This window comes from Oncorhynchus mykiss, chromosome 7, assembly GCF_057628025.1.
Source record: "Oncorhynchus mykiss isolate SJ-2025 chromosome 7, ASM5762802v1, whole genome shotgun sequence".
Classification (NCBI taxonomy): Eukaryota; Metazoa; Chordata; class Actinopteri; order Salmoniformes; family Salmonidae; genus Oncorhynchus; species Oncorhynchus mykiss.
In genome coordinates, this window is record NC_143028.1 from 14,399,156 (window position 1) to 14,687,513 (window position 288,358).

Genomic DNA, 288,358 nt, shown 5'->3' on the forward strand with positions numbered 1-288,358 from the left:
CCTCCTGACAGAGCTGGTGTAACCCAGTCAGGTTTGTGGGCCTCCTTGCTCGCACACATTTTTTCAGTTCTGCCCACAAATGTTCTATAGGATTGAGGTCAGGGCTTTGTGATGGCAACTCCAATAATTTGACTTTGTTGTCCTTAAGCCATTTTGCCACAACTTTGGAAGTATGCTTGTCCATTTGGAAGACCCATTTGCGACCAATCTTTAACTTCCTGACTGATCTTTTGAGATGTTGCTTCAATATATCCACATACATTTTCTCCCTCATGATACCATCTATTTTGTGAAGTGCACCAGTCCCTCCTGCAGCAAAACACACCCACAAACGGTTGGGAGGGTGTTCTTTGGCTTGCAAGAATCCCCCTTTTTCCTCCAAACATAACGATGGTCAACAGTTCTATTTTTGTTTCATCCGACTAGAGGACATTTCTCCAAAAAGTACGATCTTTGTCCCCATGTGCTTTTGTACCTGTTTCCTTCAGCATCTTTACAATGTCATTTGCTGTTGTTCTGGGATTGATTGGCACTATACGCTCCAAAGTACGTTCATCTCTTGCAGACAGAACGCGTCTCCTTCCTGAGTGGTATGACGGCTGTGTGGTCCCATGGTGTTTATACTTGCGTACTATTGTGTGTACAGATGAAGGTGGTACCTTCAGGCATTTGGAAATTGCTCCCAGGGATGAACCAGACTTGTGGAGGTCCACAATTGCTTTTCTGAGGTCTTGGCTGATTTCTTTTGATTTCCCCATGATGTCAAGCAAAGAGGCACTGAGTTTGAAGGTAGACCTTGAAATACATCCACAGGTACACCTCCAATTGACTCAAATTATGTCAATTATCCTATCAGAAGCTTCTAAAGCCATGACATTATTTTCTGGAATTTTCCAAGCTGTTTAAAGGCACAGTCAACTTAGTGTATGTAAACTTCTGACCCACTGGAATTGTGATACAGTGAATGATTGGGAAATAATGAAGAAATTATGAAGTGAAATAATCTGTCTTTAAACAATTGTTGGGCAAATAACTTGTGTCATGAACAAAGTAGATGTCCTAACCGACCAAAACTATAGTTTGTTAACAAGAAATTTGTGGAGTGGTTGAAAAACAAGTTTTAATGATTCCAACCTAAGTGTATGTAAACTTCCGACTTCAGCTGTAGCTTGGAGTGAAATTATTTGCAAGAAGGGAATGGATATAGACAGTTTTTGTAATAGTTGATAATGGCTTTTCTGTTAATAATAGGACTAGTAAGTTATTCTGGTATAATGGAAAAGTACATTTCCAACAAGTAACATATCTAAGAAATAGTACTACTATACTACCCAAACCGCAGTATAGCCCTTTAAATTAAAATCATCATCATCATCATCTGTATCAGTATTTACATAAGCTTTCTATTTTAACAATTTCCTAAGGTACGTTATTTAACATAAAGCCCCACAGCAGAAATGACACTCCAGTCTAATTGTAGACACAGTCCAAATCCAGACAGACAGACAGTCAGTCTCTCTCTCTCTCTCTCTCTCACTCTCTCTCTCTCTCCCTCTCTCTCTCTCTCTCACTCTCACTCTCTCTCACTCTCTCTCACACACTCACACTGTTTAATTACCCCCCCCCCCCCCCCCCCCACTGAGCGATGGCACCATTCACAGGGAGCTTAGCCACGGCTCATCTTAGAATTTATCTCCTCTATATACAGCACGCTGCAGCCTGGGAATGGAGAGGAGCTCAGTGGTAGGACCTCTCTCTCAGCACCAACCAAGCCAAGTAAGCCCACACATCCCCAAGAGCCCCCCACAGCTGGGTGTGCTGTTGTCAGCAGTGCTCACATTCATTCTCGTTGTTAGAATGTTCCCTGCAGTCATGTTTTTGTTGTGTATTCACATTTTTTTAAATCACGTTCCAAAGACCAAGATGATCGGTTTCATAGTTTCCATCTTATTTTGATGCTCAGGTAACTTTCCAGAATAGCCACTAGGTAAATCAGATTACATGTGGCACCAGGTTACAAATAAATAGCTGAAAGTTGTTTCTTTGTTGGCTAGTTCGTACCAGCCGGTACATAATGTGCTCAGTCTACACTTTAATAAGAACTTACTGTGGAGAAAGCTGGCGTGACGACTCCCAATTCAGGGATCCTCTAATGCTGTCTGTATTCTCTTCATAAGCTGTGGTTTCATCTGTGAAATAGAAATGCAAATGATGTTTAGTGAGTGGGAACTGGCAAGGCAGAACATTCAATTCGGTTCATTCTTACCAAACTGGAAAGGAATGGAGTAAAGGGGAAGGAGAGAGGAGAATACAGTATACAGTGCCTTCAGAAAGTAATCATACCCGTTGACTTATTCCAAATTTACAAGCAATACCCTATAATGACAAAGTGAATACATGTTTTAGAAATTTTAGCAAATGTATTGAATTTACAGAAATATCTCATTTACCTGTACATAAGCACTCACACTAAAGAGTCAAAACATGTTAGAATTAACTTTGGAAGCAATTACAGCTGTGAATCTTTCTGGGTAGACCTGGGTTGTACAATATTAGCAAATAATATATTTTTCTTATTCTTCAAGCTCTGTCAGGTTGGCTGTTCATAATTTCTAGACGGCCATTTTCATGTCTTGCCATAGATTTTCAAGACGATTTAAGTCGAAACTGTAACTAGGCCACTCATTCAATATCATCTTGGTAAGCAACTAGTGTATTTAGGTTATTACACAGGCCTTGTGTTTTAGGTTATTGCCCTGCTGAACGGTGAATTTGTCTCTCAGTGTCTGTTGGAAAGCAGACTGAACCAGGTTTTCCTCTAGGAATTTGCCTGTACTATGCTCTATTCTGTATATTTTTTTCTTAAACTCCCTAGTCCGTGCCACTGGCAAGCAGACCCATAACATGATGCAGCCACCACCATGCTTAAGAATATGAATAGTGGTACTCAACGTTGTTTTGTGTTGGATTTGTCTCAAACAAATTCAGGACATAAAGGACAATTTTCAGTGCGTTATAACTCCGTAATTTAGATTAGTATTGTGGAGTACCTACAATCTTGTTGCTCCGTCCTTCAGATTTCTCATATTACAGCCATGAAAGAGCGACTGCCTTTAAAAAGCAAGAAATCCCTTTGAAAACGGCTTATGTGGCATCGATATAAGTCACAAACAGTTATTTTGGTGTCAAAATTGACTGCAAAGTGTAAACATGATCATTTTGGTCATAAAGTCAGTCTCGTCTAAAACTGAGTTTCGAATATCCGTGCGTCACACCGGGTAAATTAAAGTTATGTTTTGATTTGAAAATGTCTATTTACCTGCTAACATGGGGTGAACAGCTGCGGTGATTGTTGTCTATCCAGTAACATAGACAGTGAGGCAGACCTGCCCAACAGCTCCGACTGTTTACATAAGACAACATGTAACACATTTTGACTTGAGAAATACTTATTGCAAACTGCGTGCATGTTTTGGAATATTTTTAGTCTGTACAGGTTTCCTTCTTTTCACTCTGTCATTTAGGTTAGTATTGTGCAGTAGCTATAATGTTGTTGATCCATCCTCAGTTTTCTCCTATCACAGCCATTCAACTCTGTAACTGTTTTAAAGTCACCATTGGCGTGGAGTGGGGAAGGATGCCTGTATCCACGTAGTTACTGGTTGTATTAAAACACCATCCAAAGTGTAATTTAAAAAATATACCCACTTCGATGGGGTATTGTGTGTAGGCCATTGACAAAAAAAAATCAAAGTGTAATATATTTTAAATTCAGGCTGTAACACAAGAAAATGTGGAAAAAAATCAAGGGGTGTGAATATTTTCTGAAGGCAATACGTGTACAAAACATTAAGAATGCCTTCCTAATATTGAGTTGCAACCCCCACTTTTGTCCCCCTTTTGCCCTCAGAACAGCCTCTGGGTATGGAATCTTCAAGGTGTCAAAAGGCATGCTGGCCCATGTTGACTCCAATTCTTCCCACAGTAGTGACAAGTTGACAAGTTGGCTAGAAGTCCTTTGGGTGATCATTGTTGATACACACGGGAAACTGTTGAGCGTGAAAAACCGTTGCAGTTCTTGACACATACTGCTGCCCCTGGCACCTACTACCATACCCCTTTCAAAGCCACTTAAATATTTTGTCTGGCCCATTCACCCTCTGAATGGCACACATACACAATACATCCATGCCTCAATGGTCTCAAGGCTTAAAAATCCTTCTTTAACTTGTCTCCTCCCCTTCATCTACACTGATTGTAGTGGATTTAACGAGTGACATCGACAAGGGATCATAGCTTTCACGTGGATTTACGTGGAAGGTGTCCTTCATGTTTTGTTCAGGAAATCAACTAAGCGTGTTGAACTTATTAGAACATGTATTAATCTTCCAAAGATTATCGTAAGACAAATGCATCAGTGATTCATATTTTCCTTCAACTTTCTGAAGTGGTAACGCTGGAATGCCCCTGTCTGGGTGTGCACGTTTTGTCTACCACTTTGTGTAGTCGTCAGCGATGCTGCTAATAACGATATGAGTCTCCTGGGAGATGGAAAGGCTTTCCCAAAGACTTTCTCAATTAAATGTTAACTACTAAGCAGCCTATGCCTACCTGCCAGAATGAAATCATAACTATTTGCACCAATCCAGTGGCAATTTATTTGACAAACTCTGCAATCACGTGTGCTACAGAAACACCTCTTACCAAACAAGTTTCTTGCTGGTGCTCTCTTGAATGAAAGGGTATTTACACCTAAAAATGAAATGTTTTTAGATTTTTCTGAGACCTCAAACGTGCTCCGGACGTGTTTTAAGCATCGTTGTAGACTGAGAATGTTGTTGTTTTTCTCTTTAAAAAAGTATGATTTTGAGAGAAACAAGACAAAGAATAAAACAATATCTGTGTTTTATGGTTCGCCATTTCATAATTACACCACAGGCAGAAAAGGGGCCTCTGCCTGTATCCAGATTCACACAGAGTTGTGTTTGGATGAGCCCAGTGGGGTATAGTTCTGAGACTCCGCTTGCTACTGGAGTTCCGATAGACCACCCCAAGTGCGAGCCCGGTGAAGCCATAGACTTTGTAAAGGTAATTGGCACTTACCGACGACTCTTAGCATTGACAAACTGTTGTGCTTTTTGATTCACAGAACAAATGAGTGCAACAACTGCTTTGTGGGAGTATTAGGATTGCCATTCATTTCAGACGAGTGTTTTCTGCCGCCTTGACCTGTGCTTGTTATACTTAGTTCAGTGCATTGTTTTCCTCCTCTCAGAGTCAGAGGCCAATATGGATTAAAGCCTTTGCATTATTCAAGCAACATTTGGCTCACTACCTCATTATGTGATCATCCTGATGAGCAAAATGACAAACTTAACCTGAGATCTGTAACGAGGACAAAATTACTGAAAGGCAAGTCAGACTCTAATGACACTGATATGCAACACTCTAATTCCCAGGAATAACATTCAAATGGATTACATGTTTATCTTTGGTTTAGCTACCCCACTTGTAAAATCAAGAACATGCTATGTAATGTCTATCGTGCACTCTGTCAATTCACGGGAACTCTCCAAAGGAAACAATAGTGATGCAGTTTGCTGACAGAGCTCCAATGGTGGTAGCTGAGTCAAGATTTTGCGGTGCTGGTCCAATTCCAAACACAGTTATCCTAGTTGGTTTGAGCCCATTTGTAAACAAGTCATTTGACCGTACTGTGACATACATATTGCACACAGGTCGGTAATGATGTTATAGGTTTCAATCAATAAATTCATATGAATATATAGTTGATAGATGAGGTGTGTTGTGTTTAATAAACAACAAACAAACACAATAAACACTTATGTTTATATGTTTTTACTATATCCTATACCACTGCTTCCTCTTGAGATATCGCTCTAGAACAGGAGTATTCAACTCGAACACTGTGAGATCCGGAGCCTGCTGGTTTTCTGTTCTACCTCCTAATTAATTGCACACACCTGGTGTCCCAGGCCTAAATCATCCCTGATTAGAGGGGAACAATTAAAAAACGCAGTGGAACTGGCTTCAAGGTCCAAAGTTAAGTTGGAGGGCTCTAAAGAAAATAGCCATTGAGTAAACTCAATAATTCTAACATGTCAGATGTATAAAATGACAAATGGGACAGAACTATCATCATCATAGGCAATAGCCAGAACAAATTCAGCACAGTACAGAAGTATAACTTGGATTGATCAAATATTTCCTTGTGTATCATCCTCGATCCCTGTAGGAAAAAAGCAGTCGGCTTTTCAATTTGATCCTGTCTTTGTCTCTGGATTGCTTCGGCAGTCGCGGCTGTGGTTGACACCCGGTGCTAATCTGCAGTGTCTGGGTGGCCCATTCTCTGACCTATTTTCCTGTGTGAAGTGAATCACATAGCTAGGTGATGGATGACATCGGCTGAAGGTGAAATTGACCCACCTAGAGGTAAGAGGTGAAATTACCCCCTCCTAATAAAATCCTCAGAGAAGAAGGTGAAAAGAAAATGTAATCAATTGTATACGGGTACAGAGTGTTTCTGAGAATCATGAATGAAGACAGAAGATTAAATCCTCACCTGTTGCCTTATGCATTTGTGACGCTGGTTCGTAAAATGCTGTGGTGCTGTATTTTCCAAATTCTGATATAACAGGGTGCAACAGATATAACAGGTTGCATTAACTCAGACCCCAGGTTGCAAAAATGCATCAGGTCCTAACTCATGTCACATGACCCAGATGTTTTTCTTAGAATTAATTGCCGTGTGTCCTGTCGTCTCTATGTAGTAATTATGTTGAAAAAAGGAAACAGAGAAACCAACATTCTGAGCCAGAGCTAGAAGTATTTTTCTAAGTGTTGCAAATACACATTTTCAAAAAATGCTTGGGTCTCATTGATTGCCAGGCAGCAATTTGGAGTGAGTCAATTCTAGGAGATGAACTTTAACTAATGAACACAGAATTACTTATCCAAGTTATTCTACAGGAAAATACACTAATGCAGGGGTGTCAAACTTATTTTCCCCGTGGGCCATATTCAGTCTTCACCGAGAGCCAAAGAGCTGCACTTAAAATGTATTCTATTTCCTTGTGATGGATAGTCTTCTAACCATCACTTTTAGAATTTCTGATGGTCCCTGACTGTCTAGCTTTCATTTTCAATGACTATTAGCTAGCTGGACGGAATGAAGGGTCTATAAAATGTAGGTCTATTATCATTTCTACACAGTTTCGATGTGCTTTTAGTCATTTCAATGTCGATTGCGATCGTTACCCCCCCCCCCCCCCCCACCCCAAAAAAATGGCTAATGCATGGATGAGCAGATGATCAAATCTACAGATGAAATACAAAAAACAAAACTAGCTGCCTCGAGACTGCTCTCCCAGTTCCCTCCTTCTCTCCACACTCCTCTAGTTAAATATGTTCCCACCACCTTCATATTCATAAAAAAATCCTATGCTTGGGCGAGGGACCTGTTTCTAGTCCCTTGTCAACGCAGATATGTAATTACTGAATTGGTTATCAACGATCAGAAGGTATCCAACGTTGAGACTCAACCAGCCGTTCGTTCCTCCCGTCTAGCCCTTTGGGACTCTGGGCTCCGCTCTGCATAATCTAGTGCTTTAACAGAGGTGCTGACGCTGCATTCCTGCACAAAAGAAGACACTGTTGTAGTGTTGTGCCTCTGCCACGTTGAATTGGATATTATCTGAACGTGCCAGGAGTTTAACGGCCCTGCCAGTCAAGTGTATCGGACATTGTGCAAAATTATACCTGATACTTGTAGGAAAATCGGACACTTTATCTTTGTCTTAGACTAGCGTAGGCTCTAATGCCATGCTTGAGATTGTCTATTCAGATTTGTGCATTAGATGCTACTGAAGGTGTCAGTATTTGTGGATGTGATGAGTGTCTTGTAAAATGCTATACTTGGTAGTCAGACATTTAATAACACAATCTCTATTTGTACGGTATATGGTTCATATGATTTTGTACCATATGCATTCCATGAAGTCATACCACATGAGGTTGGTGGCACCTTAACTGGGGAGGATGGGCTCATGGTAATGAATGTAGCGGAATTAGTGGAATCAGTTGCATCTAACACATGGTTTGATGCCATTCAATTTACTCCGATTCAGCCATTATTATGAGCCGTCCTCCCCTTAGCAGCCTCCACTGATTTATACAGTACGCAAAGCCATAACTGAGTATTCCAGTAATAAAAAGGAAGGATAGGAGAAAGGGAAGCTCCTGCTGGTTGTATTGGATATTTTGAAAGCATCAAAGCTAACAATGTAGAATTATATATTTCAGTCCCGACTAGACCAATGCTACTAGGTGAATTGAATTGGGAGCTTTCATGGAAGGTGAATTGAAAGGTGATGGTGCCTTGTTGCTGGTAGGAAAGAAATTGCACTGCTGACTGCTTCGCTTAGCCTCACTCAACACACACACACACACGCCATGTCACACACGCATAAACACGCACACACACACACACCCTTCATCAACCCTGCTTGTCACATGGGTAATTCAGGTATTTTTATACATTATCAGTCTAAAGTTTGGACATTCCTACTAATTCAAGGGTTTTTCTTTATTTTTACTATTTTCTACATTGTAGAATAAGTTTCAACGTTTATGATCACTATGTTTGATGTACATTTACAAGATGACATGGCATCATACCTTGGGTTGTTAGGAAGAAAATGACCCTATGTTTTTCTATTGTGAAGAAAATTCACAGCAGAACACACACCTGAATGCACGCATGATAACTTTCTATGTGCACCAAAAATTACAATCTGTTTCTCTGAATTAACATGTGAAAGCATAACATTGTAAGTAGTCAAAAGTTTGGACACACCTACTCATTCAAAGTTTTTTCTTTAGTTTGACTATTTTCTAAATTGTAGAATAATAGTAAAGACATCAAAACTATGAAATAACACAAATGGAATCATGAAGTAACCAAAAAAAGTGCTAAACAAATCAAAACATATTTCAGATTTCAGATTCTTCAAAGTATCCACCCTTTGCATTGATGACAGATTTGCACACTCTTCGCATTCTCTCAACCAGCTTCACCTGGAATTATTTTCCAACAGTGAAGGAGTTCCCACATATGCTGACCACTTGTCAGGTGATTGTGGAGGCCAGATCTTCTGATGCAGCACTCTATCACTCCCCTTCTTGGTCAAATAGCCCTTACACCGCCCGGAGGTGTGTTTTGGGTCATTGTCCTGCTGAAAATCAAATGATAGTCCCAATAAGCGAAAACCAGATGGGAGGGCGTATCACTGCAGGATGCTGTGGTAGCCATGAATGGTTAAGTGTGCCTTGAATTCTAATAAATCACTGACAGTGTCACCAGCAATGCACCGCCACACCATCACACCTCCTCCTCCATTCTTCACAGAGGGAAATTCACATGCAGAGATCATCCATTCACCTACTCTGCGTCTCACAAAGACACAGTGGTTGGAACCAAAAATCTCAAATTTGGACTCATCAGATTTCCACTGGTCTAATGTCCATTCCTTGAGTTTCTTGGCCCAAGCAAGTCTCTTCTTCTCATTGGTGTCCTTTAGTAGTGGTTTCATTACAGTAATTTGACCATAAAGGCCTGAATCATGCAGTCTCCTCTATCAGGTATGAAGGTAAGACCCAGATGCAGACAACATAGAATTAACAATGGTTTAATAATCCAACTGACGCAGGCAATAAACAGGTCAAGGCGGCCAGGGGTCAGTAAAACAGAGGTGGGGCAACGGCACCGGATAGCAAGTAGGGTCAGGGTAGGCAGAGGTAAATAATCCAGAGGTGGGGAAAAGGTACAGGACGGCAGTCAGGGTCAGGGGCAGACTGAGTGGTCAAGCAGGTGTGCTCAGAGTCAGGACAGGCAAAGGTCAAAACCAGGAGGGCGAGAAAAACAGAGACTGGGAAAAGCAGGAGCTGAGACACAAAAACGCTGCTTGACTTGACAGACAAGACGAACTGGCAACAGACCAACAGAGAACACAGGTATAAATACACAGGGGATAATGGGCATGATGGGCGACACCTGGAGGGGGTGGAGACAATCACAAAGACAGTTGAAACAGACGAGGGTGTGACACTCCTCTGAACAGTTGATGTTGAGATGTGTCTGTTACTTGAACTATGTGAAGCATTTTTTGGGGCTGCAATCTGAGGTGCAGTTAACTCTAATGAACGTATCCTCTGCAGCAGAGGTAACTCTGGGTCTTCCTTTCCTGTGGCGGTCCTCGTGAGAGCCAGTTTCATCATAGCGCTTGAGGTTTTTTGCGACTGCACTTGAAGAAACTTTCAAAGTTCTTGAAATTTTCCGGATTTACTGACCTTCGTGTCTTAAAGTAATGATGGACCTTTGTTTCTATTTGCTTATTTGAGGTATTTCTGCCAAAAAATGGACTTTGTCTTTAACAAAATAAGGCTATCTTCTGTATACCACCCCTACATTGTCACAACGCAACTGCTTGTCTCAATCGTATTAACTTTTAACAAGGCACACCTGTTAATTGAAATGCATTCCAGGTGACTACCTCATTAATCTGGTTGAGAGATTGCCAAGAGTGTGCAAAGCTGTCATCAAGGCAAAGGGTGGCGACTTTGAAGAATATAAAATCTAAAATACATTTTGATTTGTTTAACACTTTTTTTGGTTACTACATGATTCCAAATGTGTGTCTTCATTATTATTCTACAATGTAGAAAAAAGTTTTAAAAAAATAAAAAATCTCTTGAATGAGTTTTAAAACTTTTGACTGGTACTGTATGTGGGTGCCTACACACATTCACACACTCCCCTCTACCCACACTCCCCTCTAATTTGATTTGATTTGACCCCTCTCTCTACCTCTATCTCTTCCTATCTCTACCCCTCTCTCTACCTCTCCCTCTTTTGACCACTACCCCTCTCTACCTCAACCCCTCTCTACCCCAACCCCCCCTCTCTCTCCCCCCTCTCTCCCCTTCTCTACCTCTACCTCTCTCTACCTCTACCCCTCTCTCTACCTTTACATGTCTCTCAGTACCTCTACCGCTCCCTCTCCCTACCTCCCTCTACCTCTCTCTACCTCTCCCTCTCTCTATCTCTAACCATCTCTCTCTCTCTACCTCTCTCTACCTCTACCTAACTCCCCCTCTCTCTAACTCTCTAACTCTCTACCTCTACATCTCCCATTCTCTACCTCTACCCCTCTCTCTACCTCTACCCCTCTCTCTACCTCTCTACCTCTACCTCTCCCTCTCTCTACCTCTCCCTCTCTCTACCTCTCCCTCTCTCTCTACCTCTACCCATCTCTCTACCTTTACATGTCTCTCTGTACCTCTACCTCTCCCTACCTCCCTCTACCTCTCTCTACCGCTCCCTCTTGCTACCTCTACACATCTATCTCTCTCTCTCTCTCTCTCTCTCTCTACCTCTACCGAACTCTCCCTCTCTCAACCTCTCTACCTCTCCCTCTCTCTACTCTACCTCGCCTTACCTCTCTCTACCTCTCTCTCGCTCTACCTCTACCTCTCTCTACCTCTCTCAACCTCTCCCCTTCTCTACATCTACCCCTCTCTCTACCTCTCTCTGCCTCTACCCCTCTCTCTACCACTGTACCTCTCGCTACCTATCTACCTCTCCCTTTCTCTACCTTTCCCTTTCTCTACCTCAACCCTTCTCTCTGCCTCTACCTCTCTCTCTACCCCTCTCTCTACCTCTCCATCTCTTTCTACCTCTCCCTCTCTACCTCTCTCTACCTCTCCCTCTCTCTACCTCAACCCCTCTCGCTACCTCTATCCCTCTCGCTACATCTACCCCTCTCTCTACCTCTCCTTCTCTCTACCTCTCGCTCTCTCTCGCTACCTCTCTCTCCACCTCTACCTCTCTCTCCACATCTCCCGCTCGCTACCTCTACCTCTCTCTCTCTACGTCTACCTCTCCCTCCACGTCTCCCTCTCTCTACCTCTACCTCTACCTCTACCCTCTCTCTACAACTCCCTCTCAATTCAATTCAATGGGCTTTATTTGGCATGGGAAACATGTGATAACATTTCCAAAGCAAGTGAGGTAGATAATAAACAAAAGTGAAAGAAACAATAAAAATGAACAGTAACATTACACTCACAGAAGTTCCAAAAGAATATGTATATGCAGTGTTGTAACAATGTGCAAATGGTTAGTGTGCAAAAGGGAATATAAATACACATAAATATGGGTTGTATTTACAATGGTGTTTGTTCTTCACTGGTTGCCCTTTTCTTGTGGCAACAGGTCACACATCTTGCTGCTGTGATGGCACACTGTGGCATTGCACCCAGTAGATATGGGAGTTTATCAAAATTGGGTTTGCTTTTGAATTCTTTGTGAATCTGTGTAATTTTAGGGAAATATGTGTCTCTAATATGGTCAAACACTTGGCAGGAGGTTAGGAAATGTAAGCTCAGTTTCTACCTCATTTTGTGGCAGTTTGCATATAGCCTGTCTTCTCTTGAGAGCCAGGTCTGCCTACAGCGGCCTCTCTCAATAGCAAGGCTATGCTCACTGAGTCTGTACATAGTCAAAGCTTTCCTTAAATTTGGGTCAGTAACAGTGGTCAGGTATTCTGCCGCTGTGTACTCTCTGTTTAGGGCCAAATACCATTCTAGTTTGCTCTGTTTTTTGTGAATTCTTTCCAATGTGTCAAGTAATTATTTTTTGTTTTCTCATGATTTGGTTGGGTCTAATTGTGTTGCTGTCCTGGGGCTCTGTGGGGTCTGTCTCTCTACCTCTCCATCTCTCTCTTGCTAACTCTCCCTCTCTACCTCTACCTCTACCCCTCTCTCTACCACTCCCTCTCTTTAATGTACCTCTCCCTCTCTTTTCCTCTACCCCTCTCTCTACCTCTACTCGCTACCTCTCCCTCTCTCCACCTCTCCCTCTCTCTACCTCTCCCTCTCTCTACCTCTCCCTCTCTAAGGCAGTGATGCACATGTCACCAGGGTAATTAATAGCCAAGGCCCCTCCCTCTCTCTCAACCAAACACATGCTCTCCACACACACAGTGATTCCTGTCTTCTCCTGCAACTCAAGTGCAGGCAGTAACATCCTCATGATGAATGTGTCACACAGGTAACACTTAAGTCCCCCCACACACACCAACCCCATTCTCTGCACCAGGTTACCATGACGTCCTGAAAGATGACGTCTGGTGCCAGTGCCTTTTCATTAATCCCACCTCTGTGGTGTCCATATTAGGACAGCCTCAGAGTCACAATGAGTTGGTGCAGTCCGAAAATGGATGCCATACACTTCTGACTTCCTTTATGTCCTCCATGGCTTGCCATACGAAGCAAAACATTTATCTTTTTGATAAAGACTATTTTTTATTTTAGGTGACGAGAAGTTTCCAATTACCATTTTGTATTCCTTTTTCTCAAATGCTTTGGAATTATTGATGTATTCTGAATGTTTTTGACGCCCCTCACACGCATCTACTGAGTAAAGGGATTTTTTTTAAAGCAGATAAGGCCAGCAACATAAATCTTGCTTCCTTTCAAATATCCTCTTGCTTAATTAATCGGAAGCTGCCTTCCAGTCTTCCATTACAACTCACCCTGAGCCCAGATAAATGATAAAGCCTTATCCTCCATAAAAGGTACTACTGGATGAGTTATCAACATTGGTAGAAGAAATGTGTTTTTCTAAATACAAACTATATACTCTCTTGAAATACTAAGCCAAGTTAAAAATGCTTTACCAAACATTGCTTCAAATGCATACATACTGTCGTAACAACATGCTCTAATGGGTGTTTACTATGGGTAGTGTAACATTAAAGGAACTATAGCTAATTAGGTGTACAAAAGACGACACCAACCAGCCACTTCACAAGAGAGCAAACATTACTTCTGGAAATGAAATGTGATCACGTGCAGGACTAGTGAGAGGAGCAACCCTTTGAAGTTGAAAATGTTGATGACAAGTCTGTGGGACAATCATGGGATAAAGGATTACACAAAGCTCGCTTGGCAACTATAATTATGACAACGGTAGCTTAGCTGACATTTGGCACGTCCATGTTCGCATGCTAATGATGCCTGTTTATCGCACGGACAATCAACACCATCACAAACAACTCTTATGAAATGGCGGCGATGCGACACAGCGAGCAAGAAAGAGAACTTCACATGTTCAGATGAAAAAGTATTTGTGATGAAATATCAGTTGGAGTCACACTGAATTCCCTTGCTCTAAAGAGGGGCCACACTGAAAACGTATCAACTCAGTAATGGAAAGTATAGCTTTACTACTGGCAATAAGAGCTAGCTGTACTACTGTCAATAACTGTCAATGCTGTAGTTTACCTTTAATCCTAAGTCTTTCAATGACAACATGTACTACAACATCCCCAAGGACAGGATGTGGTTTGTTGTCTGTTGATGTTTATAACGGCAAGATATAGACAAAACATAATTCTAAAGCAATATTGTTACATGCTACACCTCTAAAACATTTGAGAGAGTTTAAATGCTACTGACGTTTAAGCAAGAGAGGATTTGAATCCAGAATGCAATCAACCTCTGAAGCAAGCTTTTGAAACTAACTCCTCGCGTCATCTCTCATCTCATCTTACAGTACTGGTATAGTCCCTTGACTACTCCTGGTTCAAGGCAGAATCATAGGACAAGACTGAGAAGTACTACAGTCAATATCATGCAGATGCCTCAGTTGGATTCAATTGTTTAAATGTGTTCACATTTTATTTAACCGCAATTCCCCAAAATATATGAAGTATTTCATTTTGTGTAATGTTTCATTTGAATGTCAAACTTCAATCGTTATTCCGTCTTAGTTGGACGAAGCACATCAACCTGCAATTTGACACTCGCGTCTCACTGGAAATGAGCAGCAGCATTCACTTTAAAGATCCTCCCCTCTTCCACTCCTCTCTTTTTCTTTTACATCTTGGGCTTTGTGGGAGGTTCGATTCAACACCTTGTTTTTCCTTCGTAAATGGGCAGGCACCCACTCCAAGTACAAGGCCACTGATGAGAAGATAAACGGTGGTGTCTGGATGAGAAATTAAGGGACAGACGTTGCTGTCCACCTTTCCGAGTTGACATTTATAATCGAATGGTGACATCTGTCATGGGTCCCCGGGGGCCCTTGTCTGTTGTGATTATCATTCAAATTCATACCCAGTGTAAATTCAAATCCGTTGTTGATTACAGCTTTGGTATTGTCTTCACAAGTACTGTACATGGTACATTTACAAAAAAATCTGAGTACAAAACCCCAAACTGGTAACACTTGTAACGCAGCCAGTCTTACATTCAAAACCTGTAATTATATTTCATTGTAGACATCTTTCACCACGCAACCATTGATCCAAAATATAAGTTTACTGTGAAATATAATGAATACATTGGTTTAATCACCAAAACCCAAAGATATCTTCTCAAATGTAGTTATTTTAACAGCCAGTTAATGCAATAGCAACAAAAATGAAGATACATGTTTCAGTACTGTAAATTACAGTACATTAGGTAATACACTTGCTGTCGTGACTGCTCCCGCTCTCCCTCCCTGGCGCCCGAAGGTGCCAGGCTGCCCAGCACTACGCACTCCTGCCGCCATCATTTTGCACACCTGTTTCCCTCGTCACGTGCATCAGTGATTCATTGGACTCACCTGGACTCAATCACCTGCTTTCATTACCTCCCTTTCATATGTCTGTTCCCGGTGTTGTTCCCTGCGTTGTTCCCCGCGTCAGCATTATTGTCGTCGTGTGCTTTGTTTCCCCTTGTTCTGACGCTGCTCCATGTCCGTTCTTGATTAAATGTTCAACTCCCTGCACCTGCTTCTCATCTCCAGTGTCGGTGATTACACGTTCACTACTAATTCAAATGTACTTAACATCATATGTCCATCATTTTTATCCCATGTGCGATCAAAGGTGTGGTCATCTTTCGTAACGCAATCAAATTTAAGAAATGAAAAAAAAAAAAAATGTTCAGCAGGCACTAGTTTGCATCAAGCCTGTCTTGAGCATTTGGCCTTAGGTTCTCCTCAAAATTACATTGCATATTGTCATTGTTCATGCACCTGGGGAAAAGCCTTAAAGCATGGCACATCCAAGCCTGACAAACAGTAGGTCTGGATTGATGTCATTGCAAGCCTCATCCATGACCTGCAGGAATGTGGTACAATCAAGGGGATGGCAATTATACAACTTCCACCTGTATTTTATTTGTGTATTGTATTTCACAGTATTGCATTGTACTTATCTATTGTAGTGGCACTGTACGTGGCTCAGTTCATAGGAGCATGGAGTTAGCAACACCAGAGTTGTGGGTTCGATTTCCACTGGGGTCACCTACCAAAATGTGTGGACTGTTGTCACTTTGGATAAAAGTGTCTGCTATGTAAATTGCATATATTACAGTATTACTGTATTGGCCAATGCAATTTGAGTAAATGAGTGTGAACCCCTCCCCCATCAAAAAGACCCCAGCAACTTCATTTTGGATACATGTTTCCTGAATTGGGGATGCATATCTATTTTCTTTTGGACTTTATGGACTATTTGTGTACTTGGTATTGTATTGGTGTTGTATTACTGTACTACTGTACTACCGGAGCTGCTGTAACATCTGCTAATCTGTGTACTCGACCAATACACTTTGATTTGCTACATACAGTACATCTCTGATCTTGTCAATATCAGCTTTTTTTTTTACTTACTCATGACAGTCATCATCATAGCAGTACATTTGAGTACACAGTATATCATACTTTACATGTTTCTACTTTACAGACATACATTTCCCAGAATCTGTAGTAAAGAAACATTGGAGTCAACATGGGCCAGCATCCCTGTGGAACATTTCGACACCTTGCAGAATCCATGCCTTGACAAATCGAGGCTGTTCTGAAGGCAAATATTGAGAGAAGTGTTAGTACACTCAGTGTATATCTCTGTGTGTGTAGGTACAATCAAAGCTTAAGGTGTTTGGTATTTTAGCTGTGTATATCAACACTGATTCATCCACTTGAGATGCGAGTTACTCATCTATTTCACACTGACTGAATCATTCCCCTCATGGGCGACTGAGAGCAATGATGTCTACACAGCCGTGATCATAGGTAGAGTAACTGGTATCAATAATGTCTACACAGCCATGATCATAGGTAGAGTAACTAATATCAATAATGTCTACACAGTCATGATCATAGGTAGAGTAACTGATAGCTGACACATATGAACCAACCGGCCCTCTGGATACAGAGGCGTTCTTCCTGCCGAGGGCCTGCTGGGTTCCCCCATGAAATATATTACCACTGCATTCCCTCCTCTGTAGCGCCACACTGCGCTAGGGTCTATTTATAGGACAAACATATTGATCACTCCCTGCAGCACATTCTATCACTTTGGCCGGGCCCTGCCTCTCACAGAAATCTCTTTATGGTGTGTGTGTGTGTGTGCGTGTGCCTGTGTGTGTGTGCAGTGGAGAGGGATTGCCCTCATTCTTTTCCCAGACGGAGTTAAATCTGATTAAACATTCTCGAGGGACAATAAAAGGGCCGGAGTATAAATAACCAACAGACTACGCCACTGGAGCCTAACAGCTCTGGTAGGTGGAGTCATAAGAGGGGGCAGCAGACCTCCACATCACTCTCATCACTCTATATGAAGAACTAGGATTTGAGTTAGGCTATTGATTTTTTTTATTTAGAAATAGCAGTTATTGTAAAGGATCCCAAACACTCTTTGTGATTGGTAATAGTTTATTTTGTTGTCGTATGGCAGTCACTGTTAAAGACATTATTGGAGTTTTTCATAACGAACAAAGCCAATATTGTGAAGTGTCCCTAATTCAAAAAGGAGCAATTAAATTGGACCACAGTTAAAGCCGGAACAACATAATCAAAGTCCTGATTTCTATGTTGCTAACTATGAACTTTCCTCCCTCTCAGGTTAAACAAATTAGAGTGGGTGACTCATTGTCCTTTACACTACATTTTCTCATTGAGAATATGTTACCTCAGCCATAGAGCTGGTAGTCTGTGCTAGCAGACAGACTTGAAAACTACACATGGTACAAGCCAAGATGTCAGAGTAAAGTTTTCTGTTGTGGGTGTTAATCATTCTGTCCAGAGCTACGGTGCAGAGAGTTTGCCAGCGAATCCACATGGCTGATTTGAGTGGGTCTGCCAGATGGTTGTTGTCCAACAGCGAGTATTTTTCATCCTTAAATAGCTGACATGCTGAATGGAAGACAATCACGATGTGAATGTTGTTGAGGCAGTGTTCGATTCTGTACAATCTGCCATGGCATTGTTTAAAGAGTAAATATGCAAGTACTTTCTATGTACACCCATGTCTACCTAAGTGTTGAGTCATGCCTAGACTATTGTTTAGTGTACCTGCTATTTTCACACAACGCAACCTTCTCCAGAATAACGACACCTCATTTTGAACTTCTAAACGGCAACATTTGGGGTGGCAGGTAGCCTAGTGGTTGGAGCGTAAAAACCTGTCGTTCTGCCCCTGACCAAGGCAGTTAACCCAGTGTTCCCTGGTAGACCGTCATTGTAAATAAGAATTTGTTCCTGACTGACTTGCCAGGTTAAATATAAAAATATATGAATTCCCATGTCAAACCAAAAATTACATCAGTTACACTGTGCAACTTAAGTGCTGTCATTCACTTGGGAAGTAGAACTAACCTCAAGGGTTAAATTAAGGCCGCAGCTCATGGTTAAGCTCTTCCTCAAACCCCATCCACAACACGTTAGATGTTTAGGCACTCGCATTGCCCTCGGTGGACGGGTAATTGTCATGTAAATACCTCGACATCACATAAATTCACCATTGTAAAAATGTGTGGATAGCACATCATCTACTGGATCTTGGCCTGTTTTTACAATATCCCAAACCATTCGATGACTATCTGACTGTGGGGAGAAACGGTATGTTCCTATACATTTCTACATAAATGCTGCACTGTACAGACTAATTGAATTGAGCTCAAGGCAACATCATACTTCATATGAGGCCTTATCTGAACTGGGTAAAAACACAATGCTAGAAGAGTAACCTGAGTTATACTTTGTTGTAATGGAACCAATTTCCAGACAAATTAGAGGGGTTCTTGATCCAGTAAAGTTCTGATCTTCTGGCACAACAAGCTTGTCCAGCTATGGTCTGTGATCTTTCCTTCAAAAACAAATCCAGATTAAAAGCTTCCTAGATAATACAGTTATATTGTCCTGTCTCAGTCGTCCTCTATGTTGCTGTATGTCCTACATTAATTACTCATTCATTTTTTTCAACAAATAATTTGCCTTAAATAATCCAGAAATCCACTTTGACTTAATGTTGTCTGACGTTTGATAAGCACTAATAATTGCCGGATGAAGCAAACGAATTTGCCCAGCTGAAGACAGGCTGCAGTAAAAAGAAAACGGATTAGAAGTCATGAAAAATACATTAAATAAAAACCATTTGGGAGCAAAGCAAAACCCCTCATTTCAAAATGACTTTGGAACGAGTATTAAGTCAAATTTACCGTTGCGAGAAAAAAAAAGATTTCCCTCTTTTTAATGACATTCCAATCTGATGTCTCTATGATAAACATATGGCATTAAAGGCTGAAGTAATCAACGACAGTTTAATGTTCTCACTAATAGCTAGTCACAATTTAGCCAAATAAGTATGTGAGCGTACTGTTTCATAACTAATAGCTAGTCATGATTTAGCCACCACAGAATACTGCCACCAAAGTCTTTAATGGTATAGAAAATTACCTCAAAAGATGAAGTGGGGGAATTTAACATTAAGGCTTCAGATATTCAAATGCCTACTAAGATAGCATCACACACACACACACACACACAATCAACCAATTAATCATAGTCCCTGCGTCTCACAGAACAAAATAATTTAGCACGACTTGAAACAACTTCTCCGGCTTCGGCTGGCTGTGCTAAATATACCGGTCTCATCTTCCCGCCACTGTGTCCATTAACATGCTCCTCATCAAAGTGCAAATAATATATACCTCACCTACCGTGATCCAGCACCAGCCATGCACCGGCAAGGGAGTACATGAGAGTGTTTACTGAAGAACTTGGCCGCTATAGGTGGCACGTAATTGATCAAGGTTGGCAAAGCGAGTCCAAAATGCACTGAATCAAGACACTGGCAAAGAGTAAATTACAGCTGCAAAGCGATCATTAGTTTGGTTACTCAAAAGGTGGTGAACTTTTGTACACAACACAGGCTTGGCCTTCCGATTAGTAGTGTGACTTATCCTCACTATTATTATGAAGTCCATCCCCAGGCCAACTTGCACCAGGCGCTCCATAGCCAATCCAGGGAGAATATAAAATTGATTACACCTGTTTTGAGTTGGTTGTAATTAGCTGGGCTTTATTAGTCAGCCGGCCCACCCGTTTCTTTGTGCGGGATTGATTATTGTAACCCTGGTGTTTGTTACAGACGAACGTGTTGGTGTATGTTCGTATATAGTGCTGGACTGTTTTCGTTCCCCGTGTCTGGGGCATTTTGGTTTTGACACCCAGTATTTTGTGGGGTGGCCGTGGTTCACCGTGTGTGCATTAAAAAGAGCACTATATTGAACTCTCTGTTTTCCCTGCGCCTGACTTCATACTCACGACACCCAGTATGTTACAAATACATTTAAACTCAGTTTTTCACAATTCCTGACATTTAATCCTATTAAAAATTCCCTGTCATTAGTCAGTTAGAATCACCAATTTTTTTTAAGAATGTGAAATGTCAGAATGATAGTAGAGAATTATTTATTTTGCTTTTATTTCTTTCATCACATTCCCAGTGGGTCAGAAGTTTACATACATTCAATTAGCATTTGTTAGCATTGCCGTTAAATTGTTTAACTTGGGTAAAACATTTCAGGTAGCCTTCCACAAGCTTCCCACAATAAGTTGGGTGAATTTTGGCCCATTCCTCCTGACAGAGCTGGTGTAACTGAGTCAGGTTTGTAGACCTCCTTGTTCGCACAAGCTTTTTCAGTTCTGCCCACACATTTTCTATAGGATTGAGGTCAGGGCTTTGTGATGGCCACTCGCACACGCTTTCTCAGTTCTGCCCACACATTTTCTATAGGACTGAGGTCAGGGCTTTGTTGTCCATAAGCCATTTTGCCACAACTTTGGAAGTATGCTTGGGGTCATTGTCCATTTGGAAGACCCATTTGCGACCAAGCTTTAACTTCCTGACTGATGTCTTGAGATGTTACTTCAATATATCCCCACAATTGTCCTTCTTCATGACGATATCTATTTTATGAAGTGCAGCAGTCCCTCCTGCAGCAAAGCACCCCCACAAGATGATGCTGCCACCCCCGTGCTTCACGGTTGGGATGGTGTTCTTCGGCTTGCAAGCCTCCCCCTTTTTCTTCCAAACATAACCATGGTCATTATGGCCAAACAGTTCTATTTTTGCTTCATCACACCAGAGGACATTTCTCCAAAAAGTACAATCTTTGTCCCCATGTGCAGTTGCAAACTGTAGTCTGGCTTTTTTATGGCAGTTGTGGAGCAGTGGCTTCTTCCTTGCTGAGTGGCCTTTCAGATTATGTCGATATAGGAGGACTCGTTTTGCTGTGGATATAGATACTTTTATACCTGTTTCCTCCAGCATCTGTTGTTCTAGGATTGATTTACACCTTTCGCACCAAAGTACATTCATCTCCAGGAGACAGAACTCATCTCCTTCCTGAGCAGTATGACAGCTGTGTGGTCCCATGGTGTTTATACTCGCATGCTATTGTTTGTACAGATGAACATGGTACCTTCAGACGTTTGGAAATTGCTCCCAAGGATGAACCAGATTTGTGGAGGTCTACAATTTATTTTCTGAGGTCTTGGCTGATTTCTTTTGATTTTCCCATGATGTCACGCAAAGAGGTACTGAGTTTGAAGGTAGGCCTTGAAATACATCCACAGGTACTCAAATTATGTCAATTAGCCTATCAGAAGCTTCTAAAGCCATGACGTAATTTCCTGGAATTTTCCAAGCTGTTTAAAGGCTCAGTCAACTTAGTGTATGTAAACTTCTGACCCACTGGAATTGTGATACAGTGAATTATAAGTGAAATAATCTCTCTGTAAACAATTGTTGGAAAAAATTACTTGTGTCCTGCACGACGTAGATGTCCTAACCGACTTACCAAAACTATAGTTTGATAATAAAAAATGTGTGGAGTGGTTGAAAAACAATTTTAATGCCTCCAACCTAAGTGAATGTACACTTTTTACTTCAACTGCACATACACAAACAGCAGACAATTTGTTTCTGATATTTATTCAACACATTTTGAATTAGTGATGTACGATTGACTTTCGGAATTTTCTGGTTTTCATCATAAGTAAATTAATAATTTGAGCTAGTTCTTGATTGCAGACCTAAACATATTGAATAAATGATGATATGGGTTACGTTCCCATGAGGGCGTTTCTAGTGCAATATGATATCATTCATCACCAATGGGTCAAAACTGACTATCAAGGTGGTAGTGTTGGTTATGGTCTAGTAGTTTAATAACCATAATGATTCATTTAAAACAGCAAAAAAGGCTGCAACTGTGGTCAAGCAAGCCATCCGCTCTGTATGATTATGCCATAACTCTGAGTGAATGTGATTGTATGTGATTTATTATTGAGCACTATCAGTGCACATGACACATTTCAAGTGATGGATGCTGTTAGATCATGCACACCTAGTCTCTATCACTCCTTTCATTTTACATACGCAGCGGGAGGCATTGCACAGCTCCAAAGAGAGTCCACTCTTAATTATTTCCTTGAGGCGTCAGGAACACACCTTTCAAGAATGATATGGAATTTTCATTGTTCTTATTCGCCTAGTGCTTCAGCTTGGAGAGGGATACTTCATTAAAAACAGGTGGGCAGGTGGTCAAATAAATACTTCAGATCTCAGTTTTCTATGAGAAGCAAATTAAGGAACATATAGTAATGGCAGCCAACAAAGAGTATTTGAAATGACAGTGTTATATTGTACTGTGATGCGCTTGCTTTGCACGTAATGTTCCTATGTGTAGGATTACTTTACATTTGGGTAGCTTGCTGTTAAAATACTCAACAAAACTTGCTCTTGAAATGATTGATGGACAATGATGAAGAGCCCATTCTCTTCTGCATGGAAGAACATAAATTGCTCTTCCAAAATATTCTGTAAAGTCTGCATTAAAAATGGTTAAAATCCTATTTACTCATCTAAGGTCAAATGCCTTGCTCAAGGGCACATCGACATATTTATTATCTTGCTGGCTTCGGGGATTCAAACCAGCAAACTTTCAGTTCCTGGCCCAATGTTCTTAACCACTAGGTTACCTGCCACCCCAAAATGATAAAATGAGTTGCTTGATTAAATGGATGATTAACTATTAGCTTTCAGGGAATTGGTTATTTCTCTTGATTTGAGTGTGATTGTGTGTACTGTACACCAGCAATTATTTCAATTTGAATACAATGGATGTTATTCATTGCAGAGAAAAGCTCTTGGAAGTTCAGTCTGGTGATTGCACGCGTTATCTGTGACATTCTCAGACAGGGCCCTGTGTTGCGAGTTGAAGGTCATTCTTTGTTGGCATGTACACCCATTGTATGGGTTCCCAGGTGGAGGCTCTTTTGTTCCCCTCCCTCGGGAATCCTGTCTTGTACCTCTTCGTATCTCTTCCTCATCCAGCTAACGTCTGTCTGGCAAATGTAGCTCTGTGCATGCCCTTTTCTGGTGATCTTGCATCAGACCTGCCAGTGATTTGCATACTGCTACTCCCGCTTGTGGAGCTTCAAACAACGATTATCTGTCGGTAAGTCACACAATCATTTTCTGAAGATGGTGAATCCTCACTTAAGAAAAAAATGGTGGGAAGAGCACGTCATTCTTATCCAAGCTAAAAAAAAAACAGATGTATTTGGACGTGCATATCACGCTCTGACATAATGTTAGAATACGTTTTGGGCTTTACATTAGAGAGGAGCATTTCTTCGTGGTTCTACGGCAATTTTTTTTAAAGCATTTTGAATGAAGAGCCCTTTGGGAGCCAAATGATGCAGTTATTTTACGTGAACAGGGCAAAATGATGCGGCTCACTGAAAAGATTTGGAATGCCCATTACTGAAAAAAGGTCGCTTGATTGTACTATAAGGGTAGTGTTTTCAGTCCAGCCTCAACTGAATGTTTGCGGAAATATCAAGCAAGACTACATTTTAAATTCTAACTTCAGATTCATGCTCAAACTCAGATATTCCGCACAAATCATGTGCTGATGTCAACGGAAGATTGGTCTAATATTGTTCGTTCCATTTGCAGTTTTCGGGTTCAAATTCAGTACTGTATGCATCCGTATAAGGTTACGAGAACATTATTCAAAAATGCTCTTCAATGACCCAGAAATAATTCCTCTGGGCAAGTATTCCCTTTTTTGTTCCTCTGAAAGGAAGGACCGTGCCGGAGGTCAGAGCTGCACTGCCTGAGTCTCACTCTGACTGACAGACAGCCCTGCCCCCCTTCCCCTTGTGGTGTGAGAAGTCCCGTAAAGGTTTTATACCCTCAGGGGTAGAGTACAATACACTGACTTGTACCAATACCACCACAAATGACCAGGAAATTTTTGATGACTAACACATTTTTGGAATGTTATCTTGAACAGTCAGAGAATTTACTATTGGCTAAATAATCTTCAATCCAAAACATATCTGGGAGGAAATAAATGGCCGAATAGAAGTGTACAGTAGGTTGGGTTTGAATCGATTTAGCTAACAAGTGCTGCAAATAAAAGGCAGAAGTTCTAGTTTCACTTTTTAGAGGCCGGTTCATCCCATAATGCTTAGCATGTACCTGCAGTATGTTAGACTATATCCCTGTAACACATGTTTGGCATGCTTTCAAAGTCAGAACCCCTACAAGGCAATCTGTAGGGGATTGATACACATCCAGCCAGTATGAAAGTCCCTTTAGTTGCACTAGTGAGATTGGAATTGGAAATACATTCTTATAGCTGAATACAAGTGTGGTCTATGTCAAGAATACCACAGATCCATGTCCTGGGAGGATGAGTCTGAATAGGTCAAATCAGCTTTGCAATAAATAACTTCAACCAAACCCCCTCTCACCAGAAGAGGGGGGAGGAGAGAAAGGAACTGGTGGGAGGTTGACAGCTCACGCCCTGTTGTAATTCAAGGACAGAACATTCAGCTATCACCCTCTCCCTCTTCACTGAAAGAATGTCTTTGTCTACACAGACATTTTCCCGCCTAAACTCTAACACATTCTAAAGCGAATACTGGAACAATATTTCTAACATAGAACGTGAGGAATGGGCAGAGGTGACCTAAAACGCTGATGTCAGTTTGGTTGTTATTTTGTGATGTCATACACACTATATATGTGAAGTGTCCATCTGATGTGCTGTGCATGAAACATTAAAAATGGTGAAAGTGTTTTTGTTAAGACAGGGATGTGATTATAGAATTGTTTCTAGAACTTTTTAATTGTTACCCGATTAAATTAATCATGTAACAATTAACTCATTAGGAATTGGGGCACCACAAGAGCGGTTCTTTAAAGAGTTACCATCTCCTGAATTAAACTCTTAACCTATCCCATCAAGAAACAGTTAACTTATTAATCATAATCAACTTATTAATCATCATTCTGAACAGTCGTAGCCTCCTGCATCTACTAAAACCCGAGCCTTACTTATGACTCAATACTACACAAATGGTTGAATGACTTATTTACTAGCTAATTAAATGGTAACACATGATAAACATACACACCTAATATAGTAAAAACAGGTCTCTAGAGGACTGACACCATATGGAGGCTTGTTACAAAAGAGATGGGTAGGCAGAGAGGGACAGAGACATAATACTTTGGTAGATTAAGAAACTACTCTCACAATTATCATATACTTCGCACACGAACCGCCAACTGTTTGGACTAAGAAATCATGAATGTATTTACGTGTAAATGTCTTGGTACTTCGTGTATTTCTGTCGGAACCAGGCATTCTTGGAAAGGGAGTTAGGCATTTTCGTGGCATGCTTGTAAGTCTCTGATTGTCCAAAAGGGGTCCCCACCCGTCTCCTACTGTTGTTGTCCTCTGCCGTCATCCGGTATGACTTATCGTGTAGTCCAGAACAGAGCTACTGAGTTTATTCTACTTCCATTCATTCAGCCGTATCAATGGTTCCCAGTTTGGTGATGAGAGTAGTAGAACACAATGGTTTGAAGGGAGTAATAGAATGGTCCCACTTAAATTTGGTTTTCTAGATACTTTACTTAGGACAGCTAATCAGCTGTACCAGCAATTGTCCGGGAGGTAATTTTATCGTCTCTACCTCGTGTTGAGAATCAAAGTGTAAACCACATTAAACGTGAGCTGCAGCTTGATGTCTATCTGGTCTGATATGTTCATTCTTAACCCGTAATTGTATACAGCTCCAGCAGGCTGACATGCTCTCTGACCTCACTCAAAGGGGCGGTGACTAGTTACTTTTAACCTCTAAGGGATCTCTGTCCCCCCCATGGGACGGTTGAGCTGACGTGCGCTAATGTGAATAGCATGATGTTGTAAATAACAAGAACATTTCCCAGGACATAGACATGTCTTATATGGGTAGAAAGCTTAACGTCTTGTTAATCGAACTGCACTGTTCAATTTACAGTAGCTACTACAGTGAGAAAATACCATGCTATTGTTTGAGGAGACTGCACAAGAACAAAACACTTTTATCACGGCAACTGGTTTGATACATTCACCTCTGAAGGTAAATAATGTACTTACATTCAATAATCTAGCAATGATTTGTCATCCAGAGGGTCCCAGAGATAAAATGTAGCATAGTTTTGTTCAAATGTAGGAACTGGGTTCTAGAGTTTGAACCCCTGCTGTGTCTGGCTTACTCCTGAATGACATTGGAATCGATCAAAATCATTTGAATTGCAACATGTTCGTGGTCTAGGTAAGTCACAGATTTAGGCGGCATCCCAAATGGCACCCTATTCCCTGTATGGTGCACTACTTTCTACAAGGGCTACTACTTTCTACAAGGGCTCTGGTCAAAAGTAGTGGACTCTGTAGGGAGTAGGCGGCCATTTGGTACACAGGCTAAGACTCCTCACTCAATCATTTTCCTAGATCCATATTCCTAGAAGTTCTTATTTATTTTACCTGTATTTAACTAGGCAAGTCAGTTAAGAACAAATTCTTATTTTCAATGACAGCCTAGGAACAGTGGGTTAACTGCCTGTTCAGGGGCAGAACGACAGATTTGTACTTTGTCAGCTCGGGGGTTTGAACTTGCAACCTTCCAGTTACTAGTCCAACGCTCTAACCACTAGGCTACCCTGCCGCCCCAAGTGAGATTGGTATTGATCCTGTGTTGACGTTTGATATCCAAGCCCATTTTTCTATCTTCCCTCTTCAAAATACATTTACATGCGATACCTGAACCATTAATGAAGTGCCTGATCCATTAATTGTCAATTTATGACCTGCAGTTAATATATTAAATATTGTTTCACAGAGAATAAAAATCATTTTCCTACAAGGCTGTTGTTGAATGTTGAATAGGGAGGACGTATCGCTGACGGTACTGAGCACGACGGACACATACACTCCGAAGGCTCCCTGTGGAGACTCAATATTCTCAGCCAATATACGGTAAGTCTTGTAGGCAGAAGACACGCCATATGGTCTTCAGAGATCAATTTAAGAACAGAGAATGTTTCTCTGTCGCTGGTAGAGACGCCTTACAAACCTCCCGTTACTGCTCACTGTGGAAGAAATGTGCCATAAAACATAACAATGATTTACAGGTCTGGTGCCGGCTAAATGGAGAGTGGTGGAAACTGTACCTAGCCCGTATAAGGGCCACTTAATATTTTTAAGTGTTGTCCCAGCACGACGAGTTAAAGTGATAGTTTGGGATTTTGAGGCCCTTTATCTACGTCAGGTGAACTCGTGGATACCGTTTCTATGCATCTGCGTCCAGTATGAAGGAAGTTAGTGGTAGTTTTATGAGCCAATGGTAACTAGCATTAGCGCAAAGACCGAAAGTTTTCGGGTACAGCTCACCTGGCTCTGGGGAAGTAGTTTTATTTAATAGTTTTTTCCCCCTATATTTTTCCAGGTTAGTCTCATTGAGGTCAAATCTATTTTTGAAGAGTGACCTGTTCCAACTGTGACAACAGCAGTGGGGAACTATGAGACAAATATCAGACATATCAGACATACTGTAACAGCTTACGTACACACACCATACAATAACATGTCTTGAGGTGGACACACATACATTTAAATCTATCATACAGTATGTACCACTGCATCAAGTCCTAATGACAATCAAATTCCTCAGTAACGTGAGTGAACCAAACTTTTAATAACGGCTTCATATCAAAATACCAAACTATCCCTTTAAAGAAGAATCACTGTCTCGTAAACAAAGCTATTTGGAACGCATTTTGGTGTCAGCAGTGAGATTTACAGTTTTGCGTGTTTCCGCAGTCATCCTCATCATGACTGAAACAGTTTTGCAGAATGGATGCGATGTGGAATCAGAGGCAGATGTCATGTATTTCCAGAATGCCCCTAGTCAGCTCATGCATGTTTGAAGAGACAGCATGAAGTTAGCGTTAGCCCTTTAGCTCGTCACATAGAAGACATCAACTATTGGTCGTCACACTGGTGTAATACACATTTTTGGCTTGATGGGGTTTTAGCAAAGCACAGCATATCTGCTGTAATATTCCGAAGTGTTCCATGTGTCAAAGCCGGATGCGTGTTGAGCTCTCCGTGTCGAGCTCCTCTGAAACACTATTTCTTTCTTATGATGAAATGTCAGCTGGGTCTCAGGAGTATGCCTCCGAATCCCATTCTTCTACAGATGAGAGCTTTTTTTCTGTCTGGTTTCAAAAGGCAGTGTTGAGATTCTCAATTGGGGAGTGAGAGCAAATAGCCCTCAGATAAAGTTGAAAACGGTGAAGTGCCAATGTGTTAATCTGTGGTTTGTTACTGGGTCATTGTTCTCACCAGCTGTGATAAAAGTAGTTCCTGGTGTTATCACGCCTCTTGATGACACATTCATTTACAGTGTTTGTTCTAAATCAGCTCTTCCATTGCGACTTTCCGTGTTACTATGGCTACTCAATAGAACCAAAACCATAGGGACCAGTGTTAGGGAGTGAGTGGGGGAGCTGTAGGTAGTCCCAGAAACTGTGAGCTAGTTCCTTTGCATGAGGTGGATGAGAGGTGCAGGGGTCCCACTTACTCACTATCTCTCAAACACACTATTTCTCACACCTACATATGCGCACACAAACACACATACAAACACATTCATCTCTCTCACACGCATGCACACACACTCAATCTCGCTCCCACATGTACACACACACGCCCAAATGGGTGCTAATGTGAACCCTGAGTGTTCTCACGGCTTAAATGGTGTGAGCAACGGCTCCCACCGTGAGACATCAATCGGGTGATGCCCGTCATCTGGCCTTTCCATCTGTCAGTCTCCAAGGCCCTAGAACAGGGATCATCTAGATTCAGCCCCGGTCTGATTTTTTTTGTGATAATTACAAACCATTTGTAGACTGCAATTTGACCGGAAGAATCACGAACAGATATCATATTTGACAAAAACTTGATCATTTCAAACCTTGCTTACATTTGTATACAATCAAGTGTCTGTATTCGGTCTCTGTTATCTATTATGCATGAGCATACTTGGGAACAGGTTACCTAAATAGAAATAACTGGTGTTTTTACAGTCATGTACAACAATGAAAATGTAAATACATATAAATATATGATTTTGCTCAGATTTCTTTTTGGGGGGGGGGGGGGGGGGGGGGTGTATAAAACCACCCGTGGGTCAAATTCAGTTGGGGAACCCTGCCCTATAGCCTTCTCCTCTGCTGCCGCCCCAGCTCAATCACCCTTCAGTCAAACCAGTACCGCAGCCAAATCAATCTACATGTTTACATAACCTGGAGTGCCCTGGTTTTGATCTCATCGTAGATTCCCTAGATTTTGGTTTTCTCCCTTTACTTATTCATTTGCATGTTTATTGTACCGTAAGTAAGGTGATTACGGTGAAGTAGGGCATTGTTGTGAGTTGTTCTGGAGAGTTGTCTGCATGGAGGATACAGTGTCCAGGATGAGTATGCAGAGGCGGGTAGCACTGTCTCAGGAAGATAAATCAGAAGACAGTCACAACAATTATATCACAACAGCCCACCACGGCCCATGTTTCATGACACAGAACATTTGATGTGGAAATAAATCACAGGAGACCATCTATCAGTGGGACACAGCAATCAAGTGGGCCAACATTGACATCCCCAGGGCCTAATCCACATATGAGTCTAATCTACACCTCTCAAAGCGTTGGGACTCATTTTTTATTCAACAGGGGTATGGCCTGCCAGCATGTTGATCACTTGAAACTACTTTAAACATTCCTTGCCTATTAATGAGGGTCCGCGGGGCAGACGGTGTTTGATCTACATGCGAGCCAAGCAAACGTCTTGCATCTTCATTGACAATACCTGGCGGGCAGGAAAACAATTTGTACCTTGCAAACGTAATGAACTCACTAAATGGGTGGGTTTTGGAGGGAAGGCTTCACAGTAGCTCACTCTCCCTTTTAACAGCTTTGGATATGTTGAAACTAGTATTTATAATGCAGTCCTAAGGCTAATTTCTTCCTGAAAGTTTGGTTAAGTTGATCCTTGACACTATATTTTCATGCCATTTTGCATCAAAATATGACCACAATAATATAAAAATGTTGGGGGTTTAATTCACCTTCTTTTTTTCCCCCATAGTCAACCCCATTGAGACATGTAAAACATTAATGCAATTATTATGCTGACATATGTTGTTGTTGTTGTCTTGGCAGTAATGCACCCTATGGGCTAATGGGGCTGTCTGTTGCCCAGATGCTCTGAGCAAGTCTGGCCCAGTCTGGGTGGGTTGTAGGGAGACTAAAATACAGTTACACTATGGCTTGTTTCAGGCTCTACTTACATTACACTCAAACACACGCACACACATGCATGCATACATACACACAAACATGCGTACATACACACATGCTAGGCATTATTATATAATCACCAAATATGACACAATTCATTAACATTTTTCACCAAACAGTAGTCTCTCCAATTATTAGCAATGAAGCAATCAAGCCTGGTAACACCGCCACCCATACACCCTCCCTGAACATGTTGACAGTAACCTCCTCTGTACAATCCTATCCCCGGGGTGACAGAGCTGACAGCTAAATCGTGAATGAGTCAGCCTGCTGGTGTCCTTGCTGAGACAGGAGTGAGAGAGAGGAAGATAGAAGGGGGTGGAAGAGAAGGGGAGAGAGAGAGAGATGGGGGGAAATAAGGGGAGAGTGGGAGGGAAGAGATAGCGAGATATACAGAATGCGAGAGCGACCGAGAAAGAGAGAGAGAGAGAGAGAATGAGAGAGAGAGGGGGGGGGGGTGGAAGACAAGGAGGTAGAGAGAGAGGGAGATAGGGGGTGGAAGACAAGGAGATAGAGGGAGATAGAGAGAGAGATGGGAAAAAGAGGGAGAGAAAGAGGGGACAGAGATGGAGAGGGAGGGGGGATAGCGAGATATAGAGAATGCGAGAGAGACCGAGAAAGACAAAGTGAGAGAGTGAGAGAGAGAGAGAGAGAGAGAGAGAGAGAGAGAGAGAGAGAGAGAGAGAGAGGCTGTGAATGGTGAATTTTATAGTACAGCACCTAAAGCACTCTAATCCATCGTCATCGGCTAACCTGAATCCATTGACAGGTGACATAATATAGCTGGAATATGATATGAATACATTTCATCATGATGAATGAAATACCGTACATCCAATATGTTCTGTGAGTAAGAACCAGGAAGAGAAAATGCCATTACTGTGACTATACCTTACAATCAATTCATACTCATACTCAAGGACAGGACCAACAGAAGAGCGTGATTTCTCCTGTTTCTGGAAAACAGAATGGCCATAGGCAATCTATAGTACCCATCGCAGTGACTCATACTAGAGGTATTTTTTTTGTTCTAAACTAATATAGAAATGTTACTAGTTCTGACAGAAGTGCTTACAATGCCAAAGGCAATGCAAAACAACTGCTGACAGAGAAACTTTCAACGCATCCTCATGCTTCGTGGCAACTTCAAATGTGTCAAACGGACCACTGTTCTTCTTCCACCCGTTCCCACGCAACAATGGATGATGTCATAAATTGTGATGTACTCCAAGGATGTTGCTCAGTTTTCTGTGAGTTAAAAAATACGAAATGTAAATAATATTATATTTGAAATATAATGCCCATGGTTTCTATTGGCTAATAATAATTCCTATATGCAAGCTCTTTCACTTGGTGAACTGGGATCATTATTTGCATACAGTAGTGCACATGAAATGCCAGTTGATATTGTACTGTGCTGTACAGCAATGTATACATTTACACAAAGCGTAACCCATAATGGCCCTGAGAATTTATACAAAGATTATTGGAATTCTGATGATGAACTCTCTGATTCCCATGCCGCTCTTCTGCTATTTGTTGGCAGTGCACTTTAAGTTAGAGAGCGCGAAGAAAGACACTCCACCATGAGTATGTCTCCACAATCTGGCCCTCAGGACATCACAGAGTAGTGTGCACACACCTCAAAGTGACTTCTGCTGAGTTAGGTGTCTACTCGACTCCCCCACCCCTTTTATATATATATATATATATATATATATATACTGTATATACATCTCTCTCTCTCTCTCTCTCTCTCTCTCTCTCTCTCTCTCTCTCTCTCTCTCTGCAAAAAGAGAGTAACCATTATATTTTGGAGTTCACCTAACTTTGCTAGCTGCACCAGTCAGGTGGTAAACAATGCTCTGAGAAACCTATAGTATGGTGTCATGGTCAACCTGAATAGACCTAGACGTTAATCAAAAAGGCTTTCGGTTACAGTTATATATTCCAGAATGAATTCACAGTCCGGATGTTCTAGACGCCGCAGTGTGTAAGGAAACATTTTATTATGTTGGTAGTTGATGGGTCCCAGAGCCCACACCTTTGCTGGAAGACTGACACTGATTTGCTTTTAATTACCTCTTGTTCCAGGTAAGCCTTGTGCCCTGAGGAGGCGTGATGAGAACCTCTCCCTAACAGCAGGATGGAGCGTTACCTCGTCTTCCCCGTCTCTCCCTCGTCTCCCCATGACTTACACTCTAACTGCGAGAAGATCTCAGCCTCCCTAACGAGTGAAGCAAGCAGGGCCCACAGATGTGAAGCAGCTAGCTGTCTTTGACAAGTTTGAACCCAGCGTTAACCTCGGCTTCAGTGTTAATTCAGTTACTCAGAACATGTCCCCTGAGCAGATTGTACATTATCCGAAATACTATCGATATGTGTGTGTGTGTGTGTGTGTGCGTGCCTGTTTGTGTTGGTTTTTCTATCCTTGTGGGGACCTAGAATCCTCAAAAGTACCCACAAGGAAAATTCTCCCCCATGAGGACAAAGGCTATTTTAAGCTTAAGGGGTTAAGTTTAGGTTTACAATTAGGGTTAGATTTAGGGTAAGTGGTTAGGTGTAGGGTTTGGGTTAGGATTACGGGTTAAGGTTAAGGTAAGGGTTAGGGCTTAGGGGTATGGTAAGGGTTAGGGTTAGGTCCCCAAAAGTAAAGAAGAACATGACATGTGTGGGTTGGTTCTTCTATCGTGTGTGTGTGTTTCCAAGTCTGTGACTTTAAACACATCATTTGGGATCAGCAATTCAACTAAACCATTGAGAGAACGGTGTTCAGGGCCCAACATTTTCAGTACAAGGCCAGGAGTGATTCTTTCCTTTTCTAGTTCCCTCCAGGACTCCTGCAATCTCTCCAAGTGACTGCCAGATGAATAGTCCCTTCTTTATAACCTTTGCAAATCTCTCCTCACATTCCCTCCAGCTCACTACTTATCTACTGGCCCTCTCCCTTCACTTTTGTGATCTATTGCCCCTCAGCTGAGTATATAGAGGTTCTCCTCTCCTTCTTCCTAAACTGTCTGTCCTAAGCTCCTTATTAACCAATAGAAACACAGGGGTTTGATACCTACAAGAGCGCACCAAGAACACCTATTTTTCTGCATCAACTGATGATACTCAAGGGAGTGATACTTGACTTTGAATTGTCATGTACAGTGCCTTCATAAAATATTCACACCAGTGGAGGCTGCTAAGGGGAGGACGGCTCATGATAATGGCTGGAATGGAGTAAATGGAATGGCATCAAACACCTGGAAACCACGTTTGATGTATTTGATACCATTCCACTGATTCCGCTATAGCCAATGCGACAAGCCCATTTTTGTGTTACAAAGTGGGAATAAAATGGATACAGTTGTACTTTTTTTGTCAATGATTACAAAATACTCTGTCAATGTGGAAGAAAAAATGTATGTCAAACACTATTTCTGCACAGTGTCCACACATTTTTACTCCCAAATTTATTTAGGCTTGCCATAACAAAAGGGTTGAATACTTATTCACCTAAGACATTTCAGCTTTTCATTTTTAATTCATTTGTAAAAATGTAGAAAAACATAATTCCACATTGACATTATGGGGAATTGAGTGTGTTGTGGTCAGTGACCCAAAAAAACTGTATTGAATCCATTTTAAATTCAGGCTGTAACACAACAAAATATAGAAAAGGTGAAGGGGTGTGAATACTTTCTGAAGGCACTGTACTTGTTCATTCATCTCAGTTATGTTGATTGCATCATCAGGGACACCTCCAAGGACCCAGTACCGTCATAGGCCCAAGTGGTGTATTTTTCTGTTCTCTTTAATACTTTACATTCCTTTCAACTCTACTGATTCACTTTGAAACCATTATCATTATGTTTCAGTGAGAAACTCTTTAGGCACATGTTGCCTAATCTTACTTCTGGACACTCACCAGAGAGGGAGAGGGAGAGGGAGAGGGAGAGGGAGAGGGAGAGAGAGCGAGAGAGGGTGTGGACTTGCCTTATATCTTCCCTTATTCCTCCTCTTTTCCCTCTCATTATCAAGTCCCTTTTTATAAGAGGAGGAGAAGTCAGTTGAACATTTTATTCAATGGTGATGAGTCTGCCAAAGCTGGGCAATTAGTCTCTCACTTCCTGCCAATCATTGGGCTCACCAGCAAGAGGGAAGCTGTTTAACCTGCTCCAGTATTAACTCCAGCCAGTTACATCTTTAGAGTCGTTCCTAATTAAAAATGGAGATAATCGAAATCAGAGATAAGAGTTGGAGCATTGCAACGGTCTAAATCGGCTTCCTAACATATAATTGTTATAATGATTATGTTCTATACTTTATATTACGATCAAACTTGAAACTTAAAAAGTTGCCACAAAGACTGTCTCCAAGTGTTGTACTGTTAGATTGTTGGAATGTGCTATCAAAGAAGGGCTTTTGGGCTGAGTGATTTCTGAGTTCAATGTGCTATTGATTCCAACATATTAAAACATTGCAGATACTAGGTGATTACTAACTAATTAAAAACTTTTCAAGTACCCCTTATGGTCAAACTCAGCACAAATGTGACTGTCTAGTAATTGTACACTGTGTGGTACAGTAAGGTTGCCAACATTTTTTTAACATCACTATGCAGAAATAATGGAATACAGGGATGACATTCCAAATGTGACATTATCTTCATTGTTTTCTACTGCATTCTCCCTCATGGGCAAACAAACACTTTCAATTTAACATGTCACTTAACTTTAGCTTTATGTTTGGAATGAATACCACAGCATAAAACGAGGGTGTATTTAACTGTGAATGAATACCACAGCATAAAACAAGGGTGTATTTAACTGTGAATGAATACCACAGCATAAAACGAGGGTGTATTTAACTGTGAATGAATACCACAGCATAAAACGAGGGTGTATTTAACTGTGAATGAATACCACAGCATAAAAAGAGGGTGTATTTAACTGTGAAATGAATACCACAGCATAAAAAGAGGGTGTATTTAACTGTGAAATTAATACCACAGCATAAAACGAGGGTGTATTTAACTGTGAAATGAATACCACAGCATAAAACGAGGGTGTATTTAACTGTGAAATGAATTTCACACATTTCATTTGAACGCAAGGTCTTCGCTTGTATAGCCGATACCACAGTATGTGATTGTAGACAGGGGGGGGATGATGAATATGTCAAATATTCATTAACATTTGGCATGTAGAAGATTTGGTTTATCATATAAAATATGTTAGAAGAAAGTACCACGTTTTTTTTCTTCCCCTTCTTGGTAAAACTTCAAGCTGTTACGGTGAGTGAATGAGGACCCAAAAGCGAACTAACTTAAACAGAGCTTCTTTAATAACCAAACATAGGTAGGCTCAGATAGACCGGCAGATTCCGACAGGACAGGACAAGGTTACAGCAAACATGACGATAGTCTGGCTCAGGCATGAAACACAACAAACAAGAATCCGACAAGGACAGGAACAAAAACAGAGAGAGATATAGGGGACTTAATCAGAGGGAAAAAGGGAACAGGTGGGAAACGGGGTGAATGGGTAGTTAGGAGGAGACAAGGAACAGCTGGGGGAAAGCGGGGGAGAAAAGGTAACCTAATACGACCAGCAGAGGGAGACAGGGTGAAAGGAAAGGACAGAGACACAACATGACAATACATGACAGTACCCCCCCACTCACCGAGCGCCTCCTGGCGCACTCGAGGAGGAAACCTGGCGGCAACGGAGGAAATCCTCGATCAGCGCACGGTCCAGCACGTCCCGAGAGGGAACCCAACTCCTCTCCTCAGGACCGTACCCCTCCCAATCAACGAGGTACTGGTGACCACGGCCCCGAGGACGCATGTCCAAAATCCTGCGGACCCTGTAGATGGGTGCGCCCTCGACAAGGATGGGGGGGGGGGGGGGGGAGACGAGCGGGGGCGCGAAGAACGGGCTTAATACAGGAGACATGGAAGACCGGGTGGACGCGACGAAGGTATCGCGGAAGAAGAAGTCGAACTGCGACAGGATTAATGACCCGAGAAATACGGAACGGACCAATGAACCGCGGGGTCAACTTGCGAGAAGCCGTCTTAAGGGGAAGGTTCTGAGTGGAGAGCCAAACTCTCTGACCGCGACAATATCTAGGACTCTTAGTTCTACGCTTATTAGCAGCCCTCACAGTCTGCGTCCTATAACGGCAAAGTGCAGACCTGACCCTCTTCCAGGTGCGCTCGCAACGTTGGACAAAAGCCTGAGCGGAGGGAACGCTGGACTCGGCGAACTGAGATGAGAACAGCGGAGGCTGGTACCCGAGGCTACTCTGAAAAGGAGATAGCCCGGTCGCAGACGAAGGAAGCGAGTTGTGGGCGTATTCTGCCCAGGGGAGCTGTTCTGACCAAGACGCAGGGTTGCGAAAAGAAAGACTGCGTAAGATGCGACCAATAGTCTGATTGGCCCGTTCTGCTTGACCGTTAGACTGGGGGTGAAAGCCGGAAGAGAGACTGACGGAAGCCCCAATCAAACGGCAAAACTCCCTCCAAAATTGAGACGTGAATTGCGGACCTCTGTCCGAAACGACGTCTGACGGAAGGCCATGAATTCTGAAAACATTCTCGATGATGATTTGTGCCGTCTCTTTAGCAGAAGGAAGCTTAGCAAGGGGAATGAAATGAGCCGCCTTAGAGAACCTATCGACAACCGTAAGAATAACAGTCTTCCCCGCTGACGAAGGCAGTCCGGTGACAAAATCTAAGGCGATGTGAGACCACGGTCGAGAGGGAATGGGCAGCGGCCTGAGACGGCCGGCAGGAGGGGAGTTACCGGACTTAGTCTGCGCGCAGACCGAACAAGCAGCCACGAAACGACGCGTGTCATGCTCCCGGGTGGGCCACCAAAAACGCTGGCGAATGGAAGCAAGCGTACCCCGAACGCCAGGGTGGCCGGCTAACTTGGCAGAGTGAGCCCACTGAAGAACGGCCAGACGAGTAGGAACGGGAACGAAAAGAAGGTTCCTAGGACAAGCGCGCGGCGACGGAGTGTGAGTGAGCGCTTGCTTTACCTGCCTCTCAATTCCCCAGACAGTCAACCCGACAACACGCCCCTCAGGGAGAATCCCCTCGGGGTCAGTGGAGGCTACTGAAGAACTGAAGAGACGAGATAAAGCATCAGGCTTGGTGTTCTTAGAGCCCGGACGATAAGAAATCACGAACTCGAAACGAGCGAAAAACAGCGCCCAACGCGCCTGACGCGCATTAAGTCGTTTGGCAGAACGGATGTACTCAAGGTTCCTATGGTCAGTCCAAACGACAAAAGGAACGGTCGCCCCCTCCAACCACTGTCGCCATTCGCCTAGGGCTAACCGGATGGCGAGCAGTTCGCGGTTTCCCACATCATAGTTACGTTCCGACGGCGACAGGCGATGAGAAAAATACGCGCATGGGTGGACCTTGTCGTCAGAGAGGGAGCGCTGAGAAAGAATGGCTCCCACGCCCACCTCTGACGCGTCAACCTCGACAACGAACTGTCTAGAGACGTCAGGTGTAACAAGGATAGGAGCGGATGTAAAACGATTCTTGAGGAGATCAAAAGCTCCCTGGGCGGAAACGGACCACTTAAAGCACGTCTTGACAGAAGTAAGGGCAGTGAGAGGAGCTGCCACCTGACCGAAATTACGGATGAAACGACGATAGAAGTTCGCGAAGCCGAGAAAGCGCTGCAGCTCGACGCGTGACTTAGGGGCGGGCCAATCAATGACAGCTTGGACCTTAGCGGGATCTATCTTAATGCCTTCAGCGGAAATAACAGAACCGAGAAATGTGACGGAGGAGGCATGAAAAGTGCACTTCTCAGCCTTCACAAAAAGACAATTCTCTAAAAGGCGCTGGAGGACACGTCGAACGTGCTGAAGATGAATCTGGAGTGACGGTGAAAAAAATCAGGATATCGTCAAGGTAAACGAAAACGAAGATGTTCAGCATGTCTCTCAGGACATCATTGACTAGTGCCTGAAAGACAGCTGGAGCGTTAGCGAGGCCGAAAGGAAGAACCCGGTATTCAAAGTGCCCTAACGGAGTGTTAAACGCCGTCTTCCACTCGTCCCCCTCCCTGATGCGCACGAGATGGTAAGCGTTACGAAGGTCCAACTTAGTGAAAAACCTGGCTCCCTGCAGGATCTCGAAGGCTGAAGACATAAGAGGAAGCGGATAACGATTCTTAACTGTTATGTCATTCAGCCCTCGATAATCTATGCAGGGGCGCAGAGACCCGTCCTTCTTCTTGACAAAAAAAAACCCCGCTCCGGCGGGAGAGGAGGAGGGGACTATGGTACCGGCGTCAAGAGCTACAGACAAATAATCCTCGAGAGCCTTACGTTCGGGAGCCGACAGAGAGTATAGTCTACCCCGGGGGGGAGTGGTTCCCGGAAGGAGATCAATACTACAATCATACGACCGGTGTGGAGGAAGAGAGGTGGCCCTGGACCGACTGAACACCGTGCGCAGATCGTGATATTCCTCCGGCACCCCTGTCAAATCACCAGGCTCCTCCTGTGAAGAAGAGACAGAGGAAACAGGAGGGATAGCAGACATTAAACATTTCACATGACAAGAGACGTTCCAGGAGAGGATAGAATTACTAGACCAATTAATGGAAGGATTATGACAAACTAGCCAGGGATGGCCCAAAACAACAGGTGTAAAAGGTGAACGAAAAATCAAAAAAGAAATGGTTTCGCTATGATTACCAGAAACAGTGAGGGTTAAAGGTAGCGTCTCACGCTGAATCCTGGGGAGAGGACTACCATCCAGGGCGAACAAGGCCGTGGACTCCCTTAACTGTCTGAGAGGAATGTCATGTTCCCGAGCCCAGGTCTCGTCCATAAAACAGCCCTCCGCCCCAGAGTCTATTAAGGCACTGCAGGAAGCTGACGAACCGGTCCAGCGTAGATGGACCGACAAGGTAGTGCAGGATCTTGAAGGAGAGACAGGAGTAGTAGCGCTCACCAGTAGCCCTCCGCTTACTGATGAGCTCTGGCTTTTACTGGACATGAAGTGACAAAATGACCAGCAGAACCGCAATAGAGACAGAGGCGGTTGGTGATTCTCCGTTCCCTCTCCTTAGTCGAGATGCGGATACCTCCCAGCTGCATAGGCTCAGCTCCCGAGCCGGCAGAGGAAGATGGTAGTGATGCGGAGAGGGGGGCAACGGAGAACGCGAGCTCCTTTCCACGAGCTCGGTGACGAAGATCAACCCGTCGCTCAATGCGAATAGCGAGTTCAATCAAGGAATCCACGCTGGAAGGAACCTCCCGGGAGAGAATCTCATCCTTTACCTCTGCGCGGAGACCCTCCAGAAGACGAGCGAGCAAAGCCGGCTCGTTCCAGCCACTGGAGGCAGCAAGAGTGCGAAACTCAATAGAGTAGTCTGTTATGGATCGATTGCCTTGACATAGGGAAGACAGGGCCCTGGAAGCCTCCTCCCCAAAAACAGATCGATCAAAAACCCGTATCATCTCCTCCTTAAAGTCCTGATACTGGTTAGTACACTCAGCCCTTGCCTCCCAGATTGCCGTGCCCCACTCACGAGCCCGTCCAGTAAGGAGAGATATGACGTAGGCGACACGAGCAGTGCTCCTGGCGTAAGTGTTGGGCTGGAGAGAAAACACAATATCACACTGGGTGAGGAACGAGCGGCATTCAGTGGGCTCCCCAGAGTAACACGGCGGGTTATTGATTCTGGGCTCCGGAGATTCGAAAGCCCTGGAAGTGGCCGGTGGATCGAGGCGGAGATGGTGAACCTGTTCTGTGAGGTTGGAGACTTGGGTGGCCAGGGTCTCAACGGCATGTCGAGCAGCAGACAATTCCTGCTCGTGTCTGCCTAGCATCGCTCCCTGGATCTCGACGGCTGAGTGGAGAGGATCCGAAGTCGCTGGGTCCATTCTTGGTCGGATTCTTCTGTTACGGTGAGTGAATGAGGACCCAAAAGCGAACTAACTTAAACAGAGCTTCTTTAATAACCAAACATAGGTAGGCTCAGATAGACCGGCAGATTCCGACAGGACAGGACAAGGTTACAGCAAACATGACGATAGTCTGGCTCAGGCATGAAACACAACAAACAAGAATCCGACAAGGACAGGAACAAAAACAGAGAGAGATATAGGGGACTTAATCAGAGGGAAAAAGGGAACAGGTGGGAAACGGGGTGAATGGGTAGTTAGGAGGAGACAAGGAACAGCTGGGGGAAAGCGGGGGAGAAAAGGTAACCTAATACGACCAGCAGAGGGAGACAGGGTGAAAGGAAAGGACAGAGACACAACATGACAATACATGACACAAGCATTCTAATCATCTCAAAGATGAAGGTCTCATAATCTGACCAAAAGTACTGTTTGCTTCCTTGTTTTGAAATGAATTACAGTTCTAATTTGAGAAGTAGAGAAACTGAAACCCAAAATTAAAATCACACCATATTATTTATGTTTACCTTAATTTAGTGTCATGCTGCTAGAACATTTATCATGATAGACATTTTAGTTACTGAGCAGACACTCTTATCCAGAGCAACTTACCGTGAGTGAATACATCTTCATGCTGGTCCACCGTGGGAGTCAAACCCACAACCCTGGCATTGCAAGTGCAATGCTCTACCAAATGAGCCACACGGGACCAGTTACTCTAATAGCTACTATAATTTATTCAACATGTATTGAATTGAGAATGTTCAAATATGTGACCCGATCAGAGTCACAAATAGTATTTCAATAGAAATGGCCTGATACGGGCGTTAAAGTATTGTAGTTAAAGAATATAACCTCAAACAGCATGATGAGCAGTGTACTCCTGGAGAGCCACTATATGATCCGGGTGACACGTCTGATTAAACTTCTATTGATTATCAAGGCATCGATTAGATATATCAGGTGGGGGTGGTAATGCATGGGAACAAAAGCTTGAACACACTGGGGAGCCGCAAGGTCAGGATTGGAGTCCTCTGCTATAGGAGAAGTAATGTACCAAATAAAAGCCAAGAAAATCTCACCTATGGTTTAAAAGCCGGCAGCCTGTGTCTAGAGCCATAGAGCTCAAATGGGTTACTATGGATTATCATTAGAAGGTGCTGGAATGGGAGTAGAGAATAGTGGCATGTTGCTGCTGCTTTGATGATAACACCCTTTGTATTGCATCTATGGGGACCTCCGTCTGGCTTTTCAGTCTCTGATTCACTGCATCCTCCCACGCACCCCACTCTTCATCTGGGTTCTTATGAAGGCTCACTGTTTATAGGAAAGACAAGCTAAAAATCACTGTCATTTATCAAATATATAAGTCGACATTCGTAGAATATGGAGAATTATTTAATTTGTTGGGGTTTTGAAGGTATGAAAAGGATTTGGGGAAAGCGGGCAGCCCATGCTGTGTTGGAACTCAGGCATCCTAGGGTGCGCCAGGATCGCTCTAGAACAGTGGACACCAACCTTTTTCTGAGTCAAGATCAAGCCGAGATCTACCGCTCAGATTTTTGAAATCGTGACTTAAACGTAAGCCCATGAAACTTTAAGCAATTAAAAACAATTCTGTAGCAATGATGTTTGTGCAGTAGGCTATAATCCAGATACATTAGCATTGCACATTGCTATGCTTGAATTGCCCTGCCAATGATGTTCTTCTCAGACCGTTTTGAAATGATATTTTACAACATTTATTTGCTGTATTCCTATTGAGGCACAGCTGAGCGACCATAATAATTTGCTTTTTTTTTGTTTACTGGATGGATGGCCTACATCTGGTGGTCAGGCTGAGGGGAGGGAGCAGTGTTGAGGCTGCCTCTCACCCGACTCACCATCCCTCCTCTCTCTCTCCCTCTCTCCTTGCTGAGAAAAGGGGACACAGTCTTCCATCTGATGGTGAAACTCGAGTCACGCCGCATTATTTCTGCCTCATGCACCAATTCATGTTGTTACTCCTATGACCAGAGAAAGTGAAATATTCCTCAATATTAAAAAATACAACACTTTACTATGCATACTTATGTCATGCAATAAAATGCAAATTAATTACTTAAAAATCATACAATGTGATTTTCTGGATTTTTTTGATTCTGTGTCTCACAGTTGAAGTGTACCTATGATAAAAATGACAGACCTCTACATGCTTTGTAAGTAGGAAAACCTGCAAAATCGGCAGTGTATCAAATACTTGTTCTCCCCACTGTATCAGGTTCATTGCATGGACTGCATCTCAATCTTACACATCTGCGGTGGAAGGTGGCCGAGCTACTGCGGTGTTTGTCAGACCATGAGAAAATGTCTATAGTGCCCGAACGGTTTGGCCTGCAAAACAATTATTGGCCTACAAACCACTCTATGGAAAGGAGAAACAGGACTCGTGTCACGGCACTCGTCTGAAGAGTCACAAGTGTCACTGGACTCGTCTGAAGTCGGTAATGCTGATGTGCCAACTTCATTCTGTAGCTTCCGAACCTTTTGAGCTACAGTACAAACTAATATGACCCCATTATGGACTCTCGCGAACACAATGTTATTCTCCATTTTTCTCTACGGACTCGTCTGAAGGTAATCCGTACAAAGGAATGGAAGTATGGAGGTAGTTTTGTGCCAACAAGAATAAGGGGTTAAATATGTGTCCAAAAAACACAAATATTTCCTGAGCTTATTTATACAGTATCACCTAGATATAGGACAGACACATCAAAACCTTATTCCTTATTAATCATTTTTTACTGTCTTTTTTGCCATTTATGAATGTGTTATTCAATGAGTTTCTATGGGCTCTATCAGTAAAGGCCATATTCTAGGTAATGTTTCAATGTCCGTACTAACATACTACTTAGAATGCATGGCCCAATTCCTTGCATCATTCTACTCGTGTGGGTATAGGAACCAGGCCTATATGCAGATCTTCAGTACAGACTTCTATATTTTCAGTATGTCCAACAAAAGTTCCAATCTTTCTTTGTCAAACACCTCACACAGTATTTAAACATGGGGACCAGATTAGATTTTCTTTCTTTTCCTCACTTCCCCTCTTTTCTTTTGCCTTTCTCAGGCCTTCTGTTCCATCCCTCTCTTCCTCCCCTCAGCAGCAGCAGTGACAGTGTTGCACATTACCAAACACAGATTGCATTGATTGCTCAGACTAATTGAAAGGAAATCAGCCCTGGTGCGCCGTGCATCTGCTCTGTTTGCAGAATTGGCATCTGGTTCAAGCGTACCTCACCTCATCAGGCAAAAGAGCGACGTCGGCCATTAACCTCAGCATTCAATCACACTTTGAGGAGGATTCCATTTTGGGGAGACAAAGCAGACGGACGTGTAACAAAGGGAAATCATTCAGAGAGGATGGAAATGTATCACGGCAATTGATGCGCATCTGCGTTGGCTGGGACAAGATCTAAGGGACCCAAAAACACTTGTTGTGAAGCAGAATGGGAGTTGCATATGCAATTCCAATCCTGGGATTTTTTTTCTACATGATGTCAAATTGAAGTGCCCAGCCTATATTTAGCATTGGAGTTGTGTTTTGCATGGCATCACATTCCAAAATAGGAGATCACTTTTATTTAAATTCCAGTCAATTCATACATCCAATCGGACAAGGGGTTTTTGTTGAATAACCTACTGTACGGTCCCAACTCCCAACCATAGAAGCTATTAGAAGTCAGTGTATGGACCAAGTCATTCCTTGAATCCTCACACTGAAATAGAAAGTGGTGGCGTAAGGCTCTTTTAAGGTCCAATTTTACAATTTCACGGCTCTAACTGAATAAACCGCGCCTAATTGGGTTAGGGATTTTATAGCTGTCCTTCATGTCCATGTTCCCAGTCAGACAGTGGAGAGCATATCACAGAAGCCTGTGATCTGATAAGCTTTGGTCTGACACCCTTTGAGAGTGATCTACAGCCAGTGTAGAGATCTGTCTCTCCGTCAAACACATTACAGTACTATGTTATCGCATCAAATCAAAGAAAGACTGAAAGAGGGTAAGTGGCATATACCACATGGAATATACCAACCCTATAGACTGTATAGAGATTTTATAAAACGCATGCTCCAACCGAACTATACATTTTGAAGCAACCGTTAGTCCCACACTAGGCACACTCTGAAGTAACTGTAACACTAGACTGTAAAAATGTACATCCATGGTTCAGGGACAACAGATACTCACTCTCTCAGGAGGCCAATATGGCTCATACCATACAATTGCCCTTACCTGGCAAATACATTGTCTTGATGACAGTGTAGTGACACACATTCAGAAGCAATTCAGGAGGACGGTTGGCCAGCCTTGCAGTAGGCCTACACATGACCCAGTCTCATAGCTCAATCACACGAAATTGAATGATGTTCAGTGGGCCTTTGTGATTGATAGTACCACTAATTGACTTGAAATAAGATCATCTCCTTCTCTCTCCGAATTCATTAAGGATGGGGTTGAGAGACCTTGCACAAAATGACCTCTTTCATTTTACCTTCGTGAAATTGGACTCACACTTGCCAGTGTGGAGTGTAAAAGATAGGGTCAGAAATGTCTCTCCCTCTCTGCCTCTCTCTCGCTCTCCCTGCCTCCCTCTCTTGCTGTCCCTCTCTAGCTCTCGCTCTCTTTCATGGGCTTTCATTGTATCCCCTTGTGATTGCAATTTCTTTCATTCTGGAGAGGTAGAAACGTAGAGATGGAGAGAGAATGAGAGCGAGAGAGTCCACATGGGTTCTGATACGGCATTCAGTTTGGGAAAAAAACGGCCGCAAATAAGCACCTAAGGAAGAATCTAAATCTCCCAATGACATCAATGGATGATTCACACAGGTTATGTGCACAAATCACTAGTCAGGATTCAGCCCATGGTTAGTAGAGGAAGTAACACCAAGTCTACACCAAATGAATGCAGGTTCTAGATATACTAGTTGTGTATCCATTATATTAAAACAACGGTGACTCCTTAGGCTCAAAGCCACTCATCTCAATGGCCATCGCTTGATGAAATATGATGGACACATATACATTCATTTCATCTGCCTTGTAGGGAAGGTGAATGTGGAAAGGAAGCCATTTTTGAGTATTGAGACATGATATAGGACCCATGTCAATATGAGACCCAAAACAATGCAACTCTAATAACAGTGACACATTGACGTATTGAAGAGAAAGGGTTTACATTTGGCTCCCAATGCTCTCCTGGGACAATAGAGATTAGCCATTTACTCATTCTCACAGTGAGCGGTTCAAATTCTGGTTCAAATTTCTTGGAGGAGAGCAAGCCACCCATAGACCATGAGTGAAGCTGAGCCATTCACCCCCAATCTGCACTCTGAAGGAAAGAGCGGATTTTAATTACTCGTCCCTGTTTAACCACTCCATTGGCCTGGCTGGGATAGATGCTGAATGGATTAGATAAAGGAATCTTATATCAAAGGATCAACTCAGAGGATAAAGAATTGAATATTTATCTTGCACACTGAGTAAAATTGCTGAGGTTAAATACGCTAATGCATTAGCATTGCCATTAGTACAGGCTGAACTTGTTACTCCCTTTCACTGTCTAATTCCACACCACGTATTAAAGGAAAATTCCACCACTTCATAACCCGTTATTATACTGTTAGCATATATGCACTACTGTAAGATTTGATACACATTTTATGTTTTAACATTTTTGATATTCATGATTCCTTGTTTTTGACATTTGTAAGCGTCTGTATTGCCCTCGTCTACAGCACACTACAAGTCGCAGTGTGCATTTCATCAAATCAAATCAAATGAATGTTTATTTGTCACGTGCGCCAAATACAACAGGTGTTGTACAGACCTTACAGTGAAATGCTTACTTACAGGCTCCTGCCAATTGTTCAAAAAATGTGTTAGGTGAACAACAGGTAAGTAAAGAAATAAAACAACAGTGAAAAGACAGGCTATATACAGTAGCGAGGCTACATACAGACACCGGTTAGTCAGGCTGATTGAGGTAGTATGTACATGTAGATATGGTTAAAGTGACCATGCATATATGATGAACAGAGATTAGCAGTAGCGTAAAAGAGGGGTTGGCGGGTGGCGGGTGGTGGGTGGAGGGTGGCGGGACACAATGCAGATAGCCCGGTTAGTCAATGTGCGGGAGCACTGGTTGGTCGGCCCAATTGAGGTAGTATGTGCATGAATGTATAGTTAAAGTGAATATGCATATATGATAAACAGAGAGTAGCAGCAGCATAAAAAGAGCGTTTGGGGGGGCACACAATGCAAATAGTCTGGGTAGTCATTTGATTACCTGTTCATGAGTCTAATGGCTTGGGGGTAAAAACTGTTGAGAAGCCTTTTTGTCCTAGACTTGGCACTCAGGTACCACTTGACATGCGTAGTAGAGAGAACTGGGTGGCTGGGGTATTTGAACATTTTTAGGGCCTTCCTCAGACACTTGCTCCACTACAGTCCCGTCAATGAGAATGGGGGCGTGCTCGGTCCTCCTTTTTCTGTAGTCCACAAAAATCTCCTTAGTCTTGGCTACATTGAGGGACAGGTTGTTATTCTGGTACCACACTGCCAGGTCTCTGCCCTCCTCCCTATAGGCTGTCTCTCTCTTTGAAAGCCATTACCAGCCTTTCAAAGCACTTCATGGCTACGGACGTGAGTGCTACGGGTATGTAGTCATTTAGGTAGGTTGCCTTTGTGTTCTTGGGCACAGGGACTATGGTGGTCTGCTTGAAACATGTTGGTATTATAGACTCAATCAGGGACATGTTGAACATGTCAGTGAAGACACTTGCCAGTTGGTCAGCACATGCCCGGAGCACATGTCCTGGTAATCCGTCTGGCCCCGCAGCCTTGTGTATGTTGACCTGTTTACAGGTCTTACGTTGGCTACGGAGAGCGTGATCACACAGTTGTCCGGAACAGCTGCTGCTCTCATGCATGCCTCAGTGTTGCTCGAAGCGAGCATGAAGTGATTTAGCTTGTCTGCTAGGCTCGTGTCACTGTGCTTCCCTTTGTAGTCTGTAATAGTTTGCAAGCCCTGCCCTGCCAAGCATTGGCGCCGGTGTAATATGATTCAAACTTAGCCCTGTATTGGCGCTTTGCCTGTTTGATGGTTCATCGCAGGGCATAGCGGGATTTCTTGTAAGCTTCCGGGTTAGAGTCCCGCACCTTGAAAGCGGCAGCTCTACCCTTTATCTCAGTGCGAATGTTGCCTGTAATCCTTGGCTTCTGGTTGGGGTATGTACGTACAGTCACTGTGGGGACGACGTCCTCGATGCACTTATTGATAAAGCCAGTGACTGATCTGGTGTATTCCTCAATGTCATTGGAAGAATCCCGGAGCATGTTCTAGTCTGTGATAGCAAAACAGTCCTTTGGGATGTTTGGAGAATGTCTTGTGCGTCGTCTTTGTTGTAGAAAAAATCTTTGTCTAATCCGAGGTGAGTGATCGCTGTCCTGATATCGAGAAGCTATGGAGTTAGAAGCTAGAAGATATGGTTGCAGAAACATTATGTACAAAATAAGTTAAATAACGCAAAAAAAACCACATAATAGCACAATTGGTTGGGCGCCCGTAAAACTGCTGCCATTTCTTCCGGCGCCATTTCATCTCCCATGATGTAATGCTCTGCCTAGTTAGCCTTCAGTCAGCTTAGCTAGCTGGCTGTCAAGCCCAGATGAAGCTTAGTCTAAATGTATTGCTTACTGTGTGTCATAAGTTATGAGTGCATTTCCCATTACTTTGGGGTTGTAAATATATAATGCTTGCAGGAATGTCAATCTGAGTATATGCTCATGTCATTATCACCAATCAACTGCAATACACAACAAACATTTTTTGAATGTAACTGGGAATGTTGGCATACTAACTATATCCATACGTATGAGCATACTACATACTCAATTTACATCACAAATAATAGGTTAGTACAGTTAGTATGAGTATTCGAACACAGCTATAGTTACTGTATCTAGTTAGCATGCTAGCTAGCCCGACAGCTGAATGTGAAATAATAGTGCTTGCAACAATAACAGTCTTAACAATCTTAAACAACAGTTTTGAGCATCTATTTAAAAAAGTTCCAGATGTTATTAGATGAAGACAACCAGAATAACATACAGCAAAGAGTTCCAATGTGATTAGAAAACTACAAACAGGTTATATAGAACGCTGAAAATAATTTATTTTATTAGCCATCTCAGTGATCCTACTTGAAAACATCACTAAATAGTCAATAGACATCAAATCACAAAATTACACAAAAATTGTATAGGACATAACTAAATACTTCATAATAACAACCCAAATGTTAAAAGTGACGAAGGTGTCCTTTAAACAGTTAACTTACTGCATACTTCTTATTATAGCACTCCATGACACCTAGGGTGGCATTTTGATGCTGTATTGGGAGGACTGTGTTTAACACATAGTCTTGACAGTAATGCAACGTCCTAGTATTGTAAAAAGTCAATCTTCTTCCTGACAGGCCATTGATTGTGGTCCGAGACCAACTCATTGGTCAAATCCGTTTCCCAGTTGATTTCCCCAAGCTGCAGGCCTGACAACATCATTCAGGACATGTCCTTACAACGTCAAGACATATTTAGACTCTCATTAGTACATGTGCATTACTATGGTGTTGCTTAATTGGGGCTGCAGTAAACACACACACACACTTCTAAATGAAGGCTACATTCCAGATCTGGTGCTATGCGGTGCACCACTCTATATGCAGAGAACGATTGGAATAATTAAAATGGAGAGATGTGATGTAATTCAAAGGAAATTGAATGTTTGCAAGCATGCAGTTTACTATATCATAGTAGCATTTCCTTATATTCAATAAATCAGTCCCGCTTCAGTTGAATTGCATTTCATGAAAGCTCCATAAAAACATTCATATGGGCTTTATTAGCACAACATAAATGGTCACAAATCTATAAGCGTATTTCGTGCACTATGAATGATTAATAAATGAACAGATAATTGAATGGTTATGTCAAAACGTTCTGCCACATTATGAATCTTAACAGAGCATGCTATATGAAATAGATGATTTGTGAAGCATCTATGTAGTGATAATGAAGCCTTCATAAGGTGCACTTCAAATGAAGAGCGATCCAATAATCATTGTAACATCCTCTCGAGAGGGTGAATATTTCTTGATGAAACTGAAACAGAATGAGGGCTTCTCCACTTTTCCTTCATGCCATTAGCTGGATTATGGTTTATCTATCTAAACCCAGAGTTTATACATGTACAGTTGAATTCGGAAGTTTACATACACCTCAGCCAAATACATTTAATCTCAGTTTTTCACAATTCCTGACATTTAATCCAAGTAAAAATTCCCTGTTTTAGGTCAGTTAGGATCACCACTTTATTTTAAGAATGTGAAATGTCAGAATAATAGTAGAGAGAATGATTTGTTTCAGCTTTTATTTCTTTCATCACATTCCCAGCGAGTCAGAAATGTAAATACACTCAATTAGTATTTGGTAGCATTGCCTTAAAATTGTTTAACTTGTGTCAAATGTTTTGGGTAGCCATCCACAAGCTTCCCACTATAAGTTGGGTGAATTTAGGCCCATTCCTCCTGACAGAGCTGGAGTAACTGAGTCAGGTTTGCAGGCCTCCTTGCTCGCACACACTTTTCTCAGATATGCTCACAAATTTTCTATAGAATCGAGGTCAGGGCTTTGTTATGGCCACTCCAATACCATAACTTTGTTGTCCTTAAGCCATTTTGACACAACTTTGGTATTATCCTTGGGGACATTGTTCATTTGGAAGACCCATTTGCGACCAAGCTTTAACTGATGTCTTGAGATGTTGCTTCAACATATCCACATAACATTCCTTCCTCATGATACCATCTATTTTGTGAAGTGCACCAGTCCCTCCTGCAGCAAAGCACCCCCACAACAAAAGGCTGCCACCCCCATGCTTCACGGTTGGGAAGGTGTTCTTGCTAGCTTCCCCCCTTTTCCTCCAAACATAATGATGGTCATTATGGCTAAACAGTTCTATTTTTGTTTCATCAGATCAGAGGATATTTCTCTAAAAATAACAATCTTTGTCCCCATGTACAGTTGCAAACTGTAGTCTGGCTTTTTGATGGCGGTTTTGGAGCAGTGGCTTCTTCCTTGCTGAGCGGCCTTTCAGGTTATGTCGATATAGGACTTGTTTTACTGTGGATATAGATACTTTTGTACCTGTTTCCTACAACATCTTCACAGGGACCTATGCTGTTGTTCTGGGATGGATTTTCACTTTTCGCACCAAATTACATTCATCTCTAGGAGACAGAACGCTTCTCCTTCCTGAGCGGTATGACGGCTGAGTGGTCCCATGGTGTTTAGACTTGTGTCCTATTCTTTGCACAGATGAACGCGGTACCGTCAGGCAATTGGAAATTGCTCCCAAGGTTGAGCCATACTTGTGGAGGTCTACAATTTTTTTCTGAGGTCTTGGCAGATTTCTTTTGATTTTCCCATGATGTCACACAAAGAAGCACTGAGTTTGAAGGTAGGCCTTGAAATACATCCACAGGTAAACCTCCAATGGACTCAAATTATGTAATTTAGCCTATCAGAAGCTTCTAAAGCCATGGCATCATTTTCTAGAATTTTCCAAGCTGTTTAAAGGCACAGTCAACTTAGTGTATGAAAACTTCTGACCCACTGGAATTGTGACACAGTGAATTAGAAGTGAAATAATCTGTCTGTAAACAATTGTTGGAAAAATGACTTGTGTCATGCACACAGTAGATGTCCTAACCGACTTGCCAAAACTATAGTTTGCCAACAAGAAATTTGTGGAGTGGTTGAAAAACGAGTTTTAATAACTCCAACCTAAGTGTATGTAAACTTCCAGCTTCAACTGTATATACGGTGCCTTCAGAAATTTGAATGCCACTTGACTTATTCCACATTGTGTTGTGTTACAGCCTAAATTCTAAATGGATTAATATATATATATATATTCCTCACCCATCTTCACACAATAGCCCATAATGACAAAGTGAAAACATATTTTTAGAGGGTTTCATCTTCATTGCCCTTGCTGATGGAAGGAGGTTTTCACTCAAAATCTCACGATACATGGCCCCATTCATTCTTTCCTTTACACGGATCCATCGCCCTGGTCCCTTTGCAGAAAAACAGCCCCAAAGCATGATGTTTCCACCCCCAAGCTTCACAGTAGGTATGGTGTTCTTTGGATGCAACTCAGCATTCTTTGTTCTCCAAACACGACGAGTTGAGTGTTTACCAAAAAGTTATATTTTGGTTTCATCTCACCATATGACATTCTCCCAATCTTCTTCTGGATCATCCAAACGCTCTCTAGCAAACTTCAGACGGGCCTGGACATGTACTGGCTTAAGCAGGGGGACACGTCTGGCACTGCAGGATTTGAGTCCCTGGCGGCGTAGTGTGTTACTGATGGTAGGCTTTGTTACTTTGGTCCCAGCTCTCTGCAGGTCATTCACTAGGTCCCACCGTGTGGTTCTGGGATTTTTGCTCATCGTTCTTGTGATCATTTTGACACCACGGGGTGAGATCTTGCGTGGAGCCCCAGATCGAGGGAGATTATCAGTGGTATTGTATGTCTTCCATTTCCTAATAATTGCTCCCACAGTTGATTTCTTCAAACCAAGCTGCTTACCTATTGCAGATTCAGTCTTCCCAGCCTGGTGCAGGTCTACAATTTTGTTTCTGGTGTCCTTTGACAGCTCTTTGGTCTTGGCCATAGTGGAGTTTTGGAATGTGACTGTTTGAGGTTGTGGACAGGTGTCTTTTATACTGATAACAAGTTCAAACAGGTGCCATTAATACAGGTAACGAGTGGAGGACAGAGGAGCCTCTTAAAGAAGAAGTTACAGGTCTGTGAGAGCCAGAAATCTTGCTTGTTTGTAGGTGACCAAATACTTATTTTCCACCATAATTTGCAAATAAATTCATTTAAAATCTATACAATGTGATTTTCTGGATTTTTTTCTAATTTTGTCTGTCATAGTTGAAGTGTACCTATGATGAAAATTACAGGCCTCTCTCATCTTTTTAAGTGGGAGAACTTGCACAATTGGTGGCTGACTAAATACTTTTTTTGCCCAACTGTAGTTGCTAAATCAAACAAGAGATCTTCAGAGAGATGGCATGACAGAGAGATTGAGCTCATGTGAAAACAACCGACAGAGTTTTTAAAAGGGAATGTGATAGGGTAAGGGAAAAGGAGCAGGTGTCTTCTGATTGATGACTGATTGGTGACTGATGATTGCCACCTGTGAGGAGGGGAGAAGGAGAGAAATGAAATAGACACTCAGGATTCACACACACAGGATACCTGTATCCGTAACAGCCAGTGACAAAAAAAAATCTAAATTGAATCCATTTTAAATGCAGGCTATAACAGAACAACATGTGGAAAAAGTCAAGGGGTGTGAATTCTTTGATGGCACTGTAAGTCTCCAAGATGAATGAAGGTAATTGCTCAGTGAGGATAATACATCAGTATGTTGGACAACATTTGATTTTCAATTCCTCTGAGTTTTTGATTGATCTGTGTCTTTGAAAACTATTGAAGTGGTCCAACGGAATGCTTACAAATCATGTATCCTTCTATAAAGTAAATTAATCTTTGGAATGAAATGAAGATGCTTAGATTGAAGTGTAAAAAAATCATAACAGAAACATATTGTATATACTATATAATCAAATAGCCAGAGATGAAACCAGACAATTGTGGTATTTGTCAATATAATAATTCATCATTGTTATGAATGGTCGCTATCACAACATTACTGATTTAATATTTGGTTACAGTAAGAGTAATCTGATCATAACATTGCTGATTTAGTATATGGTTACAGTAAGTGTAATCCAATCTTAGTCAGTTAATATACGTATTTCCTTCTGCTGGTTACCTAGATTCTTTGGGATAGGGGGCAGCATTTTCACTTTTGGATGAATAGTGTGCCCAGAGTGACTGCCTCCTACTCAGTCCCAGATGCTAATATATGCATAGTATTGGATAGAAAATACTCTGAAGTTTCTAAAAACTATTTGAATGATGTCTGTGAGTACAACAGAGCTCATATGGCAGGCAAAAACCTGAGAAAAATCCAAGCAGGAAGTGGGAAATCTGAGGTTTGCAGTTTTTGAACTCCGCACCTATCAAATCCACAGTGTGATATGGATTATGTTGCACTTCCTAAGGCTTCCACTAGATGTCAACCGTCTTTAGAACGTTGTTTCAGGCTTCTCATGTGAAGGGGGGCCGGATGGGAGCTGTTTGACTAAGGGGTCTCAGTCACGAGCATTTCACATGAGAGGTATCTCTTGTTCCATTGCTTTTCTTCAGACAATGGAATTCTCCGATTGGAACATTATTGAACATTTATGATTAAAACAGCCTAAAGATTTATTCTATACTTAGTTTGACAAGTTTCTTCGACCTGTAATATAACTTTTTCGAATTTTCATCCGTCTGGAACTGAACGCGCTTTTGGATTTGTTTACCAAACGCCCTAACAAAAGAAGCTATTTGGACATAAATGGACATAAATAATGGACATTATCGAACAAAACAAACATTTATTGTGGAACTGCGATTCCTGGGAGTGCATTCTGATGAAGATCATCAAAGGTAATTGAATATTTATAATGCTATTTATGACTAATGTTGACTGCGCAACAGGGCGGATATTTCTTTTGGCTGGTTTGGGCTCTGAGTGCCGTTCTCAGATTATTATTTTTTTTTTAATCTGACACAGTGCTTGCATTAAGGAGAAGTGTATCTTAAATTCCATGCATAACACTTACATTTTCATCAACATTTATAATGAGAATTTCTGTGAATTCATGTGGCTCTTTGCAATATCACTGCATGTTTTGGAACTACTGAACATAACACGCCAATGTAAAATATGATTTTTGGATATAAATATGAACTTTACTGTACAAAACATACATGTATTGTGTAACATGAAGTCCTATGAGTGTCATCGGATGAAGATCATCAGCTAGCGGATCCCCAGTCCTAGACAGGCTAGTAGTACTGAAGACTCATCTCTTCAGTGGGTCATATGATTGAGTGTAGTCTGGCCCAGGAGTGGGAGGGTGAACGGAAAGGCTCTGGAGCAACGAACCACCCTTGCTGTCTCTGCCTGGCCGGTTCCCCTCTTTCCACTGGGATTCTCTGCCTCTAACCCTATTACAGGGGCTGAGTCACTGGCTTTACTGGGGCTCTCTCATGCCGTCCCTGGAGGGGGTGCGTCACCTGAGTGGGTTGAGTCACTGATGTGGTCATCCTGTCTGGGTTGGCGCCCCCCCCCCCCCCCCCCTTAAGTTGTGCCGTGGCGGAGGTCTTTGTGGGCTATACTCAGCCTTGTCTCAGGATGGTAAGTTGGTGGTTGAAGATACCCCTCTAGTGGTGTGGGGGCTGTGCTTTGGCAAAGTGGGTGGGGTTATATCCTTCCTGTTTGGCCCTGTCTGGGGGTGTCCTCGGAGTGGGCCACAGTGTCTCCTGACCCCTCCTGTCTCAGCCTCCAGTATTTATGCTGCAGTAGTTTATGTGTCGGGGGGCTAGGGTAAGTTTGTTATATCTGGAGTACTTCTCCTGTCCTATTCGGTGTCCTGTGTGAATCTAAGTGTGCGTTCTCTAATTCTCTCCTTCTCTCTTTCTCTCTCTCGGAGGACCTGAGCCCTAGGACCATGCCCCAGGACTACCTGACATGATGACTCCTTGCTGTCCCCAGTCCACCTGGCTGTGCTGCTGCTCCAGTTTCAACTGACCTGAGCCCTAGGACCATGCCCCAGGAATACCTGACATGATGACTCCTTGCTGTCCCCAGTCCACCTGACTGTGCTGCTGCTCCAGTTTCAACTATTCTGCCTTATTATTATTCAACCATGCTGGTCATTTATGAACATTTGAACATCTTGACCATGTTTTGTTATAATCTCCACCCGGCACAGCCAGAAGAGGACTGGCCACCCCACATAGCCTGGTTCCTCTCTAGGTTTCTTCCTAGGTTTTGGCCTTTCTAGGGAGTTTTTCCTAGCCACCGTGCTTCTTCACCTGCATTGCTTGCTGTTTGGGGTTTTAGGCTGGGTTTCTGTACAGCACTTTGAGATATCAGCTGATGTACGAAGGGCTATATAAAATAAATTTGATTGAAATTTGATATTGGGTCCATTTCAAGTGCTACGATCATGTAGTCTTCTGTAGAAGGCTAGAATGGCTACACTTGTTTTAGAACAGCAAATAACTTGAACAAGTCTGTTACGTTCCCCAGTTTCTGTGTTGTGGGTTTGTGTATATGTATGTGAGTATTTCAGGATATGGCTTCCTGGATTCCCCAAAGCAGCTGATTGGTCGGCCCATCACTAATTGGAGCTCTGACCCCACCCTCTCTTCAGGAGATACGGCTGTCTGCAATTACTGACTCCTTCTGCAGCTTGAATAGCCAGTGTTCCTTTGTTAGGAAAGAGCTTCTTTGTATGTGCTCTGTTGGTTGTGGGTCTGTATAATTTGTTGTAAAGTATTTTGTAGCCGCTACTTCTGAGGTATGTGTGTGCCAATAGAACTCAGTGTTTTTTGATTATTGAAATTGTTCACTTTAAGTTAGTAATTATTCTGTTTTTGTTCCCAGGGGAGAAGGGAAAGGCACCTTGGGAGTGCTTAGGCAAGAGGCCTGCGGTCATACATATACAGTGCCTTGCGAAAGTATTCGGCCCCCTTGAACTTTGCGACCTTTTGCCACATTTCAGGCTTCAAACATAAAGATATAAAACTGTATTTTTTTGTGAAGAATCAACAACAAGTGGGACACAATCATGAAGTGGAACGACATTTATTGGATATTTCAAACTTTTTTAACAAATCAAAAACTGAAAAATTGGTTGTGCAAAATTATTCAGCCCCCTTAAGTTAATACTTTGTAGCGCCACCTTTGCAGCTGTAAGTCGCTTGGGGTATGTCTCTATCAGTTTTGCACATCGAGAGACTGACATTTTTTCCCATTCCTCCTTGCAAAACAGCTCGAGCTCAGTGAGGTTGGATGGATGGAGAGCATTTGTGAACAGCAGTTTTCAGTTCTTTCCACAGATTCTCGATTGGATTCAGGTCTGGACTTTGACTTGGCCATTCTAACACCTGGATATGTTTATTTTTGAACCATTCCATTGTAGATTTTGCTTTATGTTTTGGATCATTGTCTTGTTGGAAGGCAAATCTCCATCCCAGTCTCAGGTCTTTTGCAGACTCCATCAGGTTTTCTTCCAGAATGGTCCTGTATTTGGCTCCATCCATCTTCCCATCAATTTTAACCATCTTCCCTGTCCCTGCTGAAGAAAAGCAGGCCCAAACCATGATGCTGCCACCACCATGTTTGACAGTGGGGATGATGTGTTCAGCTGTGTTGCTTTTACGCCAAACATAACGTTTTGCATTGTTGCCAAAAAGTTCACTTTTGGTTTCATCTGACCAGAGCACCTTCTTCCACATGTTTGGTGTGTCTCCCAGGTGGCTTGTGGCAAACTTTAAACAACACTTTTTATGGATATCTTTAAGAAATGGCTTTCTTCTTGCCACTCTTCCATAAAGGCCAGATTTGTGCAATATACGACTGATTGTTGTCCTATGGACAGAGTCTCCCACCTCAGCTGTAGATCTCTGCAGTTCATCCAGAGTGATCATGGGCCTCTTGGCTGCATCTCTGATCAGTCTTCTCCTTGTATGAGCTGAAAGTTTAGAGGGACGGCCATGTCTTGGTAGATTTGCAGTGGTCTGATACTCCTTCCATTTCAATATTATCGCTTGCACAGTGCTCCTTGGGATGTTTAAAGCTTGGGAAATCTTTTTGTATCCAAATCCGGCTTTAAACTTCTTCACAACAGTATCTCGGACCTGCCTGGTGTGTTCCTTGTTCTTCATGATGCTCTCTGCGCTTTTAACGGACCTCTGAGACTATCACAGTGCAGGTGCATTTATATGGAGACTTGATTACACACAGGTGGATTGTATTTATCATCATTAGTCATTTAGGTCAACATTGGATCATTCAGAGATCCTAACTGAACTTCTGGAGAGAGTTTGCTGCACTGAAAGTAAAGGGGCTGAATAATTTTGCACGCCCAATTTTTCAGTTTTTGATTTGTTAAAAAAGTTTGAAATAACCAATAAATGTCGTTCCACTTCATGATTGTGTCCCACTTGTTGTTGATTCTTCACAAAAAAATAAATTTTTACATCTTTATGTTTGAAGCCTGAAATGTGGCAAAAGGTCGCAAAGTTCAAGGGGGCCAAATACTTTCGCAAGGCACTGTACCTGTAGTATGTACTCTGTCTATGCACATTAGGTAAGACCTGGGCGGACCACCCCCTGTAGTTTGGTTAGCGCGCCAGGTGGCATTAAGGTTGTAAGTAGTGGGAAGGCAGGTAAGGTAGGAAGGAGAGTGTTATGAGAATTTCGTTATCAATGTTCATAAACTTCAATTAATCTACTCAGTCTGCAACCCAGAGTTTGTAAGATTCTGGTTGAATGAAACAGACAAGAGTCCCAGTTTACAATAGTCAAAATGTTTATTCACGAGAGTACTCCAAAATCAAAAATGCAAACCCAGTCTTTATAACACACACAAACACGTTCAAATCTTAAGCTACACCTTGCTCAGACAGTTGGTGTTTTTACACTACACAGATACATTGTTAAATCTACAACATGTTTCATAATTTTCTGCAAGCCCAACAGTTTCTCCCCTCCACGGGTGGAGACAGAATGTCCTGTAAGGAACATAGTACTACAACTTGTCTGTCGATAGCTAATCTTATCATTTGTTTCCCACTTGCACTCTGCTTACATACTAAAAAGGAACAAAATGTCCTTGTTCTAATTCTGAATAAAACTACACACATCATCAGATTATAGTTTTATGATTCTAGTAAATTTCATACAATTATATGGTTTCAGGGTGGAATATTTTTAGTCCAGCCCCTTTCCCCCACATTACCGTGTTAAGGAAATAACTTCCCAGTAAACGGTAATATTCTCTGCCTCTGCCATCCTTACCTGTGCCTACAATCACATACCTCTTACACTCCACAGGGAGTTGAGTGGAGTAGGGTGTTGCGTTCCCTCCTCCAAGAGGTGTGCGTAACAAAGTCTAAAAAGTTTTATCAACAGTGCCATCATGATCCAGTTAGTGCTTTGTGCTGCATCTGACATTTTTACAGATGCTGCATGCTGACCTGCACAATGTATAAAATTACAATGCAATCTCTCTCTTAAATGTTTATCTCACTCCCTACCTCCCTCCCTCTCTCTCCACCTGATACAGTAATTGTTCAGGAAACAACAATCACTCTCCATTGTATGTAAACACCTAGATCCCCAGTGTTACTCACGTATCAAAAGAGTCAACGTTGTGATCTGGACAAGTCATCACTGTCACGCCAACATCCTGCCATTCGCGGTTTCTCACAGGCCTTAATTTCAGAAATCGAAGTCGTGGCGAATTGTACATTTTTTAATCAACTCAGGCACAGGACCCAGATAACGAAGGCTTCCTGCTCAACACACACATACACACTTCCTCCAGGAAGCAGGATGCTTTTTGAGCGAGCGGTGGCTGATGAATGCTGGGATCCTGACAAGCTCAGAGTAATTACCCCTGTCCCATGGTTCCCGGTATGGGGCCCCCATCAGTCTCCATTATGGCCGTGTGTTGTGGCAGCCTTCCATTTTGTTTAGCAAATTAAATGCTTTTCCACCTGACTGCATGCGCCACAGAGCAAAAATGGGTTGAAAGGGAGCTGTGAGAAGGGTTGAGGAGGGTTAAGAAGGGCTCATGTCACCACAGACAGGCAGGGATGAACACGGGAAGCACGAGTATCACAGTTGAGCATTGTCATCACTAAAGACCCTCATGAAAGGGGAGAGAGGAAGGAGGAAAGGGTGTGATTGGTGTGTACCCATCCAATCAGCAAAGCCATCATTTCGGTGTGTGTGTGTGTGTGTGTGTGTGTGTGTGTGTGTGTGTGTGTGTGTGTGTGTGTGTGTGTGTGTGTGTGTGTGTGTGCGCATGAGAGTATGTATGTGTTGAACACCACCTGTTGCTTTAGTCAGGCATGAAAAAAACTCAAATAGTTATTTTAATTAACCCACTTGTTTCTCACATGAATGGGGATAAGCAGGACTACGTGTTACTAAGAGAGGCCAAGTGGAAGTCTTAGCCAATTGAGGCTGAGTACAGCCTGTTCTCTGTCTGTCAAGGACACTTCACTTCATGCATTCAGCCAAGGCATGTACTCTGACGCATTCTCATGTCTCAGAAGACACTAAAACACCTACACATTCAAGGGTTTTTCTTTATTTTTACTGTTTTCTATGTTGTAGAATAATAGTTAAGACATCAAACCTATGGAATCATGTAGTAACCAAAAAAGTGTTAAATAAATCAGAATGTTTTTTATATTTTATATTTTTTAGCCTTGATGACAGCTTTGTACACGCTTGGCACACTCTCAACCAGCTTCACCTGGAATTATTTTCCAAGTCTTGAAGGAGATCCCACATATGCTGAGCACTTGCTTGCTGCTTTTCCTTCACTCTGCGGTTACTCTAAAAACCAGATGGGATGGCGTATCGTTGCAAAATGCTGTGGTAGCCATGCTGATTAAGTGTGCCTTGAATTCTGAATAAATCACAGACAGTGTCACCAGCAAAGCACCCCCACATCATCACACCATCACATTGCTTGTGTTTCTTGGCCCAAGCAAATCTTTTCTTATTATTGGTGTCCTTTAGTAGTGGTTTCTTTGCAACAATTTGACCATGAAGGCCTGATTCACTTAGTCTCCTCTGAACTATTGATGTTCAGATGTATCTGTTACTTGAACTCTGTGAATAAAGGATTTGGTCTGCAATCTGAGGTGCAGGTAACTCTAATGAACTTATCCTCTGCAGCAGAGGTAACTCTGGGTCTTCCATTCCTCTGGCGTTCCTCGTGAGAGCCAGTGTCATCATAGCGCTGTATGGTTTTTACGACTGCACTTGAAGAAACTGTAATGGTTCTTGAAATTGTCCACATTGACTGACCTTCATGTCTTAAAGTAATGATGGACTGTCATTTCTCTTTGCTTTTTTGAGCTGTTCTTGAGATAATATGGACTTGGTCTTTTACCAAATAGGGCTATCCTCTGTATACCACCCCTACCTTGTTACAACACAACTGATTGGCTCAAATACATAACGAAAGAAATTCCACAAATGAATTTTTACCAAGGCACACCTGTTAATTTAAAATGCATTCCAGGTGACTACCTCATGAAGCTGGTTGAGAGAATGCCAAGTGTTCAAAGCTGTCATCAAGGCAAAGGGTGGCAACTTTGAATAATCTCACATTTAAAATAGATTTTGATGTTTAACACTTTTTTGGTTACTACATGATTCCATGTGTGTTATTTCATAGTTTTGATGTCTTCACTATTATTCTACAATGTAGAAAATAGTACAAAAAATAAAGAATAAGCCTTGATTGAGTAGGTGTGTACAAACATTTGACTGGTACTGTGTATGTATATAAACTACCGTTCAAAAGTTTGGGGTCACTTAGAAATGGCCTTGTTTTTGAAAGAAAAGCTTTTTTTGTTCATTAGAAAATAACATAAAATGTATCATAAATACAATGTAGACATTGTTAATGTTGCAAATGACTATTATAGCTCGAAACGGCAGATTTTTTAATGGAATATCTACATAGATTCTAATGATCAATTAGCCTTTTTAAATGATAAACTTGGATTAGCTAACACAACGTGCCATTGGAACACAGGAGTGATGGATGCCTTTAATGGGCCTCTGTCATCTTTTGTAGATATTCCATAAAAAAATCTGCCGTTTCCAGCAACAATAGTAATTTACATTAACAATGTGTACACTGTATTTCTGATCTAAGTGACCCCAAACTTTTGAACAGTGTTGTATGTACTGTATATACACAGAATTTGCTTGGACTTGCTTGGTCCAAGACTTGCTTGGTCCAAGAAACACGAGCAATAGACATTAGACCAGTGGAAATCTGTCCTTTGGTGTGATGAGTTTTTGTTTCCTACTGCGGTGTCTTTGTGAGATGCAGAGTAGGTGAATGGATTATCTTCGCATTTGTGAATCAAACCGTGAAGCATGGAGGAGGAGGTGTGATGGTGTGGGGGTGCTTTTCTGGTGACACTGTCGATGATTTATTTAAATTTCAAGGCACACTTAACGAGCATGGCTAACACAGCATTCTGCAGTGATACACCATCCCTTCTGGATTGCATTTAGTGGGACTGTCATTTGTTTTACAACAAGACAATGATCCAACGCACCTCCAGGCTGTGTAAGGGCTATTTACCAAGAAGGAGAGGGATGGAGTGCTGCGTCAGATGACCTGGCCTCCACAATTACCCAACATCAGCCCATTTGAGATACTTTTCGATGAGTTGGACTGCTGAGTGAAGGAAAAGCAGCCAACAAGTGCTCAGCATATTTTACCCGATTCAGGAATTAGAGTATGATAGTTACATCTTCAAACTAAGGGCAACGGTGGTATGGCATTCCTAACAGGGAGATGCGTTCATCATGCATGAGGATGTATAAAGGTGAGATAGTCTAGCGTTAGCTAGCTGAATTTTCAGATATTACACAACTCTAATTTTGACAGAAAGTGGTTTAATTTCAAGCTAAAGTGTATTTTTAGCTAACTAGCTAACGTTTGCTGGCTTGCTCGCTAGCTAACGTTACTTGATATGTGTGACCTTAAACAAAGTGTATCTAGCTAGGTTCATTGTTTACCTAGCTAGCTAGCTACATGTCTTAAGCTAAAGTGTACTGTTATCTAGCTAACGTTATTTGGCTGGCTCCCTAGCTTACGTTATTATTTGGATCCCAGAGCCGTTTGCTTTTCTAGTTAGAACCTAATGTTAGCTAGCTAACATTGAACCTGGTCGGAAAGCTCCCAGCACTGTGGCATTGTTGGCGCTGTGTTCATTTTTGTTTAACTAGCTAACGTTAGCTGTCTGGCTCGTTAGCTAACCTTACCTGACATATGTGATCTTACACTTAGTTTACCTAGCTTGGTTTATTGTTTACCTAGCTAGCTACATGTCTTAAGCTAAAGTGTACTGTTAGCTAGCTAACGTTAGTTGGCTGGCTCCCTAGCTCACGTTATTATTTGTGTGTGCAACATCCGTTGAATAGGTCCAGTGTCAGTAAACCTCTGCACAAAATGTAATGAAATTGTTGACAGCAGAGCTGGTTAGGCTGTTTTAATGTTATCCATAGGTAAACAAATCATCGGCCAGAGCGTCAAGTGTGCGCTCTGAGAGCGAAACGAGATAGGTGTGGCTAAAGCTTAAGAGGGTGTGAATGATGTTGAATGGGTGTGAACAAAGATGAGCTCTTCACTAGATACCAAAACATTCAAAGGCCATTTTCTCAAAAATGAGTTTACAAGTTGATAAACATTCAAAGCAGAATTACTTTCCCATTGTTCCTCAAATGCAGTGTATGATATACCATTTTTTAGCTCTGCATCTCTACTTTTATCCAATGTAAAAAACATAATTTTTTATTTTGCTACATAGACCAAATCCAGGTGGTGAGTCACATATGTAGGTACTCCTTCAAGACTGTTGGAAAATGATTCCAGGTGAAGCTGGTTGAGAGATTGCCAAGAGTGTGCAAAACTGTCATCAAGGCTACTTCTAAGAATCTCAAATATAAAATATATTTTGATTTGTTTAACACTTTTTTGGTTACTACATGATTCCATATGTGTTATTTGGTAGTGTTGATGTCTTCACTATTATTCTACAGTAGAAAATGGCAAAAATAAAGAAAAACCCTTGAATGAGTAGGTGTGTACAAACATTTGCCTGGTACTATATGTAGAGGAGAATGACATTTGACTTTCCTGGATCCAAAGTTGTTTGGCTAAGACAATACACATTTTGAATCGTTCCGCTGGCAACGTCTGTATCACAATAGTGAGCTCTAAAAGTATTTGGACATTGACACATTTTGCTTGTTCTGGCTCTGTACTCTAGCACTTTGGATTTGAAATGATACAAGGACGGAGGTTAAAGTGCATACTGACAGCTTTAATTTGTGGGTATTTTCATCCAAATCGGGCGAAACGCTTAGAAATTACAGCACTTTCTTTGGATTACACACATTTTGGAGTCCCTTTTATTGCAGTAGCGTTTCGAAACATTATATTCTTATTTACAATAAAAGCGACTCCAAATTGACACAAGCGTTATTTACTGTATCATTCATTTCTATTGGGAAAAACAACAAAAAATCTGAAACACATCCAAAACAAACAGCAAATTAAAGTTTGTAGAGTCACAAGCTGCTATGATTATGGGACCAAATACAAATGAATTTGTCCAAATACTTTTGGTCCCCTAAAATGGGGGGACAATGTACAAAATGTGAAGTAATTTACTTTTGGATCTTACTGTATGTTTACAACACGTCAAACAAGAGAGTGCTTCGTTTGATATAGAATGGCAGTATCATTAGTGGTATGGTTTTCCAGATGACATTGATTGGAACAAAGACATGACACTGTCCTTTCCACATGGTCTGTTTTCTTTGGAGGATTGTATCATTTTATTACTATGAATTTGGGCTGTACTATTATGATTATATTTCACATTTAGTTAAGTTACCTAAAAGGTATTCCACGCACCTGCTGCTAAGGCAAAGATTGATGATTGACTGCAGCCATCATTAATATCAATCATTATTTATAGGACCACATTAAAACACATGAATCATTTAGCACTTAAGCGCCAGGGTCAAAACGTTCAAATATATCCAATCTTTTCAATCTAAATGACAAGGTCAATGCTATTGCCTAATCTTGGATGTCAGGTCGTTTACACTAATTCTCCAAAATGAGGTCTGTTGGGGGAAGACAACATGGCTGAGTCCCAAATGGCCCCCATTCCCTACATAACACACTAGTTTTGACCAGACTCCATGGGCACTTGTCAAAGGTAGTCACTAGATAGGGAATAGGGTGCCATAAACTATTGGTCCCACGTTTCATGAGTTGAAATAAAATATCCCATACATTTTTTATTCTCACAAAAATGTATTTCTCTCAAATTGTGAACACAAAATTGTTTACATCCCTGCTAGTGAGCATTTCTCCTTTGCCAAGATAATCCATCCACCTGACAGGTGTGGCATATCAAGAAGCTGAATAAACAGCATGATCATTACACAGGTACACCTTGTGCTCTGGACAATAAAAGGCCACCCTAAAATTTGCAGTTTTGTCACTCAACACAATACCACAGATGTCTCAAATTGAGGGAGTGTGCAATTGGTATGCGGACTGCAGGAATGTCCACCAGAGCTGTTGCCAGATAATTGAATGCTAATTTCTCTACCATAAGCGTCGTTTTAGAGGATTTGTCAGTATGGACTCACAACCGCAGACCATGTGTATGACATTGTGTGTGCGAGTGGTTTACTGATGTCAACATTGTGAACAGAGTGCCCCATGGTGGAGGTGAGAGTATGGGCAGGCATAAGCAACAGACAACAAACACAATTGCATTCTATTGATGGCAATTTGAATACACAGAGATACCGTGAGAAGATCCAGAGGCCCATAGTGCCATTTATCTGCTGCCATCACCTCATGTTTCAGAATTGTAATGCACTGCCCCATGTCGCAAGGATATGTACACACTTTCTGGAAGCTGAAAATGTCACAGTTCTTCCCTGTCCTGCATACTAAACAGACACATCTGCCCAACGTATCACCGGAGGCACACTGCCTGCCCTCCAGGACACCTACAGCACCCAATGTCAAAGGAAGGCCAAAAAGATCATCAACGACATCAACCACCCGGGCCACGGCCTGTGCACCCCTCTATCATCCAGAAGGCAAGGTCAGTACAGGTGCATCAAAGCTGGGACTGAGAGACTGAAAATCATCTTCTATCTCAATGCCATCAGACTGTTAATTAGCCGTCACTAGCCGGCCTCCACCCAGTACCTTGCCCTGAACATAGTCACTGGCTGGCAACCACACGGTTACTCAACCCTGCACTTTAGAGGCCACTGCCCTATTTACACAATCATGGAATCATTGGTCACTGTAATAATAGAACACTGGCCACTATAATAATGTTTACATTATTTTTTACTCATTTCATATGAATACAGTGCATTCGGGAAGTATTCAGACCCCTTGACTTTTTCCACATTTTGTTACGTTACAGCCTTATTCTAAAATGGATTCAATGTTTTCCCTCATCAGTCTACACCCAATACCCCATAATGACAAAGTGAAAAAAGGTTCAGACATTTTTGCAAATATTTCAAAAATAAAAAACAGAAATACATGATTTACATAAATATTCAGACCCTTTGTTATGAGACTCGAAATTGAGCTCAGGTTTATCATTTTTCAATTGATTATCCTTGAGATGTTTTTATAATATGATTGGAGTCCACCTGTGGCAAATTCAATTGATTCGACATGATTTGGAAAGGCACACACCTGTCTGTATAAGATCCCACAGTTGACAGTGCATATCAGAGCAAAATCCAAGCCATGAGGTCGAAGGAATTGTTAAGGGAGGGCCTTGGTAAGGGAGGTGACCAAGAACCTGGTGGTCACTCTGACAGACCGCCAGTGTTCCTCTGTTAGATGGGAAAACCTTCCAGAAGGACAACCAACTCCGCAGCACTCCACCAATCAGGCCTTTATGGTATAGTGGCCAGATGGAAGTCACTCCTCAGTAAAAGGCACATGAAAGCACTCTTGGAGTTTACCAAAAGGCACCTAAAGACTATCAGACCATGAGGAACAAGATTCTCTGTTCTGATAAAACCAAGACTGAACTCTTTGGCCTGAATGCCAAGCGTCACATCTGTAGGAAACCTGGCACCATTACTACGGTAAAGCATGGTGGTGGCAGCATCATGCTGTGGGGATGTTTTTCAGCGGTAAGGACTAGGAGACTAGTAAGGATCAAGGGAAAGATGAATGGAGCAAAGTACAGAGAGATCATTGACGAAAACCTGCTCCAGAGTGCTCAGGACCTCAGACTGGGGCAAAGGTTCACCTTCCAACAGGACAACGACCCTAAGCACACTGCCAAGACGATGCAGGAGTGGCTTCGAGACAAGTCGCTGAATGCCCTTGAGTGACCCAGCCAGAGCCCGGACTTGAACCCGATCTATCATCTCTGGAGCAACCTGAAAATAGCTGTGAAGCGACGCTCAACATATTCTTGCAGTAATAGAGAGCAATACAAAACACAACACTTCTCCACGGTAGTGCACTTGGGGGCGATATTCTAATCAATATGTACAGTACAGAATGTGGTCAACCATATAGCATGCAGAACCTGGGGACATGTTTAGTCATGTTGTCCCTCCCCCCACTTCCCACAGTCCCCACACTTGCCACTGTATTCCACCCCAACTACGACCTTGTTTCCTTCCTCCCTACTCCTGATCCCTTCCATCCCTGAGCCTTTGGCCTTCGTTGTACACATACAGGTCATGTCTCACAGCCCAGTGCTCTGCGTGTCGCAGCTAAACCCAGGTGCGGGATGTGTACAGCCCAGCCCCCCTAGCAGTGCTTCTCTCACTGCTCTAATAATTTTGTGGACAGATCAAGGGCAGTACTCAGTCACTGCTCACTGACAGGCAGGACAACTGAGTTCATGCACGCCAAAAAAAAAATCCTCCTTAAAATGCAAAATTGGAATTGGAAAATAATGTCTCACACTATCTTAGAATGTGTTTCTTCCACATTATTACATATTGATGCATACAATATGGTCTGCGTTGTTGCAATTTCAATGTTCTCTCTCCAAACAGGGGAGCAAGCACAGGTTTGTTTATTTCTAATAATAAGAGTCATTGACAAGAGTAAGGATCAGAGGGACTCTGCTGGGCCCTGCTGTTAAATGAGGTCCTCTGACACTAGACTTCTGGACGCTTAGTATTGACAAAAATATCTTCCTTCAGGCATTGTGGCTCCATGAGTGGAGCCGCTAATAATTCAGTCCAAGGTCCCTTCTAGCTCACTGAAACGTAGCAGCTTTACGCTGACAGCAAGACTAGGCAATGTGAAACATTTATTGATTAGTCATTATTATTTAGAGTTCAGATACATGTATTTATTTTTTATTTAACTTTTCTTTATCCAGGTTAGTCAATTAAGAAGAAATTACTTTTTTACAATGACTTTCTGAACACTGCACACAGAACTCACACACATCATTAATTGATGTGAGACTTTTGAGTTAAGTTTTACTGCAGCTGTACAAAAACTAGACTCTGATCAAGAGAAAAGGAACCCCCATAGAATGTTCAACAAAACATTTTGAGTGACGATACAAATTCTTCTACTTCAAATAGCTCTTTTGGTTAACTAGCAACACTACTTATCTACTGTACCTAACCCAAAAACCTTGGGCCGCACTTCATGTTCCCAGCACATACTGTAATAACATCTCAGATCATTTCCGGGCAATCATGTTCAGGTCTTTATCTTCCTCATTATCTGAAAGTAAATCAAGTTACTCAAACCACTATAACTGGTGGGAATCGAAACCGCCCTCAAAGGTTTACCTGACATCTGAGCTTTGTCCTGATTGGCCAAGAACTTTAACATTGGAAAGTGTCACACTACATGTCGATCTCCTTTTCAGATAATGATATTATAGGCCATTAGACATGGGACAGGAGATGACTGTAGAGCATTGGGCTTCATATTATCAAATCAAATTTATTTATATAGCCCTTCTTACATCAGCTGATATCCCAAAGTGCTGTACAGAAACCCAGCTTAAAACCCCAAACATCAAGCAATGCAAGTGTAGAAGCACGGTGGCTACTAAAAACTCCCTAGAAAGGCCAAAACCTAGGAAGAAACCTAGAGAGGAACCAGGCTATGAGGGGTGGCCAGTCCTCTTCTGGCTGTTCGGGGTGGAGATTATAACAGAACATGGCCAAGATGTTCAAATGTTCATAAATGACCAGCATGGTCTAATAATTATTATCACAATAGTTGTCGAGGGTGCAGCAAAACAGCACCTCAGAAGTAAATGTCAGTTGGCTTTTCATAGCCGATCATTAAGAGTATCTCTACCGCTTCTGCTGTCTCTAGAGAGTTGAAAACAGCAGGTCTGGAACAGGTAGCACGTCCGGTGAACAGGTCAGGGTCCCATAGCCACAGGCAGAACAGTTGAAACTGGAGCAGCAGCATGGCCAGGTGGACTGGGGACAGCACGGAGTCATCATGCCAGGTAGTCCTGGGGCATGGTCCTAGGGTTCAGGTCCTCCAAGAGAGAGAAAGAAAGAGAGAATTAGAGAGAGCATACTTAAATTAACACAGGACACCGGATAAGACAGGAGAAGTACTCCAGATACAACAGACTGACCCTAGCCCCCCAACATATAAACTACTGCAGCATAAATACTGGAGGCTGAGACAGGAGGGGTCAGGAGACACTGTGGCCTCATCCGATAATACCCGCGGACAGGGCCAAACAGGCAGGATATAACCCCACCCACTTTGCCAAAGCACAGCCCCCACACCACTAGAGGGATATCTTCAACCACCAACTTACCATCCTGAGACAAGGCCGAGTATAGCCCACAAAGATCTCCGCCACGGCACAACCCAAAGGGGGGCGCCAACCCAGACAGGAAGATCACATCAGTGACTCAACCCACTCAAGTGACGCACCCCTCCTAGGGTCGGCATGGAAGAGCACCAGTAAGCCAGTGACTCAGCCTATGTAATAGGGTTAGAGGCAGAGAATCCCAGTGGAGAGAGGGGAACCGGACAGGCAGAGATAGCAAGGGCGGTTCGTTGCTCCAGAGCCTTTCCGTTCACCTTCACACTCCTGTGCCAGACTACACTCAATCATTTGACCCAGTAAAGAGATGAGACTTCAGTAAAGACTTAAAGGTTGAGACCGAGTCAGTGTCTCTCACATGGGTAGGCAGACCATTCCATAAAAATGGAGCTCTATAGGAGAAAGCCCTGCCTCCAGCTGTTTGCTTAGAAATTCTAGGGGACAATTAGGAGGCCTGCGTCTTGTGACCATAGTGTAAGTGTAGGTATGTACTGCAGGACCAAATCGGAAAGATAGGTAGGAGCAAGCACATGTAATGCTTTGTAGGTTAGCAGTAAAACCTTGAAAACAGCCCTTGCCTTAACAGGAAGCCAGTGTAGGGAGGCTAGCACTGGAATAATATGATCAAATTATTTGGTTCTAGTCAGGATTCTAGCAGCCGTATTTAGCACTAACTGAAGTTTATTTAGTGCTTTATCTGGGTTGCCGGAAAGTAGAGCATTGCAGTAGTCTAACCTAGAAGAAACAAAAGCATGGATTAATTTTTCTGCATCATTTTTGGACAGAAAGTTTCTGATATTTGCAATGTTACGTAGATGGGAAAAAAGCTGTCCTTGAAATAGTCTTTCTATGTTTGTCAAAAGACAGATCAGGGTCCAGAGTAACGCCGAGCTCCTTCACAGTTTTATTTGAGACGACTGTACAACCATCAAGATTAATTGTCAGATTCAACAGAAGATCTCTTTGTTTCTTGGGACCTAGAACAAGCATCCTTGTTTTGTCCGAGTTTAAAAGCAGAAAGTTTGCAGCCATCCACTTGCTTATGTCTGAAACACAGGCCTCTAGCGAGGGCAATTTTGGGGCTTCACCATGTTTCATTGAAATGTACAGTTCTGTGTCAACCGCATAGCAGTGAAAGTTAACATTATGTTTTCGAATGACATCCCCAAGAGATAAAATATATAGTGAAAACAATAGTGGTCCTAAAATGGAACCATGAGGAACACCGAAATGTACAGTTGATTTGTCGCAGGACAAACCATTCACAGAGACAAACTGATATCTTTCCGACAGATAACATCTAAACCAGGCCAGAACTTGTCCATGTAGACCAATTTGGGTTTCCAATCTCTCCAAAAGAATGTGGTGATCGATGGTATCAAAAGCAGCACTAAGGTCTAGGAGCACACGGAGAGATGCAGAGCCTCAGTCTGACGCCACTAAAAGGTCATTTACCACCTTCACAATTGCAGTCTCAGTGCTATGATGGGGTCTAAAACCAGACGGAAGTATTTGGTATACGTTGTTTGTCTTCAGGAAGGCATTGAGTTGCTGCGCAACAGCCTTTTCTAACATTGTTGAAAGGAATGGAAGATTCGATATAGGCCTATAGTTTTTTATATTTTCTGGGTCAAGGTTTGGCTTTTTCAAGAGAGGCTTTACTACTGCAACTTTTAGTGAGTTTGGTACACATCCGGTGGATAGAGAGACGTTTATTATGTTCAACATAGGAGGGCCAAGCACAGGAAGCAGCTCTATCGGTAGTTTAGTTGGAATAGGGTCCAGTATGCAGCTTGAAGGTTTAGAGGCCATGATTATTTTCATCATTGTGTCAAGAGATATAGTACTAAAACACTTGAGTGTCTCTCTTGATCCTAGGACCTGGCAGAGTTGTGCAGACTCAGGACAACTGAGCTTTAGAGGAATACGCAGATTTAAAGAGGAGTCCGTAATTTGCTTTCTAATGATCATGATATTTTCCTCAAAGAAGTTCATGAATTTATTACTGCTGAAGTGAAAGCCATCCTCTCTTGGGGAATGCTGCTTTTTAGTTAGCTTTGCGACAGTATTATGAATACATTTCGGATTGTTCTTATTTTCCTCAATTAAGTTGGAAAAATAGGATGATCGAGCAGCAGTGATACTCTTTGGTACTGCACCGTACTGTCTTTTCAAGCTATTCTGAAGACTTCCAGTTTGGTGTGGCGCCATTTCCGTTCCAATTTTCTGGAAGCTTGCTTCAGAGCTCGGGTATTTTCTGTATACCAGGGAGCTCGTTTCTTATGACAACTGTTTTTAGTTTTTAAGGGGTGCAACTGCATCTAGGGTATTGCGCAAGGTTAAATTGAGTTCCTCAGTTAGGTGGTTAACTGATTATGGGATTAACTCACCATCACATTATGTGATGGTGAGCTCTGAAGAAGCAAGGTCCCTTTCCAATTATGTAAATGGTGGCAGGTCTCTCAATCAGATGCCTTCCATATCTCACAGCTGTAGCTGATTGTTAGTTGAGGCCCAATATTTATTTCACAGGCTTGTGTAAATTAAGTGAAATTAATCTGTGTCTCTGGTTCCAGGCAAGCATGATAAACACAATCTCAAAAGCTCTATTTGTGGACAGTTGTGTGTATTCATGGATGCCAAGGGAAAACAGGCTTCCCCAAAACACTGACCAAGAAAGAAAAATGTTTCATAATTTTCCTTCAATTCGCAAGAAGCTGAAAAAGTGTTGAAGCTGAAAAATGTATCTCACTGGAGAAATCATTTGAGCAACAAAAATTGCACCCCTCTGTCTCTGCATGTGTAGCCAATCTATCTGATGCTGTCTGGTCAAGAAGAGCATGAAATTGTTGCCACCCATAGCATTAAATGCAAGGGAAGCCAGCAAGCATTTGGCCTCCCTTGATAAAAAAAACTACAAAATTACAGCCAATCATCGTTGAGCTAAACTGAGTGAGCTCAACTGTGAATGGTCCTGGTGCACCAAAAAAAAGTTTAAAGGAAAGCCGGTTTGGATTTGGCTTCACACCAATAACATCACAGAGAGCAAGACGTCATTGCCAGAAACATTTTTAATTGTTGCATCTTGTTGTGTTGTTGTCCTCCGGTGGCTAGCTAGACAGCTACCTTTTTCCCTTTCCTCAATGGATGGAGATAGCGATTTGGACTTGTGGTTTTACTTAATTCTCCGTACTGGCCATTGATTATAATGTTGATTCTGATCCAACCATAAATTCATACATTGTGACCCTGGCCTGAGAGGATGGAAGTTCAATTTGTAGCTAGATGTAGTAGGCTAATGTTAATTAATTGGCTCATCGTTGCCCATGAAAAGAAGTTAGGCTAGCGAGCAAGCATTTTAGCCAGGTAGCCTAGAACAACAAAAAGTAAAAGCTTGTACTGTTTTAAATGGCTTATTGTTTGGGGGGGTCAGTGATTTTTCCTACACACCTCTACTGTTTGCAGTGCACTTATCGAAGATCGCTCCACTACCCCGTTCTCAGGGAAGCACATCCCTTTACTTTCATTCAATCAGGACAGCTCCTCACTTGCCTGCTCCCTGGCTCCGTTAATGAGATCAGATTGTTCAAGTTCGGATGATATTCGTCTCCTGGATCCTCAAATCAATCAAAATTACCGTATCGCTGAGGCTTCATCTAGGAGACTGACGCTCCTTTTTCAAGGGCTCGGAGACATACCCTGCCGAGTTTCCATGGATACAGACGTTTTTTTATCGGATGATTGGCATGAAGGGGAATCATTATCCATGTAGACCTTATGTCATTATAAACTGGGGTAGAGAACATTTGAAAACAGTTACACATACCCCTCCCTCCCCGCTCTCTCTCCCGCTGTCTGCAAACAGCTTTGATGCCACCCCCCCCCCCCCCCTCCCCCATCTCAGTATTTTAAAGCCTGGGGAAATAAGGTCAGAGCAAAGACAGGTGAGCCACAAATAATAACACTGGATTGAATTTGAGCTCATAGTGAACAATTATTCACTGGCCTTTGTCAGTGTCTTTGTACTGCACAGATACATAAGAAACACAATTTTGTGTGTGTGTGTGTGTGTGTGTGTGTGTGTGTGTGTGTGTGCCAGTCATATCAGTCACACACTCATAGCACTGATGGCCATGATGAACATGATGTTGGCTCTTATGTTGTAATCTAACACATTTTGATTGCAAATCCCTGTTGGACACAATGATGTGTATAAACCCTGGATTGCTAAATCTATGTATTGGTCATTGAAAGTCTTCGAAGCTACCAGTTGGCCATATTGGCACTCCCCGTAGAAACAGTGATCCATAGGAATGAATGGAATTCTTCAGTATTGGGGACAGTAACATTAGTAATGTAAAAACCTTAGACTTCAGGGAAAACATTTATATATTTTTTATTTGTATGTTTAGCTCACATAATATAATTACAAATTATGCATTAAGGTGTCTGTAATAGAATAACCGTGGCAGAAACGAATGTAGTGTCACGTTCTGACCTTTATTTTCTTTGTTTTATATTTATTTAGTATGGTTCAGGGCGTGAGTTGGGTGGGCAGTCTATGTTTGATTTTCTATGATTTGGGGATTTCTATGTTTCGGCCTAGTATGGTTCTCAATCAGAGGCAGGTGTCATTAGTTGTCTCTGATTGAGAATCATATTTAGGTAGCCTGGGTTTCACTGTGTGTTTGTGGGTGATTGTTCCTGTCTTTGTGTTTTGCACCAGATAGGGCTGTTTTTGGTGTTCCACGTTTATTGTTTTGTAGTGTTCGTGTTTATCCTTTTTTTATTAAACATGAATCAATATAACCACGCTGCGTTTTGGTCCGCCTCTACTTCACCACAGGAAAACCCTTACATGTAGAAATTAATTAATGACTTTCTATAGCTTCAAAAATATAATTTTAAACAGTGAGGGAGTGCCAAGATGGAGGCGCGGTGGCTTCAACACAGCGCCCCCTCGCAGTCATCTAATGTACATATTAATCATTGGCTGGGCCCCAAAATCACCATACCAATTGTTTTGCAATAAAATAATGAACAATAAACAATAACCATTCCTATTCCCTTTTCCCTGGGCAGGCTGCAATCCTGTTTTCTATTACACTGTAATCAAGAAATAATGTGGCAAAAGAAAGGAATAAGAGCAATTTCTTCACAGATACAAGTATTACTCATTGCATCGGAACATTTGATAATGAGAACAAATGTAGAATATTAAAACTTATTCTCCGTAGGTAGATGACTGTCATGTAACATACAACAACTACTCTTTGAAGTCTCTGAAACAACGCATGTAACCCTTGGGAATGCAATAAAGAAACTTGAATTTAAAGCACGTCAGTCGTTGTAATTTGCTCTTCATCTGGGAAAAACGTCAATAACCATTCCAACACATCCACAAGTTGTACATTGAGTCACAAAAAGCAAGTTTAATGCTACTTTGCACATAAAATATAGATCATAAGCGATCATTGTATTAAACACACATCATTGCAACACTCACTACCAAGTTCCAAACTGCTTCTGGAAGCTACATCAGCACAATAAGTGTTTGCAGGATCTTCATGAAATGGGTTTCCGTGGCCGAGCAGCCGCACATGCCTCAGATCACCATGCGCATGTTTGATGGAGGAGGAATAATGGTTTGGGCTAGGCCCCTTAGTTCCATTGAAGGGACATCTTAACACTACAGCATACAATTACATTCCACATTGCTTCCAACTATGTGGCAACAGTTTGGGGAAGGCCCTTTCGTGTTTCAGCATGACAATGACCCCGTGCACAATGTGAGGTCCATACAGAAATGGTTTGTCGAGATCGGTGTGGAAGAATTTGACTGGCATGCACAGAGCCCTGACCTCAACCTCATCGAACACCTTTGGGATGAATTGGAACACTGACTGCGAGCCAGGCCTACTTGACCAACATCAGTGCATCAGCCTTCCCAGAAGAGTGGAGGCTGTTACCATAGCAGCAAAGCGGGGACCAACTCCTTATTAATGCCCATGATTTTAGAATGAGATGTTTGATGAGCAGGTGTCCACATACATTTTGTCATGTACTGTAAATATGATTGTGGTGAAATATCAGCCATTTGCTGCTGTAAATGTTCATGTAACAAGAGGAACAAGGAAGAAAATACCCCTTAGTTGCGGAAGCCATCAAATGCTCTCATCTGGCAACTGGAGGACTACTGGGTTTACATCATCAAGACAATCCCCTACCGTTGGGCCCTTGAGCATGGCCCTTAACCCCACAACCAGCTCTACATCCAGGGGCACTTCACTGCAGCTTGACCTTGTGCTCATCTCAACTGTGGGGGGTTGCGAGCGGAGCAGAAGAGACAGTTCCATTGTTTGATGTAACATATGTTGCATTGTATTGTAATGCACCACATCAAATCAATATTTAATCATTCCTGTTTCGTCCACTTTATTGCGACTGTACATGTGTATAGTCTAATTGTTTGATTATAATGTTTGCCTGTATCTGCGATGCACATGGAGGGTATATATCTAATTGTGTGTCTGCTCAGACAATACCTTCTTAATTATACCTTAGGGGATTAATATAGCCAGTATTGAATTAAGAGTAAATAATTAACCGTTATTCTGTAATGCACTTCCGGCAAGGATTGTATAAGCTGTTTTGAGAAACTAGAGTAGGATGAGAAGCTTCAGAATTCACGTGATGTGCACTACGATGGTCAGCTGCTCTCTGAATGTATACATTTTGCACTGCAGTTTAGGAAAGGTATGAATCACTGAAGATATGATTTGTACAAAGTGAACCTGGCTATCCCCTCCTATCCCTTTCTAGTCAATAGGAGATAATGCTATGTTTAAATTGCCGTTACATAAAAGCCTCAATATGCTGGTTTATTCATGTTAATGTTGCCAGCTAAATCACCATATTCAAACGAGGACGCCTTACTATTCAGTATCTGAATGAACAAAAATGGCAAGAATATTCCTCTAACAATGGACATGAGCATTTTTCTAGACAGGCCTCACCAAATAACCAAATTTGCTGATGAAACAGATGTATCTATTTTTATAGGAAGAGCACTGGATTTATACACTGGCCCTTAGTGTGGGACTGCCAAGTCTAGCCCTCAGTGCTCTGTCACAGAGAGAGACGAGCAGCATTCAGAATAACACCTTGTTTGGCAGGGCTAAACAAATGATGTCATTAGCCTCCACAGTTTAAGAGAGTGGTAATGAGATGCTGGTACTGCACCACACACATGCATCACCACAGGCAGCAGAGTACACAGTATGGACTACACACACACACACACACACACACACACACACACACACACACACACACACACACACACACACACACACACACACACACACACACACACACACACACACACACACACACACACACACACACACACACATGCACAAATACATGTGCACACACATACACACACACCCCACACACACACACGCAACCCAGGACAGGTCATCTGTTGATTTATATTATAACGTGATTACAGGGCTAGCCCCAGCATTGGACTGTAACTTAGACTCTTCATTACACTACCCTGAATAATGCAGGCGGCCCTGGCGAGATCTGATGTTTGAATTATGAATGGCCTCTCCTCTAGAGTCTTCACCTATTTCCCCTGGGGCTTATCTTTTCCCTGCTAAGGCCGGTTATCCGAGAGACCGAGACCTATCCGAGAAGGCCAGCGATCAGTGAGAGAGGTCCAATTTTTATTTACTCTCTTGACTGTTAGGTTTTACTGATGCCCCCCGGAGGCGGCCGGTGAAGGACAGTGAGTTGGTGACGAAGGAGTTGGTCAGAGTTAATTGAACAAGCCTAGAAAATGGCGCCCCTGTGAAAAGTTAATTAGGGAAGCAATGAAAGATGACGAACAGGTGGGCTGGTCGCTGGTGCAGTGTGTGAGAAGATAAGGAAGAAGAGTTGATTCATCTTGGGTCAGACGCCGCAGACATTGAGATGACCTGGTCCAAGCTGGTTTACAAAAACAACGGTATTTGTATAAAGCTCATCTGGTCTCAGATTACAAAAGCACAGTGGGTTTCTTATAAAGGCTGCACAAACATAGTGCTGGATCAAATGCAGTGATGCAGCCCTATGATTATTATGAGAGCGTAAGCAAACAAATTGTAGCTGGTTCCATATTTAGCATAGCATGCATTATTTACAAAAGCATTTTAAACCCAAAAGAATGAATCATACAAAATACTGTCAGCATGGCATATTATCATCTATCCCCCATACACTGTACAAACAACTTCCTCTCTCTATGAGTCAAATATTTCAATACACAATGGTACCCACAGTTAGTGTCCCTGCCTTGGAGAAACCCCAAGGTTTACTGCCAGCCAAGTCGATTATTGAATTCAGGTTACTCCCTTCAAAAGGCTCTCTATTTTTCCCCCCAGTGCCAGTTGTGCACCAAAGATCAGTGGCTCTCATTAATAAGGGATTTCACTGTCCTCTTTCATAACAAACTAATTAAATCCCAAGACCTGCCTTGGCCTTGCACCTACATATTAGTAAATGAGAGAAAGGGAGAGATGGCACCAGCTGGGGGTGGGAGAACAGAGTTGAGCTCACTGTCAAAGAGTGGAGAGTGATGCCTCTCAAACCGTTATCGGAAAGCAAAGGCCCAAGACTCAAAGAAAGGACGATACACAGAGTAGAATAACAATCAACATGTTATCGAGCCTGTTGTTGTTGCAGAGCTGGCTGACAAAACAGAGCCTTTCATGGCAGGGGATAACAATCACCTTATTACCACTGCCATAGTTGTATTGTTCAATCAAACCTTGACAATGGCTTAGTCTGAGATGCTCGCTGAACTACACTATCTGCGTGTGCCCTAAATATTTCACATCTCGTTTTCACAACGGTAAATACTATTCTCCTTAAAAAAGCTGTGCTAAGGGAATAGGCCAATCACAGTCTTCTAGTGATTTTATTTTCCCACGCAACCATTGAAAAACAGGAAATGACAGAACTCAAGATGTTTACACATCCTGCCATTGGCAAGCTTTTCAGCTGACCCTTTCTAAGTTTAGCAACTATTTCCCTCATGCAGTGTTCCTTTGAAAGATAGAAAATGAAGAAAAAGCTCACAGCTATTCCTTCAGCATTCGCAAACGCACATTATGACTTCAGGGACTTGTCAAAATAAACTGACACCTGCCTTCTAGCTGGCTCAAGTGCTTTGCTTTTTGCATGGTGTCATCTCATGTTTGAGAAAACATCTCTCTTTCTGTTTTTATCTCAATTTAGCTGTCAGGAATCACTTGTAAACACTATGACACAATGCTACTAAAATAGCACCTTAGGGTTGATTGTGTTAGGCCTATCTATTTGAGAGGGAGAGAGAGGCGATGTCTACGTTCCCTGCGGCATGAACAGTCCAAGCTGCTTCCTAAAAAGCATAATGTGACTGTGTTTGTGTATGTGCTAGTCTGTATGTCTGTGTAATTGCATGCATAGCTTGTGGGCCCGTAACTCTCACTCTGTGAAATTAAAAGTGCCATAGTAGATAATAAAAACATGAGACTACACCAACAAAAAGGCAGGCCTGCTGAACTAGCTGCTCGCGGTAGAAGTTTCCCTGAAGATAAAGTAAGGGGTAAAATATGCTGCTGAATTTCCACCCAGGCAATTTTACTATTTGCAAGTGTTTCTAATGGACAATACATGTAGAGACATGTTCGTAAGCATGTCGGTCTCCAGATTAAATGGACCCAAATGGACTTTTACTTGGTCTGATGATGCAGAAACTTTTCGCATGACTGAACTGCAAGTCAATTTCAGACAAATTTCACATTTGCATGCTAAAAGGTCTCCCATATGTTCTTGGAGTGCATTCATGCCTTTGATAGGCTTAGGAGACGAACTGTAGAGGGCTACACCAGCAAGCCGGCTTTGAGGGATTGAGAAACTAGCCCCTTCCTATTCCACCACTTCTAACTCCAACCCAAGCTACATTTTTCTAAGTATAGATATTGCCCCCACCAGTGGACCTGCTCCCATACTGAGAGAGACAGTCTGGACTTGAGACCTATTACACACAAGGTAAATTAGCTGCTTGGAAAATTAATCGGCCTTGATTCATCAAGACCAAGTCTGGTAGAGTGCAACAATAAATAATACAAAATTAGAAAGTTGGGGACCTGCATTCTTCTAAGCCCATAGAATATCAGAAATGTGAACACCGTGCCCCGAATATGTTAGGGCATTTTCTGCTTTTCCCTCATGCGGTTAGTGAAGCTTTTATGGCTGCCATTGAGTCTAATAACTATGGCCGTTAGATTCAATTGGCAATTGTGCCATACATAATGAATTAACTTTTAATTTGTCAATTAATTTCTGTGTGCAAAGCTCATAAACGACTATTCGGCCATACCAGTATCCATAAAATGAATTAACAAAATCAATTGTTGAAGCAAGGATTCATAATAACGCTGGAAAATGTACAGCTTGAGATTCTTTACTTCCTCAGTAAAGCTATTTGTTTCTTGTACATTGATACCATAAGTAATGTGTAACAATAAGTGTGTTTTAGGCTCAAACACATTTCCACAACATCACGTACTGAAATGACAGTAAATCCTACAAGAGATCAGTTGGAACTGAACAAACAGCATGTAAACCATTGGCCCAGAGATGCATCAGCTGTACAGAAACATTGTGGAACGGGCACTGAATTGCATTTCCACCTTGTGTCTGCCTGGTGTCTTAGTCCAGGGTAATCAAGACAACCTTCCAATCGATACATTTTGTGGCCCAAGAAGCAGCATCTGGGGATTAAGCCAATGGTGGGGTACAAAAGATGGTTATCGCCCAGCTGAAAAATGAGCTGCTAAGTACGAAGGTCTTGCGGATAACTTAAAACCCAGCTTGAGCAAGCAGGAAATAAATTGCATCTCTGAGAGAGAGGCAGTGAGGTTTGTATACAAAATGATCCGTGGAAGAAATAAACACAGACAAACGCTTGCTGGCGTAGAGGCGAGAGAAGGCAAAGATGAGATCAGTGTTCTTTCAGACCATTAGGAGACTGTGGCTGCAGGGAACCCCACTGCATATCAGGGAGGAACCAGACTTTTTTATCCTCTCGTCCCATTATGGGTGGAATCCAGTGCGGCAGCTCATTAATGTTCCGTGAACTGTCGCTCCTTTGAGGTGATGGAACATAAATATGGAAGGTGGAAACACAAGATAGACGTTTCCTAGCCCCTTCACGTATGACACAGCTTCCTGAAACTCTAAACTTTTCAAAGTCGTCGTTATGACAAAAATATATATAATAAATACACCACACAACATCATTAAAATACTGCTGCCCGTTTTATGTGATGACTTTTCAGTAAATGTTTGGTATGATACTGCAAAGACAATGAATGACACTGCTACACTTAAAAATAAAGATCCCCATCCCACCACCTTTAGCAATGCATGTTTAGTAGGGTTGTCAAGCCATTAGCAGACATGCACACATTTTCTAGTCTGGTGTAACTGCCTTTAGGCTCGCCCCAAGTACAAGACTTGATTTGAATAACAGAATAGGAAAGAAGGTCTGTAAATAAGGAAGTGAGATCGATGTTGGCTTTCGTCTTGTGAAAACAATTGCACTGCTATAGTTTATGAACATAATTTTCCACATTTAAAGACAATTGTTTTCAACTGCTTTCTGTAGTTCATTGCATTTCAGGGCAAGGTCGCTGTCGGATGGAAACCTCATCTCCAAAACAGAACATTTCAGGAAATGGACAAAACTGGCATATTTTACCAATAACGTACATACAATTTAGAAAATTCAGAAGGTATTTTGAATACATTTTCCTGCTTCTAGACGTATTAAATGTTCAGAGTACATTGAGGGTAGTTACTGCTTTAAATACATGTAAAAAAATATATATATGTTTTTACCAGACAGCGACATATATATTCCAAAATAATCACAAAGGGTAAACCTTATAAAGCTGCAGTGCCTTCAGAAAGACCTCTTCACTTTTTTTCAAATGTTGCTGTGTTGCAGCCTTAATTTAAAAATGAATCAATTGAGACTGGCCTACACACAATACCCCATAATGTCAAAGTGGTATTGATCTGAATGTAACATGGTTCAGTCTGCTTTCCAACATACACTGAAAGAAAAATGCACCTTTAAGCAGGACAACAACCTAAAACACAAGGCCAAATATACACTGGAGTTGCTTACCAAGATGACATCGAATGTTCCTGAGTGGCCTAGTTACAGTTTTGACTGCAATTGCCTTGAAAATCTATGGCAAGACTTGAAAATGGTTGTCTAGCAATGATCAACAACCAACTTGACAGAGCTTGAAGAATTTGTTTAAGAATGTGCAAATACTGTACAATCCAGGTGTGCAAAGCTCGTAGACCAGCAGCATACCACCCTGCATACCACTGCTGGTTTGCTTCTGAAGCTAAGCAGGTTTGGTCCTGGTCGGTCCCTGGATGGGAGACCAGATGGTGCTGGAAGTGGTGTTGGAGGGGCAGTAGGAGGCACTCTTTCCTCTGGTCTAAAAAAAGAAATATCCCAATGCCCAAGGGCAGTGATTGGGGGACACTGCCCTGTGTAGGGTGCCGTCTTTTGGATGGGACGTTAAACGGGTGTCCTGACTCTCTGAGGTCATTAAAGATCCCATGGCACTTATCGTAGGAGTAGGGGTGTTAACCCCAGTTTTCTGGCTAAATTCTCAATCTGGCCCTTGAACCATCATGGTCACCTAATAATCCCCAGTTTACAATTGGCTCGTTCATCCCCCTCCTGTAACTATTCCCCAGGTCGTTGCTGCAAGTCAACTTCCCTGGTAAAATAACGGATAAATAAATAAATACCCAAAAGTGATTCTAACATGTAATGACTCAGGAGTGTGAGTATTTATGTAAATATAATATTTCTATATTTAATTTTCAAACAATGTGCTTGTTCTCAAAACATGTTTTCTCTTTGTCATTATGTGGTAGATGGGTGAGAAAATATATATTTAATCCATTTTGAATTCAGGCTGTAACACAAAATGTGGAATACGTCAAGGGGTTTGAATACTTTCTGAAGGCACTTTACCTTGTACCTGTAATATACCGTACATACTAGTAGTTACATAACAGGGCACTTGTATCACCAAGAAATAACAGTGAGCACAAAAGTAGTAAGTACAACACAATATTTACATGTAATATATGTGACTGGATTTGGTCTCATGTAGCAACATTTGAAATTGGGTTTTTTACTTTGGTAAAAAGTAGAGACTCAGACCTACAAAACAGTATATCACACAGTGCATTTTTTGAGGAAAAATGGGAACGTAACTCTGCTTTGAATGTTGATACACTTGCAAACTCACTGTTGAGAAAAGGGCATTTTAGTGTTTCGGTGAGAGAGCTCTTCTTTGTCTACACCCATTCAGCATCGTTCAAGTGTGGCAGGTAGCCTAGTGGTTAGGGCGTTGGGCCAATAACCAAAAGGTTGCTAGATTGAATCCAAAAAGAAAATATCTGTCATTCTGCCCCTGAACAAGGCAGTTAACCCACTGTTTTTAACTGACTTGCCTAGTTAAATAAAGGTTAAATAAATAAAAACACGTTCACACCCTCTTAAGCTTTAGCCCCACCCATCTCCATGCATTCAGAGCGCACACTTGACCCTCTGGCCGATGATTTTTTTACCTCTAGATAACATGAAAACAGCCTAACCAGCTCTGCTGGCAACAATTTCATTATGCTTTTTTAGCATGTAGCTAGCTACCTAGGTAAACAATGAACCTAGCTAGGTAAACGACATGTAAGATCACACACATCACGCCACCTAACTTTAGCTAGGGAGCCTTCCAGCTAATGCTAGCTAGCTTTAGCTTGAAATGAAATGACTTTCTGTCAAAATTAGAAATGTTTAATATCTGAAAATGTACTTATGTAATGTGTGACCTACTTTGGAACTAAATATTTCAGCCCATCATTCCAGCATTGTCTGTGTACAGTATGTCCATGTAAATGCATGAATTATAAACCCCTTCTGTAAAGTGTTCCTGGGGTTAACCAGCAATCCATGCAAATTCCTCACCCACACAGTCCACTAATAAGCAACATCTTGTGACCACCTAATCTGAAGAATCTACGTCTTTCATCTCTGCTTCACAGACCAGTGGGGTGAGTGATGTGTGAGGACACTGCATGCTAAGCAGTTTCCTACCCGGGCCTACTCCAATACCCTCCACCCACCCTCCCGCATACACCCCCCTGGCAGGAGAGGTTGAAGGATAAGCCCAGTGAATCTCATTCTAATTAACTGCATGGTAAAAAGTGCAAAGTCGCTGGGCTTGGAGAGTGGGCCCTCCACACTCGTCATTAGCGTAATGTGGGCTGAGGTCGCCCGTTCGCTCAGTTTACTTTTAACCCATGTTTATGTTACATATCAAAACAAAAGGCCTTGAAGGGCTTGCTCTGTGCTTGTCTTTGCCAAATGTAATTTAGCAAGAGGCCTGAGGGTGAGGAATGAGGATGAGACTATCTTGTAGCGAGCCAAGCTGTGCTTTTGTCTTTCTATCCTCCCACAGTGTTCTGCTGATACTCATATATTCCCCCTTGAAACTCAGGGTCAGCTGATGCTCCACCGTTTGAATTCCCTTCTGATGTGGCAGAAGTCTAGTGTGTTTGTGATGTAACTGGGGCCTTGAAATGACACTGTCCCTGAGGGTCCAAAATGGTCTGGCTATGTTCACCTCTGACCTGATTCTGTGGTGTCGTCTGCCATAATAGCGAGTCACATTGACTGGAGTAGGGTTCTTATTGCTTGAAGAGTATTTTCTGAGTGATAACTGACTCGCTCAGGTCTCCCACGGATTGAGTCCATGGAGACAGTTATATAATTTACTGATCTTTTAACTAAAGACAATTATTATTAGTCTTTGGGCGTAATTTAAAGGTGCAGTATCCAGCTTCTATTCCATGTCAATAAAGTGGCCCTACATTTTTTTTATTTTTGATAGATTGAGGGAGAGGGACCTTGTTAGAGCAACATCAAAGGATAACATTAATCAGTGTTTGTTTTGTTTCAACATTGTTTATGTAATTGGTCCACAACCAGACAGGGACGAATAGTGTGGTGTGTCCCTTTAATGTTGCTGGACACAAACCTTATGCACATCACATTAGATGCTGTGTAATCATTCTCCCTTTTCTTGTAATGCTTTCCCAGCCTTTACCTCTGTCTACCACGCCCCCCCCCCCCCCCCCCCCCCCCCACCAAATACATCTTACGCTATGCAGTAATACCTCTCTCTAAATTGTTATCCTATTTATCAGAAGAGTATTCAATACTTGTTTTTAGATCATAAATCACTGGACCAAACATTTCACTAAATAAAACCTTTGGGCAATCATACCAGTCTACAAAAGCCAATACGTCTCCTGGATTGGTGTAATTCATGTCAGGAGAGCAGTGATTAGATTCACATAATTCAGAACACCCTATCATCAGCAACTATTTCACCAGCCAATATCCGCAAAAGGAATAACACACTACACTTAGCCCGTACTGTAATGCATTACCGGTTACAAGAGATGGGTTCCATTGCAAGAAATTCCTTCAATGCGCTCTCAAAAAAATTAAATATGGAGGAAAGAGTGTGGTTTAAAATGAACTCCTGTTGTTGAGATAAAACTTGAGAGAGAGAGAGGCTAGAGTATATTTTTGAAATGTTCTCCTTATTTCCATCCATTTAGGTGTAACCTAACTCCCTCTGTTTTTCTCTACTGTTATTTTGTCGAAGCCGGAGGTCCAAACCAACCGTTATAAGGTCAGATAACCCTATTCCCTCTCCAATAAACACATTGAGATAGTAAACAACATTCCAAAAGCAGGAGGTGCTATTTTGATTGGGTCTCCTACTCGACTCCTCGCCCAGGCCTCCACCAGCCTTCTCCACAGCCTTCCCTAACAGTCCCCCTGGGTGATAGCCAGCCAATTGGTAAATACATAACAACCTGTCAGCCACAGTAAATACAGAATACCTCACTCCATCACTTACACAGGTGTTCGCCAGATAAATAATTCCCTCCATCACTCACATGCACACTGAAGGTGGCTTACAGCTAAAGCTCAAGTAAGCCCCATTCTAACTATACCCAAGAGGGAACTGGCTTATCAATAGCAGACCACAGAATTACATCCCCTTGCTTTTGGCAGGCATCTTCCCATGTTGCTAGCATGCCCTTGGATAACGTGCAATTGGACTGATCGTGTCGGTTAAATTGATCGTTGGTTAAATTCTATCGCTGTGATTGCACCCTGTGCCTAATCTCGTCGGATTTAAATTGATTGTTGGTTAAATTGTAGCGCTGTGATTGCTCCCTGCTCCAAGTCTTGTCTGATTGTGGCTTTTCTTGGTTACAATCTGTCCCTGATTTTGTGATGGAACCTTTCTCAGAGAATTCAGGAATTCGAGGAATGTGTAAGTGCTAAACTTTTAATAACATACCTGGAGATGTATGCATCCTAACAATATACCATTTTGTTTAGAATTACAATCATATTATATCACAATCAAGCAGATACATGTTATGGGTATTTAATCTGGCCAAAAGGTATTGCTTTGTAATTCCTCTAACATCTCAAAATTGCAATATTATCATACAGCATCATTGAACCATATGCAAAGATATCTCAACAATGCTCTTACAACTGAGGTGGTCTCCCCCACCACCACGCCAATGAGAACTCCTATTGTCTGTCTCTCTCCACCAACCTAGATGGGTGATTTAATATTACTACCTAATTACACTCTTCCCACCTGCCCCTTGCAGAATTAATGTCCCTTTACTATGAATCTATATTGCGTAGTGCTCTCCATTAGTGACAAATAGTGTCTTTATTTCACGATTGGTGAATTGCTGTCAGCATCAGACATAATTATGATCATTATCGCCAGCTAGTCTTCATCAGGATAGCCTCAGGGCAGAGCAAGGGGTGAGTTTGACATGTATGATGAGGTATCATGAGCCATACAAATGGTGGAGAAGGACCAACATAGGTAAATACTTTCGCTACATGGGGAGAAATGCAGCTCTCTGATTGTCAGTATAACTCAAGATCATGTTTTCATTATGTAGGCCTACTGCGCTGGTTCTCCGGACCTCAAGGTAAAAAATACTGCAGATTGTCATTATTTCCCTCCAATCACGGACTGATTCAGGCCCGGGATACCAGGTGGGTGGAATCTTTCTACTACCAGTAAAAGAAGAAAACGCAAAAAAGAGGAACGTTGGACTGCAATGAACCATCAAACCACCTATTATTACATCCTACACAAGTTATGACATCCTACACAAGTTATTACATACTACACAAGTTATGACATACTACATCGAGAGAGTACAAATGTGCACAGATATGATCAAATCAAATCAAAATCAAATCCAATTTTATTTGTCACATGCGCCGAATACAACAGACCTTACAGTGAAATGTTTACTTACAAGCCCTTAACCAACAACGCAGTTTTATGAAAATACCCCCCACCCCCCAAAAAATCAATAAGATATAAGTAAATAACAATAGCGGAGCTATGTACAGGGGGTACCAGTACAGATTCAATGTTGATCCAATAACGTGTTTCCTTTGTAATGCTTTTATTTGCAATCTCAATTAAATGTGTCGATTAGGCTCTACAGTAAAATATTTTCCCTTTTCAGTCAGAAAAGTCTGTACTTTCTGTTTTGAAATACTATCTCGACTCAAGTCATCTCAGCAACACGGTTGTTCTCATTTCATTTCAGAGTTGTTGAATGCTTGGGCGATGATCAGTAGGTAATATTGCCCTTGTACCAGCGATGCCATACGACCACAGTGGTGTCGTTAGATTTACGGTTATTATGGATTAGATGCAGATCGTGTCACCGTGTCAGCATGGCTACAGCTGTTGAGTGTCACCCAGGGTGTATTGGGCAGGTCTCACTCCATTTGACCATACTGGTCTCATTTAGTCCACAGTGTGAGAATGCACATCATAAGAGGATAATTGTGCATGTACAATGGGATGGCCGTTAACATGCTTTCCATTTGAGAGAGAAATACCTTCAAATGTACCAGGGGGTCCCTGGGCACATAGCCTCCTGACCTACAGACACATGCAGTACTTACTGCTTCTGATCTAACTGCTACTAATTAGGCCTGTCTAATCTGTAAGATAAATACACATGCTTATTCCCTATAGTTATTCTGGAATGATGCCACTAAGATACAGTCAACTTTTGTTTTTCTTTTCACCACATTATACAAATAAGTTCCTGCAATAATCCATACTGTACTTCTTTATTGCAAATACAGGCCCCATCAAGTACAGTAATACTGAAAACAATCCCATTTCCCCTGTAGCCCCCTGTAACACGTGCAATCCCAGTGCACTATGTCGACATATGACCGGGGTGAAGATCTAGGCATCTTAAAACCATTATCCAATCATTGAGCACCTGGTGCGGTAGAAAGGGAACCGGCATAATACATGAACTAACATTTGGCTTTGAGAACAGTACGATTGGCCTGACATTCTGTGACATTTGCAATCCCGCGGGGGTATTCTTTTGAAAATGGACAATATCAGACCTAACAGGAGAACAAGATCCATTGGTTAACCTCGGGCAGGGTTAGAGCCACCCACAGCAATGTCAAACAGTTTGACAGCTGAGAATTTTTAGCATATGATTTTATTAACAGCTTTTTTAATACCTGTATCAGTCAGACTTTATTAATACCTGTATCAGTCAGACTTTATTAATACCTGTATCAGTCAGACTTTATTAATACCTGTATCAGTCAGACTTTATTAATACCTGTATCAGTCAGACTTTATTAATACCTGTATCAGTCAGACTTTATTAATACCTGTATCAGTCAGACTTTATTAATACCTGTATCAGTCAGACTTTATTAATACCTGCATCAGTCAGACATGAAATATAAGCTGTGGACAACCTAGGCCTATATCTGCACTATAGGGCACATAGCTAAGAATTGTACAGATAATAGCCAAAAATGGCTCATTTAAGATGATATTTTATTTGGGTGTGTTACAGTCAAGATTCTAAAATCCATTTCTCAGATTGTGTTCCCCACTGTTTTAACCACAGTGCATGGTGTTATATTAAGATGAAATATTCATGAATGCTAAAATAAGTATACGCTGAACTTGTCCTACCATTGATTATGTAACAACACTAGAACCAAATATTATCAGAGCTATTAACAGACAACTTCCCAAACAACTAGGATTTCACTTCTCCAATTAAAATTGTTTTATGTACTATGATCTTTACATGAAATAAAAAAAAAATCTATTTAAGTTACATGTTGTAATGCACCAAAATAGGAAAAACGCCAAGGGGGTTAATGAATAATTGGTTAATGAATAATGAAACTGTCATGTCAACCTGTGTCATAATCTGTCTAAATACAGTGTAGGTCCTGTAGTTCTTTTTCAGCAACTAGTATAACATATGGCATTACAACAATTGCATTGTACATGCCCGTAATCAATTGTGCTATTTTTTTTATTTTTTTTTTGCATTGTTTGTAACTTATTTTTTAACATATTTTGTACATAATGTTAATGCTACCATTTATTATGACCGAAAATAACTTTTGGACATCAGAACTAGGATTACTCACCACGGATTGGAAGAACATTTTTCCTTTAACGAGTCAGATGAGAAAGATATACTGCTCTCCCGGGAACAGGCTCAGATCCACGTCATTTGCGTGAAGAAAAGACGGAGAAAAAGAGGAAGCAGATCAGGCTGCTTTTGAGAATCCGTAGGCGAGCGAGTAAACTCCCATTGCCATTTATTCTACTTGCTAACATGCAATCATTGGAAAATAAAATGGATGACTTATGATTATCCTACCAACAGGACGTTATGAACTGTAATATCCTATGTTTCACACAGTCGTGGCTGAACGATGACACGGACAATATAGAGCTGGAGTGATTTTTAATGCACCGGCAGAACAGAGAAGCTATGTCTGGTAAGACAAGGGGTGGGGTGTGTCTTTTTGTCAATAACAGCTGGTGCGCAATGTCTAATATTAAAGAAGTCTCGAGGTATTGCTCGCCTGAGGTAGAGTACCTCATGATAAGCTGTAGACCACACTATCTACCAAGAGAGTTCTCATCTATATTATTCGTAGCCATCTATTTACGACCACAGACCGATGCTGGCACTAAGAGCGCTCTTAGTGCCAGTTATCGGCTTTGAGCTAAAGGCTAGAACTGCTGCTTTCAAGTAGTGGGACACTAATCCGGACACCTATAAGAAATTCCGCTATGCCCTCAGACGAACCATCAAACAAGCAAAGCGTCATTACAGGATTAAGATTGAATCCTACTACACCGGCTCTGAAGCTCGTCGGATGTGGCAGGGCTTGAAAACTATTGCAGACTAACAAAGGGAAACCCAGACATGAGCTGCCCAGTGACGCAAGTTTCCCAGATGAGCAAAATGCCTTTTATGCTCGCTTTGAGGCAAACAACACTGAAGCATGCACAAAAGCACCAGCTGTTCTGGATGACTGTGTGATAACGCTCTCGGTAGCCAATGTGAGCAAGACCTTTAAACAGGTCAACATTCACAAAGCCGCGGGGCAAGATGGATTATCAGGATGTGTACTCCGAGCTTCCGCGGACCAACTGGCAAGTGTCTTCACTGACATTTTCAACCTCTCCCTTACTGGGTCTGTAATACCTACATGTTTCAAGCAGACCACCGTAGTCCCTGTGCCAAGGAAGCAAAGGCAACCTGCCTGAATGATTACCACCCAGTAGCACTCACATCGGTAGCCATGAAGTGCTTTGAAAGGCTGGTCATGGCTAACATCTACAGTATCCTCCCGGATACCCTAGATTCACTCCTATTCGCATACCGCCCCAACAGATCCATAGATGACGCAATCGCACTCCACACTGCCCTTTCCCACCTGGACAAAAGGAACACCTATGTGAGAATGCTATTCATTGACTACAGCACAGTGTTCAACACCATAGCGCCCACGCAGCTCATCACTAAGCTAAGGACCCTGGGGCTAACACCTCCCTCTGCAACTGGATCCTGGACGGGTGGTAAGGGTATCCAACAACACATATGCCACTCTGATCCTCAACACTGGGGCCCCTCAAGGTTGTGTACTTAGTCCCCTCCTGTACTCCCTGTTCACCCACGACAGCATGGCCAAACACGACTCCAACACCATCATTAAGTTTACTGACGACACAACAGTGGTAGGCCTGATCACAGGCAACAACGAGACAGCCTATAGGGAAGAGGTCAGAGACCTGGCCGTGTGGTGCCAGAATGACAACCTATCCCTCAATGTGAGCAAGACAAAGGAGCTGATCGTGGACTACAGGAAAAGGCGGCCTGAACAGGCCCCCATTGACATCAACTGGGCTGTAGTGGAATGGGTTGAAAGTTTCAAGTTCCTTGGTGTCCACATCACCAACGATCTATCATGGTCCAAACACACCAAGACATATGTGTAGAGGGCATGACAAAACCTTTTCCCCCTCAGTAGACTGAAAAGATCTGTCATGGGTCCCCAGATCCTCAAAAAGTCTAGGACCAAAAGGTTCCTTAACAGCTTCCACCTTCCAGAAGACTGCTGAACAATTAATAAAATGGCCACCGGACTATTACATTGACCCCCCCCCCCATTTGTTTTGTACACTGCTGCTATTCACTGTTTATTATCTATGCACAGTCACTTCACCCCTACCTACATGTACAAATTACCACTAACCTGTACCCCCGCACACTGACTCGGTACCGGTACCCCCTGTATATAGCCTCGTTATTGTCATGCTATTGTGTTGCTTTTAATAATTTTTTACTTTAGTTAATTTGTTAAATATTTTCTTAACTCTTCTTCCTCTTGAAATGCACTGTTGGTTAAGGCCTTGTAAGTAAGCATTTCACGGTAAGGTCTACATTACACTTGTTGTGTAATGCATGTGACAAATTCGGTTTGATTTGATTTGTTTGCATCAAGAGTGGTGTGGCTCGGAAAAGATGATGAAAGATGAACACAACTCACTAGATTTCTGTCCTTGAAAGCCAGTTCAGGGGTTCAAGTACACCTGTGTACTGAATCTGAACAACATTTACCTCTTCTTGTTAAGTGGACCTTAACTTTGTGCATGTCCCCCTTTGAAGGTTTTCTACTTTCCATTTAGAGTTGTATCATCAGAGTGCTTTTGGAAAAAACAAAAATACACTTTCTCTGAAAATAAGTCTAATGACACATATTGAAAAGTGCTATAGACCCATTTCCTGTGCTCGTTGTGAAGATTTGGCTGCGCAGTTTGTCATCAGAAACCTCTTGTTTGCCTAGCAGTGGATACGATCACTTGCAACTTCAAATGCAGCTCATGCAAGTTAACAAACAGGTAATCAGATGGTTATCATCTACAACGTGACAGACTCCATCAGAGGTTTGATTACCTAGCAAGCTTGCAAGCCAGCGAGGCAAGGTAAAATATCACAAATAGAGCTACATAAACCCAGGACAATAGTACGCTTGCTAAACATACTGTAGCTATAGCCATCAGTCAGTCCATGGTCATCACACACTCACTGTTAAGTTTGTCAAGGTGCCTTCTTTAGCGTTATCTATCCTGCTACAGAGTTTTTTGGTTCCGGGATGATTGCACATCACTCGAACGTGACGCTTGTTTGTAAACCAAAAATTGCTCTATAAGCCTCAAAATTAAAAGACACCAAAGCCACAACATGATTTCACTATGCATGAAATAACACCTGGAACGACATGAGGGATTCGGGAAATACTTGAGTGAGCAACCAGCTGCTTATGTCAAAGGTGAATACTTTCAGAGTGTCATGTGTATGTAAATTGCACTGGTTTTCTACAGTGTTTTGTGAAGCTGCTAATGAGCTTGAAATGTTGATTCCTCGCAATGGAATCAGCCAAAATATTAAGTCCTTGTGTTCCTGTTCTATTTGCCACTAATCGATAATCCACCGACTCAAGCGCTGACATCTAGCCCTGACCAAGGAAGGAAAAGTGTTCTCAGTGCTCTTTCATATTTTTCAGACTTGACCTTTAGATCAACAGACATTACACGTGAGAGAAAACCGGGAAATCAATGAAGACAGCAAATAAACTCTGCTTTATATTAACCCCGTGTTGTTATGTGGGTGGTTCCTCTTTTCCTGTCTCCTCTGTGGTGTGCATGATATTAGAGAAGATTGATAGCTGGTATCATCACAGTTTTTGGTAATAATTTACCTGACACCCAGTGTCATAACACATTATAACCATGTCGTATGCCATAGCAGCTGACATAACTCGTCTTAACCTGTCATGTGGTCATAACACTATCATGACCTATATATTTACACCTCTTGATGCATATATTGAGTGTGGTTATGACACCTACATAACCACAAAACCACAAAACCACAAAAGTTACATTGTTTCTTGTTGTAATAAATTCTTAACAGTCATGTTTTGGTCATCATATTTATAATATCTTGTAGAAAAATCACTTTATGGCACTGTCAAGACGCATTATGACCATCATAATCATATAAGCCAGATAGGCCGATCACGTACCTGCCCTCATATCAGTCATCAGTCAAAAAGAGGTGTCTTGTCCTGCTCCTCAAATCTGCTCCTGCATTCATCCCAGTTATCAGCAACAGTATTGGGATAGATGCAAGTCTGACATCAATGTGTGCGCAATTACAATGATCATTTAAAATGATTACCAATGATATAACACAAACATGCTGTTGACAGGTAGGCTATGGTGTAATGGAATGTTTTTCCTTGTGTGGTAGGTTTTGTGGGTTTTTATACTCTTATATACAGTAGGTGTCATAACCAGCCATAAAATAACTGTTGTGGTAGGTTTTGTGGGGTTTTACACGCTTATACAGGTGTCATAACCAGACATAAAATAATGCAATATATGTCACAACAGGTCTAAATATGTGTCCTGACAGTGTTATGACCATATTATAACCGGTTAAGACGAGTTATCAGCTGTTATTACCATGTCATAACTTGTTATGACGCTGGGTGTCAAGTAGTGTTACCCTGTTTTTTTATTTCTTGCTTTCTATTTTTAACCTCTGGTTTGACAATCATTTGAGGGTAAGTGTATGTCAGCATAGTGTTAAAAAAGATAACGTACTGGCTGGGTAACCTTGCTTAAAGGCCTGAAGACTTGTGTTGCATTCCCAGGGCATTGCCTAGGCTTTACCTCAGTGGGCTACCACAGTCTTGTGGTTCGCAGAAGACACTGGTTTGAACCCGGGTCGGTCACACAACAGGTATGTAGAGCCTAATACTTTGCATGACTGCAACTCAACATCTCCTTATGTCAAAATAAAAACGAGCAGAACTTTATTTGGGATTTGTATTCTTTTTCATTTTCATTTGATGAATCTTCATGTAATAACTTAATTAAAGTATTCTCAGTATCCAACAATTATCTAAGTAGTCGATACTAATCTAAACTGTGTTCCTTAAGCATCATTAACTCAAATGTAAATGTTATTTTACAATATGGACACTGAGGAGGCATGACATTGGCTTATCTGTAGGAAACATATGTTCATCAATCATATATAAAATGGATTCAATAAAACTCTACATCTGGAATATGTAATTAGCTACATCAAACTGTTGTTGACTGTTGTATCATATTCCCACACACTGCAATGTGACGCTGAATCTAAAGATGTTATGCTATGATGATGCCCAAACCTCTTTTTTCTTTTAGCCTTATCTTGCCTAAATGTAAAACAATTTAGTTCCCCGTCACTAAGCAGCATTTTGCTTTCAGGTGAGAGAGAAAAAGAACATTTGAACAGTCCACAAAGATCTTTGGGCCCCTGGGCCATTTGCATGCCTTATCTCTACCCTTAATGGAATTAAATTCCCTCATATTTGTTTTGTTATCTCAGCCTGGCAGAGGTTATTTTGACAGTCTACAACATTTCTACACTGATCAACTGTACTTTAGCGGCAAATTTGTTTGGTAAATATTCACAGGACATTGGAGGAATTGTTGGATTAAGGCTAGAGCTACAGCAAAGTGCATGAAGCAGCTAGAAGAGCATAAACTATGCTCGATCCAAGAAGTCTTCTCCATCTTCACAATCAAAGTTTCTGCAGTTGCTGCATCCATTTGTGGACTTGTGTACATTCATGATATGTACCCATTGATTCGTGAAGAATATTACTTACGCCTTTTGAGCTTAGTGTACCTTAAAAAAAAATTGTTTGACTTGTTTTACTCCAATAATTGTAAACAAAGTAAATGTAAGCAAACACTACTGAGCCTCAAAACATGGTTAGAGCTATGATTTTGATATCATGAATGGTCAGCCTTTTGCAACCATAGCTCTGCCTATGAATGTGAGAGTGGGTATGTTTCTCAAGCCCATTCATCCCTCAGCTTTTTACAGAAACAGTGGCGCGGAAGGTCATTGTTGTTCTTTCAACTGTAGACTGTATGAAATACTTGAGGGTACTGTACATGTTGTGATACACACGGTAGAGTTCTAGATTGGCCTGTATGAAAGAACGCTGTGCATTTTCTGATACGGTACTTGATAACATGGTCATTAATGAGTCGACCCTCACAAGATTTACCATCCGTTACCAAGATGTTACCGTCCCTCCTCCATACACTTCAGAAACCCCAACGCAATGCTCCTGCTTCAGTAAACGTCCTAAAAAAATCAAATAGAACGCCATCTGACAGCCCATTGTTATTTAACCTAGGGGCGGTGAAAAGAAAAGACTGCACCTTCTGGATGATCCAGCAGAGGCTCGGTAACCCCCCACAGGGCAGACATTAGGATCAGTGCCTCTCATCCACTTGATCAATGATTCCCACTGAAGGATGTCTTTGGCCAGCCAATGTCTTGCTGAGATGCTTGAACATGTACTGTAACTTCAATTTGAAGTAGGAATCAAAGTGGGGAGTAGCACTTCTACAATCCAGCGCAGAGTTATTGTAACTGCCAAAATAGAGGAAACACTTAAGTAAACGAGGGATACAAAGTGTATTGAAAGCAGGTCCTTCCACATCGATGTGGTTCCTGAGTTATTTTGAGCAATTAACATCCCACCATGCTTAAGGTCATGTGTAAAAAAAATGCCCAGCTGCCAATTAGTTTGTCTACAATGGCACAAAGAAGAGATCTCATCATCTCAGTGACTTTGAAAGAGGGGTCTCAAAGAAGCATAAGGGGTTTAAAGTGTGTGTGTGAGATAGTGTTTTCCACCTCCATCACCAAAACACCAAGTGATGGAATTTCTTGTGGAACAATGGTGTTGCATCCCTCCAACAGAGTTCCAGAAACTTGTAGAATCTATGCGAAGGTGGATTGAAGCAGTTCTGGTGGCTCGTGTTGGCCCTATTAAGGCACTTTATGTTGGTGTTTCTTTTATTTTGGCAGTTACCTGTAAGTAAGCCTTGTCAGAGCCAGAACGGCCAATTGGCAAAGAACCTAGCTGCTGTTTTTGTAGCATACAGCAGCTTGATGTACAAGTCAACCATGTGGACAGGACGCTGGTCAGTCACAACACAGTCATAGGTCTTAGTGAATTTGTGTGGTGCACTAGTGTCTTGGATTTCGTACCTTCCGCAGTCCAATACGAGTCAAACTCCTAATCCACACTTCCTGCCTGTCATTGTGTCATGCATCCATTATCACCCTGTTACGTCCCCCAGTTTCTGTGTTGTTGTGGGTTTGTATGTGTGTGTGTATTTCAGGAAATGGAATTCTGGATTCCTCAAGCAGCTGATTGGTCGGCCCCATTGATGATTGAAGCTCTGAACCCTCCCTCTTGTCAGGGGAAACAGCTGTCTTCAATTACCAACTCCTTCTCCAGCTGGATAAAAGCCAGTGTTCCTTTGTTAGGAGGACGGAACTTCTTTGATGTCCTGTGTTGGTTGTTAGTCCGTGAAAGTTTTGTTGAAAGCATTTTGTAGCGTCCACTTCTGAGGTATGTGTATGCCAATAGGACTTGGTGTTTTTGATTATTGAAATTGTTCACTTTAAGTTAGTAATTATTCTGTTTTATTTGTTCCCGGGGGGAAGGGGAACGCACCTCGGGAGTGTTTAGGCAAGAGGCCTGCGGACATACATAACCCGTAGTATTTACTCTGTCTATGCACACTAGGTAAGACCTGGGCGGACCACCCCCTGTATTTTGGTTAGCGTGCCAGGAGGTGCTGAAAGATTAGGTAAGTAGTGGGTGGGCAGGTAAGGTAGGAGAGGGGACTCTAACTTTGACTTTCTTTGCTTTGGTTCCGTCCAGCCCCTTTTCCCCACAATATTGTGTAGGAATAACATCTTCCCTGTAAACGGTCATTTTCTCTGCCTCCATTGTCCTTCCCCCGCACCTACGATCACATACCTTTTTCATTCCACGAGGAGTTGAGTTGTAGCAGGGTGTTGCGTTCCCTCCGCCATGAGGCGTACGTAACACACACTTAGATTACTTCACATCACCTAAGTCCCGGTGGTATGAGCAGTAAATTGCCAAACATTTCCGACATCACATGAATAACTTAACTTACATGTTATGCAATGTGACTCTGAAAACTCTGAAGGACAGCAAGAGAAGACGGAAAGTCTCTTGGGATATACACTTTGAAATCTCTGGGGCGTCTAAGACGTCTGGAGTTGATGTGTTGTGCGTCGTTGACAAATCAATTGTGATAACGGCGTCCAGTTTTGGACTCAAGGTCGTCCCAGACATTCTCTGGCTGCATGGTTACTCATGAGACCCAGGGTCCAGTCAGGAAGAGTCAACACTAATTACAGTAGACATCACAGACAGATTCCCTCTGTCAGAGCCCTCAGAGCCTTAGGACACTCAACCTAGACTGTGAGCAAAGGACACAGTCAACAGAGGGAGAAGGGCCTAGCTGGCCCAAATCTTTACTTTGAGGCTACCTCGGTTCACCTAACTTAGTCTGTTGTAAATGCAGGTTTCCTTTCATGTTAGTTTTCAAACATTACCAAATGACAACATATGGTAATGTGGCAAAAATGATTACAAGTGTATGCACACCTGCGTTATAACAATAACATTTAAAGGTTGCCTCAAGCCTAGAAAACATCTCAGATGTTTGATCATAAATTATACTGAACAAAAATATAAATGAAAACATGCAACAATTTCAAATATTTTACTGATGTACAGTTCATAAGGAAATAAGTCAATTGAAATAATTACATTCGGCCTTAATGTACTGGGGAGCCAGTGCATGCTCCCTCAAAACTTGAGACATCTGTGGCATTGTGTTGTGTGACAAAACTGCACATTTTAAAGTGGCTTTTGTCCCCAGCACAAGGTGCACCTGTGTAATGATCATGATGTTCAGCTTCTTGATATGCCACACTTGTCAGGTGGATGGATTATCTTGGCAAAGAAGAAATGCTGACTAACAGGGATGTAAACCAATTTTGCACAACATTTAAGAGAAATATGCTTTTTGAGCAGATGGGATATTTCGGGGAATTTTTATTTCAGCTCATGAAACATGGGACCAACACCTTACATGTTGCGTTTATATTCTTGTTCAGTGTAGCTACTGTTTCTCTGATTTAGGATATCTCCCACATTAATCCCATTGTATCCATTACTTTGAAGATGGAGAGTTTAATTTGCGTTTTTGTTTCAATTATTTATTTACTTGTACCAGAACAAACCTGAACATTGTGCACTCCAAACACTAAATAATGAATAACATCTTCATAGAAAATTATTGCAATGTTTTGTCTTACAGTGGCGTCTAATTATGAAAACAATTTTCCCACCAAGCACACGATAGGATGGTTTGTTTCCCCACATTCTACTACACTTTAGAAGCATTTTGCTTAAGCTCTTCAGTAAAATATCATCAATATAAATACATTTCCCAAATTAAGAGGAATTTCTTGAAAACAATTATTTAAATGTGGTTATTTCCAGCAAACTCGCCAGATGTGTGCTAAACATATTCTAATCACTTGAGGAGCAAAGATCTCTTACAAACACACACATACACACACCCTCACATACACACACACACCCTCACATACACACACACCCTGACATACAGACACCCTGACATACAGACAGCCTGACATTCACACACACCCTCACATACACACCCACCCTGACATACAGACACCCTGACGTACACACACACCCTCACATACACACACTCCCACATACACACACACCCTCACATACACACACTCCCACATACACACACACCCTCACATACACAGACACCCTCACATACAGATACCCTCACCTACACACACACCCTCACCTACACAGACACAGCCTGACATGCATAGACACCCTGACATACACCCTGACATACACACACACCTTGACATACACACACACCCTCATGTACACACACACCCTCATGTACACACACACCCTCACGTACACACACCCTCACGTACACACACCCTCACGTACACACACCTCCTCACATACACACACACCCTTACATACAACTTCAATATGCCATTCAACAAAGGACTTACCTCATGTTAAGCCTTATCCAGTTTGATGTTAATCAAAATGAATCTGGTACAAACTGCATTATAACACTGTCTATTGTCATCAGTATTCAACTCCCTCTCACTTTCAGATTGATACATAGTATGGGTGTCAACCATGGTAAATATATACATAGCATATAATCTAAGCCAGCAGGAATATTGCATGTGTTGTATGTTAATGTATGGAAGAATGTGTGGCACAATTTCCATGAGAACCACCCGTCCAAACTGCTCTACATGTGAATATATAGGCATTTATGTCAGAAATAAATCACAAAGGGCTTTGCAGTTAACGCATGGACATGAAGCTGGCAAAGGGGGTGTAAAATGATCCTAAGAGGTGCTAAAGGGCTGTTAACCAGCCTGGTAAAGTAGACATTCATCCCCTTGTACCCATCCAAACCCCTGTAGTTTGATCAATTCCAGATAGCATGGCGTCACGTGCCTTCATGAAGTTCATATTGTACACCCTTTCGAAAAATCTGACAAATCAGAGGCACGTATTCAACAAAGCAGTAATGTGACCATCTCTATAGAAATGATCTATAAGCCTTAAAATGAGCCATAACTTAACTAATAATGCATTTAGCTATCAACCATGTGCATTTATAAAGGATGTTATATTGATCTATAAGCAGTTATGGATGTAAATAGCAAGTCGTATCATGCATTACAGTTAGATAAAGAAGAACTATGTCACTGAGAAATGTCCCTAAGTATGGAGCACACAGAAAAGAGGAGACTTAACTGTGCAGCCTAATTGGCAGTGCCTTAATTCCAGTCTCTAACAGTACAGAGCCCATGCTAAGGCATCTGTGGTAACAAACGCAGACTGTTGTTCAAAGTTACCAGGCGACTGTCAGACAGACAGTGCCACAAAAACGACATGCCTGTTGGAGCGGAACCCTGGCTCCAGTCCCCGGTGAGACCACTCTGGGCAAGCACAAATGTGGGACGGCTTGAAATATTAACGGACAAGAGTCACGCTCCATAACCCCCCCCCCCCAAACAGGCATGGCTTTTCACCCACTACGCTGACACCCTGTTGCAAACATCCCCCCGGCTAACCAGCCCACTCATTTGCAGAATGGGGAGTTAGACAGGTACTGTAAGAGTTGCTTTTGTTTTTAAACCACCAGCAGGGTTTTGATAATGTGTCATCGGCTTTATACAGTGCCGTTTATGTGAGTATGTGTGTGTGGTGTGTACATGTCAGGGGTTTTGTGTGAGTGCTAGAGGTTGTTCACCATGTTTACCACAACGACAAGGCAATAAGTGATTCACCTTTTGCTACCAGCAGCAATACTTGAACAGGCAAAAAAAATTCAGCCATGAACTCCTGAAAAATAATTAAAGATTATGTTAATTTGAAAACACACATTTGGGGGTGTAGAAATTAAGATGTACTTTGACGAAGGTAAACAGTGCAGTATTTTGCTTGATTGGGGTCAATCGAAGTCTCATAGAATGTTTTTCTTTAACCTACAGGCTAAGTATGTCATGGTTGGTTTGCAGCATACTTGGGGCTTTCAGCAGAGTACATTGACATTGTTAGCGCAGATATTTAGGACGAAGCTCATCTAAGGTCAATTGAAAATAATCATGATGCCAATCATGAGGTCAATCTGCATGATGATTCGCAAAGGTGCATCCTTCGGGATACTGTCCCGTCCTTTTAAAAAAAAAACACCATGGCTTGGGGCTTTGATGAGAATGCACTCTGAAGGTCATTGAAAGTTCAAGCTTTTGTGGATAGCACAGAGCTTTGTACTCTCAACAAATAGGCAGACACCATCCATGTTTTATACATAGGACAGGTTTGTGGTTTAGATGAGATGTATTTATTTCAGAAGAAGACCGATTGTTTCGCCTCCGATCATGGCTCATAATGCGATCACCAACCATGGCTCAATATGCGATCAGCTACAAGTGCCACAGGATTTCATAGATCTAACTTTGTAACAAATCCCCCCCCCCCCAGTATTTGATTAGTAGCACAGCTAATGCTTTGTGGGGCATTATATCCTAATTGTTGAATTCTTCCTCTTTCTTGAAAAAGGCCGACATTAAACGTTTTCCAATGAGCCAGCTGCGGTATGATTGAGATGGCTGCTTGCTGTAATCCGTGTCTCCCCAACGTCCCTTCCAAGCTCTCCCATCGGAGGCCTCAGAGCTCATATCTCCCAATCCCTCATGCACTTGACAATCACTCTGTGAAAACATTTACAGATGTATCACATAGGCCAGTTTGCTATGCCATTCTAGATTAACACATGGAAATGAGATAACTTATTAGGGCCTTGGCATATGAACTGGGCCTTGAGTAATTACACAACAAGCTAGAGACGGCCAAACACCACAATGTGCACAGACTACGCTCTGTGACTCCTCTGGACAATTAACAATGGGCTAGCATTGCGGCAAAGGGAGGCTGTGAGATTTGATTCTGTTTTTTAAATGGTTGTGTTTGATCTATCTTTGCACTTATCCCTCGTCTGGCTCTCTCTCTCTTCCTCTATCTATCTGCCTCCCTACCCGTCTAATACAGCACTTCAAAGGCATCTCTTTTAGCATCAAGTCTGGGACACAATGCAAATCAAATCTGAAATGGCCCATGCAGGCCATCCGTGGCAGTTGGTGGGGGGTAGGGTTTTAGGGGGGGGGGGTTCAGTTGTGGAGGAGAAGAGTTATATTGGCGAATGGCGGGGAGGTGTGCTGGACGAATAACTCTTGCTTTAAGATACTGTGAGTGGACTCAGGCAAGGGGGGACATAAATCTGTGCGTGACACCCTCAGTGAAAGTCATTAGTCAGCTGTCAGAGTCTGGCCTCCTGCCATGCCACAGGAACAACCTCCATCCCTGGCCGCTCGGCCTGCTCTGGCCGCTCGGCTTTACAATGGCAGCCATTGTATGTTTACATACACACTAATAATTTGATATTAAACTGATTATGACAGTAGCCCGAGTATGGCATTAGTCATGTAAACACCTTACTCTGTGTCAGGTTCGTTATAGCGATGAGACCAAGGTGCAGCGTGATGAGAATACATCTTCTTTAATGATGGAAGAACACTGGACGAACTATACAAAAACAACAAAACAAATATGAAGCTATAATAATAGTGCTGACACAGGCAACTAAACATAAACAATCACCCACGAATTAGCCAAGGAATATGGCTGCCTAAATATGGTTCCCAATCAGAGACAACGATAAACAGCTGCCTCTAATTGAGAACCAATCTAGGCAACCATAGACATACAAAACACCTAGACTAGTAAACAACCCCATAAACATACAAAAACCCTATACATTTTTTTTTTAAACCTAGACAGGACAAAAACACAACAAACCACCCCATGTCACACCCTGACCTAACCAAAATAATAAAGAAAATAAAGATAACTAAGGTCAGGGCTTGACACTCTGCTTACCTTAAATCGGCGTCAGGTCATAATCGAAGTAAGCAGCATGCCGATTAAAACACATTATCTGAGCTATCTTTATTATTTATTAGGACATGTAAACGCCTCAATCAGAGTTTCTGTACATCAAGATTACTTATTTTGCTCAAGTCAAGTAGAGTTAGGAAAAACTGAATGTATGCATAGTTTTCACATACAAACGTTCCAAACTCAGAATGAAATGGTTTCACAAAAATGCCATGGTCGCTGTGGTAGAACGTTTATTTTGATTGGCGATGTTCTGCAGTTATCGAATTCCCATCACGTGGTCGGTCTGGTTTCAGATGTATCCATGTAAACAGGACTATTAGGGAAATCGTTCTTCTTCCAAAGCCTGTAAACGTTGAAATCTATGAATTGTATTTATCTTGAGCTCGAGAAAATAATAGAATTTGAATTGTTCATTAATATATCATAGCATGGATCAAAATTGTGCTTGAGGACTTTCATCTAGGAAACATGATTCAATTGATTATTAAACCATAATAATTGATTCACATCAATGGAATTACTTGTTATTTCAGTGTTCTCTCATCTGTGTCTTGGTAGCATGCTTAGGGTTAAAAGGTCAATGTCAATGGTTACTATGTGTCACATTGGTTACACATAATGGAGTTCAGATTTTGTCCCTAATACCAATAATCCACTGAACACACCAAATGGTGTGGCATGGGTCTGACTTCATATTTTAGAGATCAAGCTAGAGCAAGCATGTAATCAGTTTCTATTCAGCAGAGAGAGAGAGAGAGAGCGAGGGAATGAAGCCAATTGAATTGATAGAGTGAGAGAATAAAGCCCTTTGAATTGATAGCCTCTCTCTATGAGCACACTGCCCACAAAATGAAATGGAAGCTGAGGTACACTTCCTAACCTCCTGCCGAATGTATGACCATATTAGAGACACATATTTCCCTCAGATTACACAGATCCACCAAGAATTTGAAAACAAACCTAATTTGCATAAACTCCCATGTGTACTGTGTGAAATACCACAGTGCGCATCGCAGCAGGAAGATGTGTGACCTCTTGCCACAAGAAAAGGGCAACCAGTGAAGAACAAACACCATTGTAATCTAAATACAAACCATTTTTTCTGTTTTTTTTTATTTTCCCTTTTGTACTTTAACTAAATGTCTTTATTATTTTGGAACTTTTGTGAGTGTACTGTTTAATGTAATTTTTTGTTAATTTAGCTTGTTTCTTATCTACCTCACTTGCTTTGGCAATGTTAACATATGTCTCCCATGCCAATAAAGCCCTTGAATTTAATTGATGGAGAGAGAGCGAGAGAAGAGCAAAACTTTAATTCCAAGCAAGAAAGGAAATATGTTTACCAATGCAAGACCAAATTCAATTTGACAGGACTTTCAGGGAAGGGTAATGCAGTGTAACATGACAGAGTTCAAAAGAATTACAAAAAAAAAGGTCTGTCTCTACCCTCTGTGAGTGTTACTGATGCTAGAGAGGCTTTTGAAGAGATGTGGCTTATCTAGTCCGTTTCCAGATGTGTAATGAGTGCGCTGAGAGTCGGGAGGCAAGTTCAGTGAGTGAGTGTTTTAATAAATAAAATATACAATATACACGAAACACAAACAACGCACCGACATGAAAACAGAGTCAATTACACCTGAGGAAAGAGCCAAGGGGAGTGACGGATGTAGGGAAGATAATCAAGGAGGTGATGGAGTCCAGGTGAGTGTCATGAGGCGCTGGTGCGCTTGACGATGGTGACAGTTGTGCAGGATAATCTGCAGCCTGATGACCCAGAGACTGGAGAGGGAGTGTACGTGACAAGATGAGTATTCAAGGGTCTCTCTCACCAGTTAGGTGCTATAAATTGAGAAACACTGTGGGGATTTAGCAGCTACTGTAACTGTTGAAATCTGCTTTCTTGCAAAAACATTTACAGAACAACTGAGAACTGAATGATTGTAAATGTACTGATTTACTGCAATCCGGGATAGTGTGTGTTTATGTATTATTGCTGAATTGATTATTTTTGTAATTAGCTAACATTCTTATCTCTTCAGAGGGATTCAGACTGGAAGAGGCAAAGCTGTTAATTAAGAGAACTTGATACAGAACATACATGCATTTAATACAAAATTGAGAGAGTTCAAATTTGTCGAATGCGCATTCCAAACATGTTAAATGTGGAGCAAATGCATCCCATTTTGTATTTAAATGGCACTTGATTATTGAAATATGTCTGTATCAAGGAATACCATTCCATGGAAGCAAAATACAATTTACTAAACAGATTTGTGCTGCTTGTATGTTATGGCAAAAAAAGGTTTTATGAATGTGAGGTGTTTACTCCATTCAACCACGTTGTTACCCTGGTCACCTACAACATGCATATCTCAACCTTTCTATGAGTCACCAGTCAACGTGTTTGTGTCTGCTTGACTGTGTGTGTTGACTATGTGTGTGTGTGTGTACACCCTGATCAAAACGGTGCTTGGCAACTGGCATCAACCATTATGGATGTCTTCCTCAGATTATTAATTAGCTCAGAAAATGTTTTAAATATATTTACAGTGCCAGTCAAAAGTTTGGACACACCTACTCATTCCAGGATTGTTCTTTGTTTTTTTACTATTTTCTACATTGTAGAATAATAGTGAAGACATCAAAACTATGAAATAATCCATATGGAATCATGTAGTAACCATAGTGTTAAACAAATCTAAATATATTTTAGATTTTAGATTGTTTAAAGTAGCCACCTTTTGCTCTGATGACGGCTTTGCAAACTCTTGGCATTCTCTCAACCAGCTTCATGAGGAAGTCACCTGGAAAGCATTTCAACAGGTGTGTTAAAAGTACATTTGTGGAATATCTTTCCTTCATAATGCGTTTGAGCCAATCAGTTGTGTTGTGACAAGGTACGGGTTTCATACAGAAGGGGGCCCTATTTGGTAAAAGTCCATGTTATGGCAAGAACAACTCAAATAAGAAAAGATAAATGACAGTCCATCATTACTTTAAGACATGAAGGTCAGTCAATCAATTAAATCTAATGAGAACTGCCACATGAAAGGAAGACCCAGAGTTACCTCTGAGGATAAGTTCGTTACCGTTAACTGCACCTCACATTGTAGCCCAAATAAATGCTTCACAGAGTTCAAGTAACAGACACATCTCAACATCAACTGTTAAGAGGAGACTGCGTGAATCAGGCCTTCATAGTCAATTTTCTGCAAAGAAACCACTACTAAAGGACATCAGTAAAAAGAAGAGACTTGCTTGGGCCAAGAAACACGAACAATGGACATTAGACCAGTGGAAATCTGTCCTTTGTTCTGATGTGTCCAAAATTGATATTTTTGGTTCCAACCGCCATGTTTTTGTGAGACGCAGAGTCTCCTCGTGTGTGGTTCCCACTGTGAAGCATGGAGGAGGATGTGTAATGTGTGGGGGTGCTTGCTAGTGACAATGTCTCTGATTTATTTAGAATTTAAGGCACACTTAACCAGCATAGCTACCACAGCACTCTGCAGCGATACGCCATCCATCTGGTTTGCGCTTTGTGTGACTATCATTTGTTTTTCAAATGGACAAGGACACAAAACACCTCCAGGCTGTGTAAGGGCTATTTGACCAAGAAGGAAAGTGATGGAGTACTGCATCAGATGACCTGGCCTCCACAATCACCCGACCTCAAGGTCGGATTAACTAAGGAAAAGCAGCCATCAAGTAATCAGCATATATGGGAACTCCTTCAAGAACGTTGGAAAAGCATTCCTCGTGAAGCTGGTTGAGAGAATGCCAAGAGTGTGCACATGGTTGTCATCAAGGCAAAGGGTGGCTACTTTGAAGAATCTACAATATATTTAGATTTGTTTAACACTTTTTTGGTTACTACATGATTCCATATGTGTTATTTCATCGTTTTTGATGTCTTCACTATTATTCTACAATGTACAAAACAGCTAAACTAAAGAAAAACTCTTGTAGGAGTAGGTGTGTCCAAACTTTTGACTGGTACTGTATATAATTGTATTTTCACATTCACAGGATAGGTGCAATGAAATGTGTTGTTTTACAGGGTCAGCCATAGTAGTACAGCGCCTCTGGAGCAAATTAGCGTTAAGTGCTTTGCTCAAGAACATGTGTTACCTTGATGGCTCAGATATTCGAACCAGCTACCTTTCTGTTACTGGTCCAACGCTCTAACCACTAGGTTACCGTGACACAGCCTGTTACTTGATTATGTTCCTTGCCTGACCATTCTCTCTCTCCAGGCTTCCTCAATTGATTCACCTTTGCTTGAATTAAGCTAGCTGAGCCTCAGTCTAGTCAACAGGAATCTCAAAGGCCCAGTAAGTCACCCAGTGCTATGCTGCTAAGTGGCATGATTGGCATCACTGTGGTAAAGTTGGTTTACATTGAGTTGTGTGTCAAATAAGGGGATAGGCAGATTGTGTGCTGTGTTATTGTCACGTATGGCTATGGGGCAACACATTACGAGAATAGCCCTGTTTCCTATGTATGGTTTAACATTGAAGGCGTGTTAGCTAAGCTAGCTGTTGTTGGATAAGTGAAAACAGCTTTTGCGCCACATGAAAGTTACTAACCAGAGGTGAAATGGAAAGCATAGAGGATGACGCTTGCATGAACTACAAAGCATTCGAAAAAAGTTGAATCCACCAATATTTATTTCGACATTCTTAACACTGATAAATAAACTGGTATCACAGTCTCAACTGGTAACAGTCAACAGTGTCTTCCTCATTTTATTCATTGCTTTGTCATGACAAAATGAGAAACATCCTATGTATCGTTGATGCTGTGTTCTCAGGAGCCCGCTAGTGTAAGCTGCAAAGAGAGAATGAACCAACACACTCAGCTAAGTGTTACAATTGCAGGAATTTGCCAAGGAATGCAAAGTGAAACATCTGTCACATCATTAAGATGCCGTAGGAGGAGACGGAATAGAAGGATGAATAGAAAGTGGATCTTCAAAAGGAAGGATACATATGAGGAACTTGTGGTGGGGACCTTTCCATGGTTTCTTTTAATCCATTAGCTAACCCAGGAAGTCACATTGAAATTCACATATTTTTCAAGTGAGTTCTGAATGTATGTTTCGGTTCGCTGGGAGGGCATGCTATTGATGAAGGTATGATATGATTTTGATATGATGACGCTAAATTATTGTGATCATCCAATACAGAAGTTGCAAGGTATCCATAATAATTCTACATTGTTTATCAGTGGCAGGTATACAGTGCCTTGCGAAAGTATTCGGCCCCCTTGAACTTTGCGACCTTTTGCCACATTTCAGGCTTCAAACATAAAGATATAAAACTCTATTTTTTTGTGAAGAATCAACAACAAGTGGGACACAATCATGAAGTGGAACGACATTTATTGGATATTTCAAACTTTTTTAACAAATCAAAAACTGAAAAATTGAGCGTGCAAAATTATTCAGCCCCCTTAAGTTAATACTTTGTAGCGCCACCTTTTGCTGCGATTACAACTGTAAGTCGCTTGGGGTATGTCTCTATCAGTTTTGCACATCGAGAGACTGACATTTTTTTCCCATTCCTCCTTGCAAAACAGCTCGAGCTCAGTGAGGTTGGATGGAGAGCATTTGTGAACAGCAGTTTTCAGTTCTTTCCACAGATTCTCGATTGGATTCAGGTCTGGACTTTGACTTGGCCATTCTAACACCTGGATATGTTTATTTTTGAACCATTCCATTGTAGATTTTGCTTTATGTTTTGGATCATTGTCTTGTTGGAAGACAAATCTCCGTCCCAGTCTCAGGTCTTTTGCAGACTCCATCAGGTTTTCTTCCAGAATGGTCCTGTATTTGGCTCCATCCATCTTCCCATCAATTTTAACCATCTTCCCTGTCCCCGCTGAAGAAAAGCAGGCCCAAACCATGATGATGCCACCACCATGTTTGACAGTGGGGATGGTGTGTTCAGGGTGATGAGCTGTGTTTCTTTTACGCCAAACATAACGTTTTGCATTGTTGCCAAAAAGTTTAATTTTGGTTTCATCTGACCAGAGCACCTTCTTCCACATGTTTGGTGTGTCTCCCAGGTGGCTTGTGGCAAACTTTAAACGACACTTTTTATGGATATCTTTAAGAAATGGCTTTCTTCTTGCCACTCTTCCATAAAGGCCAGATTTGTGCAATATACAAATGATTGTTGTCCTATGGACAGAGTCTCCCACCTCAGCTGTAGATCTCTGCAGTTCATCCAGAGTGATCATGGGCCTCTTGGCTGCATCTCTGATCAGTCTTCTCCTTGTATGAGCTGAAAGGTTAGAGGGACGGCCAGGTCTTGGTAGATTTGCAGTGGTCTGATACTCCTTCCATTTCAATATTATCGCTTGCACAGTGCTCCTTGGGATGTTTAAAACTTGGGAAATATTTTTGTATCCAAATCCGGCTTTAAACTTCTTCACAACAGTATCTCGGACCTGCCTGGTGTGTTCCTTGTTCTTCATTCTTGTTGTTGATTCTTCACAAAAAAATACAGTTTTCTATCTTTATGTTTGAAGCCTGAAATGTGGCAAAAGGTCGCAAAGTTCAAGGGGGCCGAATACTTTCGCAAGGCACTGTATCTATGAAAAACCCTGTAGACCTATGTATTAACACAAGCCACCAAAGACCGACTGAGCAACCACGTATAGAATAGTCAGCATCATTTATGTATAAAAAAAAATGCTCAGTACATAAAGGATCTATGCAGCCTCTGTCTCTATTTCTGAGAGAGGTTTTCAGAATTGATTGTGCTGCTCTTTAGTATCTTTAAAACGATCAATACACGTTTCTTTTAAATTGTAGCGTAGCGTTTTAGTGAAAGCATTGAGTGCATGAAAAACAATGTCCATACTTGCTGCATTCAGATGGTCTTGCCTGAACCATGAATAAAAATTTGTGTCAAAGAAAGTGGGCAGCAGTGGGGGAGAGACCTAATTTGATCTGTGTGGATCACAATGGGGGTATATTAAGGGAATGCTTCGTTAGCTGAATAGAAGCTGATTACATGCTTGCTCAATTTATTACTATCCCTCTCAAATCTCCTTGGTCTGTAGCACATGAATACATCTAATTATTACAAGAATATCAGGTCAGGCTGATAAAGAATGGGTCCTATTGTAGCTCTGGAGCACAGTTGGTGATCTTGACTCCAGTGACACCTCTTACTGGAAAGTAACACTTACAGATGTAGGATCTAAATTTGACTTGTTTCTCGCAGCAGGAAAAGTATCCTGCATCAACAGGAAATGTGAATTATTGTGTGGATTATAATTAATGGACAGTTTTTGTTGGGGCAAAACAAGTCTGACATTTTAAATTGGAAATTCCCAAATTTAGAGGACTTTTTACACTACAAGTTTGCATTTCCTGCAATGCAGAAAATCAAATCAGATCAAATGTATTTATATAGCCCTTCATACATCAGCTGATATCTCAAAGTGCTGTACAGAAACCCAGCCTAAAACCCCAAACAGTAAGCAATGCAGGTGTTGAAGCACGTTGGCTAGGAAAAACTCCCTAGAAAGGACAAAACCTAGGAAGAAACCTAGAGAGGAACCAGGCTATGAGGGGTGGCCAGTCCTCTTCTGGCAGTGCCGGGTGGAGATTATAACAGAACATGGCCAAGATGTTCAAATGTTCATAAATGACCAGCATGGTCAAATAATAGGTCTGGGACAGGTAGCACGTCCGGTGAACAGGTCAGGATTCCATAGCCGCAGGAAGAACAGTTGAAACTGGAGCAGCAGCAAGGCCAGGTGGACTGTGGACAGCAAGGAGTCATCATGCCAGGTAGTCCTGAGGCATGGTTCTAGGGCTCAGATCTTCCGAGAGAGAGAAAGAAATGGAGAAAGAAAGAGAGAATTAGAGAGTGAATACTTAAATTCACACAGGACACCGGATAAGACAGGAGAAGTACTCCAGATATAACAAACTGACCCTAGCCCCCCGACACAAACTACTGCAGCATAAATACTGGAGGCTGAGACAGGAGGGGTCAGGAGACACTGTGGCCCCATCCCCAGACAGGGCTAAACAGGAAGGATATAACCCCACCCACTTTGCCAAAGCACAGCCCCCACACCACTAGAGGGATATCTTCAACCACCAACTTACCATCCTGAGATAAGGCTGAGTATAGCCCACAAAGATCTCCACCACGGCACAACCCAAGGGGGGGCGTCAACCCAATTGTCCTGCAACAACAGGGTGATCAAATCTACAGCGCATGAATCAGCCCCAAACCTCAGTCACCATAATGATCTGTTATGTTCTTATTACCAACAATGAGGGTGAAAAGTGTGTAAATGAGAAACATCTGTCAAGAAGCCAAGGAAGGAGATACCCTCTACTGTCCTTACAACCGAGCTGTGCCCTCATATTCCTATGTGAGTGCTAAACATCCTAAACTTGTCGGAAGGCTGTTAGTCCCAGTACAGTGGCTTAATTTCCCCAAAAGCAATGATGACGGAAAGGAGAAATTAAGCATGAATAGGGTAATGAATTCAATGCTAATGCATAGTCAGCTGTGGGAAACTGCGGACATTTGTATCATTCAAAAATAATCATGAATATATCTCAAATAAAATCAAATTGTATTGGTCACATACACGTGATTAGCAGATGTTATTGCAGGTGTAGCAAAATGCTTCTGCTTTTAGCTCTGACGGTGCAGTAATATCTAACAAGTAATATCTAACATATTAGACAACATATGCCCAATACACACAAATCTAAGTAGGAATGAATTAAGACTATGCACATATGGACGAGCGATGTGGGGCCTACTCAGAGTCATTTAGCCTTAAAGGGATACTTCGGGATTTTGGCAACGAGGCCCTTTATCTACTTCCCCAGAGTCAGATGAACTTGTGGGTACCATTTTTAAGTCTCTGTGTCCAGTATGAAGGAAGTTAGAGGGAGTTTTGCAAACCAATGCTAACCAGCATTAGTGCAATGACTGGAAGTTTATGGGTATCTACAGGCATGCTAGCAAATTGGTAAATTCCCACTTTAAAGGCTAAAGTGGCGATGACTTTGAGAAGCGATGGATGTTATTTGCCCACAAAGGGGTGATGCGTGTGGAATGTATCGCTGCCTAATTGTGAAGAGAGATTGGATTCACAGGAATTATACGGAAAAAGGATTACTTGGGTCTGCCAAGAAAGTCAATAAAGCCATAATTGAAGGCAAATGAGGAGGAAACATGGCAGGTGGAAATGAGCTTAATCAGCAGTGGAGCCCAATAAATATGAAAAATGTCTTCAGGAATTGATTGGTGCATACCAATTTAGCAGATCTTAAAAGTTGGGCCTTGAACCCACACAGTCAAAACATGATTCAATATTTTAGGGGATGTTTTTATTCTCATTACCAGTTGTGCATTGTTTTTAACATCTAGCATGCTATTTAAAAATGTGTATATTGTAAGCCATGCACAACAGCGGCACTGTTCTAGGCATCCTAGTCAATTTTGCATCCTAAAGACAGTAGGATTACCCACAATCCTCTAGAGCTGTAGTAAGTAAAAATAAAAAAATCCTGATCTCAGACCTCATCCAGAAATGTTATAAGTCCAGGCCTCTGACACAAAGAGAGCCGCGGGAGCTTGTTGGTGTATTTTTTTAGCTTGATCATGCATTGATATCAATGGGAGCTTTGCATGGACTTTTGAGTAAAGAGTACTTAGATCTAAAGTTTGGATTTAGTCACCATTGACGAAACCACACCGTGTAGCCAATCAACATCGATTCACCCCAGTCTACCTATCAAGACAGATCTGCTCTAAGCACAAAGACCAATCAGCTTTGCTCATTATACATTATACGCGGTGTTCATTATGCATTGCAAAATATCCTCGAAATATGAGGCTTTTTGGAGTATGGCTGCTAAACCACACACCAATTATCAATAGGGTTTGTATTAGTTTTCATGGCTCAGGGATTTCCAACTGTAGATTTCTGCTGTTTGACTAATTAACGTCAGTTAAATGAGGTCCACCATCTTTTTGAAAGGTAATTATATCGTTTTTACGACTCACTGCCCATATGTCACAACTGAGCATGAATTAAGCCTCGTCTCCCTAATTGTGTCTAAGAACACTGAGCAAAGTATGTCGAGATGAAAGAAATGATGGCGAAAAATAGTTCTACTTATGTTCTGCTGGAAGTTTCAGACATCCAATGAAGATGAAGCACCCAGGGCTTGGGCTGTAGCAAATTAAAAGGAAATGTTCGTAATGCCTCGAAAGGGTTTGTAGAACTTGCGGACTGTGGGTTACGGCTAGTGAAACTGCCAAGATGGCCACTGAATTGTTAATGTTAAAGTATTCACAGGCAGTCACTGTTATTCAAACAGGCTGCCCAATTCTGATATTTTTCCCTCTAATTGGTCTTTTGACCAATCACATCAGATCTTTTCACATCAGCTCTTTTTCAGAGCTGATCTGATCGGTCAAAAGAACAACTAGTGAAAAACAAAACTTTAGAATTGGGCTGCCTTTCTAAAAGCAGCCACATGACTCACAATGCAACATCATTTTAACTTACTTACTTCCCGAATGCTATACCTCCAGGAAAGTGGAAAGTTTAATAAATTGTGTAACCTTTTGAAACATAAGCAGGCAAAGAGGCCTTTCAAACTTGAGTGATCCCTCCTCACTCTTTCTACATGCATCGACTTTTGATGAATCATTCATCAGCTACCATTTTCCTCAAACATTTTGGCATGAAGCACATCCCTTATCAGGCTTTCTGCCACACACCTTCTCTGTGGATACGTTGGCTTTTTGTCTGTCTTGTACGGCGTATATGAGGTATGTCTGAGGTTGCCTCATCCTGAAAATATGTGGGGGGTGGCGGATTCTCACGTTTGGCCATCACTGCCTGCTGTTTGATGTTGGGAGGTAGACAGGGAAGATTTTGGCGCACCACATTTTTTGGGTCAGCAAAGTGCCCATCAGAGGCCCCTGTCAAAGCACCGTTACAGTTCACGTATCACCTGTCGAAATGTCTTCAGGGCCCTTTACAAGAAACTCTTTACAGGAGAGGTTCCCCGACTTTTGCACTGCTTGTTCTTTTTTTATCCACTGCTCACTGCTGCAGCTGATATAGCTGAAGATTTACATTCTTTGTGAGTCTCTGACAGGGTGTCTGTCACTTAGGCTTGTTGCCCTGCACCTCTTTTTTCCCGGAGAAATGGGTTTAAGAGATACTGGGGAAAGTTGGGGGAAGTTAATGTTACAGCTGACTGAGTTTTCGACAAGATAAACAAAGTATTGTGGACCCCAAAAGAGCCACCCACAGTAACAGAAATCCACTGCAGAAAGGTGTGTATCACAAGGGTGCAATAAAAACCAATGCAATTTTACTTTATTGACTAAACCCTAATTGTATAAAGTAATTTCTGTTGAAGATAACTGTTAGTGTTCATTTTATTCTGATTAATGTGCTAAAAGAACAAGCTTTTGTCTGTGCATTTATATTGTAACAAGGGTTGAAAGTGAATAAAACCCAGCAGGAAAGCTCAATTAGGGGGGGGGGATTTGATGAGTTTGCGAACAAAGCTGCCGTGTTACAAGTTGAAAATTGGTTATCGGCTGGAAGGCCGTTGCCGTAATTTGGTCTTGGCTGTGTTCAATGCTTCAGCCCAAATTGCTCTGTCACTTAAGATTATGAAAAAAGGGAGACCTGAAAAGAAACTAGAATGCCTCTAATTATCCAATTCGCTCTGTGTGGGTGACCTTTTGATGGGTAGATATACATAGAGATGAACAGACAGGGAAGATAACATTTATCAGCGACTCAGCCAGTACTTGTCTGACTGTAACTGTTTGCTTTTAAAGGTTTCTGTAAGATACATGGCCAAGTCAATGGACTACTTTGCCTGATAAGTTCTTAAAATTCTGCTGCCGAGCTGCCTTCCCCAAGTGAACGAACGCACTCTGTCATTCTTATGCCCAGACATTAGCAAATAGCATGTGATGTTCTGGTGTTCAGGCAAAAATTAGACACAAACAGTGATTACTTTAGCTATTTTCTTTGGGCATAAAATTAATATTTTGTCTCGCTGCAGGTTTTCCAGATAAATACAGAATGTTAACACATCAAGATGCATTGAGGTAAAATACATAGTACCATGGTGCTCACTGGAAAAGCTTACTTGGCAGTTTGTCCAAATTAAATTGTTATTGATTGATTTCCATATACCCTGCCAAAGCATTATCACAATGAATGGCCGGAGAAGAGAACAAACAAAAAACACATTTTCAGCCTGTGTAGTGGCGGGATTGACATCTAATCAGTGATCTTGCTTCAGTTCTTCACTTGAATTAGATAATGTCAACAATGCTGTGTCCTCCCTCTTCTTAATTTAGGCATTGTTCTCTATCTGTCTCTGGAACAGTTAGAGAAAAGGTCCTAATAATTCAGCAGCCTAGGGGTTTTGCCCTGTTGTATTAATGGATTATCATAGTTGACATGAAACGGTAAAATATCCCTATTAGGGGTCGACCGATTAATCGGAATGGCCCGATTTCAAGTTTTCATAACATTCGGAAATCGGTATTTTCGGACACCGATTTGGCCAATTATTTTTTGTTTTTTTTACACCTTTATTTAACTAGGCAAGTCAGTTAAGAACACATTCTTATTTTCAATGACGGTCTAGGAACGGTGGGTTATAACTGCCTCGTTCAGGGGCAGAACAACAGATTTTTACCTTGTCAGCTCGGGGGATTCAATCTTGCAACCTTACAGTTAACTAGTCCAACGCTCTAACCACCTGCCTCTCATTGCACTCCACGAGGAGACTGCCTGTTACGCAAATGCAGTAAGCCAAGGTAAGTTGCTAGCTAGAATTAAACTTATCTTATAAAAAACAATCAATCAATCATAATAACTAGTTAACTACACATGGTTGATGATATTACTAGTTTATCTAGCCTATCCTGCGTTCTATATAATCGATGCGGTGCTTATCGTTGCTCCAATGTGTACCTAACCATAAACATCAATGCCTTTCTTAAAATCAATACACAGAAGTATATATTTTTAAACCTGCATATTTAGCTAAAATAAATCCAGGTTAGCAGGCAATATTAACCAGGTGAAATTGTGTCACTTCTCTTTTGTTCATTGCACGCAGAGTCAGTGTATATGAAACAGTTTGGGCTACCTAATTTGCCCGAATTTTACGTAATTATGACATAACTTTGAATGTTGTGCAATGTAACAGGAATATTTAGACTGGATGCCACCCGTTAGATAAAATACGGAACGGTTCCATATTTCACTGAACGAATAAACGTCTTGTTTCCGAGATAATAGTTTCCGGATTCGACCATATTAATGACCTAAAGCTTGTATTTCTGTGTGTTATCATGTTATAACTAAGTCTATGATTTGATAGAGCAGTCTGACTGAGCGATGGTAGGCAGCAGCAGGCTCGTAAGCATTCATTCAAACAGCACTTTCATGCATTTGCCAGCAGCTGTTTATGACTTCCAAGATTAGGCTCGTGTAACCGATGTGAAATGGCTAGCTAGTTAGCGGGGTGCGCGCTAATAGCGTTTCAAACGTCACTCGCTCTGAGACTTGGAGTGGTTGTTCCCCTTGCTCTGCAAGGGCCGTGGCTTTTGTGGAGCGATGGGTAACGCTGCTTCGAGGGTGGCTGTTGTCGATGTGTTCCTGGTTCCTGGTTAGAGCCCAGGTAGGAGCGAGGAGAGGGACGGAAGCTATACTGTTACACCGGCAATACTAAAGTGCCTATAAGAACATCCAATAGTCAAAGGTTAATGAAATGCAAATGGTATAGAGAGAAATAGTCATATAATTCCTATAATAATTACAACCTAAAACTTCTTACCTGGAATAATGAAGAAGGAACCACCAGCTTTCATATGTTCTCATGTTCTGAGCAAGGAACTTAAACATTAGCTTTCTTACATGGCACATATTGCACTTTTACTTTCTTCTCCAACACTGTTTTTGCATTATTTAAACCAAATTGAACATGTTTCATTATTTATTTGAGGCTAAATTGATTTTATTGATGTATTATATTAAGTTAAAATAAGTGTTCATTCAGTATTGTTGTAATTGTCATTATTACAAATAAAAAATTAATTTTTCTAAAAACAAATGTGTATATAAATCGGCCGATTAATCGGTATCGGCTTTTTTTGGTCCTTCAATAATCTGTATCGGTGTTGAAAAATCATAATCGGTCAACCTCTAATCCCTATATAAGGTTATATTTATATGGTGTTGTCAACAGAAATAGCAAGACCCTAACATGGGGTCAAAACACAGGCACACGGGAGATTTCAGACAATATGTCTGGTTCTCAGAGGAAAGTGGTCAGTATAGATCAGTTCACTGCATACATTGATAGCCTTGGTGAGGTCATTACAATTTCCTCTCCGGGGGCGCCAGAGAAAGGAGTCACATTCTTGCTAACCAGAGCCATGCCAAAATAGATCCACTTTACAAGACTGCTTTGGGGGTATTTGACACTATAGAATTGCTTATTACTTTTTTTTTCTCCATTCATTTCGATTCTGTTTCCTTAGACTGCAATTTTAGCCTACTAATGCTAAAATTGTACAAGGTCAGGTAGATCAGTACAACAAATCCTGAAGGAATTTGTCAAAATGTGTAAGTCAGAACAAGTCTAATGGAACATAATATGAAAACTACGAGCCAGAGGAATGTTTAAAATGTTTTGACATCCCACAATACTTCCAGCATGTGGCAGAGAGAAGACCATTCAATGCAGTAGCTTATCTGACCCAATAGACAGGGGTTGTCATTATTCAGGCTTATGGGACTTACCACTGTTTGGATGTCCATAATAAATTGTCATTAAGATTTACAGACACATGGGGATTAGGAGGTGGACAAGGTCAGTGAATTTCTCCTAGGAATCCCCTATCCTGCTGAATCCAAGTTTTAAGCTATCAGTTCTCTCCAGGTTAACATTTTGATCCAAGATGGCGTAGCAGTCAGACGTCCTTGTCCTGTCGTGTCCCTTGTATATATCGTTTTACATATTTTTTGTCGCATATCCTTTAAAATATTTTGCTAAACCTCATCATCTAAATACTCTACTCTCGGTCTGCTAACTGCTAGCTTGCCCTGGTTACTAACTGCTAGCCCATTCTAACTGCTTGCTTGCCCTGGTCTACTAGCTGCTAGCTTGTTTAGCTCCGGCCTACTAACCGTTAGCTTGTTAGCCTGCTAACTGTCTGAATCGCCGTGTCCCCAGCCAGCCCAACCACTCACTGTACCCATATGTTCACTTGGCTACACATGCCTCTATCTAATATCAATATGCCTTGTCCATTACTGTCCTGGTTAGTGATTAGCACCTGTACATAGCCCACCTATAACTTAGCCCAAACAACTACCTCTTTCCCTACTGTATTTAATTTATTTATTTATTTTGCTCCTTTGCACCCCATTATTTTTATTTCTACTTTGCACATTCTTCCATTGCAAATCTACCATTCCAGTGTTTTACTTGCTATATTGTATTTACTTTGCCAACATGGCCATTTTTTGCCTTTATCTCACCTCATTTGCTCAGATCGTATATAGACTTGTTTATACTGTACTATTCACTGTATGTCTGTTTTACTCCATGTGTAACTCTGTGTTGTTGTATGTGTCGAACTGCTTTGCTTTATCTTGGCCAGGTCGCAATTGTAAATGAGAACTTGTTCTCAACTTGCCTACCTGGTTAAATAAAGGTGAAATAAAAAATAAATCAAAAATGAGTGTCTTATTTCACTGTAGAGCCTTTAGCCCTGCTCAATATGCCTTAACCAACCATGTTGTTCCACCTCCTACATATGCAATGACATCACCTGGTTTAAACATCTCTAGAGACCATATCTCTCTCTTCATTACTCAATGCCTAGGTTAACCTCCAATGTACTCACATCCTACCTTACCTTTGTCTGTACACTATGCCTTGAATCTATGCTATCGTGCCCAGAAACCTGCTCCTTTTACTCTCTGTTCTGAACGTGCTAGACGGCCAGTTCGTATAGTCTTTAGCCATACCCTTATCCTACTTCTGGTGATGTGGAGGTTAATCCAGGTCCTGCAGTGCCTAGCTCCACTCCCACCACCCAGGTGCTCTCATTTGTTGACTTCTGTAAACGTAAAAGCCTTGGTTTCATGCATGTTAACATTAGAAGCCTACTCCCTAAGTTTGTTTTACTCACTGCTTTAGCACACTCTGCCAACCCAGATGTCTTAGCCGTGTCTGAATCATGGCTTAGGAAAACCACCAAAAACCCTGAAATCTTCATTGCTAACTATAACGTTTTCCACCAAGATAGAACTGCCAAAGGGGGCGGTGTTGCAATCCACTGCAAAGATAGAAAGTAATACAGAACTCTGCAGGCTAAGTCTGTACCCAAACAATTTGAGCTTCTACTTCTAAAAATTCACCTTTACAGAAACAAGTCTCTCACTGTTGCCGCTTGCTATAGACCTCGCTCTGCCCCCAACTGTGCCCTCGATACTATATGTGAATTGATTGCCCCCCCATCTATCTTCTGAGCTCGTGCTACTAGGTGACCCAAACTGGGACATGCTTAACACCCCAGCCATCCTACAAACTAAGCTTTATGCCCTCAATCTCACACAAATTATCAATGAACCTACCAGGTACAACCCCAAATCAATAAACACAGGCAACCTCATAGATGTCATCCTAACTAATTCGCCCTCCAACTACACCTCTGCTGTTTTCAATCAAGATCTCAGCGATCACTGCCTCATTGCATGCATCCGTAATGGGTCTGCGACCAAACGACCACCCCTCATCACTGTCAAACGCTCCCCGAAACACTTCTGCGAGCAGGCCTTTCTAATCGACCTTGCCGGGGTATCCTGGGAATGACATTGACCTCATCCCGTCAGTAGATGATGCCTGGCTATTCTTTAAAAGTGCCTTCCTCACCATCTTAAATAAGCACGCCCCCCTCAAAAAATGTAGAACTAGGAATAGATATAGTCCTTGGTTCACACCAGACCTGTCTGCCCTTGACCAGCACAAAAACATCCTGTGGCGTTCTGCATTAGCATCGAATAGCCCCCGTGATATGCAACTTTTCAGGGAAGTTAGGAACAAATATACACAGGCAGTTAGCTTTTCTAAGGCAAGCTTTTTCAAACAGAAATTTGCATCCTGTAGTACTAACTCAAAAAAGTTCTGGGACACTGTAAAGTCCATGGAGAATAAGAGCACCTCTTCCCAGCTGCCCAATGCTCTGAGGCTAGGAAACATTGTCACCACCGATAAATCCACTATAATTGAGAATTTCAATAAGCATTTCTCTACGGCTGGCCATGCTTTCCACATGGCTACCCCTACCCTGGTCAACTGCCCGGCACCCTCCACAGCAACCCGCCAAAGCCCCCACCATTTCTCCTTTACCCAAATTCAGATAGCCAATGTTCTGAAAGAGCTGCAAAATCTGGACACCTACAAATCAGCCGGGCTAGACAATCTGGGCCCTCTCTTTCTAAAATAATCTGCTGAAATTGTTGCAACCCCTATTACTAGCCTGTTCAACCTCTCTTTCGTATCGTCTGAGATTCCCAAAGATTGGAAAGCTGCCGCGGTCATCCCCCTCTTCAAAGGGGTGACACTCTAGACCCAAACTGCTACAGACCTATATCTATCCTACCCTGTCTTTCTAAGGTCTTCGAAAGCCAAGTCAACAAACAGATGACTGACCATTTGGAATCCCACCATACCTTTTCCGCTATGCAATCTGGTTTCAGAGCTGGTCATGGGTGCACCTCAGCCACGCTCAAGGTTCTAAACGACATCATAGTCGCCATCGATAAGAGACATTACTGTGCAGCCGTATTCATCGACCTGGCCATAGCTTTCGACTCTGTCAATCACAACATTCTTATTGGCAGACTCGACAGCCTTGGTTTCTCAAATGATTGCCTCGCCTGGTTTACCAACTACTTCTCTGATAGAGTTCAGTGTGTCAAATCGGAGGGCCTGTTGTCTGGACCTCTGACAGTCTCTATGGGTGTGCCACAGGGTTCAATTCTCGGGCCGACTCTCTTTTCTGTATACATCAATGATGTTGCTCTTGCTGCTGGTGATTCTCTGATCCACCTCTACGCAGACGACACCATTCTGTATACTTCTGGCCCCTCCTTGGACACTGTGTTAACTAACCTCCAGACGAGCTTCAATGCCATACAACTCTCCTTCCGTGGCCTCCAACTGCTCTTAAACGCAAGTGCAAATGTATGCTTTTCAATCGATCGCTGCCCACACCTGCTCGCCCGTCCAGCATCACTACTCTGGACGGCTCTGACTTAGAATACGTGAACAACTACAAATACCTGGGTGTCTGGTTAGACTGTAAACTCTCCTTCCAGACTCACATTAAGCATCTCCAATCCAAAATTAAATCTAGAATTGGCTTCCTATATCGCAACAAAGCATCCTTCACTCATGCTGCCAAACATACCCTCGTAAAACTGACCATCCTACCGATCCTCGACTTCGGTGATGTCATCTATAAAATAGCCTCCAACACTCTACTCAACCAACTGGATGCAGTCTATCACAGTGCCATCCGTTTTGTCACCAAAGCCCCATACACTACCCACCATTGCGACCTGTACGTTCTCGTTGGTTGGCCCTCGCTTCATACTCGTCGCAAAACCCACTGGCTACAGGTTATCTACAAGACTCTGCTAGGTAAAGCCCCACCTTATCTCAACTCACTGGTCACCATAGCAGCATCCACTCGTAGCACGCGCTCCAGCAGGTATCTCTCACTGGTCACCCCCAAAGCCAATTCCTCCTTTGGTCGTCTTTCCTTTCAGTTCTCTGCTGCCCATGACTGGAACAAATTGCAAAAATCTCTGAAGCTGGAGACTCCCTCACTATCTCCCTCACTAGCTTAAAGCACCAGCTGTCAGAGCAGTTTACAGATCACTGCACCGGTACTTAGCCTATCTGTAAACAGCCCATCTATCTACCTACCTCATCCCCATACTGGTATTTATTTTGCACCCCAGTATCTCTACCTGCACATTCATCTTCTGCCGATCTACCATTCCACTGTTTAATTGCTATATTGTAAGTACTTCGCCACCATGGCCTATTTATTTCCTTAACTTACCTCATTTGCACTCACTGTATATAGACTTTTTGTTCTCTTTTGTTCTGCTGTATGTTTTGTTTATTCCATGTGTAACTGTGTTGTATGTGTCGAATTGCTACGCTTTATCTTGGCCAGGTCGCAGTTGCAAATGAGAACTTGTTCTCAACTAGCCTACCTGGTTAAATAAAGGTGAAATGAAAATACATTTCAAAAAACAAGACATTTGCAATTCTGAATAAGTAAGCAGGCAGGAAGAAGCCTTGGGAATGGCTACATATTGATGTACATTATGAATATCACTGAATTTGAGACCCAGACTTGAGTAGACCTAATTAGAATGGACAAAGGCAGGTTCTCGGAGGCAGAGGCTGTCAGATAACTTTAAAGCAGCGTTTTAATGACAATGAACAAAGAGGACTCCAGCACAAATTGTGTTTGTAATGCATGGTAAAGCATTTGGCCTGTGGCATGAGGAAAACGTGTCCCACTCATGGACTATGTTTCACCCATATGCTCAGATAAATAAAGACACTCCATAGACAAAAAAAAGTGTGTTTTATAAGAACATTGCGTATTACATTGCACTAAATCAGAACATATAATTGGATATAAACTAGTTGACACCAATCCCAATAGATCATTATTGAAATAATATATTTTTTAAAAGTGTCAAAGAAGCAATCAGCAGTAGAAACAATAACACAGTGTTCTCCCCGCCCTTGTTTGGAAAATAGCTGAGAAATGGGCCCGGAGAAATTTAACCACTCTCAAATTCATAGACAGTGCTCTGGATGCAAGGACTGACCATCCATGACACCAAAATTATACTTTGAACCAGGTTGAGGCTATCCAGTGTTTGTTTACATTTACTTTGTTTACAAACATTGGAGTAAAAGAAGCTTATATTTTGGGTTCTGGAGGGACCAGACAGTTGAACTAAGCTCATGAGGCTTTTATAAGTTATATTTGTCAAGGATCAATGGACACGTATCATTCATGTTTAAGTCCAAAAATGGATTTAGCAACTGCTGATTGTCTCTAACCAGAATGCATTTCCATACAGTGGTGATGGCATCGGTGTAGCAGCCACTCGAAAGAATGGCTTTGTAATATCTCTGCAGTTTACTGTATCACAAGGTTTTTCATTTTAAGCGCCATCAAATCCAAACATTGTCATGGTGTGTGTCCATACTTGTCATGACCATAAAGCAAACATTTGAATTCTGAATAGTTAGTTACCTCAGGGCTCTTTTCTTCAGCCAAGCGTTTTTATTAACTACCATTCTTTATGGACATCATTCCAAGGTACTCACATCCAAAGCTACGTGACGCCCATAACCCCAAAGGAAACATCAGCACTCAGTGGCTATCCATCAAACAATGAATGCAACAGAGGGTGGAGGGATATCAGGAAAGTCTTCTTAGCCGAACCCCACTACTTGTCATCTCCTTTAAAGCTAGAGATTGAACGTCTGGCCATGGACAGGATGTTCTCAAGCGTTCTGTATATATCAAACACTGTGGATCAAGGGCCCAGGAACAGACTCCACTTTCCGATTTAATAAAACTGACCTTCAAAGGGAGGCATACCCTAAGCATGAGCTTCATGAGTGGAGGAACAAAGTGATCAGTGATGGAAAAAACAACAATGAAACCTCCAGGCCATTTTGGCCTTGTAAATAGTGTAACATACGTGTTGTCACATCCACGGAAAAGGGGATTGCTACGTGATACACTGCCCTGTGGAAGGGTCCTTCTTGTGAAGTGTAATAAGCTACAGAGTGATCCACACAGTGGTATTAAACAACACTAACGGCGTTAAGTGTCTGAACATATACAGGTGTTACTACATTTCTGGTGTATACTGTGAGATCTGACGACTACATACACCGAGTGTACATAACATTAAGCACACCTGCACTGTCCGTGACATAGACTGACCAGGTGAATCCAGGTGAAAGCTATAATCCCTTCTTGATGTCACTTGTTAAATCCTCTTCATATAAGTGTAGATGAAGGGGAGGAGAAAGGTTAAAGAAGGATTTTAAGCCTAGAGACAATTGAGACATGGATTGTATATGTGTTCCATTCAGAGGGTGACTGGGCAAGACAAAATATTTAAGTGCCTTCGAATGCAGTATGGTAGTAGGTGCCAGACGCACTGGTTTGTGTCAAGAACTGCAGCGCTGCTGGGTTTTTCACGCTCAACAGTTCTGTGTGTATCAAGAATGGTCCACCACCCAAAGGACATCCAGCCAACTTGACCCAACTGAAGCATTGGAGTCAGGAGGGAGAGGGGTGCAACTCAATACAAGGAAGTTGTTCCTAATGTTTGTACACTCAGTTTATATTCAGTGGCCTCAAAAAAGCATGATGTTTCCAGTTTGCTCACCTCAAACTGTACGAAGAGTTCCTCTTCAAGGAGTCGGACGGGAGGGGTTATATCCCAACCAGGCCCAGATCCCCGTTATTCACTGGAGAAGGAAATGGAGGTTTCGCGGAAAGAGATCAGGGTGCCTTGTAAGGATCAGGGGCGGCGAGTGGCTAATCTACCCTTGCCTTCCGCCCTGCTAGCTAACGTTCAAACGCTGGAAAATAAATGGGATGAACTGAAACTACGTTTTTCCAACCAGCGGGACATTCAAATCTGTAATATCTTTTGTGGTTGAACGACGACATTAAGAGCATACAGCTAGTGGGTTATACACTATCGGCAACACTGAACAGTAGCCTCTGGCAAGACACAGGGTGGGGGCCTATGAATTCATGTAAACAGCTGGTGCACAATATCTAATTAAGTCTCAAGGTTTTGCTCACCTGAGGTAGAGTATCTCATGACAAGCTGTAGATCACAATATATACCTAGAGAGTTTATCTGTATTTTTCAAAGCTGTTTATATACCGCCACAGACAGATGCTGGCACTAAAACCACACTCAATGAGCTGTACACCGCCATAAGCAAACAGGAAAACACTCATCCAGAGGCGGCGTTCCTAGTGGCCAGGGACTTTAATGCAGGGAAACTTAAATCAGTTTTTACATAATTTCTATAAGCATGTTAAATGTGCAACCAGAGGGAAAAAAAATAATTCTAGACCACCTTTACTCCACACACAGAGACGTGTACAAAGCTCTCCCTCTCCCTCCACATCTCCAATTGTGGCAAATCTGACCACAATTCTAACCTCCTGATTCCTGCTTATAAGCAAAAATGAAAGCAAGAAGCACCAGTGACTCAGTCTATAAAAAGTGGTCAGATGAAGCAGATGCTAAACTACAGGACTGTTTTGCTAGCACAGACTGGAATATGTTATGGGATTCTTCCGATGGCATTGAAGAGTGCACCACATCAGTCACTGGCATCATCAATAAGTGCATCGAGGACGTCATCCCCACAGTGACTGTACGTACATGCCCCAACCAGAAGCCATGGATTACAGGCAACATTCACAATGAGTTAAAGGGTAGAGCTGCCACTTTCAAGGAGCGGGACTCTAACCCGAAAGCTTATAAGAAATCCTGCTATGCCCTCCAACGAACGGGACCAAGGCGCAGCGTGTGTAGAGTTACACATCTTTATTCCAAAGTGAAACTGAACAAAATAAATATGTTCTAGACCACCTTTACTCCACACACAGAGACGCGTACAAAGCTCTCCCTCACCCTCCATTTGGCAAAAAAGAATACCGAAACATAACTATGTGGCACACAAACACAAAACAATATTCCACAAACACAGGTGGGAAAAATAGCTACTTAAATATGATCTTCAATCAGAGGCAACGATTACCAGCTGCCTCTAATTGGAAACCATACCAAAACACCAACATAGAAATGTTAAACTAGAACACCCCCTAGTCATGCCCTGACCTACTACACTGTAGAGAAACAAGGGCTCTCTATGGTCAGGGCGTGACACAAACAGGCAAAGCTTCAATACAGGACTAAGATCGAGTCGTACTACAACAGCTCTGACGCTCGTCGGATGTGGCAGGGCCTGCGAACTATTACAAACTACAAAAGGAAGTTCAGCCGAGAGCTGCCCAGTGACACGGGCCTACCAGTCAAGCTAAATAACTTCTATGCTTGCTTCAAGTAACGCTGAAACATGCATGAGAGAATCAGCTGTTCCATACAACCGTGTGATCACGCTCTCCGCAGCCGATGTGGGTAAGACCTTTAAACAGGTTAACATTCACAAGGCTGCAGGGCCAGACAGATTACCAGGACGAGTACTCAGAGCATGCGCTGACCAACTGGCAAGTGTCTTCACTGACATTTTCAATCTCTCCCTGTCTGAGTTTGTAATACCAACACAGACCACCATATTCCCTGTGCCCAAGAACATTAAGGTAACCTGCCTAAATGACTACCGACCCGTAGCACTCACGTCTATAGCCATGAAATGCTTTGAAAGGCTAGTCATGGCTCACATCAACACCATTATCCCCAAAACCTGAGACCTACTGCAATTTGAATACCGCACAAACAGATCCATAGATGACCTCTATTTCAACCTCTATTGCACTCCACACTGCCCTTTCACACCTGGACAAAAGGAACACCTATGTGAGAATGCTATTCATTGACTACAGCTCAACATTCAACACCATAGTACCCTCAAAGCTCATCACTAAGCTAAGGACTCTATGACTAAACACCTCCCTCTGCAACTGGATCCTGGACTTCCTGACGGGCCGCCCCCAGGTGGTAAGGGTAGGTAACAACACATCCGCCGCGCTGATCCTCAACACGGTAAGCATTTCACTGTAAGCTAAACATTTCACACATGCGCTGTTGTATTCAACGCATGTGACAAATACAATTTGATTTGATTATGCAAAAGGCCACACATTAGAGCACTTAGAAAAGGGGTGACAGTCAGGGTACTATGTCTATGTCTACAGTATGAGTCATGTATCCACACTGGTGTTCCTTTTAATTAACCACTGTTGTCTTCTCTTCAGGGCGTCTGTCAAATGTTGATATGTTCTTACCCTATTCAGAATAAATTTGCTCTTAGAGTGTTGTGCAATGCCCCAATATTGCTGTCCTGGCTAGAAGGGATACCACTTTTGTCAAATTAATGTCAAAAGTTTTATTTTTTCATTTTAGCTAACCCTAACCCTAACCCTAACCCTAGCCTTAACCCAATTCTCCTAACCTGCTATGTTAGTTCTCCTAACCTGCTATGAAAAGCCAAATCTGACAAAAGCTGTATCCCATCTAGTCAAAACTCAGTATTACCTCAGACAAAGTGCAACACTGTTTAGCAATGACGTTGGACATCTATCGTACACCACCCACAACATCGTTCAAATACATTCCACCCAGCACTCCTAGCTTCCAAGAGAGCCATCCATCTAGGGTTAAATGGCTAGCAATTTCCTGAGTAGGGGCAAACAAACAACTATATTCAGGTCTGAGGAAAAGACAGTCACTACCCCAAGCCGCAGATTCTCAAGCATCCTAGTCTCAGATGCTCAACTGCACCTCTTCATTAATGTCCTGGGGATATAGATAGCACAGCGGAAACATCTGGACCTTCAGGGCTCTTAACTCAGTGAGAAAGCTGTCACTATTATAACATTTAATGGGCACACACGAGACAAGGGGACATATCAGAAGGTACTTACAAGGGGCTTATTGGCGGATAAAGCACTTAGTCATCACAGACACACATACTAGTTGCTAATTAGATACTTTTAATTATGGATAATGTATCCTATTAGAGACAAAGAAATACTGAATAAATGTTCAACGTGCCTTCCATTGTAATGTAACATCTTTTTAATTGTAGGAGGTCATAAATGGCTGTAATTAGATAGGGGTTATTCTCGGCTAATAAACCATACACCATGAAATGAGTTATTCATTAACCTATAATAGGGAATGCATTAATTACTTGTTGTGTGCCATAGGTGAATTCCGATAGTCTTGTGGCAAGAGCAATGAGGGTTAAAAAAATTCGGAAATAATTACGCCCAGCTTGATATAACATACTAAACAGATGCATTTCTAAGTATTTGCGAATGGGAATTATAATTGCAATTGTAATAAAATAGTTTTTTAAAACGATTGTATATAATTAAATAGTTGTGTCAAACAGTTTGTGTGTAAAACAATGCAGCCAAAAGAGTGTCCTTGGTATGATTCCCCCCCCCCCCCCCCGCTTGCAATACGCTATGCAAACTTCTCACTTAGCCAGAAAAATTCTCCCATGATGGTTTGTGTGTGTGTGTGTGTGTGTGTGTGTGTGTGGTGTGTGTGTGTGTGAGCATTTTTACTGAATTGTGTGGTGGCGGACTTGAACAACAGATTGCATTTGTTGATTCACTCTATCCACTCTTTAAAACAAGTAAATTACTGAAATTAATTTCTGGGCGTATAGACTGGGGGCAATTTTGTAGTGTTTGATTACCAATGTTCTAAACCTCCCGTTGTCCTTGAGATGGTGTAAACAATGAAATTATTGCTAAAGTGCTTGCTGAATGTCTCATTTCAAGATATTTATTTCCCCTGGCGTATTCATACAAAGCGACAGTTGATTGCCTTGAAAATTTGCCCTCACTATACAACAGCAGTAGGATTAGTGGACTAGGACTAGAAGGTGTGTGAGTTTAACACATATAGTATACACTACCGGTCAAACGTTTTAGAACACCTAGGTATTCAAGGGTTTTTCTTAATTTTTACTATTTTCTGCATTGTATAATAATAGTGAAGACATCAAAACTATGAAATAACACATACGGAATTATGTAGGATTTTTTTAGTCATTCAAATAGCCATCCTTTTCCTCGATGACAGCTTTGCCCACTCTTGGCATTCTCTCAACCAGCTTCACCTGGAATGCTTTTCCAACAGTATTGAAGGAGTTCCCACATATGCTGAGCACTTTTTGGCTGCTTTTCCTTAACTCTGCGGTCCGACTTATCCCAAACCATCTCAATTTGGTTGAGGTCGGGGGATTGTGCTGGCCAGGTCATCTGATGCAGCACTCTATCAATCTCCTTCTTGGTAAAATAGCCCTTACACAGCCTGGAGGTGTGTTGGGTCATTGTCCTGTTGAAAAACAAATCATTGTCCCACTAAGCCCAAACCAGATTGGGTGGTGTATCTCTACAGAATGCTGTAGTAGCCTTGCTGGTTAAGTGTGCTAAGAATTCAAAATAAATCACAGACAGTGTCACCAGCAAAGCACCCCCACACCGTAACACCTCCTCCTCCATGCTTAACAGTAGGAAATACAAATGCGGAGATCATCCGTTCACCTACATCATGTCTCACAAAGACACAGAGGTTGGAATGAAAAATATTCCATATGGACAATTCCCACCGGTGTAATGTCCATTGCTCGTGTTTCTTGGCCCAAGCAAGTCTCTTCTTCTTATTGGTGTCCTTTAGTAGTGGTTTCTTTGCAGAAATTTGACCATGAAGGCCTGATTTACACAATCTCTTCTGAACAGTTGATGTTGAGATGTGTCTGTTACCTGAACTCTGTGAAGCATTTATTTGGGCTCTAATTTAATTGAGCAGCAGAGGTAACTCTGGGTCTTCCATTCCTGTGGCGGTCCTCATGAGAGCCAGTTTCATCGCAGCACTTGATGGTTTTTGCGACTGCACTTGAAGAAACTTTTAAGTTCTTAATGTTATGTATTGACTGGCCTTCATGTCTTATGGCTATCTTCTGTATACCACCCCCATCCCCCCCCCCCCCCCCCCGCCCCAACTTGTCACAACACAACTGATTGGCTCAAATGCATTCAGACAAAGAAATTCCACAATTTTTAAGAAGGCACACCTGTTAATTGAAATGCATTCCAGGTGACTACCTCATACAGTTGGATGAGAGCATACCAAGTGTGTGCAAAGCTGTCTTTAAGGTAAAGGGTAGCTATTTGAACAATCTGAAATGTAAAATATGTGTTATTTCATAGTTTTGATGTATTCACTATTATTCTAAAATGTAGAATAAATAGTAAAAAAAATAAACTTGAATGAGTAGGTGCTCTAAAACTTTTGACCAGTAGTGTACATGCATTGTAATATAAGTTGTTGTTGGGAGTTATAGTTTCATACCAATCCCTACCGCTTATCTCTTTACTATAGGCCTCTGGCATAGTAAATAAAGTTGCATGGATTAACATAGGCCACATTCAATTACTTAAATATATTGTCAAAATGAATGTGACACACATTCAGGTGAGAAGAGAGTAGAAAGAAAGAGAAACTGGTATATCCAACCAAAGTACCATTATTATTTAGCATAGATTCTGCATTCAACGTGTTCTCATGAAAAGGGTAGGCCTAGACAATGTGTTATATCATGAGTGAGTTATATTAGTAGGTGAGTTCCAGGGTAAGGGGAACGGAAGGGCAAAGGCTTAATATCTCATAGGTACTGCATGTCCAAAGTTTGTACTGCACTCCAACCTCACAGTGGGGTATCTATGCAGAATTCAATATGAGTCTTTCCCCTCCAAGTTAGCTGGTAGGAGAGGGATTGGCATGGACTTGATTGCCCTCATAAACACCACTGCTGAGCTGGGAGCTTGTGCCTGCCCAGAGGGGGGAGGGTGTCCAAAAGAGGGGACACTACACCATGCATGAGAACTCCCCCTGAAACCATTTAACATTTAACATTAACATTAACATTTCTATTTGCTTCAGATTACATTTGGGGCTATGTCAAGAGTCTTAATGAAGCACTCCTCAAATTCGCCCTGGTGTCATTCCCACTTATGCAACTTGTCGTGGCTGAATCAGAATTAGTTAGGTAACATTGATAAATAAGATGTTTTATTTACATAATAATGCTTATGTGAGATATTTGTCATTAGGATGTTTTCTTTTGGATAATACTGTTGGCAGTTGCATTTTCCAGGGCTTAGTCACTAGGGGCCCAGAGAGGGGAGAGGTCAGGCTTGGCTTCATATGTCAATGTATCTGTTAAACCATGTGATGCTATGAAGAATATCAGAAGGGGAGGAGGACAGAATGGAGGCTTGTCTTCTTACGGGAATGTGTCTGTAACTATTGTATGTCCCCTCTGAGGTTGCCCTTATCTTGATCTAGTATATGACCTAAGAGGCTCACTGTCTCCGTGAGCTTGTCCAGGAGTGGGTGTATTTGAGATGGGGGTATCTAGAATTGACAATTGATATATGCCGTTGGATGAGGCAATGGTTTGGTAATATGAAGTACCAAGAACGAGAAGTAGAACCTCGTCTAAAGAGACCAAACTGAACAATAATTTATAGCTACTGATGTCTGGCTATGGGATACTCCTCTCTCAAGTAAAGTCTTCCTTTGTAATGTTCCTAAGATCTGTGTTTCGTCATGTGAGTTCAGAGGGGTGTGTCTTGGCTATAAATTATACTAAGAATCTCAGAGAATTAATTTATAGACACTGAATTGATCTGAGAGTCACATGGCTATGGTGAAGCTCATACATAATTAAAGATGGAATTTATAATATAACTCTGACTTGTGTGTGGTTTGCTCTCTCAAATGTTTAGTAATACAGGAAATTACCATGACAAACTAGCCAATGGTCAATCTTCATTCTTATTTTTGAACACTCCATTCAGTTATTTTTACTAAGATGACTTTTTTCTTTAGGGGCTGATTTTTCTTCAGGGCCTGATTTAGAGTCAAGGTGACCTCGTCCCTAGGCTTTAATTACTGGCGCCAGAGAGCCTGGTAACACTGTGCAACAAATTGGGACTTGAAAGGCGTGTGGTTAAAAAATGAGTCGGGAGAGGGAGCGAGCCTGCTACAGCTGTATTAGATGGGATTTGTAAAAATTAAGAAAATCGCTAAATCTAAAGAATTGTTCTATTCAGTGACCGTAGTATTTTTGGAAAGCCCAATTTATTCTGAGTTCGGGCATGAAGTTCATTTGAAAACTATTTCTTAGATGAATAATTCCTTGTTTTGCCAATTACTGGAGCAAAAAACAGTCATTTGGAAGAGGATAGGTAGAAACGGTTCTCCAATTGAAATCCCTGATCATGCTTGTAAGTCTCTCTGGATAAGAGCGTCTGCTAAATTACAAAAATGTTCATGTCAATTTTGTAGACGATGTCATGGCAACGTTGGCTAGCTAATCATATAATGTCCTCAGATCTAACGGTCGTCTCACACCGAACTGCGCATGTGCAGGCCATCAAATCAAAGGCACTCCTTCGATATAAACCTGTTTGTCACTTTTACAAGGTTGGATTAATAACAAATTACATGTTCAGCTACTTAAGACATTGGCTCGAATCTAGGTGACTTTAGATTTTGAGAAAATTAAGAACAAACACATTTTTCACTTCTCTCATTGACTTCTCAAAGTCCAAACCCCGGCCAAAGTCTGCCGAGTCCGATGTGTTCCCGGAAGTCTCACGATGTTGCTCCTCTGGGTTTAAAAACTCTGTGCTTTCACTGCTCACCCTTTGAAATCCATGAAGAGGGGCAGATGCTAGATGCTGATGGACTGCGAGATAAGCCAATTAAAACTTGTGGCTGTTTTCGCTGACGCAAGTCCTTTTCTGAGGCGCATTGAAACCAGACGTCTCGACAAAGAGAGAGCCAACTGGTGGGTGAGATTAAAGTTGAGGTAAGCATGAACAAAATGTTATTAAGGAAAATGATGCACCTCTCCTTTCTAATATTCTGACTTCAGGCTTATTCACAGACTCAAGCGCTCCCTGACGATTACTGAGGGAGTGGGATGGGTTTCTCCATAATAGAGGAATATTTGTTTACTGGTTGAGACCTGAAATAGTTGATAGTGAGTCTGTTGCAATGTTTTGGCCCTGAGACATGTTAGAACATTAAGCTAGCTACAGCTACCATTATCTATGAGGTAATCTGTAGCTCAGTTTTTAAAGCAAGGCTCTTGCAATGTCAGGATAGTGGGTTTGATTCCCAGGACCACCCAAACATAAAACATGTATGCTAGCATGCCTACTGTAAGCCGCTTTGGATAAAAGTGTCTGTTAAATGGCATCTAATATATATATACGTTTTGGTTATCAGACAATTGCTAAGTTATCATGCATCACTTTTAAATGCTTCTAGAGTCTGAGTTGGGAAAATCTGGGAAAATCTCATTTCAGTTAACCCAGAACTAAAGTCTTGCGTAAATGGTTAGATGCTGGATTAAGTTCTGGGTCCATACTGTACGTGTTAAGAGAAGAAATGGAACTAGGATTGGAACCGGACCGAAGAGCTCCACCCTCTCTCTTTGAAAGTTACGGACAAGTAGCTCCACCACTCACATTCTGAAATTCGAAAGATAATAACACCTGCGATACCGTATTTTGTCCAATTTACCATTGATGAAAAACCCAAGCACCGGAACTAATGCTGCTCCTTATCTCACACATCCTGGTTGTATCATGACAGATCTACGGTACCATTTATATTTACGTAGTCTGTCCACGAGAGATTAGGGGGGGGGAAACAACGCTTCATCGATTGTTAGTTGGCTGTTGTTGGATTGATGCAGAAGCCATAAGACTTCATAATAAGATCTACAGGTAATAACCTATTTTCATGGAAACAGTTACTTTGTGAACTGTTGGGCAGTTGCTAAGGCTGTAGTCTAGCCATCGCTGATCCACTTTTCATTTTCCATTGGTTTTGTCTTGTCTTCCATCACACCTGGTTCCAATTCCATCAATTACATGTTGTGTATTTAACCCTCTGTTCCCCCCCATGTCCTTGTCGGTAATTGTTCCTTGTAGTGCTTTTGCACGGTATGCTGAATTTACCGGGTTTTGTTTGACCCATTTATTGTATTTTTTCTGTTGACGGTGGTTTATGGCTATTAAACGACACCATTGTAAATCAGTTTTCGTTCTCCTGCGCCTAACTTCTCTGCCGCCAGTACGCACCTCGCTACATAGGCTGGCGGCTTGCTAGGGTGTTGTGAAAGGGATGGTGGATGGGCGTAAAAGCCGTGCTCCGGCGCAATAATAAAAATATATAATTTTTAAAGCCTTTCCAAAACTTTTACCTAAACCCTTGTTTAGTTACAAAAGTGAAACCAAAAACACTTGTGTTGGGCTGGGGGTTTCACGTTAAGGTTTGGGATAGGGTTTTAAGTTAGGAATGAATTCAGAGTGGTTAACTTGTTATGGCTGGGGGCAGTATTGAGAAGCATGGATGAATAAGGTGCCCAGAGTAAACTGTCTGCTACTCAGGCACAGTTGCTAATATATGCATATTATTAGTAGATTTGGATAGAAAACACTCTGAAGTTTCTGCTATTTTCACAGCATAGCACATTCACTTCTGCAAATGTCTGCTGTGGGCAGTGATAAAAAGTCAACCCTCTGCAGATTTCACAACTCCAGCAGACTCTGTGACACTTCTAATACTGCATGTGAAGCAACAAGTCAATACAGTTAAACATCTCTCCCCCTATACTCTGCCAATTGGAACAATACACATATTCAATGTTCATTCTGAATAGGTTATTTTGTATAGTAATATAACACTGTTAAGAATAGCAGTGGGGCCTCCCGGGTGGCGCAGTGGTCTAGGGCACTGTATCGCAGTGCTAGCTGTGCCACCAGAGACTCTGGGTTCGAGCCCAGGCTCTGTCGCAGCCGGCCGCGACTGGGAGGTCCATGGGGCGACGGTAGGGATATCCTTGTCTCATCACGCACTAGCGACTACCGTGGCGGGCCGTGCGCGCCAACCAGGTCGCCAGGTGCACGGTGTTTCCTCCGACACATTGGTGCGGCTGGCTTCCGGGTTGGATGCGCGCTGTGTTAAGAAGCAGTGCGGCTTGGTTTGGTTGTGTTTCGGAGGACGCATGGCTTTCGACCTTCAGGAGTTGTAGCAATGAGACAAGATAGTAACTACTAACTAATTGGATATCACGAAATTGAGGAGAAAAGGGGGTAAAATAAATAGCAGTGGCAGAATAAACCTGGAGTTCACTTGTTTCACACACATGGGCATCTGTTTCATGTCCAACATGATCTTTCTACAAGGATTCAATTCTGGTTAGAGGGAATAAATTGGGCAAATGTAGCTTAATCTGCAATACACAATCATAACAATACACCTGCAACAGCCAGTGTTTTCTCTTGTTTTCTCTTTTTTTACTCAAGTAAGACATCTTGTTTGCTTCAGCCTCTCGCTGGTGGCGACTGTGGCATGTTCCGAAAATAAATGATGGTAGATACATGTAATGTGCACATGGCAACAACAACAAACCATCTTTATTTTTGAAGAATGTATTCTGGATTAACAGACTATACGAGTGTTATATCTTAATTGTATCTTAATGTAGACATAAAGCATCGGAATAACCACATCTCCAAATAATCCAATGGAGGCTTTCTTATTCCTGTTAACATATCAATATGATACTTATTTGGATATGTCATTTCATTCAACGTTAATAAGCAGAGAGGATAAAGAAAATCTGGGTTTGAAAATAGTTTTGGAGCACAGTCGCTCTGATGCAATGCTGTGCATAATGTAGGTCTGCCAGTGTTCTGCGCTTAGTCACACCAGTATCAAAAGGATTAGTACACCATCTCACCATGAGTCATGGTATACAGACAGGGCAAATATGAATTCATTTTATTTGCAGGTGTCTCACTCAGGGCTGGGGGAATAGGGGGAGGATAGATAAAGAGACCAGCATGGCAGTCAAATAGAAAGAGAAGTGTCAGAGGGGGAGAGAAATAAATATATTTTAACCCGTGGGAATTGGCCTATATGGATAGAGCTAAATTGAAATGATTCTTGCAGAATAAATATGAAAAGCATACGCAGAAGCATAGTAGCAATAGAAAGGGAACAGTTTGGAGATCATGGGGAAAATATTGGAGCAAAGTTGAGGCCAACAGTTCACCTGACACAAGACTGAATCCAAATATCACACTGTTGATTTCATGTGCATTTTAAATTTACTGTACTTTTCATCATATTTTGTTGATAACAAAATCTGAAACTACTCTGAATACATTTCAGTAACATGATGAGAATATTCCTGGAAAATGTGGGAGGAATAACTGGTGTCTCCAAGTGGCCACACACTTCTCCAAAGAGTACATAGTTTGTAAGTAATTTCTAGTGGTGGAAAAAGTACTCAATTGTCATACTAGATTGAAAGTAAAGCTACCTTAATAGAAAATGACTCAAGTAAAATAGAGCCACCCAGTAAAATACTACTTGAGTAAAATCCTAAAAGTATTTGCTTTTAAATAACATAGTTAAATATAAAAAGTAAACTTAATTGCTAAAATATACTTAATTTACCATTTCAAGTTTCTTAAATTAAGCAAACCAGACAGGACAATTGTCTTGTTTTTTTAAATGTGCGCACAGCCAGGGGAACACTCCAACACTCAGACATAATTTACAAACAAATAGGTGTTTCGTAAGTCCACCAGATCAGATAGAGTAGGGATGACCAGAGATGTTTTCTTTAAGTGTGTGAATTTGACAATTTTCCTGTCCTGCTAAGTATTCAAAATGTAACGAGTATTTTGGGGTGTCAGGGAAAATATATGGAGTAAGAAGTATATTATTTTCTTTAGGAATGTAGTGAAGGAAAAGTAAAAGTTAACAAAAATATAAATTGTAAAGCACAGATACCCCCAAAAACGACTTAAGTAGTACATTCAAGTATTTCTACTTAAGTACCTTACACCATTGGTCATTTCTATGCACTTTTACGACTCAAAGAAGCATCTTCAAGCCATTGAGGAACTAAAGCAAGCACAGTTGTTTTGTTTGGAACATAACCTTGCCATCACTCAATTGCTGTTAATAACGGCCCTATACAGTACCAGTCAAGAGTTTGGACACACCTACTTATTCAAGGGTTTTTCTTTATGTTCTAAATTGTATAATAATAGTGAAGACATCACAACTCTGAAATAACACATATGGAATCAGGTAGTAACCAAAAAAGTGTTAAACACTATTTAAGCTACCATTTGCCTTGATGACAGCTTTGCACATTCTTGGCATTCTCTCAAACAGCTTCACAAGGTAGTCACCTGGAATGCATTTCAATTAACAGGTGTGCCTTGTTAAAAGTTAATTTGTGGAATTTATTTCCGTCTTAATGGTTTGAGCTAATCAGTTGTGCTGTGACAAGGTAGGAGTGGTACACAGAAGATAGCCCTACTAAGTACACTACCAAGTCCATATTATGGCAAGAACAGCTCAAATAAGCAAAGAGAAATGCCAGTCGAGCATTGATTTAAGTCATGAAGCTCAGTCAATCGGGAAAATTTAGAGAACTTTCAACGTTTCTTCAAGTGCAGTCGCAAAAACCATCAACTGTTATGATGAAACTGTCTCTCATGAGGACCGCCACAGGAAAGGAAGACCCAGAGTTACCTCTGCTGCAGAGCCTCAGAAATTGCAGCCCAAATAAATGCTTCACAGAGTTCAAGTAACAAGACACATCTCAACATCTACTTTTCAATGGAGACTGGGTGAATCAGGCTTCCATGTTTCGAATTGCTAAAAATAAACCACTACTAAAGGACACCAATAACAAGAAGAGACTTGCTTGGGCCAAGAAACACGAGCAATGGACATTACTGGTGGAAATCTGTCCTTTGGTCTGAAGATTTTTGGTTCCAAATGCCATGTCTTTGTGAGACGCAGAGTAGGTGAACGGGTGATCTCCGCATGCATTGTTCCCACTGTGAAGCATGGAGGAGGAGGTGGGATAGTGTGGGGGTGCTTTGCTGGTGACACAGTCTGTGATTTATTTAGAATTCCAGGCACACATTGCCACCATGGCTACCACAGCATTCTGCAGCGATACGCCATCTTGTTTGCACTTAGTGGGACTATTATTTGTTTTTCAACAGGACAATGACCCAAAACCCACCTCAAAGCTGTGTAATGGCTATTTGACCAATAAGGAGAGTGATCGCCTCCACAATCGCCCGACCTCAACCCAATTGAGATGGTTTGGGATGAGTTGGACCGCAGAGTGAAGGAAAAGGAGCCAACAAGTGCTCAGGAAAAGCATTCCAGGTGAAGCTGGTAGAGAGAATTCCAAGGGTGTGCAAAGTTGTCAAGGCAAAGGGTTGCTACTTTGAAGAATCCCCCCAAAAAATGTTGGTTACGACATGATTCCATATGTGTTTATTCATAGTTTTGATGTCTTCCCTATTATTCTACAATGTAGAAAAATGCTTGAATGAGTATGTGTCCAAACCTTTGACTGGTACTGTAAATCGCAATCTGGGTCAGGTGAGCATCGTTTGAAAACTTGTTCTATTGCCAACATGAAGTTATTAAATACATCTTACAGTGTTAGGCTTTCGCAGGGTTAATTCAGAGAAACATATCATAATTTTGGTGCACATAGAAAGTTATCATGCATGCATTCAGGTGTGTGTTCCGCTGTGAATTTTCTTCACAATAGAAAAACATAGGGTCATTATCTTCCTAACAACCCAGGGTATGATGCCATGTCATCTTGTAACTGTACATAAACGTTGACACTGTATATGACAGTGTCAGCATAATGAGTTTTATGATATGGAAATATGAAGTAGCCTACACATTTGGACTCACGGATGTGTGGTTTGCTTTTATGAAATCCAAGCGGTATTTATTATAATCCTCAACATCTCATCTGTCACGGTCGTCCTCCTCTTCTTCTGAAGAGGAGAGGCGAAAAGGATCAGAGGACCAATATGCGGCGTGGTAAGTGTCCATGGTAAATCTTTAATAAAGAAAGACTGAACACTATACAAACGAGTAACAAAAACAATAAACCAAATTCGACCGTGAAGCTACAAAATGAGACCTGTGCTGAAACAAGCCATCAACATAGACAATCACCCACAAACAAACAGTGCAACCCAGGCTACCTAAGTATGATTCTCAATCAGAGACAACTAATGACACCTGCCTCTGATTGAGAACCATACTAGGCCGAAACATAGAAATACCCCAAAACATAGAAAAACAAACATAGACTGCCCACCCAACTCACGCCCTGACCATACTAAATAAATACAAAACAAAGGAAGTAAAGGTCAGAACGTGACATCATCTTATAAAATACATAGAGTCATCTTAATTTACAGCATTTCCCTCACTCAGACCTCAGACAACAAAACATTTGCAAAAGTTGCCCAATTGGCCGTTTGAGATGGGGGCAACTTCTTGTTCCATGCGTAGCTCAAGTTCAGAATGGCTGTCAGTCAAAACCCTTACAGAGCTGTGAAGCGGAGGTAACGAGCTCTGAAGTCATTCATGTTACTGCACAGCATTTGCATTCTACTTTAGGTGTATATCAGTCACCAAATCTGCAATTTTCAACCTTTATACGGATATGACTGTAAAAGGCTACTGTACTACAAAGCCTTGTTCCTGTCCCCAGGTTTCTGGCCTTGCAGTTTCTGACTAATGGGGGGAGGGTCAAGCATCAGTCAATGACACTATATTACACTCTGTGGGAGAAAATGTCATTGGACAGACCCAGATATGTCAAGACCATGCGTACAGACCCATACAGCCAGTCATTAATGCTGTCATGCTTAATCTGGGTTGAGGCCCCATGGATGGAGAGAAGCAGACTGGCGGTCAGTTCAATTTCAACTCAAGTGTATTAAGGAAAATGAATTGAAATGAAATGAATTGACATTTGCTTGTGCTTTTTGGGAAGGTTTTCAGTTTTGTTTGATTGTTGAAGTTGACTGAATTTACATTGAAAGCACTGGCCAACATTTCCACAGTACATGCAGTAAAATGCCAATTTATTTTATTTGTCAACTACATTATTCTTGAACTGTGTTATTCATCAACCAAGTTATTATTTGTCAACTACGTTTGTTTATTTGTCAACCACAAATCCTTGCTCTGCCAGCTGTTGGCCAGGTACCTGACAGACATGCCCCCTCTACCACCGTCTGACAGTTATGCTAATTAGTCATTTTCATTTCCTGGGCAAGGATCCCTGAAGACACAGTTGACACCGTGGTTTGTAAACTCTGTCAATCAATCACTCTAAACTGAATAAGTCATGACATATTGGTCAGCTGCCCGAGCCACGGTCTGTCCACTCTGCTTCCTTCTAACAGACAGAGACGATACAGGTGCAACAAAGACAGGACTGAGAGACTGAGAAACAGCTCATACCGTAAGGCCATCAGACTGTTGAACAGCCATCACTAGCAGGCTACTCACTCGGTACTTTGTCCTGCACCTCGAGACTAAAGCCCTATGCACATAGAGTCATGAACGCTGGCCACCTCATATACAGTTGTTTACTCACTGTGAATGTACATACTGTATATACTGGCATAAGCACTTTGCTGCACCTGCTGTAACGCCTGCGTACATGACCAATAAGCTTTCATTTGATTTGATTTCAGGACACTACAATACTGTTCCAACTGTCTCTCTTTGAAGGTTAATGTAAGGGCAGCCAAAATAAGCCAATGAGGTCTGTGTGTTTGTCCTGTGCTGGGAATGAATCACTCTCAGTACAGTTCATGTGTGCCATGATGCATTTTAACTGCCTTGTTTGATGTTTGATTACATCAAACGTGCAGCCGACAATTATATAATAGCTATTCATTTCAACATTTCACATTTTAACATTTCGCAATTGACTGTGATATTTTTAACTCACTCTGGCAGGTAAATGTGTTGGAAGTCAAATTTGCCCGACCAAAACCAGTGATATTTCTTCCAGATTTTAAGGAGAGAGGAATGCTTGATTCAATGTCTGACAATCATGTCAATGCGTCCCCATGGGACCATCACCATTGATTCAAGTCAAACAGAAATTATAACATAAAGTGCAAGTAAAACACTGGGTTATTTACTGTATATACTGAGCATCATCACATCATGTCTGTATGAGACACTGGATACATTGAAATGGTTTCGAAATCGACATAATGCACTAGTTCAATGCATTTCGGACCTCTCTTTCTAAGCATATGTCACAAAGTATTTGTGTCTATGCACATACAAATGCCTATGTGTATACCTACATATTTTAATAATTTAGCAGACGCTCTTATCCAGAGCGATGTGAGTGAATACATTTACATAGTTGTTCGTACTGGTCCCCCATGGGAATCAAACTCACAACCCTGGCATTGCAAGTGCAATGCTCTAGCAACTGCTCTACCAACTGAGCCACACTGATCTTTACTGTAGGAACACTTACTCAGATGTTTAACATATAGGATTATACAGGTTAACTCAACTGCTGTGCTCCACATACATGTCAACACCTCAACTCACATGTCAATCAATCTTACCTAGATAGAAGGGACCTTAGCTCCAAGGTCAACATAATGTCATACAGTGTGTTGCCCAATCTCAAGATAACCCTTAGCCCCTATAAACATTTGTGGAGATCTGAGAGGATTTGATAGGTATCAATGGTTATAGCTCGATCTTATCCCCTGATAGGCTAGGCAGAATATCTGGGGGGCCATGCATTGATTGGGTAACTGATGATTCATAAACAATTTTAATAAATGTGACTGGTCAATTGTGTGAGCGAGGGGCTGGGAACAAGCCCATAGCGGCTTGGGCTCTCAACCACAGGAGCCCGTTCTGAATGTTCAAAATAAACAGGAGAGCATAATTTAGCCAGAGAGGATCGATAGTTTAAAAAATATACATGTGGATGAACTTTTGGCACAAGCGCAACCAGGTAACTGCCAAAATAAAGGAAGCACCAACATAAAGTGTCTTAAAAGGGTGTTGGGCCACCATGAGATGCCAGAACAGAGTCAATGCGCCTTGTCATAGACATATTCTACAAAAATGCACACCACATAATCTTTGTATCCTTCATTTACTCAAGTGTTTCCTTCATTTTGGCAGTCACCGGCTGCCTACAGTCAGGAAGGCCGCAATTTGGGCAGTATGAACGCCAAATCAAATCATATTACATTGTATTTGTCACATGCGCCCGAATACAACAGGTGTAGTAGACCTTACATTGAAATACTTACTTACAAGCCCTTAACCAACAAAGCAGTATTAAGAAAATTACCCCCCCCCCCCCCCAATAAATAAGAAATAAATTAACAAATAATTAAAGAGCAGCAGTAAAATAACAATAGCGGGGCTATATACAGGTGTACGGGTACAGAATCAATGTGCGCGGGCACCGGTTAGTCGAGGTAATAGAGGTAATGTTCACGTGGTGGAGTTATTAAAGTGACTATGCATAGAAAATAACACAGAGTCGCTGCAGCGTTAAGGGGGGGAGGCTTTGGAGTAAAAGCTGTTTAGAAGACTCTTGGCCCTAGACTTGGCGCTCCGGTACCGCTTGCCGTGTGGTAGTAGTGAGAACAGTCTATGACTAGGGTGGCTGGAGTCTTTGACAATTTTTAGGGCCTTCCTCTGACACTGCCTGGTATAGAGGTCCTGGATGGCAGGAAGCTTGGCCCCAATGATGTAATGGAACGTATGCACTAACCTCTGTAGTGCCATGCGATCGGAGGCCGAGCAGTTGACATACCAGGCAGTGATGCAAATATACAGGTTGTTGCGTTGTCGCCATAAACATATAATCCATAGAAGGATTTTGGAACGTCTAGTAACACTAGTAATTGCTGCCAGACCTGACTTGAAATGGAAATGACATTAATGGATTCTGATTATATTTCTATGGTTGATTGTGGCTGTCTGTTTGCCTTTTGCAAATTTCTAAATACAATCGAGGGAAAATGTACAGTTTGGAAAGCAAATGCTTACCACTGAAAAGAGAAGACTAGTCTGTCTGCAGAACCAATATTTTTTTTACTTATCTCCCCCCAATTTTTTGCAAACAGCAGCTCTGTTTTTCAGAGTAGCTCATCTTGAGATGAGCTATTGACAAGAGGAGCGCATCGGCCATCACCGTGAGTAGTTGCTTATGGCTTCATTTTCATCATTAGGTGAGTCTGTGTGCTACTGGAAATTGTATTTAGTAGCCTACTGTAGCTTGTAAAATAAGCCTTGTTGTCTCTCAAATACATCTTTACAGTTGTTGGTTGGCTAGCTAGCGAATTGTAGCCATATTAGCATAGATGTGACATAAGTCAAAATATCTCAAAACAAGACATGGTGCCAAGAACGGGATACAACTAGCTGAAACAACAAGCCACCCACAATTCCCCACATGGCAGCTTCTTGTCATTGTTGCTAGCTATCTGACCGTTCAGAATCATAACAACACTTCTTCCCCATCGATGTGTGCACATCATTTCCGTGATGTTGTCAGGCAACCCGTCTATAGAGTATTTGTTCTCATGTATTTTTCACTACCACTGCGACCGTTCTCCTGCCCATAACAAATTCATAAACATACCCTATAATTTGTCATGGTCAAGAATCCATTCTCCAAGCAGGATGTTGTCCGCTGTTGTCCTCTGCAGATCATAAATACTGTAGACCAAGTTCAACACGGAAGTTCCTCAAGGATGGAAAGGGAAACATTGTCCTGGTGGTTGGGGTTGTTGGTTATTGATTGTTGGTTGTTGTTGTTTTAAACATGTATTGTACGGTATTCCTTTCCCATTGTCCATCCAAATCCCAGACATCTACAGCAATGTACTACAAGTATGTCATTGTTGAGTCATTGTTGAGGTTGTGCATCCTCTCTGGCTTTCACTGAAACTCCTTGGGGACAATGATGTCTGCCAAAGTGTCATTCTGTAGCATTCCTACAGATCTCTGTCTCACAGTATGCAAATCTGTCCCTTGTTCACCTAACACCCTTTTTGCACTATTGGTTAGAGCCCTTAAGTAAGCATTTCACCTGTTGTATTTGGCGCACGTGACAAATAAACTTTGATTTGATTTGAATCTGTCCCCGTAAACCCACATTACCATTCATCTCTATTTTACATTGAGCTGCGGGATGCTCCCGCTCTGAATTTTCGGTTCACTTAACTTAATGGGCTTTTAACATGATATCACTAGTTATGATCCAATAAAACAACTTGAAACCTTGATTAAATGACTTTTTCTCACCCATTTCATCCCCCAATGATTTAAATCTGCAATTCTGAGGCGACGTGCCGGATTTTTATATTCATAAGGGAGGAGAAAATTGCTGAGTGTCTAAAATTATGCAGTTGTCTGGAGTGTTTGGGACCTGTCCAGCTCCAGTTGGGAAATTGCATTTTAAAATGCCGCAGGACACTAGGATGGGGCCAGAGCTTTGGTAAGTTATGTGTTTTCCACATTTCTGGATAGTTTACAAACGTAGATGGCCATATCACACAACAACAAAAATCCTTTTGAGTTGTGAAATATGGATTGATTGCTGACATAGAATTTTATGGAATATTTTACATGAAACGCTGAATATTGATGAGTAGTTTGGTCCCAGTGTTCAGATACTGAATAACCTAGTGGGCTGATGATCCCACTCACAGGAGAAGTGATGGGGTCAACACTTTACTTGGATGGTCCCAAGTAGATGGTTTGTAGGTGTTCAGTAGATGTTTAATAACTGTCAACAACATTTGAACTAACTATCCACTAACCCTAACCTTTTTTGTATTATTATTTTTATCTTAATTTTAAAACTTGCAAACTACCTGCAGTGAAGCCGCTCAACATTGAATGTACATTACATTCAATCATCTAGCAGACACTCCCATCCAAAGCAACCCACAGAACCAACCAGGGTCAAGTGCCCTGGATCCAAGACCCCGTCCCAGTCCCCTCTGAAAGAACTGTGTGTGTGTGTCCGTGTGTGTGCATGTGTGTGCAAGTGTGTTTCGGTGTGTGTATGCATTGCATGCATGTGTGTGTACGCGTGTACAAGCGCAACCTAGGCATAACCTTAACCCTTATCCTAACCCTAAACTTAACCCTTATCCTAACCCTAAACTTAACCCTTATCCTAACCCTAAACTTAACCCTTATCCTAACCCTAAACTTAACCCTTATCCTAACCCTAAACTTAACCCTTATCCTAACCCTAAACTTAACCCTTACCCAGGAGAGTGTATTCATGGATGCCAAGGGAAACCAGGCTTCCCCTCCAAAAAATATACCAAAAAATAAAGAAAATAGCATAAAATAACGTATCTCACTGGATAAAACATCCGAGCGAACCTAACAGCGCCCCTCTTCCTCTGTATATGAAACCCATCTATCTAATATTGTGGCTAGCTAGCTAAAGTTGTCCCTTTCCAAAAATTAGCCATTGACGCCGTCAGGGATTTGGACTTGAGGTTTTAACTTAATTCTCCATACTGGCCAATGATTACAGTATAACTGCAATTCTGATCCAACCATACGTTCATATATTGTTCCTCTGGCCAGAAAGGATGGAAGTTCAATATGTAGCTAGATGTAGTAGACTAATGTTAAAACTAGCTTGTTAATCGTTGCCCGTTCAAGTAAGTAAGTTTGGCTAGCGAACACACATTTTAGCCAGGTAGCTTAGGATAACAACAACTACAAGTTTGTACTGTATGTACTGTCATAGACCGTTTCTCTACAGGTAGGGTGAGTCGATATGTTTTTTTCTACAGACACACACACACACACACACACACACACACAGAAATCAGAACCATGGAGAACCACATCATATTTAGCTTACATTGCTTAGACTAAATTGTTTTTGGTATCTTTTAGTAGTCACTGTATTAGAATAGTGGAGGCAGCTCCTGTTTTCTCTGCGACTTCCAGTAACTCTCCTGATTTCTAAATCAATAGTTGTTTAATAGTCCGAAAATGTCAGACATTAACTTAATTGACCATGCTGTAGGTCATGTAACTGTTTTGTTACATGCAATATGCTTTGTGGACTCCACCAGACCGATATTGCTCTCTGGTTTGGTGGTGAATTTATTCTGCCACTGTCTTCTTATTGTCCCGGCCTTAGGCCTATGTATCACAGTGTCAAGGCATATGAACTAACAGGTCATGGAGCGAACAACGCAATTATCACAACACATACAGTAGGTTGTAATATTACTTTTTTTCCCTGGCTTGGCTTCTCTAGTGATTTTACCAACGGACCGCTACTGCCCTTACCCTAACCTAAAGCCTTATTCTTAAACTGACCCTAAATCTAACCCTAGCAAGCATCTACGTCACGTTCTGACCTTCTTTTGTTATGTCTTTGTTTTAAGTATGGTCAGGGCGTGAGTTGGGTGGGTTGTCTATGTTCTTTTTTCTATGATTTGGGATTTCTGTGTTTGGCCTGGTATGGTTCTCAATCCGACGCAGCTGTCAATCGTTGTCCCTGATTGACAACCATACTTAGGTAGCCTGGTTTCACTTTTGAGTTGTGGGTGATTGTTTCCTGTGTCTATACCACACAGGACTGTTTCCACAGGACAGGACGATTTTCGTTTGTTCATTCACGTTGTTATTTTGTATTTTTGTAGTGTTCAGTTTTTATATTAGTCCGACCTCTCTAACTCCTCGTCAGAAGAAGAGGACAATCGTTACAATCTGCTTATCCACAGATAGTTTGTTGACCATCTGTGGATCAGCTATATGGGACTATCCAAATAAAGTGTAACCGTGATGGGGAAAATATCTTCAAAAATGCATTGCAATTGAATGTCTTGTCTTGTACTGAAGAATGCCACAAACGACAAGAATACTTATCAAGCGAAACAAACTATCTTGACTTGTAAAAATCTATGTAGTGTCAGGTTTCTCGGTCGTGAGTCATGTACATATGTAGTCAGCACCCCTACACAAAATAATTGTCTCTGGGCGTGCGCCAGCTCACGCTTTTTATTAGACTAGTATGCTTTTATCTGACACTGCGCATTAATATAGTGGACTTGTATAGATAACATTGACATCATATAGGTTATGTTATGGGAGAGGTACGACTCCTAGTTTCATGAATAGCCAATCTTCATCACCATTACATGTGTTATGTTACAGTGTGGTTGGCCTAATCCTTTAACAAACCAATACCTTACCCATAAGTGCGTAAGAACCTTAGTTGAACATCTTTGCCAAAAGACGGTTTGTGAGGGATTGGCTTATTATTGTGCAGAGGTTGTATTGATCATCCCCATCTAGAAGATGTGAAGGTGGCTTCTGTCGAACTCCCTGTTGCTCGATTTAATTGAGGCATGTAGTATCCACCTGCGAAAAGCAAATGGGGTAATCTCACTTTGCCACGAGTCAAATATGTCTAGTGTAAAGAGAGCGCATAACGCCAGCACCACCATTCTCTATCCCTCTCTGACTGCAACTGGAGAAACAAATATTCTCTGTCCCAAATGGCACCCTGTTCCCTTTGTATGTCACTACTTTTTCCCAAACCCCATATGGCTCTGGTTACCTCACTAGGATGCCATTTGGGACACAATCTTTGGATCAATACCAGAGAAGCAGCATGAGTGGAAACTAATTGTGAAGGTTAGGGAGTTCATCCTTCTGGCTTAAATCTTGAAATGCATTGTCTCTACAGGGAAGGAAACATGGTGGTCACTCTCAGAGATAAGGACGTAGGCGAAGGCAGATATGATGTTCATTTATTATATGGTCATGCTGAGGCAATACTATCTGCAACAAATATTTTTCTACTCTGTTTGGTAAATTGTCTCCGTCCTTTGTAAAGCCCATTTAATTTGAATTCCTATTAAAAAAATATAAACAAAAGTGACCTACTATGGTATGCTGGAGAAAGAAATGACTGCGATGTCGGCGATGCCTGGAACTTGGCAGTTATCTGGGTCAACCGCAGTACTTTCAGTGTCTCAAGGATACTTTCTGATTCTCAGAGGTCGTCTCTAATGCCAAATAAAGGGAAGTCTTGCCAATGTACTGAATCACTCACCGGCATCATGCGGCGAGAGATGCTTTTTATTCCCATTTCTTTTATTTGCCTTCTCCAAGTGAAAAACGCTCTATTTATTACATACATCTTAAAATAAACACATTTAATGTCAGACACAGCGCCTTCAACCCACTTAACGCCCACACCAATCGCCTTTCAATCGTTGTCCGCCTTTTCAACTCAAATCCCTCTTCAGACAGTCTTTTATACTATGTGTGAAATTGTCTTGAAAGGGCCACATGGTTCTTCGAGTACAAAGTGCTCCTCATTTACATCACCGTGTTCCAAGTTGTCTTACAAAAGCTTCCACCTCTCACTATACGGTTGGTCGTGGAGACATGCCGAGGCAGAATGCTTTTCAGGTGTTGGCACCGAGCATTTTGGTCACAGTGGTGGGTATAGCCCTTTACAGATAAAAAAAAGATCTCAACAGTGTTTGATTCTGGAGTGAAACCTGAGAAAGAAAAGTAGTAGCATAATTTGGGTGTGAGTGGCTCTACAGGTACACTTATATGCTAATGGTTATCGCGCCTAACACAATCACAGGGGCCCCTTAGCTTACAGGGCTCCCGATGGTCACTGGGTGGATGGCTTTATTAACTACATACTTTTCACAATGGTTCCCCTCACACTTATATTGCATTTTCAATTCTATATCTAATTGGTGTTTCATTGAATTCCAAATAACCTCCCTTTAACTCACAAGTGAACAAGGTGAAGAATTTACAGTCTCTTGAATACAAAGCGTGGTGAGTGTGTGCCACTTGAGTGTTCCTCTTTTGTTTTTGCATTACCTAGCAGTGATTAAGACTATTATTTTAAGGTGACAGATTGTCTTTGCTATAATTATAGTTAAGGGGCCAAACAATTAAATTAGGGCAACCATAAACAGCTCCAAGGACCTTTATACTGTACCAGGCGGTGTGTGAGGAAAGCCTGGGAAATTTCCTAAGACTTCAGTCACCCAAGCCATGGACTGTTCTCTGTCTTCCCGCCAGTTACTACCGGATCATCAGGTCTTGGACCAACAGGCTCCGAGACAGCTTCTATTTTTCTTATTTAACTATGCATCGTTATGAAACAAACGTTTTTGATTTGATCGGTTAGTCATAGTCTACTGCTGACTAATAGTTTGGTACTTGTATGTTTTTTGATTGACTCTCAAGCAAAAGAGACCGAAAATAGTTTGGTAACAGTTTACTCTCTGTAAAACCCTTGACATTACAGTTTTTTATGATCGCTTACACACTAAAATGTAACTTTTCCCTCATTTAGCAAAACCTTACACTCAAGGAGCAAAACACAAGGCTAGATTCGCACAACTGTAAGCACATTGTCAGCTTCACACTATTTGCAAAACATTACACACAGTGATTTGCAAAACACTAAACACACTTGTATACATCAGACACAGAAGTATATCATGGTGTCACTTGCAATTCCAAAGCACTGACTGTCATATTACCACACCTATGAGCCAATCTGTTAAACACAGCCATCAGGTGCACAAAAGATTGCTAAATTGTAGACACACCAATCAGGTTTAAGCACTAGAAAAATGCAGCAGGTAGGTTCACCTGCCTTCAACCAAAATGGAAGGAGTCAGAAGAAGAGTGAGGGTGAGAGGAGGAGTACACAGAGGAAGAGAAGGATGTAGAGGAAGAGGCCGAGCCAGAGGTCGAGGAAGACCTGAAGCAGGAGGAGAACGTGCACAAGGAAGAAGAGGGCTAAACTTATCAAATGACATTCGTGCAACACTAGTGGACCATGTTGTGAACCACGGATTGACGCTGAGGAAGGCTGGACTGAGATTTCAGCCAAATCTTAGCAGATATACAGTGGCATCTGTCATAAGGACTTTTAGACGGGAAAACAGGTAAAAGAAGATCTGTCTACAGTTACAGTAATCAGCTGCTTATTGTATGCACCATATCAGCACATGTGATACCCCTTCCTGTGACATTGTACAGTAAGTTACATGTATTATTTTCTACATAGGATTGAGGGTCGGGAACGACAAGGAGAAAGGGGGACCATCTTCACGCAAGAACAAGAGAGTGAGATAATAAACATGGTTTTGGCCAATAATGCTATCAGGCTCAGAGAACTACAAGCCAACATTATCGGTGACCATGCCATTATCAATAATGTCCATCAGGTCTCTCAGTCAACACTGGCACGCATCCTGAAAAGACATCAGGTTCAAATGAAACAACTTTATCGAGTGCCTTTTGAGCGGAATTCAGAGGGTCAAACGGCTGCGGCATGAGTATGTTTGTATTGAGTTTGAGTTTGTATTGTTCACTTTAGCACTGTGATGTTGCATACATTACTTTTTTTACATTGTCTGTATACTAGACCTATCCTGAACTACACAATCGTGTCTTTCACTGTATTTCAGGGAGTTTTGCAGATGGATGCTGAGGAAATCCTGCATGAATTCATATACAGTATATTGATGAGGCAGGGTTCAACCTCACAAAAGCAAGAAGGAGAGGCAAAAATATCATTGGCCACAGGGCTATAATCAATATCCCAGGGCAACGTGGGGTAACATAACCCTTTGCGCTGCCATTTCACAGCATGGGGTTGTCCTCCGTCATGCCAAAATGGGCTCTTACAACACACCTCACATTCTCGCATTTTTGGACCGATTGCACCACATCGTCACAGCAGGTAATGAAATGCACCAGATGCAATACATGGTCATCTGGGACAATGTGTCATTCCACCGCTCTGCTTTGGTCCAGGACTGGTTTCAACAGCATCCACAGTTGACAGTACTATACCTTCCACCATACTCTCCGTTTCTAAAACCTATCGAATAGTTTTTCTCTGCATGGCGGTGGAAGGTTTACGATCTCCAGCCCAAGGCTCAGGTACCCCTCATTCAGGCCATGGAGGACGCCTGTGACCAAGTCGACGCCGCAGCTGTGCAAGGATGGATTCGACATTCAAGACGGTTCTTCCCGCGTTGTCTTGCTAATGACGATATTGCTTGTGATGTTGATGAAATTCCCTGGCCAGATCCAGCTAGGCGAAGAGATAAGGTATAGTATGTTTACTGTAGTATTTTCTGTACAATATTGTCAATGTTCTTCAGATTATTTTTTATGTTTGTTGTTGTTATTTACTGTAATTGCAACCTGTACTGGATACAGTATTTTACATTTGTCTGTTTGTTGAGCTAACAGTGTTATGCACACTACTGTAGTAGCATGAAAACTGGGACATGTTTTGTTGTGATTCTCCATGTTGACATGTTGACTGATTTGGGTACATGGAGAGAAATAAATGATGTTTTCCTCAGTCTGCAGCATCGGTCTTGTGTAGTGTTTGTATAGTTGCACTTTCTCTGTGTACTTCATTTGCAGCACTCTAATCACTGACAATTAGACTTGCTAAAAGTGTTTTAGGTTAGCAACAGCAGTGTGTAACGGGTTCAAAAAGATTGAAGTCATATGAAATGTGGGTGTTTTGTATGGTAACAAAATATTCTTTTTATGAAGTCGTGTATAGTTTTGACAAAGTGTTCCATTTTGCAAATGATCTGAAGTGTTGTGCTACTTTGGTGTAGGGTGGTGCTAATTGTGTGTAGTGTTTTGACAAACCGGGCCCTGTTTTCAAAATGGTGCTTAAACAATTGAAAAAAACTGTAAATTGATCTTAAACCTGTGCAATTACACATACATCACTATAGAGACTACATTGTCATAACATGTTCAAATTTTAAATGATCATTTCAAGGTAGCAATTAATTTTAATTTCACTGAATAGCTTTTCACACAGACCCTTGTATTTCTAACATGCCTGTTATCACATGTTGCACCAGTATCGGTATCCTCCCAACTGCAGGTGCTGATCAGGGGTTAAGCAGTACAGCATGGCTTCCCTGTAAGGTGTTAATAACTCCAGTCTCACTCTTTCCCACTCAGTCAGACTGACCATCTATTATTCAACCAAAGAGAGAGAGGCAGTGACAGGAGGACCGGCTGGCAGAGAGGACTTGTTTGACATTTGAAGTGCCTTCCCCTCTTCTCCGTTCCTTATCTAACCTCATCAGGGCTTTAACATTCCTAAATTGTTTAGTTAAATAGGTCCGTTCTTCTACAAGCTGCCTCTCCTGAAATGTTAAATGGAATACATTGTCAGTACCAGATCATAACAGAATGCCATCTAAAGTTTAAACGTAGACATACATTTCATAGAAATGATCACTCAATATCACTACTTTTATAGCCTGAAACAACTAACCATTCTAACGTAATATTGCAACAGTTTCTGGAAATATTCCATCGAAACAGAGAGAAAAGTCACTGCTGTGCAATACATTCTGATTGAGAATGAAGATGACAAGTGTTCCCATTGATATGATGGAACTGCATATTGCCCACAGCACTCTCAGGTGTCCCCATTGTCCCCATTATCCCACAATTCCTTTTCAACCATATCAGAGGCCTTTGTGCATATATTTTTGGTAACACCTATGAATACAGTTCGTAATCCATTATGAGCACATTTGTAATGCCGTATGACCTATGCATTATAATGTGAAACACAGCCATTCATAGAGCATTGTAAGCTATATATTATAATTCCCTATACAAAAAGCGTATTAATATAGGGTCTTAGTCAGTCTTGTGTTCCTTGTGGACTTAGCAATCTCCTTTCTAAATCATTTAATTCGCTTTCTAATATCCTGTTTCACAAATCAGTTTATTTGCATTAATTAAAAAATACAGTACCATAGGTTATTTGTGGCCAATTAACTAATTTAAACTTTGCAAATGCAGTGCGATTAACTTGGATAAATGACTAAATTAACAAATAAAGTCAATGGAAATCACCAGCACATACAGCCCTGTAGCCATTATATTCAATACCCAAAAATTGATGGAACATTACCATTTTTGGGTAAGTTTGCATGAAGAATAACAACATACATGTACACAAGAGGCTATCTCACTAATCCGCTTTCCATGGCAAGATGCCGGGGTAAGATCCTTCCAGGGCTCCAGTCACCACGTCAGTGGCCTTGGAGATATATGCTGGGGTTGCCTTCCCGTATAATTTCCCCGACCAATTATTTATCCACAATACTGAGAGTTGGCTGCCTTTAATTAGCCAAGCAATTTCAATTTGGCTGCACTCACTAGCATCACATTAATGATTGCAGTTTCTAAGTGGTTGTTGACGTGTTTGAGGGGTACATGCAGAAGATGGTTTTAGATTTGAGATTCAGGCAAGGCTTTGCATTTCAGACGTTCATCCATTATTACTATCACTATGAAACGGCATGCTTCTCTACAGTTGTCTTTTCAACTAAATTCAACTGTATTCAATTTAATAATTCTACTTCATGTTATATTCTAAAACGTACATGTTATCATCAATGATATGTTAGGCACAGTCAAAAAGAAATACATTTCCACGGGAAGAGGACAGATACAAAGGGAATATAATTCCATACACATACAGTATCAACTAAAAAACGTTCCAATTTTCCTGCCGCTTCGTAGCAGGAAGTCAATCGTTAATTTAGCCATATTGGCTGTGCTTTCTCGCTCTCAAATTGCTCTAACTACAGGGCCTTTGAGTTCTGTGATTACTATATTTAAATGAATCTGCGGTAATGCTTCAACTGCTCTCATTATAATGAGACCCTCATATTGGCATAATCAGATTGTATTGTTCTTTAGTGTCAATCCAAAATGAATGACTGACTCTTTGGAGGGCATGTGCATGCACATGCACGTGTGTTTGCGTGTGTTTATGTATTTCTTGAAGTTATTTCATCAGTAAGCTGTAAAACCCTCTCTGCATGATGCTACAATTTAAGCAGAGGGGGGGGGAATATATAGAGCACTTTCCCCTAGTATTATTCACAGTATGCATAAATTGTGTAATCATGGTTAGGCTGGGTGCAAGATATGAGATGAGGAGGAGTTGGTCTGTTCCCTGCTGAGATCCCCTTCTCTTCATGAATCCTGGATTTGATGTTTGGCCATATGCTGCTGGAGCAAAACAAGTGACGTCTGATACTCAAACCCCCTCAGGGGGGTGGCTGAACAGGGCAAAACAGTGAATACATCTCACACCATGCGGGCTGGTGAGATACATGCTAATTGCCTTAGCTTGAACCCCTTGGCTCTGGCATGTACAGTAGTTCTGCTTGCGTAGGTACGCAGATGATCCAACCCCTCGTCCCACCCTCCTGAACAGCAGCAAGAAAAGACAAGGGTGAATAATTAGGTGAGGGGCTGAGAGGTTGCAGTCACAGGACAATAAATACGTACCCAGATAGCATCACTGAGTAGTGAAATGGGAATAGATGATCTAGTCCTCAACTTCTGTTTGTGACAACTGACGTAATAACCTTGATACCATGCATGAAAATACCAGCTGCAATGAACAAAACCTGGATATCACCACCTGCGGTGGATTGTGGGGACAAAACATATTGGCTAATGACATTTTAATAACAACATTATGACAGCGCATCTGAGTTGACAAAATAATTCTCCCCTTCACATCCCCTCTAGCGAGGCCAATTATGCATTCACCTCACAGCAACATGATGGGAAGAACTGACCCCTTCTCTTACTAACATGCTCCCGCTGTCAAGTTGGCAAACTCTAGCTGATTGCAAACATAAAGATCTGACTAGCAACACTAAGGACCGGTCTGGACAATGACCTTTCCATGTTAAATAAACAGAACACCAACTTCATCAAAACCTAAAAGGGCCAGGATTCTATATGCAGATGTTTGGCCCGAATGTCCCCACATCCATTCTATTAAATGAATAGTTCAGGCAAAATCTATATTTGGGTCGAATTACCTTTAGGTTGAGTTGTGTCTGAAGGCCCCAAGTGACAGAATTCACAATAATCTATTATTTTCTTCTGTTACAGACAGAATTCATGAATGGAAACAGCTGAACCGATATTATTATAGCTGCAATGCAAGCAAAAAAATCTTCAAAAACACATTAAACTAAGTTTGGCAGTATCGATACTCAAAGTAACTTGTCCATGTTTTCTTCTCTGTGGGAATGTAGTTATTTTTGCAGTAAAATCAGAATAGTCCAACGCTCTGATAATTCCATCAGAGCAGAAGGGGCAAAGCGAGAGGGTTTACTTCACCAAAAATCTGTCCATGAGAAACACTGATCTGAAGTCAATATGAAGTCAATTTGACCCGAGCAATTTGACCATGACCTTGGCCTATATTACTTTTGAACAATGTGTCCGTCCTAGAAACAAGCTGCTTTCTGCACAGGAATGGTGCAGCCATGCTGATCGCAGGTAGCCTAGCGGTTAAGAGTTTTTTGCCAATAACTGAAAGGTCACTGGTTCGATTCCCCAAGCAAACTAGGTGAAAAATCTGTTGATGTGCCCTTCAGCAAGACACTAACTGTCACTGCTCCTGTAAGTTGCTCTGGATAAGTGTTGGTTATACGTAAAAAATGAAATAAAGGTATGGATGGTCAGAGGCTGACAACACAGATTTGAAGTCAATTTGACCTTGACCTTTAACCAAAAACTCTTGCGCAGTGTGTCCTAGAAACAATCTGCTTACTGCAAAGGAATGGTGTGGCCATACAGAAATTGCCTGGCCATGATGATGACAGATGTACAAGTCTGATTTCCCTATGATGCTCATAGGCTGAGCAACACTGATGTGAATTTGAGTAAAAAATTCGTTTTGACAAATTATCACAGACGATCTGCATTTGAGACTTTTTACATGCATCACACATTTGGCTTTAACTTTGAATGGTTGGATTTATCAACCCAGGGAAAAGAGCATTTGAAATAGAACATTCTCATCAACATTTAGACTCACATTTAAACGCTTAGTGCGTTTACTGTATTGGGTCAAATTGAACCGGAACAGACCTCAAGGGTCAGTTTGTTATATCTGGAGTACTTCTCCTGTCCTATTCCGTGTCCTGTGTGAATCTAAGTGTGCGTTCTCTAATTCTCTCCTTCTCTCTTTCTTTCTCTCTCTCGGAGGGCCTGAGCCCTAGGACCATGCCCCAGGACTACCTGACATGATGACTCCTTGCTGTCCCCAGTCCACCTGGCCGTGCTGCTGCTCCAGTTTCAACTGACCTGAGCCCTAGGACCAAGCCCCAGGACTACCTGACATGATGACTCCTTGCTGTCCCCAGTCCACCTGACCGTGCTGCTGCTCCAGTTTCAACTGTTCTGCCTCATTATTATTGGACCATGCTGGTCATTTATGAACATTTGAACATCTTGGCCATGTTCTGTTATAATCTCCACCCGGCACAGCCAGAAGAGGACTGGCCACCCCACATAGCCTGGTTCCTCTCTAGGTTTCTTCCTAGGTTTTGGCCTTTCTAGGGAGTTTTTCCTAGCCACCGTGCTTCTACACCTGCATTGCTTGCTGTTTGGGGTTTTAGGCTGGGTTTCTGTACAGCACTTTGAGATATCAGCTGATGTACGAAGGGCTATATAAATACATTTGATTTGATTTGATTTGATTTTTCAAACAAAAAGGAATGGTTCAATTGGATTTTATTAAATCAAATTGTATTGGTCACATACACATGGTTAGCAGATGTTAACCTTTCTAGCGCAGGCGTTCAGCTAGCGGAACCCCTCGACAACATTCCGCTGAAAAGGCAGTGCGCGAATTTCAAAAATATTTTTTGGAAATATGTAACTTTCACACATTAACAAGTCCAATACAGCAAAAGAAACGTTTTGTTAATCTACCCATCGTGTCCGATTTCAAAAAGGCTTTACAGCGAAAGCACAACATAATAATAATAATAATAAACATTGATAAAAGATACAAGTGTTATTCACAGAATTAAAGATAGACTTCTCCTTAATGCAACCGCTGTGTCAGATTTCAAAAAAACTTTACGGAAAAAGCCTAACCCTAGTACCACGGTCAGAGCCCAATCCAGCCAAAGAAATATCCGCCATGTTGGAGTCAACAGAAGTTAGAAATAACTTATTAAATTATTAAATTAAATATTCACTTACCTTTGAAGATCCTCATCAGAATGTACTCCCAGGACTCACAGTTTGACAATAAATGACTGATTTGTTCCATAAAGTCCATAATTTATGTCCAAATAGCCACTTGTTGTTAGCGTGATCAGCCCAGTAATCCATCTTCATGAGGCGCGAGCACTACTTCCAGACAAAAACTCTAAAAGTTCCTTTACAGGTCATAGAAACATGTCAAACGATGTATGGAATCAATCTTTAGGTTGTTTTTAACATACAACTTCAATAATGTTCCAACCGGAGAATTTCATTGTCTGTAGAAATCACTGGAACGAGAGCGTACTCTGTCAGGACCGCGCGTCACGAGCCTGAGACACTCTGCCAGACCATTGACTCATTCAGCTCCAATTCCCCCCTCCTTTATAGCAGAAGCCTGAAACAAGTTTCTAAAGACGGTTGACATTTAGTGGAAGCCTTTGGAAGTGCAACTTGACCCCATAGACTCTGTGTATTCGGTAGGCCAAGCTTTGAAAAACTACAAACCTCAGATTTCCCACTTCCTGGTTGGATTTTTCTCAGGTTTTTGCCTGCCATATGAGTTCTGTTATACTCACATATATATAATATATAATTCAAACAGTTTTAGAAACTTCAGAGTGTTTTCTGTCCAATACTACTAATAATATGCATATATTAGCATCTGGGACTGAATAGGAGGAAGTTTACTCTGGGCACGCATTTCATCCAAAAGTGAAAATGCTGCCCCCTATCCCAAACAGGTTTTAATACGAGTGTAGCGAAATGCTTGTGATTCTAGTTCCGACTGTGCAGTAATATCTAACAAGTAATCTAACAATTTCATAACAACTACCTTATACATACAAGTGTAAAGGGATGAATAAGAATATGTACATATAAATATATGGATGAGCGATGGCCGTGCGGCATAGGCATAATGCAACGCGGTTGGGTATGCACTGGTATAGAGTACAGTATGTACATATGAGATGAGTAATGCAGGGTATGTAAACATTATATAAAGTGACATTGTTTAAAGTGACTGGTGATACATTTATAATATTCAATTTTTAATTATTAAATTGTCTAGAGATTTGAGTCAGTATGTTGGCAGCAGCTACTCAATGTTAGTTATGGCTGTTTAACAGTCTGATGGCCTTGGGATAGAAGCTGTTTTTCAGTCTCTCGGTTCCAGCTTTGATGCACCTGTACTGACCTCTCCTTCTGGATGATAGAGGGGTGAAAAGGCAGTGGCTCGGGTGGTTGATTATCTTTTTGGCCTTCCTGTGACATTGAGTGATGTAGGTGTTCTGGAGGGCAGGTAGTTTGCCCCCGGTGATGCGTTGTGCAGACCGCACTACCCTCTGGAGAGCCTTACGGTTGTGGGGGGAGCAGTTACCGTTTGTATTCAGTCACGTTTCCGGTCGCTTTGTCATGTTTAAAAGCAGTGGTTCGCGCTTTCAGTTTTGCGTGAATGTTGCCATCAATCCATGGGTTCAAGTTGTGGTAGGATTTAATAGTCGCCATGGTTAAAACATCACCGATGTACCGATTTCACATATACATATCTATATCTCTTCGATGATATATCCTTCGTGGAAGTGTGCTTTCTGTTCTGAATCCCAGGAGAAAATGACCGCAACTGAAGATTAAGCACCAATTTAGACAAAGGACACCGGGCGGACCCCTGGAAAATGTAGTCTCTTATGGCCAATCTTCCAATGATATGCCTACAAATACGTCACAATGCTGCAGACATCTTGAAGAAACGACAGAAAGCGCAGGCTCGTTCCTGCTGCATTCACAGCCATATAAGGAGACATTTGAAAACAGAGCTTAAGAGATTCTGCTCATTTCCTGTTTGAAGTTTCATCTTGGTTTCACCTGTAGAATGAGTTCTGTGGCACTCACAGATAATATCTTTGCAGTTTTGGAAACGTTAGACTGTTTTCTTTCCAAAGCTGTCAATTATATGCATAGTCGAGCATCTTTTCGTGACAAAATATTGCGCTTAAAACGGGCACGTTTTTTTATCCAATAATGAAATAGCGCCCCTATAGACTCAACAGGTTATTAAGGAGACTTGTTTTCAGATTAGCTTTGTTAAAATCCCCTACAAAAATGGCAGCCTCATGATACAGTTGAAGTCGGAAGTTTACATACACTTAGGTTGGAGTCATTAGAACTCGTTTTTCAACCACTCCACAAATTTCTTGTTAATTAACAAACTATAGTTTTGGCAAGTCGGTTATGACATCTACTTTGTGCACGACATAAGTCATTTTTCCAACAATTGTTTACAGACAGATTATTTCACATATAATTCACTGTATCATAATTCCAGTGTGTCAGACGTTTACATACACTAAGTTGACTGTGCCTTTCAAAGCTTGGAAAATTCCAGAAAATTATGTCATGGCTTCAGAAGCTTCTGATAGGCTAATTGACATAATTTGAGTCAATTGGAGGTGTACCTCTGGATGTATTTCAAGGCCTCCCTTCAAACTCAGTGCTTCTTTGCTTGACATCATGGGAAAATCAAAAGAAATCAGCAAAGACCTCAGAGAAAAAAATTGTAGAGCAATTTCCAAACACCTGAATGTACCACGATCATCTGTACAAACAATAGTACGCAAGTATAAACACCATGGGACCACGCAGCCATCATTCCGCTCAGGAAGGAGACGCATTCTGTCTCCTAGAGATAAACGAACTTTGGTGCGGAAAGTGTAAATCCACCTTCTGAAGATGCTGGAGGAAACAGGTACAAAAGTATCTATATCCACAGTAAAACGAGTCCTATATCGACACAACCTGAAAAGCCGCTAAGCAAGGAAGAAGTCACTGCCCCAAAACCGCCATAAAAAAAAGCAAGACTACAGTTTGCCACTGCACATGAGGACAAAGATCGTACTTTTTGGAGAAATGTCTTCTAGTCTGATGAAACAAAATATAACTATTTGGCCATAATGACCATAGTTAGGTTTGGAGGAAAAGGGTGGTGGCTTGCAAGCCGAAGAACACTATCCCAACCGTGAAGCATGGGGGTGGCAGCATCATTTTGTGGGGGTGCTTTGCTGCAGGAGGGACTGGTGCACTTCACAAAATCGAAGTCATCATGAGGGAGGAAAATTATGTGGATATATTGAAGCAACATCTCAAGACATCGGTCAGGAAGTTAAAGCTTGGTCACAAATAGGTCTTCCAAATGGACAATGACCCCAAGTAAGTCAAGGTATTTGAGTAGTATCACAAAGCCCTGACATCATCCTATAGAACATATGTGGGCAGAACAGAAAAAGTGTGTGCGAGCAAGGAGGCCTATAAGCCTTACTCAGTTACACCAGCTCTGTCAGGAGGAATGGGCCAAAATTCACCCAACTTATTGTGGGAAGCTTGTGGAAGGCTACCTGAAACGTTTGACCCAAGTTAAACAATTTAAAGGCAATGCTACCAAATACTAATTGAGTGTATGTAAACTTCTGACCCACTGGGAATGTGATGAAAGAAATAAAAGCTGAAATAAATCATTCTCTCTACTATTATTTCACATTCTTAAAATAAAGTGGTGATCCTAACTGACCTAAGACAATTTTTACTTGGATTAAATGTCAGGAATTGTGAAAAAGTATGTGTGGGGGGGGGGGGGGGGGGTATACATGGCTGTGATTATAATCAAATAGAATTATCTTGGTAGATAATGGATAATGCAGTTGGCATTTGATTGTAAGGAATTCTAGGTCAGGTGAACAAAAGGACTTGAGTTCCTGCATGTTGTTATAATTACACAATGACTCGTTAATCATAAGGCATACACCCCTACCCTTCTTCTTACCAGAGAGATGTTTGTTTTTGTTGGCGCGATACTTGAAGAATGAAGAAACCAGGCGGGTGTACCGACTCTGATAACATATCCCAAATGAGCCATGTTTCCGTGAAACAGAGAATGTTACGATTTGCTCAAATTTTGTCTACTTTGTTGTCAAGAGACTGGACATCGGCGAGTAGTATACTCTGGAGTGGTGAGAGATGTGCCCGTCTGCCCCTTCTGCGGTGCCGTTGTTTTGGTTCGCCTACTGGGATCAGATCCATTGTCCTGGGTGGTGGTCCGAACATGGAATCCGCTTCGGGGAAGTCATATTCCTGGTCGTAATGTTGGTAAGTTGACTTTGCTCTTATATCCAATAGTTCTTCCCGGCTGTAGGTAATAAGACTAAACATTTCCTGGGGTAACAATGTAAGTAATACATAAAAAAACTACATAGTTTCCTAAGAATGCGAAGCAAGGCGACCATCTCCAGTGGGGAGAACAAGTATTTGATAGACTGCCGATTTTGCAGGTTTTCCTACTTACAAAGCATGTAGAGGTCTGTCATTTTTATCATAGGTACACTTCAACTGTGAGAGACGGAATCTAATGAAAAAAGTTCAAGATGACGGTTAATCACCCTCGGTCTGGGGCTCCATGCAAAATCTCACCTCGTGGGGCATCAATGATCATGAGGAAGGTGAGGGATCAGCCAAGAACTACACGGCAGGACCTGGTCACGGCAGGACCTGTGGAGAGCTGGGACCACAGTCTCAAAGAAAACCATTAGTAACACACTACGCCATCATGGATAAAAATCCTGCAGCGCACGGCTCAAGCCAGCGCATGTCTAGGCCCGTCTGAAGTTTGCCAATGACCATCTGGATGATCCAGAGGAGGAATGGGAGAAGGTCATGTGGTCTGATGAGACAAAAATAGAGCTTATTGGTCTAAACTCCACTTGCTGTGTTTGGAGGAAGAAGAAGGATGAGTACAACCCCAAGAACACCCTACCAACCGTGAAGCATGGAGGTGGAAACATCATTCTTTGGGGATGCTTTTCTGCGAAGGGGACAGGCGACTGCACCATATTGAGGGGAGGATGGATGGGGCCATGTATCGTGAGATCTTGGCCAACAACCTCCTTCTCTCAGTAAGAGCATTGAAGATGGGTCGTGGCTGGGTCTTCCGGCATGACAACAACCCGAAACACACAGCCAGGGCAACTAAGGAATGGCTCCGTAAGAAGCATCTCAAGGTCCTGGAGTGGCCTAGCCTGTCACCAGACCTGAAGCCAATAGAAAATATTTGGAGGGAGCTGAAAGTCTGTATTGCCCAGTGACAGCCCCAAAACCTGAAGGATCTGGAGAAGGTCTGTATGGAGGAGTGGGCCAAAATCCCTGCTGCAGTGTGTGCAAACCTGGTCAAGAACTACAGAAAACGTATGATCTCTGTAATTGCAAACAAAGGTACCAAATATTAAGTTCTGCTTTTCTGATGTATCAAATACTTATGTCATGCAATAAAATGCAAATTAATTACTTAAAAATCCCACACACCCGTGATTTTCTGGATTTTTGTTTTAGATTCCGTCTCTCACAGTTGAAGTGTACCTATGATAAAAATGACAGACCTCTACATGCTTTGTAAGTAGGAAAACCTGCAAAATCGGCAGTGTATCAAATACTTGTTCTCCCCACTGTATGTCAGCGCCATTTTGCAAGAATATGATATGAATGATGTATGATATCTATTGTATTATATGACATGTTGTGCAGGCTCTAGCTGATTCAATTATTAAATGTACCACGACCTCCCTTTCCAACCGAAATCTACGGATAAAGATGCAAACTGGTAATGTAAAATATATTCAGCAATTCCTCAAAGAGAATGGAGGTTGATTAGCTTTTGTTACTTCACCAATGGTACTTCCTGAAAAATGGTGAAGAGAAAAGTGACACCTTTTTCTACTGATATTTGCAGCAAAATTGCTAGTCTTGAGGTGATTAGAAATTGACAATGTTGCCCAAGGTCAGCAGACCTAACTGGCCACGGAAGTCATAACTTAAATCCAAATTGAAATTAGAAGTTGCACTGACTATGAAGCAGTCTGCATCTGCCAAACAAGCTCATAAATGGAAATTAGTCGTTAGTGATAATGAATTGGATTTCTCGTCATTTGATTGTACTTCCTACTGAGTGTACTACCTCATGACCTTGGGTAATTAACCATTATCAAAGTGTTTCCATGAGGTACAGCAGAGATGCAGTTGATATCAGGTCTGTAGCACCTCTACAGGATGTTTAGTTTCACTCTGAATCATTCTCAAACAGATGTGCCAGCTTTATACTGTATCTTTCACAGACCTTAGAGAGAAGAATCCACAGGGGTGGTATGATCACTTGTATTCATTCAACTGACTAAACTGCATCCCGTAGATTAAGTTTCTCTGATCAAATAAGACTAACTGGTGGGAGCTGAACAATATTCTTAAAAACACACTCCAACTAAGAAAATATGAATTCAAAAGAATGTTAATTTTCAAGCAACCTGTGTTCCTCAATACCTACTGGACCTGACCTGTAGGTAATGTGGTTGTTTTAAAATATTTCCCTTTCAAAAGTAAGTCAAGTCTGAACTGTTTATCACTGACTCACAGAAAGCCTTCTGTCTCATAAGGAAAAGTATGACTTTGAGGGAAAATGGTATAAAACAGTTTGAAATGACTTACACAATGATATTTCCGAAAACCACCCTGAGTATTCAGTTCACAGCTAATACCACTGCCAATGCGAATGCAGCTAATACATCAGATGTGGAAATACATGATATATACAAAAGTATGTGAACACCCCTCCAAATGATTGGATTTGGCTATTTCAGCCAAACCCGTTTCTGACAGGTGTATAAAATCGAGCACACAGCCATGCAATCTTCATAGACAAACATTGGCAGTAGAATGGCCTTACTGAGGAGCTCAGTGACTTTCAACGTGGCACCGTCATAGGATAACACCAACAAGTCAGTTTTGTCCAATTTCTGCCCTGGTAGAGCTTCCCTGGTCAACTGTAATTTCTGTTATTGTGAAGTGGAAACGTCTAGGAGCAAAAAACTTCTCATCCACAAAGTGGTAGGCCACACAAGCTCACAGAATGGGACCACAGACTGCACACGTAGCGCGTAAAAATCGTCTGTCTTTGGTTGCAACACTCACTACCAAGTTCCAAACTTCTTCTGGAAGCAACGTCAGCACAAGAACTGTTCGTCGGGAGCTTCATGAAATGGGTTTCCATGGCCAAGCCGCCGCACACAAGCCTAAGATCACCATGCGCAGGGCCAAGCGTCAGCTGGAGTGGTGTAAAAATCACCACATTGGACTCTGGAGCAGAGGAAACGTGTTCTCTGGAGTGATGAATCACCCTCACCATCTGGCAGTCTGGCAGACAAATTGGAGTTTGGCGTATGCCAGGAGAATGCTACTTGCCAAATGCAGAGTTTGGTGGAGGAGGAATAATGGTCTGGGGCTCTTTTTCATGGTTTGGGCTAGGCCCCTTAGTTTCAGTGAAGGGAAATCTTGTTATTTCATACAATGACATTCTAGACAATTCTGTGCCTACAACTTTGTGGAAACCGTTTGGGAAAGGCCCTTTCCTGTTTCACCATGACAATGCCCCAGTGCACAAAGCGATATCCATACAGAAATAGTTTATTGAGATTGGTGTGGAAGAACTTGAGTGACCTGCACAGAGTCCTGACAACTACCCCATCAAACACCTTTGTGATGATTTGGAACGGCAATTGCGAGCCAGGCCTAATCACCCAACATCAGTGTCCGACCACAATAAAGCTCTTGTGGCTGAATGGAAGCAAGTCCCCGCAGCAATGTTCCAACATCTAGTAGGAAGCCTTCCCAGAAGAGTGGAGGCTGTTATAGCAACAAAGAGGTGACCAACTACATATTAATGCCCATGATTTTGGAATTAGATATTTGACAGGTGCAGGTGTCCACATACTTTTGGACATGTAGTGTATGTTCAAAACAACTTTAGGACATTGGAATTCCATGAGTCAGGTTTTGAAAAAGCAACAACAACCTAATCAAAAAAGATTTGCATGTGAGGACCATGGTAAATATTAATTTACCTTATCAAACTGAAGTGATCTGTGAAAGGAGAAAAAAATGTCCTTCCTACCAACAGAATTAATTTAATGTGAATATTTTCCTATCTGTTATGGTAACAAGAAATTAACCATTAAAATTGTCTCCCTTTCTAATAAATGTGCGTTGGAAACCAGGATGTATGCAACTAAAATGGGGATCCACAGAGGTATAATGGGACAATGCATTGATAAATATTGAACATCCCATAATGAAAGAAGATCAAAAAGGCTAGCAGAAGATGAACAGACATCTCCCAAATAAATAATACATCAGGAACCCCAGTCTCCTAGACATCCATGATCCAACCCAAGATTTAATGAGGGAAAAATACCAAACATACAGTGGAACATAAAATTGCACTGCGTCCACTGATTATCTTCAACTACAGCAGTATTGGAATATACAGCAGCATATTTGAAAGATAATTGTGAACTGAGTTTACTCCCCTAAGAAAGTGTATTGCTGTATACTGCAGTTCTTGTGTATGCTCATCTGTGAGAGACCTTGGTCTCAGCATGACTCCCTGTCGAAATGAAGGTTAAATACAAATAAACAAATACAAAATGCAATAGATAGTTGCACTAGGGTTCTCCCTGAGAGTTTATTTGGTAAAATGTGAAAAACAAGTTTTATCATGTGTGGACGCGTGTGTGACAGATCTTGTGTTTATGACAGTGTCATTTGGTTGTCACAGCGAACAGACTGACATTAACTAACTGTAATGCAAAGTGTGTTTTTTGGGAAAAACTCAAATAAACATTGGTTACTGACATCTAGGAAATTAGCATATTACAGTGACAACAACCCATTACAAATGACAGTAAACCAGTTCTGAGGAAGTATGAGAAATGATGGATTGTAATCATTTGTCATGCTGCATATAGGCCCAGTTTTAATGTGGTTGCCTTACTTTTTTCTCATGCCAATACGTTTGTGCAAATGAGCTAGGGAATGGAAATCCTATGCATGCAGGGCTCATCACTACCCCACGGACTAAACATAGGCCCTTGCCCAGGAGCTTTACCAAGAGAAGGGGTCTGACTGCTCTCATATTCAGTAACATACACAACTAGGGCTCACATGCCTGGAGACTGTTAATGATGTAGCGTCACACATTGCGAAGCATTAGACCCGGGATCCAGCCTATGTCATCTTCAAACAAACCTTTAAGTTTAGTTTTGATATTCACAGTTCAAAGGGATTTTTGTTTCAGTGCCTCTAGAATATTACTTTTATTATCACCAAATCTTAGGCTTTATCTGTAAATGTGTCATTCTATATATTGTATGATTTACACAAGGCCCATAGTTTCTTATTCAAGATAGGTTTTCCCTGATGAGAGTTTTTCTTTTATCAATACTAGCATTTTGAAGTCAGACGTTTGTATATGTATCTACAGTGCATTCGGAAAGTATTCAGACCCCTTGACTTTTTCCACATTTTGTTACGTTACAGCCTTGTTCTAAAATTGATTCAAACATTTTTTTCTCAGCCATCTACACACGATTCCCCATAATGACAAAGCAAAACAGGGTTCAAGACATTTTTGCAAATGTGTTCAGACTCTTTGATGTGAAACTCAAAAATGAGCTCAGGTGCATTCTGTTTCCATTGATCGTCCTTGAGATGTTACTACAACTTGATTGAATTCAACTGATTGGACATGATTTGGAAAGGCACACACCATATCTATATAAGGTCACACAGTTGACAGTGCCTGTCAGAGAAAAAACCTAGCCATGAGGTTGAAGGAATTGTCTGTAGAGCTCCGACAGGATTGTGTCGATGCACAGATCTGGGAAAGGGTAGCAAAACAATATCTGCAGCATTGAAGGTCCCCAAAAACACAGTGGCCTCCATCTTTCTTTGATGGAAGAAGTTTGGAACCCCATTATACTCCTAGAGCAGGCCGCCCAGCCAAACTGAACCGTCACGAGAATTGCTTTGGACAGGGAGGTGACCAAGACCCGATGGTCACTCAAACAGATCTTCAGAGTTCCTCTGTGGATATGGGAGAACCTTCCAGAAGGACAATCATCTCTGCAGCACTTCACCAATCAGGCCTTTATGGTAGCCAGACAGAAGCCACTCCACAGTAAAAGGCACATGACAGCCCACTTGGAGTTTGCCAAAAGGCACCTAGAGGACGAAGACCATGAGAAACAAGATTCTCTGGTCTGAAGCAAGATTGAACTCATTGGCCTGAATGCCAAGTGTCACGTCTAGAGGAAACCTGGCACCATCCCTATGGTGAAGCATGGTGATGGCAGCATCATGCTGTGGGGATTTCTTTCAGCATCAGGGACTGGGAGACTAGTCAGAATAGAGGGAAAGATGAACAGAGCAAAGTACAGCGAGATCCTTGATGAAAACCTGCTCCAGAGTTCAAGGCCTCAGACTGGGTTTGAAGGTGAACTAACAGGACAGTGACACTAGGCACACAGCCAAGACAACGCAGTTGTGGCTTTGGGACAAGTCTCTGAATGTCCTTGAGTGGCACTGCCAGAGCCCGGACTTGAACCCAATCTAACATCTCTGGAGAGACCTGAAAAACCTGGCCCAACACTATAGCGACTAGGCTAGAAGATCCATATTTTATTGTTGCTCCATCAACATGTAAGATTATGACATCCAGCTGCTACTTCCTGTATGCATTCTGTCTTTTAATTTACTTATTCCGTTCAGCTCCAGATGGTTCCTGCCTTCTTCAGCTCCTCCTCTTTGGTCTTTAGCTTACAGGAGACAAAAGGAACAGTTCAGTTTGTCATTCAAGACCATTGTTGATGTTTCAACTCCTGTGTTAGCAATCTGGTTTTCAGGGATGTTTCTCTGGCTAGTAGGCTGCCATTGTAACACCACTGCTATGTTTAAACTCACCGTCAGCATCAATTTCACACCCCATATCGTTAGGAACTAATACAATGGGCCATTATTTCCCAAGGTGCAGCTTTGAACAACCTGTCTGGATCCTAATGATAGCGTATGACTACATTTTTTATCCAAGGAAATATCCTCAAAGAACAAAAGCATTGCAGAGGAAGTTTACTACGCCCTGCTCAGAGAGATCTCTCTATTTTTAAAGCCTCTCTATATTATATAAGCCTTGTCATTATAAATTACTCAGCCTTGAGATACGTGTGTAAAACTTTACATTTTGGTTGTATCCTTTTACTTTCCTATCAATGGGAGACTTTAGTCTTCCTGTTCACATTCTAAATAAAATCTGACAGTGCTAATATCTTCCTGCTTATATAATTTTTTTTGACACGTACTATTTGACCTTATGCGTCTATGATATTAATAATCTTGCAGGATTTGAGATTGTCTAGTCTGGTTGAACTTTCCTTTTATTTTCTGTACATTTGATTGCCATTGTTCCTATTGCCATAGTTCCTACTCTGTACAAAAACTTTTTTAAAGTGTTTTTGCTTTAGGAAAACTGTCAACTCACTGCCTATGATGTCTTTATGAAGAGGAAGACATGACTCTCAACTGTCAAGCCCAAGTGCTCTCATCATTTCAATCACTGACAGAACCCCTCTTCTGTTCTCGAGTGCATAAGCTTGCCGTTCAGACATGTGAAGGAGCCTTGGCAACCTGAGTGATCGCACCGATTGGCGTTTTAGTTTACATGCAAAGAGTATCATTATTCCCTCAACTCAGTCCACACAGAATAATATTCTGACTTTCGGCCTTTTCTGTCTGGACACATCTACCATTTGGACATTGTGTTGTCTCTGTCAAACTTGCCCTTTCCAGAACATATCTTCCCACGCCGGCCTGTTGAATATTGTCTCTTTAGCAGTAAAATGTGAGTCTCGTTGACAGGTGCTGTGAGAGAAACTTATATTGATGTTCAGGAAAGAGAAACCAAACCAATATGTCCAGGTATGTGGTAAAGTGCTATATTAACTTATTTGTATACTGTGTTTCTGGTGAGTCCAGTCTAATTCATGCAATGACTACCTGTGAAGTGAGTATGAAGTGAATACGAAAATATAGCCCTGAAAATTTTAATTTGAGCCAATTTGACAACTTGTGGCCAACTACGAGAAAACCCTTAAATAGGTGAGTAGGTGGAGTGGGGAAATAATCCGCTTGCTCTTTCAACAGACTGTATTCCAATTAAAGTCAAATAGGTTAACATAAATTTCATATTACTCATGTTTAGTAAAAAGCAATTCATGATCAGATGGCTGGATCCTTAATCGCTTGTCTGTAGGTAAGAGGCAAACTGCATAATTTGTCCAGTAAATGATGGCTGCTCACAACATCCCACGTGCTTGCCAATTATTGCTAAGGCCCACAGTATGCCATTTGTTATCCAATAGTGGTGCTTGACAGATCTGGGCTACTGCCAATCAACTGTCTGAAATTTAAAGGGCAATAAAGGCCATGTAAATAATGTCACCCATTATGAGGTTCTTTTAAATGTGACTGAATGCCTCATGCTCTTTTGCTCTCTGAATTTCTCTGTCTGCTGTTTGGTTGTTATCACTCCTTCAGGGGAATAGTCTTTGGAATTGGATGTTTAGTTGTTAATAAGTTGAAAATAAGGTACTGTTATTTTCAACAAAGAAAGGGAATTGTCTTTTTGGAGTGGGAGGTTAAGTTGTTATAATATATATATATATATATAAAACACTTATATCCAACAAAGTAGACATCAAAAGGTTATCATTTTACAAAGTGGATATCGGTTATTTTTTGGTTATACTGTAGTTATATGATGTGTCCAATTTTGATTTCAAGGGACAAAAGAAAATACAAAGAGATATACCAAAGGTGTCAGCTAATGGGATCTGAAAAAGATAACCATGAAAAAGATAAAGGATATGACTGAACTACATGTCTGCTAGACAGTATCATCAGCCAAGTTCACATTACTGCTTTATCCTTATTGCCTATTTGGTCTTATCATCTTTTGCCAAATAAACCAAAGTAGCTGTCCATTGTCAAGATCTCTTTTATTAAGAGCCAACCGATAAGAACACTATGCATAATGATGAGATATGAATAAGATCAACATTTCTTAAGGGGGTTGTGCATGTTTAGTCAAAGCCATTCCACAGCCAAACAGACCCAGTGTAATTATCTCTCTCTCTCTCTCTCTCGCTCTCTCTCTCTCTCTCTCTCTCTCTCTCTCTCTCTCTCTCTCTCTCTCTCTCTCTCCTGGAAACAATCGGAAGATGCTAATCTACTGGAGTCTTGCTTTAGGTCTTTCAAAAAGTATTATCATACGACAATGTGTTTTCAGTCTGTAAGCAACATTGCCAGCTCGAGAGAAATTCATGTTTTTGCCACCCACTGCGCTGCCTGAATTACGGCTGATAGCATGTCATTGTTACGCAATAAAATAACAATCATTGTTATTGTTGGAAGTAATTCAAATCTGGAAGCATCTGGACGCCATGAAGGCATTTCAGCAAGAAAAAAGCCCACCTGGATTGGTATCATATTGAATCAATGTCCGATCTATTGGTGAGTCTCATACCCTTTGGCGTTACAGTTTTTTACAATCGCTAGGATCCATTTCTCATTACTTAGGTCACTTTTTCAAAACTCTTTCAGCTTGGTACAGCAGTTCATTTCACATCCAAAAATGCACTAAAACTACCAAAACACTTCATACATGTCTCAAATCAACTCATTCTTCCATAACACTAGCAAAGGTTGTCACCCAACAAGTACACTCTGTCACTCATAAAACAATGACCTATAAAAACACTAACAACAGGTAGCATTACATAATGTTTTCTTTTGTAACATGTCTTTACAAAACAAGAATGACACCTCTCTACGGTTTAGAATTCACTGCAGTATATGTTCCAGGAATGAATCAGACATGATGCAATATGCTTCAATATGTTTTATGTCATTTTTTGGCATTGAGTGATTCCAAAATACAAGAATTTGTATGTACACCATCTACCGATACAGACACAGTAGCAATGCTAGTCAACCCTGTCTTCTGCATTTGGCCACAGGTTCTCATCCACATCACATCTTATGTAATCTTTAGGCAATACACCTAGGAAATAATATTTTGACATGCCTGGTCCATCCCTGACAATCTTCTGCAGATATGTCCAGGCATCCAGCATTCATTGCGTCCAGGAGGGACGTTTGATCATGTGGATGGTGGTCATAAACCTTCCACCTCCATGAGGAAAATAATGGGGTTGAGGAATGGAGAGGAAGGTGGGAGGAAAAGTGACACCATCCTGGGATGGGCTGCAAACCACTCTGTGACTGCACGGGAGTGGTGCAATTCCACATTGTCCCATACAATTACAAACGTTGGCCGATTTCGCCTCCCTGCAACCCTTTCCTCACCTGGCACAACCTTCCATAGAGGTCATCCAGGAATGAAATGAGACTATCTGTGTTGTATGGCCCAATTAGCGATTTGTGTAACAGCAATCCATCAGAGGATCTTGCTGCACACATTGTGATGTTGGCACCCCTCTGGCCCGGGACATCCACTGTGGCTCTTTTCCCAATCACATTCCTTCCTCGCCACTGTGTTTTGGCCAAGTTGAAACCAGCCTCATCCACAAAGATGAATATGTGGGGTGTTTGCCTGGCTTCAATCTCCGTGACTCTCTAAAATAAATCCACAAGGCAACATAAGAAATATACCTAAAAACATTTCATTGTGGGCCTCTGCCCTGTTTGTTTTGTTCAAAACTAGTTCTGTATTTTATAGTCATCTTACCTGGACATATTGGTTCCTGAGTTGCTTGACTCGTTCAGAGTTCCTCTCAAAGGGGACCGTGTACAACTACTTCATCCTGACTTGATGTTGTTTCAGGACTCTGGAAATAGTTGTGAATATTTTGTGAATATATTGTGAATATTTCCAAATGTAAAGTTGTCTGCCAACACTCTCTGTGAGTTTTCTGCCATTGTAACTGATGACCATATCAACGATTGCAGTTTCCTGCACAGCAGTCAAAATCCTACTTCTCCCACCTGTGTGAGGTAACCGTTGGGTCCTAAGCAGAAATACAAAAACAATTACACACACGTGGGTTTGGAGGCTTTGCTCAATTTACTTCTGTAATGTGCAGTTCTGTCAGATGCCCTTGCAGAATGCACATCTTACATGTTGTTTTGCCGGAAACTTCTCACAATAGATGCCACTGTTGAGCGTTGCAGATTTGGCTGCACTCTCAGACCAGACTCTCTCATTGATAGACCATGATTTATTACACGATCAATTATAGTAGTCCTAATCTCATTTTAGACTACAGCTCTTGATCTTCCACTGTCTTCTTCCACCAAACATACGTACGTCCTCTCACTCTCCCTCTCCCAGCCACTCTTCTTCCTCTGTCAGTCACTTCTCTATCTCTGGCTGGGTCTATGTTTACATTACATTACAGCATTATTCCTAACATGTCCACTTTTGTATAGATGGTAATGAAATTGAAAGACTAACACCTGGGTAGGTGTTCAGCTACAATGGGAATCAGCTGTGGTTGGTCTAATTGTTCTGATCGTATTTGGAATATATTTCAATACGGTATTACTGTAGAAATGTAGCAAATTGCTATCTTATTCAAATGTGTGTTATGTTAGGTTTTGAACTTAAGTTTAACAGCTTTGAAAAGAGTATGTAAACATGTGCAAATTGGCCTGTAGGTACATAGAGTTTTGGTGGTGGTTGTGTCTGAGTGAGAAAATAAATCATGAAATTTGTAGTCATAGAATTCAATTTGTGCCAAAGCAATGAAAAATGATCCACAGTTTAGACTGCTGTTGTGCTCACTGTGTGAAGCGTTTTGAAAAGGACCTAAGTGTAGAGAAATGGGTCCTAGCGATTGTAAAAAATGAAATAAAAACTGTAATACTATCCCCATCACATTCCAATTCCTGATTGACATTGTTCTCCAAGACTGTAGCAGGTTCTAGAGTCTTGGACAGACGCACTCCTACACTAGAAGACTTTCACCCAAACGTTCTTAAAACAGGTGGTACATTATGTTGTGACTTGACTTTAACATTATTTTGAAGACTGTTATTTATGTAATTACCTAAATATGTTTAATTGTTACCCGATTAAATGAATCATGTAACAATGAACTGATTAGAATCTGGGGCACCACGAGAGCAGTTCTTTAACCCTGTGGTGTTCGTGTCCGTGGTACCCATTTTCAATGTTTACTCAAATAAAAATGATACAACTCATTGGCCTTGGCTCATTTTCTGTGAAGAACATGTAAAAGAACACATTTTCATTGAGTACACACTGTGTACCTCCCTACACATTTATAGTACACTGGATCTGAGGGTAATACAAGTGTGGGAAAAGTGTGTGTGTAGGTGCAAACAAGTAAAAATGAAACAAAAAGGTTTGCTGTGTGCCTTCACTCTGTCTTCCTCCTCCCTGGGCCTGCTGTTTCAACATAGCACCAAGAATCTACTTTTCTTGCACTCTTTATCCTTTGTAGTGGGTGAAACTACGCAATGTCTTCCGGGAACCTGCTCAATGTTATTACGATACATTATTGTAAGATAAATACAGTATTTTCCCACACTCTACCCCAGCCAAGGAGCAAATTGGGGGAGGGACACAACTATAAATAGCTTTGCATGTGTGGCTCCTTACCACAATCAATCAGCATGGCAAAACTAATCACCGCTCAGAGTGCCAGCCAGTCAGCAGCCAGCCCCAGGACCAGCCCGTCAGCAACCAGGTCATCAGCAGCCTGCAGGAAGAAAAATATGAGTCAATTTTTCAGTTTTTGATTTGTTAAAAAAGTTTGATATATCCAATAAATGTCATTCCACTTCATGATTGTGTCCCACTTGTTGTTGATTCTTCACAAAAAAATACAGTTTTATATCTTTATGTTTGAAGCCTGAAATGTGGCCGAATACTTTCGCAAGGCACTGTATATTTCTTAGGCACTTGTTCAGTTTCTACCGCTTCCACTGGATGTCACCAGTCTTTGGAATTTGGTTGAGGTTATTCCTTTGTGCAATGAAGAAGTACGGCCATCTTGGATAAAGGTAAAGCTGTTGAAAGTGTGCAAGACTTGAAAAGTAGCGTTAGTTTCCTCTCGTCCTCTATTGAAAACAGATAGACCCGTCTTCAATTTGATCGATTATTAACGTTTAAAAATACCTACAATTGTATTACAAAAGTAGTTTGAAATGTTTTGGCAAAGTTTACAGGCAACTTTTGAGATATTTTGTAGTGACGTTGTGCAATTAAATAAATTGATATTTTGGATATATATGGATGGAATTAATCGAACAAAAGGACCAATTGTGATGTTTATGGGACATATTGGAGTGCCAACAAAAGAAGCTGGTCAAAGGTAAGGCATGTTTTATATTTTATTTCTGCGTTTTGTGTAGCACCTGCAGCGTTGAAATATGCGACTCTCTTTGTTTACTGTTGTGCTATCATCAGATAATAGCTTCTTATGCTTTCACCGAAAAGCCTTTTTAAAATCTGACATGTTGGCAGGATTCACAACGAGTGTAGCTTTAATTTATTATCTTACATGTGTGATTTAATGAAAGTTTGATTTTTATATAATTTTATTTGAGTTTGCCGCACTGCATTTTCCCTGGCTTTAGGCCAAGTGGGACGCAAGCATCCCCTATATCATAAGAAGTTAACCAAAGGATTTTCAAATTTCACATCAGTAGGGTAGAGAGAGGAAAAAGGGGGGGAGACTGTCATAAACCTACTCCCAGGCCAACGTCATGACAGTATGTATGTATGTATGTATATATATATATATATATATATATATATATATATATATATATATATATATGTATGTATGTATGCCTAACTCTCCTACCTTAACCTTCTGTAACTATATATGTGAGTGAGTGAAATTTTTGTTAAATTCTTGAACTGAAGTGTTTTCATCATTCTAGATTGCAGCCGGTAGCAACAAGAAGAAGCGCTGTGACGTGTATCGACCCAAGAAGGACAGGAAGACACAGTACACATGCATCAAGTGCAAGAAATACTTTTGCAACACAAACACAGTATTACTCTGTCCCTCATGTGGTGTGTAGACCGGACTTAATTTGTGTTCAATGTGGTTCAGTTATCATTTCCAAAAAATACTGTATGTAAAGTTTGTCCTTCCAATGTGCTCAATTCAAAGCAATTAACATCAATTGTGATGAAAACCTTGCTTCATTTATTTGTCATGGGTCCATCATGCTACCATCTCCCAAATTAAACTCTAAGTCTTTACCTATCACATCTATAAACAGTTAATAAGCATGATTTATTCCACCCATGTCTTGATTATAAAACAAGTCTTCTACTGTTGTCCATCTTTGTACATTTTTTTTATATATAGTGCTTTTATTGAAAATGTAACGAGTGCGCTGAGAGTCGGGAAGCAAGTACAGGGAGTGAGTGTTTTAATAAATAAACAAAACAATAAACACGAAACACAAACAACGCACAGACATGAAACAGAGTCAATAACACCTGAGGAAAGAACGAAGATGAGTGACAGATATAGGGAAGATAATCAAGGAGGTGATGGAGTCAAGGTGAGTGTCATGAGGTGCTGGTGCGCTTGACGATGGTGACAGGTGTGCGGGATAATCAGTAGCCTGATGACCTAAAGACTGGAGAGGGAGTATACGTGACAGATAAATATAATCTAGCAGAGGTAAATGGCAAATATTAACCATGTATGTTGTCTATAATGCATCTAATTGATATTTGTCAACATATAAGTATTAAGTATTTTAATTTCAATTGTAATGGATGTATTGTTTTGAATACCCAATCCATCAGACCTATGAACACTAGGTGAATAACAAAAACATGAACACCACACAAGGGATTAAAGAGTTACTATCTCCCAAATGAAACTCTAAAAGTCTTTACCTATCACATCTATAAACAGTCAACTTATTAATCATAACCTCATATCATCACTCTGAACAGTCGTAACCTCTTTGCATCTGCAAAAACCCGAGCCTTACTTATGATTCAGTACTACACAAATTGGTTTAGTTATATATTTACTAGCTAATTAAATGTTAACACAGGATAAACATACACACTTAATACAGTAAAAACAGGTCCTCAGCGAAATGACGACAACGTGGCTGCTTTTTACAAAAGAGATGGAGAGGGTGGGAGACAGAGACACTTAACGTTGGTACATTTAGAAACTACTCTCACTTACAGTAATCATATACTTTGCACACAAACAGCCACCCCGCTTTAAGTAAGAAATCATGAATGTATTTACGTGAAATGTCTGGGTTAGCCGGATCTCTCTCGGTGGACAGGGCCACCTTGGAAAGAGAGTTGGGCCTTTTCGCGGCACGCTTGTAAGGCTCTGATTGTCCAAAAGGGTTCCAACAAGTCTTCAACTGTTGTCCATCTTTGTAGTTGTCCGGTATCCGGTGACCTGTCGTGTAGTCCTGAACTGAACTACAGAGTTTATTTTCCTTCCATTCACTCTTGAAGATGCTTATTTGAAGATAGGCTAGCCAGCTGTGTCGATGGTTCCCAGTGGGGTGACAAGAGTAGCGTAATACGATGGTTTGAGCAGGGTAGTAGGTAAATTCGCTTTCGAAGATACTTTACTTAGGACAGCTAATCTCTACCTCGTGTTGAGATTACAGTTCAAACCACTTTCAATGTAGAGCTGCAGCTTGACACTTTTCTGGTTTAGTATGTTCATTTTTTGACTCATCATTTATACAGTTTGTTCAAAAGGGGCAGTTCCGTCAGGCTGACACGCTATCTGACCTCACTCGGGGGAGTGACTTGTCACTTGAACTGTAAAGTCTGCTTCGAACTCACACTCTCAAACACGTAGATCCCCTGAACGCAGCTCACTTTCCAGCCCACTTTACAGCTTACACTCTCAAACAAATAGATCCCGTGAACGCAGTTCACTCTCCAGATCCCAATCACCCAAATTCTGATCACCTGTTCACACACCACATGTAATTATCACACAGTATTTAGTTCAGTTCTTTGTACTCCATCATTGTGAGGTGTTGTTTGTTTTGTGACACACTTCTATTTGGAGCTTTGTTTTTCCCGTAATGTAATCCTCCAGTGTATGATAGTTTCTGCCTGCCTCACTAACGACGCCGTTTGCCTATTCCCTGCCTGTACTTTAGCCGGATTTCCTGTTATCAACCTATTGCCTGATCTCCGGGATGACGTTACTAGCCTTTTCCCTGCCTGTACAATTTGCCAAATCCCTCTCTTGACAAAAACACTTTCAGAATTGTTCATATAAATTGCACTACGCATAGTATGGAAACTTCGTACATGCATTGGGTATACTTTCCAAGTTACAGTATTTCCTTTATAACATTTTTAATGACATCACAAAATGTCATCGCCTCTGACCATTCCCCATGTTCTATGTTAGAAATATTGTTCCAGTATTCGCTTTTGAACGTGTTACTTTTTTCTGCCGATAATCTCTTTGAACAAAATACATTCCTTTGGTGAATATTGGAGAGGGAGACCTGAATCTTCTCTCTTTGATTTACAACAGGACATGAGTTGTTAATTCCTTCTAGTTCTTTCCTCCCGCCTCTGCGGGTTAGAGGTGGTCTGATTGAAGTTATTCATTGCAAACCTGATCTGACCTATTTCGATTCTTGTGGACAGTCATGACAATTATCAAGGATGTCCAAGGGACTGAGTGAAACTGAATAGATTTATCACAGGATCATACTGCATATCTGATAAGACCTGCATCAACTTAGTATTCATTACATGCAGAGAGAGAGAGAGAAAGAGACAGAGAGAGAAATAGAGAGAGAGCGCAAAAGATATAAAGACAGAAATAGAGAGAGCGCAAAATTAATGTATAGAGAGAGATATATCATATTACAGTAGTGTATGTAAAACGTGCACATGCCTGACGGCTGCAGATAAATGAAATCTAAATACCTCATAATAGTATTATAATTATTATAATTTGTCTCTACCCTTTTCTCTTTTCTCTTCTGACAGTAGTGGAACCGAACAATTGATTGTTGTACTGCATTGATTGAATAGCTAGAGGTGAACTGACAAGGCTCATCGACATTTATCAATAATGTGTTGCTTCATGTTAGTATTGAACACAAAAAGCAATATATATATTGATGAATACATCATATACCATAAGCAACCTCCCAATGAAGACATCGCTGATATACAATGACAAGGTATGTTTACGTGAAATATATGTATTGTTCATGTTATAGGTTATTAAAGCATCTATATGCAAGATCAGTGGGAGAACAGTGTTTTATAGAGTGCAGCATCTCAGAGGTCATACTCTCTAGCGGAAACATCTGTGGCGTGTCTATATTAATCATGTTTATCCCTGGTCTAATTCCCCTGTTTTCTATAGGCACAATATAACCATGATGAAACTGTAGCTAGCAGCACATCATCTCATGTCTGTGGACGACAACAAGGATTTCTGAAATACAAAATGGCCTGTTTCTTTAGCATCCATCCTGATATTACATGTCTCCTGTGTTATTGTCTTCACCCAAAAACAATGTTGGCGTATTTGTAATTAGAGCACCTCTTGCTGTATTATCTGAAGACAAATTTGGCCTGGCAGACTTTGGCAGGCTAAGCAATTAACACATCCAATTATAGGAGAATAACCCCAGTTTGGTCCCAAAGACACAAACAGCTGGAGCGTGATCAAACAGATTGCATTATTGTGTAAGGCGACACAAGCCAAGACTGAGCATAACTTGTTTGGCCTCTCTCACAGTAACTTTTTCCCCACCGATTCAATGGAACGGCCACATGAGCTTTACGTTTGTGTGCTGGCAATCTTTATTTTCATTTTTTTCTTAAAGATATTTTAACAAACAGTGACGCAAAACTGGGTAATTATTCAAAGTCCTCTTTTAGCCACTTCTCCCCTTTCTCACTGAAGACTGATTCTGCAGCAAAATGAGCAAATGCTCTTTTAAAAGGCTATTGAAAGAAACACGGCTAAACCCCAAACTACTGTTGGTTCCGTCCTTACACCATATGGTAAGCCCCTCTCTTTAATAGAATGCCTTTAATCCAGAGGCATGGTGGATAAAGCAGTATGGAAAATCATGTTTAGGAGATTAGCAGGGATCCTCGTTCTTACTGCAGCTTATCACTTGTGGGGGCTTTTTTTACCCTCACTGTGGGGACCTAGACTAACACATTACGCTGCAGTTTTGGCAAGGCTTTGGTTGAGGCTGCTCCCTCTGCTCAGACAGAGTACAGTTCAGAAAAAAAACAGTTGATTTCCTCCTCCATTTCTCCCTCCCTCTCTCCCTATCCTCGTCTCTGGGTTTTCTATCCCCCACTCGACACAACAGCACAACTTGCTATAAACAAGCTGCTAAAGAACCTCTATCCTGAAGCAGATACATTACAATATCAATTAACTATGAGGTAGAGCTATATTAAAGGGATACTGCGAGATTCTGGCAGTTGTGGATACCAATTGTATGTCTCTGCTTGCATTACGAAGGAAGTTCACAGTAGTTTTGTGAGCCAATGCGAACTAGCGTTAGCGCAATGACTGATAGCAATGCTACCGTACCTGTAGACTTCTAGTCACTGTGCTAACTCTCATATTGTGTTAGTAAAATCATGCATTGGAAGTACTGAAACAGATATAGTTAGGTGATGCTTTGAGGGAAGGAGGTTCTATGAAGAGAGGGAGAGAAGAAGAGGAGAGGAAACAGTGAGATCCTGTGCGGTGAGATATAGAGTGAAATCTCCAGAGCCTTTCCAATCCTTACAAACATTTCAGAGAGAGAGCCAGACAGATATTGAGAAAGAGAAAGAGAGCTGGGCAATTTTGCAGAGGGGAATAAAACAAGAAGCATTTGAGAACATGCATTTGATTCTCCTTAAATCCTGCCAGGTATACAATAGTTTCTAATAGTTCAGTTTCCATAGTTACCATTTCAACCCTTTCTGTCACCCATATTTTAATGGAAAATACTTAATATGTAACCTTGCAAGGGTTCACATCACGATAGAGACGGACAATTTACCAACATTTCCCAGACTTGTTTTGGTGTATCATTTGTTCTCGTCCTGATCTTTATCCTCCCTGACTCACGAGTCATAATGTTTTTTGGTCGTGTAGTGTTGCAATGGACGAACCATGACGACAACGAAGGAAGGGAGGGCGTGTTGTTCCCCATCTCGGACTGCTGCCTTTGGTGCATTGTGACCCTGATGCATGGTGATAAGTTAATTAATGTAGAAGTTTGGAGATAAACCGGTCTGCAGTTGCTGATAAGGAGGGAAATATGAAGCCCCTAAGCAGATTTGGAGGCCTCTAATTAAGTTTCCCATTATTATTACATTAAACCTTTGATATGAATAATCCACAACCACTGTATCTATATCTCCCCCAATGGATTTTCTGAGCTGCATGGCATTTCAAACAAACTGTTTGATTTCTACTGTTGTGTCCCTTTGATGTGTAGATGTCACCAGTGCAAGGTTAGTTGGGAAATATGCGTTTGAACCGATTATTGCCACACCCATATAATAAATCAACATTTAAGAAGCCATGGTTGGGTTTTCTTTAGTATGCAGCATTATAATGCAACATTCAGTTCCCAAGGTACTAGATGAACACCATGTAACATATCCTTCAAATTGGTTTTTAGTAATGGTGGCTTTACAAATAGGTATACTTGTTACATTACAAGATAGTTCTCTATAAGATCACACATACTTGAAATGTGGGGGCTTTTCTTGGCTTAAAATTAAATAGTTGAGGGATGCTTTTTATTAAAAATTAAGCGCTACGACATCAGCTGACCTCTATGTTGGAGTTCATTACAAATAGTAAGCGTGCACACCGAGTGATGACTGCTTCCCTGAGTATGATTGGCTTTGGCAGGGCTCCAACACAGGAAGAAAAAAAATGCCTCTCTTCTTTAATTTAAGAAACCGGATGCAAGGGAAACACTCAAACACACTGATACTTATCTACACCTACATCACTCAATATTCTGATATCCCAGACTTGAAAAAAAAAAAAAAAAAAAAAAAACATACTCCCCCTAACGTGCACCGACATTCACAAAACTGTCAGCCAATGTTAAGATTGGATTTCACACAAGAAGTGGGTAATCAATTCTTAGTTGGTCCGAGCACTCAGCAGGACCATATGGCTCCATGTCAGAAAACTCTTCATTGTATTATTCCTGACCCAGTCGAGGACACGTTATGTTGGGTAGCTGCCACTAATGCAGTTATCAAAATGAATGGCACGGCTAGCATGCAGGTAAGATGAGTGGGCACCTACATGCTTGTGATGCAAGATGGAGTGCTCTATTTCCAACATGTGATCAAACTTGGAGCCAGGCACTTAAACTAACTTTGTGCTGCACATCTGTCATAATACCATTTCAGTACCTGCCCTTAATGAGTGTTACAGCAATTGCTTACAATTTCAGTTCCTGTCCTTAGCTTTACGATACAGCAATAACTCCTAACGTTTGATATTTCTACTCTTTTCAATAATATCGGTATTTAAAAATCCCAAAAGGTTTACATTGCATTCACAAATATAGGTTTTCATGTATATGGGGCACACAACCATCTCACCTCGGCAGATGTAGCTTTGAAGACACAGAATCATTAGATCACTTATTATGGTAATTGCCCCTGTGTAGCTTGTTTCTGGTCACAGGTTCAGGAATGGCTGAAAAATGACAAAATGTATCTCAAATTAACCCTACAAATAAGCACTGTTGGGAGATCTGTAAAAGCATAGTCAATCAATTAACAATATAATAATACTTTTAGTCAAAATATTGAACTTTCATTTACAATCTGTAGATACTATGGGATTAGACAGATTCAGAATGTATTTAAACATCACCGCTGAAACGTATATGGCACATGGACGTCATAAGAGGCCGGTTCACAGAGATAGGTGGGACGGACTGAGAGTAGTTGAGGGATGGGTTTAAATGCTCATGTTCTATAATAGTTATGACGGAAAACACGATGTATAATGTATATCTATCTAGATGGAGTGTACGGTGCATTCGGAAGGTATTCAGACCCCTTGACTTTTTCCACATTTTGTTACATTACAGCCTTATTCTAAAATGTATTAAATACTTTTTTCCCCTCATCAATCTACACACAATACCCCATAATGACAAAGCAAAAACAGTTTTTATTTTTTTATTTTTGCAAATGTATAAAAATAAAAAAATAAACAGAAATACCTTACTTACAAAGTAAGTATTCAGACCCTTTGCAATGAAACTTGAAATTGAGTTCAGGTGCATCCTGTTTCTATTGATCACCCTTGAGATTTTTCTAAAACTTGATTGGAGTCCACATCTAGTAAATTCAATTGATTGGACATAATTTGGAAAGGCACACACCTGTCCATATAAGGTCCCACAGTTGACAGTGCATGTCATAGCAAAAACCAAGCCATGGTCGAAGGAATTGAAGGAATTGTCCATAGAGCTCCGAGACAGGATTGTGTCGAAGCACACGTCTGGGGAAGGGTACCAAAAAAATTCTGCAGCATTGAAGGTACCTAACATCACAGTGGCCTCCATCATTCTTAAATGGAAGAAGTTTGGAACCACCAAGACTCTTCCTAGAGCTGACCGCCTGCCCAAATTGAGCAATAGAGGGAGAAGGGCCTTTGCCGGGGAAGTGACCAAGATGGTGAAAGCACTCCAGAGTTCCTCTGTGGAGATGGGAGAACCTTACAGAAGGACAACCATCTCTGCAGAACTCCACCAATCAGGACTTTATGGTAGAGTAGCCAGATGGAAGCCACTCCTCAGTAAAATGCACATGACAGACGGTTGGAGTTTGCCAAAAGGCATCTAAAGGACTCTCAGATATTGAAGGCTCTAGCCCCGAATGAGTTTGTCTCAGCCCTGAGTCTTTTGCCCTGCTGGGATGGTGTAAAACAAACTAGGTTACACTACATTACACAGTGCAATGAATACTCCAAACATGAGCCCTGGCCTATCCTGCCTTTTAAGTGCTGCCTTAAACCACAATTTCTGTATACAGTGGAACTTTAGGAGGGGGAGTGAAAGTGATTTTCCAAAGTAAGTTTTGATTAGTCCAAATAAATTATATTTCGGCGCGCGGGGGCGACTATTCATTCTCTGAGGGAGAAAGCTTTCTATTACCATAGACATTTTTGAAAAGTTTGTTAGCCCATGATGATGTTATTCAGAGTTATTGACCTTACTGTAAGACAGATTTGAGTAACTTACATTTCAACATGTTGACTCAAAAGCTGCACTGACAGATAACGTTAAGCTAACTAACATTCGGGACTACCCAGTTTAGCTAGCAGTGCTGCTGTTAGCAACCTAGAACATTTTATGAGCAGGGTTTTGACAGTACATTTATTTGATATTTTTGGTATTTTATTAGGATCCCCATTAGCTGTTGCAAAACCAGCAGCTACTCTTCCACACAAAACATGAAACATAATAGAGAAAGACATAATACAGAACATCATTAGACAAGAACAGCTCAAGGACAGAACGACATACATTTTTAAAAAGGCACATGTAGCCTACATATCAATGCATACACACAAACTATCTAGGTCAAATAAGGTCAAAAAAGTTTTTGATTAGCTATTTGGACACTGAATCCAACTGCTGGAGCTCAGTTCACCACCCAACAGTATCAGTAACTAACCAATTACTGTCTAATCAAGTACTGTCGAAATATGCAAATATGCTAATAAAGATAGCGAGCTAACTTAAGGCTAACATGACGTTAGCTACTTTTGGTCGTCAGCTCAGTTAGCTAGCTATCAGTTGAAAAAAACAAAGATGGATAGCTGAGTTGACATTTATTTCCAATTTATAGAAGATGGACATACGGAATATATTCTTGAGAAAGAGGGCGAGAGATGCAGCTCAGCAAACACAGAGACGGTAGTTGCATTTGCAGGAGTAAGTTAATATATTGTGTGTGTGTGTGTGTGTGTGTGTGTGTGTGTGTGTGTGTGTGTGTGTGTGTGTGTGTGTGTGTGTGTGTGTGTGTGTGTGTGTGTGTGTGTGTGTGTGTGTGTGTGTGTGTGTGTTTACAATACAATTACTTAGCATCTACAGTAGCTGAAAAGATGGGTTGGTTGACAACGTCACGAAAACGATGTGCGAGCTTCCATGGGGCAGAAGTCAGCCTGTTGTGATTCTGGATGGCCAGATTGCAAGAATGACACTGCCATGTAGGGAATCGTAAGTGGCTTAATTCAGCATGTTTATCATGTTATTGACATCATGTCTTGTTTTGGGGTGTTCTGTCAGATTTTATATCATTGCAAATAGGGATCAAATTTGCTAGCTAGCTAACCAACAATTGTAACGATGTATTTGAAACAATGAGTGGTCATTATGCAAACGTATTTGTTTTCAATAAACATTGGAGATTAAATATAGCTTACATGTTGTCAACAATCTAAGCCAACCTCATCGGTTTTGCCCCATGGTTGATTTTGTTGCTAAAGTGACAGAGAAAGAGAACACAGGTAGTGTGGTTAGGGAAGGGTAAGACAGTTGAATGTTAATCATTTGATCAATCAAATGTATTTGTCACATGCGCCGAATACAACAGTTGTAGACCTTAACGTGAAATGCTTACTCACAAGCCCTTAACCAACAATTCAGTTCAAGAAATAGAGTTAAGAAAATATTTACTAAATTAACTAAGGTAAAAAAATATAATAAAAAGTAACACGATAAAATAACAATAAAGAGGTTATGTACAGGGGTTGCCACTACCGAGTCAATGTGCGGGGGTCCAGGTTAGTCGAGGTAATTTGAGCCTTTTGGACTTAGCAGAGAGAACAATCTATGACATGGGTGACTGGAGTCTTTGACAGTTTTTACTAGTGTTTAGGTCCTGGATGGCAGGAAGCTTGGCCTCAGTGATATACTGGGCTGTACGCACTAACCTCTGTAGCACCTTACTGTCGGATGCAGAGCAGTTGCCATACCAGGCGGTGATGCAACCGGTCAGAATGCTCTCGATGGTGCAGCTGTAGAACCTTTTGAGGATCTGAGGGCCGGTGCCAAATATTTTCAGTCTCGGGGACGAAAAGGTGTTCTAGTGCTCTCTTCACGACTGTCTTGGTGTGTTTGGACCCTGATAGTTTGTTGGTGATGTGGAAACCAAGGAACTCTCGAACCACTCCACTACAATCCGTCGATGTTAATGCGGGCCTGTTCGGCCCTCCTTTTCCTGTAGTCCACAATCAGCTCCCAGGTCTCTGACCTCCTCCCTATAGGCTTTCTCATCGTTGTCGGTTATCAGGCCTAACATTGTTGTGTCATCAGCAAACTTAATGATGGTGTTCAAGTCGTGCTTGGCAATGCAGTCGTGGGTGAACAGATATTACAGGAGGGGACTAAGCCCTGTTTGGCCCTGTCCGGGGGTGTCCTGTGTGAATTGAAGTGTGCTCTCTCTAATTTTCTCTTTCTTTCACAAAAAAACTTATTAATCTCAACTTTTGTGCACAAATTTGTTATCATCCAGGACTACCTGAAATGATGACTCCTTGCTGTCCCCAGTCCACCTGGCCGTGCTGCTGCTCCAGTTTCAACTGTTCTGCCTCATTATTATTGGACCATGCTGGTCATTTATGAACATTTGAACATCTTGGCCATGTTCTGTTATAATCTCCACCCGGCACAGCCAGAAGAGGACTGGCCACCCCACATAGCCTGGTTCCTCTCTAGGTTTCTTCCTAGGTTTTGGCCTTTCTAGGGAGTTTTTCCTAGCCACCGTGCTTCTACACCTGCATTGCTTGCTGTTTGGGGTTTTAGGCTGGGTTTCTGTACAGCACTTTGAGATATCAGCTGATGTACAAAGGGCTATATAAATACGTTTGATTTGATTTGATGTCTAGTGACGTCCCTACTCTCAGACCATGAAAAACAATATTCTCTGGTCTGATGAAACCAAGATTGAACTCTTTGGCCTGAATGCCAAGCGTCACGACTGGAGGAAACCTGGCACCATCCTACAGTTAAGCATGGTGGTGACAGAATCATGCTGTGGAGATGTTTTTCAGCGGTACAGACTGGGAGACTAGTCAGGATCTAGGGAAGATGAACGGAGCAAAGTACAGAGAGATCCTTGATGAAAACCTGCTCCAGAATGTTCAGGACCTCAGACAGAGGCAAAGGTTCACCTTCCAACAGTACAACGACCCTAAGAACATAGCCAAAACAACGCAGGAGTTGTCCTTGAATGGCCCAGCCAGAGCCCAGACTTGAACCTGATCGAACATCTCTGGAGAGACCTGAAAATAGCTTGCAAGCGACACTCCCCATCCAACCTGCCAGAGTTTGAGAGGATCTGCAGAGAATAATGGGAGAAACACCACAAATGCAGGTGTGCCAAGCTTATGTAAATTTGATATTTCAGTTTCTTATTTTTAATACATGAGCAAGTTTTGTCGTTATGGGGTAGATTGATTGGGAAAAAATAACAATTTCATTAATTTTAGAATAAGGATGTAACATAACAAAATGTGGAAAAAGTGTATGGGTATGAGTACATTGCGAATGCACTGTAAATCAAAATATCTAATTACTTTATACTGTCTATGTAACTACTGTAAAAAAATATATTAAAAAAGTGCCATGTATGTTTTCATTTAACCAGGTAAGTTGTTCATTTACATCAACAACCTGGGGAATAGTTACAGGAGGGGGATGAATGAGCCAATTGTAAGCTGGGGATAATTAGGTGACCATGGTGGTATGAAGGCCAGATTGGGAATTTAGCCAGGTCACTGGGGTTAACACCCAGAGTCATGGGATCTTTAGTGACCACAGAGAGTCAGGACACCTGTTTAACATCCCATCTGAAAGATGACACCTTACACAATCACTGCCCTGGGGTGTTGGAATATTTTTTTAGACCAGAGGAAAGGGTGACTCCAACTGACCCTCCAACACCACTTCCAGCAGTATCTGGTCTCCCATCCAGGAACTGACCAGGACCAACCCTGCTTAGCTTCAGAAGCAAGATGCAGGGTGGTATGCTGCTGGCTATAAAAGTACATGTAACAGTTACTTGGCGGATTGCCCCCCCCCCACCTCAATGTATATTTACCTGTATGTGTGTGTTTTAAAATACCTTTCTCAAGATATGTTGAATGTATTTGAAATACTGTGACTTTATTTGACCAAGGTCTGATTATCAGTTTGATAATCTGTTACGTGCCCTTATCACACCTACTGCTCACTAGACTATGAAATTAGGTTATATAGTCAAAATGTGATTTCATTAGGTTCATCTGAAACAATCTCAGGCATTACGTTATGGGTGACTGATTATGAACTATCACTAATGTTATTAGCATGAGGTTGTAAGTAACAAGAACATATCCCAGGAGATAGACATATCTGGTATTGGCAGAAAGCTTAAATTCTTGTTAATCTAAATGCACTGTCCAATTTACAGTAGCTATTACAGTGAACAAATACCATGATATTGTTTGAGGAGAGTGCACAATTTGAAACATGAAAAGTTATTAAGAAACAAATTTGGCACGTTCAAGGAGTCTTGATACAACATTTTGAACTGAAATACAATGGTTCATTGGATCAGTCTAAAACTTTGCACGAACACTGCGGCCATCTAGTGGCCAAAATCTAAATTGCACCTGGGCTGGAATAATATATTGTGGCATTTCTCTTGCATTTCAAAGATGATGGTACAAAAAAATACAAAATAACAGTTGGTATTTTCTTTGTATTATCTTTTACCAGATCTATCATGTTACATTATCCTACATTCCTTTCACATTTCCACAAACTTCAAAATGTTTCCTTTCAAATGGTACCAAGAATATGCATATCCTTGCTTCAGGGCCTGAGCTACAGGCAGTTAGATTTGGGTATGTCATTTTAGGCAAAAATTGGTACAAAAGGGACGGATCCTTATTAAACCAGTCAATCAGCAATCAGCAAGGCAACTTGAGTTCAATTTGACAATTATGCAGTTACCTTAATTAAGGTTAGAGTATTTTTCATTAACATTCAAAGGTTGGAAAATAGAGTATTTGAGGTAATGTATGGCCACTGTAAAGCTAACATTAACAACACAATTATACCACAAGAAGAATAGTACAAGATAATTATCTTAATTCATCTTGAATGTAAATTTAGTTAAGAACCAAATTAGCATGGGACATTCTGATAATTTCTCAGTTGCCTGCTGATGGGTTAGGGTCAGTGGCCAGTTGTCCGGGCGCCAAACAGTGTCTGTCACACACAGGTGAATGCCAAGAGTTCCAACTGGGGAGCTGGAATTTCAAAATGCTACCTATCATTTTCCACCTTAAGAGATTAAAGTACATGATAAATTGCATGTCTGCATCCGAGTCCACATTAGAAATTGCAACTATAATTATAAGGGTGAGTGGTTGCCAAATAAATCTCTGCTGCGACATTGTCTGGGTATCTCTGAGAAGATTCCTTTAAGCTTCACTATGTAATTGAAACATACATTGAACATCATTGAAACAACATTGAAACATATACAATTTTAAGATAAGCATGGTGTTCAGTCCCAGGGCTCTTCGGGGTCTTGATTACAATATGAGGTGATTCACAAGCATCCAATAACCTGACAAAGAATACAACAATTTATTGTAGATATGGCAAGGTTGGGGTCTTTTCCATTTCAATTGAGTCAATTAGAGAAGCAAACTGAATATCCAAAACCAATGCTCCTCATTACTAGTCAAGAACTAGGAATAGTTGGACTACGATGGTGACAGTCAAAATGAGATATGGCAAATCCACCTCTGGGTTTTGTGTAGTTAATGTGGTATACAATAATTAACATGATTCACACCTAAAAATCCAGAAAATAAGATTTTCAAAGTTGATTATTCCCAAAACGAAAAGGAAAAAATACAGTAAAATAGGAATTTCTCTACAAAGATCAGACTGCAAACAATAACAATAATATAGTCAGAGTTATCATAGTAAAGGTGTGACCTGGTGTGAAGAATATGCTGGGGAAAAACACAGCGCAATGTTTATTACATGAGCTAGCAAGCCGTAACTTACCACTTGGGTCCTTCGAGACGGATCTGAGGAAAAACAGAATGTTCTCTTGCCACGAAGAGTAATGAATACTATGGGTGTGTGATCAATGATTGTACCGTATAAGGGTTGATATAAACCTGCCTGATTCCCATCTGATGACTGGGGTTTACTGTTCTGCCACGTCCCAGATCCTCCGGGGATAGCCCTGCTTTGAAGAAACAGTGTCAAGTGGGAAGAATTACACTGCTAGGCTACCACCAACAGAAAGAATTGGACTGCTTGGCTACAGCCAAGACAATGTGATAAACATTACTGCCTATGTGAATGCAGCATTTAAAACAGAGGATTGCTAGAATGTAACCTCTCATTTTTCAACATTGAATAGATAGGATTGCAACCCAACCTCGTACTGAAATACTGTATGTGGAGGACCAGTGTTTGTTAAGACCTTTCAAATCAAATCAAAATTGATTTGCCTCATGCGCCGAATACAACAAGTGTAGACTTTACCGTGAAACGCTTACTTACAAGCCCATAACCAACAGTGCAGAAAATATTTACCAAGTAGGCTAAAATAAAACGTTAGAATAAAAAGTTTAAAGTAGGTAACAAACAAACAGAGAGTAGCAACAGTGCACAGTCGTGGCCAGAAGTTTTGAGAATGACACAAATATACATTTTCACAAAGTCTGCTGCCTCAGTTTGTATGATGGCAATTTGCATATACTCCAGAATGTTATGAAGAGTGATCAGATTAATTGCAATTAATTGCAAAGTTCCTCTATGCCATGCAAATTAACTGAATCCCCCCCAAAAAATTCCACTGCATTTCAGCCCTGCCACAAAAGGACCAGCTGACATCATGTCAGTGATTCTCTCGTTAACACAGGTGTGAGTGCTGACGAGGACAAGATCACTCTGTCATGCTGATTGAGTTTGAATAACAGACTGGAAGCTTCAAAAGGAGGGTGGTGCTTGGAGTCATTGTTCTTCCTCTGTCAAACATGGTTACCTGCAAGGAAACATGCACCGTCATCATTGCTTTGCACAAAAAAGGCTTCACAGGCAAGGATATTGCTGCCAGTAAGATTGCACCTAAATCAACCATTTATCGGATAATCAAGAACTTCAAGGAGAGTGGTTCAATTGTTGTGAAGAAGGCTTCAGGGCGCACAAGAAAGTCCAGCAAGTGCCAGGATCGTCTCCTAAAGTTGATTCAGCTGCGGGATCGGGGCACCACCAGTACAGAGCTTGCTCAGGAATGGCAGCAGGCAGGTGTGAGTGCATCTGCATGCACAGTGAGGCAAAGTCTTTTGGAGGATGGCCTGGTGTCAAGAAGGGCAGCAAAGAAGCCACTTCTCTCCAGAAAAAACATCAGGGACAGACTGATATTCTGCAAAAGGTACAGGGTTGACTGCTGAGGACTGGGGTAAAGTCATTTTCTCTGATTAATCATTTTCCAATTGTTTGGGGCATCCGGAAAAAAGCTTGTCCAGAGAAGACAAGGTGAGCGCTACCATCAGTCCTGTGTCATGCCAACAGTAAAGCATCCTGAGACCATTCATGTGTGGGCTCACTCACAATTTTGCCCAAGAACACAGCCATGAATAAAGAATGGTACCAACACATCCTCAAAGAGCAACTTCTCCAAACCATCCAGGAACAGTTTGGTGACGAACAATGCCTTTTCCAACATGATGGAGTACCTTGCCATAAGGCAAACGTGATAACTAAGTGGCTCGGGGAACAAAACATTGGTATTTTGGGGCCATGGCCAGGAAACTCCCCAGAGCTTAATCCCATTGAGAACTTGTGGTCAATCCTCAAGAGGCGGGTGGACAAACAAAACCCCACAAATTCTGACAATCTCCAAGCATTGATTATGCAAGAATGGGCTGCCATCAGCCAGGATGTGGCCCAGAAGTTAATTGACAGCATGCCAGGGCAGATTGCAGAGGTCTTGAAAAAGAAGGGTCAACACTGCAAAAATTGACTCTTTGCATCAACTTCATGTAATTGTCAATAAAAGCCTTTGACACTGATGAAATGCCTGTAATTATACTTCAGAATTCCGTAGTAACATCTGACAAAAATATCTAAAGACACTGAAGCAGCAAACTTTGTGGAAATGTATATTTGTGTCATTATCAAAACTTTTGTCCACGACTGTACAAGGGGGGGGGGGTGATGTCAATGTAAATTGTCCGGTGGCATTTTTCATGACTTGATCAGCAGTCTAATGGCTTGGGGGTATTAGCTGTTGAGGAGCCTTTTGGTCCTAGACTTGACGCTCCGGTACTGCTTGCCGTGCGGTAGCTGGAGGCTGGTGGCTGGAGTCTCTGACAATTTTATGGACTTTCCTCTGACACCGCCTATTGTATAGGTCCTGGATGGCAGGAAGCTTGGCCCCAGTGATGTACTGGGCCATTTGCACTACCCTCTGTTGCGCCTTACGGTCAGGTGCCGAGCAGTTGCCATACCAGGCGGTGATGCAACCGGTCAGGATGCTCTTGATGGTGCAGCTGTAGAACCTTTTGAGGATCTGGGGGCCCATGGCAAATCTTTTCAGTCTCCTGAGGGGGAAAAGGTTTTGTTGTGCCCTCTTCACGACTGTCTTGGTATGTTTGGACCATGATAGTTTGTTGGTGATGTGGAAACTCTCGACCCGCTCCACTACAACCCTGTCGATGTTAATGGGGGCCTGTTTGGCCTGCCTTTTACTGTAGTCCACGATCAGCTCCTTTGTCGTGCTCACAATGAGGGAGAGATGGTTGTCCTGGCACCACACTGCCAGGTCTCTGACCTCCTCCCGATAGGCCGTCTCATCGTTGTCGGTAATCAGGCTTACCACTGTTGTGTCGTCAGCAAACTTAATGATGGTGTTGGAGTCGTGTTTGGCCCCACAGTCGTGGGTGAACATGGTAGGAGAGGAGTACAGGATTACTGGAGTACACACCACTGAGGGGCCCCAGTGTTAAGGATCAGCGTAGCAGACATGTTGTTGCCTACCCTTACCACCTGGGGGCGGCCCATCAGGAGGTCCAGGATCCAGCTGCAAAGGGAGGTATTTAGTCCCAGTGTCCTTAGCTTAGCGATGATCTTCATGTGCACTATGTTGTTTAACTCTGAGCTGTAAGTCGATGAACAGCATTCTCACATAGGTGTTCCTTTTGTCCAGGTGAGAAAGGGCAGTGTGGAGTGCGATTGAGATTGCGTCATCTGTGGATCTGTTGGGGCGGTATGCAAAGTGGAGTGAGTCTAGGGTGTCCGGGAGGATGCTGTTGTTGTGAGCCATGATCAGCCTTTCAAAGCACTTCATGACCACCGACTTGAGTGCCATGGGGCGGTAATCATTTAGGCAGGTTACCTTCACTTCCTTGGGCACAGGGACTATGGTGGTCTGCTTGAAACATGTAGGTATTACAGACTCGGTCAGGGAGAGGTTGAAAATGTCAGTGAAGACACATGACAGTTGCTCTGCGCATGCTTTGAGTACACGTCCTGGTAATCCGTCTGGCCCAGCGGCGCTGTGAATGTTGACCTGTTTAAAGGTTTTGTTCACATCTGCTACCGAGAGTGGTGCAAGGATAACAAGGTAAATAGGTGTTACAATCAATTAATTTCCCTCTGTTGACTCAATGCCTATATTCTGTACAATTTGTATTGCTGGCAGCACCTATTCATTAAGTCAAATTGTGTGTGTGTGTGTGTGTGTGTGTGTGTGTGTGTGTGTGTGTGTGTGTGTGTGTGTGTGTGTGTGTGTGTGTGTGTGTGTGTGTGTGTGTGTGTGTGTGTGTGTGTGTGTGTGTGTGTATGTGTGTGTGTGTGTGTGCGTAAATGTACTTGGCAAATAAAGTGATTCTGATTATTTTAAACTGAAAAGATATAAATGGAACCTTGAGATGGACCTGCCTTATGGTTTAACAACTACAGGTCTGAGATCACAATTTGTGATTAGGCTAATGGAAGATTTGAAAGGAATTGCTACATCTTTTTAATTGCTGACCTTTGATTGGTAGGTGCTGTGCACGGGAGCAAATGGGACCAGGGACACTAGCCTTGACAGAATCAACAATAGCTTTTGAAAAGCCTGAAAACTGAGATCCTTCAGTGAGTAGCTACTGAATATACAGTATCAAGTAACCTTGGACAAAGAAGACATTCAGAGAGTAGGCAGAATACGCCACTGACAGGAAAACATCTACAGTGCATCAGTGCATAAATGAGATTAGTCAATGAGAAGTCTAATTGGAAACTCAGGGCAATAAAGAACTAACAGTCAGCCCAGATCAAAAATGTATCAGCTGAAATGTTAAAAAGTAGCTTTCTCGCAAAACTATGTCACTGCATGCTGATTTGTGTGTTTATATGTTGAACTCTTATCCAATTTCCAGTGAGGCTTGTCTAAGCAATATGCATGCAATAGTGTGTGTATGTGTGTGTGCGCGTGTGTGTGATTGAGAAAAAGGTGTGGTGCACTGGGTCTACTCTTAATCTCAGGCCCATCTGAAAGGCCCCTTCATCATTTTGTACAAACAAGAAATGGAGACGTTTGAGATTGGTTTTTGCCTTTCAACTGTTACCCGAGCTGAAACACTACTGAACGTTTTGCCCATTTATCATTATGACACCAAATCACTCCCCAATTCCTCAGCATTCACCTTCGCGGTATCCCAGTAGGATCACAATTGTAACAGAAGCAAATCCTGAGGTTGGCTAATTTGGTCAAATCTGCAAAAGAAGGGAAAAGAGCACAGTAGGTAGAAATGTTATATTTATTCACCTCCAAATGAATGTAATATCTTAAGATGTAGAATAGTAATAATATTACAATGTATTACATTTCTATAACGCTTTCATCAACTCAAAGCACTTCGAAAGCAAAAAATGAACATGCAATAGATCATCATGAGTAGCCTAGCTGTAGTTATCTAAGTCAATCTAGCGCAATCTAGGCCACGTCTTTGAATGCATGCATCCTCCAAAGATGCCTTGATCAGAGGAAGGTGGTCAGGGAGATGGTCGATGACTCATGCACGTCATGCACGTAACCATAACCACTAAGCTTTTGCTAAAATTCCATTCAAAATGACAAAGTTTGACTGTTTCTAAGCATTTTTAGATTGTATTTAACCAGGCCAGTCAGTTACAGTTTTTTTTGATTGCTTAAGCAGTTTTCAAAACACTACACACAATTAGCACAACCACACACCCAATTAGCAAAACACTACAGATCCTTTGCAAAATTAAACACTCTTGTAAAAACTATACAATTCTTTTTAAAACCACACTTTGTTACCATATGAAACACACACGTTTCACATTACTATACTCTGTTTGCACGAGTTACACTCTGCTGTGATAAACCTAAAACACTTTTACTTCCCTATGATTAGAGTAGGCTTCTATCAACAAAGTACAAATATAATGTAAATTCACCAAACACTACACAAGACCAATGTTGCAGACTGAAGAAACTCATTTATTTCTCAATACGCCCAAAATGTTGACATGGGGCTTCATAATACCGTAACCAAACTTCAATTTACGTATTGTAAGTTCAAAAAAAATAATAAAAAAAGAACTAGACATTGTCTCTTCGCCTAGCTGGATCTGGCCAGAGAATTTCATCAACATCGCAGGCAATGTTGTCATTAGCAAGACACCTTGGAAAGAAACGTCTTGAATGACGAATCCATCCGTGCATTGCTGCTACCTCCATCTGGTCACAGGCCTCCTCCATGGCTTGGATGAGGGGTACCTCAGCCTGGAGACAGAGATCATATACCTTCCACCACCATGCCGAGAAAAACTATTCTATAGGGTTGAGGAATGGAGAGTATGATGGAAGATATAGGACGGTAAAATGTGGATGTTGCTGAAACCAGTTCTGAACCAGAGCAGAGCGGTGGAAAGACACATTGTCCCAGATAACAATGTATTGCATATAATCGATTTGATTTGCTGCTGTGCATTTGGTCCAAGAATGTAAGTATGAGTGCTGTGTTGTAAGGGCCCATATGGGCATGGCGGTGGAGGACCCCATTCTGTGTAATGGCTGCACAGAGTGTTATATTACCCCCACGTTGCCCTGGGACATTGACTATAGCCCTGTGGCCAATGATGTTTCTTCCCCTCCTTCGTGTTCTCGTCAGGTTGAACCCAGCCTCATCTACGTAAATTAACTCATGCTGGATCTCCTCTCCATCCATTCGTAAAAAACTCTGAAAAACAGTGTCAGGCAAAATTGTGTAGTTCAGTGTAGATCTAGTATACATATTACAGTACAGTAAAAGATTATGAGACAGTATGCAAGATCACACTGCTAAAGTGAATACATACCTCTGCATAACCATGCCGCAGTCGTCTCACCCTTTCGGAATTGCGCTCGAAAGGCACTTGATAAATTTGCTTCATTTGAATGTGTTTTTTTTTTCGGATGCGTGCCAGTGTTGATGTTGAGACCTGATGGATATCGTTGAAAATGGCGTGGTTATTGACAATGTTAGCTTGGAGCCGCTTGAGTGTTATAGCATTGTTGGTCAAAACCATGTTTACTATCTCCCTCTCTTGCTGTTCTGTGAACATAGGAGGCCTTCCCCCTTGTTGTTCCTGACCCTCAATCCTATGTAGAAAAAAACTGTATACAATAGTACAGTAATTTCACAGGAAAAGGTAACAGAAGTGCTGATAGTGCATAGAATACAGCACTGTAAGCAGTTACTGAAACCGTGCAGACGTTTTTGATATGATGATATTTTTACAATACCTATTTTCCAGTCTAAATGTTCTCATCACACTTGCCACTGTATATCGGCTTAGATTTGGCTGTACTCCCAGTCCAGCCTCCCTCAGCGTCAGGCCGTGGTTGACAACGTGGTCAACCAGTGTTGCGCGGATCTCATTTGTCAGATTCGGTCCTCTTTGAGCACCTTCTTGTCTTCCTCTTCTTCCCCTTCCTCCTCCTCCTCATTCTCCTTGTTCTCCTCCTCGTTCTCCTCGTCCTCCTCGTCCTCCTCGTTCTCCTCGTCCTCCTCGTCCTCCTCGTCCTCCTCGTCCTCCTCCTCGTCTTACTCTTTCTCTGACTCTTTCCATTGTGCTTGAAGACCGATGAACTCACCTGCTGCTTTTTATAGTGCTCATACACCTGATTGGTGTGTCTATAATTAAGCAAACGTGTGTTTGCACACCTGATGACTGTGTTGAACCAACTGGTTGGACGGTGTGGTAATTTGACAGTCAGTGCTTTGGTATTGCAAGGACGTGACTTCATGATAGATTTTTGTGTGTAATGTATGTTAAGTGTGTTTAGTGTTTTGCAAATCACTGTGTGTAGAGTTTTGCAACAAGTGTGAGGTTGACAATGTGCTTATACTGCAAATATGGGCTGAAGGTTTTGCTAATAGTGTACTACTTTTCATTTTAGTGTGTAAGCAATCCCAAAAAACTGCAAGTACACAGTCTTATTTACAATAACAGCCTACCGGGGAACAGGGGGTTAACTGCCTTGCTCAGGGGCAGAACAACAGGTTTTACCTTGTCAGCTCAGGGATTCAATCCAGCAACCTTTCGTTTACTGGCCCAACGCTATAACCACTAGGTTACCTGCCGCCCAAGGCTTGGTTCACTGGAGGATGACATAGAAATGGAATTAAAGAAATATATAAAAGTATGTGTGTTGCTGTGGCAAGCACAAATTAATTCAATATATATCACTGAACGTCAAGCCACTCTGGGTAACTGCATCTTCATCAATGACCATATTCTGATAAAAGCAAATCGATATACATGTTGTATTTCAAAGATGAAGGCCATCACTGATCCGTTGTTCTTACAGTGTTACATTTTATAATTACAATTTATATTACCGTGAAAGCCAAAGTGAAAGCTAAAGCTTTGTATATTATTACAAAGCAACCCTCCTCACAATGAGTTTATGCCCAAGGAAACATGAATTAATTACAATAATGGAGGGTTACTTGGCGATACCGGGCACCCTGGCCTGCTTTACAGTGGGGTAGTCAGCGAATTAGCATGACTCTGTGGCTTTGTTTTTCATTCCGTTTCCAGTTGTGCCTTGGCAGAAGACGAAATGCATGTATTACCCAGTAAATATTTGTTTGGACCTCTGCCGCAATCCACTTCCTACCAAATACCATGCTCTACATGCATGGATTAAAATAGGATTAGGCCCGGATTACAGTTCAGTGCAACTTTACTGGGAAAAATTACCGATTGGAACATGATAACTGCAATTTACAGTAATAGACATTTAGAATTGCATCATGATCTTATTAGAATATATAGCGATTTTTAAGTGATATTTAACTATTGTGGTTATACTATATGTCACCAACACTGATCATGTACATGTCACTTGCAGTGACATTACTTATACGTCATTACTTATATGTCATTGTACTTCCTGTGTAGTGTACCATTTCTTAGTACAGTTGGCTCATATCACCACACAAAAAAAATGTAAGTTATGAATCAGTTTGTCATTACAACACTAGCTTGTTCTGCTGCAGCTTTTACAGTCCCCTCTGAGAGGTCTCACTTTGGTTTTAAATTTGACTCCTCTTCCTTTTTTTTGTGAAAGACAAAGCTTAGTTCAGCCGACAGACACTAACCTCTTCAGAAGTCTCACACCCCGAGGGCAGGCTTTCTCATAGGGGCCACTCAATCTCCTGATGTGCTAACGTGCTCTCCTTTTTTTTTTACCAAATCCATTTCATGTCGCTCACGCAATGGGAAACTGTACCACACAGCAGTTTGTGGAGGATACTTACTTTAGTATCTGCATGCTTGTGACTTCTAGCTCTTTAGAGAAGGGCATTGCAAATTGAATAATGTCCCAGGTTTCACCACTATAAGTGGTTTTAATCAGAACTATACTTAGAGAAAAAGTATGGATGTAAAAAAATATTGTATGTAGACCTACTGAGAGAAAAAGGGAAAAACTGTTTTTCACTTTGATGAAAAGGTTGAATTTTGGAATCGGAACCATGTAATCTTTGGTTTGATTTCATCTGTACTGTAGTCACGGACAAGGCCAGATCCTTGCCAAACAAGCTAAAGACACATCTTGATATGCTACATCGCTTTCATATTAGAAAAGATCCTAAGATAGGGAAGAAAATAAAGATCTTCTGTTTATTGCCACGGGGACATACATTTACAACATAAGACAAATTATACTCTCTCCCTACATCGCTACATTACCTTATCACGGTCACGTGGATGTTTTCATGTTGTGTAAGGTTTGATAAAAGCTGTTCGTTTAAGTACCTTCCAGAAGCAATGTGTAGATAAAGATTGAAAGATTGGCAGCTTACATTGGCAGGCTAAGTACTGCATATAATTTCTACCCATGCAAGTTTCATTTCAATCCCCTGATATCCAACCCCAAGCCTATTAACCTCTCAATCCATATTAATGATGGGTGACTGTTGATGTTAGTAACCAGAAGAACACAGCCATTTATTAACCCTTGGTGTCCATTTCATAAAAACAAAACCTGCATCTATTATATTAAGTGATGTCAATGAGGTAACCTCTGGTCTGTCGTGCTGTGTTATACTGCACCGAGCCACGCTTGAATTCACAATGTTCCCACCACCACAGACGTCCAAATGTTATTCAGACCTCTCACTTTGTTGATGAAAGAAACCCAAGGCGAGGAAGTCGGTAAATATTATATACGGACATGCAACATTGAACTTGAATTTTATTCGAAAATGCTACATAATCTGAAAAAAGTAAAAGCGCACTCTAAATTCCTGGGAAGCCTTATGTAGTTTTGTTTAAACATTTATACCCCTGTATATAAAGTTTGTTTTATTTGTTATATTGTTTTGTAAGATACTGTATGTTTGTATATTGTGTTATATTTGATGTTTATATAAAATATATTTTTTTCTATTTCAAGAAAATCCTTTGAGTCCCTAGTGACAGCAAAATGCATATGATTCACTCAAGGTCTCGTCTCGGTCACCTGTTGTTACATGATGTTTGCCTTGTGTACGGGGTTTATGTTTGGGTTTACTTGCAGTCCACACCAAGGAGGGATGACAGAGCTCACTCCCCACATCTCTAGTCCTCTCAGTGCAAACATCCAAAAGACAAAATGCTACGCTCTCTTTTATTATAACAATAATAACAATAATGTGAAAAAGAAATGCACATTATTAGAAGCTGTTTCTGGCCATATGTTTGCCATTAAGACAAAATGTCTATCATTTTCAGTAATTTCTCCAACCTATCTCATTTCTGTAAAACGTTTTGATAGAGCTTTCTGACATGAGGACATAGAAACAGTACAAAACTCAGACCATGTACATGTTAATGGCTTTCTTAAATTACTGCAAATTACTACTTTGCAATGTTCAGTGGAAGCTACAATAAATTGCCACATATTTGTCTATATGGCCAGTCATGCCCACATCTCACAGTATTTATTCTTAAACTTAAATTCAATACAAAGTAAAATATCCCACAAAACATCTATGCCTCTTGAACTATAGTATTATAGTCCATCAAGATTGTTACATTCAGTACATTGTCCATTGAGATAGATAGCAATGCAACTCTAAATTAAGCTAATTGGAGTTGATTTATTTAGTTCCTTTCTCATTGATTATGTTCCTGTTGTAATTAGCCTCCACACCCTGACTTAAGCATTACAATAAAATTGCTTATTTTGGAAGGAACAAAGGATTAACATTAGAGCTACAGTCCTTAGGAAATTTCAGCTCAAATGAAATACACTTATGCACACATTGACATGGTTGTCCGTTCTTTGCAGCAGGGGAAGCTATGCTAAATGGAATCTGATGGATTGATTGTGGAGAAAGTACTGGGGCTCGCAGGTTGACGGGGAATGTGACGAGTCAGCAGATTACAGGACAACAAGGATCAGAGGTGTGTGTGTGTGTGTGTGCGTGTGTGTGTGTGTGTGTGTGTGTGTGTGTGTGTGTGTGTGTGTGTGTGTGTGTGTGTGTGTGTGTGTGTGTGTGTGTGTGTGTGCGTGCGTGTGCGTGTGCGTGTGTGTGTGCGTGTGCGCGTGTGTGTGTGTGTGTGTGCGTGCGTGCGTCAGCCTATGATGAGCCATCACACAGGGCGGGGTACTTTACAGCCCTGTGTTTCACCCTGTGACAGCAAACCCTGGAGAAAATGTGAATTACTAAGTAACGGCTGCGGAATGTTGAGGCAATGTCGGAACTACCTGAGCCGGATAAATGTCAGAATGATGCGGTGATCATGCCACCGCATCAGAGTACAGAAAGATCATAGATAGATAGTGACAGCGATATACAAATCCTAATATGATCCAAAAGCAATGTAATGAGTGTAGATGTATATTGGAGAATTGCAAATGACCGGTAGCCTAGCGGTTAAAGCATTGGGCCAGTAACTGAAAGGTTGCTTGCTCAAATTCCTGAGCCAACAAGTTGAAAAATCTCTTGATGTGCCTTGAGCAAGGAACTTCACCCTAATTGCTGATGGTAATGGCAGACCCTGGCTGTGACCCCACTCTCCGAGGGTGTCTCAGGGAGAATTGGGATATCCCCAAAAAATGACATTTCCAATTCACACATGCATATTAATACACAATTGTGAAAATAGGAAAAATATAAAGCAACAGCCCAATTGGTATCCATTTGATTCAAATATTCTGTTGAATCTTTCCACTACTTCCTGGTACCGGTGCTAGGATCTGTCGACTTCCAGATGATGTCCTTGGAATCTAATCGTTTTGATCATTAGATTTGTTCATGTTCGTTTACACAATCAATAAAGCATATTGAGTGAGCGTTTGGCTCCCCTAAAATAATATTGAGTGCCTTGATCACGCATCGAATGGCCCAAATGCCCTTTGGAACTAAACCCTGTAAATGCCTATATCCATTGTTCATAAGCGGGCCTTTGGCTCAGCGGAGGCTGTGTCTATTTAAAGGGGGGGCAGCTGGCGAGAGTGGTGCGTGGGCCCAAGTCAAATGAAGCCTGACATTATTTTTCCATTATCAATTTGTCCAAAGATGAAAACACTTTGCCAAGATCAACAGACATCACATTGGGAGGAAGATAAAAATACAGGTCTGATGTGCCATACTTGAAAAAAGTACTCCCTTTTTATTTTCCTTGTGACCAATGGTTGGTTTGAGCAAAAAAATGTATGATTACACAGATTATTGTTTCTTGTTGTTTCGGAAAATAGTGATGCGTCTGTGGGGAGAAAACTAAACATTAACATTTGAATTGCTCAAGTCATGTTTACTGGTGCTAATTCCTTTCTACTGGTTGAAGTCAAATTGCAAGGAGCCAAAGGAAATCAGGGTGGTAGGTTTGTAGAATTACTATTTCTCAATGGAGACGCCATCAGGTTAAGCAGTTGTTATTGTCTCAAGTTAGCTTTTTGGACTTGCTTGAAGTGGGAGGGCTCTTCTCTAATTGGGTAGCAGGGGGATTCTCTGTATTATCTCACACACAGCAAACACATCTTGCCTTAATTGGCTGGATAGGGCATTCTGCCCAATGATGTAGAATCGCCCTGCAGGATTCTTCTTATGTTGGTTCAACCATGAACTACTTGAATTACTTCACCGATTCAACTTTTCATTTTAGAGTTGTTTGTTTTTCTGTTTATGGTTGGGTAATTGTAAAAAGTAAGGCAACGATTGTGGCAAGATTATGGGTCAGGGAACATTCCACCTTTCACTTACAAGAAAAACTAGTCTCAACATAACAAAGGAAGTACATTTCTAACTAAAGCTATACTTGTATTCTACAGTGCTAGCGAGCGCACACACTTGGGCGCATCAAGTGGATAGCTGTTAGCATTTTAGGATGATTGGAAGGGTCCCAAAAGTGTCTGATTGCTCCAGATACCATCCAGATAAAGCCACTTACATGGATTATAATGGTAGAGGAGAGCTGCACTACCTAACTATTCCTGGTGATTACCACCTGTCAGACACACTGACGATTAAGAGTGCCATATTTCTTGCACCAGCCCTGATGAGATTCAGAAAGACCTAGTTTCCAGTTTTAACATGCACAGTGAAATGTCACATGCACAGTGAAATGCCTTTCTTGCAAACTCAAAGCCCAACAATTCAATAATCAATAACAATGTATTACTTGAAGAAAGAAAACGAGAAATAAGAATAAGAAATATGAAAACAATAAAGTAAGTAAGTAAGCATACTATACACAGCAAATATCTAAAAAGTCTGTTCCAATACCAAATGTACATGCAGGGATACTGAAGTGATGGAGGTAGATATGTATGTAAGGTGGCTAGGCAACAGGATATAAGATAATCAGAGTATCACCAGCTTGTATGTGAGTGGGTGTGCGGGATTATAGAGTCAGTATAAATGTATGAGCATATTATGTGTGAGTGAGCAGATGATGGAGTGTTTGTGTGTGTGTTGGAGTGACAGTGTGTGCCAGTGTGATGAGACCTGTGAGTGTGCATAGAGTGTTACGGTGCGTGAATGAGGACCCAAAAGCGAATCAACTTAAACAGAGCTTCTTTAATTACCAAACATAGGTAGGCTCAGATGGACCGGCAGATTCCGACAGGACAGGACAAGGTTACAGCAAACATGACGACAGTCTGGTTCAGGCATGAATGACACAAACAAACAAGAATCCGACAAGGACAGGAGCAGAAACAGAGAGAGATATTGGGACCTAATCAGAGGGAAAAAAGGGAACAGGTGGGGAACGGGGTGAATGGGTAGTTAGAGGAGACAAGGGACAGCTGGGGGAAAGCGGGGGAGAAAAGGTAACCTAACACGACCAGCAGAGGGAGACAGGGTGAAGGGAAAGGACAGAGACAAGACAACATGACAGTACATGACAGTACCCCCCCACTCACCGAGCGCCTCCTGGCGCACTCGAGGAGGAAACCTGGCGGCAACGGAGGAAATCATCAATCAGCGCACGGTCCAGCACGTCCCGAGAGGGAACCCAACTCCTCTCCTCAGGACCGTACCCCTCCCAGTCAACTAGGTACTGATGACCACGGCCCCGAGGACGCATGTCCAAGATTTTACGGACCCTGTAGATAGGTGCGCCCTCGACAAGGATGGGGGGGGGGGGGGGGAGACGAGCGGGGGCGCGAAGAACGGGCTTAACACAGGAGACATGGAAGACCGGGTGGACGCGACGAAGATATCGCGGAAGAAGAAGTCGCACTGCGACAGGATTAATGACCTGAGAGATACGGAATGGACCAATGAACCGCGGGGTCAACTTGCGAGAAGCCGTCTTAAGGGGAAGGTTCTGAGTGGAGAGCCAAACTCTGACCGCGACAATATCTAGGGCTCTTAGTTCTACGCTTATTAGCAGCTCTCACAGTCTGCGCCCTATAACGGCAAAGTGCAGACCTGACCCTCTTCCAGGTGCGCTCGCAACGTTGGACAAAAGCCTGAGCGGAGGGGACGCTGGACTCGGCGAACTGAGATGAGAACAACGGAGGCTGGTACCCGAGGCTACTCTGAAAAGGAGATAGCCCAGTCGCAGACGAAGGAAGCGAGTTGTGGGCGTATTCTGCCCAGGGGAGCTGTTCTGACCAAGACGCAGGGTTGCGAAAAGAAAGACTGCGTAAGATGCGACCAATAGTCTGATTGGCCCGTTCTGCTTGACCGTTAGACTGGGGGTGAAAGCCGGAAGAGAGACTGACGGAAGCCCCAATCAAACGGCAAAACTCCCTCCAAAATTGAGACGTGAATTGCGGACCTCTGTCCGAAACGACGTCTGACGGAAGGCCATGAATTCTGAAAACATTCTCGATGATGATTTGTGCCGTCTCTTTAGCAGAAGGAAGCTTAGCAAGGGGAATGAAATGAGCCGCCTTAGAGAACCTATCGACAACCGTAAGAATAACAGTCTTCCCCGCTGACGAAGGCAGTCCGGTGACAAAATCTAAGGCGATGTGAGACCACGGTCGAGAGGGAATAGGAAGCGGCCACCAGAAACGCTGGCGAATGGAAGCAAGCGTACCCCGAACGCCAGGGTGGCCGGCTAACTTGGCAGAGTGAGCCCACTGAAGAACGGCCAGACGAGTAGGAACGGGAACGAAAAGAAGGTTCCTAGGACAAGCGCGCGGCGACGGAGTTTGAGTGAGTGCTTGCTTTACCTGCCTCTCAATTCCCCAGACAGTCAACCCGACAACACGCCCCTCAGGGAGAATCCCCTCGGGGTCAGTGGAGGCTACTGAAGAACTGAAGAGACGAGACAAAGCATCAGGCTTGGTGTTCTTAGAGCCCGGACGATAAGAAATCACGAACTCGAAACGAGCGAAAAACAGCGCCCAACGCGCCTGACGCGCATTAAGTCGTTTGGCAGAACGGATGTACTCAAGGTTCCTATGGTCAGTCCAAACGACAAAAGGAACGGTCGCCCCCTCCAACCACTGTCGCCATTCGCCTAGGGCTAACCGGATGGCGAGCAGTTCGCGGTTACCCACATCATAGTTACGTTCCGACGGCGACAGGCGATGAGAAAAATACGCGCATGGGTGGACCTTGTCGTCAGAGAGGGAGCGCTGAGAAAGGATGGCTCCCACTCCCACCTCTGACGCGTCAACCTCGACAACGAACTGTCTAGAGACGTCAGGTGTAACAAGGATAGGAGCGGATGTAAAACGATTCTTGAGGAGATCAAAAGCTCCCTGGGCGGAAACGGACCACTTAAAGCACGTCTTGACAGAAGTAAGGGCTGTGAGAGGAGCTGCCACCTGACCGAAATTACGGATGAAACGACGATAGAAGTTCGCGAAGCCGAGAAAGCGCTGCAGCTCGACGCGTGACTTAGGGACGGGCCAATCAATGACAGCTTGGACCTTAGCGGGATCCATCTTAATGCCTTCAGCGGAAATAACAGAACCGAGAAATGTGACGGAGGAGGCATGAAAAGTGCACTTCTCAGCCTTCACAAAAAGACAATTCTCTAAAAGGCGCTGGAGGACACGTCGAACGTGCTGAACATGAATCTGGAGTGACGGTGAAAAAATCAGGATATCGTCAAGGTAAACGAAAACAAAGATGTTCAGCATGTCTCTCAGGACATCATTGACTAATGCCTGAAAGACAGCTGGAGCGTTAGCGAGGCCGAAAGGAAGAACCCGGTATTCAAAGTGCCCTAACGGAGTGTTAAACGCCGTCTTCCACTCGTCCCCCTCCCTGATGCGCACGAGATGGTAAGCGTTACGAAGGTCCAACTTAGTGAAAAACCTGGCTCCCTGCAGGATCTCGAAGGCTGAAGACATAAGAGGAAGCGGATAACGATTCTTCACTGTTATGTCATTCAGCCCTCGATAATCTATGCAGGGGCGCAGAGACCCGTCCTTCTTCTTGACAAAAAAAAACCCTGCTCCGGCGGGAGAGGAGGAGGGGACTATGGTACCGGCGTCAAGAGCTACAGACAAATAATCTTCGAGAGCCTTACGTTCGGGAGCCGACAGAGAGTATAGTCTACCCCGGGGGGGGGTGGTTCCCGGAAGGAGATCAATACTACAATCATACGACCGGTGTGGAGGAAGAGAGGTGGCCCTGGACCGACTGAACACCGTGCGCAGATCGTGATATTCCTCCGGCACCCCTGTCAAATCACCAGGCTCCTCCTGTGAAGAAGAGACAGAGGAAACAGGAGGGATAGCAGACATTAAACATTTCACATGACAAGAGACGTTCCAGGAGAGGATAGAATTACTAGACCAATTAATGGAAGGATTATGACAAACTAGCCAGGGATGGCCCAAAACAACAGGTGTAAAAGGTGAACGAAAAATTAAAAAAGAAATGGTTTCACTATGATTACCAGAAACAGTGAGGGTTAAAGGTAGCGTCTCACGCTGAATCCTGGGGAGAGGACTACCATCCAGGGCGAACAAGGCCGTGGGCTCCTTTAACTGTCTGAGAGGAATGTCATGTTCCCGAGCCCAGGTCTCGTCCATAAAACAGCCCTCCGCCCCAGAGTCTATTAAGGCACTGCAGGAAGCTGACGAACCGGTCCAGCGTAGATGGACCGACAAGGTAGTGCAGGATCTTGAAGGAGAGACAGGAGTAGTAGCGCTCACCAGTAGCCCTCCGCTTACTGACGAGCTCTGGCCTTTTACTGGACATGAAGTGACAAAATGACCAGCGGAACCGCAATAGAGACAGAGGCGGTTGGTGATTCTCCGTTCCCTCTCCTCAGTCGAGATGCGGATACCTCCCAGCTGCATGGGCTCAGCACCCGAGCCGGCAGAGGAAGATGGTAGTGATGCGGAGAGGGAGGCGACGGAGAGCGCGAGCTCCTTTCCACGAGCTCGGTGACGAAGGTCAACCCGTCGCTCAATGCGAATAGCGAGTTCAATCAAGGAATCCACGCTGGAAGGAACCTCCCGGGAGAGAATCTCATCCTTTACCTCTGCGCGGAAACCCTCCAGAAGACGAGCGAGCAAGGCCGGCTCGTTCCAGCCACTGGAGACAGCAAGAGTGCGAAACTCAATAGAGTAGTCTGTTATGGATCGATTGCCTTGACATAGGGAAGACAGGGCCCTGGAAGCCTCCTCCCCAAAAACAGATCGATCAAAAACCCGTATCATCTCCTCCTTAAAGTCTTGATACTGGTTAGTACACTCAGCCCTTGCCTCCCAGATTGCCGTGCCCCACTCACGAGCCCGTCCAATAAGGAGAGATATGACGTAGGCGACACGAGCAGTGCTCCTGGAGTAAGTGTTGGGCTGGAGAGAAAACACAATATCACACTGGGTGAGGAACGAGCGGCATTCAGTGGGCTCCCCAGAGTAACACGGCGGGTTATTGATTCTGGGCTCCGGAGATTCGAAAGCCCTGGAAGTGGCCGGTGGATCGAGGCGGAGATGGTGAACCTGTTCTGTGAGGTTGGAGACTTGGGTGGCCAGGGTCTCAACGGCATGTCGAGCAGCAGACAATTCCTGCTTGTGTCTGCCTAGCATCGCTCCCTGGATCTCGACGGCTGAGTGGAGAGGATCCGAAGTCGCTGGGTCCATTCTTGGTCGGATTCTTCTGTTACGGTGCGTGAATGAGGACCCAAAAGCGAATCAACTTAAACAGAGCTTCTTTAATTACCAAACATAGGTAGGCTCAGATGGACCGGCAGATTCCGACAGGACAGGACAAGGTTACAGCAAACATGACGACAGTCTGGTTCAGGCATGAATGACACAAACAAACAAGAATCCGACAAGGACAGGAGCAGAAACAGAGAGAGATATTGGGACCTAATCAGAGGGAAAAAAGGGAACAGGTGGGGAACGGGGTGAATGGGTAGTTAGAGGAGACAAGGGACAGCTGGGGGAAAGCGGGGGAGAAAAGGTAACCTAACACGACCAGCAGAGGGAGACAGGGTGAAGGGAAAGGACAGAGACAAGACAACATGACAGTACATGACATAGAGATGCAAGTGCAAATATGCAAGTGTATAGAAATAAAAAGGTCAATAAGATACAAGGTAAACTCGGTCCGTGTAGTTATTTTGTTAGCTATTTATCGGTCGTATTGCTTGGGGATAGAAGCTGTTCAAGAGCCTGTTGGTGTCAGACTTGATGCACCAGTACCTCTTGCTGTGAGGCAGCAGAGAAAATTGTCTATGGCTTGGGTGGTTGGGGTATTTAATGATTTTCCAGGCCTTTTATTTCACAGCGCCTGATATAGAGGTCCTGGATGGCAGGGAGCTCAGCCACAGTAATGTACTGGGCTGTCCGCAGAACCCTATGTAGCGCCATGCGAACGAGGGCGGTGCTATTGCCTCGAGGGCGGTGCTATTGTAGGGAGGTCTACTGCAGTAGCTGACATTTTGTTTCCAATCCCACAAATGGCTTGCAGGTGCATCATGATCAACAACAATCAAATATTGATAGGGTAAATGAAAAATACAAATTAGACTAAGATGATTCTTAACTTTTTATCAGCCAGTTTGATTGATCATCAAAGTTATTGGTGGCTGCACTGAAAACAGACATCAATGAATAGTCAAGGAATATGTGGTTGATTTTAACATTGCGGCACAAGTACCCACAGGCCCCAGGTCTTCTCAGAAATTACTGTACACAATATGAATACTATTTTAATGTGAAGCAACTTCAGTGTACAGCATTACCATACTACCAGGACAAGGTTGTGAATGGAGTAGGAGTAACAGATCAAAGTGTCCATAATACCTGTCTTGCCAGAGGCAACATCAACACGTCTTCTCCAGCCAGCTAAGCTCTCAATGCACGGTAATGGAATGGTGCCCTTTTTCAGCTTGAGAGTAGGTCGTAGGAAATTATACCGTTTACAAGTCAAACTCATAGGTCTATGTGGTTACGTGGGTATAGGGTGGAGTCGTGAAGACCCCTGGGAATGAATGTGTTGCTGTATATTATATAGAGGGCATCACAACATTGCCAGGCTAAATATTTCTGAAACATGCTAGGTGTAATAGAGAGTACCGGGTAGGTTGATGTGTGGCCTACTGTGATCAATTGGGGTCATGTGTCCTTTAAGGCGCTTAATCGATTCTAGAAATGTGTCACTGACACAAGCAGACATCCCGAGCATTCACTAAATAATTGTGCTGCATACTTTGTGTAGAGGTGACTACGACACATCAATATGTTATGCTAAAGCAAAATACCACGATTGACATGTCAGAAAGCAGTGGATTTTCTGTTATGCCTTTACAGGGGAAACTAGTACTAATGTCCCGACCGGGATGTTTTCTTTCACCCCATCTAAAAATCTGTCACATACAACTGCATCCTTTACTAGTTCGGAATGGCTTTTGCCTGTGAAATCCTATTGAATATTTTACATGTTTTGCCACAACATAACGTGTGATCCTCCTCAAATGTGGTGAGTGGGTGCAAATGTATTTCAGCATTTGACAGAAATGGGAAGACTTGGCACATTTACACAAATGTGGGAACGACTCTGCTAACAACCAACACACACTAACACTCAAAACAACAAACACGTTACTTTAACAATCATGCGAGGTATTCAAAACAAGGTATTCAAAACAAGGTACTCAAAACAAGGTATTCAAATTTAGGACTCTAATGTAGGATCTTCTCAGTGTGCCGGATAAAGCATTTAACCACCAAGTACTTGAATTGTTTGAGGATTACTAGAGTAGACTGTGGGTAAAGAATTTGTCTACCAGCGATAAGGATTTTTTGAATGAAGGACAGACAATGGCAATAGTACGAACTAATAATAATACTATTTACTCCTACATTTAGATTGTCTTGTACTTTTTCATATTAAATATGAAATTCACAGATATTTAAAGTTATTGTTTAATTTATAATTGTGCTAACTCAAATATACGTCCTACACTATCAGTCAAGTAAATAAAAGCAAGCTGAATCTATTAAAAGAACTGTCAGAAATTATACTTCTTTTACACTCTTTGGATGGAAAAGATCATTCCAATTCATCAGTTGTTTTACACTTTGTAGCTCTCCTTACCTGTCAATCCATGAAAATACCATACACTTGTGTTGATCAATATCAACAAAGATGAATGAAATCCTTTACAGTAATAAAATGCACCAAGGTTATTATAGTATTGGCAATAATTAAGCATGGACTGACTATTGACATTTGATATACACTATCCAGAACATTCAATGTTGGTATTCATCACATTTAAAATGCCAGAATGTATTTCTCTGATAGCCACATAGAACAGACAAGATACTTTACAAATATACACTATATGTATGCCATTTGGCAGTCACATTGTTCCAAAGGAACTTACAGTAGTGCGTGCATGCATTTTTGTATGGATGGCCCCAGCAGTAATCAAATCCATGATCCTTCCTTTGCAAATGCCATGCTTTACCAATTGAGCCACACAGGCCCACACGCATAAGCTTTGGTATTCAATGCTAATGTGCCTTAGCCTACGATCCCATAGTCCAACGGATCGCTTCATTACCAGAAGTTATCCACCACAGCGGAAATTGCCATCGGCCAGCCACAGAAATGAATGACACACATTTGTTCATTGACACACAGCACAAAACGCAAATGTAATCACTCCCAAACTGAGTCAAGGCAATGCGTCTCTGCGGTCGCAAAGGACACCGTATGAACTCCAAGACTGAGGTTGTCATTTGTCTTCTGAGAGAGGGTGGAATAGAAAGAGAAGTTTAGTTCCCTCTGAAGTCTAGATAGATCCTGCCCACTCCCCACAATCCCCACAGAGTAGCTTTGAGAGCATAACAGGTTGACACCACATGACCAACAATATACAAAATCGGCATAAATGTACCACTTTTCAGCAGTGGATATACCGTATAATGTAAGACTTGAAGTATGTATGGAAAGCAATACTATCTTAGTCCTGTATTCTGTCTACACACAATCTTTCCCCATGTACACGGCTGACCTCATTCCTCTGTCATGCCATTCACTTCTGTCTTTACTGATCAATTTAATTGCCCATGCATAGTCTTACTATTTTTATTACATATGATCAATTCGAAAGATTTTGCTTTAAAATGCTTATATTTGTCTGATTGTGCTTTATTTTGATGTGCCAATGAAAGAGATTTTACCTCACAAACACAGCTCCCTCTCTCTTTCTCTCTCTATTTCTCTCTCACTCTCTCTCTCTCTCTCTGGGATTTAAACAGGAGTCAATTATTTAAGATCTGATGTGATCGGTCAAAACACCAATTAGTGAAAAGCAAGTTCAGAATTGGGCTGCCTGTGTAAACGTAGTCTTACAGGTGTTGGTATTGCCTACATTAGTGCTATAGCTAGCTCTTGCAAGGAACTAACCTGGGGGAAAATGAACATGAGTATTGGTGGAGATTGTACCCAAGACACCCAGATAATCGTTTTGACCAATTAATGTCATTTCAGTGATGACCAATAGCTAATATTCATAAAATCAGACTTTGTCTATTACTTTGTGGAGCTCAGCCTAAATATTTTGTACAGTGGACAATACAGTATATTTATCAGGTAAAAAAGTAAGCAGGTGGACAATTTGTGAGATGTTTCTTGCAGGCTGCTAAATCACACTCCGAAAAGTGCAAATGCATGCATTGATTAGTCTATTTTGCATCTGTGTATACAACTGTAACATGTTTGTCATGCCGGATGCAGAAAAATACATCAACCAAACAAAACTAGTAGCTTGATGAATTGGATAGAAGTCATAACTTACTACAAGCCTTTCACCAAAAATGTCCTCCGTTTGCATATGTGTAAATACCTCATCACTCAGCACATTGTAAATGGTTATTCCTTTGGCTCTTTCCTCAAAGGAAAAAGAGATGCCAAGGACAAGGATTTTCTGCATTCCATAAACTGAGTGAAGCACACTGAAGAGAATGGAATGTTTCAGCCAGATTTGAAATGAATCGGAAGATGGTAAATAGTTTATTCAAGCATATTTTGACATGACCTGAATAGAACATTTCAATTATCCACAGTCGATTCTGAGAGACTTGTCAAAAAGTAGGAACAAGAGGAGGCAACAGTGGCCCAATGCTATGAAGTATCTTTCTCTGAACTAGTCTACAGTTGCCTTTTGATAAGCCCACTCTGACCTTCAGCTACCGTGTATCTCAACGCTGCCAGAAGCCTTGTGGGTCACATGCATAAGGGAGGTGTAAAAGCTTGGGCTTCTCTAACTCTTGCTCAAGTAAAAATGTTCTTATATACTTTCCCAGTGGTTCATAACCTTCACACAAAGGGATCAGCACAAGCAGGGGAGGAAAGTATCGTACAAGATGTGTACATTCCAGGGAGAGCAAAAAAAATGACTAACATTAACTGGTGTAGTGGAGATACAATTAAAAGTCGTGGCCTCGCCTCTGGTCAAACCTTTGGTTCTTTAATAAAGAAACAGGTTACTATTATGCAAAGTAAATTAGCATCCCAGCAGAGGGTTTATACGTCTAACAGTGGAATGTACTGTATCACGGAGGTGGATATGGAGGTGCATTTTCTCATTACAACTTCTGACACCAACATGCTGTACTGTACATATCCATTGGGGTTCAGGGGGAGATGTCATGAAAGTTTGTGAGCTCAGCCTACTTTTTATAGGCTCTCTTTCCATCACTCTAGTCATGTCTCACTCTGTTCCTTCAGATAACTACGGTTACATTCATAACCGGATCTTACGTCAGCATGCAACGTTGCTTGACTACATTGATGAGTGAGGCTGCCCCTCGGTTCCCATTAATCCAGGTTGAGGTTACGAGGTATCCAACTTTCTCTTCCTCTCTTCACCACCTGAGCTCCAGTCTAAGGTTTCACATAATATTCTAGAGGAGGTGGCTTTCTCCCTTAGATTAAACCTTTATCATTTAATACATTTAATGGGCTCTGGTTCTGTCCATCTGGGGATGGTGAGTAAGTGGAATCTCTCTCCCCTAAGGTGCTTCTGCACTTCAGCAAGTTTTTCTGCCTCCTCTCTCAATGCCATAGGTATGCTTCAGGCAAACTGAAAGCCACTAGTGGACCTCAGTGGTTTTCTTAATGCAAGCTAATCAGTTAATGGGCTCCTCAACAAGCAATCATTTCTCAGGATTACTTTGAAACCATCATACAATTTTGTTGCTAGGCAACTGGCAGCAAGCAACATGAGCTCCTGAAAAAGATCTTGAAAATTGTGAGAATTGTTCATTTTTTTTTCCGAATACAAAAAACAATAGCTGTCATAAAACCATAAACCTCAGAGGCAGAAGCAGAGACGGTGAGACCAAGAACCTTAAAGAAAAAAAAAGAAGAAAAATCCAGAAAGCTAATGTGCTATTAACATTAGCAAAATATTAAAAAACAAGCTCGGAACACATGTTGAACACATGCTGATGTCATAATGAAGGACATTCAAGTTGACATTCACGTAATAATAATGAATACATAAGTATTCATAAGTATTGAGACCCTTTGCTATGTGAATCGAAATTAAGCTCAGGGGCATCCTGTTACCATTGATCATCCTTGAAATGTTTCTACAACTTGATTGGAGTCCAGCTGTGGTAAATTCAATTGATTGAACATGATTTGGAAAGGCACACACCTGTCTATATAAGGTCCCACAGTTGACAGTGCGGCCTTGGTCAGGGAGGTGACCAAGAACCCAATGGTCACTCTGACAGAGCTCCAAAGTTCCTCTGTGGAGATGGGAGAACCTTCCAGAAGGACAACCATCTTCGCAGAACTCCACCAATCAGGCCTTTATGGTAGAGTGGCCATACGGAAGCCACTCCTCATTAGAATGCACATGACAGCCCGCTTGGAGTTTGCCAAATTCCCTGGTCTGATGAAATCAAGATTTAACCCTTTGGCCTCAATGCCAAGCGTCATGTCTGGAGGAAACCTTGCACCATCCCTACGTTGAAGCATGGCGGAGGCAGCATCATGCTGTGGGAATGTTTTTCAGCGGCAGAGTCTGGGAGACTAGTCAGGATCAAGGGAAAGATTAACAGAGCAAATTACAGGAAGATCCTTGATGACAACCTGCTCTAGAGGGCTCACGACCTCAGACTGGGGTGAAGGTTCACCTTCCAACAGGACAACAACCCTAATCACACAGCTAAGACAATGCAGAAGTGGCTTCGGGGCTAGTCTCTGAAAGTCCTTGAATGGCCCAGCAAGAGCCTGGACTTGAACCTGTAACGAGGTCAAAAATCCCAAGCTACGGTTAGCAAAGCTCCCAATTAGGGAAACAGAGCCTGTGAGAAGAGCCCTGTGTCTTCAGGCTATTCGGCGTGGGAGAGTGGGAAATGTGGGGACCCGTGTCCAAGTAGGCCACACGTAGCTACGGTGGCAAGAAAAAGTATGTGAACCCTTTGGAATTACCTGGATTTCTGCATAAATTGGTCATCAAATTTGACCTGATCTTCATCTAAGTCACAACAATAGACAAACATAGTGTGCTTAATTAAACTAATAGCACACAAATTATTGTAATTTTCTTGTCTATATTGAATACATAATTTAAACATTCACAGTGTAGGTTGGAAAAAGTATGTGAACCCCTAGGCTAATGACTTCTCCAAAAACTAATTGGAGTCAGGAGTCAGCTAACCTGGAGTCCAATCAGTGAAAAGAGATTGGATATGTTGGTTAGAGCTGCCTTGCCCTGTAAAAACATTCACAAAATTTGAGTTTGCTATTCACAAGAAGCATTGCCTGATGTGAACCATGCCTCAAACAAAGGAGATCTCAGAAGACCTAAGATTGAGAATTGCTGACTTGCATAAAGCTGGAAAGGGTTACAAAAGTATCTCTAAAAGGCTTGATGTTCATCAGTCCACGGTAAGACAAATTGTCTATAAATGGAGAAAGTTCAGCACTGTTGCTACTCTCCCTTGGAGTGGCCATCCTGCAAAAATGACTGCAAGAGCGCAGCACAGAATGCTTAATGAGGTTCAGAAGAATCCTAGAGTGTCAGTTAAAGACTTACAGAAATCTCCGGAACATGCTAGCTTCTCTGTTGACGAGTCTACGATACGTAAAATACTAAACAAGAATGGTGTTCATGGGAGGACACCACAGAAGAAGCCACTGCTGTCCAAAAAAAATATTGCTGCACGTCTGAAGTTTGCACAAGTGCACCTTGATGTTCCACAGCGCTACTGGCAAAATATTCTGTGGACAGATGAAACTACAGTTGAATTGTTTGGAATGAACACACAACACTATGTGTGGAGAAAAAAAGGCACAGCACACCAATATCAAAACCTCATCCCAATTGTAAGGTTTGGTGGAGGGATCATCATGGTTCTGGGCTGCTTTGCTGCCTCAGGGCCATTGATGGAAAAATGAATTCCCAAGTTTATCAAGACATTTTGCAGGAGAATGATAGGCTATCTGTCCGCCAACTGAAGCTCAGCAAAGTTGGGTGATGCAATAGGACAACGACCCAAAACACAGACGTAAATCAACAACAGAATGGCTTCAGCAGAAGAAAATACATCCTGACCTCAACCCAATTGAGATGCTGTGGCATGACCTCAAGAGAGCAGTTCACACCAGACATCCCAAGAATATTGCTGAACTGAAACGGTTTCGTAAAGAGGAATGTTCCAAATTTTGTCCTGACCATTGCGCAGGTCTCATCCGCAACTACAGAAAACATTTGGTTAAGATTATTGATGCCAAAGGAGGGTCAACCAGTTATTAAATCCAAGGGTCACATACTTTTTCCACCCAGCACTGTGAATGTTTACACAGGGTGTTCAATAAAGACATGAAAACGTATAATTGTATGTATGTAATTAGTTTAAGCAGACTGTGTTTGTCTATTGTTGTGACCTAGATGAAGTCAGATAAAATTGTAGGACCAATTTATGCAGAAATCCAGGTATTTCCAAAGGGTTCACATACTTTTTCTTGACACTGTATGTGTGTGGGAAACATTTCATCACAGTTAAGACATTTAACTTTAGTATAGTTCATTTGTTACTCCACTAACTACTTGTAGCTGTATAGCACGTTTATTAGTGTTGTTGGGTCTGGGAAGCTTAATGTTCTTGCCAGTAGCTAGCTAGCACCCACGTTGCTGCTGGCAACGTCATGAAAAGGCGCATGAGGGAAGCACTACAATATAAAACATGTTTTACTTTTATTTAAATTAAGTTTTGTAATTAACTAAAACAAGCAGACAACAAGAAAATCGGGTTTGAAAAATGTTAGGTTTTAGCTGTGAGACAATGGGGTAACCTAGGTAACCACAGGTTGTTTTCCCAACAGGCGGGTGGGGCCGCAATGTTCTATCTAAAACCAACTGGGACTATAGCCTAGGTAGGAGATTACAAGGTTAAGGCAACAGGGTTATAATTTCCCGTAACTCTTCGCAATTCATGGGACCAGCATTGCTAGTTAGCAACGGCGCTAGTAGTTATCAATAGTGCTAGTCCTATGAATGTGTTTATTTTTCTAATGCTTCCGCGTGGAATTATGATGTTGTCTTAACCTTGTTATTTTTTTACCTAGGTTATAGCCAGCCATGCAGACCCAGGTGCATCATTTGAAAATACGGGGGTCTAAATGAAATACCCTAAATATATTACAACAGCAAAGAAGCAAGTGAAAGAGAAGACCCTGAGAGACAACTCAGAGACGCTTTTGATTGACTTCAGTGGACCTGAAGAGAGGAGAGTGAGATGCAACCTGCTCTTCTTCACCCTACAGCCTGGAACTCTCCCATCACTGCTGATCTACCCTATACCAGGCAGGGTGGCGTCTGCAAAGGCAGACAAATCCCTGTGGAGGGAAAACAGGGAGACTGAAGTGAACATTTATAACAATGGAGCAAAAATGGTCCTGAGAGCAGCGTGGAAGAGTTCAAAAGGACGTTCCCAACACTTAAAACGTCCACAGAGCACTTTAAACAGGAGGAGCAGTGAAGGCTACCCATGAAGATGTGTCAACATCAGAAACAACAACAGGATACCACTCCCCACCTCCTCATTCCACTCCCCCAGAGTTAACGCTCTGAAAGACAGCCTGGCTGAACAACAGAGAGACTACACCATCTTCAATGAAAAGTCCATCTCCAGCAACTCCAGCAACCAGACCTGACCTAGAGACCTGCAACCAGCTAACAGCACAGATACATCAGATGTGCCATGCTGTAAGGCAGGTTGAAGTGGCAAACCAGGATCTGCAGATGGAGCTGAACCGCACGATAGAGGAACTCATCAGGAGGGAGTAGAACAGCCAGTCCCTGGAGAGACAGCTGGAAGAGATGAGGACCATCCTGCTCTCCACCCTGAAGACAGACACCCACGCACATACACAAACACACTGACCCACAACCTCTCCAAAACCCACACCCACCACACCTGACAATCACACATACATCACACCGACCACTGACACTCGCGCAACACCCTGCATTGACAGCCACACATCCAACATCCCCTCCACTAACACACATTCTCAACCCCTGCCCCATGGAGACCATCAATCCAGACACCACCCACAACAGCAGCACACAGCCAGAGCAACAGACAGAGGACAAACATTGTCATCCAGTGTGACTACAACGGAAAATACCTTGATGGAAGACGGCTGTTCCCAAGGAGACGAGTGAGGAAGAGCTGGTGCCCAGCTACGCAGTCTGCCCTTAGATTCCTGGCAGAGCAGAGACGGAACACCGACCCACATAATTCTCCACACAGGGACAAATAATCTCAGCACAGGCAGGGTGGATGTAGCCAAGGCTCCGACCCGGATGGCTTTAACAGCCACACAGGCCTACGCCAGAGCCAAAATCATTGTCTCCACTCTTCTTCCCAGAACATATATACATCAGAGAGTCATAACTGTGCTCTGATTCCGACTGTGCACATAGCACATCACAAGGACATTCTTCAAGATCACATCCACATTAACAGAGAAGGGAAGAGAGCCTTTGCAAAGGTTCTGAAGGACACCGCTTTGGAAAGAAGGTTAGGCAATCATAGTGACATCAGAAGACCAACCAACCATGAGCAACCTCAAAAGGGACTCTAAGCCAAGGCAACGCAACACCCAAAACCCCCTTGAAAACACAAGCAGCCTGAGAAAAGGATAAGCAAACCCAAGCCATCTACCAAAAAGGGAGAGTATTGCTACAGTAGCATCCAGGAGAGCACCCACAGCTCCCATCCAACAGAACTACAACAGAGCTCCAGAACAGAGCTGAGCAAATCCCGGGAGCTCAGCTAGAGATCTATTTTTAGAGAGCACGAAGGTCTGCAAGCCCTGCAGCATCTGAACTTAATCAGATAAGACACCTCCTGAACATCATCTGCTGTCAAGCGATGCATTCATTTTGTTGAATTAAACGTGTTATTATTTACTCACGTCTAGTTCAGATAGACTAACAGAGTACTAAAATGCTTGGAAATTATACATGCAAACATTCGTAGCCTGGTACCCAAAACATACATGCTCAGAGCATGGGTAGAAACTCCTAATCCTCAGATATTAATAATTACAGAGACATGGTTACAAATCCAGGTCTACGTATTATATAGAATTGATAGGTGCACTTGAGGTGGGGGAGTAGCAACCTATGTCCTCGATAAATTACTGTTTATGAAGATTTCACCTGAGATGTCCCTTTAGAATTTTAAGGTTTACTCTATTTGTTAAAATAACTCTACATGAGAACAACTCATTGATGATTGGTCACATTTACACTCAATTCCCCAGTGGACTCCATAAACATTATCACTACTGTTAATTCAATGCATTGGTCGAATGAATAGTTTATTTTAGGGGACTTTACTAAGACTTGGCTAGATACATCCTCTGTTATAAGGATAGGAAAACTATTGGAAATATGTATTTTACTGAACCAACGAGGGTCAATCCACATAATGGGACATTGCTTGATTGGCTCTTGGTGACACGCCCTGACAGGATTACAAATGCAGATGTTCTTCCAGACGGTTTCAGTGATCATTCCATCATCTACGATGTTTGGAAAATGAAGATACCTAAAGCACCACTCAAATGTATTCATTTAAGACAATGTAAAAATGTTACACTGTAAGTACCGAAGAACACAAGATCCAACTGACTGGGAGTCTCATAGAAAATTAAGAAATAGAAAAAGCCTCCTTTCCTTCTATATGGATAGTCTTACAAATAATTGAAAAGATCTGGTTCTGGAAATACACCCGTTTTAAATAGGTCAAATAATCAACATATTCAGTAAATAATCCTGAATGACCTGTGTTATTCAAGAGACAGCAGATATAGCTGATGTGTTTAATCAACTCTTCTCATATATCTGTTACCTCAAATAATAATTTCACCAGCAATTCCATCAATGCTAGGTATACATGGAAACAGGAGACCAACATCCCAAATCAGACATTTAACTTTAGACAGATAAAAAAAAAAACTGATATACTGCCTCTCCTCAATGAAATACATATTAATAAATGAGCTGGCCTAGATGGACTGGAACCCAAATGTATAAAAATGGTCTGCTAATTTTATAATGTACCCTCGAGCAAATCTATTCAACGTGTCTTTAACGACTGGAGAAATATCTTCTGTATGTGCCCTAGTGTGCCCGAGTGACCCCTCTCCGTAAAAGGTGGAAACTCCTTAGACAAAAAATATTTGAGAAATTTCACCCTTTCAATCTCGATTTAGGCCCAAATGTTCTACCACTACAGCGTTAGTGAAACTTACTGATGGAAATTATTCATCTGACCAAGGCAAACTAACTGCTACCATATTGATTGATTTATCAAAAGCATTTTATATAGTTGATCTATCTTACTGGGAAAACTTCAAAACACTGGTTTTACTAACGGATCATTAAACTGGATCCATGCATATCTTAGCAATGGAAAACAATGGGTTTTCAAGGAAGGACACAAATCACAACTTCTTGGACTCAGTAGAGGTGTATCTCAAGGTTCAGTATTGGCCCCCTTCTTTTCTCTATGTTCATTAATGAATTGCCTCGAATGTCAGAATAGACATGGTCACTTAAACACTGATGATGCAGTAATCTATACACCAGGTTCAAATGTTTTGTAGATACATGCAACTCTCCAATGTGATTTTAATGTTTTACAAAAACAAATTATAGCTAATAATTTGGTTTTAAATCAAACTAAATCAAACTAAATCCTATATCATGATGCTTGGTACACTGCAACGAATAAACTCCACAGTTGGCAATTCAAAAAGTGAACAATGATTGAAAGTGTTGATAGTTTGAAATATCTGGGTTTGATTCGGAATTATCTTTTGGAAAGCATATGGATTATATTAGAAAAACTGTAAGCTTAGGTTACTACACACATCTAAACATTATTTAACTGTATCCAATATAAAGACCCCAGTAGCCCAACTGCTGCTTCCTATCCTAGACTATGGTGACTGTCACAGGCGTCTTCCTGGAAATGACCGGACCAAGGTGCAGCGTGGTGAGCATACATTTTCCTTTATTTAATATAAATGTCGCCAACAAAGCAAGAAAGAAAGAAACGACCGTGAAGCTTACAAGGGCTATAGTGCCACTAACAAAGATAACTACCCACAAAATACAAAGGAAAAAAGGCTGCCTAAGTATGATCCCCAATCAGACACAACGATAGATAGCTGTCCCTGATTGAGAACCATACTTGGCCAAAACATAGATACAGAAAACATAGAAATAAAGAAACTAGAACGCCCACCCTAGTCACACCCTGGCCTACCCAAAATAGAGAATAAAAGCCGCTCTATGGACAGGGCGTGACAATGACATCATCTATCAAAACACAACCCAAGACTTTACATTTACAAAAATCTTTGCAGATTAATTATTGGATGCCATTATAAAACACACATCAATGCACAATGTCTGAAACACTAAATTGGCTCCCAAACAGCAGACAGCTGCATTGGTACTAATTTATTTCAAATGTATCAACTTAACTTTCCCTGTATATTTTAAGGAACACTTAACTTTACAAGACTCACACTGCTCCTTTCAACAACAGAAGTAATTGCAAAGTCCAAGGGTACATCATAAGGTTGGAGTAAGATCGTTAGGATACAAAGGCCCAACAGACTGGAATAATTTGCCTATAGAAATCAGGGCATTAAAATCACAGTGAATTTAAGAAAGACCTTTTTCATATCTTTAGAACAAACGGTTTGGGTTTTAACTAATGGAAACATCGCCTTGTGAAGATATTTATAAATATTTATGTAAGTACTGTATGTATGTATATATTATAGGTAATTTGTTTTATTAGTCGTAGGCCTATTAGTAGTTGTATAACTTTTGTATACTGTTAATTAACTTTTATTATCATTATTGTTTTATTGTACATTTTATTAGACAGTAGTTGCCATATTATTCTTGTTACTAAGTACATAAAAAAAAATATTTGGACACTCTTGAAAACGAGATGGTGCATCTCAAGAGATTTCCTGTTGGAAAATGACAAATAAATCAAATACTTTTAGTGTGATTCACTCACAGGCATTTGTCTCTTCCAATTCCAACAGGAAGTTACACAATACTACAGGTTATTATGGTCTGTTTGTATTGTTTGTTCACATAACAGTAGAATGGTGGACAATGTTTAACACCCTTCAAATCTAGGTCAACTTGGTTTAGATCAAGCTCTCAGGGTAGCAGCAAACCAATCTCAAACGCACCATCTGCAGCCCTGTTTAAATATGTTGGCAGGCATTCTGTCTTTCTTTCAAAGCCTAATTAAGAACTTGCTGATGCTTCCCGCCATTCCTTGCTTCACGTTACGCCATGATCACACACTTGGGCATTCAGCTGGTACACTCTCGGTGCAGTGAGTCAGAAAAGAGGGAAATGTTTCACACAGAAACAAGGACGAGCAAGATAACAGGGAGCGTGTGTGTGTGTGTGTGTGTTGCAGAGGTAACAGTGATGTTGGGGGCGGCTGTTTTTTTGTGTTTGAGTGCAGAAGTGTGTTTGGGAAAATAATAGAGAGACTACAGTGACTTTGAGGGGGCGTCTGCATGTGTGCGTGTGCATATGTGTGTTTGTGTGTGTGTGTGCAGAATAATTTTCCTACTTGCAGAAAGGAAAGAAGTCCTTCTTTATTTGTTTATGCCCTGCGACCACGGCCCACTTCCCCCCCTCCCCCCCAAAAGCAAAACAACCCTTCTGGTAGTTTCACATGTGAAGCGAGCTTATTTTATGTCACCATAACCGTCTTTTATTTATGTCAGACCAGAGGCGACTGAGCCCAGCCAGCCGTGCTGTGTTCCTCTTCTCCTCTCCATCTGCTGTACCCCGCCTCCCTATTACCAATACATACTGTATACAGTTCTATTTAAGTTTCCTCCCTCCCTCCATCCATACCTCCCTCTCCTCCCTCCATCTAGGGACCAAGGAGAGGACCGCTGTGCTGTGTGGGAGCAGAGGAGCGCCGTGAACAGCACAACTCTACTGTTTGTTCCCCTGTTGTTTTGACCCTGTTGGGGTGGTTTGATTAATGTGCTTTGTTCACAGACGACACCCAATGATTAATGGAGGGGTTAATATGATGAGAGAATTAACGAGGATGTTCACACTGCTGTACACTGCCAAGCCGCAACACATCACAACACAGCAAGCTTTTGTTCACACCATTGTTTTGTGTTGGATCAACATATATGTCTAGCACCAACTACAGTAAATAGCAGGTGCTATAGTAATGAGGCAACACTAAGCTGATGTATATTTGGGGTTAGACTGATGATCAGTGTATTTAGAGTCTCTGTAGTGTAGAGGAGCGGAGTTGGAGATGCACCTTCTGCTCTCTTTTCTGATGGTTTGTTCCTCTGTTTGATTGGTTGATTAATTTTAGATTAGAGTAGATTAGAATAGAGTTGGAAGTGGTATAGAATAGAGAGTTGGAAGGGGTATAGAATAGAGAGCTAGAAGTGGTAGAAAATAGAGAGTTGGAAGTGGTATAGAATAGAGAGTTGGAAGTGGTAGAGAATAGAGAGCTGGAAGGGGTATAGAATAGAGAGTTGGAAGTGGAATAGAATAGATAGCTGGAAGTGGTAGAGAATAGAGAGCAAGAAGTGGTATAGATTAGAGATATAGAATAGAGAGTTGGAAGTGGTATAGAATAGAGAGCTAGAAGTGGTAGAAAATAGAGAGTTGGAAGTGGTATAGAATAGAGAGTTGGAAGTGGTATAGAATAGAGAGCTAGAAGTGGTAGAAAATAGAGAGTAGGAAGTGGTATAGAATAGAGAGTTGGAAGTGGTATAGAATAGAGAGCTGGAAGTGGTAGAGAATAGATAGCTGCAAGTGGTAGAGAATATAGAGTTGGATGTGGTATAGAATAGAGAGTTGGAAGTGGTGAACAGGCCAAGATACAGTTGAAAGTTTTCACACCTGCCTTGCAATATTCTCGACAATAAGTAAGAAAGAAAAGAATTGCATCACCCAGTCTTTCTTTCTAGCCAACAGGGATGATTTGTAACCTTGCTACCTGTGTCACAGGTTTCTTCCTCCTAACACGCTTCGATTCACCCACGGATCTGGAAATTATGTGATGTTTTGCGAGGATTGACAAATAATAGCCATCTCATAAAAATGTGTCACAGTGAAGGGTACATTTTATTGACATTTAAAGGCTATCAACTCCCACCACTTTAAGGAGTCCAATCACTCAAAAAGCTATAGGCCTGTAGACAAGAGGAAGAACCATATAGCTCATAGGAATGACTGTGTTCATCTGATACAGAGGAACCCATAGGGTGTGTCCAACAGGGCACACTAATCCCTTTATAGTGCACTACTTTTGACCACAGGAAGCCATTTGGGAAAGCCAATAGTGCAGTGCAATTCTGTGCAGTACAGGATTGCATCATTGTCTAATAAACTGAATCAATGCAAGTGTGACCTGACCAGGAAGTATCCCTTTAAATTCTTATCCAAAGCCCAATTTAATTTGACTGCCTCCAACCCCTTTTAACCCAAGCTCTTGCAGGCACTTTTAAATGATCAGTCGATGTGAGCAGCAAAAACTCAGGCTTTCTACACCATCTTCAAATAGTTGAATCAGAGCAATGACCAGACAGGCCTTTTAGAATACATTGAAAATGGTGTCCAAAGAAAATCAATTCCCTTTCATATTAGTTCATATACAAAGCACAGGGGCATCACAAACAATGAGTTGAACGGTTCTATTTACCTCAGCCATTAAATAGAAATCAATGCAGACGAAAAACCCAAAGATTGAAACTGACAGTTCTACCTAAACAAAACCTAACACGGTGAATGTGCTGATGTACACAGGCAACGCTTCAATTCTGAAGGCGCTTCAATTCAATCTGCTCTCATCTGAGGCACCGTCTTTCTTTCAAGGACAAGCAGAGTGCATGAGAGGTAGCCTCCCCACCACTAACAACCAGAGGGGAGCTCTTCTTCAACTTGTTTGAATGGTTGACTTACAGGCCAACTCCCTCCCTCCCTCTTCCAATGAGAGCACTTTGTCGTCAGTTTGCCATCACATAGCATTAAACATTGCCGATTGGGGGCTGCAGTGTGGAAAGCTATTTGGGGGGAGTGTTATATGTGTATGTACAGTTGAAGTCGGAAGTTTACATACACTTAGGTTTGGGTCATTAAAACTCGTTTTTCACTACTCCACAAATGTCTTGTTAACAAACTATGGTTTTGGCAAGTTGGTTAGGACATCTACTTTGTGCAAGACACAAGTAATTTTCCCAACAATTGTTTACAGATGGATTATTTCACTTATAATTCACTGTATCACAATTCCAGTGGATCAGAAGTTTACATACACTAAGTTGACTGTGCCTTTCAACAGCTTGAAAAATTCCAGAAAATGATGTCATGGCTTTAGAAGCTTCTGATAGGCTAATTGACATAATTTGAGTCAATTGGAGGTGTACTTGTGGATGTATTTCAAGGCCTACCTTCAAACTCAGTGCCTCTTTGCTTGACATCATGGGAAAATCAAAAGAAATCCTCAGAAAAAAAATTATAGACTGGTTCATCCTTGGGAGCAATTTCCAAACGCCTGAAGGTACCACGTTCATCTGTACAAACAATAGTACACACGTATAAACACAATGGGATCACGCAGCTGTCATGCGAAAAGTGCAAATCAATCCTAGAACAACAGCAAAGGACCTTGTGAAGATGCTGGAGGAAACAGGTACAAAAGTATCTATATCCACAGTAAAACAAGTCCTATATCGACATATCCTGATAGGCCATTCAGCAAGGAAGAAGCCACTGCTCCAAAATTGCCATAAAAAAAGCCAGACTACGGTTTGCAACTGCACATTGGGGACAAAGATCGTAGTTTTTGGAGAAATGTCCTCTGGTCTGATGAAACAAAAATAGAACTGTTTCTCATAATGATCATTGTTATGTTTGGAGGAAAAAGGGCGAGGCTTGCAAGCCAAAGAACACCATCCCAACCGTGAAGCATGGGGATGGCAGCATCATGTTGTGGGGGTGCTTTGTTGCAGGAGGGACTGGTGCACTTCACAAAATAGATGGCATCATGAGGTAGGAAAATTATGTGGATATATTGAAGCAACATCTCAAGAAATCAATCAGGAAGTTAAAGCTTGGTCGCAAATGGGTCTTCCAAATGGACAATGACCCCAAGCATATTTCCAAAGTTGTGACAAAATGGCTTAAGAACAACAAAGTAATGTTATTGGAGTGGCCATCACAAACCCTGACCTCAATCCTATAGAACATTTGTGAGCAGAACTGAAAAATTGTGTGCGAGCAAGGAGGCCTACAAACCTGACTCAGTTACACCCGCTCTGTCAGGAGGAATGGGCCAAAATTCACCCAACTTTTTGTGGGAAGCTTGTGGAAGGCTCCCCGAAACGTTTGACCCAAGTTAGGCAATGCTACCAAATACTAATTGAGTGTATGTAAACTTCTGACCCACTGGGAATGTGATGAAAGAAATAAAAGCTGAAATAAATAATTCTCTCTACTATTATTCTGACATTTCACATTCTTAAAATAATGTGGTGATCCTAACTGACCTAAAACAGGGGATTTTTACTGGGATTAAATGTCAGGAATTGTGAAAAACTGAGTTCAAATGTATTTGGCTAAGGTGTATGTAAAGTTCCGACTTCAAATGTATGTATGTGTGTGTGTATGTATGTGTGTGTGTGTGGGGGGGGGGGGGGGCATACCTATACATTACTGTGCTGTGCTGATGTGTCTGCAGCAGGGGAGGGGAAAAAGGAGGCAAACAACATTATGTGGTGGGAAGTGATTTCATCAGCACTCACATGCACACACACTCGTCAGCACACACACACACACACTCGTCAGCAAACACACACACTCGTCAGCACGCACACACACACTCAGAGGATTGATCAATCAAATATTAAAATTGGTTGCTTCTCTGTTATCTTTGCCTAGTGGTGCCATTTCTCCATAATACACAAGATGCTAAAAGATTCAATGGAGAGTTTGTAGTCATGATTGAATGTATCTATTTTCGTGCAGCAGACAAAGGTCCCCCCCCCCCCACCCCACTGGGGCCAACTAGCGAGCATAGAGAATGGTGTGTTCGGTGAACCAGAACAACAAAATGACTTGTTGTTCTGGCGGTTCACATCAAAACCAGGTGCACTTACTCCAAAATGGGCAGTGCAGAACCAAGCTCCCAGCTTGTTATCATCGGCCTGAAACTGCACCCGACAAAATAACAGAAAGCAAAAAGCAATGTGTGGACCCCACTTCAAGTTGTTGCATCAAAGAATAGCAATGTGGAAAAACTGAAATAATATTTTTCATTTGTGACCTCCATCGTTTATGACCAAAGTCAGAGGGAGAGTGGCGGTAGACACGGATACATTTATGTGAGTCCCAAATGGCTCTCTATTACCTGAGTGCACTACTTTTGACTAGGGACCTTAGGGCTCAGGTCAAAAGTAGTTCTATATACAAGGAATAGGGTAGCATTTGGGATGCAGACACTTGACTCTGTTTAAAAACATTCAGTAACTGAGGGGGTATTGAATTTCTGCCATACAGTATAATACATAGAAGCCAAAGGGGCTCAGAATATTGAGTTGGAGCGGCTTTAAAGGGAAAAAACACAAAAAAAACATATTTTTGTATTTTTTTTGTCCACTGTTGATACAGTCCCACAATGTTTTGCATGTCAGCAGTGGAGTTTTCTAGATATTGGACTTTCAGGAAGCAAAGTGTCACCGGCCACATCGTGGTAACGCAAAATACAAAAACAATAACAAAATATAGATTGAGTTCATTTTGAGTTTAAACTCTCTCTCCTGCTTCTCTGCTGCTTGTGAAATCCATTGTTCTCCAGTTAACAACCACAGCGTTGATAATGGAATAATTATGAATTGGGTGTATGTTGTTGATTTGCACAAACGCAATCTTATTTGAGAAATATTAAGATTACTACTTGGAAACCGACGGGCACAGAGTATTCTAATTGATTTAGCAAAATTGATCTTTGAGGTGGAGTTTGCTAATGGAGCTGCTCAACGCTACCCTGTTTTGAGCTTCAATTGGCAAACTACCGCTCCACTGAAGCCCTTCTCTCAGCCCATCAAAAAGAACACTCATGATGTCCTAAAATGGAAAATAGTTTTTTTTGCCCGTTTTTTATGACAAATTGAGAGTATATGCATGCACTTGTGGAATTGTCCGTGACTAAGTGGATATGTAGACTATTTTCTATAAATAAATGTACAGAAAACAATTTCAAGCTAAACATATTGTAGCTCGCTTCTGACATGTCCTGATGTCCACTACCAGATGGACATTACAATACTAACAATCTAAATAGCACATAATATAGAGGTATGATACACAAATGAACAAGTAACTCGGTCAAGACAACAGATTTACCAGTGCTGTAGATTTCAGACAACCAGCCAGACTGCTTTCCCTTCTGCAAAGCCCATTATTACAGCTAGCCTGACAGACGTGCCATGGATGAGACCCGGCAAATGAGAACAAATATCTGGAAACAGTGATAAGGTTATCACTTTCCTTTGTCACTAAGTAGATAAAAATCCACGATGGACCTGTATAGCTTCTGTTTTGGTAGCACAGGGTAAAGAAATCTTTCACTATATCCTGTCCTATTCAAATCAAATCAAATCAAATCAAATTTATTTTATATAGCCCTTCGTACATCAGCTGATATCTCAAAGTGCTGTACAGAAACCCAGCCTAAAACCCCAAACAGCAAGCAATGCAGGTGAAGAAGCACGGTGGCTAGGAAAAACTCCCTAGAAAGGCCAAAACCTAGGAAGAAACCTAGAGAGGAACCAGGCTATGTGGGGTGGCCAGTCCTCTTCTGGCTGTGCCGGGTGGAGATTATAACAAAACATGGTCAAGATGTTCAAATGTTCATAAATGACCAGCATGGTCGAATAATAATAAGGCAGAATAGTTGAAACTGGAGCAGCAGCACAGTCAGGTGGACTGGGGACAGCAAGGAGTCATCATGTCAGGTATTCCTGGGGCATGGTCCTAGGGCTCAGGTCCTCCGAGAGAGAGAAAGAAAGAGAGAATTAGAGAGAGCATATGTGGGATGGCCAGTCCTCTTCTGGCTGTGCCGGGTGGAGATTATAACAGAACATGGCCAAGATGTTCAAATGTTCATAAATGATCAGCATGGTCGAATAATAATAAGGCAGAACAGTTGAAACTGGAGCAGCAGCACAGCCAGGTGGACTGGGGACAGCAAGGAGTCATCATGTCAGGTAGTCCTGGGGCATGGTCCTAGGGCTCAGGTCCTCCGAGAGAGAGAAAGAGAGAAGGAGAGAATTAGAGAACGCACACTTAGATTCACACAGGACACCGAATAGGACAGGAGAAGTACTCCAGATATAACAAACTGACCCTAGCCCCCCGACACATAAACTACTGCAGCATAAATACTGGAGGCTGAGACAGGAGGGGTCAGGAGACACTGTGGCCCACTCCGAGGACACCCCCGGACAGGGCCAAACAGGAAGGATATAACCCCACCCACTTTGCCAAAGCACAGCCCCCACATCACTAGAGGGATATCTTCAACCACCAACATACCATCCTGAGACAAGGCTGAGTATAGCCCACAAAGACCTCCGCCACGGCACAACTTAAGGGGGGGGGGGGGGGGGGGGGGGCGCCAACCCAGACAGGATGACCACATCAGTGACTCAACCCACTCAGGTGACGCACCCCCTCCAGGGACGGCATGAGAGAGCCCCAGTAAAGCCAGTGACTCAGCCCCTGTAATAGGGTTAGAGGCAGAGAATCCCAGTGGAAAGAGGGGAACCGGCCAGGCAGAGACAGCAAGGGTGGTTCGTTGCTCCAGAGCCTTTCCGTTCACCCTCCCACTCCTGGGCCAGACTACACTCAATCATATGACCCACTGAAGAGATGAGTCTTCAGTAAAGACTTAAAGGTTGAGACCGAGTTTGCGTCTCTGACATGGGTAGGCAGACCGTTCCATAAAAATGGAGCTCTATAGGAGAAAGCCCTGCCTCCAGCTGTTTGCTTAAAAATTCTAGGGACAATTAGGAGGCCTGCGTCTTGTGACCGTAGCGTACGTGTAGGTATGTACGGCAGGACCAAATCAGAGAGATAGATAGGAGCAAGCCCATGTAATGCTTTGTAGGTTAGCAGTAAAACCTTGAAATCAGCCCTTGCTTTGACAGGAAGCCAGTGTAGAGAGGCTAGCACTGGAGTAATATGATCAAATTTTTTGGTTCTAGTCAGGATTCTAGCAGCCGTATTTAGCACTAACTGAAGTTTATTTAGTGCTTTATCCGGGTAGCCGGAAAGTAGAGCATTGCAGTAGTCTAACCTGGAAGTGACAAAAGCATGGATTAATTTTTCTGCATCATTTTTGGACAGAAAGTTCCTGATTTTTGCAATGTTACGTAGATGGAAAAAAGCTGTCCTTGAAATGGTCTTGATATGTTCTTCAAAAGAGAGATCAGGGTCCAGAGTAACGCCGAGGTCCTTCACAGTTTTATTTGAGATGACTGTACAACCATTAAGATTAATTGTCAGATTCAACAGAAGATCTCTTTGTTTCTTGGGACCTAGAACAAGCATCTCTGTTTTGTCCGAGTTTAAAAGTAGAAAGTTTGCAGCCATCCACTTCCTTATGTCTGAAACACATTCTTCTAGCAAGGGCAATTTTGGGGCTTCACCATGTTTAATTGAAATGTACAGCTGTGTGTCATCCGCATAGCAGTGAAAGTTAACATTATGTTTTCGAATAACATCCCCAAGAGGTAAAATATATAGTGAAAACAATAGTGGTCCTAAAACGGAACCTTGAGGAACACCGAAATTTACAGTTGATTTGTCAGAGGACAGACCATTCACAGAGACAAACTGATATCTTTCCGACAGATAAGATCTAAACCAGGCCAGAACTTGTCCGTGTAGACCAATTTGGGTTTCCAATCTCTCCAAAAGAATGTGGTGATCGATGGTATCAAAAGCAGCACTAAGGTCTAGGAGCACGAGGACAGATGCAGAGCCTCGGTCCGATGCCATTAAAATGTCATTTACCACCTTCACAAGTGCCGTCTCAGTGCTATGATGGGGTCTAAAACCAGACTGAAGCATTTCGTATACATTGTTTGTCTTCAGGAAGGCAGTGAGTTGTTGCGCAACAGCCTTTTCTAAAATTTTTGAGAGGAATGGAAGATTCGATATAGGCCGATAGTTTTTTATATTTTCTGGGTCAAGGTTTGGCTTTTTCAAGAGAGGCTTTATTACTGCCACTTTTAGTGAGTTTGGTACACATCCGGTGGATAGAGAGCCGTTTATTATGTTCAACATAGGAGGGCCAAGCACAGGAAGCAGCTCTTTCAGTAGTTTAGTTGGAATAGGGTCCAGTATGCAGCTTGAAGGTTTAGAGGCCATGATTATTTTCATCATTGTGTCAAGAGATATAGTACTAAAACACTTGAGTGTCTCTCTTGATCCTAGGTCCTGGCAGAGTTGTGCAGACTCAGGACAACTGAGCTTTGAAGGAATACGCAGATTTAAGGAAGAGTCCGTAATTTGCTTTCTAATAATCATAATCTTTTCCTCAAAGAAGTTCATGAATTTATCACTGCTAAAGTGAAAGTCATCCTCTCTTGGGGAATGCTGCTTTTTAGTTAGCTTTGCGACAGTATCAAAAAGGAATTTTGGATTGTTCTTATTTTCCTCAATTAAGTTAGAAAAATAGGATGATCGAGCAGCAGTAAGGGTTCTTCGGTACTGCACAGTACTGTCTTTCCAAGCTAGTCGGAAGACTTCCAGTTTGGTGTGGCGCCATTTCCGTTCCAATTTTCTGGAAGCTTGCTTCAGAGCTCGGGTATTTTCTGTGTACCAGGGAGCTAGTTTCTTATGAGAAATGTTTTTAGTTTTTAGGGGTGCAACTGCATCTAGGGTATTGCGCAAGGTTAAGTTGAGTTCCTCAGTTAGGTGGTTAACTGATTTTTGTCCTCTGGCGTCCTTGGGTAGGCAGAAGGAGTCTGGAAGGACATCAAGGAATCTTTGTGTTGTCTGTGAATTTATAGCACGACTTTTGATGATCCTTGGTTGGGGTCTGAGCAGATTATTTGTTGCAATTGCAAACGTAATAAAATGGTGGTCCGATAGTCCAGGATTATGAGGAAAAACATTAAGATCCACAACATTTATTCCATGGGACAAAACTAGGTCCAGCGTATGACTGTGACAGTGAGTGGGTCCAGAGACATGTTGGACAAAACCCACTGAGTCGATGATGGCTCCGAAAGCCTTTTGGAGTGGGTCTGTGGACTTTTCCATGTGAATATTAAAGTCACCAAAGATTAGAATATTATCCGCTATGACTACAAGGTCCGATAGGAATTCAGGGAACTCAGTGAGGAACGCTGTATATGGCCCAGGAGGCCTGTAAACAGTAGCTATAAAAAGTGATTGAGTAGGCTGCATAGATTTCATGACTAGAAGCTCAAAAGACGAAAACGTCATTTTTTTTTTTGTAAATTGAAATTTGCTATCGTAAATGTTAGCAACACCTCCGCCTTTGCGGGATGCACGGGGGATATGGTCACTAGTGTAGCCAGGAGGTGAGGCCTCATTTAACACAGTAAATTCATCAGGCTTAAGCCATGTTTCAGTCAGGCCAATCACATCAAGATTATGATCAGTGATTAGTTCATTGACTATAATTGCCTTTGAAGTAAGGGATCTAACATTAAGTAGCCCTATTTTGAGATGTGAGGTATCATGATCTCTTTCAATAATGACAGGAATGGAGGTGGTCTTTATCCTAGTGAGATTGCTAAGGCGAACACCGCCATGTTTAGTTTTGCCCAACCTAGGTCGAGGCACAGACACGGTCTCAATGGTGATAGCTGAGCTGACTACACTGACTGTGCTAGTGGCAGACTCCACTATGCTGGCAGGCTGGCTAACAGCCTGCTGCCTGGCCTGCACCCTATTTCATTGTGGAGCTAGAGGAGTTAGAGCCCTGTCTATGTTGGTAGATAAAATGAGAGCACCCCTCCAGCTAGGATGGAGTCCGTCACTCCTCAGCAGGTCAGGCTTGGTCCTGTTTGTGGGTGAGTCCCAGAAAGAGGGCCAATTATCTACAAATTCTATCTTTTGGGAGGGGCAGAAAACAGTTTTCAACCAGCGATTGAGTTGTGAGACTCTGCTGTAGAGCTCATCACTCCCCCTAACTGGGAGGGGGCCAGAGACAATTACTCGATGCCGACACATCTTTCTAGCTGATTTACACGCAGAAGCTATGTTGCGCTTGGTGATCTCTGACTGTTTCATCCTAACATCGTTGGTGCCGACGTGGATAACAATATCTCTATACTCTCTACACTCGCCAGTTTTAGCTTTAGCCAGCACCATCTTCAGATTAGCCTTAACGTCGGTAGCCCTGCCCCCCGGTAAACAGTGTATGATCGCTGGATGATTCTCAAGTCTAATTCTGCGGGTAATGGAGTCGCCAATGACTAGAGTTTTCAATTTGTCAGAGCTAATGGTGGGAAGCTTCGGCGTCTCAGACCCCGTAACGGGAGGAGTAGAGACCAGAGAAGACTCGGCCTCTGACTCCGACCCGCTGCTTAATGGGGAAAACCGGTTGAAAGTTTCTGTCGGCTGAATGAGCGACACCGGTTGAGCGTTCCTACAGCATTTCCTTCCAGAAACCGTGAGAAAGTTGTCCGGCTGCGGGGACTGTGCCAGGGGATTTATACTACTATCTGTACTTACTGGTGGCACAGACGCGGTCTCATCCTTTCCTACACTGAAATTACCCTTGCCTAGCGATTGCGTCTGAAGCTGGGCTTGTAGCACAGCTATCCTCGCCGTAAGGCGAGTACAGCGACTACAATTAGAAGGCATCATGTTAATGTTACTACTTAGCTTCGGCTGTTGGAGGTCCTGACGAATCGTGTCCAGATAAAGCGGCCGGAGTGAAAAAGTTGAGTAGGAAAAAACAAAAATATAAACGGTAATTAAAAAGTAAAAACCGTAAATTTGTCAGGTAGCAAAACAGGTTGGCAACAAAACACACAGCAACTCAAAAACAAGTCTGCAAGTCGTGACCGGAAATGACTATTCAGTTCCATTTTCAAACGTCTTTTAAAGATAGTATTTTTTTGTCCTTTTGGTAGTAATACTTCTATCCCATTAGTAACTACTGTTGACCAAGTCCTGTGTGTTCTCAGTTAATCACCTCCTTGAATACATGTTTTGGAAATTTCAGAGCTGAATTTGTAGTGCTGCCAAACTCCCAAGCTTTGAGAAGCTTCAAGTGAACGTGTTATCTCAAGGTGTAGCATAAGGAGAAAAAGAGGTGCTTGACTTGGCCAGGAGCTAACTGGAGCTGAGTACCGGCACCTAGAATGTTCTACTGCTTGCCGGTATTTACCTATTTATATTGCCAGGGAGGTAGGGGCATGTACACATGGCTTTATGGTTGGTTTTTTCAATCGAAGAAAAACTAAACAGAACTTCTTGGTGCATGGCCGGTTGCTAATGGAGGCTGAGGTGACAGATGACACGGAGACGCAGGGTGACTGGTGTGAAAGGTAACGGATGTTTCCCTCAGGGAGAACGCCCGAGTGTTCTATCTGTCATCATCAGAGGCACAAGGCATGCTGGGAGCCATGGCAATAAGGGAGAGAGGAAAGGCTACGTCCCATCTCTCTCTCTAGTGGCTCCCTACAGGTATAGTATATCCTGGCCTTCCTGTAAGGCCTCTGATCTGAAAGGAGTTGGGGTAACTAAAGCCTAATGTTATCTCCTGTCTTTCTGGATGAGTCACTATGAACAGACAGCGAGAACGGAAGGAGTAATTGTATTTGAGCTGGGCTATAAATTAATATTTCCTTCAGTACAACACTTGTACTGTATAGAGATTCCATTCCATACCTGACATATGTGAGTGATTCATGTATACATTTCCCAGATGCTTCATGAAACCCCATACTTGTCTTGGGGCCCTTCTTGTTCTACAGACATAGGTGATTCCCTGCTGATATTACTTAAATGCATCTGGGTATTCGTTCATTACTGTCTTCATGACCAGACTTGTTTCAAAAACATCAAGACACCAAATTGTTCCCAGGCATTTAAAGGAAAACTCCACTCAAAAACAATATTTTGGTTTTGTTTCATTAGTCCCCTGTTACATTCCCAAAACGTTTTGCATGTCAACTACAAAAATGTAGTTTAACTGGACATTTCCTTTAACACGATCATTCACCAAAGAGCAATTTCCCCTTATTCACAACATGCACCCTTTTCCAAACACATTAACACCATCTCAAATGACATTTCGATGAAGGATTCACCTTTTCACTGTCACAGCAGAACGTACAAGCAATTTTTCGCCATTTCCTTTAGACTCCTATTCCGCTAGCTTCATCTGTCAGGTGTCATTCAGTCATCATTTTAGATGCCCGAAACAAAAGGAGGGATAATGGCTGCCAGCGCTTCAACGGAACATCTGTGCCCCCCTCTCTGAGAGCCTTGATGTGCCTCTCCCAGTCTCTGCCTTTATCCACGCCCCAGTCAATGAAAGGTGACAAGAGGAAGAGAAGGATCGCCCCCCCTGTTGTGAGGTTGGCAGCGCCAGGCGTCACTCAAAAGCTTGCTGTTCGCATGGCACTCACAGGGCCCGGGAAGCTTCACAGCAAGACCAAACAACATAAGAAAGAGATTAGGGAAAGAGAGACTCAACACAAATATGAAAGGAAAGACAAAAAGACAATAATCATAGTTTGGATAGGGGCAAAGACAGGCCTAGTTAGGTGGTCTTATCAGTGGAGAGAAAATGAAGAACCTCTTGCTTGAGGCCAGTCAACCTCTAGGCCCAGCCCTGCAGAATGTAAACGCTTTGAAACGTCACTCAGCCAAGCACGGCATAGCATAATGAAAGTGCACCGCCAACACCCACTTCTGTTTATATACACGGCTTTGACAGATGCAGTGATTGTGTTGTTGTTATTTAGCTTTTTGTGCTGGCGGGCATCAAGGCAACTGAAAGGAAAAACTTGGAACCCAACCTGCATATTTGACACCATTATTTTAGAGGTGGCAAGAAGTATTTGAGGATAGAGGGGGGGCGGGAGAAGTGTGCCCCCTCTGCAGCAAAATACAGCAGACAGATATTTTTTTATAAATAATGATGATAAAACGTGGGCTTAAAAATGAAGTGTATTAATTAATTTAACATCTGACCATGTTTAAAATAGGACAAATCTGAGGGGGCATGTGCCATTGTGCCCCCTATGGGCATGACACCTCTGTTTGAGACCCTCTATAGAGATGAATGGCTGTAATCCGAAGGTTCTTTCTGCAGTCTTTCTATCACTTTGAATGGCAAATGTAAGTAGGTTTTCTGAGAGCAGCCTCCCAACAGGAAGCAGACCACAGGAAGCAGAACTGGTATATATAGTATAAAGAGGGAAAAGTGATCGTAAGTGTAGTTCAATTATTTTAATGGCACCCAGTAGCAGTGATGTAAGTGTAGTTCAATTATTTTAATGGCACCCAGTAGAAGTGATGTCAGTGTAGTTCAATTATTTTAATGGCACCCAGTAGCAGTGATGTAAGTGTTCACAGTGTTCTGAGTCACACAGCCAAATAGCATGGTGACATGAACTTGGTGACACTATCACACCAATACCCTCACTAATAATATTATGGCTTGAAAGATATGATTATTTGGATTGCATGTTCATTAGAGTTGTGCCTGAACATAATGTCATTATTTTTATGAAAATCAATTGACATGTCATTCTAAACCCCTTTTCAAAATGTCTTTCATTTTGAATCCATGGTAGTGTCACTATGACCTCACCTAGTGTTTATTTTGATCTTATTTTTTACACGTTTTGTTGAGCATGGCCACATGCTCTGCATTTGGTTTCCAGCCTATCCTTCGGAATGATTCTGATGCATAGATAAGTAGGAAATCCCTCTCCCAAACACCTGAGCTTCCAGTAAACACAGGAACTGTCTCGATTAACCTTGTTATTTCAGGCAGTTAATTGAAAAAGGTCACTGGGAAACTAATGGCTTTATGGGATTCTAATGATAACACATTGGGTGGCAGGAATACTAAGATGAGATTCGGTAGCAGGAAAATGGGAAGTTTAGTTAGGTGAAAATTTGGCACTGACCGCATCATTTTTACGGTCATGTGTGATGTAACCGGTACCACACATGGCACACAGAGACAAAGGAATGGGTTTGAAATATTTTCACTAAATGGGGAGGTTTCTCGTGGCTATGTTTTCAGTGATGCACAGAGCTGATGTTGCTGAGATAAACCATTTGTTTTTATCTGATAAAGAGGGCAAATCATGTATTATCAGATTAAAATATTATCAAAGATTAGATTACTAAAAGATGACCAAATATTATATTACTAAAAGATTATCAAAGATTATATTACAACATTTTCTAATAATTTGTCCTATGAAGAAAGCTACACCGAGAGTTGTTGGAAAATAGAAATGTGAAATGGACATTATTGGAAAATGGAAAATCATCACGTATTCAGACGTGCCCTCTCATGGCTCTCCTTCCAAAAATAAAAGTATTTTCCCTTTGAAGAGACATCTGGAGATAAATGAAATGCGGGTCAGAGAAGCTAGAATGAGACATGAAATAGAGTTTCTGAGTAGACTGTTCTGGAGTGTTTTGACCCAGACGTTGCAGAGCATAGAGAGGAACAGCCTGTTCTTTCTGTGGAAACCCATCACTGACGTTGTGCGCAATAAATAATTCCATGGACACCTTAACTCCACTTTATTCATCCTCTACCTGCAATTGTAGCACTGACTATGCCAGTAAACACTGTGTCCACACAATCTACATTTGATGCAGCGGTAGATTGCTCAATAAGAAGAAGAAATCCAGCAAACTGGTAATCTGGATGAGTTCAACAATTCAACGGATCTTATCAACCATTGGTAGATTTCTAGCTGAGTCTACCATCAGAGGCCAAGACGTGGCTTGTGTCTAGTACACTGGTAGCAAAGAAAGAGCCGAGTCGTTCTGAGTGGTGGGATCATTTTGGTGCAACCAGGTAAGGTGGAAACAGGTCACGTCAACACACCAACCCGTCCCTGGTATGTCTCCACACCACCACATACCACCACAGTGAACACACAGCCACCATTGATTTCCAGTCATTCATTCAGCACACAGTGTGAGGCTCAGGTCCCACGGGAGTCCCCAGTGTGATGGATTTGTAAAGCAGTAATTGGCCTGGCGTTTGGAATTTGTCCTATTATCTTTCCTTCCTCACTTGTCAGATAATCTTTGAACCGGTTGTTGTGGGAACCGGAGACACAAGTCACTTTGGCCTAATAGGGGCTATGAGACATGGTCATTTGGTAAGTTTAATAGAGCATAGTTGTGTGTTTTCTGGCTGTGAGTGGGAGAGTTCTGGACATATCAAGGTCCTGGTCACTTTGACAGTGGTTCAATCAGCCAAGCTAAGATCTGAGATTCACCTTGATAACCATGGTTTGCTACAACATGTGACATGGATGAGTGTGACCACGTGCATGTCTGCGTCCATCCGTGGGTGGATTCTTGCATTTACATACAGTGTGTTTTCACTAGTCATTGCACTGTATATGCCCACAAACACACACAGCGTGTACAGTGACAGAAGCCTTGATGAAAAAATATCATCATACAGTACATAACCTCCACTGAGGCTTTCTTTTCTTTATATTCGGCTAGGTTGATTGGTCTGTAGAAGCCAGAGTACTGCATCCTTCATAAATGACAACCACAGCATTCTATTGAATCAAATAGTGCATTGTCTGCAGCCAAATCATTGGACAGCTACAAACGTTTTGTCACTTTGCAAGAGTCAGACAGCTACTGATTATCTTCAGTATGGTGCTTATTTTTGCATGCTTCTGTGCCCTGCGTAGCTCAGTTGGTAGAGCATGGTGCTGGCAACGCCAGGGTTGTGGATTCAATTCCCACAGAGAACCGGTATGAAGAAGGTATTAAAATGTATGCACTCACTACTGTAAGTTCCTCTGAATAAGAGTGTCTGCTAAATGACGAAATTGAATAATTTCCTTTTCTGAATGGGTCTGTGGAGTATATGAATCAAAGCACACGTGTGTTTGGATACATCAATGTCTACAGAGAATGGGTGTCCAAGTACTGTTGAACTAATGATTGCTTCCTCAAAATAGGGTTTCTGCAGAAAACAATGCATTGATCTCATGCATTCTTGTTGACATACAGTCAAACTAAATGTCATGTCTGGTTAGGCCTTAGTTGCATCAAAAACAATAAAAAGACTTGGAAGAGTACAACATCCACCTTTCTCTCTCCGGAATGTATTTTTCCAACCGATTAACGCCAGGGCAGATCTATGAAATCCCAGACATGCATACCTCCTCCCAATGCCCTAAATGTTTGCCCAAAACCCCTGAACACACTCAGTAACTAATGCTCTTTGGCTCCTCTTCATACTATCTACAAGCTGGAAGTTTGACAGTAATGGAGTGGGGGATGACATGGGTTGCGTCCCGTATGGTAACCTATTGCCACGAGTGCACTACTTCTGACCAGAACCCTATGGGCCTGGGTCAAAAGTAGTGCTATACATAGCAAATAGGGTGCCATTTGAGACGCAGCCAGGGTCTGATGGAGCCGGTGCTAGAGCCCCATTTAGAGTGACCCCGATCCTCTATCTCCTCAGGTAACTCCAGTAACCCAACCCCCCACATTCTCCCACATAGCCCACAATCAGAGCCGATCTAGATACTTGACTCCCCGCAGAACGATAGTGAATTCTGTATTAATTAGGCCTTCCCCTCTCTCTGTCAGCAGTAAGCGTGGAAGGTGTCAAACACTGGCGCGATAACACTTCCTCCCGCTTTGATCAGACCGAGTGGAGCGATCAGAGTCTGCTGCTGCTGTGTGGTGCAGGGGAAAAAATACTCCCCTCTCGGAGTGCCCCAAAAATCCCTGGCTTCCTCATTTTGAATTATAAATGGTTGTTAGATAGATGAATATCAAGAGGAAGGGGTTGGATGGCAGCACGGTTCACCTGCCACACACACACACACACACACACACACACATGCATACACATACAAACGGTGTTGTCAACAGGTCGTGTTAAAACCCTCATCCTCAGAGCAGCAACTGTGTTCCTGTGATGAATAAGGATTGACTGGGCCCAGCCAGAACTGCGTCAGCCGGAGCTGCAGCTTCTGAACTGTGCTGCAGGCAATTACTTTGTTTTATACAAGAGAGAGAAAAAAAGAGGGTGTAAAACAGGCGCTGCGAGTTAACACTGCCATCTGGTGGTAGGAAGGTGTCAAGTCTGTCAAGTGAAGGCTGGAATAGATAAATAAATAACCTCAAACCTCATGTATCTAGATTTTGAGGGGGGGGGGGGGGGGGGCAGAAACGTGTCAGGGGTAGAGCGGGAGGGGGGGAATGTGGGGATGTTACCTCTTCACCTTGCACTGATACTTACCGGGTAAGTCCTCTATGAAACCAGATGGCACCACAGAGGCTGTCTGGTGCGTGTGTGAATGGGGTATTCTATCACCCTGAGCGTTGCCTGTCACACAGGGACAGAGCATAAACAATCACACAGCTGTCTCTCCAAAGGTTAACGAGGAGAACGCTGCGTGTATGTTTTTGTCTAAACGGGCACGTTTGTAGTGTACTGTGTATGTTCCCAGACGAGCCCTTTACATCACACACTGACGGGTTTAAGAGTGGCCTGTATGTAAGAGCTGGGATTGTGTGTGTATCATTTTGTTCTATTTAATAAGAAAAGACATGACAGCATAACAGTATAACCACAGGCACTAGTGCTGTAGAATTTGAGAGAGATTCAATGTGAAGCTAGTGTCAAAGCCATTCCAAATGCCTACGTAGTCTGCAATTGAAATGAATCCTTCATGGATTTAAGAGGAAATATGTGAATTGATGGAAAAGGAAAAGTGGCATCATAGATGTGGAATCCCTATATGAATTCTCACCTCCTTGTTGCAAAGAGCCAGGGATTTGCAGAAGCTCAAATATATATGGGATTTTCAGCTGACAATACAACCCACTGAAATCTACTTTGCACTGCGATCAATAGGTAAGCAGCATTTCCTGGGTAGTTGAAAAAGCAGCAGCCTCCAGTCATCCAGTACCTTTCAGAAAGATTCAAGTTCATTCCCCCCATATATTTGTGAGGCCCAGTTTCTAATTTCACAATGGTTTGGTTCATGGATTAAATATTCCATTATGGAGCAGTTTTCTTCCTAATCGAACAGCTCAAGGAGAAAAACAGAAATTGCTGCTTCAAAAAGGTTTGAAAAATGCAATTCACTCCTTTAAATGCAGGGCTTATTTATCTCCCATCAAGCCATCCCGTCAGGTTCTCACCTGCCCTTAGTGGGGATGGAGGGATAAAAGAGAAGTAGGAGGAGGCAAGATTGGAGGGAGGGGAAGAAGAAGACAGCAGAGGGCTCCTGAATTTGAAGGTCTTATCGTTGAACCGCACACACGGCTATGGTCCGAAGCTCCCGGCTCCCTGCCCCGTCCCTGCTCAGATTAAGGCTTTCTGGGCCGAGCTGTGCAGGAGTCAGCGCACACCTGGAGTGGCGCTCATCACTGATGTCACAATGGGACGTCGAGAACCCACTCTGGCACCCGCGGCTGCAAGAAGTGACTGACACCACAGTCTGACAAAAGACGAGTGAAAGTAAGGAGAAAGCAATGGAACCAGACCCAGGGCTGACAGCGTTGTAGTAAAGATGTTGCCAAAGGAAGAGGATTTTCTGTCCAAAGACACTTCCAGATTCCACAGAGTAGGATTTGTGCGTAGGAGGATGTGTGTTTGAAATAATGGGCAGATGATGACAGAATATAAAAACAGAAAATAATGATACAGAATATATAAATATACAGAATATTAAAAAAACAATAAACCTTATGCCCGCAGGCGCTAAACCTTATGTTCTTGCTTAACTACGTTTTATGGCTAAATGATTTTGACAGATGTTCAATACACATAGGAACTTTTATGTTCATATTAGGAAATCAGGCAATTTCAATCAATTAATTAGGTCCTGATCTATGGATTTCACATGACTGGGAATACAGATATGCGTCTGTTGGTCACAGATACCCTTAAAATAAAAAGTAGGGGCGTGGATCAGAAAACCACCATTTGCCTCATGCAGCGCGACTCATCTCCTTTGCATAGAGTTGATCAGGCTGTTGATTGAGGCCTGTGGAACGTTGTCCCACTCCCAATGCCCCTAAATGGAACACGCTGTCGTACATCCCAAACATGCTCAATGGTCTGGTGAGTATGCAGGCCATTGAAGAACTGAGACACTTTCAACTTCCAGGAATTGTGTACAGATCCTTGTGACATGGGGCATTATCATGATGAAACATGAGGTGATGGCGGTGGATGAATGGCACGACAATGGGCCTCAGGATCTCGTCACGATATCTGCGTACGTTCAAATTGCCATCGATAAATGCAATTGCGTTCGTGGCAACAGCTCTGGTGGACATTCCTGCAGTCAGCATTGCACACTCCATCAAAACTTGGTGCCATTTTAGAGTGTCCTTTTATTGTCCCCAGCACAAGTTGCACCTGTGTAATGATCGTGCTGTTTAATCAGCTTCTTGATATGCCACACCTGTCAGATTGATGGATTATCTTGGCAAAGGAGAAATGCTCACTAACAGTGATTTACATTTGTTTGTGCGTATTTCTGGGATCTTTTATTTCAGCTCATGAAACATGGGACCAACACTTTACATGTTGCATGTATATTTTTGATCAGTATATAAGAAATATTGAGAGGTTTCAGAAGTAAGAACTGTACATACATTGCTTATACTAATGTCTGGCTGTAGGCCTATCTCCCATAGACCTGCTTTTCCGACCTGCCTATGAATTGCCAATTTCCCATGGTAGACCAACTCTCACTGAGTGCTGAACGTGATTCCTGCGGTCCCTCATCACAAAGAGAGAACCATCACAATGACTCGGCAGCTCTTTAGAACCCAGGTCTCTTTATAACACAGCTCTCTTTATAACACATAACCACCACATGTGCATATTTCAGCGAGCCCCTGACTCCCTCTGACGCATCTGTGGAGATGATTAAATCCAAGGAAAATAGGAAAGAGACAAATGGCGGCTCGAGTGTGTAAAATATTAATGCTTAATATGCCCGACGCCCTCCCTCCCTCCCTCCAATCCCGCTCTGTTTCCACTCCTCTTTCTCCTCCTCATTGTTGAGAGGAGCGATTGCACGAGCTGCAAAATCCCCCCCAGGCCTTTCGATGCCTGTTAGGTGGGAAATTAGTCACCAAGGTGCATCAGACTTTTATAATTGCTTTTCTTCAGGGGCAAACTAAAGGGGCATGGGGTAATTTCAGTGCAAGGTTCCAGTTATCACATTTAGGTTCCCTTGACCATTCTCTCATTGTCCCCAATGATCCGTGTGTACAGTACAGTAGGTGGCATTGCGCAGTGTGAATGTATAACACTTTGTGTAAGCCCTATGGGGACCTCCAATGCTTTCTCTCATAGCAGTTCCCAATATATTTAATCCCGCTGAGAATCATGGTTATTTATATAGTATAGACAATTATAGTTCTATATGTCTATATGCTGCGGGCAGGAGTTAGCACAGTTAAGAGCACTGGGCCAGTAACCGAAAGGTTGCTCGTTTGAATCAAAGAGCCAGCAAGGTAGAAAACATCTTAAGCATGGCAGTTAACCCCCAACAACAACTGCTCCCTGGGCGCCGATGACGTCGATTAATGCAGTCCCCCGCCTCTCTCGGATTCAGAGGGGTTGAGTTAAATGCAGAAGACACATTTTGGTTGAATGCATTCAGTTGTGAAACTGACTAGGTATCTCTTTTCCCTGTATGTCTCATCATCCCAGAGGCACTTTCAGTTGTACTACGGAAGCAGAAATGGAAGATTAGATCATACCAATAAACGTTGCTTAGGGATTCCATTTACATCTTTCTAGACTCAATAGCAATGTCGTGTCACAGACCAACAACAAAAAAAACGAATCGGAACATCTGAGATGACTTTGAGACAAAAGGATTTGCACAATAGTTTATGCAGTCTGAATTCTGACATTGAGACAGCCTGGCATATTCAACACAACCAATCGTCAACCAGCTAAACCAACTAACTCAAATCATCAGACCGCCAAATCAACAACACATCGCACAACACGAGTAGTAGCGCAGACACAATGTAGGCCCAGAAAATCAATGTGAGGTTCTCCAGTGTAGGCGAGATGTACTGGAGATGAGCGTGAAGCCAAGGAGACCGTGGCCTTGTATAGATGGAATCAGCCCTGAGGGGACAAACCGTGCATACGACTGGGATTACATCCCCCTCACCATGTCTGACACTCAGACATCTCCCATCAGATCGCCAGCCCATGGGGCCCATGGGACCCGCCAGCCAACCTCCAAGGGAGACTCCATTAACTGCCGCCCAGTCCTGTCCCACTGGATATCATCTGAATGACTGATGTTCATCTTTTCAATTCGACTGTGCTGATATGATAATGGTTAAGGTTGGGGGGAGTTATGTGTGTGAGTGAGAGGGAGGCTTGTGTGTGTGTGTGTGTGTGTGTGTGTGTGTGTGTGTGTGTGTGTGTGTGTGTGTGTGTGTGTGTGTGTGTGTGTGTGTGTGTGTGTGTGTGTGTGTGTTGGCTCTCAGATATCACTGTTGCTTGCCTCACTCTGCAACATATGTAAACTGTAATTATGTAGTAATGAATCACTAACATACCTTCACTACTCATGAAGGCGATCTGAGAAACATAAATTCATGTACTGTATTATACGGGTTAGAGGTTATTCTATAGTATGGAAATGTGTAGGAGATGCTCTTAAATGCATATGCAGAGAGCAAGATTTATTTGTTGGTTGCTATTAATTCATCCCCAAACGCCTTCTATCAGCATCTCTCTCTCTCTCTCTCTCTCTCTCTCTCTCTCTCTCTCTCTCTCTCTCTCTCTCTCTCTCTCTCTCTCTCTCTCTCTCTCTCTCTCTCTCTCTCTCTCTCTCTCTCTCTCTCTCTCTCTCTCTCTCTCTCTCTCTCTCTCTCTCTCTCTCTCTCTCTCTCTCTCTCTCTCTCTCTCTAGGAGGACCTGAGCCCTAGGACCATGCCTCAGGACTACCTGGGCTGATGACTCCTTGCTGTCCTCAGTCCACCTGGTCATGCTGCTGCTCCAGTTTCAACTGTTCTGCCTGGGGCTATGGAACCCTGGCCTGTGTACCGGACGTGCTACCCTTCCCAGACCTGCTTTTTTCAACTCTCTAGAGACAGCAAGAGCAGTAGAGATACTCTGAATGATCGGCTATGAAAAGCCAACTGACATTTACTCCTGAGGTGCTGACCTGTTGCACCCTCTACTGTACAACCACTGTGATTATTATTATTTGACCCTGCTGGTTATCTATGAACATTTGAACATCTTGGCCATGTTCTGTTATACTCTCCACCCGGCTCAGCCAGAAGAGGACTGGCCATCCCTCGTTAGCGTGGTTCTTCTCTAGGTTTCTTCCTAGGTTCCAGCCTTTTTAGGAAGTTTTTCCTAGCCACTGTGCTTCTACACCTGCATTGCTTGCTGTTTGTGGTTTTAGGCTGGGGTTTTTTACAGCCCTTTGTGACGTCAGCTGATGTAAGAAGGGCTTTATAAATCCATTTGATTGATTGATATTTAGTTTATTGCTTAAACAAGGCGACGTGCCTTATCACAGGAAGATATTTCTATTTTCTCTCGAATTTGAGGCAAAGGAAATGTTGACTGTTTCGTTCAACCACTAAAAGGACAGCAATTAGAGATATTTTCCAGCATGCCATGAAAACATTCCAACTGCGTTTTACTGAGTTTAGTTTGTCTCACTCGAAATCTGAATTTTGTTTCAGCCAAGTTAATCAAGATGCCTTGTCAAATGCCATAGCTATAAAACTCAACCACAGTATTGAATTCCCCAAACTACACTGAACAAAAATATAAAACAAAACATGTAAAGTGTGCCATTCCTCCGTCGACATCACCTCATGTTTCAGCATGATAATGCATGACCCCATGTCACAAGGATCTGTACACAATTCCTGGAAGCTGAACATGTCCCAGTTCTTCCATGGACTGCATACTCACAAGACATGTCACCCATTGATCATGTTTGGGATGCTCTGGATCGACATGTATGTGTATGTGTTTCAGTTCCCAACAATATCCAGCAACTTCACAAAGCCATTGAAGAGGAGTTGGACAACATTCCACAGGCCACAATCAACAGCCTGATCAATTCTATGTGAACGAGATGATTTGCGCTGCATGAAGCAAATGGTGATCACATCAGATACTGACTGGTTTTCTGATCCACACCCCTGCTTAATTTTTTAAGGTATCTTTGACCAACAGATTCATATCTGTATTCCCAGTCATGTGAAATCCATAGATTAGGGCCTAATTTATTTATTTCAATTGACTGATTTCCATATATGAACTGTAACTCAGTAAAAGCTTTGAAATTGTTGCAAGTAGCGTTTATATTTTTGTTCAGTATAGTATGTATATAGGAAGAGCTGCTTTCTATGACAATGGCTTATGTTGCATTGTTTTGACTAACATCCATGTTATATGGGATGGGCTAAATTGCACATACTGTATACATTATGTATGACAATTGTATTTCAGCACTGGGGGGTAGACATCCAGTTTTAAAAGGACATGGATGCCATTATCACCAAGTTAGAGCGACATACTGCTCGCAAAATAATTGTGGCTGATTAGAAAGTGAAAAAGGAACTGACAAATAAACGAACTGAGAACTAATATGGAATATAAAGCTCATTTCCAATCGCAAAACCCCTCTTGGGCTGAGAATTACACATCCAGACAGTTATGATTACAACACTATTACCTTGAGAACTGGGATAACTATGTGAGAGAAGGAGTTGACTGAAAGTGCTGGTCTTCTGCAGACTATTCCCTGCTGATCAATGGCCTGGAGTCGGCTCAGTATGGAGCTAATGAGGAGAGGGGAGGGAGTGGTTGGAAAGAACAGAGCTGTAATGTGACACACAGAAAGAGCCCCAGTTGAACTTAACATGATTTTACAATGGATAGGAGGCTGCCTGCTATCATCAGTCAGACCGGTATTACAAGCAATAGATGCAAAGATAGTTTTATTAAAATGGTTTGCTTTTGATATAGACCCATGCTGTTACGTTATTTGTAGTTTTTAGGGATCCTCATTAGTTGTTGCCAAGGCAGCAGCTACTCTTCCTGGGGTCCAAACACATTAAGGCACTTACATTACATATAAAATAAAAGATAAAACAGTACATCATATAACATTATTTCACCACTACATAGCTACAATCCAAAAATTATAGTACCTTCCCTACTACAAAGTTACAGTGTACGTGTGTGTAGAGTGCGTGTGCAAGCGCCTGTGTGCGTATGCGTGTGTCTGTACCTTTGTGTGTGTCTCCTTCACAGTCCCCGCTGTTCCATAAGGTGTATTTTTACCTGTTTTTAAATCTGATTCTACTGCTTGCATCAGTTACCTGATGTGAAATAGAGTTCCATGTAGTCATGGCTCTGTGGAGTAATGTGCGCCTCCCATAGTCTGTTCTGGACTTGTGGACTGTGAAGAGACCTGTGGTGACATGTCTTGTGTGGTATGCATGGGTGTTCAAGCTGTGTTCTAGTAGTTTAAACAGGCAGCTTGGTACATTCAGCCTGTCAACACTTCTTACAATAACAAGTAGTGATGAAGTCAATCTCTCTGCAACTTTCAGCAATGGGAGATTGACATGCATATCATTAATGTTAGCTCCCTGTGTACTTTTAAGGGCCAGCCGTGGTGCCCTTTTCTGAGCCAATTGTAATTTTCCTAAGTCCCTCTTTGTGGCATCTGACCACAGGACTGAACAGTAGTCCAGCTATGACAAAACTAGGGCCTGTAGGACCTGCCTTGTTGATAGTGTTGTTAAGAAGGCAGAACAGTGCTTTATTATGGACGGACTTCTCCTCATCTTAGCTTCTGTTGTATCAATATGTTTTGGCCATGACAGTTTACAATCTAGGGTTACTCCAAGCAGTTTAGTCACCTCAACTTGCTCAATTTCCACGTTATTCATTGCAAGATTTAGTTGAGGTTTAGGGTCTAGTGAATGATTTGTCCCAAATACAATGATTTTAGTTTTGGAAATATTTAGGACTAACTTGCCATCCATTCTGAAACTGTCTGGAACGTTTTGTTAAGTGTTGCAGTCATTTCAGTCTCTGAAGTAGCTGATGTGTATAGTGTGGAGTCACAAAGCCAGTGGCATTTCGTTAGTAAATTTTGAAAAAAGTGAGGTGCCTAGACAGATGCCCTGGGGAATTTCTGATTCTACCTGGATTATGTTGGAGAGGCCTCCATTAAATAACACCCTCTGTGTTCTTTTAGACAGGTAACTATTTAACACAACAATTGTGTTATGAAACTAGTTAGCCATACTAAACTGAAAAGCCTACACTCACTTGCTTATTTCTAGGGTCCTAGGCCTGAATAATGGGTTGATAACCTGATAAGCATATGTGTAAAGGATTTGTAACATATTTCTTTATGTACCCCAAGACAGGCAGCTTACCTTCCCCATCTCTGACCGGAAGCGTAGACCATCTTGGTCAGCCATCTTGGTTTGGTTGTTCAGTTGTTGAGGTAATAGCAACTAGGCTATACCGGTTAAATAAAGGTAAGATACTGGTTAAATATAAGGCTGATTGGTGACATTAAAAAGATCCAATGAAGCCATTTTTCAACTCAATATCAAATCATTTCTGGTTAATAATTAAGTACTTTACTGTAAATTATTTCAATTAAAATGGTCAAAAAGAAACCAAAATATTTTATTTGGATAGAGCAATTTCCCAAGCAAGAATTTTGCTAGGATTGTCTGGGAGTGGTCTGAGTGGGGAGGAGAGATCTGAAAAGTAACTGTTATTGGCAGAGATATTTGGAACTCTTTCTTAATGGTCTAACTAATAACTGACTGATTATGTCACCAGGTAGGCTAAACTCCATCCAACCAAAAACAGACTGAAACTTCAGGCAGTCTTTTCAACCAGCTCTTACACTAAAAGATCATTATCATAATTTTCTCAATTTCACAGTTTTATTCCAATCTCATAGTGTGGAAATATGTATAAAACACAGGAAATCTAGTTTTGACTGCACTGAGCCTTTAATAATGTCCATCACACAGGCAGTAAAAGCATTAGATGCTAAGACCGTTTCAATCACAGAGTTTCTAAACCCAGAGGCCCAACATCGCAATACTTCCGGGAAAGCTTCGCAAAACACAAGAACAACCGTTAGACCCGATGACCTATTTCCACGCATGAGTTTAGCTAGCTAACATTGCCATGACATTGCCTACCAGCGTGATCTGGGATTTATTTTGGAGAAGCAGTTTCTAGGCATCTTCAGACTAAACCATCTTTGAGGGATTTTGTGTTGTTACAAAACCAGTTAGCAAAAATACTGAAAAGCCTATGTCTGGGCTCCTAGGCCTGCCTAATGGATTATTAACCAAAAATATATTTGTAGGAGTTGTAGGAATAAGCAGAGATGTGTTTGTTTGTGTACCCTATTATAGCCAGCTAACTTTCCCCAGTTTTTTCAACCATCTTGGTCTTCCATTTCCAGGTTGGTTTGTGGTGCATTCAAGACAACTTGGCACTAGGGAAAAAATGAGCTCCGACTGGGATTTTTTTTTAAAACAGTCATCCAACTCGGAAACTCGGGCATCATCCTAGAGCTCCGCCTTATCCGACCTGAAGATCACTGACGTCACAATTTTTCCCAGTCTGGACTGGTTTTCCCAGTTGTCTTGAAATCATTCAGGGGTGTTTCAAAAGGAACCATTACAATAGTAGGTTTTATGTCACAATTCTTCAAATATATTAGGTTACGGGATAATGTGGCATTATCCATCTCTTGTTATAGTGGGTGATTTAGGTGGATAGCATGGTCTGGGATTTAGCTATAACACTAACATTTATATCTCTGCAGTTTAAAAATAAAAAATCAATTCAATAATGGTGAGGCCAGCATGCATTTAAGTATATCCTTTGCTATTGTGAGCCTTTTAAATGAGTATGTTGGTTTGACGTTGTGCCTACATTACTGTGTCACGTAGTCTTCCATCAAACCATTTTATTTCCTGTGTGAAGGTATGTCCGTGTCACAGTTGCTATGATACTCTATCCTTTTCAAATGGCTGTGCAATCAAAGCACAAGGTGCCAGTGACAGAGGAAGACTTTGGCTCGGAGTCTGGCTGGCGATCGAATCAAAAGCTCCATTGAACAAGTGGCTCCGCTGCTGCTCTTAACTTCCCCTCATCGTAAGTCACAGAGCTGAACGCCAAGGCTCCCGCATGATCTCTAACGTCCCACACACTAGAAGATAGATAGGAAGACACCACATGCAGTCACGCACACACGCATGATTTGTGGAAGACTTCACACTGCAGTAGCAGGCAGAAAACTGGGTCATTACTCAGAGAAAAAAAACACAAAAAAAACAATGCTGACATGTTGCTATTTTTAAGAAGAATGACGTAGGAAGTGGCAAAAGGGCATTTGTGTTTTTTGTTTGTTTGTGTATGTCCTCCAGGTTTGAGAATGGAGACTATATAAAGTAATGTTCCCTACACATCATAACACACCATTCCCCAGGTTTAAAGCGGCAATCCATAGTTGAAACAATAACAAAGCAATAACAAAGTGCCCCTGTTTTGGTAAAAAGCTCAGGGATGAGGCTGGAGAAACGTAACCACTCAAATGAATAGACTGAGCTATGGATGCAAGGACAGACCATCCATGATATCAATATTATAGTTTTAACCATGTTTTAAGGCTATGTAGTGTTTGTTAACATTTACTTGTTTTACAATATTGGAGAAAAACAAGCCCATATATTTTGGGTTCTGATGGAGTTCGAAAGTTGAACTAAGCTCATGAGGCATTTAGAAGTTATATTCTTCAAGAATCAATGAGTACATATCATTCATTTTTAAGTCCCCAAAAAGGATGTAGCAATTAAAAATTTAAAGGGGCAGTCATTTAATGAAGTAACGTCTGTGTTTGGAAGTTGTTCTCTAAATAGTAATGTCTCCCCCTGCAGGGGGGCATTTTATGGGAAATTGACCCAAAGCCTGACCAGCTAATCTGTGGAGCATTAATGCCCTTTTCTCACCATCTTGCCAACCTGAACTGTATTATGCTAGTTCAGGTATTTTAATTTCACATCGTCCTTTCCAGCACGGTTCCAACTTTCATGACAATTGTATTCATTGTACATTGTACAGCTTCCTGTATGATAACCTTCGTACATAATTCACTAACATTACAACGGAAAAACGAATAATACACTGAGCATCTTGCATCAAATGATTGAGGGGACAGGCCGTGTCAACAGCATCATTGAGAAGGGGTACCTCTCATTGTGGCCTGGGTCAATTTCCTGTCGTTTTACCCTCAATTCCCCTGTAATTATTTTACAGCCTTCACACACTGAGGTCTAAGGGGCATTTATTCCATTACCATGAGAACTGTCAGGCCTCTACTGGTGTCGTCTCCTGGGCCTGTAAAAGCAGGCCCTCTTTGTGCTGAAGCGGGCTATTGTCACCCCCGCCTCCACTTATTGGCCCTATTTAACCATTTGCTTGGAAAAGGGAGGGGTCGTCCAGGGTTCAAATGGTCTGAACTTTACCTTCAACCCACGCAACAATATGCCTTTATCAGCAAGTAGCTGGTGTGAGGGGTGTATGTGCAGGCCAAGGGGAAAAAATATCCTCTCTTTTTCCTTCCCCATCTCTCTCTCATTTCACTCTCCCATCCCAAAAAAATCCTCTCTCCTTCGCTTCCTCTCCCCTGCATATTTATGTAGACCTAAGCTCTTACTCATATTTTTACAGATAGTGGATAATCTTTCTCCACCCGGAAGCGTCTGATCTTTCTCTCCAAGTTTTCTGTTCGTTTAATTCATTCAGTGTCAAACATTCACAAAGATATACTCTTCATTGGTTCAGATAGGGATGAAAGTTCAGACGAGACGCAAGTTTTTTTTTTTAAATGAAGACTCCCAGCTTGTCGGAAATATCCATCCTTCAACTCTCATTAAAATAAAAACATGTAGGGTTGAATGGGTTAATCCACCACGGAGTGTTCTATTGATAAGTCCCACCTTGGAAACCCTCTCACTTAACATGAAGAGAACAAAGCACAAGAACCATGGTGAGAATGGCGTGAGAATCTAGTTGTTCCTCACCAAGGACTGGGGGTTCTTTCCAGCAGCCTCCTGGTAGGCACCACACCATGGGACAGCTAGGGTGAAAAGTGGACTAGATATTCAACCACCTTCGCTCCAGTATTTTCAGTCACAAAGGAGGAGCGGGTGTATTAGGGGAGGAAGTGGAGGAGTTTAGCATGGTTCCCTTTCAACAGGAGACCATTAGGGAACACTCCACAGGGTCAAGGGGGGAAAATGGCCCCACACCTCATCCTGGGCTTAGCCAGGCCACACTCCCATGACCTTTGACCTCATCTTGCTGCACCTGTGAGGCAGATGGAGAGAGGCTTCCCCATTGAACTGTGGGTATTGTGACATGTTTCGACTCAGCTGACGCAGGCACTGTCTGTCAAAGCTGGGTGCAGTTATCATTGAGAGTCTCTCTATGGCCGGAACTGATTAACACAAGTAGGTATACATTGATCCGCTGAATGATGTCAGTGAAAAAAAGGACTAGGGCCAAGCTGAAAGGTATGTTCAGGACTGTTTCTGCCACCATGGTGCGTTGGTCAGAATGCGAATCAGGAATCCAGATGAAGATTATCAAAGGTTAGTGATTAATTTTATCTCTAATTCTGCTTTTGTGACTCTAACTTTGGCTGGGAAAAATGGTTGTGTTTTTTGGGATTTGGTGGTGAGCTAACATAAATATGTTGTGTTTTCGCTGTAAAACATTTAAAAAATTGGATACGATGGGTAGATTAACAAGATGTTTATCTTTCATTTGCTGTATTGGACTTGTTAATGTGTGAAAGTCTAAAACATATTTTTGAATTTCCCGCGCTGACTTTTCAGCGGAATGTTGGGGGGGGGTGGGGTTCCGTTAACGGAACGTGTGTCCTAGACAGGTTTAAGGCCTGTAGGAAGGATGTGCTTTAGGATATGGCTTGTAAGGACTTGGAGATAGGATGTGAATAACACAGGATGTGGTGTTCTGGATGGAAGCTACAATAGGAACACAACCCCCCTCCCCTTTGCCCTCAGAACAGCCTCAATTCATCAGGGCATGGACTCAACAAGGTGCTGAAAGCGTTCCACAGGGATTCTGGCCCATGTTGACGCCAACGCTTCCCACAGCTAATTCAAGTTGGCTGGATGTCCTTTGGGCAGTGGAACATTTTTTATACACACAGGAAAATGTTGACTGGGAAGAACTCAGCAGAGTTGCAGTTCTTGACACATACCGATGTGCCTGGCACCTACTACCATACCCCATTCAAAGGCACTTGAATATTATGTCTTGCCCATTCATCCTCTGAATGGCACACATACACAATCCATGTCTAAATTGTCTCAAGGCTTAAAAATCCTTCTTTAACCTGTCTCCTCCCCTTCATCTACACTGATTGAAGTAGATTTAACAAGTGACATCAATAAGGGATCCTAGCTTTCACCTGGATTCACCTGGTCAGTCCATGTCATGGAAATAGCAGGTGTTCTTAATGTTTTGTACACTCGGTGTATAACATCTATAAACTAAGGAGACCGCCAGGATAAACATTAAAGAGCAATGTCATTAGCATACTGAGAACATGGACATCAACAGGGTAACAGGCAGAATAATATACATCATTTATTTACATCTCCAACGTCATAGTAAAAAGGAACTTACTTTCTCACCTCACACACGAAGGTAGGAAATGAGCCGCCCTGGGGCATCAACAAGCATGATCCATTACCAGCGCAGGCTGCTTATATGGGAAAATAGAGCCGTGAAATGGTAGAGGAGAGGTGATTTGGGAGTGGAAACAGGCATGGAGAGAAGGAGTGTGGCCTAGGGTAATTGGAAGCAATTGGAGTCCTGTAGGAGTGCCATGACCCTTCACTAAAGTCCGAATGCCACAATCTGTATGTTTTCCTTTCATTCTCCCTTCCGTTCATGTGTTGGGTCACCTGTAAACTCAGGGAAGGCTGGCGTTGTGTTACAATGTTAGGGTGGACATTTTTCCTAAACACGTGCTCGAATGTGTGGAAGTGTATTCCAGAGTGCAATTACACTTCCTGGGCAGAACTGATCATGCCAATTGATAATACTGTATACTGCATGTACACATAGCCATGATTTTCTTTGATACTTTGCTATATTTTTCTGCGCCTCATTGCATTACGTTCTATTTCCTTCTATAACTTGATAACAATCCAGAAAATAATTCCAGAAGCTAATTATCTAATAAATTGTGATCGAAATTCCATTTGATACAGAGTATGAGATGATTTTCATCAGCTTTGTTGTGAAACTGTTCAATCAACTTCCCAGTGTGCCGGTAATGAGACTGGCTGCAATTGATATCTAGGAGCACGGTTTCAGCTAGGAGATTACTGCCATGATTACTTGGCAAATTAGTGTTTATGTGCATTTTTATCTACGAAATAAGACACAAATAATTAAGTAATAAAACAGATTAACTGCATTAGAGGGCTCTGAACAAAGGAGGTTAGAAACTAAACATAAATTACTATTTACGTTCTATAAAGAGTGGGCCTAGATTGCAAGATTACACTATCTTGCTTTTGCATGGTCAGCTGCCTAATGTTTTGTTTTTTGGCTATTCTGCAACCTGACTTAATTTCTCTACCAAAAGCTTCACAGCCGACTGCCACAAACTGGGTCGTTGACTAATTAAAATGACTCTAATCAACTAGAGCAAATGTTATGCTGACAGGGCAAACTGAATTGATAGTGATAAACCTTGTCCAAACTCGATATTGATAAGGAGTCCTTATAAAGACAATTTAACCATTAAAAAGTATTTAGGCACTTATAGGACATAGCATGTGTCTCTTTGGCTTCTTTTGGAATTATTCATTCAGTGTCTCGACCTCGATCCTCCACACTTCCTGTCTTTCCAGCTGTCTGTATTAATGCTCATCCCTCAGGGAGGAAGTTCGCTTCTCTTCAGAGGCCATTCTACAAATCTTATTTCCAAGGACATCCTGTCAGTGAACTTATCGTGAGTGCATACAACACTGGGCCAAACAAGAGCGGCCAAGAATGTTTCATGGTCTGAAAGGGGTTGTCAAAAGGGCCAGTTGTTTTATCCATCGGCCAGATGAGTAAGTAGAAGAGGATTCTTTCCCACTCACAAAGCCAGAACAATACAGGATAAATAATTATCCATGTACGATACACAAGTTGTGATGTGATTGGAGGATGATCAACCATCATGCTCAACCTCATTTCTTCCTTTTTCTAATCTAGAATTTCCATATCTGCATTTGTTCTTGAAGGGGTTGTAGGCTTTTCTCAATAGGTTCCACCCCAAGGAAAGTGTTACCGCTCCGTATTGGACCTGTTTCGTCAACAAAGGGGGGAGGGTTCCTGTACATTATACAGCCACCCTCTTGCCGTCAATCGCCCCTTTCTGTGTGACCGTAGACGGCAGATGTTTGCAGTGGCCTGCGGCTGTTGTTCTGGGCCTTACCCAGTCAGCCGAGGGACAGGTAGACTGATAAGGACTGGAGCCTGGGAAAAGGTCTTGTCTCTGAATGCACGCCTTGTTGTTTAGCAATTGGCTTTGCTATCCGGATCGATAAGCCGATAGGTGGTAAAAGGTGGAAATGGAACTACAGACAAATAGCGCTTTTGTGGTGGTAGAAATCTAGCAAGGGTAAAGAATTGCAGGTTTTGGAATTGGAATTGAGGAATATCTTAAGCTTTGAGCGGAGTTGAACTGTTACCATTTTAGTAAGCCAAGCTGTGCAAAACTATAGCAGGTACTCAAAAGTCCTTTAACATTGTGTTTTGACAGTGCGAAGTCTGCCAGAGATGGTCCTTTATTTGATCTATAGGACCCTTATCATCTCCTGGGATTTCATCAGTATGGCCTCAACATCAGCAGCTTCCTTTCCTCAGACCATGCTAAATGAAGCCTGAGCAGCCTCCAGCAGCACCACTTTGCCTTATGAACTGTCTCCGTGTCTGAGTGTCAGGAGGAGAAAGTGGGAGGTACAGTACCTTCAGAAAGTATTCATGCCCCTTGACTTTTTCCATATTTTGTTGTGTTACAAAGTGGGATTCGAATGGATTTAATGGTAATTTTTTTGTCAATGATCTACACTAAATGCATTTTTTAAATGTATTAATAAAACACTAATATATATTGATTAGATAAGTATTCAACCCCCGAGTCAATACATCTTAGAATCACCTTTGGCAGCGATTACAGTTGTGAGTCTTTCTGGGTAAATCTCAAAAAGCTTCGCACAACTGGATTCTACAATATTTACCCATTATTCTTAAAAAGATTCTTGAAGCTCTGTCAAGTTGGTTGTTGATCATTTCTAGATAGACATTTTCAAGTCATGCCATAGATTTTCAAGACAATTTAGGTCAAAACTGTAACTCGGCCACCCAGGAACATTCAATGTCATCTTGGTAAGCAACTCCAGTGTAGATATGGCCATGTGTTTTAGGTAATTGTCCTGCTAAAAGGTGAATTTGTCTCCCAGTGTCTATTGGAAAGCAGACTGAACCAGGTTTTCCACTAGGATTTTGCCTGTGCTTAGCTCTATTCCGTTTATTTTTTATTTCAAATACTCCCTAGTCCTTGTCGATGACAAGCATAACCATAACACAATGCTGTCACGGCCGTCGAAAGAAGCGGACCAAGGTGCAGCGTGGGGAGCGTACATATTCCTCTTTATTAGAAATGTCGGCAAAAAAAAACAACAATAAACCATACAAACCGACCGTGAAACTTAACAGGGCTATGAATGCCTCTAACAAAGTTAACAACCCACACTAAAGGAGGGAAAAAGGGCTACCTAAGTATGATTCCCAATCAGAGACAACGATAGACAGCTGTCCCTGATTGAGAACCATACCTGGCCAAATCATAGAAATAAAGAAACATAGAAAACAAAACATAGAATGCCCACCCCACATCACACCCTGACATGACCAAATAGAGAAATAAAACGTATCTCTAAGGTCAGGGCGTGACAGATGCAGCCACCACCATGCTTGAAAATATGAAGAGTGGTATTCAGTGATTTGCCCCAAATACAACATTGTGTATTCAGGACAAAAAGTTAATTTCTAAGTCACATTTTATGCAGTATTACTTTAGTGCCATATTGCAAACAGGATGCATGTTTTGGAATATTTTTATTCTGTACAGGATTCCTTCTTTCATTTCACTCTGTCATTTATGTTAGTATTGTGGAGAAACTACAATGTTGTAGTTCATCATGTTATCTTCTATCACAGCCATTAAACTCTGTAACTGTTTTAAAATCACCATCGGCCTCATGTTGAAATCCCTGAGCGGTTTCCTTCCTCTCCGGCAACTAAGTTAGGAAGGGTGCCTGTATCTTCGTAGTGACTGGGTGTATTGATACACCATCCAAAGTGTAATTAATAACTTCACCATGCTCAATGAGATATTCAATGTCTGCTTTTTTAGACCAATCTACCAAATTTACAGAGGTCATGTGTGGGGTACAGAGGATTGTTATTTTTATGTATTTTACTTAACCCTTAAGTTGACTGAGAACACATTCTCATTTACAGCAACATCCTGGGGAATAGTTACATTGGAGAGGAGGGGGGGGGGGGGTGAATGAGCCAATTGGAAACTGGGGAGGATTAGGTGGAAATTATGGTATGTGGGCCAGATTGGGAATTTAGTCAGGACACCGGGGTTAACAACCCTACTCTTACGATAAGTGCCATGGGATCTTTAGTGACCGCGGAGAGTCAGGATGCCTGTTTAACGTCCCATCCGAAAGACAGCACCCTACACAGGGCCATGTCCCAAGTCACTGCCCTAGTAGTCATTTCAAAATCATGTTAAACATTTTAAACAGAGTCCATGCAACTTATTATGTGACTTGTTAAACAAATTTCTACTCCTGAACTTATTTATGCTTGCCATAACAAAAGGGTTTAAAACGTATTAACTGAAGACATTTCCGCTTTTCATTTTTAAATAATTTGTAAACATTTCTAAAAACATAATTCCATTTTGACATAATTCCATGGGGTATTGTGTGTAGGCCAGTGACACAAAATCTACATTTTAAACTCAGGCTGTAACGCAACAAAATGTGGAAAAAGAAAAGGGGTGTGAATACCTTCAAAAGGCCCTGTAGGTAGGAGCTGTGAGAAGGAGATATGGTCCGGAGTTGATGGTTAATGCTCAGGAACAGTGCAATCTCCCAAAGTAGGGCAGAGTAGATTTCAAGACGGCCGTTGTCTATAGGACTGCCAGGGAGAGGGGTAAGACAAGGTTTGAGTTGCTATGAAAATGTATAACTATAAGAAAAGCCTGATGAAGGCAACAGGCCAAGACACATTGTTTTTAACTATAAAGAAGCATTTGTATAAACTTCAACTCCAAGAATTGCTAAGTGTATACTTCAATGTCATCGACGAAGGACTTGATGATTTTGTCGAACCCATACACAAAAATGAAGACGTTAAGATTGTCATCTGTTTCGCTTAGAACAGATAAAACTACTATTCAAACTAACGGAATGGAAGCCTGCTTTCCTTTATCTTTCCCCAATGAGCTCAGCCATCAATATAGTCTCATTACAGGCTCAGAAACAGTGAATATGGTCAATTATCTCAGTTAAACCATAGTCCAGACACCGTGGGCCATGTCTGAACTTTTCTACCTCTCCAAAAATAAATCTATATTTCCGGCGCCACAGCAATTTCCATGGAGTCCTAGAGGGTGAAACTACTCTTTACACAATTGCAACTGGAAGGTAATAATGGAGTTCTGGTCGGGGTAATTGTCCAACATGAAACATGACTGATAAAGACACAGTATTGGTCATTTTCTTTGGCAAGCTTGTGGCAAGACGTGTGTGTGTGTGTGTGTGTGTGTGTGTGTGTGTGTGTGTGTGTGTGTGTGTGTGTGTGTGTGTGCGTGTGTGTGTGTGTGTGTGTGTGTGTGTGTGTGTGTGTGTGTGTGTGCTGTTAATGAGTCAGGAATGGTAAGTATAGTGAGGGACCCACTAATGAAGGGCTCTGTTGTTAGATTCATTTGAACCTTGATCTGCGCCCACTAACAATGTGTGCTCCGGCACTTTGGCGACTAATAAGTATTTTTTAAACCTCCTGTTTTGGACTGGATGTGTCCATGTGTAGTTCATACATGCATAAGATATGAGCAGAATTACTGTCTCACCTCAATTAGCCAAGAAATCCCTAGTTTGAAAGAAATCGTTTTCTGGAAGCTATGCGGCGACATTTTCCCAACATTTAGACCCAAGTGGACCAGCCCTGTAGCAATTTGAGTTTCAGCCAATGAGCTTCAGCCCCTCGCCATTTGGTTGACAGCTTGCAAGACCCACACACAGTAAAGCGAGAGAGAGAGCAATGACGTGGTGCACATATCTGCACATTTGTGACGTAGTACGCAATACTCGAGAACCACTTTTGGCTCGTGGGTGCTACTAAAAAGTATACAAAAGTACCAGAGAATATCTTTAATGGGGTTTGGGCATTATCATAAAATTGTAGTGGCAAATATGCAGCTCTAATGTGAAAATAGCACTTTTTCCTATCACATTTGCATTTTGGAATATCACTGAAATATCCAAAGGAAGGCACTATCAATATGCTTGACAGTGGCCGTTTTGCTCTGCAACAGAGCTCACATAATGCTGGGGAATAACTTACCGTAATGTAATGTGTAAACCAACAGCATCTTTTTTTTCTTCTGTGCTTTTGTATTGTGTTATTGATTTTAATCAGAACTTCAGCCTTTAAGAGAGAAATATACAAATTACCATTACTCAAGGTCAAATGCGTCATAATATGTACGTAATATGCATCATTGCAATTGAATGTATTGAAAAGGCCAAGAAAGAGGCATGATAAATGTCAAGGTGAAATGTTTTTAGTTGTGTGAAAAACCTCTCCTCTCTAAACAGTATTACAATGGCTGAAAAATAATGACTTCGTAAGATTCCTCTCTTGGACCAGAAAAATATCATTTTAAAGCACCTATCAGACATAAAATCATTCTTATTCTCCACCCCGAGGAAGAAAAACAAGACTAGGAGAAAACAAGTCTTTAGGATTCGAAACACTGTTCAAAGCACAGGCATCCAGACCAACGCAACTACTGCCAAGAGTCCGGGATATGTGATACGTCCTCTTTGGGTGACTTACAAAGATCTATTGAAAGCGAAGGGGACTCCGATTGTAAAGAAAATAAAAAAAATAAAAAATGTAAAGTCTGTGACAGGCGTCCAGATAGAGGATCATTCCGATTCTCACTCTGTCTTCCACAACATTCTCTGGTTGCTTGGCACTCGTCCAAATGGCTAAGGAAGCCATGGAGGTGTCTGTGGCCATGCCTGAGGGGAAGTAGATATTATCCACTGCCTTGTTTTTTCTCCCCAGCACAGGACTAAGTGCCCAATGGTTTGGGTCTTTCACCTCTGCGCTGATAAAGGTTATCAGAGCAATTTAGTGCCGGGTATATCACATTATGGCAGACTTATGAGGTGGAAATCTAATTTTGCTTCTGCTAAGGGAACTCTGGAGGGGGAGGAGAGCTGGAGGGTGTGACTGCACAGTGGTGGTGTGTGTGTGTGTGTGTGTGTGTGTGTGTGTGTGTGTGTGTGTGTGTGTGTGTGTGTGTGTGTGTGTGTGTGTGTGTGTGTGTGTGTGTGTGTGTGTGTGTGTGTGTGTGTGTGTGTGTGTGTGTGTGTGTGTGTGTGTGCGTGCGTGCGGTAATGATCTGCGCTAATAGTTTCTTGTTGATTTTGATTTCTGGTTGAGCTGTATTTCTTCATAAACCCTATTTGAATGATAAACTATCCACCAGGAATATTATACTGTATACAAGAAATACAATTGAAATACAATGAAAAGCTATCTCGGGCTTCTTCATTTTGGCACTATAGGCATATTATTCAAGATAAAGACATCTGCATTTCATAAGAGACTGGAAATATGCAACTGTTGACCCAGTTGATTGGGTTTCCTTTCCCAACTGAAACTACTCCACAGTCATACATTCACACATCACAATTCTATAAAATGTAGCACATCCTCTTCACAGTTTTCTTATCACATCTCTCTCTCCCTCTCTGAGAGCGAGAATATGATGGTGCATAACACACTTGGAGGAGTTGTCATGGCAACACATTTTTTTTTTTGTTGCTATGAGCAGGGGCTGAAGGTTTAAGCTCATATGCTGTAGACATGCTGGAATGTTTGAGTGGCAAATAAACGTGCATACCATTATATACATTACATTAGGTCTAACCTATTACAGCTGCTATGCTTTCCCCTTAAAAGGAATATTTGAATGATTATCTTTATTATCTGTATAATTATACCATCTCCCAGAATAACAAATAAAGCAAAACAATCTAAGATGGACACTGCTGAAACAGCATCTGCAAATGCAAATAATGTTTTACTGTGCTTGGTAACTACGGTGACATATGTCCATTCTTATTCAGTTGAAATAACGACGTGATCAACTTTACATAGAGATGAAAAGATACCATAACTTTTCATAACCTCACATTCTCATCTGATAAAGCAGGAGCATTGTGAAATGAATTGCAGTCAAAATGGAGATTGATCATTACAAGGATCACGTGATTGATTTGGGTATTTACTCAGAGGTTACCTGCTCACGCATTAAGCATGTTCCAGCTGTCACAGACACCATGAGTAGAAGGTACATTAATAGCTATCAGTGTACAGATGTAGGATCTTTATTTAATCACTCTTTTGTTGCTGAGAATTTTCCTACACGGCAGAAAACGGGATCCCGTGGTGTATTCGAGTTTTAAAAATGCTTCTAAAGTTTGTAATTTCCACTTTGAAATTTCAGACTTGATTTGCCCTGATGAAAAATGCATCAACCTCTACAAAAAATGTCAATTAATTATAATCCACATAATAATTCACATTTCCTGTTGCTGCAGGATTATTTTCCTGCTGTAGCAAACTGGCTCAAATGAAATATGTAGGTGTATTTGCTCTATTTAACTCTGGATTAAAGAGAAGGAAGAGAGAGAGTGGCATCACCTCCACCTGTCTCCTCTGTAGTCACATGCATTGCTAGTAATCATCAATAGCAACACATGTTGATGGATAAAGTTGATGAGCAAATCCATTTACGGGAGGTTATATACTCTCGGGTGCGGTTAAGAAACCTTCAAAGTACAGTCGTGGTTCACTTTATCCTTTGAATCCAGCATTTCCACACCTGACCAACATAAAATTCCCCACAATACTTCCTCGCAAAATGTGTGGGAAAGATAAAGTGATGCAACAATGACAGTGTCTTTCTTTCCCATTCATTTGGGACTGAGGCATACGGCTTGAACTGTCACAACAGATGATGTGGGACTTGGGCTCATCTCGATTCTCGACTTAAAGGCCACTTTTGATGTCTGAAATCGTCTGGCTGACTTTAATTTCGAGGTGAATGATCCCTTCAAACGTTCTCAAAGGGCTGTGAGCTCGGTAACAAGAAGGTGCACATAACAGAACTGAAAATCTCATAGAGCATTGGATGCACCTGTGGAAAGAAACCTTAAAGTGCCACAATCTTACCTACAGATGTAGGATCTTAATATGACCTATTTTGTCACAGGACGGAAATAATCCTGCTGCAGGAGTATTTGAATGAATTATTATATTTAGAATTGCCGCCAATGCAGTACCGTACCTAGAGGGCTATGGTTTGGGGAAGGCTCTACAAATCAACTAACTTCATACCATCAAGTATCATCAAGTATTCTCGCGCCTTACTAGAGCATTGGACACAACACAAACGCTGGCATGTAATGAAAGGATAACATATACAGTACCAGTCAAAAGTTTGGACACACCTTCTCATTCAAGGGTTATTCTTTATAGAATAATATTGAAGACATCAAAACTATGAAGTAACACCTATGGAATCATGTAGTAACCAAGAAAGTGTTAACAGTGAAAAGAAGGTGTTTACATCAAACAGTTTGCAATGACTTCTCTCCCCATAGGAATACATTGCCTGCTCCCATAAATTCTACCTGAAGCCTATGTGGGTTAGGAATGTCTTACGAACCTGTCTTCGATGACAATTCATCAGGCCACTATGAGGTCTACTTGTGTTGATCCTAAGCTTCCTGGCGCAACCGGAAGTGATTAAATTCACCCTAAATGTGTTTTGATATACCAAACCTGCAGTTTGTGAAAATCACTGCATTCAACCCTATGTAGATCAGTCAATTCTTTATGTAAAGACTTTAAACTCTGTAAGAGTTTCTGTAAGAGCATACCCCAATCAGGATATGTGTTTTTAGCTTTTAGCTTCCTGTGCCAACCGGAAGTGCCTTAAATTGTGGTCATAGGGGCTGTTTCGAAGGGTTAAAAAGGTCAGATGTTTCCAAAACTTCATATGTGTGATTAGGCAACACTCATGAATTGTAGATTAGTCATTTCTCCCAATAGATGTCAAAGAAAAATCTCTCACACACACACACAGCAAGGATGGAGTGACACAGTGCGGGGCTTAAAGACACACAGAGCTTGCAATGGCATTACCATAATCTCTATGCTGTGCCGAGTTCAACGAGATGCCCCGCTTGACCGTAGCTCGTAGCTCGTCAAGCGACCGTTCAAGAAAGTAGGCCCATAATGAAGCCTGGCCCTAAATTCCAGGTGCTTATAGGGGACAGCGGCGGAACCGTTAGGGTTAGAAGGACAACGTTCCTGATGTCCTCCCGATCTGTGCAAGCCTAACCTTGACCGTGTGGCCCTTAAACAAATCAAAATATACTTGAGATTTTAGATTCTTCAAAGTAGCCAACCTTTGCCTTGAAGACAGATTTGTACACTCTTGGCAGTCTATCAACCATCATAACATGGAATACTTTTCCAACGGTCTTGAAATAGTTCCCAAATATGCTGAGCACTTGTTGGCTGCTTTTCCTTCACTCTGCGGACCAACTCATCCCAAACCATCTCAATTGGGTTGAGGTCGGGTGATTGTGGAGGCCAGGTCATCTGATGCAGCACCATCACTCTCCGTCTTGGTCAAATAGCCCTTACACAGTCTGGAAGTGTGTTTTGGGTCATTGTCCTGTTGAAAAACAAGTGATAGTCCCACTAAGCAAAAACCAGATGGGAAGGTGTATCGCTGCAGAATGCTGTGGTAGCCATGCTGGTTAAGTGTGCCTTGAATTCCAAATAAATCACTGACAATGTCACCAGCAAAGCACCCCCACATCATCACACCTTATCCATGCTTCACGGTGGGAGTCACACATGCCGAAATCATCCGTTCAGTACTCTGTGTCTCACAAAGACACGGTGGTTGGAACCAAAAATCTCAAATTTGGACTCATCAGACCAAAGGACAGATTTGTACTAGTCAATTGTCCATTGCTCTTGTTTCTTGGCCCAAGCAAGTCTCTTCTTATTGGTGTCATTTAGTAGTGGTTTCTTTGCAGCAATTCGACCATGAAGGCCTGATTTACGCAGTCTCCTCTGAAAAGTTGATGTTGAAATGTGTCTGTTACCTGAACTCTGTAAAGCATTTATTTGGGCTGCAATCTGAGGTGCAGTTAGCTTATCCTCTACAGCAGAGGTAACTCTGGGTCTTCCTTTCCTGTGGCGGTCCTCATGAGAGCCAGTTTCATCGTAGCGTTTGATGGTTGTTGCGACTGCACTCTCAAAGGTCTTGACATTTTCCGGAATGACTGACCTTCATGTCTTAAAGTAATGAGGGACTGTTGTTTCTCTATGCTTAAGCGAGCTGTTCTTGCCATAATATGGACTTTGTCTTTTACAAAATAGGGATATCTTCTGTATACCACCCCTACCTGGTCACAACACAACTAGTTGGCTCAAACGTATTAAGAAGGAAATAAATTCCACAAATTAACTTTTAACAAGGCACACCTGTTAATTAAAATGCATTCCAGGTGACTACCTCATGAATCTGGTTGAGAGAATGCCAAGAGTGTGCAAAGCTGTCATCAATGCAAAGGGTGGCTACTTTGAATAATCTCAAATGATCAGGAATCAAGGTAAGACCCAAGTGCAGACTGTGTGAAGTAACCATGTTTATTGTTAGCACAGGGATAAGTGAACGACAGGTCAAGGCAGGCAGGGGTCAAATATCCAGAGCAGAGGCTCAGGTGATGGACGGCAGGCAGGCTCAGGTGATGGACGGCAGGCAGGCTCAGGGTCAGGTCAGGCAGAGGTCGGTAATCCAGAGGTGGAGCAAAGGTACAGGACAGCAGGCAGGCTCAGGGTCAGAGACAGGCAGAGTGGTCAGGCGGGCGGGTACGGGGTCAGGACAGGCAAAGGACAAAAACTAAGAAGACGAGAAAAAGGGAGACTAGGGAAAACTAGGAGCTGAGACAAAACGCTGGTAGGATTGAACAAACAAGACGAACTGGCAACAGACAAACAGAAAACACAGGTATAAATGCACAGGGGATAATGGGGAAGATGGGCGACAGCTGGAGGGGGGTGGAGACAAGCACAGGTCAACTTTTTACTGGTACTGTGTATATACCAATATAATTATATATAAATGCATATCAAACATGAATATATATATATTCAATTAAAATAATACAGTGTTGTAATATTATTGATGCCTTTAGCTATCCTTGCAGGGGATTAGACATATGAACTGAAGTCACAAGATGGCCAAGCCTCAAAACCAGACACATTATGAGACATCAACACGTGTCATTTTGAAAAAAAATGTAAAACATGTATTGGTTTTCCTGTGTCTGTGCATGAGTCCTTAAAACAGTCCATTGTACAAAATAAGTCATTCCCAAGTGAGGTACATCAAGGAGATTAACCCCAGCATTCATAAACTTGATAACTACGAGGGCATGACAGCTGAGTGGTCCCTTGGTGTTTATACTTGCATACTATTGTTTGTACAGATGAACGTGGTACCTTCAGGCGTTTGGAAATTGCTCCCAAGGATGAACCAGACTTGTTGAGGTCTAAAATTTTATTTCTGAGGTATTGGCTGATTTCTTTTGATTTTCCCATGATGTCAAGCAAAGAGGCACTGAGTTTGAAGGTAGACCTTGAAATATATCCACAGGTACACCCCCAATTTACTCAAATGATGTCAATTAGCCTATCAGAAGCTTCTAAAGCCATGACATAATTTCCTAGAATTCTCCAAGGTGTTTAAAGGCACAGTCAACTTAGTGTATGTAAATTTCTGACCCACTGGAATTGTGATACAGTGAATTGTAAGTGAAATAATCTGTCTGTAAACAATTGTTGGAAAAATGACTTGTGTCATGCACAAAGTAGAAGTCCTAACCGACTTGCCAAAACTATAATTTGTTAATTAACACAAAATTTGTGGAGTGGTTGAAAATGAGTTTTAATGACACAAACCTAAGTGTATGTAAACTTCTGACTTCAACTGTGTGTGTGTGTGTGTGTGTGTGTGTGTGTGTGTGTGTGTGTGTGTGTGTGTGTGTGTGTGTGTGTGTGTGTGTGTGTGTGTGTGTGTGTACACACTACATGATATATTAATATGGAGTTGGTCCCCCGTTTGCTGGTATAACAGCCTCCACTCTTCTGGGAAGGCTTTCCGCTAGATGTTGGAACATTGCTGCAGGGATTTGCTTCCATTCAGCCACAAGAGCTTTAGTGAGGTCGAGCACTGATGTTGGGCGATTAGGCCTGGCTCCCAGTTGGCATTGCAATTCATCCCAAATGTGTTCAATGGGGTTGAGGTGAGGGCTCTGTGCAGGCCAGTCAAGTTATTCCACATCAATCTCGACAAGCCATGGACCATACTTTGCGCACGGGGGCATTGTTATGCTGAAACAGGAAAGGACTTTCCCCAAACTGTTGCCATAAAGTTGGAAGCACAGAATCATCTAGAATGTAATTGTACAGTATGCTGTAGTGTTAATATTTCCCTTAACTGGAACTAAGGGGCCTAGCCCGAACAATGAAAAACAGCCCCAGACCATTATTCCTCCTCCACCAAACGCGCTACTCGGTGGTCCCATTCTGTGAGCATGTGTGGCCTACCATTTTGAGGCTGAGCCGTTGTTGCTCCTAGACGTTTCCACTTCACAATAACAGCACTTACAGTTGACAGGAGCAGCTCTAGCAGGGCAGAAATTTGACGAACTGACTTGTTGGAAAGGTGACATCCTATGACAGTGCCACGTTGAAAGTCACCCCTCATTAAGGCCATTCTACTGCCAATGTTTATCTATTGACATTGCATGGCTGTGTGCTCGATTTTATACAGCTGTCAGCAACGGATGTGGCTGAAATAGCTGAATCCACTCATTTGAAGGGGTGTACATACATACACACACACACACACACACACACACACACACACACACACACACACACACACACACACACACACACACACACACACACACACACACACACACAGACACACACACACACACACACACACACACACATTAAAATACAAAAAGACAGTGAATATCCTGGTGGTTGGGAGGTTCAAAACAAGTTATTTACATCTGTAAGGTGTCAGGGTGGGATGTCCTTTACCTGGAACAAGCAGAGTCAAGGGGGAGAAATTAACCTCGCTGATTCAATTTCAGTGACGGTTCAAGGTGCTGAAACTACAACTACCTTTAATAGTTTTGCATATTCTTAGGCTTGGTCAAGTTGTTTACAATAAGAGTAGAATAACTTAGCAACACAATAGGCGTGCAACACATTAGGGAAAGGGAATGTGGCAAGATACATTTTGCTAACGTTAGCTAGCCTGCAGCTAGCTAGCAAAACAGACTCTTCAACAGAATGCACAAATAATGTGGCTGGCTAGCAAGCCTAGATTGAACAGAACACAGCTAGCTGCCTTTCCAACGCTTTTCATCGGATAATGTTCAAATGTCTTACCTCCAAACGTGTCAGGCAGGACTGTTTTCTCCTGCCAAGCCAATGCAACCTTTCGATTACTAATCCAAAGCTCTAACCACTAGGCTACCTGCCACCCCATATAAAACAATGGTTGTGGATGTGTGTAGCTGCATTTCAGATACATTTTTGCACATTTCAAGTAATAGGACCTAGGCCTAGCTTTTGAGCGAGTGAGAGAGATTATTTTGATAGCAAGCCCTGATCCCAATTACTCAACTGCCCCCGCATGGACTGAACAAGAATTGCTCATTTACAGCCACACGAGGCTCATTTGAATTTACTGATGCATCAGGAAAATGATCCACAACAAAAAAAAATGATTAAGTTAAGAGATCCAACGTCTGTACATCTTACTTTTGGGCAACTTTTTTGCCTCACAAATAAATGTGCAGGTACCTCTGAGAATAGGAGAAGGGTTCATCAAAATACCCTGTCTGTAACCCTGTCTTTACAACACAAACACATAAGGTGACATTTGAATCAAGGAAAACAGCACTGAACTGTGCCTCAACTCCCACACGTCTTACCGTTACTTTCAGAAGGACCCCAAAGAGTTCAATTCAATCACTACGGATTTCATAAGATCAACCAGCAACAAATTTGGACAAATCACATTGTAAAGAATACAAAATATGGAGGACAGAAAACAGTGTGTCATCCCACTTCCTGTGCATACTAGTTATCAGCCTTTTCAGAGTTAAATTTGATCAACTCCTGTGTCCTCTGTCCTCTCTCGCCTCAATTTGAAAAAGGTCAATGGTAATTGAGGAGAGGTGACGAAGAGAGGGAATGTGGACAAAAATGCACTTGTAAGAAATGAGAAGCTCCTTCTCCACTCACGCGTCCTCAGGCAAATTACATTTACAGGGGTGGATCACAAAATAAATGTCTAAAGTAATAAAAACAAATGAAATTACATTTTATAGACATTTTATAGATAAAAGGATAAGTACCATATCGTTTTTAAATGTGTGCATTATTTTCTCCTCCGACAACACAACAGCTGATTCAAATGGGTTGTGGCAGATATCAAAACTCTTCTAAGGTAGGATACACTTGTGCTTCCTCACCAAAAGGAGGCTATCGAGGAGGAGAGGACTGCCGACTAACTAAATTGACACAATCCTCGACCACGAAACCACCCACTTATCGATTTCCGGGTCACAGAGGAGAAAGGACGGGGGAGAGGACGGAGGATTTGCCATTTGCCCAAATGAGAAAAACCGCATTGACATTCTGCCTGTTCAGTGAGATGGATCTTTTGGCTTCCCTCACCTAAATCAGATGTTCATTTGGCTCCCAAACGGCTCTTTGTTCAGTACTGCTTTAAAATGGATGACAAACCATGTCAAACATCACATTTCTAATGTAAAGTCATTATGTCAGATCTTGAAATCTGAGTTCAAATACATTTTACCTGACAAAATTAGATCGCTTACAAAAAAAGGAAGATTTATTTAAAAGAAATTGACCATGTAAAAAATGTGCGTGGATGAGAATGAGGCTCTCTCCTCCCTACCTATTGTTCCTGCAGCGAGGATTCACCATCTTCAGAGAATGATGGTGTAAATGATCGACAGATAATCGTTGTTTGAAGCTCAACAAGCAGTAGTAGCAGTGTGCAAATCAGGGAGCCAAATGAACGACTCTTTCACGGATGCGATTGTGATCCCGATGTTCACCAAGAAATCTGTTCAAAATGAGCCGTTCATTCGCAAATTACCCATCATTGGTGCAAACAGGAAACAACAGACAACAAAAGAGCCACACTATTGATAAATCTACACATCATGTGATTATACCTTCTTGACACGTACATGTTGTCACCAGCAGAGGAGTAGCAATTTCCCCCTCACCAAATCCTGGCACAGTTAGAGACAGATTTGCCTTCAGAAAGTATTCGCACCCCTTAACGTTTTCCACATTTTGTTGCGTTACAGCCTGAATTTTAAAATGGAGATGTTTATTCACTGGCCTACACACAATACCCAACAGCATCAAAGTGAAATTGTGTTTTTAGAAATGTTTACAAGTTCATTGAAAAAGAAAAGCTGTAAAGTCTTGAGTCCGTAAGTATTCAACCCCTTTGTTATGGCAAGCCTAAATAAGTTCAGGAGTAAAAATGTGCTTTAAAGGTCACATACACTGTGTGGGAGAGAAAAGCAAGAGCAAAGACTTAGGCCGAGCCATTAAATCAGACAGAATACATTACACATTCCTACACTTGAACTAAAATGGTGTTGAGTGACACGAGGCTACTGCTTGGGGATTTCATCCACAGTAAGAACCTGTCAGTCTTCTAGCAACGTTGTTTTCTATAGACTTGTGTACATGTCTAATTAGTGATTGTCCTGTAGAAGCATTGTGGGTAGTGTTTTCCCCCATTTTCCCCAATCATGTCATCGATGGCATGCTTCTGAACAACGTCTCGTGCTGTTGAGACTTTCCTGGGCAGCCTTGTGTGCCAGAAACATGTGGTTCATTAAAATGCATAGAGTATGATCTCTGTAGTCCTGGTGCAGGATTGGGGCACCTTATTGAATGATGAGACAAAATATTTCATTCAAACGCCATCCATTGGAACAAATAGAAGAGTGGTTCTAAATGAAAATAGCAAACCAATTGGCTTCGTGTGAGGTAAAAAACAGAAACGGTATATGTTACAAATAGCCAAACATTGGCCAATTATGTGAATATGTTTTTGATTATTGTATGGTGTCTAAAGAGTTCATTTTCCAGTAAATACTAAACTAAATCATTAATACATGCAACTTTAGCCATAAAAAAAGAGTATAGGTGGGTGGATTTATAACAGAAAAGAGGATCTGTGTGGTATGTATTGTTAGATTTAGTCATTGGGGACACTTTATAACACAATGTACAAATTGAGATTTTGACTGCTATTCTGGTGTCCTATTCTTCCCATAAACATGTTGTCCAAGTTTAGCTAATAGCAACTCATATAAAAGAAACAGCAATGACAAAAAAACACCCTCACAGTCGAAAAGGAGGTATTATTTCTAACAGTGGAGCCAACTTTTCACTTCTACCTCAGCACATTTCAGACTATTTCAATATGATCATAGTCACATTGTAACCATGCCCAACTGCCAAGAAATTGTGTACCGCTGCACTTTTCCCCTTTCAGATACAAAGAGTGGATAAACAGAGGGTACCCAGGGAGACATTTTTTGGCTCCGGTCTTTAGGGAGGTATCCATAAATCAGCCAAAACATAGACACACACAGCGGTCTAACAGTGAGCACAGAGAGTGAATGGGCACAGGGGCCCTTAACAGTGTAGGGTTGCTGCAGCAGACCAAGTTCTTTCCTTTAATACATTTTCATGAGAGACTTTTTGCATTCCACAGACCCAAACAGTCCAAACTGTGTCTCTAGAAGACTGGCCTGCCACCTTTTCTCCAAAGTAATGATTACACCATTAAATGAGGTACTTAAAGGGAGATGAGGCATGTTTATTTAATGAATAAACACACTGATTTATTGTTTGTTTTATGGATATGGGCGCACTCAGGAATCATTGTGCTATTAAGGATCCAAATCTATTATAACGTGATGGGATATGATTGCTTTTGCATGGTATACTCTGAGTGAAAAAAAGAAATGAGTGATTTCTGTCAACTTGGTACATTTTAATGAATAAAAGCACACGGTCAAGTTCATATAGCCCAGGTGTGTGCAATGCTGGAGAATAATCTGTTTGTATCTTGTACACATATTTCCTTTCTGGATTTTGCCTTCATTTGTTACACAATGTTCCGGGGTAATAGTTTGGGCTGTTAATTTGTGATACCTATCCTGCTTTAGTGTACATTATGCTGTCGTTAAAACGGTGTCATGTTGCTCTGGTTGTGTTCTTATGTGCAAGACTTCTATTAAGATAAATAGGCTGAGGAAATTAGAATAGTTCTTTATGTTGGTCTGGATTCCTAGATTCTGGAGTGTGGACAAGGTTGCCAAGTATCAATTTCACTATTCTTCCAGAGAAGTGAATATAAAAAACAGTGTAAAGGCCCTGATCTGAAACTGAAATGCCAATACCTATCATACTTTAGGCTTGAGGATAGATAGTTTATACTACCATTGTAAGCAATGATGCAACCCATAGAGCAACAACAAATGTTTAACTCCTTTTCACTCCTCTAAGCTCCTAATTTGTGTCACTCTGAGTGTCTTCTAGTTAGCCCCAATCCTTACATCACCTCATTGATTCCCAATGAGTGGTTAGTGGTTTGTCCAGTCTCCCCCTCCTACCTAAGCATCAACCAATGCACCAGATTCAGCCTAGTGTGCAAACGCAGCAGCAAACGTACTCCCCTCATGTACACCAGCGGTCCGTTTAATGGGTCAAGAAAGGGTATTATAAGGGTCTGACATCTGTGAAGACAGTCATTGTACGTACTCTAACCCGTGCATGACTTGTGAATACTCTACCTCATCTGACCCTGAGATAAAGGGATTTTGAGAATTTGTTATGGAATTTTGAGGGTCAAATGGGAAAAGGTTGACCCTTAACTTGAGCTAACCTAGATGGAAGTCAAATAAACTAACTGACGGGCATATATGAACAATACACGTATAAGTAGCCCTAACAAATAGACATTGAGTTTAACCTGATGTAGCCTAGCCTAGTACACTTTCCTGCACAATACGCAACGTGGCAGATGTATTTTACAACACAACCAGTTCTAAAAAAGGAATGAACAGCTTAAAAGCGAAACGTAGCTGTCAGAAGTAATCACACAACCAATATGACCTGAGATATGGGGTTTATTACACTGTGTCCTAATCTTATGTAACTGACCTCGCCAGTCCAATCAAGTGCCAGGACTTTCTCATTAATCCAGACCTGGCATTCTTCAGTGACTCAATTTCTGGCTCCGTTACTATGACAGTAGGGAGGGAGAATGCCGTAGCTGGTTCAAAATCAGTCAGGATTTAATATAAGAGGCTATACTTCCTGCACTCTCAGTCTAACCTGGTGTAATGGCTGTTCATAACCCGATCTTAATTGGACCAACAGTCTTCGGAGTCAACAGTTGTGGTTAGAGCGAGAAGGCTAACCCACTTGTGTTATCAATATGTGATGCGCTTTTATTACAGACCACACACCACATACCACTTCCTGCTTCTACTCAGGGCTCGATAGGCTTTTCTCATTAATAATAGTAATGTCTCTTTGTTTCTCTATCTCTTATTTTTACATCATGAGAAAAACTAAACAAACTGTGTCTTAAACCAGGTAAATGAACAGGTAAAGTAACAGTAAAAAATAAAGACAGACAAGATAGCTGTGGAATTAATTGATAAACATGCTATTTTGTTCCATTAGCGAACTCCCATTTGTTTCAACCCCATACAGTGTAAGCATAGAGGAGATTGTCTCAGATGTTGGCGGGGGGTGGCTTTGTAAAGCCAAACTCCAGTCATGTCATGTTTATCTTTTGCCTGAAATCCCCAAGCTCTGCATGCACCATTTCCGTTGCATCCCCATTTCATCTTTTGTGTAGAGATGGGAAAGGGGTTGAGAGAGGGGGGGGGGGGGGGGGGGGTTGAGAGTGAGAGAGAATTAGAGAGAGAGAGAGAGAGAGAGAGAGAGAGAGAGAGACAGCTGTTCCTTGTATGGTTCAGGAAGCAGGATTTAAAGTATGGCTTTAGGGTTATTTTGGGATGGATGGGACACAGCAGTGAAGACAGGAAACACAGCTGAAGCCAAGGGATCTGGGGGGGGCACAGTCCTTGTTATTCCCCTGGAAGGGGGGTGTAGGGGTAGGGGGTCGGTGTAAGAGACATTGTTGTTGTTGACAGACTTTTTAAAAGTTAACTTCCTGAATGTCCCTCTCTCCTCGTCACTCCACTCCCCCTCCTCCCTTCTCGCCCGGGGGGCTTGGCATTGACAACATGTGACAAGAGGAATCTAGGACCTATCGAGCAGCGGGAGTTCCAGACAGACAATAGGGCTGTCACTTACCTTTTCCCCTCTTCCGCTGAAAGGGAGGCCCTGAACAATGGCTCCCCCTCAGCTGGAGGTCGCAGTGTCTCTTTTTGGGAACACTCCCAGCCAACAAGAGGCATTCATCACTATAGAAACCCTACCTTGACCCCTCACCACTCTCCTTTCTCTTTTACTGCATTCTAGAGAGGTATATGCATGTTCCCCCTTTCTCTCTATCTCCCTCTCTTTCTTTGATGATCATTTTAAAAAAGTTATGTTGTTGCCATGTTTAGGCTTCCATTCCTTTAAAGTTCAACTCTTACCACAAACAATGAAGCAAACCAAGTAGTGGTGGAGCGAACTTGTACTCTCTGTAAGTGGCTAAGGGTACACTTTATGTCAATCAAATGGTTATAAGGATATTTCTTTACGGAGGCCTGAACTACTATGTATGAACATCCCAGCTTTACATGGGCCCTGCTAGGGAGAGGGGGATGGGAGGACTGGCTTTGAATATTGGATGAAGTATGCAGGGAAGGAAACGAGTCAGGACAGAATGATAGTGTGTGGGCTGTATTGAAGGAGGGAAGGGTAGTATTTGCAGACGATCCATATCAATGAATCAATCGCTGTATAGGTTCAATGTAGTTGAACAAGAAAATTATAATCTGAAGGGTGTTCCTGCAGAAACAAGTAGTGTCCTGTTCATCTGTAATTCCACAAGAGGGCACTACTTTTCACATAATCACAAATTGAGGTGGATAATATAAAATGCAGCCTAAAGTGAATGTCAGTTGTAAATTTAATACACCCAAAAATGGAGGTAAACAAGGTCTAAACACAGTCATAGAGGTACAATCAACACAAACATTGTGTACAGTACCAGGTTCTTAATTCCAGTAAATCATTAACATAACAAACTAGAATGTAGGGAAACAAGTACTGCATCGTGAGTAGGAATGATCATCCCATTCCCAGAGATGATCTGACTGCCACTTCCCATGCTTTTCCCTCTCTGACGTAGATTTGCTTCCTGTATCTCCCATGCTTTGATACAGCTGAAACATTTACAAGGCATTTGAGAGTTCAAGAGAGTGCCTTTGGAAATGCATGATGCCCCTCCATGTTGCCTCATTCAGAAATGGCCTACTCACACTATCGAATTCCACCCTACATGCATAATCACCTCCTCATTTGCTTTACTATTCTTAATCTGAAATTGCTGTCCAATTACAACTTCTGCAAATGGCCCAAGTGAAAACCAGGGCTTTTCTTACAACCTATATGGTCCTCTCCTCTGACAATAGCACAGTAATAAGCATATTAAAATAGATTGATAATAGCCTACCCTACACCTTCTCTATTATCAATAGTTTCAATTGCAATAACCATTGGAAACAGAAAAATATAGTATATTGTTTTGCAAGAAAGTATACTTTTAGAACTGGATTCAGTGCTACTACACACGATTTGAACAAATGCTGCCTATCAAGCTGCAGACCTGATATTCCTTCAATTAACGTAGTCTGGGCTATGTTAGAACGTTTTGCAATGCCTGAAGTTTTGTCACTGGGAATGTGGCCCGTCCCTTTGCAGTTGGGAACAGTTTGATAGCACAAGGGTGTGAATGCGAGCCCTGTAGCTACAGCCAATGAGCTGGGACCGGATACAAGATATCCTCTGAAACAGCAACTGCTTTGTCCTCCCTCACTTCCATATGACGCCATTTACAGCATAAACCCGACCTCTTCTCCGGAAAGAGGAAAAAACAAGACGAGAAAAACTTGAAAGCACCTCGGCGTGTAAGGCAGCCAAACATTCAACAATTACATCGAGTATTTTTTTCGAACTCCAGCTTACGTCGGAGTGCAACAAACTCAACGGATTCAAAAGTATCGAGTGCGCATTTTCACTTTTCTAATTTACTAAAAAAGTGGAGAGCCAGCAAGCCCTTAGTGATTGATTCGTTTTTGGCAGTATTTCGCCTCGGGTACTCTCGCAGTGGCTATGTTTTTGATCTCTTAAAATTGGAATCTGGAAATATTGTTTGTAGCTACTTTATCGTTGCACTGGATCGTGTGCACTTTCAGATTTAGGAATTTAATACAACAAACGGGGCTGAAGTGGTGCGAACACGGTGAGTTCGTGAAAACAAGTTTGTACTATTTCAACAACAATGTAGCCTAACTATGGCCGTTACAATGTTTAAAAGTTGTAACATAAGCGTAGCCTTAACAATTCTGCATTGTTGCATGCTCTCGGACTAGGGAGTTCCAACTGCCGACCCGCATTGACTTTCCCCATCCTCTCTCCAACCTTCCCCGTGCAATCCCAGCATTTTCTCATCTGAATAGGCCTACAGCTCCTTGCTCTAAAAAGTAGGGTTTTAGTTTCCCCCCTTCTGATTAATGTTCTAGACATCACCCTCTTATTCAAAAATGGATAGCCTGTCAGTAGATAATACATTTTGACTAGATCGATTAAGTAAATACAAATCTGTGAACGGTAGCCTACACATGAACACAGATTTAGCGCAGTTTAACAGTTTTTGTTTTATATTCAGAACAACAAAAATAGAGGGCTCTCTTACATTATAGAAGAAACGTGGAATGATAAAAGTCAATATTTTTGTATTGATGTTTGGGTGGGGCTATTGGTGTTTAAGTTAGGCTATTTCATAATAGGAAATTAGGGATTTTACTCTTCTGACTCGCCAAGTCCATTTGCCTATCAAATGCCCATCTCAAATGTCATGATAGTTGGGCTCATCCGCTGCCTCACACACACACAGACACGCGCGTCATGCACACCATGATTTATTAGGCTAATAATTGCCTCCAGAGTGAAATAAAACAATCTTTAGAAATGTTCAATTATGAGTCCCTCGAAACTAGCAATCATTTGTTTTTCACTCATTTGGAAATGGTGGCAACACATCTAAAGTCTCTGACTTCTAGTTATGGGACATGTGAGGATGCAAGTATGTGCATGATGACATGTTTGAGTGCCTCAACTTTTGTTGAAGTTGTAGACTAGGCCTGTCTCAGCATTGCCTTGTGTTCTCTTCCTTGCATGCTCTTTATATTCCCTGTTTATATCTCATGTAATGGAAATAGTCGGTATGTACCTAAATCCTCCAATCAGAGTGGCCTAACATGCCTACTGTCAATTTCCCAACATACAGAAACATAATCAATCCACTGACTGTTTTATTATGTTAAATCTTTCTTTTTGTTCTCCTGTCATGTGAAATGGTAAACAAATGGTGAAATGTTGCCTTAGAGGTACTGTTAGGTATATATTTGGTTGTTGTTACCTATCGCATCCTTTTAACACCAAACAGAAAGTGCCTAGGGTTAGGGGATATGATTGTAATTGAAATTGGGCATATGCTTACACTTTTACATTGGAACAGTAATTCCTAATGTAAGGTGTTGATTTGTCAAGCAAAACAACTCCAGTCGGTAGCTAGACAACCCATGTTGCCAAACCCTTATCTCTTCAATGCAAATTTCAGTGGTGTGTGTGTGTAGAGTTGAGATTTGCATATCGTATGTATTTGCCCACACAGTTGTATCATCAGTTATGATTTACATAGGGTCGTTTCTACTCAAATGTCACCTTGTCGTCTCATATATATATTTGCCTGTCTTTCTCTCCAGGACTTCAGATGTGTTCAATGCCAGCCGGAGGGGTCCTTCTTCAGAGCCAAGATGGAGACCAGTACTCAAAATGGCAGTGGTGGCGGAGGGTCGGCCGGCTTGCTGCGTGCTCTGCGTGACAGCGGGAGGCTACACCGGCCTCACCATGCCCAGGAAGGGCAGCCCGATCCTGGGGTAAACCCCGGCCAGCAGGCCCCTGTGCTCTCGCTGGACCAGATCAGGATCACCGGGAGCAGTAATGAGTACACAGAGGGACCAACGGTGGGACCCATTGTGGTCCCTAGGCCCCCTGGCTCGTTGCCCACCCAGCAGAAGAACGACCTAGGCCTGGAGACCAACGAGCAACTGGAGCCCCAGGACCCCAGGCCCAACCAGAGGAACTTACTCCCCCAACTTCAACAACATCCCCAGCCCACACACTCCACAGTCCCCCTTATGGATGCCCCATCTCTTTCTTCTAGCACAGAGGGCTCCAGAAACAGCCCGAGGACCAGTACAGGCAGCACGTCTTCCGTGCAGAGGCTCCTGAATAGCCCGGAGATTAGCGAACAGATAATCAGGACCCAGCCCATAAGTGTGGAGCTTAAACAGGAGGAATTGAAGCCCCTGGCGAGTATGGCTGGAGGGGCGGTGGTGGTCACGGTGCCCGGTTGCGGTGCCCCCACCGTTAGGGAGGGGCTGCTGGGTAAACACGCCTACCGCTGTGAGGACTGTGGCCGGTGCAAGTGCCAGGAGTGCATGTGCCCGCGTGCCCTGCCCTCCTGCTGGATGTGCGGCCGGCGGTGTGTGTGCTCGGCGCAGAACGCGGTGGACTACGGGACTTGCGTGTGCTGCGTCAAGGGCCTGTTCTATCACTGCTCCAGTGACGACGAGGATACATGCGCCGACAAGCCCTTCTCCTGCAGCCAGTCGCACTGCTGCGTGCGCTGGTCGGCCATGGGCCTCCTTTCCCTGTTCCTACCCTGTCTCCTGTGCTACCTCCCAGCTAAAGGGTGTCTCGCCGCGTGCCAGAGCTGCTATGACCGCGTCAAGCGACCGGGGTGCCGGTGTAAGAACACTAACGTTGTCCACTGTAAGAGCGTTGACTGTAAGCCAACGTAAAGGGAAAGTACCTTGGGTGTTGTGGAGAATTGATGGGGGTTTGACAACTTTGGGCGACTGAAACGATCACCTCATCACGTTTTGGCCCAGTAGTCAGAAGTTGATTGGGGGATTGGCTAAGCTGAGCTGTTTGACATGGTTTGTGTCGTTTGTTTTCAGCTATGGTTGTTAATACTGGCTGCTTGATCACCAAGTGCCCTGATTTTGTACTGTTTTAATCGAAGTCCAGAATGTTAGCCCTTTTGACATTTAATACAACTGATATGCTATGGACAGACTCTCCTGACTAACTTGTTTGTGAATAGTAATCGCAAAAGTATGTAAATTAGCAAATGACCTCCTCAGAGATTTTTTATTTTTGTATATATAATATTTCAACTGTGAAAAGCATTCTGCCAAACCAGAGGCACCTTGATGATAGATCCATATATATTATATAATACAATGTTTAATGTTGTACATTCATGGGAATGTATATCAATCATTTTTGATGTTTGCCTTACAAGAGAAGGACATTTACACATCTTATCCCTTCAACTCTACTTGTAAATTGTACAGTGACCCTATAAGAAAATCTTTATTTTCTATTTTCAACATTGTTTTAGTGGAAAGAATATTTATTTGAAGTTTTATTATTTTATAAAGAAAATATTTATTTTGAGAAGCATCTTAAAAAAACATCAGCCTGTTCAAGTACTCTGATGTTGTTGCAAGTTAGGGTGGCTAGGGTGTCAAATTGGATGCATATGTTCGCTATGAAATAGAAAAATATATTAACGTTTGAAATTAAAACCCTGCTGTTTTTGTCAGTTTTTGTGTGTGCATGCCCAGTATCTTCAAGCTCTTGTCAGGGTAATGTTTTATGATATCAGATTGGGACACTATCTTTTATTGTCTTGGAATTGTCTCGGCAGGGACTGATATTCCAATGCACACTTTGCCAGCTTGACATTATGGCTTCACTGCCCAAATCCAATCCTTTGGAATCTATGTAATAACCCAAAATGCTACACTGTCAGAGTCAGAGAAACTGACACTTTACATTTAGACTTTTCAGTTCTAGATGGATTAAAAAGCAGAACAATAAGGCTATATGGATTTGAATCAGAACTCATTTATGTATCTTCATGTAGGAGAGGAGAATGTTGACTAAACTCAAGATCTCCCACCCATCTACTCACTTTAGTTCAGTAGAATGTTTGAGAGAAGTCTGATTAGCCTCCTCTTCTGAGGTATGTAGCTAGGGGGTTAGAGCAGAGCAGTAACTCACTAACCCATCTGTGTTTCCTGTGTGCCAGATGGTAGGGAGGAACACACAGCCACATGGTCTTAGCCCCACATGTTCCACAGCTTCAAACTCAAAACTTCAGAGACCAAGAATGAGGATTTCTCACTTGACCAAGTAGCATCACTAGCTATGTTTCCATTAACTTGTCCAGTGATTTTATTTTTTTTAGTCGACATTTACAGTTTGCCAAGAAAATAAATGTGACTATTGCATGCTACGGCGCGTTTCCATTGAACTATCTTGAACTAGCTGGGCTTAATGACATATCACCTAAAAAACACTTTTTCGCCAAAAACCTAGTGTCGAATTAATAAACTGGTTGAACTGTTTCCATTTAGGTAAATTGCGCATTAGGCCCAATAAATTGGCGACAGTCTAGCCTATGCCCTCCCACCTATCGGTTTCATATCTCAGGTAGCCTGCGAAAGCCTTGATAGAATGCAATAATTGACTAATATTTGCCATATAATTGGACGGTAAAATTTGCATCCAGCCAACCAGAAAAGCAAGGCAAAGCAATTAATGCATTCTTGAAAGTCAGAACAATCCTTGTCATGCAAAGAAACATGATTTTTTAAAAATTTTTATTGTTGAAAAATGTATTTCGCAAGCAGTAAGCGTTTAGAATTAAATGTGGAGTGGAGCTTTATAGTTACGTGATGACCTTAAAAATGATCATAATGTATTCTAAAAACCGTTTTCCATCATTTGTCGCAATAAAGAGTACTTATGTAAATGTGATATTTCAGTTATTTTCTTATTTGCAAACATTTCTAAAAAAAACAGTTTTTGCTTTGTCATTATAGGGTATTGTGTGTAGATTGATGGGGGACAAAAACAAAATGTGGAAAAAGTGTAGAGGTCTGAATACTTTTCGAATGAACTTACTTTAGTAACTGAATTATCTTTAACCAAGAGAGATTGTTGGAAATAATCTAGTTTACCATAACTAACAAAACGCAGACATTTTCACTTCTTAGTCAAACTCCAAACCCCTACACTGTTCTTGATTCCAATTTCCTATTTTGGACAGCCAGACTAGACTGGATCATTTCCCCAAACTGATTAGAGCTATGAAATAAGGAACTCAAATAAGGAACTCATACTGAACGAGTTCACCTCCAAGGGAAACATCTGGCTTTCGTTGGATCATTTAACTGGGGCTGTGAACTGTGGCTCTGCATTGGGAGGGCCATCGTTTGTAGCTGTGGGAACACATTATTTGGTTGTCCTCTCATTCAGGGTAGCCTAGTGGTTAGAGCGTTGGACTAGTAACCGGAAGGTTGCAAGTTCAAACCCCCGAGCTGACAAGGTACAAATCTGTCGTTCTGTCCCTGAAAAGGCAGTTAACCCACTGTTCCTAGGCTGTCATTGAAAATAAAAATTTGTTCTTAACTGACTTGCCTAGTTAAATAAAGGTAAAATAAAAAACACACTCAATGGTAACATCGTATCAGAAGTGCTCCCTCAGTCTAAAGCTGACAGGTATAACACTTCATTACTTGTTATAACCAGCTACAAGCCCTTATCTTATTATAAGGCTTATACTATGTTGTGTCTATCAGTGGCTGTTATTTAGTCAGGATAATTATGACGTCATAAGAAAACAAGGGGTTCATTCATGCTGACGAGAAGTCTTACAACGTGAATATCTTAAATGTACGTGTTCCTTTTGAACACGCAGCAGATGGCCTTACCCATAAAGAAGAAAAGGAACCAAGATAACATTTGCTCTGTTGTATTATCAATGGTTTTGCCAGGAATTCCTCTGGTATGGAGTGTTCCTCCAGGCTAGCAGTTTAAAACATAAGCCCTGTCACCGGTTGAAGAACACGCGGACGTGTTTGGAACACGGTATGCATGGCGAACGTTGATTGACAAGCCCAGTCTGACCTGCACGCACTTGTTTGTTATTCGTCTCGGAGCTTGAATGACAGTTCGTCTCACCTCCCCCTTTCATATAATTATCCCCTTTCCCCCATTTAATCAGCGGCGGGGGGAAAAAAACTCCCATCGGAGTGCATGGGGTTTTTAATGTCACAGTTTGGCAAGGCTTCCCCTTGCCACTATTGTCTTAATGGTTGGATAGAGAATAGAGGGAAAAGGCGGTTGGGGGTGGTTGGGAGGAAGGCCCGCAAAGGGTTAAAGACATCACTTTAAATGACAAAGGGCTAACAGTTTACCCTGCATTCAGCCTCATGTATTCATCCTATTTTCTATGGCCTCTACTATTTTGGCTCTCTAAGCCCCTCTCAACTACCTGCCCCTACTTGGTATTCTCAGAGCAACATTTTTGGGGGTTTCATAGAGAGAGAGAGCGAGAGAGCGAGAGAGCGAGAGAGAGAGAGAGAGAGAGAGAGAGAGAGAGAGAGAGAGAGAGAGAGAGAGAGAGAGAGAGAGAGAGAGAGAGAGAGAGAGAGAGAGAGACTAACGCGCACAAGCATTTCTGGTTGCAGGCAAGGGACACCAGTCGTCAACATGTTATGGGTTCACCAGCTACAAAAGCAGTACTGGGAGGGAAGCTGAAAACTGACACCCTTTTGAAAAGGCGCCATTCTGGGTGCATGAGGAGTTCATGATGGTGTGGAATATGGAACTTGCATATTGGGGATGATGAGTGGGTCAGATGAATAAGAGTTGGATTAACCTGAATACAGGATCAAACATCCTGGATGTTTTCCTTTCACTGTTACATGACTCTATTAAATATAGCAGACTACTTTTTTTCAGCGATGAACAATGATTAGAAGATGGAAAATTATATCCCCCAATTTTTCATGGTCCTAGTCTCTCAGGAATACTTCATATACTGTTTGTGGTGTGTCATCACCACTCCTCTGAACCGAATAGCCATGATGTCACATTCTGATGATAAAAACCTGACAAACTACAATTTTCCCTAGGAAACCTACATTTACCACAATACCCCTCCACTCCCACCACTTCCTCCTTAACATGCACCGAAAAACACAGATCGGTTGCTCACTCATCCAAAGAAAGAGAGAGAGAGAGAGAAGGTTCGTGTGCGTGTCCCTCATTGCAGCCAGTGACTTGGCAGAGGCAGCGATTGGAGCGGGCCCCAGAATGGCTCTTTGTTGGTTGTAGCCAGGCCCCCGCGCTCCAGCGTTGCTGTGAAGCGGAGTGCTATTGAATCTGCTCACCAAGGCAGAACACTCAACAGGAAGGAAGGAAGGAAGCAGACATTCTTTATACCCCCATTGTCTGACCACTGGGCTTAAGCAATCAAACAGCTATGCGGGGAAAGAGCACAGAGAGAGAGGGTAAGGAGAGAGACAGAGAGAGTAGGGAGACACACACTCACGCACACACACAAAGGAGAGCGAGAGAGCTCACCAAATAGGCAGGGTACTGTGGGAGTTGGGGAAGGGGTAGGTATCTAAGCCCTGTCTGTAGTCATATATACTTTCTACCAGTCCTCACTTCAAATGTCCACTTCACATAAACATCCTGTATTTTGAAGCTGGGAGAAAAGGATTATATTCCAGAACTTAAACATGAACCATGTTAAATGGGAGAGAGGGAATGAGACATTTTCAGAGTGGTCGCGGAGGAGCTGTGGTTGAATGCTGCAAATTTAGCGAAACACTTCACTAGCCCCATCTGTAAGTCTTTACCGTGGCACCAGCAAGCTCTTTTCAATCGTATCTCAAGCTATTACCATGCACCGTTCCTGTCTGGACGATCTTTCAGCTCTACCCAAAGGCCCTACAGACAGGGTTTCAGAGTGAGGATGGGATAAAAATCCCATAATTGCAGAGACTCTCTCTTCCTCTCACACAAGCAAGTAGAACATGTCAAAAGCTCTCTATAATATTGGCGAATTGGCACAGGTTATAGTATTACTACAGTGCTAGATAATATCCTCATTTTGAAATGATTCACTTTAGGAGATGCGATGCAGGAAATGCATATACAGTATGTTCAGCAGTACAGGCCAACTACTATTCAAATCATTCAAACATCAAAATCAAGTGCTTTTACTTTGTGTCTCTGACTTGCGGTTGTTCGCATGGCCTTCCTGGAATAGATGAAAGCATGTCAATATGTGACAATGAGCGCTCACAATCTCTCAGACACCTAGACAGGATACAGCCCTCAGACCTCAAACTGGTGTATAAACCTGAGCATCAGAATGCCAACACCACGACTCATGGATTTCACAGAAGCAGAGTTCTTGTTTCCAGAAGTGCAGGCAGATGTTTGTGGGTGACAGAGGCTCAGTGTGTCGGGTTCTAGTCCCTACCTGACTTCTGTTTCCATTTCTATTATGTGTGTCTGCTTGTGGGACATCTAGAATGAACTTTCAATATTTGTATTTAAATGTCTAATCACTGCAGGCTGCAGGCCGTATAATAAAAATATACACTGTATAAGTTTTCACATTTATATAATTCACTATCAGTCTGAAATGTAAAGGATTTCCCTTCAAAAACATAATTTTACACACTGCTGTTGTTAATTTTTATCATGGCGTGTAACCCATACAATTATACCACAGTTATATAGCTATGGGGTATCAGTTAGCCCTATTAGAATTAACTGCGACCAGCTCAGGGGGCATTTAGGGGCAGCCGCGCTGTGAAATCAAAGAAGAGGGCTCTTTAAACTTACGTAGCCGGCGTCACCACGCATTATGTCTTGGTTACACCTCCAAATGAACAATCTGCCTTGAGGCGAATGATTCTGGAAGAGAGGTGGGCAGAGGGAGAGATAGAGGGGGGGGGGGGGCTGCCTGCCTGGGTTAATAGATTAGCAGAGAGCTGAAGGGAAGTGCTCGTTAGCCGGAGCGAGTACTAATGAGTATGGAACAGGAGCAGACTGTAACAACGTGTGTGTAGGTGGCAGGGAAGTCAGGCGCAGGAGAATCGAACTTGGTATAAATGGAGTCGTTTAATAAACTTAACAAAACTCCAAAACCAAAATACAACATAAATAAAAGTGGGCACACCAATACATAATACACGAACATACAAACAAACAATCTCCGACAAGGACATGAGGGGAAATAGAGGGTTAAATACACAACATGTAATTGATGGGATTGGAACCAGGTGTGAAGGAAGACAAGACAAAAACCAATGGAAAATGAAAAATGGATCAGTGATGGCTAGAAGATCGGTGACGTCGACACCACCCGTACAAGGAGAGGGACCAACTTCTGCGGAAGTCGTGACACAGACAGACAGATGGAGACTGTGTGAATCTGTGGTGTGTGTATGTGTGTGCGTGTGTGTGTGTGGGGGGTGGGAGGGAGGGGGATGTATGTCTGGGGACTGACTGGGATTGTAATGGTATAGGAATGAGAAGCCCTCCAAAACGACACCTTTGATCAATATGGACTGACTGGGATTCTAATGGTATAGGAACGAGAAGCCCTCCAAAACTACACCTTTGACCAATATATACAGTTGAAGTCGGAAGTTTACATAAACCTTACCCAAATACATTTAAACTTAGTTTTTCACAATTCCTGACATTTAATCAGGAAGAATGGAGGCTGTTACATCAGCAAACGGCAACTCCACATCAATGCAACTCCACATTAATGCCCATGATTTTGCAATGAGTTGTTCGACGAGCAGGTGTTCTTATACTGTTGGTCATGTAGTGTGTGTGTGTGTGTGTATGTATATGTATATGGAAGTTTACATACAGCTTAGCCAAATACATTTAAACTCAGTTTTTCACAATTCCTGACATTTAATTCTTGTAAAAATTCCCTGTCTTAGGTCAGTTAGGATCACCACTTTGTTTTAAGAATGTGAAATGTCAGAATAATAGTAGAGAGAATGATTGATTTCAGATTTTATTTCTTTCATCACATTCTCAGTGGGTCAGAAGTTTACATACACTCAATTAGTATTTGTTAGCATTGCCTTTAAATTGTTTAACTTGGGTCAAACTTTTCGGGTAGCCTTCCACAAGCTTCCCACAATAAGTTGGATGAATTTTGGCCCATTCCTCCTGACAGAGCAGGTGTAACTGAGTCAGGTTTCTAGGCCTCCTTGCTCGCACACACTTTTTCAGTTCTGCCCATACATTTTCTATAGGATTGAGGTCAGGGCTTTGTGATGGCCACTCCAATACCTTGACTTTGTTGTCCTTAAGCCATTTTGCCAGAACTTTGGTAGAACGCTTGGGGTCATTGTACATTTGGAAGACCCATTTGCGACCAAGCTTTAACTGATGTCTTGAGATATTGCTCACTATATCCACATAATTGTCCATCCTCATGAGGCCATCTATTTTGTGAATTGCACCAGTCCCTCCTGCAGCAAAGCACCCCCACAACATGATGCTGCTACCCCTGTACTTCACGGTTGGGATGGTGTTCTTCGGCTTGCAAGCCTCCCCCTTTTTCTTCCAAACGTAACAATGGTCATTTTGGCCAAACAGTTCTATTTTTGTTTCATCCAACCAGAGGACATTTCTCCAAAAAGTAATATCTTTGTCCCCATGTGCAGTTTCAAACTGTAGTCTGGCTTTTTTATGGCGGTTTTGGAGCAGTGGCTTCTTCCTTGCTGAGCGGCCTTTCAGGTTATGTTGATATAGGATTCGTTTTACTTTTGTACCTGTTTCCTCCAGAATCTTCACAAGGTCCTTTGCTGTTGCTCTGGGATTTATTTGCACTTTTTGCACCAAAGTACATTAATCTCTAGGAGACAGAACGCGTCTCCTTCCTGAGCGGTATGACGGCTGAGTGGTCCCAAGGTGTTTATACTGGCCTACTATTGTTTGTACAGATGAACGTGGTACCTTCAGGCGTTTGTAAATTTTCTGAGATCTTGGCTGATTTCTTTTGATTTTCCCAAAATGTCAAGCAAAGAGGCACTGAGTTTGAAGGTAGGCCTTGAAATACATCCACGAGTACACCTCCAATTGACTCAAATGATTTAGCTTATCAGAAGCTTCTAAAGCCATGTCATCATTTTCTGGAATTTTCCAAGCTGTTTAAAGGCACAGTCAACTTAGTGTATGTATACTTCTGACCCACTGGAATTGTGATACAGTGAATGATAAGTGAAATAATCTGTCTGTAAGTAACCCTCTAACCAAGAAACTAACTAAGTCAATGGTTTGGAGCAGGATTTCAGAGGGCTAATGTGTCTGTATGTTTATTTTAATGTGATTTAAAGAACTAGACACACAATAGATATATACTGAACGAAAATATAAATGCAACAGGCAACAATTTCAAAACTGTTACTGAGTTACAGTTCATATAAGGAAATCAGTCAATTGAAATTCATTCATTAGTCCCTAATCGATGGATTTCACATGGTTGGGAATACAGATATGCATCTGTTGGTCGCACATACCTTCCTAAAAAATAAATTGGCCGTGGATCAGAAAACCAGTCAGTATTTAGTATGACCACATTTTGTCTCATGCAGAGAGACATATCTCCTTTGCATCGAGTTGATCAGGCTGTTGATTGTGGCCTGTGAAATGTTGTCTCACTCCTCTACAACGGCTGTGTAAAGTTGCTGGATATTGGTGGGAACCCGAACACGCTTTCATAAACGTCAATCCAGAGCATCCCAAACATGTTTGATGGGTGACATGTCTGGTGAGAATGCTGACACGAGGTGATGGCGGCGGATAAATGGCACGACAATGGGCCTCAGGATCTCGTCACGGAAGGTCTGTGCATTCAAATTGCCATTGATAAATTGTAATTGTGTAGTTTATGCATGCCCATACCATAACCCCACTGCCACCATGGGCAAACCGCTCGCCCACACGACGCCATACACACTGTCTGCCATCTGCCCGGTGAGCATTTAAAGGTGAGCATTTGCCCACTGAAGTTGGTTACAACGCTGTCGGGTCAGGTCAAGACCCTGGAGAGGATGACGAGCATGCAGATGAGTTTCCCTGAAGTGTTTTGCTTGTACAAACCCACAGTTTCATCAGCTCTCTGTGTGGCTGGTATCAGATGATGCCGCGAGTGAAGAAGCCAGATGTGGAGGTCCTGGTCTGGCGTGGTTACACGGTGGTCTGCGGTTGTCAGGCCGGTTGGACGTACTGCCAAATTCTCTAAAATAACGTTGGAAGTGGCTTGTGGTAGAGAGATCAACATTAAATTATCTAGCAACAGCTCCGGTGGACATTCCTGCAGTCAGCATAGCAATTACATGCTCCCCCAAAATTTGAGACATCTGTGGTATTGTGTTGTGTGACAAAAGTGCACCTGTGTAATGATCAAATCAAATGGTATTTGTCACATGCGCCGAATACAACAGGTGTAGTAGACCTTACCGTGAAATTATTACTTACAGGCCCTTATTTAATTGTTTTATTATTTTATTTAACCTTAATTTAACTAGGCAAGTCAGTTAGGAACAAATTCTTATTTTACAATGACGGCCTACCCCAGCCAAACTCTAACGACACTGGGCCAATTGTACGCCGCCCTATGGGACTCCCAATCACGGCTGGTTGTGATAGAGCCCGGAATCAAACCAGGGTCTGTAGTGACGCCTCTAGCACTAAGATGCACTGCCTTAGACTGATGCACCACTCGGGAGCCCACCAATTCCCTTAATCAACAATGCAGTTCAAGAAATAGAGTTAAGAAAATATTTACTAAATAAACTAAAGTAAAAAATAATATAGAAAGTAACACAATAAAATTACATAACAATAATGAGGTTATATACAAGGGGTACCGGTACCGAGTCAATGTACGGGGGCACAGGTTATTCGAGGTAATTTATACAAGTAGGTAGTGGTGAGGTGACTATGCATAGATAATAAACAGCGAGTAGCAGCAGTGTAAAAGCAATGTAAGTAGTCCAGGTGGCGCTTTGATTAATTGTTCAGCAGTCTTATGGCTTGGGGTAGAAGGTGTTAAGGAACCTTTTGGACCTAGACTTGGCACTCCGGTACCAGCTTGCTGTGCAGTAGCAGAGATAACAGTCTATGACTTGGGTGACTGGAGTCTTTGACAATTTTTGGGGGCCTTCCTCTGACTGTTTAATTAACTTCTTGAAATGCCACACCTTTCAGGTGGATGGATTATCAGAATGTTGTCAAATGTGCACTAATTACTAAACTCTAAATATACCTTCCAGGACACTGACACTAAGACAAACAGCATGTCACAAGTCACAAGTCATCCCCTTCATCGTTCATCCTTCATCCTGCCCACTCTCCAAATACACACAACACATGAAGCACGCACTCTGATGAAACAGATGGACGA

The 288,358-nt window shown here is 41.8% G+C and overlaps 1 protein-coding gene and 1 long non-coding RNA gene across 2 annotated transcripts in view; one reads left to right on the forward strand and one right to left on the reverse strand.

Moving 5' to 3' along the window:
• LOC149982324 (uncharacterized) overlaps window positions 1-2,317 on the reverse strand; it is a 13,933-nt gene extending 11,616 nt beyond the window's left edge. The window contains exon 1 of the long non-coding RNA XR_016497516.1: window positions 2,108-2,317. This is a non-coding gene — a long non-coding RNA (uncharacterized LOC149982324). The remainder of the gene's footprint in view (window positions 1-2,107) is intronic.
• Window positions 2,318-274,643: 272,326 nt separating this feature from the next.
• LOC110527444 (protein sprouty homolog 2) lies at window positions 274,644-279,865 on the forward strand. Its single transcript, XM_021608713.3, has 2 exons — window positions 274,644-275,215; window positions 276,741-279,865. Exon 2 carries the CDS (start codon window positions 276,792-276,794, stop codon window positions 277,839-277,841), a length of 1,050 nt encoding a protein of 349 aa, XP_021464388.2. The 5' UTR covers window positions 274,644-275,215; window positions 276,741-276,791; the 3' UTR covers window positions 277,842-279,865.
• The last annotated feature ends 8,493 nt before the right edge of the window (window positions 279,866-288,358 follow it).

What these genes read in the sequence shown, in the direction of transcription:
- LOC110527444 (XM_021608713.3), top strand. Translation starts at nt 276,792, where the DNA reads ATGGAGACCAGTACTCAAAATGGCAGTGGTGGCGGAGGGTCGGCCGGC.